The 288,358-nt window shown below is 41.5% G+C and overlaps 1 protein-coding gene across 5 annotated transcripts; it reads right to left on the bottom strand.

The window, feature by feature from the left end:
• Positions 1 to 4,138: 4,138 nt before the first annotated feature.
• On the bottom strand, positions 4,139 to 225,905 carry Pex5l (peroxisomal biogenesis factor 5 like). 5 transcript variants are annotated; one of them, XM_045161562.1, is made up of 16 exons: positions 167,663 to 167,797; positions 166,155 to 166,226; positions 100,233 to 100,298; positions 97,978 to 98,082; positions 87,772 to 87,883; positions 77,490 to 77,678; positions 74,366 to 74,489; positions 72,461 to 72,557; positions 62,482 to 62,577; positions 32,536 to 32,652; positions 27,982 to 28,125; positions 25,376 to 25,446; positions 22,380 to 22,577; positions 17,771 to 17,936; positions 17,233 to 17,390; positions 4,139 to 10,765 (listed from the first exon to the last, which is right to left on the bottom strand). In XM_045161562.1, the coding sequence occupies exons 1-16, from the start codon at positions 167,753 to 167,755 to the stop codon at positions 10,561 to 10,563; spliced, it is 2,013 nt and encodes a 670-aa protein (XP_045017497.1). In that variant the 5' UTR covers positions 167,756 to 167,797; the 3' UTR covers positions 4,139 to 10,560. The 5 variants fall into 5 exon arrangements, with proteins under 5 accessions (XP_045017497.1, XP_045017493.1, XP_045017494.1 ...); XM_045161558.1 differs by lacking the exon at positions 100,233 to 100,298 and having other exon boundaries at positions 167,663 to 167,847; XM_045161559.1 differs by lacking the exon at positions 100,233 to 100,298 and having other exon boundaries at positions 166,155 to 166,223; positions 167,663 to 167,831.
• Positions 225,906 to 288,358: the final 62,453 nt, after the last annotated feature.

The raw sequence follows: 288,358 nt of genomic DNA on the forward strand, positions 1-288,358 counted from the left end.
TTGGCTTCATCAGGCCAAGTTTTGTAAATATATTTTGGTCTTTCTTTTCCTTCCTTTTTTTTCCTTTCTTTCTTTTTCTTTCTTTCTTTCTTTCATCTCTCTTTCATCTTTCTCCTTTTCTTTCCTCTTTCCCCTTTCTTTTCTCTACCTCCTCTTTCCTTTCCTGCTCCTCCTTCACAAGATCTCACTATGTAGCCCAGGCTAGCCTGGAGCTCACAATCCTCCTTCTTTAGTCTCCCAAGTGCTGGTATTACAGATGTGCATAAAAATGCCTAGATTGTTTTGGTCAGTTTCTCAGTAATAACAAATTTTACCATGAGCAATATTAGCTACCATCTTGGCTGTTGCCTTTTTAAAAATTTTTTATTGACAACTTCCATAAATAGCGATAATATACAATGATCATAATCCCCTCATACCACCCCCCTTTCCCCTTCTCAAATCCCCTCTCTACTGAATCACCTCTTCTTTCCAGCAAGTCTTTTTTTGTATTTTGATGTTATCATTTTTTTCCCTCCTATTATGCAGGCCTTGTGTAGGTAATGTCAGCCACCGTAAGTCATGAATACCAAGGCCACTTTGTGTCTGTAAGACAGTACCGCAAACTGTCCCTTTCTTTTTTTTTAAATATTTATTTTTTTAAATTTATTTATTTGAGAGTGACAGACAGAGAGAAAGACAGATAGAGGGAGAGAGAGAGAATGGGCGAGCCAGGGCTTCCAGCCACTGCAAACGAACTCCAGACACGTGCGCCCCCTTGTGCATCTGGCTAACATGGGACCTGGGGAACCGAGCCTCGAACCGGGGTCCTTAGGCTTCACAGGCAAGCGCTTAACTGCTAAGCCATCTCTCCAGCCCAAACTGTCCCTTTCTTTCCTTTGACACTTACACTCTTTCTACCACCTCTTCCACAACGGTTGCTGAGCTTTGGAGGGTGTGACAGAGATGTTTCGTTTAGTGCTGAACACTCCACTGTCATTTCTCAGCACAGTGGTGAGTTTTGAGTCACCCAAGAAATCACTGAGCCATCTGTCAAGAGCAGCTTCTCTAGCAAAAAGGAAAGTAACAATAATATTTGGTCACAAATATAAGTATTTAGAGGGAAGTTTGATGGGGCATAATATATCCATTAAGCTAGACAGCAGTAGTAGTTTCATACTTAGAGCTTATGACCACTCCAGCCATAGGCTTTTGCATAGGTTTTCACTACCAGGCCAGAATTCCATCCCTTGGAACAGGTCTCAGGTCTAATCAGAGAGCAGTTGGTTTTCCCCAGAACAGACATGCCACCATTGCACCATTTAGTACATTTGGTCTAGCTGGCCAGTCATAAAGCTTGCAGGGTCCACTATTAGTTAATAAGACCATTGATAAGTTTTCTCCCCCAACAGGCTTCATAGTTCTTTTCAGCATCCTGATAGCTAGTCAACAGGGAGGAGGCTGCCAGCTTAGCACTAGCTTAATTTCTTGGTGTCCTGCAGCCCAAGTGTGTGGGAATCTTCTGCAATAGGATTTTACTGTCTAGTTCTGCTGGGAAACCAAGTTGGCTGTTTCTTTCAAGCCTGGTTTTTCCTGAGCCAGGTTTTGTAGGCTTGGAGAGGAGAGATCCTCTCTGGTCAGTTTTTAAATCTTTGAGATCTTTTTTTTTTTTCTCTCCTGAGAACAGATTTTACTATTCTGTTCATTATGTGTAGTAGTCAGTCATGGATAAGAGAAAATGAGCAGAAAAGCACGGGACGAGGCTGTCCCCTGGGGTTAAATGGCAAAGTGAAAACGTCTGCTCTGTGTCTCTGGCCCAGGCTGGTTTGTTTCAGTAAAGGTTTGCTTCTTTTCTGGTTCCCCTTTCATTAAACTTAGACTGAAAAAGCTGCTCTTCACCTGCCTAAGCTCAGGAGAGAAGTTCAAGTTTGAGGCCTGTGGAGGAGCAGTAGTTTAGTTCTACGGGGAAAAACACCTGAGTTAGCCATGGTTTCCCCAAATTTGTGATGCATTAATATATGACCAGAAAGCTAAGGGTGTTCGTAGCTCAGTGGCAGAGTGCACGCCTGACATGTCCAAGACTCTGGGTTCAATCCCTAGCACTGCCCCCTATCACTGAAAAATGCTCAACCCACCAAAAAGAAAACCAGACCAAGCCAAAACAAACAAAAACTTCAAAACAAACCAGGCAGTATTATTTATTATGGAATGTAAGGGGGGAAAGCAAACCTGTAAGTCTTTACTTGTAAAAAAAAAAACAAAACAACAACTCATAAACATGGTCTGGGGAGATTGTTTTGTCTTTATTTTTTTTTTTTAAATTTTTTTTTTAAATTTTTTATTTATTTGAGAGCGACAGACACAGAGAGAAAGACAGATAGAGGGAGAAAGAGAGAATGGGCGCGCCAGGGCTTCCAGCCTCTGCAAACAAACTCCAGATGCGTGCGCCCCCTTGTGCATCTGGCTAACGTGGGACCTGGGGAACCGAGCCTCAAACCGGGGTCCTTAGGCTTCACAGGCAAGTGCTTAACCACTAAGCCATCTCTCCAGCCCTGCTTTGTCTTTAAAGCACTTGCTTTGCAAACATCAGGGTCCAAGTTCAATTCCCAGCGCTCATTTAAAACTGCCAAGCATGGCAGGATGCTCCTGTGATCCCAGCCCTGTGAGGAAGGGACCTGTGGATCCTTGCAGCTCCTTGGCTAATTGGCTTAGCCTAATTGTTGAGTTCTGGATCAGTGGATGGCCAGGGGTGGGGGCGCATGCCTTTAATTCCAGCACTCGGGAGGCAGAGGTAGGAGGATCATGTTTGAGTTCAAGGCTACCCTGAGACTACATAGTGAATTCCAGGTCAGCCTGGGCTAGAATGAAACTCTACCTTGAAAAACCAAAAATAAATAAATAAATAAAAATAAAAAGGGTGGATGGCGTTCCCGAGGATGACCTGAAGCTGTCCTTTGGCATGCACACGCATACCCACACGATGCATAGGCACTTGCATACATGTTCACCAAAATCAAAAGAATTGCAAAGGAAATTTCAAACCCCTGGCTGATTTGATTGGAAGTGGGTTTGATTCCATTTTAAACATGGAGAGAAGCAACTATTTCAGGAAATTAGTGTTAAGTCGTATCAGCGGGGAGGAGTGGCTTCCATCCTCTACTAGGCAGACTGATTTGTATGCTGGAGACACCCCAGCAAAGCAGGAAGGAAACTTGGCCAACTTGACTTCATGGAGGAACAAAAATGGAGGAGCCAAGCTAGGTGCTGCCTGAGGTCAAATGAGATGGCACACTCCAGCCCACCTCCTTTTTCTGCAGCTGTCTTCCTCAGAAACTCCATTACCAACCTGACCCAGCAGGGACCAAGGACTTGGCTTTATAAACATTTTGCAAGCAGAAAGTTCCTCGTCTGCTTGGGGGAGCTCGGCTGTGGGATGGCCTATCATGGTCTCCCTCCCCGCTGACATCTCCTGAGGTTTTCCTGCTCCTAGAAGTGGCTGTCTTGGTCTCCTTTCTTCATGAACACACACAGCTCATTCCTGCCATGGTGCCTTAAGCTAGCTGTTGGTTCTGTCAGGGACATTGTCCCTAAAACCATTTGATTAGTTCCTGGTTCAGATATTTGCCCATATGATACCTAAGAGGGGATTTTCTTGGTCATCTATGGAGCCTCTTTTTCCCCTCACCATGCCTTACTTTGTTCTACCTTTTTGCAGCACATGAGTTATTGATAAAGTTTGCAAGCCTCTTCTCAGAAAAACCTATGTTCTCCAAGGACAAGTTGTATTTCATTCTTTAACTACCATAAACCACCTAGAAGGGAGCCAACACACTGTGTTTGAATATCTGTCTACTAACTGACTGACTCCCTGCCAAGAAAGATTCTAAAATGAATATATTTTCACACTTTTATTCTAAAAAGATCACAAATTTCAATTTCAGGTTAATATTTTAGTCTTGAAAAATTACCGAAGGAGACATGTTTTAAAGGCTTGTCATATATCTAAAAATGCATTCCTGGTTTCCAGATCATTCATGCAAAGTTGTGTGCCATGATATTCAATAAAGGGGCCTTTGAACCAGTAGTACAAATTGGATTCTATTTGCCCTGAAGCAATTATAACCCCCATACCCCATTTTAAAAGATTCTGGAAAAGACCTCGGAGCCACAGACAAAGTTTATTTGAAAACATAGTTTAAAACGACACAAATATAAATACAATTTAATCATGTGAAAAAGGGAAGGCATGCCTTCAGTAAAATAGAAAAATACTACCGTCAACTTGGTGCTTTGCAACTATAATTATAAGCCATCTGAGTCAATGAAACACGTCAGTATGGTCAGCGGTTATTTTTATAGCTGTCATTTTATTTCCAAAGCAATGCAAGGGGAGGCTGAGATGAAGGCTCACTACCCAGCAGAGATGCTAAGATGCAGATTTCGTACATCACAGAAGCAGTGTCACATAGAATGCCAATCACTGTCAACTCCCCCACTGCCATTAGTTTACCGTGGGTCACAATGGGAGTTGGTATTCATTTAGAAACTCAATGTAAACATTTAAAGTTAATTTTTCGCTGTTTTCTATTTCAACTTGAGAACAAAGCCCCCAAGATGTTCAGATGTTATAGAGCATGGTGAGGAATTATTATGGAAATTTTCTCAAAACAATATTTTTAGGTTAGACTAGATATGCAATATTTATAAGTCATACAAAATATATAGAAATGTCTTTTCTAAATAGTTAATAAATGCCTGTTACAGTTTGTAAAAAGTTTACTAAATTAATCATTTTTTTCATCCAATGTAAACAAATTTGGGCAATGAAAACTGATGAGGGTTTAGGTACGTATGTGGGGAAATTAGGAAATGGGTTAAGAAATTAGGCTTGTGGTACGTCCTTTCACTAATGGAAACAGTCAGTTATGAACACATGGGTCACATGGTATATTCTTTTCATGATACTCATGCAAAAATGTTATGTATTTCAGTGTAAATGTCAGATGCTCAAGTTACCTACTTGAGTGCAATATACCTGTCCATCCTTTTGTCTCATATCATATCTCTCTCCCAGGCATTCAAAGAAAAACCAAATGTGCACATTTTTACAATTGAACCAAGAAAGGCCTCACTTAGTTTTCATGTTAATATCATGTTAATATCCCTTTCAGTGCAGGATGACACTGCAGCATTGCAAGTTAGCTCTTTCATAGAGGAGTTTCTGGGGCAACGGTTCCAAGATGGGGGCTGTCTCCAGATCATGTTACTCTGGTATTTCTGTGAAGTTGCAAGACATGGAAGCTTTGTGTAAGGCAAAATGCCACACCATTAAGCCTCACATGTCAACTTTCTAGTTTTTTCCTCTTAACTGTTTTAAACTCCCGCACTATGGTCTTCACTGTGTGTGTGTGTGGGGGGGTGCAGGGGTATAGGAAGTGGGTAACAATGCTATTTATTACTCACTTAAGACCCCATTGACTTTTTGCATTTACCTTTTTCATTCCTGGTCTTGTCACAGAACACAGGTTACAATACAAGGCAGTGAGGAGATTTCAGATTGGCTCCCAGTGACCATGAAATTCTCTCACACTCCTGATCTGCAATATTTTTAGACCTATTATTAAACAGTTGTAGTTTCTGAAGGGAGAGGAATGAACCCAAACAGCTTATGAAACACAAACAGGGCCATGTCAGAACACTGCTGTGACACGTCTCCCTCTGCTCCTACATGACAGACGCCATCCCAAAGTGCCACTTACAGCAATTAAAAGCCTAGATCCATTTTGCCTTAGGATGATTTTCATGTATGTGGCATCGCTCTAACCCCCCCCCCCCAACTTTATTTAGAATTACAGTGTGCTCTAATTTCTTCCTAAATATTTGAAGTACACAATTCAGAGCTTTCTACGCCCAGGTAATGAACACCATTTGGTTTAGTAGCATTCAGACCCTCGGCTGAGGTGGTTTCAGGCTCAGCACTGTTTCTCTTTGGCTGGGTTTTAGAAAAGCATGTGACTGTTTGTACCTGGGTTCCTCAGAAGATCAACTTGGGCCTCACTGTAACGTTACACACTCCAGATGCATGAATATCACTCAAGTTCAACGTGGCAACACAGCAATGATCCCAAGGACAGGAGATGAAATACACGTGAAACGACTGGAGAACAAAGTTCCTGATATGTTCCCTTGTTCAGAAGTGAGGAAAAAGAAGCTAACCTATGAGGCTTGATCATGCTTGGTGTGAGTTTACATTCGGTACAGCTACCCGGCATGCTTTGGTTAACAGTTGCGTATGCAGATTTGTTGAGTACTAACGCATGCAGTATTTTTGTACCTGAGGTTATATGTTTTTCTTTTTTTAGAAACTGCCTTTGTACAAAGTTTATGCCAGAGTTGATCTACGAACGCTCTTTAAAAATATATGTATCTACTTCTTAGTTCAAAACAGTTTGATTTCAACCAGTTCTATAAATACTGTGATGAGAGGGAGATTGTGCAATAAAATCTGGGCTGGGAATGCATTTGGAATTGTTTTACAAAGTTGAAATCATGTGTGTGCCTGTGTACAGATGTCTCAATTAAGAGGGTCCAGAAAGATGGCAAATGAATGAAATCTTCCTGATACCTGGTTTCCAGAATGCTCCTAGAAGCATTTCATGCCATAAAAGAACCATTACCAGCACACAACAATTAACTTAAAGTATGGTCCAGTCTTGTGGAACTGATTCAGGGACAAATGTAGGAGGGGGCAAATAAGGACCTTTCTCTGTATTTCCCAGGAGCTCACAGATAAATTTCGTGGTAAGGTGTTTGGGAGCCCTAAGTGAGAGCAACTACAATTAAGGTCAAGTCTTGCTTGTATGGCATGATGCTACTCTATACGACTTTAGATGCGAGCCTGTGATTCAACATAATCATTCTCTTAATATAAAATAAAGTGGAGTAAAACTCTGAAAGTGAGTGTGTTCTGACATTCTACCTGGTTCTTGTAGATGTCCAAAGAAAGCCCATTTCATTGTTGGTTATTAAACTTTTCCTAGTGGACCTTGGGTAAGGGATGCGATGCTGGGAGAATATGCAGGGAATGCAGAATCACTGAGACAGAGTTAGAGGACCTTTCATTCCTCTTCTTCTTCTTTTGCATGAGACAAGGTATTATGTAGCCCAGCCTGGCTTTGAACTCTCTATTTAGCCTAGCATGACCTGAGTTCTTAATTTTTTTCTGCCTCTACCTCCAGAGTGCTGGGATTACAGGTGGGCACCACCAGGCCTGGTTTGTGTGGTGCTGGGGGGTTTAGCCCAGGGACTGCCCCATGCCAGGTAAGCATTCTCCCACTGCAGCTGCATCCCCGGCCCCTGCCTGTTCTTCATCCTGCCCGCCTTCTCCTGGAGTGAGGAACAGCACCGCTGTCCACTGGAAGTTGTGACATTTTGAAACTCAGCAGTGATGCCTAGCTTTTCCTGCTTCATCCAACTTACCAGCAAAGTCAGCCCCTGGAAGCCACCTCCGTGCGATGGAGTAGCCATTAGAGTGACAAGAGTACCCGTGGTCCAGGTGCTTACCGGTCCTCACTGACACCCTCCCAGCCTTCCCAGTGAGCTTCAGCACACCTTAGGATTTTAAAGGGAAAGGGTGAATCCAACTTCTTGCCACAAAGAGAATGAAATGCCCCATACAGCTCTACATTTATTTAAAATGTATTCACTAAAAAAGGTGCACATGATGTATGCAATAAAGAAATCTTGCTATCTAGTTCTTGGTGGAGCTCCATTTCTACCAAGTTTTACTTTTTAGTATTTTTTTTTCCTCTTAATATCCTTTTTAAAAAGCAATTCTTTTTCTCATAGGCAATTATTCTGAACTCCCTCACAGCTAGTAGCCTATAAAAATCTTAATTTGATGGACAGAATTAGATACAGTGGAGAAAGTCCCACCAAAAACCTTGCAAATTGCTCAGTGATGGGGGTTTGGAAAACTGTCAAACTCCTTTAAAATGACTCTTTGGAGCCTGTGGTTACTTTGTGTTCCGACAGCAAAATAAGCTTGGGCCATACTAGTTGGCATCACTAAGCAAGAATCGCATTAAGCCAAGCTCCACATTTATACTGCCATCAGCTTTAAGCTGTGACTGATCTCCACCATGAAGGGCCAGCAAGGCTGAGAATGGCGTCAACGGCCATCCTGGTGAGCTCAGGGACAGCTAAGGCTGTAGAAGACCATCCAAACAGACCTCCTGTAAAGTTAGATTTGAGGCCTTTGTTCAAAGGCTCCTAATGGTCTTGGATGGATTCACCTCAACCAGCCAGTTGGCGAGCATGCCAAGAACGTGAGGAGAAAGGAGGAGGCTGGAGTGGAAACTACTTTATCAGGAATGTTCAACCAGGCCAGTGCCATAGCCTGGATCTTTCCCACACTGAGCTTCTAATTTCTAACAGTCTAGAGAATGACATTCTTGAAAATATTGTTAAACTTTTCTTTGCTGCTCAAACTATAGGGAAATGGAGGCCAAGTCCAGGCTGTCACTTCTATCCAAAGATGAATGCCTTCATGCTTTGGCCTCCTGCTATCCAGCTGCAGTCACTGCTCTGTCCCAGGGAGCTTTGACAAACTAGTAAGGCCTGACACCCACCACGTTGTCTTTATAAGCTAGGCAGCTTGTACTAAAGAGACGCTTCAATGTGGTCTCAACTATGGTTTCATGTGAACCAAACCCCAGCCCCCTCCCCCCCACCACAACCACATAAAACCCCACGGGGACAGAGGAGTCTGATGTGTGCCCAAACACATTTCTACTGAGTGGGAACCAATTCCAGAGACAGTTAAATTGCTTTGACCCAAATTCTAGATTTTGGTAACTATAATCATGAATGAAATAAGTTGTTAGTAGCCAAAGAACATGAAAAAGCTAGGCTTGGACAACTTTGAAGGAGATTCTAGACAAAGACCAGGGATAAGGGGAAGAAGAACAGAATAGCTTACTAGAACTTGGCCTGGGTAAAATGGTATTTTGGTTGGTGATTTTTTTTTTCAAGGCGGGGTCTCACTGTAGCTCAGGCTGACCTGGAATTCACTATGTAGTCTCAGGGTAGCCTTGAACTCACGATAATCCTCCTACCTCTGTTTCCAAATGCTGGGATTAAACGTGTGTGCCACCATGCCTGGCTGGTTAGTGTTATGCAAACAATTTTTCTAATTCTTTATAAGATACATCCTTTAGAATAATAACCAAGCCTCAAACCCTTACAAAGTACCCTGATGAAGAAGGTGGAGGGTAACCAATAAAGCAATCTTTTTTTTTTTTTTTTTTCTAATAGAAAGTGCCTAATGCTAGCAAAATATTTAACATAAGAGCCAAGGGGCATGCACCTTTCAGATTAAACCTCTGGTAGTTGGTGGGCATTCGTTAAAATGTTGACCTGCTGTCACCATGCATAAAGGCTAACAGCACAGATTAGGATGGAATTGAGGAAACATCATTTTTAGGAAAAAAAAATGTATTTGTCACTCTTAAGAAATATTTAAAATAATTAACAGTTTAAAAGGACTCTTGTTGTGCAGGGCACTTGGAAAACCAGTGAAGTCTGACAGTAAGCAAGTTAATTCAAAATCAGTAGAGATCAATTTCACTAAGCTTTCTCCTACAGAGAAGACATAAGAGATGGAACCTGCTTCCTCCTGAGGCTCACGCAGTTCCAGAAAGCATGTGACTAAAAGCCTGTGTCTGACATATGTAGATCCTATGTCATGTCTGTTTTAAGAAAAACACTCTTTCAAAATCCTACACTATGAAAAACTATTTTCCAGTTTTTTTTTATTTGGTCCATTAAGCTAAACAAGTCTGAGTTCTCAAATCTTTTACCCCCAAGTTAAAAATTGGAGCAACAAAACAAAACTCCAGCAAGGCATACATAAGATATTAAAGTGCATATATACAATCCCAGAAAAGTTTGGATTGGGAAGAGCAAAAATCTCTAGTGCAAAGACTGCTTTTGCCAGCAAAGCTCTCTCTCTCTCTCTCTGGAAACAAAGGCTACTGTAAAAGTTAAAAATGGAACAGATCGAAGCAATGCCTGCCTTTAGTCTAGTTAATATAGTGCATGCACTGATGGCCCCAAACTATGTTCAGTTTTGCAAAACAGGGAGTTTTGGGGCAAACAGTTTAGAAACAGTCTGAATTCACTCATCTGGTGTTTTCTTCGTGCCATCAGCAAGTTCCCCAGATGTGTGTCAGCTGTGAATAAAGACACCCTTACCTCCAAAAAAATAAAATCCCCAAACCATGTCTTGCCATCTACTTGCAGCTTGTGAAGAACAGTTACTATGTCTCGGTTTGTCTTGAGCCACTCAATTCTGTTGAACCTGACCTTGACTCTATTTGTGCTTTTGGATCTGAACAGAGACTGGGCATCATCTGTAGGAATTAATTCCCTTGGGTTAGATGACCCTGGCCTTTCGAATATCTGGTTAATCCCTTTTGAAATTCATAACAAAATAGTTTTTTTCCCCCACTTTTCAGGACTATAACATATGAAGGATTGGTATTCTTCTTCTTCTTTTTTTCTTTTTCTTTTCCTTTTCCTTCAAGGATCCAAGTTGAAAGCTCGCAGGAGGACATCCAGGTCACCAAGATTCGCTGCCTGGAAGAGTTCAGGTTGGTCCATCAGAGACAATGCAATTCTGAGTGCAGCCCAGATGTTCCCCGAGATGGCGGGGTGAGGAACTTGCTGCTGGTTTCTGCTCTTTCTTTGCAAACTGAGGGCAGTGAGAAAGTTGCTGACAGCCTCTCTGAAGGGGAGAAAGGCACATGTTAAAAAATGCACCAGATTCTAGGGTCAAGAGTACTTAAGGTATCTGATATCAACTCCCAAATCACCTCTCTATGGTGTATTGCACTATCCATGAATAGCTTTCTGATTCATTATTCATCCATGATTACTTTTTGTTGAATGCAGTGGATTAGAAAGAAAAAAAGAAAAGCAAGTTTTATTTTAGGAATGCCATATGATGGAGGAAGAAGGATAGTAAAACCATCACTAACTGTAATGTGTCAACTCCCCCCACTCCAGGAATACTTGAGGATGTAATCTATTTGCAGCTGTAATTTATGTAATTCCCCTTTAAGAGAAAGAAAATAGCCCTACTTAAAACAAAATGGTGTAATTTTTCTTAGTAGTGACAGTAATGAGGAATGTGAGTTTTAAAAATATTTAATTTATTTATGAGACAGAGAGAGAGGGAGGGAGAGAATGGGTGTTCCAGGGCTTCCAGCCACTGAAAACGAACTCCAGATGCATTTACCATCTTTTGCATCTGGCTTATGTGGGTTTTGGGGAATTGAACCTGGGTCCTTTGGCTTTGCAGGCAAATGCCTTAATTGCTAAGCAATTTTCCAGCCATGGAATGTAAGTTATTTTTACTTTTTTAGAGTGAGAGAGAGATTTGCATTTGCCACCTTGTGCGTCTGGTTTACGTGGGATCTGGAGAGATGAACATAGGTCCTTAGGCTTCACAGGCAAGCCCCTTAACCAATAAGCCATTTCTCCAGCCCAAATGTGAGCTTTATTACCAGATCATCTTGCTTGAATCCCAGCTATTTAGCCTTAGACAAATTTCTCCTCCTCTCTAAGGCTCAGTCTCTGAGTGGGTAATAGAGATAGGAAAAGCCATTGTAAAGCTTTGTCATGAGGCACAGTTGAATCAATTTATCTCAAAGCTCTTACAATGTTAAGATTGATACTTCTCAAAGTGAGATCTGGGGAGCCTTGGTTCAAGGAGGTCAAATTATTTTCATAATAAAACTAAGATATTATCTGACCTTTTCACTTCCTTTACCCTTCACACCCCCACAGTTGCCGGTTTGAGAACAGCTGAGTTAGATGCTACCCAAAGGCCTTGAAGTTCCTGAAGTCAGTGAGTGTGTCTGGGTATGACATGTACCATGTCCCTGATCATTTGCCCTCCCCAGAAGTCTGGTGCCACTCCAGTGTTACGTCAGGCACCTTACAAACTACCTCTTGCTAAGAATTAACACATCAGTTGTACACGTTGTAGTCTTCTCACAAAGCTTTCCTCATAGTTGCTCTCATTTCATCCTGAAAGGCAGATTTGAATCATTTGGGAAGAGGCTTTGAACATGAGACTGGGTTTCTAGTCCCCATACACACCATGGGGGCCTGTGCTTATGTAGATTGGACCAAGGGCCATTGGGGGTCAGCCTGCCCTATGTAGCAAATAGGGTAAAGATTGGGTGGGAGTTTTGATCACCCCTCCTTGAGGTTCTGGTCCTCAAGAGGACTGTCAAAGAAGCCAATTGGCCAGCGTTATTATATTTAGCAAATAAACAGACACATAGTTACATTTGAAATTCACGTGAACAGTGAATAATTTTTAGTTCGTCACATGCAGCGTTTGGGAAATACCTGCATTCCAGTATTTTGTAGTTTTTAATCTTTGGAATTCACACGAAACAGGGCATTTTGACAGCCTGCTGACGTGCTCCTCTACAACAGGTTTTTATGCATGCAGCTTTAACCCTCACATCTCCACAGTTGTCAGTGTTCACCCGCCATGGTCTCCTAAAGATGGTTACCTACTGAATTTGACATTTGTGAATGCCAAGAATATATCTTGCTGGCCCCATAAGGATTTTTTTCCACACCAAAGGAATTACAGTAAAGAAAGCTTGCTCAGAAGCTTTCAAAGGCTGTCTTTAATTTTATTTGTCTACATACACATATGTACTTACATAACATGCCTAGAAAAATGCCAATAAAGAACCAATAGAAAATTTGATCAAGGGTTGGAGGGATGGCTTATCAGTAAGGCACTTGCCTGGAAAGCCAAAGGACCCAGGTTTGATTCCAAAGGACCCTTGTAAGCCAGATACAGAAGGTGGTGTAAGCGTTTGGAGTTTGTTTGCAGTGGCTGGAGGCCCTGGCATGCCCATTCTCTCTGTCTCTCAAATAAATAAATAAATAAATAAATAAATAGAAGAAAATAATACTGGGTCAGGAAAACAATTAGTTGAAGCCAAGAGTGAAGTTAAAAGCAAAACGGACACTGCCAGGCTTTGGTTCACTGGTGCATTTATGGGGTGGCTGCCCACGTCAGCTCTGGGTATTGGCATAATGTTAAGGGCCATAAAATAAACTGCTCAGATAGGAGTCATTCTGCATCCAGGTTCTGACCCGAGGAATCTCTGCAGAGGACATGGTATCATGCAGCAGGTGATGATCTTTGTCGGCTCCTTTTACCTAACCGCTGCAGCTACCATGCAGGGTCTCAACGCTTGACAGCGGCAAAGTGCACAGATGGAATGGGAGACAGCAATTACTCAGATGCCCAGAGAATGGTTACATCACCGTTTGATGATCTATCTAGATAAATAATAAACTGAGGCCGATGTTGATGGCAACAGTAATAAATGCACAACAGGGACACAGATCTGGTCCATGCTGGGTGATTACACACTGGGGACACAGATCTGCTCTGTGCTGGGTGATTACACACTGGGGACACAGATCTGGTCCATGCTGGGTGATTACACACTAGGGACGCAGATCTGGTCCATGCTGGGTGATTACACACTGGGGACACAGATCTGGTTCATGCTGGGTGATTACACACTAGGGACGCAGATCTGCTCTATGCTGGGTGATTACACACTGGGGACACAGATCTGGTCCATGCTGGGTGATTACACACTAGGGACGCAGATCTGGTCCATGCTGGGTGATTACACACTGGGGACACAGATCTGGTCCATGCTGGGTGATTACACACTGGGGACGCAGATCTGCTCTATGCTGGGTGATTACACACTGGGGACACAGATCTGGTCCATGCTGGGTGATTACACACTAGGGACACAGATCTGGTCCATGCTGGGTGATTACACACTGGGGACACAGATCTGCTCTGTGCTGGGTGATTACACACTGGGGACACAGATCTGCTCTATGCTGGGTGATTACACACTGGGGACACAGATCTGGTCCATGCTGGGTGATTACACACTAGGGACACAGGTCTGCTCTATGCTGGGTGATTACACACTAGGGACACAGATCTGGTCCATGCTGGGTGATTACACACTGGGGACACAGATCTGGTCCATGCTGGGTGATTACACACTGGGGACACAGATCTGGTCCATGCTGGGTGATTACACACTGGGGACACAGATCTGGTCCATGCTGGGTGATTACACACTGGGGACACAGATCTGCTCTATGCTGGGTGATTACACACTGGGGACACAGATCTGCTCTATGCTAGGTGATTACACACTGGGGACACAGATCTGGTCCATGCTGGGTGATTACACACTAGGGACACAGGTCTGCTCTATGCTGGGTGATTACACACTAGGGACACAGATCTGGTCCATGCTGGGTGATTACACACTAGGGACCCAGATCTGCTCTGTGCTAGGTGATTACACACTGGGGACACAGATCTGGTCCATGCTGGGTGATTACACACTGGGGACGCAGATCTGCTCTATGCTGGGTGATTACACACTGGGGACACAGATCTGCTCTGTGCTGGGTGATTACACACTGGGGACACAGATCTGCTCTATGCTGGGTGATTACACACTGGGGACGCAGATCTGCTCTATGCTGGGTGATTACACACTGGGGACACAGATCTGCTCTGTGCTGGGTGATTACACACTGGGGACACAGATCTGCTCTATGCTGGGTAATTACACACTGGGGACGCAGATCTGCTCTATGCTGGGTGATTACACACTGGGGACGCAGATCTGGTCCATGCTGGGTGATTACACACTGGGGACACAGATCTGGTCCATGCTTGGTGATTACACAATAGGGACGCAGATCTGGTCCATGCTGGGTGATTACACACTGGGGACACAGATCTGCTCTATGCTGGGTGATTACACACTGGGGACGCAGATCTGGTCCATGCTGGGTGATTACACACTGGGGACACAGATCTGGTCCATGCTGGGTGATTACACACTAGGGACGCAGATCTGGTCCATGCTGGGTGATTACACACTAGGGACGCAGATCTGCTCTATGCTGGGTGATTACACACTGGGGACACAGATCTGCTCTATGCTGGGTGATTACACACTGGGGACACAGATCTGCTCTATGCTGGGTGATTACACACTGGGGACACAGATCTGGTCCATGCTGGGTGATTACACACTGGGGACACAGATCTGCTCTGTGCTGGGTGATTACACACTGGGGACACAGATCTGCTCTGTGCTGGGTGATTACACACTGGGGACACAGATCTGCTCTGTGCTGGGTGATTACACACTGGGGACACAGATCTGCTCTGTGCTGGGTGATTACACACTGGGGACACAGATCTGCTCTATGCTGGGCGATTACACACTGGGGACACAGATCTGGTCCATGCTGGGTGATTACACACTGGGGACACAGATCTGCTCTATGCTGGGTGATTACACACTGGGGACACAGATCTGCTCTGTGCTGGGTGATTACACACTGGGGACGCAGATCTGCTCTGTGCTGGGTGATTACACACTGGGGACGCAGATCTGCTCTGTGCTGGGTGATTACACACTGGGGACGCAGATCTGCTCTGTGCTGGGTGATTACACACTGGGGACGCAGATCTGCTCTGTGCTGGGTGATTACACACTGGGGACACAGATCTGCTCTGTGCTGGGTGATTACACACTGGGGACACAGATCTGCTCTGTGCTGGGTGATTACACACTGGGGACACAGATCTGCTCTGTGCTGGGTGATTACACACTGGGGACACAGATCTGCTCTGTGCTGGGTGATTACACACTGGGGACACAGATCTGGTCCATGCTGGGTGATTACACACTGGGGACACAGATCTGCTCTGTGCTGGGTGATTACACACTGGGGACACAGATCTGCTCTGTGCTGTGTGATTACACACTGGGGACACAGATCTGGTCCATGCTGGGTGATTACACACTGGGGACACAGATCTGCTCCATGCCCCATAATGATAGTGCTGAAGGTCGTTATTGCTCTCTCCCTCTTCTTCTCCCTCATCTACCTATCTCCCCTCTTTCCCTCTCCTTATCTTCCCTTTTCCTTCTCTCCATCTCCATATCTCCCCCTCTATCTCTCTCTCTCTATCTCATATTACTGTCTCCTTTTACCTTCTTCCTCTCTCCCTCTTTCCATCTATAATTTTCCCTTTCCTCTCTCCTTCTTTCTCTCTCTTTCTCTGTCTTCCATTCCATCTCCAAACCTCCCTTTCTTCTCATTTGTCCTCCTCCTCTCTTTCTCTCTCCATTTCCATATCTCCCTTCTCCCTCCTTCCCTAGCTTCCTTCTCCCTCTCCACCTCCCTTCTCCCTCCCCATCTCTGTCTCATTCAGAAAGTGAGGCTCAAAGTTATGTGCCTATAGCCACACCACCAGTAAATATCAGAGGTGTGAATTGATTCCAAGCTTGTCTGATTATGAAAGCTCTGCTCTTTCTGAGAAGAAGAAAGGTTTGGTGTGTATGTGTATGTGTGTGTGTGTGTGTGTGTGTGTATCAAACAAATATTATTCTCTCTTACACAATCATGAAAGTGATATAGTATATTAAAAAAAGAACATATAAACAAGAAAAAGATAAAAAGAATACTCATTCATTCTTTAATTACCCCAAAGAAATCACCATCTCTTATGGTCCCTGCTAATGGGAAAAGACAGACAAGATAAGGACTTGAATGATGATGGTGAATTGTGAGATGGGAATGAGAAAGGCGCTTCGAAGTATAAATCCACCATTTACTATTTTTATTTCCTGACTAACTTTATCAAGTTTAGAAAGCCTGGATTCTTGGTTTTTCTTTGCCAAACACTGGATCTGGGATCTCCTCTCATTTGTTAGGTCTTTTTGACTCTGCCCCTCCCTCGCCCCCAGTTTTCCCCTTCTTGTAAGTGGTAAAATGGAAGTCTGAGCTATTGAAGGCTCACCAAGGATAACCTTGTTGGGATCCCAGATACCTTTTCTAACCTAGGCCCACTGACTCTTCATGTCTGACGGAAGGGCCTGGGCAGCGTGCTGGGATCGCTACAGCTCTGCACAGCTCGGGATATGTGCTGGCCCTGCTCAGCCAGCCCTCAGACATTGGAGAGCAAGGGCACCCACGTGCAGGCATGGGGTACTCGTGGGAAAGGAGATGTTTTTATTGGGAAACCATGGCCCTGGTTGCTCCACCTCATGCTGAGCTGCTCCCAGTCTTGCTCTTTGCATCCTTTACCTGTAAGCCCCCAGGTTAATACAGCTGATCCCCAGGTTGTATCTGGACCGGATGAAGCCTGGCTGGATTTCCAGGGCTCTCGTGTAGGCCTCCACCGCTTCCTCACTGCGATCTCCGTTTGCCAGTGTAGCCCCAAGGCGATTCCACAGTGAATAGTCCTGATGACAAAATCAGAATCCTCTAGTAACTAGAACATGTGGCCATGCCACAGCATGGCCACATCCCTCCGCAGAGGAGGGAAGATGGCCACACATTTACCAAGTGCTCAGGGACCATGACAATTTTTCAAAAGTCTTCCTGGATAACTTTGTGAAATGACTTTCATTCATCAAAGAGTGGTTGTCATTTGATGTCGTGCAATTAATGTTTCTATTTTAAGCATTTCAATATGAACAGCCACTGTGGTATATCATTAGTACCTGTCATTTTTAAACCACGTGAGGTAGTAAAATAAAGTACAGAAGAAATGTACAAAGCATAGCCTGTGAAAACTTGTTTGCTACAAGACACGCTGGTTTCCTGGGCTGGGCTTTCTTACCTCTGGCCGGACAGTTAAGGCCGCATTGAATGCATCTATTGCTCTGTTGAATTCCCCGCTCAGGTGGAAGAGCACGCCTAGACCGGTCTGTAGATCTGGGTCAATCACGTCTCCGTTTTGGTGGGCCGCTTCCAGATACAGTTCTTTCACTCCTTCCAGAACAGAGCTTCAAAAGAATACAGTTGTCACATGAGTAGGCTGGACATCATCAAAGGACTGATGACAAATGCTCCTATGAATTTATTTTTATTTTTAATGTATTTTGTTTATTTATGAGAGAGAGATAGAGAGAGAGATAGAGAGAGAGAGAGAGAAATAGGTAGAGAGAGGCTGGGCACACCAGGACCTCCAGCCACTGCAAACGAGATCCAGATGCATGTGCCACCTTGTGCATCTGGCTCATGTGGGTCTGGGAAATTGAACCAGGGTCCTTTGGCTTTGCAGCAAGTGCTGTAACTGCTAAGCCATCTTCTCCAGCCTTTCCTTCTTTCTTTCTTTCTTTCTTTCTTTCTTTCTTTCTTTCTTTCTTTCTTTCATTCTTTCTTTCTTTCTTTTTTTTTTTGGTTTTTCGAGGTAGGGTCTCACTCTAGCCCAGGCTGACCTGGAATTCATTATGGAGTCTCAGGGTGGCCTCAAACTCACAGAGATCCTCCTACCTCTGCCTCCCTAGTGCTGGGATTAAAGGCGTGTGCCACCACGCCCGGCTCTATTTTCATTTTTAAATGTGTGTGTGTTGTATAGAGGTCAGAGGAAAGCTTCAGGTGTAGTGATCAGGAATGTCATACACTTTTTTTTTTTTTAGGCAGCTTTTCACTGGCCTGGAACTCACCATATAGGTTAGATTGGATGGCCAGCAAAGCCTCTGGATCCTCCTATCTCCCCCTTCTCAGGGCTGGGATCTCAGGTTTGTACCACCATGCATGGCATTTTTACGTGGCTTCTGGGGATCGAACTCAGATCCTCATGCTGATTAGATTCTGATACTGAATCCTTCCTCACCAAGGTCCTGATTGTAATGTCTTCCTCACTGTGGGCCTGATACTAAACCTTTCCTTGTTGACCTACTGATGTCACAATGTTCTTCATTGCTTTTCTAAAAGTATTATCATTTGTTTGTTTGCAAGGAAAAAGAGAGAGAGAGAGAGAGAGAGGGAGAGAGGGAAAATGGGTGTGCACCAGGGCCTCCAGTTGCTGCAAGTGAACTCCAGATGCATGCGCTCTGTGCATGTGGCTTTACTTGGGTACTGGGGACTTGAACCTGGGTCCTTAGGCTTTGCAGGCAAGTGAGTGCCTTAACCACGGAGCCATCTCTCCAGCTCATTAATTGCTTTTTTGTTTGTTTGTTTGTTTGATTTTTGGTTTTGGAGGTTGGGTTTCACTCTAACTCAGGCTGACCTGGAATTCACTATGGAGTCTCAGGGTGGCCTCAAACTCATGACGACCCTCCTACCTCCACCTTCCAAGTGCTGGGATTAAAGGTGTGCACCACCACACCTGGCTCAACTTTGTGCACCTGGCTAACATGGGTCCTGGGGTATTGAGCCCGGCTCTCACTGCTTTTCTGATTATATTTTAAGTTTTTTAAAAAATCACATACTGGCATTTAATTTTTTTTTAAAGCATCCCCACTTCCAGCTTGGGCCTACAATCCACAACGAGCTTTTGATCAAAGAAACCTACAAGGTTTCCCAAAACAATGACAGACTTCTGTCAGAGTAATTGATGACCCACCAAAGGCCAGTGGTAAGACCCTATTGCTGAAGACTCCATACGCAGCTGACACGTATAATGGAATGACATGGCTGGAAGCCAGGAGAGAGTCAGTCCCCAGACAGTCAGCGTGTCTAGTGCCAGAAGGTGCTACATAGGCGACTGGGGGAAGTGACCAAAATCTGTCCAAGCAACACATTGTTTAACCTAAGTAGCAACAATTAACCGGATGTGATACCCATACAAGTGCAATAGTGGTACACAGCCATGGTGAGGAATCAATTGCTCTTGATTTGGCTAACTGATCCACTCAGTGGTACTAGACCCTTAGCTGGAGCTGGGAAACAAGTCAGAACCATACCCAAACACAAGCCCACTCTACAATATCAAGCTACCATCAATCACGGGGTATAAGAGGGCCTACACCTATCAAACTGTCTATCAAAAAAGTAAGTGTTATCTCAATTTTCTGGGTGCTAACTCACTCTCCGTTGGAGAATCTGCTTCTCTTTTCCAGATAGATGCAGATCCTAAGAAGAGAGCTGCCCCAACATACCTCAGAAGGGGCCCAACTGAAACTAAGGACAACTGGCGAAATAAGCAAGGGTGATGTTTTCCTGTGAACTGGATACCAGCACAAAGGGGAAGGAGATCAATTCAGAGAAAAATCAACTCCTACCAAATCAGAGAGCCAGAGCCTCAGAGGCCCCCAACACCTCAGCACTGAAGCAGACCAAAAATGAACCCAACATGGCTCAGGGAAATCTTGCGGAAGAGGGGGCGGAAAGAATGTCAGAGTTACATGTTGGGTCATGATTTTCAGAGACATTTATCATACTAATAACTGGGGGCTAACTCCACAATGCACGACCCATTTTCAATAATAAGGAGGGTCTAATGGGAGGGGGTAGATCACAGATGAGCCTAAATAATGGTACCAAACTGCCTGTATTTACTGAAAAGAAAACTAATAAATTAAATTAAAAAAAAAAAATTCAAAAAAAAAAAAAAAAAAAAAGCTGGGCATGGTTACGCACATCTGTAACCTCAGTCCAAAGGAGACAGAGACTGAAGAATCACTGAGACTTGCTGACAGCCAGCAACTTCTGGTTGAGGAAGAGACCCTGTTTTATTTATTTATTAGATACAGAGGGACAGAGGGAGAGAGAATGGGCCTCTAGCCACTGCAAATGAACTCCAGATGCATGTGCCATGATGTGCATCTGGCTAACATGGGGTCTGGAGAATTGAACCTGGGTTAGGCTTCTCAGGCAAGTGCCTTAACCGCTAAGCCATCTATCCAGCCCCATACTGGCATATTTAAAAAAAAATATTTATTTGCAATCAGAGAGAGAGATAGAAGAGAGACAGGCAGAGAGAATGGGCACACCAGGGCCTCTAGCCACTGCAAACTCCAGGTACATGTGCCATCTTGTGCATCTAACTTTATGTGAGTACTGGGGAATCAAACCTGGGTCCTTTGGCTATTGCTGGCAAGTGCTTTAGCCACTAAGTCATCCCTCCAGGCCAAAACTGGCAAATTTTGCTTAAAATATTTTAGTTTAATGAGAGAGCTATTGATATGGAATGTTAAAATATATAGCTAATTGTCACAAAATATGCTACTGTACACAAATGTGGCCCATACCAACTAAGGGAGCATGCCAGGGACCTTGGAGTGTTGGTATGGGAACTGCACACTCTTGTCTCCTGGGACCTCTCTGAGGAGCGATTCCAGTCACGAAGAATTCGGCCTCAGGACGTCAGTGAGGAAGGGCTCAGCATTGGGAATGTTTGCAAACTGAAAACAAATTTCGTGGAAGAAATGACTTACCTTAAGTGGTTCCTAGTTCTCAGGTTCTATAAAATATCAGTACCCATTACAATTGAGGGGAATTTTTTGCCCAGTACATTTGGCTTTATACTCACATAAATACTTGTGAGTGGTCATAATGTAGATTGGATGGGCAAAGGATGGCTTCTGTGTTTTGTTTTTTTTTATTTAATTTTTTGGTTTATTTTTATTTATTTATTTGAGAGCGACAGACAGAGAAAGAGGCAGAGGGGGGGGGATGGGTGTGCCAGGGCTTCTAGCCACTGCAGACAAATTCCAGATGCGTGCGCCCCCTTGTGCACCTGGCTAACGTGGGTGCTGGGGAATCGAGCCTCGAACCAGGGTCCTTAGGCTTCACAGGCAAACACTTAACCGCTAAGCCATTTCTCCAGCCCTTCTGTGGTTTTGATAAGTGGCCCTAAAACGCCATCTTGCTTAGCTTGGTCACTAGCCTATGATGCTGTTGGGGGACAGCAAAACCTCTGGGAAGTGGGGCCTGGAGGAAGGCGGTTAGGTCACAGCGGGCAGGACATAAAGGAGATGTTGGAGCCTGTGGTCCCTGTTTTCTCTCTCTCTTTTCTCCTTTCTGTCTCTCTGGCTTCTCCTCCCCATCTCTCTCTCCTCGCTGTTTACTCACCATGGTGTCTTTCTCCATTTCTCTCCTCTGTCTCTCTCCTCTCAGCCTCCTCTCTCTGTCTCTCTCTTCTCTCTCTCTTCCCTTTCCTTTTCAGTTGCCACGAACCTAGCAGCTTCCTCTGTGATGTGTTTTCACCTTGCTGTGTTGCCTCCCCACAGTGTCCCCCACTGTGAGCTAAACGCACAGACCAAACACCCTTCCCTCCTTCCACGCTGTGTCTCAGGCGTTCTTATCATAGTTATTACACGAGCCAACTAAGCCAATGGCTGAGACCTCAGCAGCCGGGTGTCTAATCAGAGCTTCCCATGGAGCAGAATCCTGTCCTAAAAGCCACTGTGAAGTAGACACTGTGGCTCATCCACTAGCCTGAAGGGGCTGAATTGTGTCTTCGGGGTTCCCTCCTGGCTAGAAGATAACAAGAAGGATACCTGTCCACTGGGGACTTAGACATCCGCCGAGTGAGGCCTGGAGATGCCTTCTTGTTTTTCACGAGATGCTTGTACTTCGGATTTTGCCTAATCCAGTTTTTCAGGGCTTCGCAGGCGTCCTGCTGGTGGCCCGTGTTTGTGTAACTCACAGCCAAGGCCATCAATGCTTTCAGGTTGTTGGGCTGCAACTCCAGGCACCTCGAGAGAGGGCAAAACAAATAGTAAGGATTTTTTTGTTTTCTCTTAAGCCAGCATCTGAAAAGTTCTTCAGAAAAACTGGAGCTTTATTATTAAAACGTTGCAAGGGATTATTCAACTTGTTTCTGTCAAGTCCGTGGAAAGTCCTTTATTTTTGCACGTGAAAATTTAAACCAAAGAGGTTTTGTTCTGTTCCGTTTTGTTTTGAGGCAGGGTCTCACTCTAGCCCAGGCTAACCTGGAACTCATCCTGCAGCTCAGGATAGACTCAAACTCATGGTAATTCTCCTACCTCTTAGCCTTCCAAGTGATGGGATTATAGGCAGGAAACATCACACCCAACTCAAAGAGCACTTTTTGTTTGTTTTTTTTTTGAGGTAGGGTCTCACTAGTCCAGGCTGACCTGGAATTCACTATGGAGTCTTAGGGTGGCCTCAAACTCACAGCAATCCACCTATCTCTGCCTTCTGAGTGCTGGGATTAAAGGCATGTGCTACCACACCCGGCTTCAAAGAGTATTTTTAAGAAAGCTAAAATCTTCCCAGTGACCACCAGTATTGATTTTTTTTTTTTTGCTTTTGGTTTTGGGTTTTCGAGGTAGGGTCTCACTCCAGCCCAGGCTGACTAAGAATTCAGTATGTAGTCTCAGGTTGGCCTCAAATTCACCTTGATCCTCCTATCTCTGCCTCCCAAGTGCTAGGATTAAAGGTGTACACCACCACCTCTGGCTGTAGTTTTATAGATGGTTCTACAACAATAAGGAATACGGCTAATCCTTATTCATGAATCATTACAAAGCTAGCTGAATTATCTTATCTCCCTCAAGTTGGTTATGAAACAAAATGGACAAGCAGCCATGAAAGACTAGACCGTGTTTTACAAAGGACAGGGGAACTCCTGCCTTTCTTGATTATTATTTTTACATGTTCATGATTTTAGTTTATCTTTCCCCCTCCTCCTCTCTTCTCCATCTCCCTAGCCCTGTCCCCATTTATACACTGCCAACTCCGCGATCTCCTCTGACTTTCAATTCACTTAAGTTCTGTTACCTTCCCTCTCCCTCTCTCTTGATGCCCCCCTTTCTGTCCTCTCCCGAGCCCTCTTCTAGTTTCCCGACATCTACATACTTTCTCGCCCACATAAACACCCACGCATAAAGATTCAAAGCTAGAAATTGCATATGTGGGAGAACATTCAGTGTTTATCTAAGTCTAGGTTACCTCCCTGAATATCCAAAACTTTCCAGTTCTATCCACTTCCCCGCACATGTCATCATTTTCACTTTTCTTTACAGCAGAATCACTTTCTGCTGTGTACGCCACACTCCGTGGTTCTTCCGTCCACTGACAGTCAGTCTTTCTAGACGACTGACGTGGGCATGTGGAAGCCACGAGCTGCCGCTGCTCCCACTCATTCTATCCACTGGCCTCTAGCAAGGAGCCTGCTTAGCAAACTTAGCAGTCTGGTAATCTTGTACAATGCACATTCTAGAACGGTAGGCCAGGGGAGGGGCCTCTTGTGGGTAGTGTGATGAGCCCCCAGGTAATGCAGGTTCTGTGGCAAGTATCTGTATAAGACTTTGAATGCCAATTCCTTCACAGTATGCGTCTCCACATGGTTGCAATATCTCAGAGACTTGTCAGCAAACTATTAATGTGTGTTAGAAATACTTGGGGCAATTTTCACATTACTGATACTTGGTTCCCTAGTCCCAACCATGTAAACTATAATTTCTGGGAAGTGCTTAGGGTTTTAAAATTTTATTTTTGTAAGTAACAACTATTCATAAAGTTCTACATTTTGATTTAGGGATGAGGGCTTGAGTTTTCTCTGTCACCTACTACCTACGAGACTTCGGCCTTCCCAGATCCTCCATTTCTCTCATCTACAGGACACGGCTGTCAAGGGGAAAATCCTAGGTAAGTTACACCATGAGATACAGAGTCTTGTAATCTTGAATTCTAGGAATGCAATGACCTGGAATTCTTATGTTCTAAGATTCCAAGTTCTAGAATTTACCTGGGCAGAATGTATGTATATCCACAATACACATGCATAGATAATATATTGATTCTGTGTGTGCATATATATTATTCCTGTAGCATTATCTTTTTTATAATTTAAAGAAAATATTTTATTTATTTTCAGAGAAAGAGGGAGAGCGAGACAGAAACAGAGAGAGAGAATGGGTGTGCCAGGGCCTCTAGCCACTGCAAATGGACTCCAGATGCATGCACCCCCTTGTGTATCTGGCTTATGTGGGACCTGGAGACTCGAAGTGGGATCATTTGGCTTTTACCTTAATGGCTAAGCCATCTCTCCAGTTCTCCTGTAACAGTATCTTAAAATCACTTACTAGAAAGGGCGAGAAGCTAATTTTTACCAGGGCTTAAACAGGGGCTCTAAATCATTAAGTGGAACACACTACATTCAATTCACCTTCTGTTCCTATCTTTACTCCAAAGTCTAGACATTAAGTCACTATTTTGAAGAAATAGTTTTCTTGAAGAAAACTTTTAGATGCTACAAAAAGCTGGAAGGCTAAAGGGAGGTGTTGTTGACTGAATCCAGCTTATCACTGCATTTAGCAGACTTTCTTGGGTGGATTTCTAGATCTCAAAGCCTTGTGATTTAGGAGCATTACTTCATTTCACGAGCTACGTGTGAGTGCCATATGGCATTCCATCCCAGCATGTATCCTGGGAAAATTCACACTGTCCTTCAGGAAGGGTAAAATGACAAATCAGAAACCCAGGAAGGAGCCCACAGGGCTGTGATTTCACACTTAGTTTCCTCTACCTCTGAAGGGCGACAATGGCGGCCTGTTCATTTTCATTCTCGGCTTGGGTTATTCCAAGGAACTGCCATGCCTACAGAAAACAAAACAACACAAAATGGCACTGGTATTAACACGGCAAGATGAGCCAGGATCACATGTGTGTGTTTTGCTTGATTTGTTTACCCAGGATCCCCTATGTAGGAGCATTCAGAATTGAAACTGAGAGCTGTGTAAAGGGGAAAATATCAGAGGCGTTTTTCATTCACACTGTCTGGAGACCTAGATCGTGGCCTTTGGCAGCATTTCCAAATTTGTCCAGTATTTATTCTTTCCTGTAACTCAGTGGTATTATGGAAACCTGGAGGTTTTTGTTTTGTTTTGTTTTGTTTTGTTTTTCAAGGTAGGGTCTCACTTTAGCCCAGGCTGACCTGGAATTCACTATGGAGCCCCAGGGTGGCCTTGAACTCATGGCGATTCTCCTACCTCTGCCTCCTGAGTGTTGGGATTAAAGGCATGCGCCACCACGCCTGGCTTGAAACCTGGAGTTTTTAAAAGTTAATGATACTAGGTATCTTAAAACCAAAAGACAGGCATGTGAAATTGTATAGTTGTGAGGCAAAGGGATGGACAAAGAGCCCAGAAATATAGCTAAATACTCTCAAATTTGTAATAAGAAATCTCAAGATGCACAGCATGAAATCTTCCATATAAGCTCATCACATTACTATTCCAAACTATGTGTGATTTGTCACATGAAACAGCCTCTAATTTGATTTCAACCTTTCATGGGTCTTACGTACCTTTTTAAAATTTTTTTTCTTTTAGTTGTCATATAGAGATTTAGGTATCACTCATTCTGGCATTTTCAAATATTAGATTGCTTTTCATGAAAAGATTGATCCATCTGTTTATGCAGGTTCCTTCCTGGCCTTTGACCACGGTATCATTTTTACTACCTCCAACATTACCTTAGCTGTGGAATTTCCATAGATTTACAAGGTCTGAATCCCTTAATCACTGAGGGCCTTAACTTTTTAACTCATGATTTGGGGATAACTATGTATACTATTTTAAATCTTCCAGAGTGGTTGTGTCAAATAACGTGTACAAAAACATATTAGAAAACATGGTGCTTACAGCCAGGCGTGGTGGCGCATGCCCCAGCACTCTGGAGGCAGAGGTAGGAATATGGCCATGAGTTCAAGGCCACCCTGTGACTATGCAGTGAATTCCAGGTCAGCTTGGGCTAGAATGAGACCCTATCTCAAAAAAAAAAAAAAAATGGTGCTTACAAATATAAGATGAAGCTATTATTTCATAAATCTTTAAAAGTTACAGTGTATTGGTTCTCAATTCATCTCATTTAACTGTAATTTTTTTTTTGATGAACAGTGTATTAGGAGGTTTAAGTAGTGATCAATCATTCTGTTTACACAACCAAGTACATTCAATAATGAGGGAGAAGAGTAAGAATACTGATGTACCAGGCACCTAGCTGAGCATTTGTTCGTATAAAGGTAATCAACATGCAATGAGATAGCTACCATTATGTCTCCCATTTTTACAGATGAGATAATTAAAACTCAGATGACTTAAGTTATATGTCCCAAGTTACAGGCTGACAGGTAGAGCAGTGATTTGAAGCTACCTAGTTAAAACAGTAGAATCTGGAAGCTTCATCATTATTGTGAACTGCCAGCACTTTGTACAGAGTCCCCAGATTCCCTTCAGGTCCATCCAGGAATATCCATTACAACTGAGTCCTAAAAAATTACTCAATCTAAACTGAGCACTTATAATGCTGTTGTCGTATAAGCTACGGCAGGTTTGGAAGTTTAGGGAGCTAAGATGGAACAGTGGGGCCTTTCCCAGTATCTATATCCCATCACCATTCCTCATAAACTGTCTGATTGTATGCCTTCCTAAGGAGAATCTTCTAGTGGTTTCCTGTGGATTTCAGATTCTGTCCAAAGCCCTGCTTCGTCTTCCCCTGTCTCCTTTCTAACATTCTCTGTTCTTCTGTCCCTCACGCTTTCAGCCCCTCTTATTGCTCACCCATAACAACTAGACTGCCACCTTGTCTTTCAGCCTCTCTCCTTCAAATCTAAGCTTGTATTGGAAGGCTGGGTTAGCCTGCGCGCCTGGCTCTCTTGGCATCTTGGTGAGAGCCTGCATTGCGATGATTTGGGTTCTTTTCTCTCCAGCTAGACCCACAATGGTGTCTTTTTAACTGCTACATTTCCCCATATCTTCGATATTTTGTGCCAGGACCATGTGAAAATTTAAGTATACAATAGGTGTTTGTAAATGTTGGGTGAGTACATCAATATTTATAAATGGTGTGACTTGAGACCCAGGCATTGCCCCTCTGCCCTCCAAGAACTGCTGGTTTCAAGGCTGGCTATTTTTGTTTTCACTCCCCGTCTTGTGAGACTTTATCTTTGGGGAACTTTGCATCCAAACCTGTTAGAAAGCAGATACTGTGTAGCTTGTTACCAAGATCAGACTAAGCCAGGGAACTCCTTTGGGAATCTGGATGAAAATGCCCCCAGTGGATCCCTGCTCCACCCATCTCATTAGCACCTGCAGCCACTCTCCCAGGGTGACCCGAGTAAGGGAAGGGCACCTCTGCGTCTCCAGGGTCCTGAAGAATCGCTGCCTCCATGAACAGGATGGTGACTGGCAGGTCTCCTTCCTTCAGCCTTTTCAAGCCTTCTTCAAATGCCCCAGGCCAGTCCTTGAAGGGGTTTTCGGTATGGAAATAATATCCCTATGACACAGGGCAGGGTTGTTACAAAACACACCGGGTTCACTCCCCATTCTTGCATCTAGTAAGAGCTCTGTAAATTTTAGTTTAATTCACTTCTATTTGTCACATGTACACATGTGTATTTTGTGTGTATGCACATTTGTGCATTGTGCGTATGTGTACACGTGCAGATGCAGATGTGCGTGGAGACCAGAGACCACCTTTGGGTGCTTTCCTCAGTCACTCACCACCTTAAGTTTTTTGCCTTCTTTTTATAAAAAGTTTTTTTTTTTTTTTAAATTTTTATTTGAGACATAGAGAGAGGGAGAAAAAGAGAGAGAGAAAGAGAGGGAAGAGGGAGAGAATGGGCACGTCAGGGCCTCTAGCCATTGCAAACAAACTCCAGATGCATGTGCCACCTGGTGCATCTGGCTTATGTGGGTCCTGGAGTGTCAAATCTGGGTCCTTAGGCTTCACAGCCAAGTGACTTAACTGCTAAGCCATCTCTCCAGGCCTCCACCTGAGTTTGTGAGACAGGGTCTCTCACTGAATCCAGAGCTCACCCCTTCACCTAGACAGTCTGATGCGTTGTTTTTTTTTAAAATGTGTTCTGGAGAACTGGGCCCAGGTCCCTGTGATTGTGCAGCAAGCACTTAGTGACTGAGCACTCTCCCAACCCCTAATTTACTTATTTTGATTATTAATTTTAAATTAAAATTCAGTTTAAATGACTGCTTTCTCTTATTATGGAAGTTGGATATTTATATTGTATACATCTTAGATAATACTGAATAATGTAGAAAAGGAACAAAAAGTTACCCAGAATGTCACAACCTAAATATGACTAGTGCTTAAGTTTTAGAGTTTGTTTTGCTTCTGATATTTCTTTTATTATTTTGCTCTCATGAGTTCTCCCTAAAGTTTAACATTACTGACCTTTTAGCCATATCTTTGCTGAATGCTGCTGTCTGCCCCTCTCAAATGCTAACACCATGTGGCATATATCTGTTTAGGTGCTAGGGTTCTTTGAACAACTATAAACCATTTTAAGATTCAAATATTTTTGCTTCCAGTTTGAGTAAATTTTTGCCTCACTGGGAGCCATATTGTACCCATTGAAGAATACCATGTTTTGAAAATATAGAATTGTAATTACAAAAATAATGTAAAATGTGCAAGCAGTCACTCACTATCTTCTATGCACATTGGACTTAAACATAAGAGGGCTGGAGATATGGCTACAGTGGCCTGCAAAGCCTGATGGCTCAGGTTCGATTCCCCAGTACACACGTAAAGCCAGACGCACAAAGATGGTGCGTGCATCCGGAGCTCATTTGCAGCGACAAAGAGCCTAGTCCACCTACACTCTCTCCCCACTCCTCTCTCTATCCGTTTTCAAATAAATAAATAAAATATTTAAAAAAGAATGCTAACATGTGGTCTTTTAGCTTTAGACCGGCTTAGTTTTTTTTTTTTTTTATTTACCGTTGGCACCAAAATTATTCATATGGATATGCCGAATTTATTTGCCAACTGCTACTGGTGAACATTTTGGTAATTAATTTTTTTTTTTTTTCCAGCTGGTGTGGTGGCTCACTTCTGGAATACCAGCACTCTGAAAGCGAAGGCGGGAAAATCATCATGAGTTTGAAACCAGCCTGGGCTATAGATTAAGACAACAACTAAAAAGCAGTTTACAAGTAAGGCTATAGTGAAAACTCCATGTCCTAATATTTGCTTACATTCGCTTATTACCTCAGGCTAGACATCTAGAGGGTGGTATTAGGTAAAGGCTATGTATTGTTTTTAGGCCCTTGTACTTGTAGTTCATTTGTTTTTGAGTTCAAATTGAACCAAGAGTGCTATTTGTTGAAAGCATACTAGAACAGGTTATCATAAAATCCTTTAAATTTGATCCACAAGTAATGATGATGTTATAAGGTTTAAAAATAAATTAGATGGGGCTGGAGAGATAGCTCAGCTGTTTAAAGGCCCTTGCTTGTAAAGCTTGATGACCTGGGTTGAATTCGCCAGTACCTATGTAAAGGCAGATGCACAAAGTAGTGCATGCATCCGAAGCTCATTTGCAGGGGCAAGAGGCCCTGGCATGCCCATTCTCATTTTTTTTTTCTCTCTCTCTAAAATGAATAAATACACACACAAATAAATGAAAGTAGATTGGATGGAAGTTTTCATCTACCACAGGTGCCTAGAAAGACAAAACCCCTTGAAAAGCCACAGGGTATGGGCAACATACGTGGCAGTCTATGGAAATGGGGTCTCCAGAGTGAGGGGCACAGGGTCCCAGCCAGCTTCGTGAATGATAGCCAAATGTCTGAGGAGCTGCATAATAGTGCCTAGTTTTGATGAAGAGACACTTATTTTTATTTTATTTATGTATTTATTTTTACTTATTTGAGAGTGACAGAGAGAGAGAGAGAGAGAGAGAGAGAGAGAGAGAGAGAGAGAGAGAGAAAATGGGTGTGCCAGGGCTTCCAGCCACTGCAAACGAACTCCAGACACATGTGCCCCCTTGTGCATCTGGCTAACGTGGGTCCTGGGGAATGGAGCCTCGAACTGGGATCCTTAGGCTTCACAGGCAAGAGCTTAACCACTAAGCCATCTCTCCAGCCCAAAAGACTTATTTTAAATAATTGGTATTATGAGATCACCTGGTCTCCCAAGCAATAGAGGCGATTGGGAGGAGAGAGGCAGCATTTTAATGATGATGTAGGTTGTAAGTTCCTGAGACTCAGAGACTACATACACATCATGTCCCCACAGTACCTTGTACAGAGTAGGTATTAAATAAGCATTTTTGGTATTGAATGCAATAGCATGAAAATTATCCATGACTGGATATTATCAGGATTTACTCCATATCCCAAACTGTGATATAAGCTTTTATTGATAAACATATGTGTAAACATGACTTTTTTCCCCTGTACAAGAAGTATCCACATTTATTTGTGTCTTTTATAATTTTTTTCTTTTCAAAATAGGGTCTTGCTCTAGCCCAGATTGACCTGGAATTCAGTATGTACTCTCAGGGTGGCCTCGAACTCATGGCGATCCTCCTACTTCTGCCTCCCGAATGAATGCTGGGATTAAAGGTGTGTGTCACAACGCCCGGCTATACAATTTGTACTAATTCCACAGTGTTCCCCCTGCACTGAGTATTTTTAAAGGCCGAACTCTTAGAGTAATTGGGACTTTGCGGGCCATTTGGCTGGTGGTTCACTGCTCTTGCATGTTATCTGGGGCTCCTATCGGGAGAAATTTGATAATTTCCTGTGGCCTTGACCTAGCTGTGTGACAAGCATCTTTCACATTGAGAGTCTTTGCTGGTGGGATAATGACCCCTGTGAAATGTAGCTTTCAACCCCACTTCACTCCCTTGCCTTTCATATCACGCCTGTGATTGTCACATCAACAGAAAGAAGTGATTGGCTGATGAGGCCATTAGCATCCTTCTTGTCTGGCCCACTCTAAGCGTGTTTCCATGACTGGGTCTGGAGAGATGGCTTGTTGGGTTATGTGCTTGCAGTGTAAGGGTGAGGGCCTGGGTTTGAATCCCTTGTAAAAGCCAGTCACATACTTACAGGCTCAGTGCTGGGGAGGTAGAGACAGAAGGATCCTTGGGGCTTACTGGCTAGCTAGTTTAGCTGAACTGGTGAGCCCCAGGTTTAGTGAGAGACTCTGTCTCAAAAATATGGTGGAGAGGGCTGGAGAGATGGCTTAGCGGTTAAGCGCTTGCCTGTGACGCCTAAGGACCCCGGTTCGAGGCTCAGTTCTCCAGGTCCCACGTTAGCCAGATGCACAAGGGGGCGCACGCGTCTGGAGTTCGTTTGCAGAGGCTGGAAGCCCTGGCGCGCCCATTCTCTCTCTCTCCCTCTACCTGTCTTTCTCTCTGTGTCTATCGCTCTCAAATTAATAAATAAAAAATTAAAAAAAATAAAATATGGTGGAGAGTGTCTGAGGAAGACACTTGGCATTGACCTCTGGTCTCCATACACAGGTATACAAAGATGCAGGTGCATCTGCATGTGCTGCATACATATGCTCTTACACACAAACATGCACACACACATGCACACTATACATACACACACACCCAAACTTCTCCTCCCACCAAAAAAGAAAAGAAGTTCCGTAACTGGCCACCAGTCAGCACCTGAGTTCTTGGTGGCTGTCAAACTGAACATCAATAGAAGCAAGGGCATATCAGTCCAGGTTAGCTGCCCTCACCCTGCAGGGAATTAGCTTGTTTCCATTCAGCACCTTCTTCTGGGGCAGAATGACATTGCATTTTCTTTAATTCTTAGGTTTTTGACCAAGTAGACACTGACTCATTTATAACATATGATCTGGCAAATTTGAAGAAACTGGCCAGTGTGCGTAAGAGCAGAATTTCAGAACGGGGCTTCCTACCTTCTCACTAGCCGAGATCGTGACTTGGTTTTGGGCTTCTTGGTTCTCAGATATCCAGTTCCTTCGGGCCATTTCTTCCCATTCTGCTTGCATTTTATCCCAAAACTCCGTATCTGACTAAAAGATGGGACAACCAGAGAGAGGTGATTACAGAAGATGCTGTACTTGCTTGGCTTATCGTCAGACATAGGTACAGTCTTCTACATGGGTCAAAATGAACGCTGAGGATGAAGGGTGTTTAAGCTGGCTGTTCCCAGCAGTAAGCTGGACATCTTCTAGAAGGTGGCACACAGTGGTCAGATGAGGAAATATATTGGCTGTGACTTTCTGGTTTTTTAAAATATATTTTGTTTTTATTTATTTATTTATTTTACAGAGAAAGAGGGAAAGAGAGGGAGAATGGGCGCGCCAGAGCCTCCAGCCACTGCAAATGCACGCCAGACGTGTGCGCCCCCTTGTGTATCTGGCTAATGTGGGTCCTGGGGAATCAAGCCAGGGTCCTTTGGCTTTGCAGCCAAACACCCTAGCTACTAAGCCATCCCCCCAGCCCGACATTCTGTTTTTATTAAGACAGGATCTCATGTAGCTCAGGCTGGTTTCAAATTCACTAGGTAGCCAAAGATGATCTTCTTGCCTCCGCGTACCTAGTGCTTAGATGACAGGTGTGTACCAACACATCCAGTGTATTCACTGCTGGAGATCGAACCTGGCACCTTGTGCATGCTAAGCAAGTGCTCTACCAGCCAAGCTACATCTCCAGCCTTGAGCTATGAGTTGCTTCAGTGGAAAAATAACTACCAGCAAGCAGTTTCTATACCAAAAAAAAAAAAAAAAAAACAAAAAAAAACAACCAACCAAACAAACATCAGTACAGTTGCTCTCCAACTCATGATGGAGTTATGACCAGGTACAGACACTATAGCTTCGCACTGGAGTACAAGGAGTTCGTATACCAGAGTACATGATCTACTCTTGTGGGCCCACTGGGGACTGTAATTCACTGTTGGTAGCCCACATTGTGCGTATTGCTAGCCCAGGAACAGGTTCAAAATTCAAAGTTTGATTTATACTGAATGCACACCGTTCTTGTACCATTGTACAGTTAAAAAATCATTAAGTTGAGCTCTCATAAGTTGGAAACCTCTGTGCTTATAAATAGTTTCTACCATGATACCCAATATATATATTTAAATATATTTTTTATTTATTTATTTATTTATTTGAGAGCGACAGACACAGAGAGAAAGACAGATAGAGGAGAGAGAGAATGGGCGCGCCAGGGCCTCCAGCCTCTGCAAACGAACTCCAGACGCGTGCGCCCCCTTGTGCATCTGGCTAACGTGGGACCTGGGGAACCGAGCCTCGAACTGGGGTCCTTAGGCGTCACAGGCAAGCGCTTAACCGCTAAGCCATCTCTCCAGCCCCCAATATATATTTTTAAAAGGGAGATCTCTACCCAAGTAGCTTCTAAAATACAAGCAATTTGGGCTGGAGAGATGGCTTAGCGGTTAAGCGCTTGCCTGTGAAGCCTGAGGACCTTTCTCTTTGCAAGCATGCTAGGAGGGGACTGAGCCCAGAGTTTATGGCCCCAAGGACAGGACTCAAAGATTTTCAATCCCATGCTGCGTCTAAGCCAAGGCTTGTCACTGTGGCAAGCTTAGCCTCCTGGTGCTAAAGAAGGAAGAATCTTGGCATTGGGTAGGACCCTGACTGCAGTGTTTTCAAGGCATATTCTGGGGTAAGATAACTCTTTGAAAAATATTTGTGTCATTTTCCTTTTAAGTTTTCCACTGATTCACTATAAGGAAAACCAGGCAATTTCATCCTCCTTGAATTCAAAGGGTGTGTGGCTTCCTAGGCAGAGATAGAACTTTCACAATTGCCCCTACTTGGGTTCTACTTTATTTATTTTAGAGAGAGAGAGAGAGAGAGAGAGAGAGAGAGAGAGAGAGAGAGAGAGAGAATTGGTGTACCAGGGCCTTAGCCACTGAAATCAAACTCCAGATACTTGTGCCACCTAGAGGGCATGTGCGACCTTGTGCTTGCCTCATCTTTGTGTGTCTGGATTACGTGGGATCTGGAGAGTTGAACATGTGTCCTCAGGCTTTGCAGGCAAGTGCCTTAACTGCTAAGCTATCTCTCCAGCCTGGCTTCTACTTTATTAATCTTGAAGAGATTACTATAGGCAGTTTAGCTGGAAGAGGAGGAAGACTATTTCTTAAAGGATGTAGGATCCAGAGGGGAATTTCTCAGTGATGGAAACAGATTGATTCTGCTTTGCAGGAGACCAGTGCTCAACATTTAGGCAGTTTCATAGAATAGTGGCCTGACCATAGAGAGTTTGACTGAAGATGAGATGGGGCGAGGCTGGCTGGAGCTCTGGTCCCCACATGGCAGGGAAATAGGGGAGAGTTGAATTTCCAGGAACCACTCTGGGCTTGAAGGCTACAAGCCATCACTGTGATAGGCCCTTATTTCCTGGCACAACACAAGCCTGTCTTATTCTCTATTCCAGGCTCAGTTACTAGTCATATATTGGAAATGACTATTTTCTTAAAACAAAACAAAACAAAATAAGTACCAGGTAGGGGTATTCCTTGAATCCCCGAGTCTGGAACAGAGAGCTACACTCTTATGCAAATCTCAATCCAGTTCTAGAACTCAAGTCCTGTGACTTGTTGAAATGCTATCAGTTGGACTTAAGGTTAACCCTTATCCTTTTTTGTTAAGATTCATATTTATTTATTTATTAGAGACAGAGTGGGAGAGAGCGAGAATGGGCACACCAGGGCCTCTAGCCACTGCAAACAAACTCCAGACACATGTGCCACCATGTGCAGCTGGCTTATGTGGGATCTGGAGAATCGAATGTGGGTCCTTAGGCTTTTCAGGCATGCACCTTAACCAATAAGCCATCTCTCCAGCCCAAATTTTATCCTTTTAACCCTCCTGGTGGTGACTATTGTGAAGTCTACTCTTCTTCAAAGTTTCCTGAATGATAATCACAACAGTATTTCCTTTGGACCCAGGTGTTTAGGAAATAAGGATCAGCCTAATGTGATGACCCCTCAGCTACTGAATAGGTAGGAGGTATTAACCACCTTCATACAAAGTCTGAAGTTCATTACCACTCTATAGAGGCCTCCTCCCTGAAGACTTAGGGCATTAGACAGGTTGATAATCTGCCTGAGAGTCTGGAAGCATAGGGAATGACTGATAGCTATACAGGCTAAAGCAAGAGATAAAAGGTAAAGGTTCTTTTGAATGACTCTTTCTATCAGAATACGAATTGTACAAACAGAAAAATCAACAATAGTTTCTGAATAAAGAGGTGATACATGATGTTTTTCTCATTTTTCAGACTTGTGCTTCTGAATTTTCTATGATGGGTATTCTCTGCTTGTATAATTAAACAATAAAGTTAAAAATGGCACCAAAGGTAGATAATAAATTATCTTTCCTTCTTTTAAGTACTAGGAAACCTGAATATAATCTGATACTTAGGAATTTGGAAAGTTCCAGGAGTGTTATCTTCTTTAATAGCTTTAAAAAATGATTTATTTTTATTTATTTATTGGAGATAGAGGGAGAGATAGAGATAGAGAGAGAAAGAATGGGCACACCAGGGCCTCTAGCCACTGCAAACGAACTCCAGACATATATACCACCATGTGTATCTGGCTTACATGGGACCAGGAAAATCGAACCTGGGTCCTTAGGCTTCGCAGGCATGTGCCTTAGCCGCTAAGCCATCTCACCAGCTCTCTTTGATAGCCTTTTAAAGGCACAGCTTCACCTTGTCGGCAGTAGAAATGAAGCATCCACCAAGAGCTTTTTGTTATGTCCTGCTGACTTTCATGACACTCACTGGGCCATGTGAGAATGACCTCACGTACTTAGTGAGACAGACACAGTCCCCTCCGGTGACTCCTTGGGACTACAACCATATTACAGTCTTCTGAGTGAAAAAGTGAGGGCTTTCTGGGTGTGCATCTGAGTCACAAAAAGGTACGCCATCTTTCCTATGTCTCAGACTGGAGTAGGACATGCATAATTCAGCCGCTGTGGAAAACAGAACCTCAGGTAGGTTGAGCTGCTGGGCTCATATTTAATGAAATCCAGTAAGATTTAGTGTTTCCACTTAAAATAAGTCACCACTGAGTAATTAAGCTGCACAACAGCTTTCACTTAATTACAGAAGAATACGCTCGGCATCATTAATTTCCATCCAGTCTCAGAACCCAGCCTCTGTTCACACAGGTACAATTAACCCAGTCCCCATCCATTTCTAATGAATTTTAGAGACACCTGGAACATACTTGAGTTCTAAGCATTTTTTTGACTTTGCCTGAGGGGATTTTATTGATTGATGACATTTTAAGGCTGTTTTTTTTTTGGGGGGGGGTTGGGCAGACTGGTTTTCATAGTCAACTTCATAGTCAAGTTCATCTGCTCACATCAGAAATGAGTTATCGTTTGAGTTCTGCTTCCATTTTTGAGAATGAGCGTCTGCTGGAGTATCTTGTGGATGGAGAAGAGATGGCTGGGGTGACAAGAGGTGGTCAAGCTGGCTTATTGGGATAGAATTTGTGAGATGAAATGTAAAACTGCGTGAAAATGGGTTGGGCTCCTTCCTCCTCAGAAGGAAAGCTCCCTTTCTCTCTCTCACTCTCTCTCTCTCTGTTTCTTTTCGAGGTAGGGTTTCATTGCAGCTCAGGTTGACCTAGAATTCACTATGGAGTCTCAGGGTGGCCTCGAACTCACGGCGATCCTCCTACCTCCTGCCTCCCGAGTGCTGGGATTAAAGGTGTGCGCCACCATGCCCAGGGAAGGAAACGTGAAGGATTATGTCTCAGGTAGGACAGACTGAAATCCAGACTGTGGCCCTGGGCATATGATCTTAGGCATCCCAGTTCACATCTTTAGCTGACTTCTCTAATCTATAAAATGGAATAAATAAATATACTACAAAGGATCAGGAGCTAGGGTGATGGCGTAGTCAGTAGAGTGATTGCCTTGCAAATATGAAGACCTGAGTTTGAGCCCCAGTAAAACTTCTGGGCATGGCGGCACACCTATGGCCCCAGCACTGTAGAGGCAGAGGTAAGAGGATCTCAGGCCATTGCCTAGCTTGACTGGTGACCTACAAATCAATGACAGACCTGACTTATGAAAGGAGCGGATGGTGCTCCCAAGGATGACACTATAGTTGTTCTCTAGTCTCCACATGCATGATCACATGTGTGTACACGTGCACACACACACACTCACACACACACACACACACACTCACTTACTTAAAGGTTAGAGGGATTGCAAGGACTGAATAAAATAATGGATGTGAGGAGCTAAGGAACAGCAATGAATGCCATTTTATTACTTGGAAATGGGAAAGAGTATTTCTGGGCTCGTTTGTAAACTGTCTTCATGGTAGGGTGCAGAAGTGCTGGAAACAACAGAACGTATCAGGGCCAGCATTCAGCCCAGGCTTCCCAGCTCTCTCTTGGACAGGTGTACTTCTCTGTTCAGACAAACCTGATCATCTCCACAGGAGTCAGCAGGTACCAGGGCACAGCACCCATAGCTCTTGCCCAGTGATGCACAGCAGAAAAGTGGAGAGATGAAAAATTGGAAATAATGGGAGGGGGAGAAGGACACCAGAGGCAAGAAACAGTGCAATACCAGGCTTGATAAGGATGAGAGAGCCATTTCTAGGGGAGAACCTAAGGCAGTTTCCCATTCCTTACTTTCTCTCCTGGTAAGGGGCAAAGAGAAATGGAGTATTGAAGAATAAAGACAGGCTGGAGAGATGGCTTAGCAGTTAAGGTGCTTGCCTGTGAAGACTAAGGACCCATGCTCAACTCCCCTGATCGCACACAAGCCCGATGCCCAAGGTGATGCATGCTCAAGTTCTCACGTGTGCACAAGGTGGTGCTCACCTCTGGAGTTTGATTTCAGTGGTTGGAGTCCCTGGTACGACAATTCTCTCTCTCTCTCTCATTAGTAAAAAAGAATCAAGAATGGGGTTGGGTAGTTGGCTCAGTGGTCAAGATGCTTGCAAGCATGAGGATCTGAGTTTCATCCCCAGAGCCCATGTATAAAAAGCCAGGTGTGGCGGCACATGCTTGCAATCCCAGCACTGGGAAGACAGACGCAGGTGGATCCCTGGGCCTCCATCATAAATTAGTCTAGCCTAGTTGATGAGCTGCATGCCAATGAGAGATCCTGTCTCTCAAAAAAAAATAGGTTGGTAAGCCGGGTGTGGTGGTGCACGCCTTTAATCCTAACACTTGGGAGGCAGAGGTAGGAGGATTGCCGTGAGTTCGAGGCCACCCTGAGAATACATAGTGAATTCTAGGCCAGCCTGAGCTAGAGCGAGACCCTACCTCAACAACAACAACAACAAAAAAGGTTGGCAGAAGGTTCCACTGGTCTTTCACAAAAGGGGACTCTTGTTAATGCACTGTGGGCCATACCCAGGCTTCCCAGCTTCTTTGGAAGTAAGGCCCTGTGGGGGCAGTTTCTTTTAAGCTGTTTATTTCCATAAGCGTAGGGTGGGGTGGGGAGAGTCTGGGTTTGAGACTTATCTCAGTCTCCATGTGATGATGTCTTATGAGAAAGGAAGCAGGGTGTTTTAGTCTTTCCTCACATTTCCAAGTAGTGAAGAGTACCAGAGAATTCCTTCCTAGTTTAAAATGATAAACTATCAGACATCCTTACTGAGCCTCCACTATGTACTTGCCACCGTGCTTTGCAATTTGAGACCATTAGAACCAAACACCCCATCGTGATGTCCCTCCCAACCCAGTGTTCAGGGATAAAACAAAAATAGTAGTTTCTGTTCGTGATAACGTGACCAGTGGGATGCAAAGAGAGATGGGCTACTTGTCCACTGCCATGGTTATATTGGTCCATGGAGGGCCAGAAATTCACCCTGTTTTCCTCCTTCCTTTGGGGGAGACTGAATATTCCCAAAGTGACTACCACAGCTTTGTTGTAAACGCCTCCTTTTGGCTTTCTCACACGTGCTCTGTCTTGTCATATGACACCTACTGCCATGTGTGACACAGAAAGACCTCCTTCACCACACGGAGTCACTCAGTCTTGGGCTTCCCAGTTCACAAAACAGTGGGAAATAATTTCTTTTCTTGGCAAACTACCTTGGATTCTGCTGGAGCAGTGCAAAATAGACTGCCATCATTTCTCCTCAGAACCTTGTCACACTCCATTAAGAGGTGTCATCTGTTGCCCAGCCTGAATGCCTCCCTGACAAATGCAAAACAATGCAAGCGGCCTTCTATGACTTCTGCCAGCTCCCCCAAACTGACATAGCTTCTGCCTGCTTTGCCTCTTGCTCTGGAGATATGCACCCTGGGACTCTTGCTACCACATCACATGTATGTGTCCCTCATATGACCTCAGCTAACATCTAGGAGGATGGTATGACATGTAAATAAGCCTGAATCCTCAGGAGCCAAGCCTTTACTATAACCACAACCTTTGAGCAGCCCTGACTTCCAAGAGAACAAAGATGGAGGCCATTCTCTCTGAACTCTACACCAATTACAGGGGATCTGAAGTCAGGTCCTTGTACTTAAGCCATAACACTTTACCTGCTTAGCCATCTTCCTAGTCCCCCTTATTGTTGTTTTTCAAATAATATTTAAACTAGTTTAATTAAATAAGATGTCATTTCTGATAAGGCAGCTATTTCTGGTAACCGACACACTTTAAGTTCTGGGGTTGGTCAGAGCCTGCCAAACAAAAGCCCCACAGAAGACATTGCTGCATATCAGGAGTGGTGGCGGAAGGCAGTAGTTTTGAAGTTAGGCCATGCTAGAATCCCGGGTCTAGCACTGTATAGAACTGTGAACTTGAACAGGCCACTGACTTTGTGTCCTGGTTCTCCTCCTATAATCTGACAGGGCTTTTGAGAGCACAGGGTGAGGGATGAATGTAGTCTCTGGCTAGGAGCTTGGAACCCCAACCTGGGTCAGCATATAAAGCTCCAAGTGCAGCTACCCAGAATGCCCAGGGAGCGCAGACTCTCCTCCTCCTATCTCCTCTAATGCAGAAAAGGCTCTAGCCCAGTTACTTCAGAGAAGTTTCTTTTGGACCATGTAAACTCCCTATATTTAATGCTAAGTTAGATACTATATTCTTCTTTGTGAAATTTTTTCCCACCTTTTGTTATTTTTAAGACAAAAGAAAACACCGCCAAGTGAAAAATAATATTATGTGGCTGGAAAGATAGCTTAGCTGTTAAGGCATTTGCCTGCAAACCCAAAGGACTCAGGTTCGATTCCCCAGGACCCATGTTAGCCAGATGCATAAGGGGGCTCACACATCTAGAGCTTGTTTGCAGTGGCTGGAGGCCCTGGTGTGTCCATTGTCTCTCCGTCTCTTTCTCTGTCAAATAAATAAAAATATTAAGAAAACCAACATTCTGGTTTTGTGATTTTGTAAAGATGAGTCTGATTAAAAAATCATATGTTATTGGTCATGTACAGTGATACCCTTTTTTTTTTTTTTTTTCTTTTCAACTGCGTGATTGTCACAATTGTTGCCCAGACATGAAGACAGAGCCCAGGTCCAGTTTGCTATTTATCAAGCTGTGGGGTTTATTTAGAAAGATGGTTCAAGCTGACCGATGTCAACCTGGTGGACTCCACAGTTAGGCTTCTGGAAAGCTCCATCAGTGTCCAGCCCTGGGTTTGGTGGTGTAGTGGTATCTTGTGGGAAGGTTAGCATGCCATCCATGTGACCTTCAGTTAACCTCCAAGTGTATACAGCTACCATGGACTTAGAAGACTTCTGCCAACCTCTAGTGATGCTTTAAAAAAATTTCCAGATGGCCAAAATCATCACATATTCTCCATGTGTGTATTGATTCACTGGCTTGTAAGGATTAATTTGGACAGAAATAGAGAAATATTTTCTCTGCCAAGGATCCTAGACTAGATAATAGATCTAATTTCTTGGCAATAGCTGCCTCATTGCCATATCAAAACAGAGTAAAAGAGAGGTCCAATAAAATGCCAGACCAAACGCTCTACTAGCCTGGAAGGAAACACATCACATGTGAGTTCTCTTTCCCATGGACCTGACATGCAGAAGTGCAGGCGCTATAGATAGACCTGTACTTCTGTTTTTAGTAACTTGACTGCATGGGCAGGGCCTGTTGGATGGAAGAAAATGATATATACCCACACTGGCCCAGTCTTCACATAACTAGAAACATAATAGAAAAGCCAGACACGGCATGTTTAAAAAGAAATACAAGATAGTAATGTATCCCTAATATCTTTGTAACATGGACTTTTTTTTTTTTTTTTTTTTTTGAGGTAGGGTTTCACTGTAGCCGAGTCTGACCTGGAATTCACTATATAGTGTCAGGGCGGCCTTGAACTCACAGTGATCCTCCTACCTTGGCTTTCTGAGTTCTGGAATTAATATATATATATATAAAATATATTATGCATCCCTTTAGATTTAATTCACTTACAGACATTACTAGAAATCCTCTCATGTGGCAGGGAATGTTCTAGCCACCAGAGTGTAGCGGTAGTGACGGCGGGGTTGGGGAGAGATGCCCCTGCTGCTGAATGGGCAGTCTGCTGGCTTGCGGGAGCATGGATAGCATTATAAGGGAAGGGAGGAGGCAGCAGAGAGGAGAGAACACAAACTAGACTTGAGACTTCAGAAATTAACTGAGGCTTCAAGGTTGAGAAGTCAGTTGGGTCGTGGGGCGAGGAGAGAACATTTCTAGTAGGATTAACACCGTGTGCAAAAGCTGGGGAGGCTGTATAATCCATTGCAGGCACTGAGACTGAGAGTTTACCGTGGTGATGCCAAGGCAGCCCTCATGGTGGAAGGGGTCAGGATTTGGGCTGTTCTCAGGACAAGCACGACATCCGTATTTAGGCCTGTGTTTTAAGCATGTAATTTCCCTTTTTTTGTTTTGTTTTTGAGGTAGGGTCTCACTCTAGCCCAGGCTGACCTGGAATTAATCTGTAGTCTCAGGGTGGCCTCAAACTCATGGCGATCCTCCTACCTCTGCCTCCTCAGTGCTGGGATTAAAGGCATGCACCACCACGCCCGGCATTATTTGATTGATTGAGAGAGAGAGAGAGAGAGAGAGAGAGAGAGAGAGAGAGAGCGCTGCTATATAGCTCAGGCTGGCCTGGAACTCCTCATTGCATAGTTTGATAGCCAGTAGAGATCTCCTGCCACGGCATCTCAAGAGCTGGGTTTGCAGGCAGCCCCATTCTGTCTACCTAATCTCTAACTGCCTTGTCTGAGTTGTAGCAAAGGCTAAGTAAGGGTGGGAGCAGGGAGGGGAAGGAACATCATAACATCAGAGAATGTGGTCTAATTGTTCATGATGGGGTAAACTGTGGGAAGTGGGCAGGAGGTAAGTGAGGAGGCTCTTGTACTAACGTGGATTAGACCTTTGATTACACTGGAAGTGGAGAGGAGAGGGTGAATCCAAGAGGCTTTCTCAGTGAAGAAATGAGAGTTTAGTGATATGGCTTCATGTCCTCTTAGGAAGAACAGTGACATTGTCACCTTGCCCATGTATAATGTTAAAGAGCTTTCAAGTGTATTTAGTTATTTGACCTTCATAGGTGACTTTTATAAAGCCTCTAGCTACTTAATACAGAACCAGGGCTGTGGCCCACATCCAATCCTCACGCTGTACTCTTCCCATTACTGAAACCTATTTGCCTCATCTCACCCACATCTCCAACCTGTCCTTGGCTTAAAGGATCAATCAGTGCTGTCACTGGGCAAATATCTTGGTTGGAGGAAAGGCAGAGCAGAGCCCTTCTGCTGGGCTCTTGTCGCTTGATTTTCTGAGACTAATCATGTTCATTCTGTTTAGAAATACAAGGTCACTGATCTGGATTTCAATCTTTTTTTTTCTATCAAGAATGAAGGAAGATATTATAGAATACTAAAAAGTGACTTTTGCTCTTGGCTCTACTTCCAAAAGGATGAAAGAAAAAGGAATAAAGTAGTAGGTGTCTGACTATGTATGCCTGGTAGGCAAAAGAAATATTCAAAATCTTCACCATGGCCATGCCAATCTGAACATGCCCCACCTTGTCTGAGCTCAGAAGCTAAGCAGGGCTGGCTGGATGGGAGAAATATTTGAAATCTGTGTGTATATATTATACATACGTATATGGCTTTTTTAGTGTTCTATTTGAAATGCTTAGGAAAGCAACGAAATTGAAGAGGCTGGAGGATAGGATTTATATAAAGAGAATGATTGAGGAGAAATTTCTCATAGACTATAGACTTGGGCTACCCCAGAGCAAGGTGAGCTGGCACTGTCTTGAGTTCCACTCAAGACCTTCCTAAAAGGGTGAGGGCTCGTGACATTCTCTTTGGGACTGTACTTGGATATCCCCAGGAGGAGTTGGGAGACACTCAGCAAGCAGACACAAGAGGGCACACTTGTGTTGAACATCTACCAAGCCCACATCAGTCACACATGGCTGTGTTCCTCGCCCTCTGCCCGCTGCTGCGGGCCCTGCTCTGGAGGGCTCCAAGCTAAGGGGAAAAGCTTCTGTGTTTCAGAGGACCAAGCCTGATACAAAAGTTGCTCCCGTTCAGGGAAGCTGCAAAGCTTGAACTCACGCTTGTGGAAGAAGCCCTGTTTACCGAGTCTTGGATATTTTACTACTGGAACAATACTGTTCTGGAGCCCAACAATGCCCAGAGGGGTTTTAATAATTACCTTAGGGTGATGGCTATGGAACTGTAATGTGGTGAATTGTGTTTCCACAAATGGTAAGACTGATATGCTTAGCCCCGAAAACTATGACTTATGACTATGATGTTTCATCTTGCCAACTTGAAAACATTTAGAATCACCATGGAAACACCATTCTGAGGCTATTTTCAGAAAGGTTTAACTGGACGGGGAAGAGCCACTCTGAATGTGAGTGGCACCATCAGTGGGTTTGTGGATCCAAACAGAATAAAAAGGAGGGAGCTGGCTGAATACCAGCATTCACCTCTGCTTCCTGACTATAGACCCGACGTGACCAGCCACCTCTCACTCCTGCCCCCATGAACTAGACTATGAGCAGAAACAAACCCTTTATTCCTTAAGTTGCGTTTGTCAGTTATTTTGCCCATCAAGGAGAAAAGTAACCCATCCAATAACCTCATTTGAGTATAACGCCTTTAAAGATCAGTATGGTTTAAAAGAGGCTCTTTGGGCTCAATATTATTGGGTCCATTACAATACAAAGGAAATTGGGACACTGAAAAGAGATGCTATATGGAGACAGGAGAAGACTTCGAAGAAAGAAGCTTTGGTCAGAGGAAGGCAGAAACTAGAGTGATGCTTCCACAAGCTAATAAATACTTGAGCCTATAATGCTCAAAGAGGTGGGGGAAGATTTAGAAGCTACAGACTATGAAACAATAAGTTTCTGTGGGGTTCAGCCCACTCAACAGCAAGTCTGCATGGGGATCAAGCTATGATTTCAGTGAGAGGGTTTGGATAAAACTGGATCCACAGTGGGGATTTGAACGGGGTGGAGGAAGGCCAGGTGGTTTGCCTTTTTTTTCACACTAACTTGGGTTATGATAGCCAAGAGACCCAATGCCTGACAGGTCTTCAGTAAATCCTATATAGTAGTTTCTTGAATTTACCCTTTCTTGAATCATAGCTCATTTAATCCTCAAACATATGTACATTAATTAGATGCATGAATGCATTAATTCCATTTCTCTGGTGCCATGGACATGAAGCCCTGTACCTAAGGACAATAGCTCTTCAGGGCAGAAGAAGAATTGTTGTAATTTTCTTCTTATCATCAGACCCATCCAGAAAAACAAAAGTGGGTACATATCCACGGCCCTGTGACCACCGTTGTCATTTCTACTCAGAGAACTCTGCCCATTTGAAGTGATTACTAAAAACCTGGATGTACAGATGTGTTTTCTGCAGTCTGGGGACGTAGATAGCACTTGCTGGCACCCATAGGGCTCACAGAAAAGGAAAGAAGGATATTTTGTTGGCAATATGGGGGTCTTAAAATACTATTTTAAATGTTATTTTGTTAAAAAGTCAAGCAGAGAATAGGTTGCACGTCTCAAATAAACTGAACATACACCAAACCTCAGACAGTGCTAAAATTTCTTGAGCCACAAAGCTGAAAAACAGGCTCTGACTTCAAGGGGCTCTGTCATCTGGAAGGAACTGATAAAGGCATTGAAAATATACTGAGACAGAGTCAGAAGATGGGAACTCTTATTCTTGGGGCTATCCAAGTTCCCTCCAGAGGTAAGCACTCAACTCAGTCAGATAACATTTTTTCATCTCCAAATGTTTGGAACTTTCTTTTTCTGTCAGCTGTAAAAAATTCCACCACACTGGGTATTGTTGTTATTATTATTGTTTTATAAAAATACCTTTCTTACATGATTTGGATGTCTGTGGAGGCATGTTGCTATTATCGAGGAGAGTGAAAAGCCATCCTGTGTGAATTCTGTGAGGACAAAGCAGCATTGGTGGCTTCAAGTTCTTTTCCCCCTTGGAGACAGAGCTTGTGATTTCCTTTTTATAAAAAATTTAATTTAAAAATTAATTTAATTTATGACAGAGGGAGAGAGAGAGAGAGAGAATGGGTGTGCCAGGGCCTCTAGCCACTGCAAACGAACTGCAGATGCAAGTGCCACCTTGTGCATCTGATTTATGTGGGTCCTGGGGAATTGAACCAAGGTCTTTTGCAGGTAAGCACCTTAACCGCTAAGCCATCTCTCCAGTCCGTGATTTACTTTTTAGAAGGATACTTAGAGTCTGTACAACATTGCTGACTCAAGGGAAACATAAAGGTCAACAGTTCCATCTCCACTGCACTGTCAGAACATCTAAATAATTAAAAGGCCATTTTCAGGGATAACTGTAGCCCAACATTTTCACTATAAACATGCTTTGTTTTCACATGGGGAACTCCCCACGGCCTATTAACTCTTCAGATGTTAGGGAATAGGATTGACACAGCTTTTAATTAGGGATTACCTAGATCTTCAGAGCTAGGTGTGAGTGTGAGGGTGCATTTCAGAAGCTGCCTCATTGGGACATGGTAAAAAAGGTATCAGGATAAAAAAAGATAGACTGTCTCAATGAGGGGTGTGATGGTTAAGTTGTCAACTTGATCTGTTTAGTAATCCACAGAAATCCCTTTCTGGTGGGTCTCTGAGATTGCTTCCAGGAAGGATTAACTGAAGGAGGAAGTCCTTCCCCCAGATATGAGCCCTTCCCCCAGAAGGGGCGGCCTCTCTCAGAGGGGGCCTTTATATAAGGAAGCTCTGGGTGTAAAGAGACCTATGGCTGTCAGAGCTGCCTGCTGCCTCCCAGCATGGATTGAAGACCAGCATGGACGGAAAATCAAGGGCTCCTCAGGAAGCTTCCAGGCCTTCAGTGCAAGATTGGGACTGCTGAGACATGTAGCCATGTGGACTGAGCAGCTACTGGATTTCTTGATTCTTAGGCCTGCAATTGCTACTGGACTGCTGTAAGCTAATCCAATAAGTTCCCTTTTAATATAATTCATTCTATCGGTTCTGTTCCTGTAGAGAACCATGACTAATACAAGGGGAGAAAGGAAGAACTTCAGAAATTCCCCCAAAGGAGTGACAGGACCACTGAAAAGTGCAAAGAAGCGAAAGAGCGACACAGGGCCACAGGAAGAAAGCCAAGTGACCACAGCTCCTCAGGCAGCTCCCTGGGGGAGTCTCAGGAGGGCGAGACAGCCTGCCCGGCCCGCTGACTGCAAAGCTAAGGATGGTACACAGAGAAGGGAGGCTACTGAAGTGAAGACAGCTTGGATAGACGTTTGGCGCTTGTCCAGTACAGGCTGGGTACTAACATAAGCCATAGGAAAGGCAAGAGTCTACCGGTTCAAATATCCCCTCCCTCTGCATAGGCCTCATAGCTTCCAATTTTTGATGACTGCCAAAGAAGCCACTCTAACAATTCAATTCCCCCTCCCCCGCTTTATCTCCCTTTTTTTAATTTAATGATATGTTTAGCAGTATTTCTGCTGTATTATATTAAAAAACGTTCATATTTTTAGTTTTCATTCTCATTTCATACACTTATCTAATAATTTTGCACATGCATTTTTCTCATGATTGGGAAATCGTTTTCTCTTTTTGTTTTTGGCTCCCCCTTTTTTTTTTCTTTTTACTATAATTTTAGTAGTATTTTGACTTTATCTTACTCTTTTTAAAAAAATATTTTATTTATTTCAGAGACAGACAGAAAGGTAGGTAGAGAGAGACAGAATGGGTACCCCAGGGCCTTCAGCCGCTCTAAACAAACTCGAATTCCAGATGCACGTGCCATCTTGTGCATCTGGCTTACACGGGTTCTAGGGAACTGAACCTCCGTTCTTTGGCTTCACAGGCAAATGCTTTAACTGCTAAGGCATTTCTCCAGCCCTATCTTATTCTTTTAAATATCTGTGTAATGCCCATCAAATTTCCCTGTAAATATTTATATTTATGCTGCTCACCTCTTTGGCCATAGAAGCTTCTGGCAGTGACTACTGGGGAGAGTCAAAGCTCATCAAAGTGCTGAGAATAAGTGACTTTTGAGTGCTTAGTGAAAAGTTTGATGTTTCTATCATGCCCTCCAAGGCTTAGGAAATATATGGAAGTGGGACCAGAAATAAAGTAAGGGTCAGGGGATAGGGAGGAGTTCTCTAGAGAGCCGTCTTCTGGACGTGAACTGGCTGTTGCATTCATGATCCTGCAGCAGCTGCTATTACTGTGCCACACCTGCACAATATTGGGTCCACCAACGTTTTGATATGAATGACGAAGGAAATAAAGACATCAAAATAGAAAAGGACATATTATAGTCAACATGGCAACACAAAGCAAGGAAGCAATATTAAAAGCCATGGGGGGGGGCGGGCTGGAGAGATGGCTTAGCAGTTAAGCTCTTGCCTGTGAAGGCTAAGGACTCTGGTTCGAGGCTTGATTCTCCAGGACCCACGTTAGCCAGATGCACAAGGGAGCGCACGCGTCTGGAGTTTGTTTGCAGTGGCTGGAAGCCCTAGCGTGCCCATTCTCTATCTATTTGCCTCTCTCTCCCTCTCTGTCACTCTCAAATAATAAATAAATAAAAATGAACCAAAAGATGTGGTACATTTATACAATGGAGTTCTACTCAGCGGTAAAGAAAAATGAAGTTATGAAATTTGCAGAAAAATGGATGGACCTGGAAAGTATTATACTAAGTCAGGTAACCCAGGCCCAGAAAGCCAAGCGCCACATGTTCTCTCTCATATGGGGATCCTAGCTACAGATGACTGGGCTTCTGTGTGAGAATGAAAATACTTAGTAGCAGAGGCCAGTAAGTTGAAAAGGAGACATAAAGGGTGGAGAAAGGAAGGGAGGAGGATACTTAATAGGTTGATATTGTATATATGTAATTGCAATGATTGTAATGGGGAGGTAATATGATTGAGAATGGAATTTCAAACGGGAAAGTGTGGGGGTGGGGAGGGAGGGAATTACAATGGGATATATTTTATAATTATGGAAAATGTTAATAAAAATTAAAAAAAAATGAACCAAAAATATTTTTTAAAAAGCTATAAGGGAAAACACCAACTCTTCTCCAAAGGTATAAACATATCAGAACAACATCAGATTTCTGATCAACAGCTCTAAAGTCCAGGAAAGTGAATAACTGTGAACCAAGATTACTGTATCCAATGAGGTACCTTTCAAAATTGTCTGAAAAATAGGAACATTCAAAGACAAGGAAAAACGTAGGCAGTTCATGACCACCGAGTCAACACTGTGGAAGATACTTAAATGCTATGCACAGAGGGTAAAGAAAGCCTCAATCATGAGAACATGGGACAAAATCAACTTCATGAAAAAGACAAATGAACAAAAGAGAGCTGGGAAGAAATCCATCATGTACAACTCTGTAAACCAACAAACCACTAATGCCAACAGAGGAGAATGAATATTGTATGGATTATTCCATCCATCTGATATAGGATACAAATTCTCAGCAGCCCATGAAGCCTTGCCAAAATATAATATATTCCAGGTCGAGTCTTAACAAATATATATGTGTGTGTGTGTGTGTGTGTGTGTGTGTGTGTGTATCAAAATAAAGTCTTGCATCGCATCAGATCATAGAATGGAACTAGAACTCAACAGCAAGACAAACTTCAGAAATTACACAAATACTTGGACACTGAGCAAGACACTCTTCATCACTGGGCTACTGAAGAAATCAGGGAAGAAACTTAAAAATATTCCTAGAACCAAGCAAAAAGGAAAGCGTAAGTACCAGAATCTTTAGGATATAACTAAGGCAGTTATAAGAAGTCAAGTGGTTGCATTTAAAAATCAGAGAGCTGGCAAATACTCAACCTAATGGTGCATCCCAGGATCTTAGAGAAACAAGAACAAGCCAAACCCTAAGCAGCAGGCAGCACAAAAATTAAAGACCAAGGTAGAAATGAGCTACATACCAATGAAAAGAACAGTATGTACAACCAGTTATATGAACAGTTGATTTGAGGTTGGGGAGATGACTCAGCAGGTAAGGGCACTTGCTGCAGAGGCCTGAGGGATTGAGAGGAACCAATTCACCCTGAGTCAATTCTCTAGCACCCATGTAAACAGTTGTGAATGGCCACACACACACCTGTATCCCCAGTCCTACATGAAGAAGAAATTGGACAATTGTTGGAGTTTGCTGGTCAGCTAGACTGACTGTAAAACATGTCAGCTCTGGGTTCAGTGAGAAATTGTCTCAAGGAAATACACATGTGAACAATCTCAGAGGACATCTGATGGTTTCTTCCAGCCTTCACATGCACGTGTACATCTGCATATGCGTGGGCATACAACATACATACACGCCATACCACAATACTGCATGTGCGCGCATACACACACCCACACCCACCCCACCCCACACCACAAAACAGGTTCTTTGGAAGGATTACCATTGACAAACCCCTAGACAAGCTAACCAAATGAGAAGATCCAAATTAGTAAAATCAGAGGTGAGAAGGGGATCTTATAACAGATCCTAGTGCAATCCAGAAGATTGTGAAGGAAATTCTTTGAAAATGTCTTCTAAAAATGCCAGTGAGGAATACACACAGCTTGCTTCAAGTTATTCCATAAATGCTCCCCAGAAGCCATCATCATTTAATGGATTTTTGTAAAATGTGCTTGAATCCTACTCCAGATTTCCTGTAAAAGTCATGACGGGGCCCACCGAGCTGGGGAGATTTGATAAAACCATGTTGATAAGACCATGTTGATGTCCGGTTGTTGGCATGCCTGCTCTATCTGCCATTCTGAGCTGCTTTGGCAGGGCAGTGCGTGAAAGCTGTGAGTCCTTCCTCGCAGTCAGAGGAGGTCAGGGCTCTGTCACCGCAGTTCTGCCACCAGGACACAGAGCTGGTTCTATTTTCATTTGTAAACAAATGCGCATAGCGGGACACTAGAATGGTTCACACTGAATGGCTACAAATACCCAAAGAACAAATGTACTCTGAGAGCTGGTGCTAACACAGACTTGTAGTTGATAAAAATTAAACAAAACAACAACAAAAAAGAGGGCTTCTACTCATGCCCTTCACCCTTCCTACATATTGGTACAGCTGCAAGGAGCAGCAAACCGTAGCTTTTGGCCCAAGAGAGAACTATTTTGTGAAGTGACCATCATTTTGGTCATTTTGGTTGAACCTTGAGCATCTACTCAGAAAGTATCATGTCATATGTCACTTGGGATGAGCTTTGTTGGCATATGTTAATTTCAACACATATACTAGTGAAAGAGAGAAACATCATTGAAGATCAATAGGGAACATTCTGGAAGAAAAAGAAACAGAAGTTTTTGTAACATTGAAAATACGTTGTCCGCTAGAATTTCTCAGGTCATGGATTTAGGTACCATTTTGGCAATAAATAAATGAATAAAAATAACTTTACATTTCCCTGTCATCCCTGAGCCTTGGAAAGGGACTTGTTAGGTGAGATTCCTAATGAGAAAATGTCATAACGAGTAGGAAAGAACTGGAGCTGGGAATGGAAGTTCACGTAAAGGATTCAACAAACCCAATCACCATGAGACACTTTCTTTTCTTTTCATGGCTCATATTGCAGAAGCATGCATTTAAAATAGACAAAAAGAAATCTGTTCTGATTGAAATGATTGCAAGAAACCAAGATGGGTTTCCTAGGCCAGTTTTGGACTGTCCTTTCTTGGTAACTGTTAAAATTAGAACTGATATTCAGGGATGTTCCTAGGCCCATGGTGAAGAGTCATAGAATCATAGTCCATCATGCTATGAGATGGTCCAAAAACATTGTTGAATTCAAAGAGTTCCCCAAATTTGCCTCTACAAGCAATTACCTGAAAATCTTTTCAAAATTCCAAAGTCCAGGCATTGCAAGGACCTCTGGGGTTAAGACATTGGCATCAAGATTTCTAGAAGCTTTCTCAAGTAGTGCTAATGAAAGCCCAATTGGGTCACTGTGTTTGAAATTCTAATGGTCTGTGGTTACAGATGAAGACATTGAAGCCTATACAGGGAAAGAGACTTCCCTGAGATTACTCAGGCAAGGAGCTGTGAAGGACAGGTAGAAGCTATTACTTCTGAATCTGATCTACCACACAGGATGTTTTTAAGAAATAAACAATTCTACAAAGCCACCACAATTAACACAGTATGGTTTACAGGTGGCCAGTACATACTTACATCAATGTTCAACACTCCTAGCCACTAGGGAAACACAAGTTAAAACTGCTTTGAGCTACCACCTTTCCTGTTCAGAATGGCTGTCATCAAAAAAACTGACAGCAGGGCTGGAGAGATGGCTTAGTGGTTAAGCGCTTGCCTGTGAAGTCTAAGGACCCCGATTCAAGGCTCGATTCCCCAGAACCCACGTTAGCCAGATGCACAAGGGGGCGCACGTGTCTGGATTTTGTTTGCAGTGGCGGGAGGCCCTGGCGTGCCCATTCTCTCTCTCTCTCTCTCTCTCTCTCTCTCTCTCTCTCTCTCTCCCTCTTTCTCTCTCTGCCTCTTTCTCTGTCTGTAGCTCTCAAATAAATAAATAAAATGAACAAAAAAAAAATTAAAAAAAACCTGACAGCAAATGCTGGTGAGGATGCAGAGGAAGAGAAACTCTTACTTGACTGGGTAGTAGTGCAAACCAGCATGGCTATTAACAAAATATAAAGTATAAAAATAGCATAGCTATCATATGAATAAGTATGGAGGGATCTCAAAAAAGCAAAACTATAAATCTCATATGATACATATAACCACTCCTGGGCATATATTCTAAGGACTGAACATTCTACTACATAGATACTTGCACATCCATGTTTATTGCTGTTCTATTTATAATAGCTAAGAAGTGAAATCAGCCTCAAAGCCCCTTGTCAGGTGATTGGTAATGGAAATGAGGCACATATACACAATGGATTCTACTCAGCAGCACACACACACACACACACACACACACACACACACACACACACACAAGAAATTTTGAAATTTGCAGGAAAATTGATGAACCTATTAAGAATTATATGACATGAAGTGACCCAAACTCAGAAAGATCAAAATCACATGTTCTCTCCATATATGGGTATCAGCTTGTGATATCTATGAGTCAGTATACAGAAGGGGAGTAAATGAAAATAAAACCAAAAGAGAGGATAAAGAGATGAACCGGAAGAAGGACGAAGGAAGAGTGAATGGATACACATGACATGTAAACAGAAGGGGGCAAGGTATTGGAGGAGAGAGAGGATCATGGATGAGAGAGATATTGGGGACCAGAGAAAAGGGAAGAATCAACTACAACAAACTGTATTTGAAATTGCCTGAATGCATGATTCCGAAGTTGCTATATGGCTACTAAAAAACCTCACAAATCAACTAAGAAGTAACCTAAAATAGCATGGTCCGGGCATAAACAGAACAGATTACAACACTAAAAAGGCAACCTAGGCACCTAATACATGCTAGAGAAAAGAATATTCAATACATGATGTTGGAAAAGTGGGTATTCCATGAAAAGAAGTGAGGTTGGCCCTCTGTGTCTCATTTGTTAAAAAAATCAACTCAAAAAAATACCTGGAAGTATGAGACTACTGGAAGGCACAGAGAACACACGCTTCTGGGCATTGGAATAAGCAGGGATTATATCTCATTCTTTAGAAAGTCCCTGAAGCACAGGAATCAAAAGGACAAATAGACAAGTACAGCAAAGGCTTCAACAGAGTGCAGAGACAAGCTACAGATTGGGACAAGGGGCTGGTGTCCAGAGTCTATGGGGGAACTCTTAAAAAACTCAACAACAATAACCCACATAGCTCAATTAGAAATGGACACTGTATTTAAGCAGACATGTCTCAAAGGAGATACATAAATGGCCAACAAGGACATGAGAAAGATGTGGAACATCATTGCTGCTGTCACCCTGTCGTCGCTGGGACAAAACACCCGACCAGAGCAGCTTGTGGGAAGAAAGGGTTGACTGTGGCTCACAGCTTCAAGGGGGAAGTTCCATCACTCCATTGCAGAGCCGGGGCTCGCCACATCTCGTTTCAGCTGCAACAGTGAGTTGGCTATCACAAGGAGGGCCAGGGCTATAACAGCCCAAGGTCTGACCCAAGTGACAAAGCTCTTCCAATCAAGCTCCACTTCCCAAAAGGCCATCAGCTGGGGATTGAGTACGAGGCTTAATCACAAATGCATGATGCTATGGGGGGTGGGGGCATGTCACATTCAAACTACCACAACCGCTAATCAAAAGCACGATGTTATATTACCTTAGGTCGGGATGGCTCTTATCACCAGGACAAAAAAACAGCAAGACCTCCTGAGGATGTGGAGCAAAGGAAACCATCTTGCCATAAGAGCACCTGGATATCAGACACTTTGCCACCATGTCTGGCTTCATGTGGGCTCTGGGGATCCAAACTCTAGTCTTCATGCGTGTGTGACAGGCATTTTATCCATTGCGCCCTCTCCTCAGCCTGGGAATCGTTACTAGCTACTGGCTTTTCCCTAATAATGAAACCTCAACCCAAAGTCATCAATTCTCTTTTCCCAAAAGAGTCATTTGAGCCTAAGCATACACATTTGTCATGAATTTATTTCACTATTATTTAGACAGTAAGCTTTGCACTTGGGACATTTCTTTTACTTATTAGGCAAAATCTACCCTAGCTTTGCCCAATATGTCCATGGAAATGCCAGCTTGAAGTGCTAGTTATATTTTCTAGTGTATATTAAAAATAGGGCTGGGGAGATAGCTTAGCAGTTAAGGTGCTTGTCTGCAAAGCTTATGAACCCAGATTTGACCCCTAAAGCCCACATAATCCACATGCACGAGGTGGTGCATGCCTCTGGAGTTTGTTTGCAGTTGTTGGAAATGAACGCCATATGCACATGCCACCTTGTGCATCTGGATTATGTGGGTCCTGGGGAATAGAACCTGGGTCCTTTGGCTTTGCAGGTACACTCATTCTTTCTCTCTCTCTCTAATAAATAAAAATAAAATATATATTTTTTGAGGTAGGGTCTCACTGTAGCTCAGGCTGACCTGCAATTCACTATGTATTCTCAGGGTGGCCTTGAACTCACAGCTATCTTCCTACCTCTGCTACCCTATTGCTGGGATTAAAGGCATGCACCACCACACGAGGTTTAAAAATAAAATATTCTAAAGAGCACAATTATTAAAATAAAATGTTAATCCCACCCCCTTAGACCAAGTTAATACAAAACTCAGTTTAATTCAAAGTACTAATATTGCTGAGACAGCCAAGGCCCAATGTCACAACGACAAAATTAGAACCAAGGACTCATGCCCAGTTTGAGATGTCCCCATGTACATTACTGGCTCATTTCCATGTAAGAGTAACATGTGGTTCCTGAGTACAGAGCTTGCCAAAAAAGTGGTTTACATTTTTGTGTTATTTCCTCCAAAGCAGAAGTGGAGGCATAGATTTATCTCACTGCTCAATCCTGGTTCTGCTGAGTCTTGATCTTTTCCCTCCTGTGCATTCCTGTGCTCAGTAAGGGTTTGTTGGTGATACCATGGCTGGAACATAGTACCTGAAGGTCTCAGATTTGAAGGTTAGAGAATTTCCCATGTTGCCTTTCTGTCTGAAGCTAGCCTAGGAGACTGATGTGTGGACGACTAAATAGGATGACTCAAGCTAGAGATCTCATAACCTTCGGAGTGATGAGTAGATGACATCGTGGCTATTAAGGGACTGAGAAAACATGGCCACTCCCCACAGCTCTGATCTTAAAGCATTAGAAGTGAACTCTATTTTTCTTTTTTTCATTTTTCAAAAATCATTTTATTTATTTATTTATTAGATACAGAGGGACAGAGGGAGAGGGAGAGAGAGAGAGAAAATGGGCACACCAGTGCCTCTAGCCACTCCAAACGAACTCCAGATGCATGCACCATGCTGGGCATCTGGCTAATGTGGGACCTGGAGAATTGAACCTGAGTCCTTAGGCTTTACAGGCAAGTGCCTTAACTAAGCCATCTCCCCAGCCCCTCTATTTTTCTTTTAAGTGGATGCTTATTGATACTTTCAGCTGACTATTTTATTTTATGCTTCTATCGGTATCACCTCTGAGGACTCCCCACAAGTCATCTCTTCCCAGCCTTAGCTTGTTTGTAAAAATTAAACTTTGTAAGACAGAGGGAATCTCATCAATGTGAGAGCAAAGGAAATTTTTTGCCAGATTCCTGATGATCTCACAGCTAATATCTAATTTTTTAAATAAATTTTTTATTTTATATTTATTTTTAGAGAGAGAGAGGCAGAGAGAGGGAGAGAATGGGCACGCCAGGGCCTTCAGCCACTGCAAACGAACTCCAGACACATGCGCCCCTTATTCATCTGGCTTATGTGGGTCCTGGGGATTCAAACTGAGGTCCTTTGGCTTTGCAGGCAAGTGCCTTGACTGCTAAGCCATTTCTCTAGCCTTAATGTCTAATTTTTTTTTTTAAGAGAAGATTCCATGGGCTGCTGAGAAGAATGTGTAGTCTGTGGATTTTGGGTAGAATGTTCTGCCGATGTCTGTTAGGTCTAACTGATCTATGGTTTTTGTTGAGCTCTCTCGCTTCTGTGTTAATTTTCTGTTTGAATGATTTATCTATTGCTTATAGTGAAGTATTGAAGTCCCCAACTATGATGGTGTGGGCGGTTCTTTCTGTTTTGTTGTCAAGTAGGTTTTACTTTATTAATTGTGGTGCACCTGTTTTTGGTGTGTAAAGATTGATGACTGTGATATCCTCTTGTTACATCATTCCCTTGATAATATCTACTTTTTTAAAAAGAATTTATTTTTATTTATATTATTTAATTTGTGTGTGTGTGTGTGTGTGTGTGTGTGTGTGTGTGTGCGCGTGCTTGTGCATGCACGGGCGTGCTGTAAGGTTCTCTCGCTGCTGCAAGTGAATGCCCATCTGGCTTTATGTGAGTGGTTGGGGAATTTAACCCAGGCGAGTGGGCTTTGCACAAAAGTGTCTTTAATCAATGAGACATCTCCCCAGTCCCCACATAGTCTTTATGTGACTTGACACAGGAAACCTGTTTGTTAGCAAGGCAAGCTAAGTTTTAGGAAATATGTCTCTTAAGTAGTTAAATTCAAGATTTTTCCAATTTTGTCTGAGAGTGTCTTCATATATTTTCAACTTTTATGGCTAGCGACTCTATGTCAGAAGGATTTAAGTCGTGTTTAATCCATTAATCCCTTCCACCTGCTTTTAGGAGGCGAGCCTTTCAGAGAAAGCAAAAGGAAGCATGAGAGAGGCTGGAGGCAGATAATCTTCTTGGGAGGAGGGCACCCAAGTCAGCTGTTTCTTACCTAATCCTACATTAATAAAGGTGTTTAAGAACAGTCTCCACATTGGGAAGGAGTTCAGTGGAAGTGGGAGAAGAGAGGGTAATGGGGGGATGAATAGGATCAAAACACATTATGTATGTATGTATACATGTATGAAATTGTTGAAAATAATATAACACATGAACAAGTTCCATAGATTCTTTTGGCAAGTTTTGTATATTGTATATAGAAAAAAAACAGGGATGATCTCCAATTTTGATCACTTATGTACTCTTTCCAAGGCATCTTTTTATTTATTTGAGGAAGACACACACACACACACACACACACACACACACACACACACACACACAAACACACGGGGGGGGGATTGGGAACACGCATGTGCCACCTTGTGCATTTGGCTTATGTGGTTCCTGGAGAATAGAACCTGGGTCCTTTGGCTTTGCAGACAAGCGCTTTAACGGCTAAGCCATCTCTGCAGCCCCAGAGGCATCTTTTAATATATACACAGGAGATAACCTAAGAGAAAATGTGATTTCTGTAAATAAAGCATACTTATCCTTAAGTCACTGAAGCTGGCTTTAGCTGTGGTGTTGGTTTGAATATGGCATCTTCCAGTGAAACTTAAAGAGAAAGGCAAATGTGCCATCTGTGGTTAAGATACTGTAAACAGAATCACTTACAAAGAACATGCATTTCTCATAGGTCCAAGTTCAAGGTGCCAGCAGATCTGGTGTTTGGTGAGGTCTAGTCCTTATTGACCATGGTCTCTAGTAACATTGTCACACATGGATGGTGGATACAAGATCCCTCAGGTTATTCTGTAAAGGGTCTTATTCCATTAATGAGGGTCATGTCTTCATGGCTAGTCAACTCCTAAAGGCCCTGCTTCTTAAGAGCATTACATAGGGGATTAATTTTCAACATGCACATTTGGGGGTGGGGATCCAAACATTCAGACCATAATAATCACTGGGGCATTTCTAGTTAGTAATAAGTCCTTTCACTTCCTGTGTTTTTCTCAGTAGTTAGCTGTGATTATGTATATATTACTGCAGGGAGCATTAGCCTGAGAGAGGTTATTTTAGGGCTTTTTTTTTTTCCAGCAGGATATAGAATGGAAAAGTAGAATAGGAAAGTGAGAGAGAGTAGTTTCCATTGAAGTTTGCCATGCAGAGAGATCTAGGAGCTTTAACAAAGAAAAGGTGAGTCCCTGACCAGATCCTTGGGAATGGGACAAATGTCTGATCCTAAGGAACAGAATAGGGACTGCAACAAGAAGGGCTGTATTCATTCCCTTGGGGCTCAGAGAGGGCAATTAGAGGATCATTTAGAAATGAGGATATAGACTGATAAATCCAAGTCTGAAATAATGAGCGCATTGCTTATGTGCTATGCAAAAAGCAGAGAATAAACACTCTAGTTTTCAGAGCTGAAATGTGCCGGGGATAGAGATGAAGAAAGGAGTGGGCAGGATATGCCAGGTACTGTGGGGAATAGAGTGATGGAGTTGCTCTCTGTTGTTACTTGTATTATCCCAATGCTTGGCAATTTCAAGCAACAGACATTTCCTGTGTCACACTACTTCTGAGGATTGGGAGCTTGGGAGGAACTAGCCGGAAGGCCCTGAGCCAGGGTGTCTCATGAGCTTGAAACTAACCCGTTGGCTGTTGGTAGAAGGCTTTAGCTCCTCACCACCTGGGTGCTGCAGAAGTTCCATGTGGCATGGCATTTGGGGTTCCCCAGAACAGGTGATCCGAGGCAAGTGAGGCAGAGGCCACAATGCATTTTATGACACCAGCTTCAAAGCCTCGCACCACGACTTCCACTTTATTTGTGAGGTCAGAGTCCACACTCCCAGCCCACACTCAAGACGAGGAAAATTAATCACCATGTTTCAAAGAGAAAGATCAAAGACTGTGTGGACATTCTAAATGGCCAGAAGCCACACTCAAGGGGAGCTCACAGGGAGGAGAGTTCAGGGGTCGAGAATGTCAAGATCTTAGTCAAATTTATAAGTCTCAACCAATTTGCCAAAAAGATAAAATTTTTCCTTGCTGACTCTGCCTCTGATGGTTACACTTTCTTTTGTCTGTACATTGTGTTTTATTTACAAATTTCATCACTCCTTTTTTAAGATCTGCTCACAAGAATGCCTCCATAGGGGAAAAATAAATCTAGGAAAGCATTGGTTAAATGCATAGAACAAGCATTAAAATAAAATAGGAGCTCCGTGGAACATGACTTTGAGTCCAAGGGCAAAATTATTTCATCCTTCGTTCACTCAGAGTTTGTAACACATAAGAGATGCTTAGCTAACATCAATGCAGTAAAGGAATAAACAGTCATCGGTTCACTTATTTATGTGGCAAACATGGTGGGCCCTGCTTTATTTTGGACTTTGGTAGGTGATGAGGACAAAGAATGAGACATGGTCCCATCCACAGGTTGTCAGAGGCTGTTGTGGGATTTAACCATACCACATGGTAAGCGATCTTTGAGTGGTCTCCTGGCTCTATATAGCTGTGATTCTTATTTCTCCTTCAAATGTGGGGATGCCTTTGTTTGCTTTCCTATTCTAAGCACCCTGTGTAGCACACGGCTCATAGAAGGAACCTAAATGTGTTTGATGAATTTGCTTCCAGCTCCAGCTTATTCTGGAAGTGAAGGCACCTAACTAGCTGAATGCCAGGCCGGATGTTGCTTGGCTCCCTTTCCTTGCCTGCCCATGGTTTGTGATTGAAGGCTTACTGTCTATCAAAATGAACTTTTCTCTCCTTTGTGGTCATAGTGCAGGTCTCTCCATGGACCTCTGTTGTTGAGAGGCAGCTCAAGCCATCCTGAGATCTTGGAGCACCTTCCCAGCTCCTTGTTTCTGAGCCTTGTCTGTTCCATCTGTCCTAGGCACCCATGCAGTTGGTAGTGCATTGAAGCAAAGGGCTATGAAGGAAGCCCAGGAAGATGCCTGAAGGAAACATCTCTTCCTTCTAACTAGGGAAGTCAAGAATTGGGAGTATCAGCACTTTGAAAGTCATAATACATGGGTATTGGGAATCAAAATCGGGTCCTATGCTTGGCAAGCACTTTATCCACTGAATTATCTCTCCAGTTCCACAAGAGTTTCGAAAGAGGACTGGAGAGATGGCTTAGAGGTTAAGGCATTTGCCTGCAAAGCCAAAGGATCCTGGTTTGATTCTCCAGGACCCACGTAAGCCAAATGCAAAAGGAGCACATGTGTCTGGAGTTCGCTTGTAGTGGCTGAAGGCCCTGGTGTGCCTGTTCTCTCTCTCTGCCACTTTCTCTTTCTCAAAGAAATAAGTAAATAAACAAACAAATAAATAAAGAGTTATGAAAGAAAAAAAAAAATGTTTGCCTGGAAGGTATCGATGAGTTGGAGGATCATTACCAAAGCTAAGATTTAAATAATTTTTTGACTAGGTTTCTTAATGGGTGGGTAGTAGTCATTTGATCTGATACTCCATGATTGAGTCTTGAGTTCATTATCCTTCTCCTTATAAATAGGACTAAATTCAAATGTATTTCCTGACCCAAGATTTTATGTTTCTTAATAACAGTCTGAGTGTTAATTCTGTGTGTTATTCACAGTAGGGGTTCAACAGAGGAATTTAAATGAGCTCTTAAGATAGTTTAAGCTACAGGCTCCATGCATTTGAGCAATTTGATTGAACTCAGCTGGTCTTAACCAACCACATCAGCTGCTCATGCTAAGCGCACTAAATATTCATTAGCTTTTATTTTAATTAGAAAAGTTTAAAATTAAAGAGGCAATTCAGATGGAGTTCAGGGTGGTGAGACAAAACTCTCTCTAACTGGATTTCTGAATGATGATAAAGAGTTATGGCTGAAATCATTCCTCAGGATAGAAAGAAACCTTGTACTATTAAACTGCAAATGTGATTGTATTGCACTTGTATAGACTTACTAGAAGACCACCCCTAATATAGTGCATTCTAGTGGGAAGACCACTGGCTACCTAAGTGATGCATATTCCAAGAAAGCTTTGAGATGGCATATCAGTAATGGATGGACGTTCTAACAAGCTCCTGCTTGAGCTCAGTGGAAAAGCTCTGCTCTCCAATAGCAATCTAGTGAAGCTTGTTGAGCGCCCCAGACAGTGTCTGCAATACACTGGTTACAGCCAGGCAGGAAATGGGTAGAGCTGCTTTCTGCTGGCCTTTTCTTTGCCATGCTTTCCTTTCTTCTCCTCCCTCCCCATGAGAAGGCTAAGTATAGAAAGGAATGTTCAGATAAAGTGTTTCCTTTTATTTATTGACAATATTGTAGACACTCCATAATAGGACCATATGGCTCTCGGGTTCACTGGCTACAAAGAATATCCAAACTATGTCTTTCTCCCAGGCAGTTAAAGAGATATATACTACCCTAGGGTGGTGAGCCCCTCATGTTTCTGGCATTGCACTCATTAGATACCAAGAGGTGAAAGTGTCCAGTAGAAGTCTGGGCTTCACTAAGGGGCAGCAAATACATCGAACCCAAGCTAGCCTCAACGTTCCTCCTGATGGACTACAGCATCCACTGCAAGTTTATCACACAGCTGGCGTCTCTACAATCATCACGGCTTTCTCATCTCTACAAGGGAAATCTCGTCCTGTTGAAATGTGTGTTTTGTTTATTAAATATTTTATTTAATTGAGAGAGAGTGAGAGGAAAAAGCAAATAGAAAGAGAGGGAGAGAGAGAGAGAGAGAGGAGAGAGAGAGAGAGGGGGAGAGAGAGAGAGAGAGAGAGAGAGAGTGAGAGAGAGAGGGAGAGAGAGAGAGAGAAAGAGAGAGAGAGAAAGAGAGAGAGAATGGGCGCACCAGGGCCTCCAGCCACTGCAAATGAACTCCAGATGCATGTGCCCCTTTGTGCATCTGGCTTACATGGGTCCTGGGGAATCGAACCTGGGTTCTTTGGCTCTACAGGCAAATGCCTTAACCTCTAAGGCATTTTCCCAGCTCTCCCCCCCTTTTTTTTTCTTTGAATTCTGCTCTCAGAAACATGAAGTAAAAAGTTACCTCTACTGCTGCTTTTGCTCTTTCAAACTCCTCTTCTAAAGAGTGGTTTCTGGAGAGGAGCGCACTTCCCCAGCGATGTTCTCTGGTCAGTCGAGCCTGAAATAAACCACACACAAGGGGCTGTGTTATTGGAATCACACAATATAAAAACACTTTCGCTTCTTTGGAATTCAAGAAGCATGCTGTCTATGTATCTGTCATCTGTTTGTCTATCTGTTATTTATTTATTTGGATGTGCATGGTGTGTGTGTCTGTGTGTGTGTGTGTGGGCCTGCATGCCACGATGCTTGTGTGGAGATCAGAAGACAACTTCAGGGAGTTTGTTTTCTCCTTCCACCTTTATTTTATTTAATTGCTTTTGAGACAGGGTCTCTCCTTGCTTTGTTGCTGCATTTGTACCTGTCTAGTCGGTCCAGGAGCTTTTGGATTCTCCTGACCCTTGGCCCTGCCTTTCACTAATGTAGGAAGGTGATATGGGTGCTTGGGAATTGAACTTAGGCCAGCCAACTTGCAAATAGACACCTTTAACCACTGAACCATCTCTCTACCCTCTAGAAGCATTTCTGACAAGTGTCAGTTCTGGAGTATTTTTTTTTTCAGGCATGTTGTCACCTGACCTGGGATGGTATTAAAATGTGTGTGAGCATGCATGCATGATTCTTTGAATTCTTTCAGCAACAGATCTTCAACCTGGTCATGTTGAAACTTGGCTCCGCCTGTGAAATGTATGTGTTTAACAGGACTGGGCTTCAGTCATTGCATTTGAGCAAATCTTTCCATTAGCCTACTGGGAGTTTTCTTGATCCCATGACAGGAACAGCCTGCTCTCAACTCAGATAGTTGACAATTCAGATAGGAAAAACAAAATGCGAGTATCACATGATCCCTGGCCTGAGAACCAGTTTTCATTCAAGTCCATGAAAGTACCAGGATGTTTTTTGGAGTCCAAAAGGTTGTGGAAGCAAATTCATATTCATTACAATAGTAGACAAACTTGTAATCACCCTAGGCTTAACCTAAAAATAACCAAAGTTTTCTTTGAAAACAGTTAATTCAGAATCTCACAGACTTGAAGTAAACAATATTCAATTAAATATCTCAAGTGGATTTTTTTTCTCACTAGGTTGGACATGTCAATGTTTTCAGTTGCAATAAATCATAAGAAAGCTATGAGACTTATCTAGTAAAAGATATAACATGCCTTTAAGTATTTAGTAATAGAATAAGATAATGTGAATTTTAATTGCTCCTGAATATTTTTATTTGGGAAATTGGGATGAATGCATTGAAAAGAGCACAGGAGCTGCCCCCCAGCTTAAAAGAAAGTCTTTCTCTCATCATTAACAAGTTCAATATTTGTAAACTGCTACTGCCTGTACCACCTTATGTCTAACTTTGAATCATATTATGAATTACTCAGTTGTTTGGGTTTTTTTCTTCTTTCAATTTTTCCACATTAGATTTCTCTTTCCACAGTATTTTTTTTCTGGGAATGAAAAAAATCTTTAAAATCACATGTTGTGGATGTTTGGTCCTGCTAGTGAGGCTGGCAAATGCGGCTTCTTTGGGTCTCCATTCACAGACATCAAAAGAAAAGACAGCAGTGCTTAATACAAGGTATAGAACTATCCAGGTAGGGAAAGTGACCTTCACGTGATGAGTAGCTCTCGCTTCGTCTGCCACCTCACTACACACCCCACCGGGCCGGGACACAGGCCCTACCTTCGCAGGGATTCTGGCTGTTCTGTGCAAGGAATCTACACCCAGCACTGTTCACCGTGGGCCAGTAGCAGCCTGCCTTCAGTGGACTTTTCTCTGAGCTCACAAAACACGAACACAAATTGTGGTGGAGAACAGTACCGTGGCCATCTCCTAGGAGGCACTGAGGAGAAATCCAGTCACTCTTTTAAAAGAAAACTGCACCTCCCTCTTTGTGAAAGGTATACCAGAATTTTCTAGCAACTCTTCTTGATCCTGTTGTAGTTTCTAGAGCAGCCCCCCAAAAACTTGTATTTGCAAACTAATTGACTCAACACAACAGAAATGGAGTCTTTCAAGGCCCTGGAGTCAGGAAGTCCCAAACCACAGTGCTGGCTATGCTGTACTTCCTCTGGACCCGCTCCGTGCCTGTCCTGCTACTTAGCGGTTTCAGGGGTGGCTTATGGCCACAGCACCCCACATCACTTCCTCTTCTCTCTCAGCCTTTTCTCCCTCCTGCCTTATGTGTGCGTGTGTGTATGTGTGTGTGCGCGCGCGCCAGATGACAACTCAGGTGTCATCCTCAGGAGCCATCCACCTTTATTTTCTATTTTTTTGAGACAGGGTCTGTCACTGGACGGGAATTGACCAGGATTAGACTTGCTGGCTGGTTGGTAGGCCCGAGAGATCTTCCTGTCTCTGCCTCCCCAACACTTAGATTATAGACAGTCCCACCATGTCCTGTCTGCTTTACTTGCATAAGGTACATACACTTGCATTTAGGCTTCTTCCAAAGAGAACAGGTTATGACTCAAGGTGACATAGGGCACCATGTGTCAGGGAGAAGAGGCACACTCTCTCAAGATTCCCAGCTCCCAGCTCACATTCTCTTTTCTACTCAAAGTGGCCAGCATAAATATCTTACTGTGCAAACAGCATCTTATTTTGATAGTACCATCTTAGGGAAGTACTGTTTTCCAAACCTCTAGAAAGGTTTTAGGTTATGGCTAAGATACGTGTTATTCACCTCACCATTTTTAATTTTTGGCTCGAGGAAGTATACACTAAATGTTCTGGAGCAGAGAGGTAACTACTGAAAGTAAACCGAGGTAGTCTGAAGCAGAGGTATGCACCTTTTCACAATTTAGCGATGTGCCTGGACAGGCTGGTTAGGAACCAAGGAATGAAATGTACAGGTTGTAACACACATGGTTAAAATCAGCCTTCCTTTCAGCTAGCACATTATTGGCGTACAGATGCTCACATCCTATGCATATAGAAGCCAGAAGAGAAAGTTCTTGCATTGCTCTTCCACATTGTTTCTTTGAAATGGAATCTCTCGCTGAACATGGAGCTGCCATTTTTAGTCAGACTGGTTGAACAATGAGCCCCAGCAATTTTCTGGTCTCCACTCCCCATAAGACTTGGGGTCACAGCTGGGGAGTCAGACTCAGCTTGTCTCAGACCCTCATGCCTGTGCAGCAAGCACACTTACCCACTGAACCATCTCCCCAGTCCCACAAAACCCGTTTTAAATATCTAAATATTAAGTGGATCTTAGGTATTAGTTTCAAAAGAAGTGAGTGTTTAGGTCCCCCCCCCACTGTTGTTTGTTCTGAATGATAAGCAGTAGGTGAAAGGAGAGAAGAAAGATTTCAGTGATAATGTACAAGAAATACTGTTTTATTTCATTCAAACTATGACTTAAAGAGCACTCCATTTGTAGCTGTCATTGTCCTATCAAACTCGGTGGGGTTGGGTAACCACCCCGATGGCCTTTTCTAGTGCCTCACACCCGCCAATCACCTTTACTTGGCTTTGAAAGATCACCCACCAGAAGGCATTTTGAAAATTCAGTATTCTGTCAGAAGGAATTGAAGGAGAAAAGAAATGGGGTTACAGTGGAAAATGACAACTGGGAGACCCTGGTTGACAGCTTGGCCCATTCATTACAAGCAGTCTCTTGTCAGACTGCCTGAGGCCAGGCTCTGGTTGACCATTTACTACCAGCTGGCGGCCTCGGACAAAGGACGCAGTGAGTTCTCCCTGTAAAGCGTATATTTGCCCACAGAGTCCCCGCAACAGCTAAGCAGGATAATACACGTAAGTAAAGCACATATGCTTGGTAACTGCTCGATGAAACCTGGTTTTGGGGCTGAAGAGATGGCTCAGCAGTTAAGAACACTTTTTTTTTTTGGTGTGCAAACACAAGAGGGCCTGAGACTGCCCAAGTTCAAATCCCCAGCACTCATGTAAACAGCTTGGCATGGTCACACATGCCCATAAACCCAGTTGTGTGGTGACTGGCTGGGGATGACTGATTGCAAAAATGATGTAAATGGCAGCTATGGAGAGAGAGAGACTCTCAAGGAAACAGGGAGATGATCAAAAAGAGGAGGATACCAGACATTCTCTGGCCTATACGTGTGTGTGAATAGGGTGTGGGCATCTGTACACACAAGTGCACACACTACACACACATCACATCATACGCCGCACATATTACACTTGTCTGTGTGGGTCATATGTGAGGTATATGATGCGATGTATTTCTGAGCCTGACTTATTTCACTTAACATGACAATCTCCAGTTCCTTCAAGTTTGTTTTTGAAAATGGCAATGCTATTGCTCTTAATGGCCTAATAGCACTCCATGGTGTGGATGCGCCACATTTTCTCTATCCATTTGTCTGCTGATGGACATGTAGGCTGAGTCAACAACTTGGCTACTGGGTGCAGTACTTCAATACAATAGTTGTGCAGGAAGCGTATTGTATGCTGGCTTGGATCCCCTCAAATGGATCTTTCTTCCTCTTTTTCTCCTTCCTCCTCCCCCTCTTCTTCTTATTGGTATGTGTATATGTGTGTGTGTATGTGGATATATGCATGGGTGTGCCATTAAGCACATTCATACACATACATATGTGTGGAGGTCAGAGGACAATCTTGTGGTATTGGTCCCCTTATTCCACCTTAAAAGAAAGGGTCTCTCGGGCTGGAGAGATGGCTCAGCGGTTAAGTACTTGCCTGTGTAGCCTAAGGACCCCGGTTCGAGGCTCGGTTCCCCAGATCCCACGTTAGCCAGATGCACAAGGGGACGCACGCGTCTGGAGTTCGTTTGCAGAGGCTGGAAGCCCTGGCGCGCCCATTCTCTCTCTCCCTCTATCTGTCTTTCTCTCTGTGTCTGTCACTCTCAAATAAAAAAATTAAAAAAATATTTAAAAAAAAAAAAGAAAGGGTCTCTCTTGTTATTGTTTGCCACTGGAAAAGGCAGACTATCTGGACCATATGCTTCAGGATTCTCCTGAGCCTGTCTCATGTGGCTGTGGCATGTCAGGGTTACAGACCATATGTTGTTTTGTGTGTAGCTTTACATGGGTGCCTTTACATGGGTGCTGGGGCTCCAAACTCCAGTCAGTAGGTCTCCGCAGCAAACCTCAAGTGTATCGTGTAATCCAGATCGTGCAACCTTGCCACATGCTCTCTTATAACTCTGAGGATAGTAGACATCCAATTATATTTAGAGAAGCCATTAACGTTTCAAAAAGTAAGTAATTGAGAATGAATTTGAGCGGCAGATGGTGTATGGCAAAGAAAAAAAAAAACAGATGACAACCTTAATTTATTTTACAAAGTTTCTAAAAGAAAGTAACAAATGTTCTTTGACATCATTTAACTCACATTAACCCTATGACAAGTAATAACCAGGGTTTGCAACAAGAAGAAACAGAGGGTTTTTGAGTTGCCCCAGGACAGCACAAAATGGCTGATACCAGCTGGTCTGTGGTTAAGAACAAGGGCTTTGGAGATTGGTAAGTGGTTTGAATCCTGGTTCCTCTCTTCCCCAGATGTGCAAATTTGGGAAAATTGCTTCTGCTAAGATTAATTTTTTTTTATCTGTAAAATGGAGCTAATATGAGCTCTCAGGGTTATTATAAGCGTTTTAAATAACATTAGAAGTACAATCTCATATTACATACATGAAGTATGAAACACATGGCAGCATTTCACTCAAACATTTAGAAAACCTGTCTGTACTGATAGCTTGAGTTATTCTAGTCTACAGTGCAGCCTCGCGAAGGACACTCTGCTACACCATGGTCAGTTAATCAGCGAATTACAAGATTGTGACCAGCTGGAGAGCTGCCTATAGCACATTCAAGTGTCCCTGATTAAGGTCTGTAAGAGTCCTTCTTAGAGGTTGTGGCCCAGTGTCCACGTGAGCAATCATTTCCGGAAGGACCTGGGTCCTTTCCCTTTCTGCCTCACCAATCACTCTCTCAGCCCATGAACGACAAACCCATTATGTCACTACTTTCTGTGATTTTTTCGCAAATGTTTTTATAACTGTAGGATTCCTCTGAACAATTAACTCTAAGGGACAGCGTGTGTTAAGAAACCTTACATATACAAAGATGGTTTGATCTTAGTGTCTGCCACTGTGATTCATGTTTTCAGGTACCATTCGACAGTGGCGACACTAGGTTGTCCCTTTCCCCCATCCTGATAAGAAACAGAGCATAAGGAAGTTTTATATTGTAAGCTCCCACTTTCTTTGTGCTTCAGAGTTATGATTTTTAGGCATGATTCATAAACATCTTCCCACCCATTGAGTCACACCGGGGGAAACTGATGTTGGCTTGAGGGAGAAGTAAACATGTCTGTGATTTTCCTGTGGACCATCTAGGTGAGAGCTGAGAAGTATTAAGCTTGGATGGGTTGAAATGGTTTATTTAAATGGTTTGCAAGTCATTTTCAGGTTGGAGTTTTGTTTACTTTCATCAGTATTTCATGATTTCTATAAACAGTAGACATATTTAGAGTAGTATACTTTTAGTAATACAAATATCGTCTGTGTCTTAATTATTATATTTATGTAAGTTATACAAATATATTTGCTATTATATTCTTATTTTATCTATTTTCTTGCTGATCTGTTTCAGTGACTATTTCTAGTATAGCATTAAATATCAAATGCATGAAAAATTTTACTTGACTATCATGGAATTAAAACTAGAAGAGTATGGTTTTTTCTAGTGAATATTATGTAGTGAATATTGAGAACTGTGTGATTTTTATGTGTATGTGCACGTGTTTGTATGTGGGGATGCGTGTGTCTGCGCATATGTGTGTAGGCATATGTGCATGTGTTTGTATGTGGGGATGCGTGTGTTTGTGCATATGTGTGTAGGCATATGTGCATGTGTTTGTATGTGGGGATGCGTGTGTTTGTGCATATGTGTGTAGGCATATGTGCATGTGTTTGTGGAAGCCAGAGGACAACCTTGGGTGTCCTTAGATGCTGTTCACCTTTTTCTTTTTTTTGAGACAGGGCCTCTTGCTGGTGCTCACCAAGTCGGCTGGACTAGCTGTCTAGTGAGCTTCAGGAATCGCCCTGTCTTTGCCTCCCCAGGGCTGGGATTATGTCTGCTCATCACCGTGCCCAGCTTTGGTGTGGTGTCTGGGGATCAAATTCAAGTCTTCATGCTTGCAAAACCAGTACTTTGTGGACTAAGCTATCTCTCCAACCCCACACACAATGTTTAAAAAAAAAATTAATTGAGGGGCCGAGTGTGGTGGCGCATGCCTTTAATCCCAGCACTCGGGAGGCAGAGGTAGGGGGATCACATGAGTTTGAGGCCACCCTCAGAGTACATAGTGAGTTCCAGGTCAGCCTGAGCTAGAGTGAGACCCTACCTTGAAAAAACCAAAGCAAATAAAAAATGTAATTGAGGAGGTAAAATTCTTTACGCAGGATTTTCTAAGGCTTATGGGGGCAACACAGTGCATTCTAAACTGTACCCTGGAAGATGATATGAAAACCTCAAGCCAATTTTTCTGAGCAACACTGTTTAAAGTGAGTCACACTGGTGGGTAAGCAGCAGGACAGGGTGGTGGGATGGAATCAGCCAGCCAGCAGGAGAGCAGTAGTCATTGGGATAACAAGATAAGTGCATTGTGGGTTTCTATAGCAACCCTGGTCCCCAGCTGTTCCTCTGGCCCGGCTTGGTGTAGAACAGTCCACCTGTGCCAAGTCTCACTCGGCTTCAAAACAAACACTTTATTGCTCTATTGCATTGTTCCTGGGACTCCAGTGTATGAAACAGAGGCTGACTATTTAGCTGAGTCCAAGTCTCTAATGCAACTTGCCGAGAACTGTTTTTCTACTATGACCTGTAATTTTTCTTTTAAGAGACATTTAGAAGGGGCATGAAGAAAGAAAATTCACTTTCACGCTTCATTTACAATTCATTAAGGATTGCAGGACATTTTGTGGAGGAAGCTAGTTGACTAATCTTCTAGCTGAGATCTGGGAACAGTCGTGTCTTTCTCGGTTGGAGGGAGGTTGTAAGGGGTACTGTTGGCGTTCAGGAAGGCTTGCAGGACTTTGTCATTTCCTCCGAACTTCTTCTCTGTTTATGCCCTTCTCCCTGTCACCTTCTAGCTACGCCCCCACAGGTAAGTTTCTTCATTTCATTATTTCCTTGTCTATACAATGAAGGAAATAATTAAACTTACCTTTTTCAGCCTCTTGTCAGGATCAAACGAGCTATCAGCACTCATCATAGCCAATGATGATATTTGCTGTTATAATTATCCCTTTACTTCCAATGTGTATTTGCCCTCGGAGGCCCAACATATTATATAATAAACTAAAAAAAATTCTGCTTATTTTCTTTTCATTTCCTTACTCAGACTCATTTGAACTAGACTGGAGAACACACGGATATGAACGCACACATCTTAAGAGACCTTTGTAGTTGAAGGTCAAGGTAAAAGGAAGTCAGGTGGCTTTGTGAAGCAGTCAGGGTGACTGGGCCCCTGAAAATATCCTTGCAGTCTCCACTTTGCTAGAGATCAAAGTATGATCTGACTTCTTATTGCTTCCCTAGATCTGTGTTTCCATAAACAACCTGGGCCCCTCCTGGGAGGGAGGTCTTTATTTCCTAGGATTTAATCCTAACATTGTGGTTGGTCAAGTTCAGCCCCCAGAACTTGGTGTCATGGCTAACCTCTTCCTGAGACAGCTCCTAGCCCAGACCAAGCAGCTGTCTCTCTGGCTCACCTGAGCCGGAAGGTAGGGCCCACCTCCATAAGGTTATAGATAACGTTTGAGTGGGGGTGGGGACAAGCTCTCTGGGCTGCCTGATCACACATGAACCTCCAGTTTCTGGTGAGTTTCCCTTCATCTCGGCCCAGCTGGGCTGAGACAAGGAGAGACCCCCTTCCCCAACTCCCACATGGGCTCTTTACCCACTCCTGCCATCCGCATGGCAGGAGCTCTTTGTACTTTCTTTCCCTTCCTCTTTAACTCTCTTTTTAATGTTTATTTCCCCCCAGGCTCACCACGAGGGCTCTCAGACCACGTGGGTATATTCATTTTTCTTCCCTTGGTTCTGTACTTCCTTCAATAAATGCAATAATCTAATAATTATACTTCTTAATTTGATTTGCCCAATACTTTGGCTAAATGCAAAATGTACCCAGGGCTTGCGGGTTCAAGGACTTTCCTGAATCCCAAACACCCCATTTCAAAGGCTTTAAAACATTACCAAGGGGATGGAAAAACGGAGACTGACATGAGCTTCCTCAGAACCCCCAGAGAGAGAGAACTAGTTACAGTCAACCTACTGGATTTGAGGGCCACACTACAGACAGACAGATTGGGGTCATTCTTTTTATGATTATACCCCAGTAGAACATGTGTGACTCCACTGAGACTGAAGAGGTCGATGAGGAGAATCTTTAAAATGAAGATGCTTAAGGGTGCTGGACTATTAGTTGTAACACACAAAAAGCACCCGATGAGTTCCTAAGGCTCAGTGGGAACTCACAATGGTGGCTCTTATTGCAATAATTATTACTGATCACACTGGAATAATTTTACTTTAATGTGACAGAGTACTAGTGTGTGGTACCTTATTCCACAGACGATAGATGTGAATGGATACTCAAGATGCAATTTCCTCTCCTTTGTGTTATGTTACATAAATAGCGCTAATACCAGACTAGAACAGATTTCCGTATTGTCATATAATGGAGCAGTCAAGGAAGAAGTGCTAAGTACACAGTGAATTCATTAACACATTTTCCGTCCAACTATATGTAAATGAATAAAATCAGCTATTCTAGGCACTGAGACCACAGAAGAGTGAGAAAACACACACGATGCAAAGTTTAGAGAAATATTTCAAACTTTTGTCCAAAGTTTAAGTAAAAATATTTATGTTACATTATGTGTGAGAACAGACGGGTTCACTGAGGGGTTTGGTTGGCTTACCTGTGCTGGAGTTACTAATTCCAACTCAGACGCCGACTCGGAGTTGAGGGCACTCTTCCCAGTGCTCAGCTCTGGCTGGGATCTGTGCTCCGCGGACCTGTAACAGACACAGTGAGGAAATGAACATGTATCAGGAACACATCAGCTGGGGGGCCTAGCCAAGAAATTGAGTCCATTTAGATCATCAAAAGCCACAACAAACCTCTCATCAGAACTCTGACCAAAAACACCATAAGGCTTTATTTTTTTAAAAAAATTTTTTTGTTGTTTATTTTTATTTATTTGAGAGTGACAGACACAGAGAGAAAGAGGGAGGGAGAGAGAGAGAGAGAGAGAGAGAGAGAGAGAGAGAGAGAGAGGGAGAAAGAATGGGTGCATCAGGGCCTCCAGCCACTGCGAACGAATTCCAGATGCGTGCGTCCCCTTGTACATCTGGCTAACGTGGGACCTGGGGAACCGAACCTCGACTTAGGCTTCACAGGCAAGCGCTTAACCGCTAAGCCATCTCTCCAGCCCAAGGCTTTATAAATATCTGTTATCATGCCTGTTTTTGGGATTTCAGCATTTGGAGCCTGCTAGATGCAATTGTTTTTCACTAACTTAGAATTCAGTTCAACCAGAAGCAAAGAGAAAATAAATGCACTGCCATTATTTTTCTGTCACAGGAAATTCCATTTTATGAAAAAAAAAAAGCTTTGTGAGAGACTCACAAAGTAGTTCTATGTTGAATTTGAAATGTCACGATAGGTGGAGGTGCGCCAAGGTGACAGAAAACTGAAATAGAAAGTTGTCCTTTCAGAATCTTTACAAACATGGAAAGACTCAGGTGCCCAGGTTTTCTCATGAGACACCATGGATTCCTAATTGTTGTGCTGTGTGATAGTGGATGATTGAGGAAAACCAGAAAAAGACTAGCTTGGTAACCAGAAAAACTATTTAAGTGTCATTTATGTAATGTATTCCACGTACCACACACCCACACCACACAGGTGCATTGATGCTACACATCCAGGAACACAGACAATTATCAATAAATGCTGGACTGTGACCCCAAGTCCTTACTGACCAAATTGGCTTGGTTTTCAAGAATTCAGCTGAAATAATTTAAGAGTCTGCAGAAATAATAATAATTAGCAAATGTCAGGCATGTTAGGTTAGGGGTTCAAGATAGAGGGGACCAGAAGAAAACTGTTTCTTGGGCTGGAGACTTTTTATTTAATGCCAGGAGAAAAATCACAGGTTGTGAAGTGAGAGGGAAGACAAGAAGGGGGAGGGGGAGAGAAAGGTGGCTGTGGAGCCCTAACTAAGTACAGGGACAGGGGATTTCGGGGTTACCATGGAGAAGAGGGGGAAGGAAACTGCACTGTCTGGGGAAGCTGGGAGGAGGGGGCACTTCCTCCTAGCCCAGCTGTCCTCAATGACCCGACTAGTAGATAATGCCAAAATCCCAGACCTATTCTGAGCATGGATGGTTCAGGGAGGGCAGGACTCGGCTCTCCTGAACTCTTTTTTTTTTTTTTAATTATTTATTTATTTATTTATTTATTTATTTATTTATTTATTTGAGAGCGACAGACACAGAAAGACAGATATAGGAAGAGAGAGAGAATGGGCGCGCCAGGGCTTCCAGCCTCTGCAAACGAACTCCAGACGCGTGTGCCCCCTTGTGCATCTGGCTAACGTGGGACCTGGGGAACTGAGCCTCGAACTGGGGTCCTTAGGCTTCACAGGCAAGCGCTTAACCGCTAAGCCATCTCTCCAGCCCTCTCCTGAACTCTTACATGGCACCTATTTGAATGGACTCAGCTCACTGGCTATTACATACGTGAAGGAAACACCCATACAACATAAAAGAAAAGATCCCTGTCATGTCTGTGGCTATTCTCTGGTATCCAAGCATCTCACCACAAGAGCTCCTTTGATCCAGTCCGGGATGAACATGGCTTTCTCTCTGTCATTGGATGCCCCTTGCTATTTCGATCTCCATGAAACTTAACGTCTTCCCATTTTTCCAGTTGCGTTTGAATGTCTAGAGAGGAGGGAGCAAGGGAGCAAGGGAGCCCAGGAAGGAGCATGCAGGGCACAGAAGAAAAAAAAAAGAGAGAGATCAGTTAAACTTGAGCATCTCATTCATACCAGCAAATCTTACTCAGCCCATGCTTGCAACACCCAAGACCAATCTTTCCCTTCTTAATGTTCCATGAAAATTGGTCACAGCATACGCACATAAATGCAAATGACACCCACTAAGGTAAGTTGGATTGCTTTTATGGTCGTGGCAATCAAGCTGTTTTATCTGCCTTTGTTTTCCTATGAATGAGTTGTGGAATGCTACCTACCAACCCACCTCCAGTTAAGGGGCAGTTTTAGGGCACTTTCAATGATGTGTTTTCAGGAAGAAATCTGCCCAGTGAGGAGACCCTCAATATTAAAAGGAGAAGAAGCCAGAGTGGGTTGGCTAGACTGCTTAGCTCTTCACCAAAGGAAGGAATTAATCCTGGGGACAGAGAGAAAGGAGGCAACAAGGACAGTGCAGAGAATGCTGGGTCCATATTTTCTCTGTGGCTGGATTCTTACGGCACATGACTTAAAGGCACGTGACTGAACAAACTGCTGACTCTTGGCGTCCAGTTGTTGGATTTATAAAATGAGAACTTGTAGCTGATGCCCTCAAGCTTGTTCCTCCCTTCTTTTGAAAAAGCATAGAAGATACACAACAGAATTTACCATTTTAACCATTTTTAAAGGTCACTCAGTGGTGTCAGAAGATTCACATTGTGGTGTCATCTCTATTACTCTTTTTATCCAGAACTTTCCATCCTCTCAAATTCTGGACCAGTAATTTCCCATTTTCCCTCCTTGAAAACTGTGGCCAACCTCCCTACTTCTTTCTTTATGAATTCTAGGTTCTTCATATGAGTGGAGTCACACAGCTTCCGTCCTCTCTTGTCTGGTTGACTTCACTTAGCATCATGTTTTCAAGGTTCATCCATGTCGTGTGAGCCAGCAGTTCATTCCTTTTGAGGCCAAGTTCATTGTACACACTTGTTACATCTGGCTCTATCCTGATATTCAATGATGAGTGCTTGGTTTGTTTCCAAATTTTGACTCTTATGACTGTCCTGCCATTCTCCACCAATGTAATATTATATTGGCTTTACGTCTTTGCGGATCATTTTATCATTTCCATATATTTTTCCTGTGAAGACAGGAACGCAGTGCGGTGAGGAGCACCCGTAGGCAGTGGGCTTGAATCCTGGGCCAGTGGCCTCCATTTCTCCCTCCATGATTTAAATATTCCTGCACGGTGCCATCTACAACCACAGTTCAATACCCACTCAAAGGCTTCTGGTTTCCATTCTCCTCCACCCCCAGTGTAGACTCATAGGCTCAACCATCCAGTGGACACATCCCTAGGGAGCCTCGTGGTATCCTCAAGTATAAGGACTTGACTGTTTCCTCCTTAATCTCCTCTGTAACTCCTTCCTCTCTTGTCTCCTTGGCACAGGGCTTGCCATGTTCTCTATGTCCTCATTTGTCTGCACACTCTTCAGATCTTGTTTTAGTATTCTCGAATTGGACCCTCCCTGACTGTGGCCTGTCACTACCAGACTTGGGTGTCCCCTCTTTCTTCCTCTCCCCCTCCACCCACTAGAGGAGGTGTTTGTAAAATAGCTTGGTATTGCCACTCTTCTTAGTAAAACCCTTTAAGCAACATCCTTCTCTCTCAATCAGGAGGACATGAAATCCAAGGACTCCCATTGTGTGACCACTGGTGAATGACCCTTGGGCTTTTTTTCTTACCATGCTACCGTCCTGGTATATGACTGCCATCCTTGCCATTTACTTGAAAGATATCTTTCTGTGCTTATTTGCCTGTTCGTGTGGGAACATCTTTCCTATCTGCTCTGGCCATGCTTTATCCCATTTTCTTCACCTCTACTTAAGAGGTGAATAGAAAAGATGGGTCCCATCTTTTGCCTCAGCGAATTCCTCCTCGTCCCTTGAGACTACCTTAGGTGAGGCCCTTTCTCTGTCCCTCTGGTTAATGCAGGACACTGTGAAGGACACTGTGAAGGAGCTCATGTGAAACAAACCTGGGTTTGCCTCCACTGAGCTTAGAGTATTCTATTCTTTCTTTGTATTTACCTTCTACTCTTTCCATTCCATTCTCTCTCCTAGTCACTTTTCATTTCCCCACTTGCAAAGGGGCAGAAAACTTAACATTACCTTTGTATTACTAGCATATGGCATGTGCTTGGAACGCAGCAGATATTTAAGAGAAATGTTCAGTGTATAGGTGAATAAATTAACTCATGACCTCTGAACGTATATAATGCCAAAATGCTTTCACATATATAACCTACTTATTCTTCCCAACCTTATGGATAGGCCATAAGTAGGCTCACTCTATGAATTTATATGTATTCACCTGACACACAAAAAAGTCTGGCTTTGATGGTAACTAGAGTTAGGTGTATATTTTTGTTCTTCCTCTTGCTGTGAGAATTTGGATATGTTGTCTTTGAAACCTGGTTTTTCACGTATTTCACACTTTCAAATTATGTGTGTAACAAGACAATATGTGCAAACCACATAGTATAGTTCCTGGCCATAGTATAGTATGTCAGCAGTGAAATGGAGACTATTACTATTATCTTGGACATGTGCCCAAACCTGTCCCATGTCCCCAGGCCTTGCAAAGCAGGTGTTTGCTCATGTGACCTGCTCTTCGTTGACAGCTCCCAGAAGGCAAGGTGGACCTTTAGGTTAATTTGTAGCCCGAGTGCTTGGTGCAGTGCCTGGCTCCCACCAGAAGCTCAGTCCATGGTGAGGGAGCCACACATAGATCAGTACCAGAGGAGCATAGTTGAGCTCCCTGAAGTCACTCAAGCCAAGGAGCTATGACCTGCTTGGTTCCCCACACAGGCGTCATCTCTTCCACACTGTGTTCACTGTTGTAAAGTCATTTACAGAACTTCCCCATTCTTTCAGCACCTTGGAACAAGACTGTGAACCTCTGCCTTACCTAAAGATGATGTCTCTGGGCCCCGGATGGACTGGCCTCTCTGCTCAGCATCGGTACTGATGAGGTCAGGCCCATCTGCTTTCTTCTTGAGGGAGGAGCTTTTTGATGAAGGCTCTGACTTCTTGCCTTTGGTTTGGGTTTGAGAGACGGGTTCGCTCAGGTCGAGAAGGTCTAAGCCAGTAGTCAACACTATCAGAGACAGAAGCGGTTAAGAGAAGCTAATTTTAGAGCTGGAGAGATGCTGGGGGGATAGCACAGTTGATAAAGAGGTTAAGAGAAGCTAGTTTTGGGCCCAGTGGTTAAGGAAGGACACTTGCTTGCAAGCCCTGAAGGCCCAGGTTCGATTCCTCAGTACCCACGTAAAGCTAGATGCACAAAGTGGTGCATGCATCTGGAGTTCCTTTGCAGTGGCAGGAGGTTCTAGTGTGCCTATACACTCTCTTTCTCTCAAATACATAGATACGAGGCTAATTTACTCTTTGTATTCTAACAGCTAGGTGTTGGTTGAGTGCCCAACCCCTTGTATTTATAGGCTAGGTTAGCATCAGCCTGTCAAGCTTGCTCACTGTTGAGTGATGGAGGCAGTTTTTGAGGCTGGAAAGCTGGGTATATATTCACCTAAATTTGCCCAAGGTAAAAAAAAAAAAATCAGCTAGACTTGCCTCAGCAGTGACAAAATTAAAATGATAAAATCCACTTTGAAGCCAGGTGTGGTGGAGACAGGAGCATCGCCATGAGTTCAAGGCCACAGTGAAACTACATAGTGAATTCCAGGTCAGCCTGGGCTAGAGGGAGACCCTACCTCAAAGAAAACAAAACAAAAATCTACTTTGAGTTTAGGCATAAGTTGCTCTTTGTTTTACTTCTTCTGTAGCTTAATTTAATTTTTTCAATGTGTGCACGTGTGCATGCATATGGAGGTCAGAGGACAACGTGGGGTATTGGTCCTCAGAATCATTCACAGGGTCTCTTATTAGCCTAGAGTTTACCGCTGACTAGGCTATCCTGGCTGACCTACAAGCCCCAGGGATCCACTCGCCTCCGCCTCCCCTGCACTGGGACTGAAAGCATGCACCCCCAAGCCCAGCATGTTTATTTGGTTTCTGGAGATAGAGCTCAAGGCTCATGCTGGCAAGGCAAACACTTTACCACTGAGCTCCCTCCCCGGTCTGCCTGTGAAGGTTTATTTTAGGCTGTGGTTTGTTCCGAAAAGGGTCAGCCACTTCTGCACATAGGTTTATGAAGTTTCTGGATGTCTTTTTGTTTGCGCAGTGAGGTATATGGGGCATAAAGGAAGGCTGCCAGTCATCATTCATCTTTTATTTAATCAAGCAGTGTGATCAGAATATAGCATGCCGTCTGGCTCACACCAGAGAGGAGTTTTATAACCTATACACAGTGAAGTCTTAGGCTGTTTAATATGCAAATTTAAATTCTAATGTAACCCAGCAAGAAGACAGTTACACTTTTACTTCCTAGCAGGTGGATTACATTGTATCAAATATTCTAATGAAGACAGAACTGAAAATTTGTTCCAATGCAAAACCAGGAAAGCAGAATTAAAATGACATGGTAGGTAACCTTCTGTTAATTTTTTTTTCTTTTTTCCACAGAGTAAGTAACTAGTATTTCATAGCACAAATTCAAATGAGACAGATCTCCCAGCCCTTCCTGAGAGGCTGTGGTCGAGGACTGGGGTGACTTCCTGGCCTGGGGTTCTTCAGCAGGCTAGCTTAGAAAAGTCTTGGGGGGAGGGTGGTGGTTAGTGCAACTCCTCTGTCCATACTTCCTGCACTGTCTCCTGCAAGAATGGCTGCACGACATCCCAGCTTTTCCTCTTGATGGAGAATGGATACTATCAATGGCCAATCCTCTCCCACCTGCCCCTCCTCTACCCTCCCGGTGGGATCAGGGCTCAGTTGAACTCTCACAGGGGACCCCCCTCTTTTTTTTTTTTTTTTCAGTAGTGCACTGTATGAGGTCGCCATCCCCAGCCCAACAATTGAGTTCTCTTGTGAAGGTGGGATCCACTTTCCCACCAATAACACAAAGGATAGTTTCTTCTTACAGCGCATGCAAAAGAAAGGCTAAAGGGTGTTTGGTGGGCTGGAAGCACTCCGATGTGGATGGGAAGAAATGGCTTTCAGAGCTAAGTTGCCTGGCTCTGTGTGTAAAATTTAAGTCTGGCAGGCTGCCAAGAAAGCTAGGTCTCCACATACTTCATATCTGCAGAGTGGTTAAATAGAAACTTCCAGACACTGTTAGGTTAGCCGAAGTCCAATGTGACTTCTTTATAACAAAAGGAACACCATATATGTATTTTTTTTTAAAGCAGTGGTACAAATAATTAAGAATTAGCCACTTGCTGTTAGACTTCTCTGAGAAGCAAATTATATAGGAATCACTGACTTGTGTATTGAAAGTACCTTTGTTACAAAATAATGACTGGTGAGCGCTAATTTAATTCTATGTCTGCTTCTCACTATTCAGAACAAATGAATTACTAAAAGAGTGAATTGCAAATTCTTATTTGGCTCCGCAACATTCTTTTTCTAAGCGTCCTGGGCACTTTCTGTGTTTTGTTCTCTGTCCCTTTTTTGTTTGTCCGTTTTTCTTTCTCTCACTCCCTACCCACCACCTTGGACCCACGATTTGATTTCCATTTTAACGTCAGGAGAGACTGGCGAGATCCACAAACTTAGGGAGGGAAATGAGGCTTTGGAACTACAGGAGAGAATGGGGCAGGGCAAGCAGCTGTGGAACCAGAGGTGAGGGAAATTCTGGACCCCATGGAAGGGGGAGATCTTGAGAGTTTTCAGGAATGGGAGGAGGCAGAGGAGGAGGATCCTGCGCTTCGAGGGAGCTGCCATGTTCCTTTGTTCTTTTTCCCTGCAGAAGTGAAACGAGAGCTTGGCACACAGGAAGGCTCAGCGTTACCCATTTGATGGACGAGGTGTCTGAGGTGGAATGGCAGGCTATGAAGCCGAGAGTTCCTGACAACCACAATTTCAAAATCAGAAGGCTGAGGGCAGACTTTCGCTTCTGGGGGAAGAAGGCATATCATATTTTAGTGTGTGCTTGTTGGCAGGGGCGGGGGTGGTGGGGCTTAAGTCCAGACTTAAAAACAAGGGTCTTATTGTCTCCCAGATGCATGCCTCAGCATGGAAGAAGCACTGCACACTTTGCTGGTTTCTGGACCCAAGTTGGAAAAAAAAATTCTCCTACTCACATAAACGTTTGACTTCCAGAATATCTGTGCTTAAAGTAAGAGTACAAAGAATTTTTTTTTCTGTTATATTGTATGTGAAAATCTGTGTGTGGAGAGGCTGGAGAGATGGCTTAGCAGTTAAGGCGCTTGCCTGCAAGGCCAAAAGACCCCGGTTCAATTCCCCAGGACCCACGTAAGCCAGATGTACAAGGTGGTGCATGTGTCTGGAGCTCGTTTGCAGTGGCTGGAGGCCCTGGTGTGCCCATTCTCTTTCTTGTTCTCGATCTCACTTTGTGTCTGCTTCTTTCTCTCTTGTGCACTCTCAAATGAATAAATAAATAAAATTAAAAAATATATATGTAACAAAAAGTATATGCATATATGTGTGCGCACATGTGCACATCCAGTAAAATATCTTTTGAGCTTAGTCCAATTTTCACATATGTGGCCTATTAAACACAGACCTGGGCTGGAGAGATGGCTTAGCGGTTAAGCACTTGCCTGTGAAGCCTAAGGACCCCGGATCGAGGCTCGGTTCCCCAGGTCCCACGTTAGCCAGATGCACAAGGGGGCGCACGCGTCTGGAGTTCGTTTACAGAGGCTGGAAGCCCTGGCGCGCCCATTCTCTCTCTTCCTCTATCTGTCTTTATCTCTGTGTCTGTCGCTCTCAAATAAATAAATAAATAATTAAAACTTAAATTAAATTTAAATACAGACCTCATGTGAGACACCACTCTCTGGTCATAAGCGGTGGGTCCACCTGTCCAAACGTTCTTACCAGAACAAGGCAGGAGAGTCAGTATGAGAGAAGGCACTATGAGAATGAAAGCCAGGTGCAGTACAACTTTTTGTTTTGTTTTGTTTTTTTGAGGTAGGGTCTTGTTCTAGTCCAGGCTGACCTGGAATTCACTATGTAATCTCAGGTTGGTCTCGAACTCATGGTGATTCTCCTACCTCTGCCTCCTAAGTGCTGGAACAGCATGATTTTTAAGATGAGATATGAGATGCTGCTGGAGTGTGGGTGGAGGAGGGAGCCACAAACCAACAGATAATCAGTGCCCTCTAGAAGCTGCCAAAAGCAAGGAAAGAAATTCTCTCTTAGAATCTCCAAAAGGAATGGAACCCTAATGATATCCCAATTGGAAACTTGTGATTCCAGAAATTTAAAGTAGAAAAAAAAAATGTGCTGTTTCAGGACATTAAATCTGTGATGCCCTTGTAACAACAGTAGTAAGAAACTAATCTAGCTAACATCTTGGTATCCATACCGAGATGAAAATTCAGGCTTCTCATTTAAACCTGTGGGCTTCAGCACTCCTGACTAGACTTCATTTGAGGCTGGAGGCAGTGTGCAGACTCTACTAATATGGTGCTTTTCATTCTTTTATCTTACGTTTTTGCATGTGTATGTGTGTGGTGTACACATATGCATGTATATTTGTGCACATGGAGGCTAGAGGTCAATGTCAGTTGTCTTCCTCCTCAAATACACTCGACCTTACTTGTTGAGATAGGATCTCTCACTGAACCAGGAGCCAGTCTTGGGCTAGACTCGCTAGCCAGCAAGTCCCAGGGATTTCCTATCTCTCTCCTCAGTGCGGGATGACAGGCACGTGCCACCACACTCAGCTTTACCAGGCGAGCTGGGGATCTAAGCTCACATGTTCATGCTTGTGTGGCAAGCACTTTACAGGCTGTGCCATCTCCCCAGCCCCTTGGTGTTCCTTTTTTTTTTTAAGCTGCTGCTGATTTGGCAATTTTCAGAATCTGAGGCAGGATTTAACTAGTTGGCAATCTTGGAAAATCCTCTGGGGGTAGATAAACGTCCTGACAGTGGAAGATAATGCATTGTGAAAGCGTTTGTTTTAAGCTATCTCCAGGACACCTGGTAGAAGATCTCAGCCTACTGAACTGGAAGATCCCACAGGACACTGCAAATGTGTAGAAAGCAGAGCCTCCTTGAGCCTTGGTAAATTAGGCTGTTTAAGACAGAATGGAGGGCTGGAAAGACAGCTTAGTGGTTAAGGCGCTTGCCTACGAAGCCTAGGGTCCCATGTTTGACTCTCCAGATCCCACATATGTCAGACACATGAAGGTGAGGCAAGTGCAAGGTCATGCATTCCCACTAGGTGGCACAGGTGTCTGGAGTTTGACTGCAGTGGCTGAGGCCCTGACAATTCTCTCTTTCTGTCTCTTTTCTTTGTCTCTCTCTCAAAAAGAAAACTAAAAAACAAAAACAAAAAACCTACCAACCAACAAACAAACACAAAAAGTAGAATGGAAGCCAGGTGTGGTGGGGGATGCCTTTAATCCCAGCATTCAGGAGGTCATCATGAGTTCAAGGCCATCCTGAGACTACATAGTGAATTTCAGGTCAGCCTGGGCTAGGGTGAGACACTACTTCAAAACAAACAAACAAGAAAACCCAGTTGGAATAGCAGCTAGGATGAAGCCTTGTTCTGAGACTCTGGTGGTAAGTATAGTGTAAATAATGACTAGAGAATCAGCAAGTATGATTGAAACAGTCAATCTCAGAAACTTTCAAATCAAATCAATCTACCAAACAGATAAACTATATTTAATCAATTCAACCAACATTTCCTTTTTTTTTTTTTTTTTCCGAGGTAGGGTCTCACTCTAGCCCAGGCTGACCTGAAGTCTCAGGGTGGCCTCAAACTCACGGCGATCCTCCTACCTCTGCCTCCTGAGTGCTGGGATTAAAGGCCACCACACCTGGCTTCCTTTTTTAAAAAATCGGAATGTGTAATAAAAATGACTCCCCAGATTTCTGAGTGCTCCCAAGGGCAGTATCATGACTACTGGAGTTTCATAAAGGTGTGTTCTGTAAACTTTATGCTAACTTTACAATGAGGATTATTTTATTAGTTGTCTTTAGCAGGGTGGTCAAGGGCTACTTTTTCCTTATAAATAGACATTAAGTGCCAAAGATAATAGATTTTCTGTGGAGCCGGGGAGAGGGTTCAGTGGGTAAGATGTTTGCTACATGAACATGAGGGCCTGATTTCATTCTCCAGCACCCATGTAAAAAGTCAGGCATGGCCATGCCTACCTGTAACTCCTGTGCTGCAAGGGGAGGGGAGGAGACTAAGTATGTTTTTGTCTCCAGGGCTCCCTGATCAGCCAGTTTAACTGAAGAACAGAGAGCTCCAAGTTGAATGAGATACTCTGTCTAAGCAAAATAGGTAGAAGAGATACAGAGGAGGACATCCAACATTTCCTAGCTTCCACATGCACATAGATGAAGCAGACACATGCTCATACACCACACACAAACACACACACACAAACACACACAGAGACAATATATTTGTAAATCACAAAAAATGTTCTTTCTGAAGTAACTGTTTGCTTAAAGATGGTTCAAGTTGGGCTGGAGAGATGGCTTAGCAGTTAAGGCATTTGCCTGCAAGCCAAAGGACCTCAGTTCGATTCCTCCGGACCCATGTAAGCCAGATGTACAAGGTGGCACATGTGTCTGGAGTTCATTTTCAGTGGCTGGAGGCCCTGGCGTGCTCATTCTCTCTCTCCGTTTGCCTCTTTCTCTCTCAAATAAATAAATAAATAAATAAATTTAAAAATAAATTAAAAAGAAAAGATAGTTTAAGTTTATAGATAAAATATTTCAAGGTTGTATAGCTTCAGAAATGCAAACCAAGGACCCCACTTTTAGTGGTGGTTCTTAGCAAACAGTCCTATGGTATAATGTACATTAGATTTATGAGATTACAGAACAAAATGTTGTTACATATTTACCATACTTGTGCTATAAATTAGTCATTCAAAGTATCCATTATTTTAGTCATTTTCAGAGCATTTTATGAATGAATCTTTACATTTTATTTAAAGTCAAGGATTTTTTTTTTTACACCTGGTAATACACCCTGTAATCTCAGATACTCTAGCTGGAATGAGTTCAAGGTCAGTCTGGGAAACTTAGATCATACTGCAAAAAAATAAAAAGAGAGTGAGGAAAACAGCTCAGTGGTAGAGCATTTGCTTAGTATGTATGAGGCCCTAAGTTCAATCCCCAGTACCTAACAAAAATCACAGATATTCGCAATTATTTTAGCTTATCTAACATCTAGGGATATAGTTTAGGAGAGCCAGATATTAATAGAAGAAAAAAATATTCTTATTTGATTATCTTAAAGTCATCATCATTGCATAGCAAAAGCTAATCCTGCGGAGATGGATCAGCCATTAAGGTGCTTGTCTGCAAAGCCTGATGAACTGAGTTTGGTTCCCCAATACCCACATAAAGACAAATGCACAAAGTAGCACATGCATCTGAAGTTTGTTTGCAGCAGCTTAAGGCCCTGGTGCACTCCTTCTGTCTCTCTTTGAAAATAAGGTATTTTAATAGATATAATCAGAAACTGAAGAATGATAATTGAAAAAGTTAAAAATAAGTCAATGAAACAAGAAATGTTTGTTTAGGATTTGTAAGTGAGAGAGGGAGAGAAAAAGAGAGAGAGTGAATGAGAGAGAGAAAACAAAAATCTCCATTCTTTGACTGATTCCTGGGGAAAAATTCTACATTGCTTACTTTGTCTTGATTTATATAAAAATCACTTTCTTTTGGGATTTAATAACATGTAGTGTTTCTACCTTGAGATATGCTTCTAAGATTAATGAACCCATTGTTAAACAAGGGTGTCTTTTGGGATGGAAATCAGTATAAGCAGATTACTGACTACCTAAGCAGTCTCATCACATGATTTCCCCAAACTTCTAATTTGTAGAAAGTTATGGATTTAATTGTGTTCCACCCTTCACTTCTCTTTGGGTGTGTTCATGTTTATGCGTGTGTGCAGGTGCATGTATATGTATGTGTGCCTGTGTTTGAAGGCCAGAGGACAACGTTAGGTGCTGTTCCTCAGGTATTGTCCACCTTTTTATGTGTAACAACCATGACTTGCATTTTCATATGGGCTCTGGGGTTCAAACTCAGGACCTCATGCTTGCATGGCTTCACAGACTGAGTGAGCCCCCCAGCCTTTTGCCCTTCATTCTTACATTGAAGTCCTAACACTTCAGGAGAAAACCTCGTGTGGAGTTGTAATGAAAGATGATTAAAGTTGAGCTGGAAGGTGATAGGCCACTATTCCAGCATAATGCGTGTCCTCCTAAGAAGGAGAAATTTGGACACAGGCAGATTTGCACTCCAGGAATATGTGCACAATCAAACCCCATATGAAGGCTGGAGTGAGTTGTACAAAACAAGTCTAGCACTGAGGATGAGGGGGCCCTGAACAAGCCCTTCTGTAAGAACTTCTGGAGGAAGTATGGCCCTGTTAACCATTTTGAGTTTTTCCCTTCAGAGCTCAGTTACTATTCCTTTCAGTGTGTGGTAGGCATTCTATCACGACAGCCCTAGGAAGCTAACAGAGGCCTAAATGATGCAGGTATCAAGACTGCAAGAAATCTCACTTTCTTAGCCAGGCGTGGTGGTGCACGCCTTTAATCCCAGCACTTGGGAGGCAGAGGTAGGAGGATCGCCTTGAGTTCGAGGCCACCCTGAGATGACATAGTGAATTCCAGGTCAGCCTGGGCTACAGTGAGACCCTACCTTGAAAAACAAAAAGAAAACAACAACAAAAAGAAATCTCACCTTCTTATGTTTCATATGTTAGAAAATCAAGGAGAAAAGTAGTTTTTGAGTCAAATCCTAATGTTGCTCTTCCTAAGTGACTTAGTTTTCTCATTCTCATTTGGATGAACTGGAAAGGGAAGACCAGCTTTTTTTTGTTTCTGCATGTACATGTATATGTGTGTGTGTACATGCATGTATGCTCATATCTCTCTCTCCGTGTGTGTGTGTGTGTGTGTGTGTGTATGTGTGCATGTTTGGGCATGCATCTAGAAGCCAGAGATTAACAGTGTTTTCCTCTATCACTGTCTACCTTATATTTTGAGACAGATTCTTTCACTGATCTCACCATGAGCTTCACAGATCCTATCTTTGCCTCTTCAGCACTGGAATTATGGACATACATTTTACCTCCTGAGCTATATCCCTAGCCTCACATTGTCTTTATTTGACTTTCATTACATAAAATATTTCCCGAATTGTCTCACAAAACAGAACTTGAAACCCCTCCCTTTGAAATAGATGCTTTTTTTAATTGATATGATCTGAAATGTAAAGAGGCAAATATAAATATATACCCAGAAATTTATGTCAATAAACATAAATATATTTATAGATGTATATGCAAAGAGGTAAATATAAATATTTGCATAGAAGAGATAATTCCAAACAGTGGTACAGATACGTGGACAGCAAAATCGATTGGAAAACATACATCGTAGTTTCTTTCTCTTTCTTTTTTTTTTTTTTTAAAGGTAGGGTCTCACTCTAGCCCAGACTGACCAGGAATTCACTATGTAGTCTCAGGGTATCCTCAAACTCACAGTGATCCTTGTACTTCTGCCTCCCAAGTGCTGGGATTAAAGGCATGCGCCACCACGCCCGGCTGCATTGTAGTTTCTTAAAATCAAAATTGATTTACAGGCTGGAGAGATGGCTCGGTGGTTAAAAGCACTTCCTGTGCAAGCATGACAGCGTAAGGAGGCCTTAGAGACTGCTTGTGTTTGATCTCTAGGACCCACGTAAACAGCTGGATGTGGTCACAAACATCTGTAACCCCAGTCCAGTAGGGGAGCAGAGACTGGTGAATCACTGGGGCTTTTGAGAAAACAACAGCAACCTTCGGGATCAGTAAGAGGCTCTGGCTGGTAAGAGTGGGTGGAAGAGCAATGAAATGGGGCACTGGTGCTTAGGACATGTTCCCCTTTGTGTACTATGAATGAGCACACCCCACCACAGGCGAGCTCATGAGGCACCGGATGGGCACATGCATGCACACACACCACGCGCACAAACATACACATCACATTACATCACACATACACGGTGCAAATAGAAAGTGACTTACTAACTTACGTTCTAAAGCTTCATTTGGTTGCAAACATCATTCCCCACATAAAAGAAGTGTGCAGTTTACCATAGCTAAAATGAATTCTACTTAAGGCACAATGTGAAAGAATTACCGGCTGTGTTGGACGTTACTGGCCTTGCAATTGCCTCCGATTTGGTTTCACAGAGAAAGTCATCGATGGAGGGACTCAGGAGGGGCCTGCTTTCTTGTTGCTCATTCACCAGCTGAGAACAAACGAACACAGGTGTCAAAGGGCTTTGTGAAACGGCAGAATCAGGTGAATTAAAATGCAGCCTTGGCAACAAAATGGGAACAGCAAGCCTACCAAAATAAACACGTACAGAAATAAACAATGGGGTGGGGGCAAGAAAGAAAAAGAAAGCTACCAAGGCTTGGGGAATGAGCTTTTTAGCACTGTCAACATATTTTGCAGCCAAATCTAGGTTCTAAAACTCAAATCCTGCTTTTCTCCTTCCTGAGGTAAATTTCAGAATTATCCTCTAATTTTGATATGTAGGGAATGGTGGTGCCTGTTACATCACAGTTAAGGTCCAATCCCACTCCTCACTTGGACTGAAAGCTCTGGAAAGATCAGGGACAGTGGCTTCAGACTCCAGGTGATAGGGACTGGTGAGGATGGGCTACTTGGTGCCTATATGGTGAGACGTGCAACACGTGGGCCAATGTGCATGGGTAAACACGTCATTTTTCCCCCCGTCTACAAAGCTCAAGTCATTTAAAATGCATCCCCTACATTTTGTTAGGATGGTTTTGTAGTGCATAATTAGCATTATTTGAGAAGAAAATATAGTTATATCACCTGTCTAGAGACACATTTGTTACTCCATGTATACATTGTATTATTACAACATGCATAAATCTCAGATCTCTCCTAGAGCTTAAGATTTTTTATAGAGTTGGAAATTTGGTTTTTTAATGTGTATTAATTTGTGGTCTTTATTGAAGGACAGCACCAAGAATGGCTTTCTTTCAGTGCTAGAGTGAAGATTTTTCTTAAGTTCTTGTAAGTTTTATTGAGACTATACACAAAGACTCACATGTTCCATTAGGAGTCAAATTATCTGAGTCTGTGTGGGTTCTCACCAGTTTTGAAAGGATGTCCCTTCAGCCTGTATTTTACTGTCTGAATTTGACCATTCTGTTATCGCCCCTATTATTAATGCCATATTTTTAATGTTGAGGGCATGTGCCTCTCATGTTTGTAGGCTAAGACCTATTTGCTTTTTTGTGGGGGGGATAAATTTCATGGTGTGTTGAGTTTAAAGGCTGAGGAATGATGAGTTTAGGAGTATTTATAATATTTCCCTGTATAAAAATCCATTTTGCTTTCTGAAAAGGTAGTTGAAAGCATTGATATGGGATATACTATGCTAGAAAATGAAGAAATGGCTGAACTCCAGCCATTTCATGAACCCCTCTATTTACATGTCAGTGTAATGGCTTCAAGGGGAAACTGTGCCTGAGCGTACATGTCCTGTGGAACTCGCTCTTTTGGCTGTATGTACTTAATGTTATGGACTCATCTAGTGTGACATCCCTATGGTGACATGGTCTTGATTCTAGAGTGTCAGGTGGGATCCGAATCATGCCCCATGATAAGCATTCAGAATGAAGGTCACCATCCGATATGGCATCACACTATACCTGGAGATATTGTTATAACAGGCCAGCATGGGTTAAGTGTTACAATTTGCTTACCAGCCCCTGGTCCTAGGTCATACTGATTTCTTGGCTAATGTATACAAGATTAAACCCAATATGCTGGGTCTTTAGAAGTATGAATGTGTACGTATGATGTCATAACTATCTTTTAGATAACCATTACTTCTCTAAGGAAAAGTCTAATCTCATTAGCAGCTAACTAAGAATAACTAAATCCTCTTTGTGAGGATTGTAGAAAACACGGGTTGAAAGCATTTCTTCTTTAAAATGCTTTAGGCCAGAGAAGTATTTTAAATCTCAGATTTTTAAACTTTTGTATATATATATATTGCTTTAGGAACCAGACCCAAGTCTAAACAGAAAATTCACTGTATTTCATATGCACTTTGTACACTTGGTGTGAGGAAGATTTTATTCAATATTTTTTATTGTTCCTGCCTCTGTTTTGGCTGACACCTGTCCCATGAGGTCAAGTGGGATCTTTCTGCTTGCAGCTTCATATTCATGCTCAGAAAAGTTTGGATCTTGGAGCACTCAGACTTCAGGTTTTCATATTAGGAGTTCTCAGCCTGCATATCTTTTTAAGTAGAGAAATACAAATTACATACATTAAAAAATTTCCCACTACTCCTTTTATTAAAAACAAAACAAAGAAACTAACAATTTATCCCTAAATCATAAGGCTGTACAATGTGGAATAGGCCCAAGTTACCTACAGATTTAGACTATCAGGGTGTTTGACTTTTGTAGGTACTTTTAGTTTTCCACGCTGAGGAACTATGCTTTCATTTTGATAAAAGCCTAGAGAGACAATGGTTCCCATGACCATCTGAATGGCAAGACAGGCAATGGGCTCAGTTCCGTGAGAAGGTTGTCTTTGCAGGCAAATTTGCTTTACCAAAGATAAGAATATTTTTCTTGTTGTTGAATTTTTCTCCTTCAAATTTCAGATCAATTTTCTAGAGAAAGCCCCTGTCGCACTCTCGATTTGACCTTGCATAGGAGGGAAGGAAGTTGGCTAAGAAAGACTGTGAGCATCACTGGGGTGGAGGCTCAGTGGATCAAAGACTTCAATAAGCCCCCGGCAAAGCCCTGGCTCCCTGGTCTTCACAAACCCTGCCTCTGGAGGTCTGTCATCTCTCCTCCATCCGATGCCCTGTTTCTCACCATGGTACACACCTGGGCAGATGAAAACACTGTGACGGTCCAGTTCCCATCACTAATGTGTCCTGTGGCCTTCCTCCACACACACAGATGAAGGAAGGCCCAGCCAACAGCCCTGGGAGTCAGCGTTTCCCTAGCTGAGCAGAGGCAGCGATCTGGCTGAAGTGTGGGCATTAATGGCACAGTGAAGAAGATGAAAGACAGTATGGACGTGTCACTGAGATAGGACAGGAAGAGCCTGGGCTTTGATGAAGTTCTAGAACATTCTAGACAGGAAGAGTTCTTGCTGTTTCCCCACAAGGCCTGAGGTTGGAGACTGCCTTATTTTGCTTGTATTTGTATCATTCGCAACCTCAAATGGCATATCTACATGCACACAGGGTTCCATAAATGGATGCCGAATGAGACAATGATTTGGCAGATACTGAAGACATGAAAATGTGTATTTTTTTTTAAGGTAGGGACTAGCTCTAGCCCAGGCTGACCTGGAAGTCACTATATAGTCTCAGGCTGGCCTCAAACTCACAGTGATTCTCCTATCTCTGCCTCCCGAGTGCTTGGATTAAAGGTGTGGGATAGTCCAATTAAACTGTATCTTTAGCTGCATGGATTTAGGATTTATTATCTTAGCCACAGTATTTTATTTTTATATGTGTAGGCATAAGCTTATGATCTTTCTTGTATTGTTTTAAGAAGAAATGAAATTTTTAGGTCATAAAAGGAAATTTTGAAACTGAACTGAATCCCTAAATACTTCCTTTAAACTTCACTTTCAAATCATATCCATTTGTTTTTTTCCCCTTATTCATTGGCAGGTTTATTTAATTTCTCTTAGAATTGTTTCAGTTAGCTTGAAATGACTTCCCCTCATTTCATCCTTTGGGTACAGGATATATCGGTGTGAAGTCAATCACAAATGGTGACAGGGTTTCAAATTGTTTTTAAATAACTGAGTTGGAGTGACTGTCATTTTGATTTAATCAAATTGTCAGAGCTGAGTTAAGATTCATTTGTTAGATGTGGATTTTTGTCTCAGTTTTCTTACATTAAAATTTTTTCATTTCTTCTATCACTGTGCCCAGTAATTGGATTGACTCAAAGACCTGGGTTGTATGTAACTTAGTGGCAGTCTGTGTGCTTAGCATGCATGAGGCCCAGGGTTCAATTCCCAACATGTACACACACACACACACACACACACACACACACACACACACACACACGAGTCCTCTAACGGTGACAGATTCATCTTTCTCTCCCAGCATTCCATGTAACTGGAGCACACTGTCTTGGCCCCTCCTCAGCACTGGGCATGACAGCCTAGTCCAAGTGTCTCCATGGACCTATGCTTGAATCCACAACTCCATTTTCGTTCTATCTGTTTTCCTCCCCACTAGACTATAACCCTGGGACAGTAAAGACCTCGTATAATATTTTTATATCCCACAAAATCAGTCTCACATGCTGACTGGATGTAATAAGCCCTCCTTGTAGGCTACAGAAGAATGACTGCATGGACATCTTGGAACATACTGGGTTTGAGAAATTCACAGAGATCAGGCGTCCTTGGAAATGTCTGGCAACTCCCTAGCGGGCCTTTTGGTTTTGGCAGGTGTATCTGGTATGCATGCATGCATGTGTGTAGGGCTGTTCATTTGTTCAGGGATACAAATATATGCAGTGCATGTAAATGTGTGTGTGTGTGTGTGTGTGTGTGTGTGCTGAGGGGGAGGTCAGAAGTCGACTTTGACTTCAAGTGTCTTCCTTTAGTCACTTTACAACTTTTTAAAAAATATTTTATTTATTTATTTGTTTATTTAAGAGACAGAAAGAGGCAGAGAGTGAGAGAGAGGGAGAGAATGGGCGTGCCAGGGCCTCCAGCCACTGTAAACAAACTCCAGACACAAGCACCCCCTTGGGCATCTGGCTTACGTGGGTCCTGGGAATTGAACTGGGATCCTTTGGCTTTGCAGGCAAACACCTAAACTGCTGAGCCATCTCTCCAGCCCCGAACTTGTTTTTTGAGCCAGGGTCTCTCTCTAAACTGAAGCTCACTGATTTGGCTAGACCAGCTGGCCAGAGGGCCTCACGGGGCCTACTGCCGCCACCACCCCAGCACCAAGGTCACAGGTACACGTGGCTGCATCTAGCTCTTCTGTAGGCACTCCTATGGACCCAGGTCCCTGTGCTTACGGCGAGCACCTTGAGCCACTGAGCCATCTTGCCAGCCCCTTCGGAAGCTTTCATCTAGGGCCATGTTCTCCTACTCTTAATGGTTTAAAAATTTTTTTTTGAATTTTATTTATTTATGAGAGAGAGAGAGAGAGAGAGAGATAATGGGTGCACCAGGACCTCCAGTGACTACAAACGAACTCCAGACATGTGCTCCCCCTTTGTGCCTTGTGCATCTGGCTTATGTGGGTCCTGAGGAATTGAAACTGGGTCCTTTGGCTTTGCAGGCAAGTGTATTAATCACTAAGCCGTCTCTCCAGCCCCTTTTAATATTTTTTCAAATGTTGGAAAAAGTCATGGCACCTAAAGAAACAATTCCAAGTGCAAGGATGTTATCAAGGATGGTTAGAATTTCAAGAGAGAATGTCTAATTAGAAAAGTGGAAATTCAGGCCTACGCCTACTCCGTCCAATTCTTGGGAGAAGGACATGGACCTTGATTGGGAAGCCAAAGACACTGCATGATGTTATCCTAGCACTACCTTCAGGGATTTTTGATAAGAAATTCAAATCTGGAGTGTTTGGGAGAAAACACTGACACAGACATACAGGGAAACAGCGGAAATAAGAAAACAGGGGAAGGTTGAATATAGGGATTTCTAGTCAACCAGGATTCAGGACTATTGAGCCCTTTTATCTTTAAAAAAATAATCAATAAAATGATTTCAGCTGGATTATGACTTATTCAGACTAGCCAGTCAATGCAGTTAGTAGTCCTTAACACACAAACATGGACGAGATCATTTACCTCTAGTGGATGACTCTCTTAAAATGACACTTGCCTTAGTTCAATTTTAATTCCTTTGGTTCCAATGTTTAACTATTGAATTATTATATGATCTAAACTGTAAGGGAATATTTTAACCAAGGCAAAAGAACTATTTCACTTTTAAAGCTTATCTGTTACTTAAAACTCCAATGTGTGCTTATATTGCTTGTTTTGTGACTGAAATTTAACCTTGTTTTCATAGAAATGTATTTCTTAGATGTTTTATTCAAAGATGGAGTGGAAAGTTTGTGATACTAAGAACTAACAACAAAGCAAAATGCATTTTAAATGATGAAACAACATAAAGGTTATTAATTTATTTTTGCATAAATTTATGTTTCAGATTAATGACCATGAACTGTTGCTTTAGCTTAAGGTAAAATATTGGGTTATTATGCTTAAGTATTTAGTCCTTAAAACAATTTTAAAAGTCAAAACATTAAAGCTTTTAAGTTAGAAACCACTGGCAGATATCTCATATTTGAAACACTGACATAAAATTTCTCAATAATATGGCATGTCTTTTTATCTAATTTAAAAGATAGAAATATTTAAGCTTATTTTTTTCTGTAACAACAAAACACAAAGATCCATGTGTACATTTAAAAATTCCCTTACTATGTGTAACACTGTTTGTTTAAAATATGTGTCATTTTGGGGGTAGGTTTTCATTCATCATTTTGTAAGGAACTACTATTTTGTGGTTTATTAGACCTGGATGCTAGGGTTAAAGGTATGAGCCACCATGCTCTACTTGGTTTATTAGTCCAGTGAAAATTTAGAAGTTTGTGTGATATTAATTCAACTAGTGGTCACACTATGAGAAATTCACTAACATGGAATTGGGGCTGACTCAGTCTATTGGAAAGGCAAGTGAACTCAATCGTTGTTTCAAACCTTCTGACTGTTACAAGTTGGCCATGGTCACTGACCTCTCTCAGCATTGTTTCAACACAATAGCATTACCCATGGCTGGCCCACTCCCAGTCCTGTAGAGGTTCTAGTTAAGGAAAAACATCTCCCAGATCTGACTTGATCTAGATATCAGTCCACTGACTACATTTCCAGGCAGGAAGTTATACTTATAAAATGAATCCACTTACGGGAAAATATCTAGATATTACCATATACAGTTTGGGTAGTGTAAATCTAAGGATGGTAGAGGAATGTAATTAAAGCATTCATTTCAAAATAATAACAGAAACCCAAACAGGGCCATGAAAAGTAGTATGGTAAACACTTTTTCCAATTAGGGATATTGCTCTTTTTATCTTTATCATATTTTTAAATATAAAAAACATGACATTCATATTGAGCTATAACCAATGGGAACAGATAGGGAAACCAAGAGGTAAGTATGGGGGCGGGGGGAGGAGCCCTTTAGGCAGAAGAAACTGGAAACCCAGTCCTTAGACATTTACTTTAGAATGGGATATTCCTTGCTTAAAAACAGTACCCAGAAGATATGCTTAAAATGAAAATTTCTCCAGGTTCCTTATGAGGAAAAATTACTAAAATAATTTTATTCTCATAAAGATAATATTTTTTATGTGATAACTTTTTGGCATCTGGATTTTCCCTGTAGTATCAAATTAAATTTGCTTATACTATTACAGTGTAAAGCATTATTACTTAAGAGAGATATGATGACAGCCTTGGAATAGAAACATTTCCAGTAGTCATTTTTTTAAAAAGTGAAAAGAAACAAGTGAAATTAACTTTAATGATATCTTTTATTTAACCCAACATATCCAAAATATCATTTCAGCACACAATCAATATAAAAATAATAAATGCAATAATAGCTTGCACAATTTTTGGATTAATTTTTCAAAACTTGATATGTATTTTTAATTCTAGCAGCACATCTCAATGTTCAGAAGCCAAAAATACTCAAAAACTATGTGTCTAGTGGCTCTTGTATTGGACAGCATGGGCCTAGGCAAGCTTTCCTTTCAAGACTTGGTGATTCACATAGTTTCTCTCTCTAACCCTGTCATCAAAGCATGCTGTTGTGCGTACCATTTGTTGAATTGATTCAATTTAGTACAGATGATTTTATTTGGGTATAGTTAGCCAAATCTCTCCCAAGCTTGTGGAAAATAGCATTATCATCACATGATTAAAAAATAACTGCTGGAGTATAGGACTATTCTACACTCCGCAATATGATGAGTGAACAGTTACTAGACAAGGTAAGGCCACACAATGACTTATTTTGGATTTTACCTATTGTGATTATCCCAAAGGCATCATTGAGAGTGTAGCAACTACCCTGAGATGTATCTAGATCTGGGATGTGAGCAGTTGCCATTGACATCCCAGTGAAAAATATGAGTAGATGTATTCAGCAATATATCATAGAGGCTTTATGGAGACACTGGGACAAACATGTCAGGACACCAGTACATTCACACTAGATAAGGAGTAGGATTGTGGTATGGCACATGGACTGGATGTTGTGGCCCCAGTGGGAAGTACTCACTTTTTCAGTTCACTCTGTTTCTTTGTGGCTTGTGCACAGCACTGTGCATAGCAGGGAAGAAGCTACTCGTGTACAGTGGGAAAAGTCTAGCGACTAATAAAACTTGCACACAACTGAGAAATAATTGTATTACAGCTATCACTGAATTAATTCTATCAAACCATCAACACAATGGGAACGTTACATTTTATGAATCAGGTTTCTCTGCTTGCTGATTCATAAACTGGCCAGTACGCAACAAGAATATGACACATCACGGAAAGCATTGTACAATCTTCATGCAGGAGAACTAACTAGTCCCTCAAAAAACAGTTGATGCAACATTAGACAGGGATCAAAGAAGGAACTTGGTACACACAAATGTTCTGAATATGAGAGAATGATAACAATCACAATTTCTTGTCTAAATTGAAAAATCAAAAATATTATTTGCATTAAATTTGAAATTCAAGCTTGCGCTGTCATGATAATTTTGAACATTTGGAAATGATTACTGGAAAGTACATGGCAGATATGGTTGGAGGAGAAGTTGGGGTGGCGGTCTTAAATTGTGATTTCCTGAGATAATGCTGTAGCCCAACGGACAACAGCAGTAACATAAGCTGTGTGGTTCATCGTTAGCCAAGAACTCCAAGCAGGTCATTCACCTGGGGACTCTGGTGCATTTTGGACACTAGATTCACAACGCTCTCACTCCAATGGGCAGGAGATTGATGGAACACTGCATATACCTTTCTATGTAAATTAAATAAAAAGGCAAACTTGGTAAACTTGAAACAGAATTCTTGCTAACTACTATGACATGTCACAGGAAAAAGCATGTTTTCCTTATGGATTAAAAAAAAAAACCTTGGCAACATAAAATTTATCTCTAAATCCTGTAACCCTAACTTAAAAAGTATTCTATTCTGATGTCATATAATTTTCATTACTTACAATGTAGTATTTAGGGTAAAATAAAACCACACATGTTGGCAACAGCTGGAGATGAGAACTGCTGCTATTCTGAAAATAAGTTGTCATCATTTAGTTTTTGACAGCAATGCTTTGCATGCGGACTGTAAGTGGCCATTTTTCTAATTCTAGATAAGTGCATATAATCGGAAGGGAATCACTGCATTTACTATTGCATTATGGAAGAAATGAAATGTTTAAAATAACAATTTAACCTCAATTATAAGATAAATGCAAGTAAAATATTTTTCATTTCAGAATTTAAAACTGGTATTTCCACAGTGTGGTGATGATTTTATTATACATATTTATGTAGATTTTACAGGGTGCTTCAAAGTCCCTGAGGAGATGCAAGATCCACAGTCCCAGTGCATTGTCACATACAAATGTGAACTTTTTGCTACACGTGTTATCATAAGTGCTGAAAATGGCCTTCAAGTTCTTACAATGGAGATAGTATGATTGTTGTTATGGTCACCAAGAATAAAGAGGGTCACAAATGCCATTTTCTGTAGGAAACTCAGGGACTTCTGGCTCATTCCTGTAAATTAGTTACCGACATAAATATGTATAGACAAATATGTAGTATGCAAAGTCACAACATAAATATATTGAACATTTATGAAAATTTAGATACTCTACTGGTAAACTGACATATGTATATAATATGACTATTTATTCATAGGAATTTTTTTTTTGCTTGTTCAAATAAATACACATTAGGTTCATTATTTCTTTCCCAAAAGTTGTTAACAAGACTCCGTTTGAAGAAGCAACATGTTTTACTTGCATATACTTTCTTTTTTTTAAAAAACTGAAGTTAAGTAATGAAAATTAATATCCATGAATAAATAGCTAAATACATTTTTCTTAGCAATTTTGGTTTTTCATTTATATTTGTACAGTTATTTCATTGAAACTGTCTCTTAAAAATTGGCTCAAGTTGATTTTTTTTCCCTATAGTTAATGATCACATTGTCTGATATATTAACATATGTCAGCTTCCTACAGGAACCTTATTGGTCTGCCCACCTGTGATGTCACAGTAAGGAGGGGCTTTTCTTCAGCAGACTCCTCCCTCGGTATCTCCTTCATCACCATGGCAACAGCCTTATCTGCCGCCCTAGAGCCTTTTCCCTATAACAGTGAAATCAACAATGACTTGTGTCAGGAGAAAGCTTGAAGTTGTTATTTATTACAAGATATTCTTATTTTTAAAGAGCAATCCACCATAAGTGAAGAAGTACGCTGCTGCCAGTGAATCTTGAGGCTTTTGGCTGAGGAGAAAACACACAAAATCTGAAAAAAGATTATTTGTGAACTTTTAGTCAGCTACCTTTTCACCTTCACAGATGATTTGTTTAACATAGTGTTTTATATGTATAATATGTTTGAAGGCAATTGGCATGACATGAACATATTTTTATGGTATCAATTTAGCACTCTATTAATTGCCTATCATGTTTATTCATTTATAAATTACTACTATACAATCTCTAGATATTTTGAATGACAGAGGTTTGGGACAGGGATTAGAATCAGAATCTGACTCACAGAAGGTTTTCTTTTCTGAGTGGTCTCTGGGGTTTCATTTTTGAGTTAATTTGTTATAAAAAAAACGTATAAAAATCTCATAACATCTCTAAAAATTCTCCAGGGGCTTGGCACACTAGGACGTTACCATTTATTTTGTGGACGCAGTATGATCTAGGTGAAATGAATTTTTTTCCATCTTCAATATTTTTGCCACCAAGAAATAGTACAATTTTAGAAGTGCCTTTTAATCGGAGAACCCTATAAACCCAAAAGTAAAATAATGCTTCATATTTAGGCAATCATCTTCTGTATTTGCTCTCTCTCTCTTATTTTCCGTTGGTCTCATATAAACAGAATTAGGAACTCAAAAGGGGCATGCTAGTTTCCTTGATTCTTAAATTCTTAAGAGTACATATGACATAAATGGAAAATAAAGCAACACCTTCCTAACCCAATTAGAGACATCTTGTACTAAAATTTAAATCATCGTAAATAATTCAAAAACAAAAAGCTTTAATTTTCTCAGCTCCTTAGGCAGAACCACCCTGGAAAAATCCTATCAATGCTGTGTTGTAATCTACTAAAGAACATATGTAGTATACTGAGGTGTCATAAGTCAAGAGACATGAGGATGTGCTATCTAGGAAGGGAATAAGAGCTGGGGTTAATGTTAACTCTAGAACTTACTAAAACTTGATAGTTTCTATGCAATAAAAAGGGCTAGAATTGCATTATTAGTTTGGGATTTCGAAGGACTATCTTCACAATGTAGGTCCATCTCAGGAGGAAAAGTGTCCACTTCCTAAGGCCCTGACTAAGATTTTATAGCTTTTGCTTATATGAGGATAAAAAAGGAACTCTGGCACAGTGAATGGATTTGAAGAGACGAATCTGCTCATGCTGTTTCTTTGGTTTGTTTTAAATGGTCATGTGTGGTTTTCAGGATGGAGGTCAAATATGCAATACAATTCAGCAGACAGTATAGCAGTAATTTTCATATGTGTTCTCAAAAGTTACGTGGCCATGATCCTCAGAATAATTGATTTCTGGGAAATTTAATGGTTCATTGCATAGCAAACTGGGGTGAATAATGATTCCAGATTTCTTCTTTAGTGAGGTTATGTGAATTTCCTAAAACAGAGTCATATATTCATATGAATTCTGGGGAAATATACACCATAGTAAATAGTCAAACATGACTTTTAAGTATAAAAATCATTTAAAACATTGCATGCTATAGACTTAGTTCACTTTGATAAGCTACATTTATTTGGTGACAAACTCTGATTTGTGATATATATATTTTTTTGCAATTATTTTTCCAAAAGAGCAAACTCATTTGTGAAAGGTCTATCCATGCTCTCAAAAGTTCTAATAGTATAGCAATAAACAAAGTGACATGCTTATATTTGGATTCCTACTGTATTTAAAATAGCAAATCTAGTATTATAAGGTATAATTTAAAAAATAATAGTTTAGGTTTTTGGGATCAGAAAGATGTCAATTGATAAGCATCTCAAAAAATTTCAGTCCAATCTTTGAATGTTTCATTTATTTGAAATGCTACCAATGCAATGCAACTATAAGAGCTAGAGTTAGCAACGGACATGCCAGTTCACTAAAACAGAAAGGAAAATAAAGCAAAAATTAGTCCTTTCATGCTGAACTCTAGAACCAAGCAGTGGTCAGCTAGATAGGTTGTATCATAGACACATGCGGTGCGCTTTGTATTTCTTGCAGAAAAAACCCACCAAAGCCAGGGTCAGGTCACTTTTTTGAAGACAGTGCCACTTTTTCTTCAAGGTTACACCTACTACCTGGAAAGAGTCATGATACCCACGTTAGTGCCTGGTAGCAACCTTCTGCTTTCGAGCTAGTACCCCTGCAAGCTTTGCTGCTTTACACATGGTACAGACTGAACAGAAGGGGAGGGGGTACGTTTGCTGCTGAGGCGGCCCATGCCTGCCAAGTCCAAGGAATCCACTCATCTTTCAAAGCCAGGGGTACGCAGATCCTACCGCCACCTGCACTGGTGCCTTCCAGCCAGCCTGTGTCACTTCTGTTCACCACCTAGCTTTTGAGATACTGGTCCTAGGATTTAGAACGTGGCTGGTAACTGATCTGGCAAGATATAAAACGACTAGACTTTGCTTATCAGCAGCTCTACGGGATGACGGTAATAACACCTGTACACATGTCTTTATTGAAGTCGGGGGCTTAACACACTGGAGGAAATATATGCGCATGCTTATTCAGTCTCCAGACTCAGTTTTCTATATACGACTGCACCAAAGGGTCAATGCTGGCTTAGAGTTTGCAACAACATGAAGACAACACAAGGAAAATGTAGTCTGTGCTCAAGGGAGACATTGTTTATCTGCTACCCACGACACCGAGCATTCATGATTCTACTTCAATAACAAGAGTGAAGTTTTAAAAGCTGATTGTCACTTTATGACAGGCCCCATTTTCAGCCTAATTTCTTTTCAAGTTATATATGAAATGCACTTTCCCCCCCCCTACTTCCTTGTTGAATATCTTGAGATATTTATTTTTATTTTTTTAAATTTTTTTGGTTTTCTGAGGTAGGGTCAGGCTGAGCTCAGGCTGACCTGGAATTCACTATGGAGTCTCAGGGTGGCCTTGAACTTACAGTGATCCTCCTACCTCTGCCTCCTGAGTGCTGGGATTAAAGGAGTGTGCCACCACACCCGGCTTCTTGAGATATTTTTAAATGTTTTTTTAAAATTTTATTTATTTATTTTAGAGCGACAGACAGAGAGAGAAAGAAGGAGAGAGACAGAGAGAATGGGCACGCCAGGGCTTCCAGCTACTGCAGACAAACTCCAGATGCGTGCGCCCCCTTGTGCATCTGCCTTACGTGGGTCCTGGGGAATCGAGCCTCAAACCGGGGTCCTTAGGCTTCACAGGCAAGTGCTTAACCACTAAGCCATCTCCCCAGCCTTTCTTGAGATATTTTTGACTAGAAAACAATGTCAGCAAAAGAGGATCTTTAAAAAAAATTTTTTTTCTTGGTTCTTTGCTGTGGAAAATTCCTTGATTTCTCTCTGTTTCTTTCATAGTTTGTTTCTTCAGCAACTGGCATATATCAAATGATAACCTTCCTAATGAATAATTCTTGAGAGTAATCTTTGTGCATTCTGGGAGGAAAGCAGGCACACAGCAGTGAAACATGGAGCCGACGGCAGGTGCGCTAACATCTATTATTTAGGCAAACCCAATTTTAGCTCCCTTCTTTTCCTTTTGTTGATAGGGAATGGAAGTTACGGAGCAGAAAACACTGGATGTCCCAGGACCATCTTAGGCTGGAGTGGCAGCAGACATCCTCAGATGAGGGGCTGCCGCAGGCTCTCATCTTTGTCTCACAGGGAAGGAAACGATGTCGTGGGGGAGAGGCTGTCATGTACACTGTGCTCAAAGCCTTGGTGGCGTCTTAGGTATCTGATGTCATATAACTCTGCATGTACATCTGTCTTCTTACAGAGTTGAGGAAATGAAAGCTCAAAAATGGGGCGGGGGAGTGATTTGACCAAAGCCTCAAAACCACTTGCAGAACCCAGACCTACCCACAAGGGCTGTCCACAGCCTTCTTACTACACCCTGGCTGAGAGAGGCTGGGGGCTCTCGCTCACCTCCCCTGTGGACCACCACAAAAGGTGATATCCATCAACCTTTAAACAGCTGTCACTGCTCAGGGGAACCATGCAGACCAGCTAAAACCAAGCTGTTTGGACTTTGACTTTAGGAACATGCGTGCATGTGTGTGCGTGTGTTTGTGGTATAGTAACTGTGGTGTGATGTGTGATGTGATGTGTATCCGCATATATATGCTATTGCATGTGGCCAGTGGTGCATGCATTGGGAGGGCAGAGTGGGGTGTTGAGTTTGTCTGTGCCTTTGTTTGCCTGCCTGTTTCCCTGAGATGAAGCCTCCTTCTCTACTGAGCTGCCATTGCCATTTTTGCAGTCCTTTTTTTTTTTTTTTTTTAATTTTTTTCCAGTCAGCAAGCCCCAGTGATTCTCTAGTCTCGGCCCAACCCCCAGCCCTGCCTTAGGGCTGGGTTTACAGATGTGTGTGGCCCTGCCCAGTGATTTACATACGTGCTGAGGAATCAAACTGTGGTGTTCTCAGGCTCTCTTAGGCTCTCAGGCGTATACAACAAGTGCTCTTAATCCCTGAGCCATCTCCCCAGCTCTCCCCCCTTTTTGTTTGTTTTTAAGACAGGTTTTTACTCTGTAGCCCAGGTTGGCATGGAAACCATGTAGCAGTCTTCTTGCCTCAGCCTTCCAAGTACTAGGATTATAGGTGTGAGCGACTATGCCCAGCCTGCAAGTGTTTATGTGAACTTTTTTCTCCATTCTGGAAGAATCAGTCATGGATAATTTCACTTAGGAACACACTTTAACAGAATGTTTTGTTTCTTTTAGCTTCTGGGGAAAATAACCCAAACATTTCTTGTATACAATCTTTTCTATAGAACTTAGTGTCTGTTTATGCATTTGTATCTCTCTAGCTCTTCCTAAATGCTAACTAAATGGCATTATGTCATCTTCAAGATTTCCTTGACATCTGTTTTGGGCGTATAAAACACGTGAATAGTCTACAGTTACACAGGTCGTTTGTAATCAATTTGCTAGTTGCAGATAAGTGTTTCTGCTACCATGGAGTTCATGATTTTGAGAGTATTTCTATTATTCTTAATATATCAACAGTACTCTAGAATCTCTTCATCAGAGATATTAGAAAAAATGGAAATAGAAGTAGATCAATAAATGACCTACTAGATATTTTATTCACCATTAACATAGGGTTTAAAGTATAGCTTTCTTTTTGATTTGACAAATCAATACATATTGTTGCCAAAAAAACTGAGAAAAGACAGAAATGGAAAGAGAGTAATTTATTTTCCTGCACTTCCTAATATTATATTTTAGTCTTACCATATTGGAAATAAAATAGTTTTTCAGTGAATATTTTAATAGATAGTCAAGCTTATAAACATTAATCTATTGTATCTAATTGCTCCCATGTCTGTACATGTCCAAAATATATGCCATCTACATAGTTTATTGATATTTGAAATAAAATGTTACTCAGTTTCGCATCTACTAGACAATTACATTGCTCACAAATTCTGCACTATGAATTTCAGCACCTGTAGGAAATTGGTCACAAAGGGGCTAATTTCTGTTGGCTGTTCTTTTCTCAGCCTATATAACCCTTTTTTCACTTGGGAAGGTAAATGTCATAGTGAATGTCACTGTCTCTTCAGACCTCAACACTGGAAAAGGTCAAGGCCATATTTCCCAGAGGCCTCTGAGCACTGGCAATACCTGCCTCTCATTTCGGCCCCTGTTTTCAGCTGAGTGTTGCCGTAGGTCCCCTCAACATAATCCGTGGTTCAGGCCAGGTTGATGCTCTGGTACCACGTTCCTCACTCCACACACAATACTTTATAATGTTCTAGAATTGGAACTATATATGGACACATTGGTTCTTGTTTCTAATCATCTTTCTCTCCTCTCTCTTGTGTGTGTGTTAGTATGTGCACATGTGGTGTGCACAGATGTGGGCACCTGTTATCTGTGTGAGCACAGGCCAGAGTCTCTCCTTGAACCTGGGGCTCTCTGGTTTTGGCTCTGACTGACCCAGAGATCTCCTTCAGGGTTGGGGTTACAAGCATGTATTGCCATGCCTGGCTTTTTACATAGTTTGTGGAGCTCAAGCTTGTTTAGCAAGTGCTTTTACCTGCCAATCACCTCCCCAGCCCATTTCTAACTAGCTTAAAGGAAGCTCAGATGTAGCTATAAGCACCTGGAAAGTAAGGACAGAATTCTCTCTCTCTCTAACAGAGATTCATATATAGAACTCCTGTCGTGAATTCCTTATTTCTTCAGTGATCTGCTTGTAGCTGGAAATTATGTAAATTCTTATTTCTTCACAACTAAACTCAAGTTATAGCAAATGAATTGCTATTATCTATTTTCAATAATGACATGGGATGTTTAAGGGGTCTTTCCACTGCCCATACATTTCCCCTTATATCTTTTACCTCCTCCAATATTGTTTTCTTGTTCTTTTCTTTTTGGACCTAGTACATATTTTTCTAAGCCATCATCTTTCAAGGAAGTCTGCTGAGATTAGTAAGGAGCAACTTTAATTACACTACTGTATAACTCCTGTATCTTCAGGTTCTGTTGCATGCTAGTTGGCTCTTTTTGTTTTGCACTTGAAGGCTTGGGATGGGGTGGGTTTCAGTGTGAGAAGTGCTGGGAGAAAGTAATAGATGAAATCTTCATAGTCTTGGACAGCAAGCCTCTGTCCATAAAGGTTACTGGGATTGCAAGCTCCCCCTGCATACATTAACTCTCTTTGTCCTAAATGATCACTGTAGGGTGTCATCACAACTTTCACCCTTGGTACTTCTGTCTTCAGGGACCCATTCTTCTGTAAAAATATTTGAATCATCTTTTATGATTGCCTTGGCCTAGAAACAAGACTAATCCAGAGCGGATGTTTTCTTCCGTGCTCCTTATTGTGAAATAATCATTGCAGGGCTCTGATTTTAAGGGAGGTTACAGTAAAAACCTCTGTAGGGACCCTTAGAAGTTCTGTGAACCCTATACACTGGTACCCCTGTGCCTAGTGGATATGTTGGCCCTCCTCCTCCTGGGTTGGTACCCCCTTAGGCACTGTTATGGGCTGTCCTCTGTAAGGCCTCCATTGGTCCTGCTACTGTGGTCTGACATCCACCCCCTCCTCACAAAAGCCCGTGTGCCTTTGCCGGTACTCTTACTGCTTCTGTTAGGGACTCAAGGCATCTCTCCTAACAGTACTTGCAAATCTTACCAGGGTTGTACTCGCCCAGGAGTCCTTAAGATATACTCTCAAATGTGTGTCTACATATGTAAACATGCATACAGTCATACACACATACATGCCAAAAAATACATTCTCAAAAAAGTGAACCACTTGGGGCTAAGACTGAAAACCGGTTATTTAAGATACTGATGTCATATAACGTGGCCAACATTGACAGGCAGTCATTCTGAATGGAAAAGTTTTAATTAGATGTTTAAAGAACTTCATACACATACATAAAAATCCATTAAAATTAATGAAGTGTTACTAGGTAAAGGTGCTTAAAATTTGCTCTGGAGGACACAATGTCCTTTTTTAATTGACAAGATCCATGTGTCCCCACTCAGCTTACCATTTGTTTGTTCTGTTGAGAAGATTAAACACAGTCTCCACTTCCCTCCTACCAAATCCTAAGGCTTATTTACTCTGCTGGCTACAAGCATTCTCTCCACAGATGGTCAAGGTATCAACACTAAGTCCTCATTCACCTGAATTAGGGAAGCTTTAGTATCAGGACTCCTCCTCCACTAATGTGCCTCTAAATTGCTTTTTACCTACTTTATCATATGGGTGAGCTCTCTCTCTCTTCTCTCTTTCTCTGGAGGGAGTGGCAGAGGTGTAGGCACATGTGTATGCGGGTATGTGTGGAGGCTCAAGGTTGATGTTAGGCATCTTCCCGAATGGCTTTCCACTTTATTTTTAAGAATTTATTTTATTTCATTATTTTTTTTCTTAAATTTTATTTACTAATTTGACAGAAAAAGGAGAGAGAGAGAGAAAGAGAGAGAGAGAACGGGCACTCTAGGGCCTCTAGACACTGCAAACGAACTCCAGACACATGCACCCCCTTGTGTATCTGGCTAACGTGGGTCCTAAGACATCAAACCTGGGTCCTTTGGCTTTACAGGCAAATGCTTTAACCACTAAGCCATCCCCCAGCCCATAAATTTATTTTATTATTTGGGGGGGGGAAATGGATGGAGAGAACTGGTGTGCCAGGACCTTTAGCTACTGCAAACGAGCTCCAGATGCATGCACCACCTTGTACATTTGGCTTCACATGGGTTCTGGGGAACCAAACCTGGGTCCTTAGGCTTTGCAAACAAGCACCTTAACCACTAAGTCATTGCTCCAGTCCTTCACCTTATATATTTTTTTTTTTTTTGAGACAGAGTCTTACACTACATCTAGAGCTCACCAATTCAGCTACACTAGCTAGCCAGCAAGCTCTATGGAGTCTCCTGTTTCCACCTCTCCAGAGCTGAGGTTACTGTTCTCACACCCAGTTTTATATGGGTGCTGGGAATCTGAATTCAGGTGTTTATGCTTGCATGGCAAGTATTTTACCCACTGGACCATCTCCTAATTTCCCAAATTCTTTTTTTTTCCCTAAAAGTTTCTTTATTTGAGAGGAGAGATGATGGTAGATGATAGATGATAGATAGATAGACAGACAGATAGAGAGAGTGTTTGCCAGGTTCTTTGCAGCATGTTGTAGGACAGAGCTGGTAACGTGTTTGTGGCTATCAGATTCAGCCTGGCCTGTCCTATATGAAGACACCAGCCAATGATGATGCCTATAGGGGACCTTAAATGAATTAGGACTACTGGGATTGCCTGAATGTTCTGTAAACAAATGCTAAATCATCTCTCCAGCCCTGCCTGAATGTTTTAAATAAGCCAGTTTCCCTTTTAATAGTCGCCATAAACCTGCAATTCCCATTTCTATTGGTATGTGGGTGATTTACTCATTCATTTTATGTTTCTGGCAGACGGTCTGACGATCTGGCTATAAACACAGTCCTGATTATTTCCCAACATCCAACACCTGTAACATCAGTAAGTGTCTGATATTCGCTCCTGGAGGTCCCACTTAAGTACTTATCCAGAACCTAAAATGTCCCTTAATTCTGTCTCATGCTATGACTGTAGACACAAGGAGGCTGCACTGATGAAGAGTGGACGACTCTAAGCCCCACGTCTGAGTTGTAATATATCCCTTCCATATTCTGCAGCCATGTTCTTACAGGCTGCCCTTCAAAATCAGAGGGGAAGGGAAGCTTCTGCCTTGCCCGGATGTCATAATATTTTAGCATCTTTCAGCTGTAAGTTGCCGAGGGTGCCCACCACAACTGTGTGTAGCAATATGGTTTTGTGTGTGAGGCTGCTGATGTTAGGTGTGGCCTGTGCCGACGGACTGCAGGACATGGAGGAAGAAATGGAGGTTTGGCCACGACAGTTTCTTTTCTTGTGTAACCTTGGCTTTTCTCTAAGCTGGGGAGCAGGGATGATGTTAAGAATGGCCTCTGACTTCTCAGGTTTTGTGAGCGTCACAGATAATGTACGTAAGGGCAGGCATTCCGTATGCTTAAATAATGCTATAAATCAGCAAATTCCCATTAGCTGAGTACATTATTTTCCAAGTGTATCAAGGAGCCCACGGTAGCTGAAAGAACTATTTATTATTTTGAAGCAGTAATCTGGTAATGCTAGTCTAAAATGAAATGAAAAAGCTAATGGACTTCCTCTAACAATAGAAACCTGAGGAGAGACTGGATCTGGCCGGTTATACATGCAGGCGCAAAACTCCAAGGCACCATATGATTGCTATTGAATTCACAGACTATGAGCTCTAGGGTTGGCAAATACAGAGCCATGGTAGCAAATATATGCAATCAATGTTACATAATCACAATAAAATAAATGACTTTCAAAGCCTAGGCATCCAACATAGGAAGACTTTAATATTACTGAAAAATTATCAGTAATTCCAAAAGTGTATATTTCCACTAATTAATTCAATGCTTTGATGAGTTACAAGCAGACATCACCTTCAAATCTCGCTTCTTACTCTTCCAGGCATGAAGTATGACTACATATGTTTCCTGTACTGTCAATACGTCCAGTCACTATGTACCCAGCCACCAAAATAAGCAGATGAGAAATTTGATAATATGAATTTTAAGTTGCTTATGAGATTTTTCTCAATCTGCCAATGCATTCCCTCCTAGTCCCTACTTTCTAACCCACAGATATATATCAAGACAGATTAACATTTCAAAGAGCTGTGAATTGAAATCAGTTCAACCTGCTAAATAATGCATTATGACCTTTTGGGTCCCGAAATAAAGGCAAGTACATGATCCCGAGATTTTATTGCATAAGCAGAAATTGATGTTAATTCTAGATAGATGCTATGCAAATATGGGAAAAAATCCCCATAACTTTAAAATTGTAGCTGTCTCCATACTTATGTAGTCTGTTCTTATTATAGTGTTTGCATGTGCATGCATTCATAGGGGTGCACACGCATGTGTATGCACGTGTGTGTGGGGGCCAGAGGACAGCCTGAGGGTCAACCTCAGGAATGTTATGTACCGTTTTCAGGACAGTGTCCCTCACTAGCTTAAACCTCACCATTGAGGCTGGACTGGCTGGCTACCAAGCCCCCAGGATCCTCCTGTCTCTGCCTCCTCAGCACTGGGATTGCACGTTCATCCACACACTACTCTCTTACTTGGGGACTGGGAATTGAACTCAGGTCCTCATGCTTGGATGGCAAGCACAGTACTGAATGAGCTATCTCCTAAGTCCTGTTTAAATTTCTTTTAAAAATCTCAGAAAGTAAACAGAGTCTTGGCTTCTCCACTTAAACTATTCCTATGTACACAGAATTGAAAGAAAAAAAAAAAAAAAACTCAAAATGGTTTCATCCTACCAAAAGTTATCTCTCTAAAAACTAACATTTGTTCCAACTTCTCCTCTTTTTATTTGATTGACAATATCACATTATTGCCTTCTAATTATTTAAAACTTGTTCAGGCACAATAAGACAAAAAAAATCAATTCTCAATTGATTCTTTTTTCTGAGAAGTTGTCTACCTTGAAAAAAATGTATAAGCAAGCTCATTTGATTCTAAAATTTCATTCTGTCCCACAGGAAAGACAGATTTGGCTCTATCTTTGCCAACTACATCTGCGAAAATCATCCAGCCATGATAGAGAAAACTGAATAACAGCCCTAAGGTCCATGATTCCCTTCAGTTTTCAAAGGAAATATTAGGTTTAATACGTTGTACTCACATTGTAGAAAGATATATTCACATATGTAAGGCAGATTTGCCATTGAAAATTTTTCTTTTCAGTCTTGAGATGATGAAATCTCTCAGTTAGAAAACTGCAACACCCTACAGTGTGCTCTCTATTTAAAACACTGTTTTCCACTAGACTACAAAGCTCAAAGACTTCCTTATACTTCAAGATGCTTTCCCCAAACTACTATAGCAAAGCTTACACAGGGTTCAGTTCCTACACTGGACTATGTCCCATTCTTTTCCTTAGGCCCAGTTGCTTTAGATATAACTAATGTGTTTTATGATGCTTTGTTTCACAGTATAGAAAGTTATATTCATTTTCTGGTCTTACTTTCATGGATAATAAATGTCTTTAAAATTCTCCTTTCAAATTATGAATTAAAAAATTTAATAAAAAGCTCAATTTACATTACTGTAGAGCTTTCTCTATTTAAGTCATCAGGATTTAGAAGTTTTGCAATCATTGTTCTACATAAATTTCCCTGGAGCATAGAAAACAAGTTGTTAAGTAGGTGTAGAGTTTGACCTTTTCTTTAAAAGGTAAAAATGAAGGTGTTTCCATTTTCGCCTTACTGGGAAAAAAATGCTTATTTTTCTTTAAGAGAAGGTTACATGTCTTGAATTTGGATATTTGAACATCGTGGTGGGTTATGTGACAATAAATAAAAACAATGTCACAGTAAGCAAAGAAAGTGATACCTTAGAGAATTTAAATAGATTCATGTTTTATGCAATTTATTATTTAGTTAGGTCATTTGAGTTTGTAGACTCTGTTTTCCCTTTAAGCTCCTTGAATGTATGTGGGTTTCCTTTTAAGTCAAGCCATATAATAGGAGGTTCCTGAGGGAAGAGGTCTTGGTGTCTTAACCCTGGTGAGGACTACAGGTCCCTCCTCCACACCTTTCTCCCCACAGCTCTTCATTAAACCACCTCTTAACTCACCTTGTTTTGCCTCTGTAGAAGCTTCTTCCTTTATTCACATTTCCCCTCCCCTCATTGCTATGCAATGAAGTCCACTTACTCTTCCAGATTCAGTTGATACCTTCCCTTGCTGAGTTCTACATTGAGATCTCAATGAGATTGGACATTGGGTCTCATTCTGTTTGGTGTTGCCACAAACACAGAACTTTGTGGATACAAAGGCATTAGAGGAAGATTGGGTGGTATGGACAACTGAATGAAGGCATGGATGGATAGACAGACGATGTATCATTCTGCTTACCTCAGACTTTGTGCGGTTTCACAAAATCTGAACCTAGATTACAGAAAGATAACACGGACTCCTTTCCAAACTCCCCCATCACAGCAGGCAGAGGCTAGGATAGGGATAGCTCCTGTGTAATAAATTCGACTCCTTCCCAGTAACCAAGAACTAGGCTGGCAAGAGGCCATGACAAAATCATGAACTTTTAAAATGTTATCTATCAAGCATTTGTGAAGGCAATGGGGATTTCACTTGCTTTGGCATAAAATAGAGAGGTAAGATGGAGGAGGAGAAAGTAACAGTATGGAGGAAGAGAAAATGAAGACTGCTAAGAACATTCCACAGAATTAAAATAGTTGAGTGCAGGTATGCATGTGTGTGTGGGGAGTGGGGTCAGTCCTCTCCCTTCTCCTTCCTCCAGCTTCCGTTTGTCTCTCAGGGACCTCTGCTGGAGACACAAACATTATCTGCAACATGCAACCTTCATGTTTCCAGTTGAGCGATAGAAAGCCAAGTTCTGGGCTTAGATTGGCAAAGTGTGGAGAAATAGAACAACATAGAAAAGTGACTTCTGTGTATATTTTGCTAATGGCCCATTCATGAAGAGCTCAGAAAAGTATGTGGCCCAGGGACAGTATATCAACACTCAGTTATTTGTTGAAGAACTTAAAAAAAAAAAAATCCACAGACAATCCTGGTGACACAGAAGCAGCTGTTCAGAGCCTGGGAGGTTTAGTATCTCCACCGCGGGCAGGAGTTTCCCAAAGTGGTGCTGGGAGTAAAGGCATCGAACGCACAGTGTGAGAGGGAACAGTCGATCTGACCTTCATCCTAAGATCCATGTGGCATAAGGGTTAAATAAAATCTCGGTGAAGAGACTATAATAAAAAAGAACGCCTTAGGAAGGGTCTGTACTTTCAAGTTCAGTGATACTGAGGCCTAAACAAATTAACTTAGGGAAGAGAGATAGGCAGAAAATTCACCCAATTTTTGAAGATTATTGGGAGAAAGTTGAAAGTCGCGGTGGTGTTTTATGTGAAAATATAGTGATTATGTGTTCTGCCTGGGGGACTGTCAAGAGTGCTTGGTGCTGCTCTGAGCTGGTCAATTTCCTGCACAATATGAGAATGAGGGTGGCAAAGGGGCAGCGTGGATGCAGTTAGTCTGGAGATGGCCGGTTATTATATGCTCTGACTTAAACCTCCAAGAACACAGTCTGTCTTTACTTGATGAGCAACAATGAATACAGTAATCTCTGCTTCCGAGGAGACAAGTCGGAACCGCAGCCTCACGTGAAAGGTGTCATTGTCTGGAGAAGAAATGAAGACTGGAGTGTCTAGCTAGTGACAGAAACTCCCGAAATGCTATTAAGCATGTTGCAGTTTCCAATCGAGACCCAACACATCTTTAGAGTAGTTACTATTATGTCTGTGCTTCACAGGAGAAATATTTGAAGGCCAGATAGAAAACTTGCCCCCAAATAGATAGTCACTCACGGTAGTAACAGCAGGAACAATAGAGTTATCCCCTCCACCAGTGGTCTGTTGTGGGAATATCCATGGTGTCTGTTTGTTGTTTTAACCTCCATGATGTCTGCTGACTGTCCATGGTGCCTGCCTGTCCCTCTGTGGTGTCCTCCCTGGTGTACAGGGGTCAAGACAGCAGCTAGAGTGCCATTGGACCATGACAATGGCACAGTCAGTGGAGCTTTGCGGATCCTGGGCACCATGTATGCCTATTTGCATTCAAATTCCTGCTCAGCCCCTTCTATTCCAACTCCCACACCTTTGGCAAAAAACAAATACCCACACAGCTGGATTGGATTCATAGGATGTTTTTATTTTTCGCCTCATTAACTTCTAGTTTCCTTCGAGCAATATGTGTGTTTTTTTTTTTTTCATATATAAGTCCAGAAATCATTTAGCAGAAAGAAGGCATCTCAGAGAAGTGCTTTGGGAAAAGGCTCAGGAGTGGGGAACAAAAACATGCCTCTGTTTCATAGCGCTTCCACACTGTTCTCCCTCTTCCACGCCCTGTGTCATAGGTTCTACAGACATTCTCTCTGAAGCTGGCTACATTTACAATCTTCTGGGATTGAGATGTGTTGTTAATAACAAGGAAGAGCTCAAGTCATCTCATCTACTCAACCAATACTGTTGGGTATTTTACCAGACTAGAGGCAAACAGAACCAATAGACATGAGCCTAATGGAATTTAGGATTGGAAAAGATGAGAGACATTACACAAATGTTCTCAAGTATGATGTATGCCCTCAGGAAAAGCCAAGTGCAGATAAATACGTCCTCTCTTCTTTAAATGTACCAGCAGAATGACTTTTCTAGGCTGTTTAGTGCTATCTTCAGAATTTGAAAGTGTCCCTGATCTTAGATCTCATGCATGCCTGTCTGCTTGAAGATCAAAATATTCACTGAGCTGGGTGTGGTGACACATGCCTTTAATCCCAACACTCAGGATGCAGAGGTTGGCGGATCACTATGAGTTCAAGGCCAGCCTGAGACTACAGAGTGAATTCCAGATCAGCCTGGGCTACAGCAAGAGCATACCACGAAAACAACAACAACAACAACAAAAATTACTGAAACCATTATAACCCACACAGACTCCATTCACGTCTTAAAAAGATCTTCATCACGTGGTCGAGGAGAAGGCCCAGTGGGTAAAATGCTTGCTGCACAATCAGATCATGAAGATCTGAGTTTGATTTTCAGCACTCCTGTAAAATGCCAGGTATAGTGGTGAGCATCTGCAATCCCCTTGTTGGGGAGATGGATAAAGGGAACCCTTGGGTTCACTGGCTAGCTAGTCTAGATGAATCACTGAGCTTCAAGTTAGCAAGAGACCATGTCCCAAAGACTAAGATGAGGAGTGATTAGGAAGATAACACACATGCATGCGCATTTCCATACACAGATGTGCTTACATAGATAAACAGGCGTGCATACACACACACACACACACCCCTCATAATCCACATACGAAGTTCAGCTTTTCCGTTAACGAAGAAAGAATTCCATATTCTTATAGAGAAAACGAATTATTTGACTGGGAAATTTAATATATTAGTTATTGACTTTAAGTGCTTCAAAAGTCTACTCAAGGACTTCAAGTGAATTCTTGATAATTTCAATATTGAGACAATTGGCATAAATATTTATGCAGTGAGATTGGGTTTAAGCTCTTACAAAGGCCAGAAGAAAAACTTCCATTAGTACACGTTTAGCAGAATGTGATGGTCCCCAGGGAATAACCCCGGATACCACCAGGGAACTTGTTAACTGGACAGAACCCAGAGTGAGAACTCTAGGGACAGAGCTGCCTAGCAGCAGTTAGACAAGCTGTCTCGGGGATTCTGAGAAGCACTGCCACTGGTGATCAAGACCCTGGGTCTGTCATTGGACCAGTCTAGATTCAACTCCAAGTTCCATTATGTAATGGCTACTTGATGAATGAGCAACTGTTTAAGCCTTAATTTCAACTGTACAATGGGCACAGCAGTGCCTGTCTAACTTTATTTATTTATTTTTATTAATTTGTGAGAGACAGGAGAGAGAGAGAGAGAGAGAGAGAGAGAGAACGAGCACTCCAGGGCCTCCAGCCACTGCAAACAAACTCCAGACGTGTGCGCCCCCTTGTGCATCTGACTTATGTGGGCCCTGGGGAATTGAACCAAGGTCCTTTGGCTTTGCAGGAAAGCATCTTAACCACTAAGCCATCTCCCCAGCCCAGTGCCCATCTAGCTTTTATGATGTCAGGATTAAGTGTGACATCGCATGGAAGTACGCACAGTGTTGAGTGTTAGAATTATTTTTAATGGAGTCTAAGCTATTTTTGTCTATGTGACTGGATAATGACAGTCATTGGTCTCATTTATGTATAGGTCAGGATGTCACCATTTACTTCTAAATAGGTGAAATCAAGTAGGCAGCAGATATCCAATTTATTCAGGCACAGAGCCAGTAATGAAAGAGGAAAACCTCCAAGCCGAGGTTCATGTGCACGGATAGCGTTTGGCTGCCACAGTTCAGTGGATAGAGCTGCTCTTGGATGGACATGGGCTCAGAAACCTCTGCGTTTCCTCTCATAGGGCTGACCCATAGTGTATAAGTGACCTCTGAGTTGAGGCCGTGCTTTTACCTTACCAGTCCAGCAGACATCTGTCCCTTCAGAATTCTTACTCCAAACACCGTAAGGCACTGGCCACTTCTGCCATGCAGCGCAGTCACACGCACGCCCTTCCTTCACACCTACAGGTCACCTTCTTGAGACTCAGCCCCAATGGAAGTCATCTCCATATTTCCCTCAGCTGCTGTGAGCCGTGCCTGACCTCAGAGATTGGACTACTATTTTTGGAATCTAGGAGATGAATGAATGAGGGCTGGGGATGGAGCTCAGTGGTCGAGTGCTGACCTGGCAGGCATGATGACCTGGGTTCAGTTCCCGTCCCTGAAAAGTGAAGAGATGAGTGAATGAATGCTTCACACCTGCGTGCACAGCTGGACTCACACACCTTGCACTCTCACCCAGCAGACGAGCTTTCATGTTAGATGAGAGGCAATTTGTCTTACTTTCTCTGAAAGTGAAATTAGATCCTTCTCTCTGCCCAGAAAGACAATGGAAGCAGATGGACTGGGCTTCTAGACCAGACGGCGCTTGCATGTGCTGCTCCTATGAGGCCCTGGGCGGCTGCAGGGCAGCGACGTGCTCTCCTAGGACTGTGGAGATATCCCCACCTGCCAAGAGGATGGTATTTAATTGCCTCCTTCAGCTTTAGATATATTAAGTAACTATCGGGAAATTAGATTCATAGTTGTATTTTAGATAGAAAACGGCGTGTTGCACTGAAGGGTTGAGATTTGGTGACTATAAATGAAAGAGAAAGGGCAGTGAAGTCCTTAAATTGGCAAGCCAAGAAGAAAACAAGTGTCCTAAGATGACTTAGTTTTCACTTTCATCCTAGAAGCCAGGCATCCTGGCCCTCTGTCTTAACCAAGTTGGAAGGCCATGTGCATAAGTGGGAGAGTTTGGAGTTAGAAAGTCCAGCCTGAGCTCCCAGATTACATTTGCATCTCACTGTCCCTGCACCAGGAGGATGCTTAGAAGCCAGGATAAAAGCCTTCCTTGCAAACGATCCCAGTGGGGGCTGGGGACATGATTCAGTGGATAGAGTGCTCACTGCATGAGTGTCAGGACCTAAGTATCGATACCTAGCATCTATCTGAAAGCTGGGAGCTGTGGTGCATAATCCCAGCACGGGGAGGCTGAGACAGGAAGACCTCTAGCTTGTCTAACTGAATCAGCGAGCTACCTATGAACTACCTACTAAAGGAGCAAGTGTTTCCTGAGGAGGCTGCATGTCCTTGGTCGCTGGCATCACTGGTCAGTGCCAGTATGGACACTTGTCCTCCCCTCCTTGTGGAGCATACGCTCAGAGAGGAATTCAGTTTCTTCTGAATGGCGGGCCATGTGCTGGGTGAGGTGGTTCCAGGGAAGCAGAGGCCCTGACCAAGTCTGGGATGTCAGGAGAAACAGAGACAGAGATATGCACTGGAGCTGTGGGAAGAGATCCCAGCAAACTAACCACAGGGAGACTCAGAGTCATCCGGGCAGACCTGCCAGCTCCTTCCAGGGCAGGAAGGGCCGTGTGCTCTAGGCAGCAAGGCATGGCTGCCTTCAGGTGGTGGTGGGGGTGGCAGGCAGACAAGGATTGAGTTGGGCTTTTCAGTGCGTGGCTTGCTTGTGCTGTGAGACAAGGATGACAATGAAAGCGCTTATCACAGAAAATTTTATAGCCGCTTCACTGGGTGACCCTATGTCTGTTGAGGCCAATGATCAGAACTGGGCTTGCATTGAGAGCCGAGTCAAAGACTGTGCTCGTCTTCTTGTAGGAAGCAAATGTACAAGTAGTGGATGCTCAGTGGGGCTACGTACATGCTGGCTGTTTGAACTGTGGTGAAAAGAGATTTAGTGAACAATCTCTTCCCTTTATTTTTTTTTCCTTTTGAGGCAAGCCCAACAGACTGCCTTTTTTAAAATACAAGAATGTGTGTGTGTGTGTGTGTGTGTGTGTGTGTGTGTGTGTGTGTGTGAGAGAGAGAGAGAGAGAGAGAGAGAGAGAGAGAGAGAGATACTTGGTGCCCCAGGGCCTCCAGCCACTGCAATCGAATTCCAGATGCGTGCGCCCCCTTGTGTGCAAGTGAAACTTGGCATCCTTCTGTCACTGTGCGTCTGTCTGGTTTACGTGGGACTTACAGAGTTGAACATGAGTCCTTAGGCTTTGCAGGCAAGCACCTTAACCACTAAGCCATCTCTCCAGCCCAGACTCTTCCTTTTTAAGTTAACTTTTTACTTGGTATACAAAATAATGTGTTTCACGAAGACATTTTCATACATTTTTATCATCATACTTTGCTCATATTCATGCCCTCCCTCAGTCCCTTCCCCTGTCTCTTTCCCGCTTTCTGATAGGCCTCCCATCCACATATGATTTTCTTCCGCTTATATCATATACAGGTATGTGAGAGCAAATGTGCTAGATTGTCCTTTTTACTCCTCCATTATTTTCTGTTGTTCCCTCTTTCCCCTCTCTTTAGGCTCCTTTTGTCCTCCACAAAAAGTCCTCTTTTTACATTGCTCTGTGTGTGTGTGTGTGCGTGTGCATGGATATACAAATAATAAGTGTAAGATGTGGGCCAAGCTCCATGGAGACACACCCCTCGTCCACCCTTAGTTTTCAACAGTATAGTGTGTGCATTAAAAATGGCTAACAACTGGGACATGAGAAAAGCCTGACATTTAATCATTCATGAAATGGAGTTACAATCTCAACTCTCCAGTAGGTTCTGTACCAAATTCCAAGTAGTTTTCTTCATTTTCCACAAGCATTCATCAGTAGTCACCAGCAGTTAACAGTTCTGTGTTAAGTCTAAAACTCAGATTCCCTTTTAATGCTAATAAGAAAAATTGAGGACAAAGAATTAGAGATGGTTTATACTCATTTCATTCCATCACATAGAGGATTAAAAAAAACTGCCAAAGTATAAATTCCAGTTTTCATTGGAAGTTATTAAATGTTTTCACTCAAATAAAATCACAAAGACCCAGGCTCCAGCCTCTTCGTCCCACTTCCCCTCAGTGCATTCTCCTCAGCCTCTTGATAATTGTCCCTGACATCAGTAGAGTCCAACTGTAAGTTTAGTCTTTTTTTTTTAAGTCCGTGAAATCCCATGAAAAACAGATACAGGCAATGCCAGTGAGGCTCATGGGTGATCATGGCAAGGGTTTATCCCATCAAGCTCCTGAAATCCTGTAATGGAGACGAGGATTACTCGAAACAAGGAATAATCCTAAATGACATGATTACCTTCCTAAATCATTAGTCAGGTCGCATCCTTCTCCGACCAGCAGGGGGCAGCAGAAGAGTCTAGTCCGTGAAAAGAGTCTCAGGGAAGGAAGGAACATTAATGATGGAAAAATCCTGCAAGTGCTTCTGTCTAAACTGGGGAAACTGGGAGGTTATGTAACTTGCTCCTTGTAAACTTAGCTTAGGAAAGAAGTGTGTTGAGCTACTGGGGAGATGGCTCAGCAGGTTGAGAGTGATTGCCACACAAAGTTGAAGTGGGGAGAGGGCACGGGGCTGCCTGGGCATAACAGGTGAGTGTGGCCATGCCCGCCTCTAAACCCAGTCCTGTGGGAACCAGAGGCCTGAGAACCACCCCGCTCGCTGGTCAGCCCACCGAGGTGAGAGACTGTATCTCGAGGAAACTAGAAGGAAGAGTGATAGAGAACAGCTGACACTCTTCTCTGGACTCTGCACACATGCACGACTTTCGTCTGCACACACGGGTGCACACACCCCACACATACCACACACTCGATTAAAAAAGAATTGTGCATTCACTTCCAGTTCACATTCGATACTGCATTTAGTCTATGGTTCCTACTAAGCTATGCCTCATTGAATTGTCATTTTTGTGTTGGATACTGATAATTTCATAGGGTTACACCTCCCAGGGTAACCCTCTCGACAGAAATGAAGATATTTTAAAGAGACACTTGTGCCCTGGCCTTTGGATGTCTGACTTTTTTTTTTATTAACAACTTCCATGATTATAAAATATCTGACTTTTGAAATAAGGATCACAAGGGACTGTAATATCCCAGGGAATCTCACACTAAGCAGAGCTGGGCTCTCCTTGCACCACACAGGGCGGAGTTTGTCTACTACAACGAGGTTTTGCACGTTTCTGACAATGTGTCAGGTCGTTTTACAGGAAAGACTGTATACCCTGGAGAGCAATGGGCAGGGTGACTCCGTGACCAGGATGACTTAGCTGTACGTACTCCTGGTCCTCTATTTAAACCTAGACCTCATGTGTGGACCCTGAAAATGGACTTGGAGATGGGGTGGGTAGTCACTGGACCTCTCTATTCCTGTCGTGGCCACATTGACAAAAATCTTTTTTCTTTCTTCTTCTCATTCTTACTTGTTTGTTGAATTGACCCTCTGAGGATAAGTAGCAGAACCTAGCTGTGACCCTACAAACTCCAGTCACAGCCTGGGTAGAATTTAGGTGCGGCACTCCTCTTCAATACACAAGTGCATTCTTTCATGCAGCCTTTGGTTCAGAGAAACTGTGATGATGAATCCTGGTGGTTGGAAAGTCAAAGTTTCTGTCTAATTGCCCTTTGTTCCCTCTCCGTGCTCCCCACAGTGGGGACACAGGTAATCCTGAACCTTCACAACATCTGCTCCCAAGGTAGTAGCTACTTCCACCTGCCCCAGCCACTTTCCCATTCTGACTTGGTAACCTGTTTCCATCCTTTTTACCTCTCTTCAGATCAGGGTAAAGCTGACACTAAAGCCATGGGTGTGGTGGCTTGATTCAGGTGTCCCCCATACACTTAGGGGTTCTGAATACTACGTTCCCAGCTGATGGAGATTTGGGAATTAACGCCTCCCGGAGGCAGTGTATTGTTGGGGGCAGGCTTAGAGGTGTTATAGACAGTCTCCCCTTGCCAGTGTTTGGTACACTCTCCTGTTGCTAGTGTCCACCTTATGGTGGCCAGGGGTGATGTCCACCCTCTGCTCATGCCATCATTTTCCCTGCCATTATGGAGCTTCCCCTCAAGCCTGTAAGCCAAACTAAACCTCTTTTTTTCCCCCACAAGCTGCTCTTGGTCGGGTGATTTCTACCAGCAACGCGGACCTGACTGCAACAATGAGCTTCCCCAACAGTGCTGCTGTTCTCTTCCTTAAAGCAACATTTTCACGTCTAAAGTGCAGAGACCTGAGTCCCTGTTTGTTGGTTCTGTCTGAGCTTCTCAGACTGTACTTGCTAGACAACAAACATCATGGGGGAGTTGGTGGAAAAGCAGATTCTCAGGCTGGAACAGGCATTCTTAGGTGGGGGCTCAGTAATCCGAGTGTCAGTGAGTTTTTCTGGTGATGTGGATGTACGCTGAAGTTTGAGTCAACTGAATCAGATGATAAAAGCGACTTGCTATTCTGATTTTTGTTGCGTGTCATCAGCTGCCTGCACAACCTTCTTTTTGTAGCAGCTTAAACTTCAGTTTAATTCCAGAACTGTAGCTGGGCTCCTGCTATGCACAGAATGACTTTTCAATTGCAGAGTGACATGTTCCTGGGGTGCTGATATGACCTACTCTGTTCTGGGATGCCAGGCTTGCCCCACTTGAGCTGGAGTTTGTGGCACCCTGTGAATTTGGAGCTTGACTGGATGATTAAATGTTACTAAAATAAAAGTGGGTAACATGCTTACATTTGACCAGGGTGTAAGCTGGATGTCTGTCTATCATTATATTCAAGATAGGAGAAAGAGTAGAATTAATGACAGAGCTAATATCTCTGCAGTGAAGGGTCTGGCAAAGAAATTGTTCTTAGGATGCAGGCTTTCATCATGTATGGCCTCAAAGACTCAGAGAACCTCTTCCAAATCTTTCATTTTCTGGAAGAAGAAACAAACTATAACTGTGCAACCAATATTATAAGGTCCCTCTGTTGGTTATGGAAGACTTAACTCATAGAGTTCACTCTTCCTGATTTTCTGTCTTCCCAGTCTGCTTTGGAAGTAAGTTTTGGGGATGATTTTTAATGATGAAAAGGTGACTTTTCCCCAAAACTTTGAGATTATAAATATCTTTAAAAAATTGACAAGATGTCTGAAGCCGTATGCTCTGGTGTGCTTAAGTTATTCCTATTTCCTTTAAGAGAAACTTGCTATGTTTTTTTTTTCTAAAGAGGTTGAAAGATGTAATGTTTCCAAGCTGATAAATGAAAAATTCCTTAGATACCACATGGCCCGATGAACTCAGATGTTAACCAGATGGTCCCAGAGATGATCAGTAAGTTTACAAGTAACCTTCACTCAGTGTTCATGAATTTTACTTATAATGAAAGAAATGGAAGTCAAAACAGGATGGCAATTTTTGTCTGACACATTATTTAAGTTCAAAAGAGTGACTGTTTTGGGATGGATCCAGACTTTTAAATGCATATAGCCCATCATTTATTTTTACTGCTAGTTATTTCTGTTGGTGATAAAATTAGAAAAGGGCTAAGACAGCCACATGCACGTATGTTATCACAATTTGATTCCAAGTTCTGAAAAACTGAAAACAATCTAATAAAGTTCTTTCTGATAATCTATGAAACTATATGCTATGGAGCCAGTGAAAATTGAATTTACTGAGATTGCTGTCTGAGGGGTTTACTCTTCTCTCACCTATTGTGGTGGTTTCTGGCACAGACATTGCCCATAGCCTCATATGTTTTGAATGCTTATGCCCTCCTAGCTGGTGATAATTTGAAGGTGGAGCCTTGCTGGGGGAGATGTGTCACCGTGGGCAGACCTTGAGGTTTATTACCCCAGCTTGCTAAGGCTATCGACTTCACTCTCACATTGCTGCTTCCTGCCAGCTGCTGTCGTACCATGTCATGATGCGATTTCTCCTTAAGTCTTTAAGCTGAAATTAAACCCTTTTCTTCCATCAACTGTTTCTGCTTGGATGTTTTGTCCTAGTAATAAGAAGGTTACTGATAGACTTCTGGCCAAGATGGCGACCACCTAGCTGCGCTGCAAATACTGGGGAAAGAAAGATAGATGCAGATCCTAAGGAGAGAGCTGCCCCAACATACCTCAAAAGGGGCCCAACTGAAACTAAGGAAAATTGGCGAAACAAGCAAGGGTGCTGTTTTCCTGATGAACCGTATACCAGCACAAAGGGGAAGGGGACTAACACAGAGAAAAATCAACTCCTACCAAATCAGAGAGCCAGAGCCTCAGAGGCCCCCAACACCTCAGCACTGAAGCAGACCAAAAACGAACCCAACATGGCTCAGGGAAATTTTGCGGAAGAGGGGGCGGAAAGAATGTCAGAGCCACATGTTGGGTCATGATATGCAGAGACATTTATGGTACCAATAACTGTGGGCTAACTCCACAATGCATGACCCATTTACATCCACAAGGAGGGTCCATTGGGAGGGGGTAGATCATGGATGAGCCTAGACAATGGTACCAAACTGCCTGTATTTGCTGAAAAGAAAACTAATAAATTAAATTAAAAAAAAAAAAGAATCATACTAAGGGAAATCCCCCAAGCTCAGAAAGAAAAATGCCATGTGACCGCTCTCATATGAAGTTTCAAACTGAACCAGTATCAGTTAATTGTAAGCCAGAATAAATATCAACAATATGGACAAAAAAATAAGAGGGTTACTACAGCACCTATTTTCAGGAACAACAAGGAGGCATTTTGCACAGTTGAGCGGAGGGAAAGTGGCAGGGAGCCTCCTTTGAGTGAATATACTTCTGCTTCACATTGTACTTTTGTGAGCAGAAGTGTTACCTGAAGAGCCTCATTCCCAGACTGAGAAGGGTTTGGGGGAGCCCCTTAATTTTCTGCTGGGCTACTTCTATTGGAATAGCCTTGTCTAACGTTGTAGTCTGTATTTGGCATCTTCTAATATTCGAATGTTGGATTTGAAGCCCATTCAGGCGCGCCTGATGGAAGCAGGGCACAAGAAAGTTGTTCCAGTACCCGCGAGGACACAAGAGGACCCGGAAGAAGGGGTATTCTTTTAGAGCAGCCAGGCACGTATGCTGAATCTGGTGATCTGGCAATCTGTGAAAACTGAAGGTAGCAAGGCCAGCCTGCATCCATATGTGGACTGCAGCCCTCCTCTGCAGAATGTGTGGGTGGCATACAGTCCTCACACAGACAGAGCTGCTACTCCCAAGAATACTCTGTCAGGGGTGTCCACCCTTTTGACATTGCAAAATGACATTGTCATCTTCAAATGTTGTGGGCTGCATTCATAAGCTCATAAGCTATCCTAGGATGTGGCTCAAGGGACCACAGGTTGTACAAGCCTCCTGCATGTATTTACTATAAAGTTTGCTTTTTTTTTTTTTTTGGTTTTATGAGGTAGGGTCTCACTCTAGCCCAGACTGACCTGGAATTTGCTGTGTAGTCTCAGGGTGGCCTTGAACTCACAGTGATCCTCCTACCTCTGCCTCCCGAGCACTGGGATTAAAGGTGTTCACCACTATGCCGGGCAAAGTTTGCATTAAAAATTATTTTTCTGGTTACTTTTATTTATTTATTTGAGAGTGACAGATAGAGAGAGAGAGAGAGAGAGAGAAAGAGGCAGATAAAGAGAGAGAGAGAATGGGTGTGTCAGGGCCTCCAGCCACTGTAAATGAACTCCAGATGCATGCGCCCCCTTGTGCATCTGGCTAAGGTGGATCCTGGGGAATTGAGCCTTGAACCAGGGTCCTTAGGCTTCACAGGCAAGCACCTAACTGCTAAGCCATCTCTCCAGCCCCAAGTTTGCATTTTTATAGCACATTTTTTGCAAGTGGATATAGCAAAAGATCTATGCAACTATTATCTATCTATCTATCTCTCTATCTCTCTCTCTATCTCTCTATCTCTCTATCTATCTATCTATCTATCTATCTATCTATCTATCTATCTATCTATCTATCTATCATCTGTCTATGTATCTATCTATCATCTCTCAATCAGTCTGTCTACTATCACAGAGGATTGAAAAGATTGTGTAGGCTGGATCAAGGGTAACACTGGATGTCTGCTGTACCATTCAGTGTGAAGAACCTTCACCCACAATGTCTCAAATTATCCATAACACAAATGACATGATAAGACTTGGAAGATGGCTCAGTTGTGAAGCACTTACCTCGTTAGCAGAGGACGTGAGCTCCATCCCCAGTACCCATATAAAATGCCGAGAAAGGGATGGAGGGATGGCTTAGCAGTTAAGGCATTCGCCTGCAAAGCCAAAGGACCCAACTTCGATTCCCCAGCACCCATGTTAGCCAGATGCACAAGGAAACACATGGTCTGGCATTCATTTGCAGTGGCTGGAGGCCCTGGCACTCCTATTCTCTCTCTCCCCTCTTTCTCTGTTAAATAAACAAACAAAACATAAATAAAATATTAAACATAAAAAATGTCAAGAGAGGGTTGTGCACCTATAAGTTCAGTGCTGGCATGGCACAAACAGGAGAATCTCTGGGGCTTGCTGGTCAGCCAGTGTAGCCTAGCTGGTGAGCTTCAGGACAAGGAGAGACCTTGTCTCAAAAACAGGTCAATGACGTACCTGGGGAATGACACACGAGATTGTCCTTGGTCTCCCCACACATTCATACATACGTGTGTGTGCCCCTGCACATACATATCACCTATATGCATACACACATGCACATTACATACAAAATAAAAACAAATGATATGATAAAATGGGTTTATAATCTTTATTCTGTGGATGAAGGTTGTGAGTCTCAGAGGGTAAAAACTTTGCCTAGTAAAAATGAAGTTTCTGAATGGCAGACCTGGAACTTGAATTTAGTTACAGCTACTTTCAATGTCTATGTGTACTCCACTCTGAACCCACTGAAGCAACATTAAAAAAATTGAGTAAACAGCATTGGTGCAACATAAGCCAATACAGACCCTTTAGTCAGAAAAATCTGATTGTGAATATTGTGAACCTACCATCAATTTGTACTCCATAGGCCGTTTACTACTGAGATTCCATGGGCTTCTGTGGAGCACACAAAAAGATCAACACTAATACTCCAATTATCTGGAAACTACCCCCTCTGAAATGGATCCATACGTAGTAGGAGTTGATGGAATATGTGCTCGCTTTCTAATGCTAGCTGTTTTTTGCCAGTGCAGTCCCATAAATTAAAGTCACTGTGTTTATGTGCTTTTCCATTACAAATGGTCAAATGTCAATTTTAAAGCATTTGGGGGAGTGAAGGGCCAGGTTTTAGCAGATGCAATCTGGCCATGAATCAAACACAGAAGAGAAGGGAAATCAAGCTTATGAAAGTCCTTTGCGATTTTTGTACTATATATGAAATAGAGGAGCTGCAGGAACAACTGAGGTGAGAAGGTTTATTTCAGGTCTCACTCACAATATGAAATCCAGGACTGCAGCCACAAAATATTTTTAAATAATTTATAATTATTGCATGAGAAAATGGCAGTGTGGAATACTATATAAAATATTATAGTCTATCATGTAGTATGAATTCTTTTCTTTCTTTTTCTTTTCTTTTTTATTTTTTTGGTTTTTCAAGCTAGGGTCTCACTCTAGTGCAGGCTGATCTGGAATTCACTATGTTGACTCAGGGTAGCTTCGAACTCACAGTGATCCTCCTACCTCTGCCTCCCAAATGCTGGGATTAAAGGCATGCACCACCATGTCCAGCTGAATTCTTAAGTGTGTATGTGATGTATGTGTGTGTGCTCACATGTGTATGCAGGTGTGTGTGTCCATGTGCACTCATATGGAGGCCAGATAAGAACATTGATTATCACCCTCTGTAGCAATTACCTTCTTATTGCTGGGGTAAAGCATCTGACCAGCAGTGGCTTAGAGAGGAAAGAGCTTATTTCTGGCTTACAGTTTTGAGTGGAATGTTCATCACAGTGGAGAATGCACAGCAGGAGCAGACAGCTGGGCAGCATTTCTCCATATATCAGCACCATGAAGGAAGGAGAGAGAGAGAGAGAGAGAGAGAGAGAGAGAGAGAGAGAGAGAGAGAGAGAGCAAGCAAGCTTGCTAACACTGGCAAGCAGGGGCTGGGCATTAATGAACTTCAAGGTTTGCCTCTAGAAACACTCCTCCTCCATCAGAGGATCCACTAGCTGGGGGTTAAGTATGGGGCTGAGTCACGAACACATGAGGACAAAGAGTACATTTTATATTCAAACCACCATGCCCTCTATTGCTTTTCTGCCTTCTTTTCCTCTTCTTTCCTTTTCTTTCTTTCTTTCTTTCTTTTTTTCTTTTTTTTTCAGGTAGGGTTTTACTCTAGCCCAGGCTGACCTGGAATTCACTATTTAGTTTCAGGCTGGCCTTGAATTCACAGTGATCCTCCTACCTTGACCTCCAGAGTGTTGGGAGCCACACCCAGCCTGCCTTCTTTTCTTTCTTCTTCTTCTTTTTGTTTTTTTTTAAAATTTTTATTATTTTTATTTATTTATTTGAGAGTGACAGACAGAGAGAGAGGAAGAGGCAGATAGAGATAGGGAGAGAATGGGCACGCCAGGGTCTCCAGCCACTGCAAATGAACTCCAGACGCATGCGCCCCCTTGTGCATCTGGCTAACGTGGGTCCTGGGGAACCGAGACTCAAACCAGGGTCCTTAGGCTTCATAGGGAAGTGCTTAACCACTAAGCCATCTCTCCAGCCCTCTATTCTTTTTTAAAATTTTTATTTATTTATGAGAGAGAGAGAGAGAGGGAGGGAGGGAGAAAGGTGATAAAAAGGCAGATAATGGGCCGATTAAAAGAGAGAATGGGTGCACCAGGGCATCTGGCTATGGCAAATGAACTCCAGATGCATGTGCCACCTTGTGTATCTGGCTTATGTGGGTCTGGGGATTTCAACCTGGGTCTTTTGGCTTTATAGGCATGTACCTGAACTAGCTTATTTTCTTGAAGCAGAGTCTACTGCTGAACCTGGAGCTCACCAGTCCTCCTATCTCCATCCATGCCCCTACCAGTGCATGTCACACCCCGATTTTCATTTACACGGGCAATGAAGATCCAAATTCAGGTCCTCATACTTGCACAGCACAGCGCGCTTACCCTCTGAGCCGCCTCTCCATCCCCTGCAGTATGATTTCTAATTAAGGAAAACCATATGTACATAGAGAAAAGATTTGGAGGAACTATAACAGAATCATACTTATGGCTATATTTGGGATAGCTTAGAGGCTACATTCACTGTTTTTAAACATTAATATACATGTATGAAAATGTCCTAATGAAACTCGTTATTATGTATAATTAATAGATGCTAACCAAAACATAAAATTTTCTATGTGGTTATCATTGCTTATTTTTTTTTTTTACCAAGAGTACATATTATTTTAATAATAGGAAATATATATATATATATTAAAACAGTTCGTCTGCTAATTCTTTTGCTATCTATCAAAGTTTGCAGGAAGCGGTTATTTTGGTAGCTGTCACAGTAACCCACTTTCTCCTTTGTGTGTCTGCGTGTGGCAGTGAGTGAAAGGAGAGAGAGGAGAGAGGCAGCAAAGCCAGAGCGGTGCTGGCATTGGAGCTGGCCCAGATATTCTTTATTGCTCACTTTTTTCCCCCTGTCATTATTTTCAGGAGAGTTCTGAGTGAGATTCACCCACTGACAAAGCGCTTCCCAATCTTTGTGCATCTGTGTGTGATCTGCGATTACATGTATGCACCACCACGCTTAACTTTTTAAATGTTGAGTTCTGGTGAGTCAAATTCAGGTCTTTAAACTTTCAAGGCAAGCATTTTATCAACTTTCTTTCCAGGCCCTGAATTTTTTTTTTTTTTAATGTAAAAGACACTATAAATTTTGGATGGGACCTATCTAACTCTTCAAATGTGTGAGGGAGGGAAGAGGAGATGTTTCTATCTTTGTAAGAGAAAACCTACTTGTTCCATTTTCAAAAGACAAAGTTAAAAAGCCAAAAGTTCCTGGGATTTAGGACACTTTGGCTATTATTACTGCCTCGAAAGCAGCTGCTTTTGGTTTGTAACTTATATGGTGGATTTATTGATCCCCTCAATATGATTTTCCACATTAATGTTCAGGAACATCTTCAATTTGCAAAGGAAATCAGGGATTCCTAAGGGCCTGGACACAAATAGGTGCAAGTGCCCTTGAGAGAACAGACTGGCTGTCATGCATCTCACTTATGGTCACGAAGAAAGACTTGGGCTGGAGAGATGGCTTAGCAGTTAAGGCGCTTCCCTGCAAAACCAAAGGACCCAGGTTTGATTCCCCAGGACCCATACAAGCCAGATACACAAAGTGGCACATGCATCTGGAGTTTGTTTATAGTGTCTGAAGGCCCTTGTACACCTATTCTCTCCCTTTCTCTCTATCTGCCTCTTTCTTTCTCTCAAATACATAAAATAAGTGATTTTTTTGTTTTAAAGAGAAAGACTAAGAAGAGTAGGCATGCGCAGGGCTCTTGTACTATCAGCCTTCCTATATATACTCTCTTTGGGGTCATCTTGCAAGGCAAAACCCTTACTCCATCACTGTCCATTCCAAGATACACACTGGGCTTTGGAAAAATAAATAAGTGGGACACACTCAGCTACTCATATGACAGTGTCACCCTCACTTCCAGTCCAGGTTTACAAAGATATCATGAGACTGAGTGAGGTGGAAGTCATTGGCATATTGCAGTGACATAATCAGTGAACACGTATTCACTGTGCTCCTAATATGTACACTGGTGTTACAGGAAGTATAAACATATATATAAAAGAAAATTCCACTCATGAGGGACTTGGGAAGTCTGATATGATGGAGATAAGCATGTGCCACAGTTACCACTTTGTCACTGGGACAAGGATGCCACCAGAAGCACTTTATGGGAATAAAGGGTTAATTTCAGGCTTTCAGAATCCAGGGGTGGTTCCATCGTTGCGGGAGAAGCTGGCTCACTGCCATAGATCCACAGCAGCAAGACAACAGCCCATACCCACCAGCACAAAAAGCCAGAGATCCAACTGGCTCTGAACACACCTTAGGACTGGACCAAAAGTTCCACTGCCAGTGACATCTCCTCCAGCAGGCTGCTAGAGACTCAAGTCGGAAGCTTAACCTTAACTAAAAATCCCTGAGGCTCTGGGGCACACAGATTCACATTGAATCCAACACACCATGTTGCAAATGTAAAAAATGTTCTTATGTTTAGGGGAAGACTAATGAAATCCAAACAACTTGTAGAGTGTAGTTCATAATGATGTACCAAAAAACTGAGATTGCTTCATTAGCCATGACAGATGCTCTACAGCAACGAGTTGATAACAGGGGATGTAAATGCAAGATGTTGCGACTTGAATGTAAAATGTCCCCACAGGCTCATGTGTTTGAACCCTTGGTCCCCAGCTGGTGGCGCTGCTTGGCAAGGTTGTAGAGCCTTGAGAAAGTGGAGCCTTACTGAAGAAAGGGTGTCAGTGAGGGTAGCCTGGAGGTTATAGCCCAGCCCCACTTCCTCTTGTTCTCTGCTTGCAGACTGTGGCTGGAATGGGACTAGCTGTCCTGCATTGCCTTCTAGAACCATGTTGGAATGTAGTCCCTCGAAGTTGAAGGAGAAACCTTTTCCTTCAGTAAGTTACTTGTGGTCAAGTATTTATACACAGCAACAACAAAGTAAATAAGATAGATAGCCTCTGGGTTTTTTTTTTTTTTTTTTTTTTTTTTTGAGGTAGGATCTCACTCCAGCTCATGCTGACCTGGAATTCACTATATAGTCTCAGGGTGACCTCGAACTCACAGTGATCCTCCTACCTGTGCCTCCCGAGTGCTGGGATTAATGGTGTACACCACCATGCCCAGCAAGATAGATTGCCTCTTATGCCCTCACTACCACTGGCTTAAAGGATTTACTAATCCTAGGGATCTTATTTCAATGGTTTTGATTTTCTGCTCAACAGTCACTAGGTTTTGTATACTTGGAATGTAAAGGAAGCAGGTGTGACATTATAATGGTTTTTCCTCTGTGAGGATCAACGTTTATCTTGGAAGTGAGAGGGTATCTTGTTCTAGTATTGTCTGCTTTCTTTTGACTATGTTTAAGGCATAGCAGTAGTACTGTGCCCACCTCCAACTCAACAGCTTTCATCTGCTCTAACCTCTCTGCTTTTAAAAAATATTCTTTATTTATTTAAGAGAAAGGCAAAGACAGAGAGAGAGAGAGAGAGAGAGAGGGAGAGAGGGAGAGAATGGGCATGCAAATGAACTCCAGACGCATGCATCCCCTTGTGCATCTGGCTTATGTGGGTCCTGGGGAATCAGACTTGAGTCCTTAGGCTTCGTAGGCAAGCATCTTAACCACTAAGGAATCTCTTCAGCTCACATCTCCACTTTCTCCACCTCCAACATTTCCACTGTGCTTGCCGTCTCCTCCACCTCTACCTGTCATATCACCTCCACCACCTCCTCCACTGACTCTAACACCTTCACCACCACCCCACAATATCCATCTACCCATCCTCTTTGCTTCCATCACCTCTTCCACCGTGCCTCTTGAAGTGCCTCCATCAACGCTATCGCCTCCTCCACCAGCTCCAACATCACCTTCACTATCATGATGATCACTAACATGTCACCACCACCACATCAGTATGGCCAATAAATGAAGATGTAAACATCTGCTTTAGAATGAGCTCCTAAGAGGTGAGAGCACAAAATGGGCAAGACTTCTCAAGTCAAAATTTATAGAGATGAAATCTCTTCTGTCACATGGAAGTTAATCCCTCCTTGCATTTATTAAGATGTGAGCTATCTGACCACCCTTGAGATTCAATGCTTGGATAAGCTATGTTGGTAATTCCTAAATTGGATGAAAAAGAATTTAAAAGGCATTTTATCTGTTACTCCCTCCCAAATTCTTCATTTGCACCAAGGATCTTCAAATGGGTTTTTTCTGGAGATTTCAACAAGCGCTGTCTAGTATAGTTTGAGTGACGTCAGCCCCAAACCACTGTTGTAATATTTTGCTGGCTAAAATAGAAGCATACCTAATAAAATTGCATGCAACTACTCTCATTGCTGGGATAAAATACCTGACAAAAATTAGTTCAGGGGAGGAAAGGTACATTTCAGCTTACAAATCCAGGTTATATTTCATAGTGGTGGCAAAGGCAGGAGTCTTAGGCAGTTGTTCTCATTCAGCATACAAAGAGCAAACAGAGAGCGAGGAACGCAAGGGCTCAGCCCACTCTCTTCTCATAGGTCACACGACCTCAGCCCATGGAACAGAACTACCCACAGTTAATGTGGATCTTTCCACTTTAATTAACCTAATCATGATTATCCTTCACAGATGTGCCCAGAGGCCAGCCTAATCTACATAATCCCTCACGTGTACCTCTTTGTGTTAATCTCCAATAAGAGATCTTTAGGACTAGAGGAGGCTGTTCACTTCAGAGCGCACTGTCAAATTAACTGTCAGTATAAACCATCACAATATCTACTGGGGTTGGCATAGCTATAAGAGTTCATTAACATGTCCATACAATATAAGAGCTTATGGGACAGAACCACAAAGGAACACGGTGATGGAAGGCGAAAATTTAAGTGAGGCCCAGACACTTCTAATGTAGAATCGACCCAACGAAGAGATGGAGGTATAAGGTAAAGCCTATTAATTCCTTGCTTGCAGGGTTTCAAATTCATGGAAGATGTCGCTGCAGCCTAGACACTGACTTGTGGGGCATGCTGCATTCTCTAAGTTCTCTTGTACCCACAATTGCTGCTTCCTGCAGGGCGTAAGGCTAGTGCTGGGCTGTCTTAAGCCATTAGGCCCCATCCTTAAATCTCTTTTGTAGTTCACTGTCCAGGAAACTGGTTAGTACATTAGAGGTTATGTTCTGAGACAGTGATTGTCAGAAGTGTTTTCTTCATTGGACCATACACCCAGAAGTCTGCAAGGACGATCTGAATGGCTCAGGGACAGGAGAAAAGCCTGCTTTGTGCTGCTGAAACTAAGCCCCGTGTGACCTGGGACCCATTTACTGCCCATAAGCAATAGGTTTCATCTGGCTTTTCTGAAACATTAGGTTTCCTTCATGGCCTTCTTTTAATGTGGGCATGGGAGGGGAGTTCCAGGCTAAGAGCTTTCCATTGATGAGGCATCATGCTTTCAAAGAAATCAGCAGTGCACAGCTCTGTAAAACAGTAAGACTGCCTCTCCGAAGATGGTGTTGGCAAAGGCTCATGGTTCTCACAGTACAGCCCCTGGACCAGAAGCATCTATATCTCCTGAGAACTTGTCAGGAATACAAATTGCCTAACTGGCTACCTTGGGGTAGAGTTCTCTAATTTGTGTCCATGGGCGTCCTTGAAGATCCAGAGTGCTCAAAAGCGAGAAAGTGAAACCCTTAGGTTCTGAAAGGAGTGAGGCTGGGGCTTTGAGTTCTGGTGCATGTACTATGTGTTAACCTCAGTGTGGAGGTTTGGTTCAGGTGTCCCCCATAAACTTAGGTGTTCTGAATGCTAGGTTCCCAGCTGATGGAGATTTGGGAACTAATGCCTCCTGGAGGCAGTGTATTGTTGGGGGCAGGCTTATGGGTGTTATAGCCAGTTTCCCCATGCTAGTGTTTGGCACACTCTCCTGTTGCTATTGCCTACCTTATGTTGGCCAGGGGGTGATGTCCACCCTCTGCTCATGCCATCATTTTCCCTGCCATCGTGGAGCTTCCCCTCAAGCCTGTAAGCCAAAATAAGCCTCTTTTCCTACCAGCTGCTCTTGGTTGGATGATTTCTACCAGCAAAGTGAACCTGACTGCAACACTCAGATACACAGACCTTGAGGACTAGAGAAGACCCTTAACTTCAGAGCTCATTTAGGCCCCTCATTTATACAAGAGCATAGAATTAAGTGACATTTCCCCCCTCCTAACCTTCCATTACTTAGACCCAAGCATCTCAGCTCATATGTTCATCAGCCATAAAGAGGTGACAGTTGTGTCCTGAGTGGCCATTGGCCACCACTAGGTGCCCAGGTAAGTTCGGAAGGCCAGGTCTTTTAGAGTGATCTAGGAAGGGCAGTGTTTGATGATGGTACACATCTCACAAACAAGTGCAGCCAGTTATGATAGAGAGAGAGAGAGAGAGAGAGAGAGAGAGAGAGAGAGAGAGAGAATATGGAGTAACATTACTTTTGTTAATTTGTTGCCTTATCAATAAATGAGGATGGATAAGAAAATAAATGAAAGTGATATGCTAACACCCAAATAGTTTCTTATGAGCACAAGCCAGAAATGCTCACCACTGGGGCTCCTCAGTATCTCACAGAATTTCGTTTTTTTTTTTTTCCTCAATAGAATTTCAAGGAGATGGGGGAGAAAAATGGAAGATATCTTTTTTTTTGTGAAGTATCAGTCGGTGCAGAAGACCTGATTTTGCTTCTTTGAGACTGTGTGCAGAAGGGCTGACCATGTTCAAGGGTCCTGGACATTGGAAAGGAGGGAGCAAGCTGGGCAGCATGACATGCAAAGGAAGATATGGGTGAGAACAGAGCAGGGGAGGGAGGATGATGTGAGCAGCTGGGTGAGTGGGAGCAGAGCCAGGGGCAACTCTTGCGAAGCTTTCTGTGTGAGGTGCTATGGGGTCCCTCAGTCACTACTGACAGGAAACTCCTATGTCTTCTACATTGTTCTTAAGAGCTAGGGAATCTGCCTAGTGTTTCCTTCCTCCCTTCCTCCCTTCCTCCCTCCCTCCCTCCCTCCCTCCCTCCCTCCCTCCCTCCCTCCCTCCCTCCCTCCCTCCCTTCCTTCCTTCCTTCCTTCCTCCCTCCCTTCCTTCCCCTTCCTTCCTTCCTTCCTTCCTTCCTTCCTTCCTTCCTTCCTTCCTTCCTTCCTTCCTTTCCTTCCTTCCTTCCTTCATTTTTTCTTTCTTTATAATTCTGCACATGGGTTGGGCCATATGGGGCTCCAGTTGCATCTTAGATACAGAAAACTCTCCACAGTGCTCATTTCCTTCACAGGAACCTTAGTCTCAGGCTCCATTTCTGTCCTTCATTTTTAGAGGAAGGCAGCACTCCATTAAGAGCACCACAGATCCAGTCCTCAGAGGCTTCATTTAGAGAGTTTCCTCTTCATTTGTTGAAGATTAAAGCACATAATGCATTTGTACAAGAGTGTGGGCTCATTATTTTAGTCCCAAACATTAGCTCCTAGCATCTAATGAGAAATAAGTGTTCTTACTATAGTCTTTAGAGGTTTTAATATTTAAGGAAGAAAAAGGAAAAGGCACTTAGTAACATTTTCTCTTCCCCTAAGTCATGTAAGGAGGTTTTAGCATGTTTCCACTACCATGGTAGGTTAGAGGCAGGCAAACGGAGTGAGATATAAGCAATGGTTTTCCACTTTCAGGAAGACTGGCATAATATACTAGTGGTCAACACAATGGATAAAATGATGGCATGAAAGACAACACATGATGGAATTATGCTAAAAGTGGGACACAGAATTACAGCTACTCATTGTGGACTATATGCGAAGACCTCCAGTAAGCATTTTTTAAGTTTATTTATTATTTACTTAAGGTCATTATGCAGAATATATGTCCATTTCAGCCACTGAGTGCATCATTAAAAAGTATTAGACATACTCCATTGCTGCTCACCATCCTTCAATTTCTGTAACACTTTCAATTTTCCCATCCTGAAACTCTTATCTATTAAAGAAGAACTTCACACTGCCCACTCTTCCAGCTCCAAATTCTTTATGAATTTGATTGCTTTGGGTATTGTGTGTGGCACTATATGACAATGGTCATATCATGTCTGCTTTATGTCACTTAGCATGAAGTCATCGAGAACTCTCCTCTCACTGTGTTTTAGGCAACGCTTCGAGCCCTGCCACGTTGACGCCTCTCTCCTTATTTCACAGCAGCAACTGAGGGTTAGATAAGTCACGTATGCAAAATTCATGGTGGATAAGTAGCATAACTTGGGGACAGGATTTTTTATTTTTATTTATTTTTATTTTTTTGGTTTTTTTCGAGGTAGGGTCTTACTCCAGCCCAGGCTGACCTGGAATTCACTATGGAGTCTCAGGGTGGCCTCGAACTCCCGGCAATCCTCCTACCTCTGCCTCCTGAGTGCTGGGATTAAAGGCGTGCGCCACCACACCCGGCGGGGACAGGATTTTTATCCTAACATTAATTTATGTAGAAGAGAAGAGTGGAGAGTCAGAGTACTGAAGAAAACTTTCAAATTTAATTAAATTAATTAATTTATTTGCAAGTAGAGAGAGAGGGGGAGAGAGAGTGAAAGAGAGAGAGAGAGAGAAGAAGAGAGAGAGAGGAGATAGACACACAGAGAGAATGGGCACACCAGGGCCTCTAGCCACTGCAAACGAACTCCAGATGCATGTGCCCCCTTGTACATCTGGCTTATGTGGGTCCTGGGGAACTGAACCTGGGTCCTTTGGCTTTGTGGGCAAGTGCCTAAATTGCTAAGCTATCCTTCCAGCCTGTTAAGAAAACTTTTAACCCACTTGTTGCTATAGGAACAGGATATCTGTCCTTCTGAAAATAATATAATCATTAATCAGTAGTTTCCAAGAGAACATTGGTAGGATAAAAGGTCTGAATCACTTTGCTTTTCACCACACAGGATTGATGGTGTGTGTCTAGACTTCTCCTTGTCTGTTTAACCTTTCCAGACTAAAAGTAAAGCCTCTTCTACATAGGCTGCCAATAGGCAGGGGCTGACTTCTCCCTGGCAGGTTCTCTCTCTGTCTGGTATCCCTTGGTTTGCACCATTGTGTACCTACAGACCGAGGAGTGCCACTCTGATCTCAGTGCCACCTCCCATAGGCTCTGGAGAGGAACACTCTGTAGTTGCCACAGCAGTGACAATGACCTTATGGTTTGCTGTGGTGGTTGGAATCAGATGTCTCCCATAGTCGAGTGTGTTTTGAATGTTTGGTCTCCAGCTGGTGGCACTTTGGGAGGTGGAATCTTGCTGGAGGAAGCATTTTACTGGGGACAGTCCTAGGGGTGTTATAGCTTTGCAGTGGCTTGAGTTAGGTGTCCCTCCCCCCCACCACCAAAAAATAATAACTCATGTGATCTGAATGCTAAGTCCCTAGCTGGTGGCAATTTGTGAATAAGAGCCTCCTGGAGAAGGTCTATTGTTGGGGCGAGGCTTATGGTTATTATACCCAGCCTCCTCTTGCCAGTGTTAGGCATACTCTCCTGCTGCTGTTGTCCACCGGATGTGGGCCAGGAGGTGATATTCAGCTTCTGCTCATGCCACATTTTCCCCTGCCATCATAGAGCCTCCCCTTGAGTCTTCAAGTCAATATAAACCCTTTGTTCATATAACCTGTTTTTGGTTGGGTGCTTTGTGCCAGCAATGTGAAGGGAACTACAACAAGCCTCCTCAACTTAGCCAGACCTCACCTCCCTCTTGTTTCTTTCTTTTAATTAATTAATTAATTAATTAATTTGAGAGAGAGGGAGAGAGAGAGAGAGAAAGAGAGAGAGAGAGAGAGAGAGAGAGAGAGAGAGAGAGAGAGAGAGAGAGAGAGAGGGAGAATAGGCACTCCAGGGCCTCTAGCCACTGTAAACAAACTCCAGACACATGTGCCACCTTTGCATCTGGCCTATGTCGGTACTGGGGAAGTGAACCTGGGCCCTTAGTCTTCTCAGTCAAGTGCCTTAACTGCTGAGCCATCTCTTCAGCCCACTGCTTCTTTCTGCTCCCTGTTACAGCAAGCTGTGATGTCTGCCATCTTTTCCTCATGGTGAAACTTCCTCTTGAGTTTGTAAACCAAAGTGAACCCTTTTCTCCTGTCAGCTGCTTTTGGTCAGGTGTTTTGTCCTAGCAATGTGAGGTATCTACACCAGTAGGGCTTGCAAAAGGGACCAAGAAGGGCTGGAATCTCTGCCTGTTCCCTCTGTATGTGTTCAAGGTCCCCAGAACTTGTGCAGGAGTCCCAACCTGAGGGGCAGAAAATCCCCACTTTTGAATCTTTTGGTTCTCACCAGCCTCACATGGCACACAGATTCTCTCTTTGCTCAGACAACTGAGACAGTTTCTTTTCTAGGCCTCCACCCTCCCTAGGACACACACACACACACACACACACAGAGTACAGAGACCAAGACCAAAGCTCTCCCCATCACTATAGCCTGATCTAGCTAGTCAAATTCAGCTGCCACTGGATAGGACCAGGAGGACAGTATGTGTGGTGGTTTGAATGTACGTCTCCTATAGACTCAGATGTTTTGTCAAAGCTTATTACATGGATAGGCAGCCACTTGGCTAGAGGAGGTGTCACACTGGGTGTAGATCCTGGGGTCCAGCCCTAAGTCTGGACTTCAGTTGGGGTGTCCCTGCTCCTTACTGCTGGGTTTGAGCTTGTTGCTTTGTTGTTGTTGTTGGCTGTTTGTTTGTTTCTCTCTGCTTGGATGCATGGAAGCAGATTCTCCAACCGTAGGTGGGCCTTCCTCCCCTATATCTGTGGGCCTGAAATAAATCCCTTCCTCCCATGCACTGTGCCAGGTTTGGATGTTCATCCCAGCAATGTAGAACTGTCTACAATAGATAGTACTTGTTAGGACCTTTCAAAGGCACCTCTCTCCAGTTATTTTCTTTTGCTCTCTGATTCTGTCCTTTTGTGCAATTTCAACCAATTGATAAAAAGAACAGTACATTTTGGCACCAGGAGCATGGGTTCCTTTCTGACTCTGCTAGGTGTGAGCCCCGTGTCCTTGAGCAATATGAATGTCCTTCAAAGCTGTTTTCTCATCTGCCCATTGGGAAGAGCAGTATTTCTGACATCCAGGAGGGCTGTGTGGCAACCAGTGGTGTAACACAGCAAAGTCCTCAAAATAGTAAAGCATCCTGGAGAGTCAATTTGCTTTTTATTATATTTATGGAACCATGCTTGCTTAAATTTCTACTTATGGGGTGTGGGTATTTTTCCAGATTTTAGGTGAGTATATTAGGCTAGTACAGTCATCAACATTTGAACTTCAGTAGCACATCTTGAGACAGAGATTCCCCAGGACCATGTTTACTCCTGTATAAATGAATGAGTTGCTAATTGTTGAATGATGAGTCACATCTGCTTCCTCATTTCCTGAAATGAAATCACTGAATGAAGTGGATGCAGAAACTTACTCTGGATTCATGTATCTGGAGGATTTAAACGTGTCACAATGAGGGTCTGAGGGCCTGAGCTCGATCTAGCGCACCCAGGTAAAAATCCAGGCATGGGCACTCATGCCTATGACTCCAGTGCTGTTGGGAGTGGAGACCCAAGAGTGGCTGGGGCTCACTGGTCAGCCAGTCTGACTGAAAATGGTGGCTTCAGGTTTAGTGAGAGACTCTGTCCCATGGAAACAACGCTGATGAGAGATACATCACACATGCCTGCCCAGCCCCCAGCCCCTGCAAAATGTGTGACAAAGAACACGAAGTCATTACTGTGAAGTGGACAGAAACTCATGTTCAACTGGTAGGTAAGATGCTCTCCTATAGTGTTCAGATACTGGAAACTCAGGTCCTGCTCACTGGAGCCTCATTCTCTGGGAAGCTGGGTGTGGTCTGAATTCTGTAAGTCATGCTTTTTCTAACCACATGGTAGAGAATGACAATGAGGCTGACGAGGTGGTGGGTGCTAAGCATGTGACATCTGGGCCCACTGCTGTCATTATATATGAGAGACAAAAACAAGGCTTGAATTCTTAGATAGTTAAGCCAGACAAAGGTCTCTTGAAGGGCTGTCACGATTCGCAACACAATGCTTCATTCAACAATTGTGCGTCATCTTGTTGCTCCTTTCTTTATCATGTATTTGTGCTCCCTGGGCAAAGAAGAAGAGATAGGACCAGGTACAGCTGTGCAGCTTCCTGGTACAGCTATGTAACTCCAATATTTAGGGCAAGAGATGCTTCTTTTCTTTTCTTTCCTTCATGGTAGGGTTTCACTCTAGCCCATGTTGACCTAGAATTCACTATATTCACTCTGTAGTCTCAGGGTGGCCTCAAACTCACCGTAATCCTCCTACCTCTGCCTCCTGAGTTCTGGGATTAAAGGCGTGCGCCACCACACCCGGCGAGATGCTTATTTTCAATGAGAGTTTTCCGACAAAAAGAACACATCCTTCTAAAGAAACCGTTACCACTGCAAACATTTATCAACACGTTCCACTTAGGTTGCAGCCACTTATGAATGTACTGACTCCTTTCTCAGTATGAAGATAGATAGTTGTAATATCAGTGCTTTTTTTTTTTTGGTCAGGAACCATTCCAAATTTTAGGGAGCAGAGAGAACACATCAGAAATGTGCTCAAAGGAATTTCTATTGGAACAGCAATTATCGGGTCACCCAGTAGTGGATGGCTGCCTTCTGAGTTGTGTGAAATGTAGGAGGCCTGTCTTCAGCCCTGTCTTGAGGGGAGTTTTGTTCAGCAAAACTCATGAGGTTCTGGGGTATTCACTAGAAAGGCCCAGGTAGTTTGGGGACTTGAGTTCAAAACCAGTCCTGGACACTTAGGCAAGTTTCCTTAACTTCTCAGTCATAAATCCTCATCACTGGTAAACATGAGAATGGCTGTTTTACCTTGCGACCAGAAGAATGAAATTGAAAGGAAATGTGTGGCAAGGCCAAATAAGGTCACCTTAGACTGAGAGCTTTGCAAATATGAATTTACTTTTCCAAGCCCAGTTCCAAGATATCTTATCTTACAAAACTATGCCCCTTAAAATGATCTCAGCACATGTCATTGCTAGTGAGTCTGAAGCCAATTCCCATGAATCTTATAAGAAGAATTCAATTCGTGCCCACTTTGAAGTGCTTTGAGCAGTTTTAAAACATTTACACACGGAAGTTTGCCCCCAGAACAATCTGCAAGCTCTGCTTTTACACATGCAGAATACACATGGCACTCAGCGAAAGAAAGTGACATGCAAAATTGCAAAATTACCAACTGTGTAAGTGGCAGACTTTGAGTTCTTAAGCACTACCTGTGTCCTCATCAGGGCACCAGGCTGCCATTCGGAATACTTATTTCTTTATAACCTGTTGTACAGACGACTTCCCTGTCAAAGCTGATACCAGAGAAGCTCTGGAATGCTCGCACTCAGAACACCTCCTGCTGTAGTCTACTTTGGATCAACAGAAAGAAAAATTAAAACTGGTTTAGTACTAACTCTCTAGGGGTCTAACTTCAAGTCTTGTAAGACCTTCTCAGTACCTGGAGAGGGACTGGCACAATGAAGATTCTCAGCTGGCTTGGTTTGACGTGGTCAGACTGGAATTAAAAAGCCTAAGGCCCCAGCATCAGAACCCCAGGACTGGAGCAGACCGCCTGACTCATGAGCAGGTCAATAATGGAGACCAAGGACAACAGTCAGAGACGGAAGTGTAGCATGGTCGGACTGGGGGTTAAATCGACTGAGGCTCAAACGTTAGAACCCCAGGGCTGGGGCAGACTTCTTGACTCATGAGCCCATGTTCCTATGCAGGGAAGAGGTTGGGAAGATCTCTGGGGAAGGTCGGATAAAAGAGAGAATGAGAACACGAGGAACACAGCAAAACAACCAAACTACAGCAGACAGGTTCACTCACCTTGGAGTAGGAAGGGTGACAGGGCCTCTATGACTGCTTAACAGGTAGAGGTGAGAGAGGCGAGCTTGAGCTGAACTTGAGCATAGGGGGCTAAATCAGAGTCCTAAGAAAGGCCTCAGGCACCTTGAATAAGATTGAGGTGCATCTGATGTGTAACCCTGGAACCAGATGCTATTCCATCAGCCCAGTGCACATCTACATACCAGCCAAGCTTCCCTTCTGTGCTTGCCCTTGCACCGAAGGCCACCCCTCTGGAGCTTTAGCAGACAGAGAATGATCAATGGGCAGATTTAGCTGTGGAGCATTGACTCTGTGGACCCATGTCAGTACTGAGCAGTTTGGCTGCATGGGGTTTCACAGGCTATGAGACATAGACCCTCCCTGCTTGGGTAACTTTCAACTGAATGGAGGATCTCACTTATTATCCAACAAAGTGGATGTGATGAAGCCTATATGAGATATTGAGAAGGCACAGTCAACTGAGAATCTGGAAATGCCCTTTCTTCATTCCATAGACTAGCAATCCCCATCTATTATAAGCAAGGTCAAAGTGTTGCAGCATAAGACAATGCTGAAAACATTGATCAGGGCCTTGAACTTAAAGGGAAGAAGCATAGTAACAATGATGATTATCACTCCCAATAACTGAATAATTACATTTTATAGTATAATCTCATAATAACTGTCAGGAATTGCATTATGTACCAAGACTGAATTATTTCAGATACCTCCATCACCTGTAGAGGCCAGTATGATGTTTGGCTCATTTCAGCTAAGAAAAGGGCTTTAGGAAAGTTAAGGGACTTGTCCACAATTGCAGCTAGGAAGTGACATGGCTGGGAATCAAACCCAACAGCGGAACAAACTTTCTCTCTTCAGTAGTTTCACAACCAATACAAAGCCAAAGCAATATCATGTTATTACAGGCATAAAAAAAGGAAATAGCATTTCTTTACATCTTAGTTTTAAAACAATAGCCATATTTGAAAAGTCATAAAGATTATTTTTAATGAGAAAGAGAGTGAATGGTGAGAACAAACATGAGGCATGTTATTTAGGACACTGTTACTAATCAGGTATCTTGTTAACCAAACAAATCAACACCCACAAGTAAATAAAAACATGTTTAACCAAGAATACTTATGATAAATTTCATGGCTTCACACTTCAGAGCAAGGGACTTGGCAGTTCAGTCCATGTTTTCATGCTATAGTCTTTGCCTCTGAGATAGACACCTCCCACATTTATTAAGTGGTCAGTTTTCACTAACAAAGCAGCAAGCAGAACTCAGATGCAGTAAGTGTTTTCCTGCTTGCAAGGTTTTAGGTTCAATGGGTCTCTATATAAAGTATCTGCCCTAAGAAGACTGGCTGGCTCTGCCGTGCTCAACTGTGGTCAGCGAGGTGAGAAGTTATAGGAGGAAATGGGCTTTGGAAACCAATAGTGACAGAGTTTTCATCTGACCAGAGAAGAAGGATGAGCAGACGTACAGTGCAGCATGGGAGAAATACGAGCTGAGGCAGAGAGGCAAGGGGAGAGACAGAATTCAGCAGAATTTCCCTCTTACAAGAGCTACCATCATAGCCTCAGAACTATAGATGATGCTATCACATGTAGAATGGTAGGCACATTGTAGATTTCTTCATTTCACTCCAATCCCTGCTCCCCACTGGCCTCTAAAACAACAGAAGTACTGGATAAACAAAAAAGAATGCCTACCTCAGATTTTCTATACACAGAGGGAGGCATGGCATTTGCTTATTAATCCAGAGCTTCAAAAGCTATTAATGTGCATTGTTAAAATGCAATTTTAACACAATTACCCAAACTGGCAATTCTGAAGTTTTTTAGAGCATTTTTGCTGATGGTGATTTTAGACCCAAGCAACTGGGATATCTCCTTGCCTGAGATGAAACTTTAATAGTACTTAATTAAGGTCCATGTCAGTGGTAAGCAAATCTTATGACCACCTTTCCCAGTTATAACTCCATCATGTCTCTTCTATTTAGATGGAGTGCAGGGCTCTCTTTGTAGCTGACTTTTGGAACAGAGTGATTTCCAGTCTGATTATACTGCTTTTCCATTTTTTAATTTACCTTTAGTTAGGGTTGTAATCTTTTATCACTTATTTATTTAAGAAAGAAAGGAGAATGAGAGAAAGTGAGATTATATATATATGTGGAGAGAGAGAGAGAGAGAGAGAGAGAGAGAGAGAGAGAGAGAGAGAGAAAGAGAAAAGAAGAATAAGAAGCAGGAGGAGGAGGAGGAAAATGGTATGCTAGGACTTCCAGCCACTGCAAACAAACTCCAGACACACTCGCCACTGTGCATCTGGTTTGATGGGAGTACTGGCCAATCCAGACCATCAGGCTTTGGAAGCAAGTGCCTCTATCCACTGAGAATCCCTCCAGCCCATGGTTGTAAACTTTCTGAAAAAAAAAACAAGTTCTTTTATTCATTTGAGAGAGAGAGAAAGAGAGACATAGGGAGATAGAGAGAGAATAGGTGCACCAGGGCCTCCAGCCACTGTAAACAAACTCCAGACACATGTGCCAACTTGTGCATCTGGCTTACATGGGTACTAAGGAATCAAACCTGGGTCCTTAGGCTTCACTGGCAAGTGCTTTAACTGCTAAGCCATCCCTACAGTCCAAAACTATAATCTTATATTTAAAAATTGTTTTGGGGAGAATGAATGAATGGAAAAGCACAAAAAATCAGAAAGAACAGGAAAACAGTTCTAAAAATCACTTACTATATAGCATTGTTAATATTTTAGAATGTCTCCATTGTCCTCTTTTGCTGTAGTGTTAATACTGTTGGATATTTCCAAATTTCTGTCTTGCCTTTGTTTTGTACTTAGTATTTTGTGAACATATTTTCTTGTCACTGTAAACCCTGTCAGCATGATTTTAAGTTTGATGTAATATTCCAAATAGCCATGAACTATAAATAATTTTCCCTTTTATCTAAATAAAAAGACCAACCAAAAATTGCTACCATCAAATTTTGGAAGTCTATTAAACATTCTTTTATTGTTGTTGCCAGTCCTGAGAATTGAACCCAGAAATCTCTCACATGCCAGGCAAGCACTCTGCCATTATGTTAACCCTCAGCCCAAATAAGTCTTTTTATATGAAACCTCTGGTAGAACCATATATATATATATATATATTCACGTGTACTAACACTGGATTTCTATTAAGAGCTGGGAGCAACAGACCTTGTTTCCAATGCAAACAGACATTTCTAACTTCCGCATGTGAAGCGAGACTCAGTAAACCATGAAAGGTAGGGGAAATCAGAAGCCTTACTTAAGAAACAGGTGGCATCTGAGCTCATCTTGTGATCATGGACAAGGCATGTAGTGGGGCAAGCATTTGTTTAAATTCTACTATGAGCTAGGGAGTGCTAAGTGCTGGAGAAAGTGGCAATGCAGTTTCTCCTTATGAGAACTGGTGGCATTGGGGCAGCCTGAGCATGTGGCTTCACCTTCAGATGTTCTGGGACTGTCCTCATCCTGTCTGTGACTCTGACTTCTGACCTACATTTGTCAGCCTTGTGCCTAATCCCACCAGCCTTTGCAGGGTCTATTGTCCATGGTACCATGGACTGTGGGTGGAGGAAAGCACACTGTCTGGTGAGTGACTTCTACAGTGAGAAAGGAAACCATTGGCAACTAGTGAAGTTGGATGCTAGCAAGGTGCCCAGAATACTTCCCAAAGTGAAATATTTTGCTTAAGCATCTTGTTAGTCTGGGAAAATTATACATGGTATTCACTCTTGCTTCTCCCTATTGTTAAACCCAGAAGTGGGGAAGAGGGATTTTATCAGGCCAGTAGAGATGCTGTTTAAATCCCAGGACAATGTGGGTACCTTGGCTATTCATGGTGTACAAGGGCCATGCCAGGAACTAACTGACAATGGAAACAAAATAAAAATGAAGCTATGATAAAGGATCTTGGAATTTCTTAGAATGGAAGAAAAGCCCCAGGAAATGTGTAATTATTTTTTTCTAGTACAATTTATCTTTAGTCCAATTATGGATAAAATATAGACACATCTGTGTGCAAGCGACAAAAGAGGCCAGTCCTTTCTTTACTTTTATTTGTGTGTCTTGTGTCTCAAGGGATCCCTCTACTTTCTCTATCCCATAATTCAGCCTTTAGCTTCTTCCAGAAAGCTTCCAGGAGGGCAATGATGAGAGAGATAGATAGATAGAGAGATAGATAGATAGAGAGAGAGAGAGACAGAGAGAGAGGGAGAGGGGTCTTGACCCAGCCAGGCTTCTCTCCCTGTCTTCTGTGGGTACCAGGCATTTCAAAGTAAGTGCCCTCTATCATCAAATGCAGTAAAATAGTTGGTGGAGGTCTGAGGTTAGAGGAAACCCTGTGCTTTGTAGGCAGACAAAGCTCTGTGTACCAGCTTTATTTATTTATTTATTCATTCATTAATTCATTCATTTAGAGTCAGGGTCTCAGCTAGCCTAGCCAGCCATTAGGTAGTTGGGAAACCTTGAACTGATATGCCTGCCTTTCTCCTGAGTGCTCAAATTACCCATGTGTACTGACTGCCTTGCCCAGTTTATGTGGTGCTAGGGATGAAACCTAGGGTCTTATGCATGTCAGATCAGTACTCTACCAGGGAGCCACATCCCCTGTTTCCTTTTTCCATTTGTGCCTCTTTTCAACTTAGGTGACCTTTAAAAATTTATTTATTTTTATTTATTTATTTGAGAGAGAGAAAGAATGAGGGAGGGAGGGAGAATAGGCTCACCAGGCCCTCTTGCCACAGCAAATGAACTCCAGATGCATGCATCCCCTTGTACATCTGGCTTACATGGGTCCTGGGGAATTGAACCAAGGTCCTTTGGCTTTGCATGCAAACACCTTAACTGCTAAGCCATCTCTCCAACCCTTAGGTGACTCTTCTGAGATGCTTAGCCCTTTGGAGAAATAATAATAACCAAGCCCAGCATTGTGGTGCACACCTTTAGTCCCAGCACTTTGGATGCAGACGTAGGAGGAGTGCTGTGAGTTTGAGGCCATCCTGAGAATACATAGTGAATTCCAGGTCAGCCTGGGCTAGAGTGAGACCCTACTTTGAAAATCCAATAATAATAATAATAATAATAATCACCATAGTAACCATCATAATAATACACGTAAGTTCTCCCAGGTGGCTGTCTGGCATGGAGTAGGTGCTCAACTACAGGAATGCTCCTTTCCTGTATCTTTCCCTCATGCCCATCCAAAAGTGACTACACTGAACAGATGGAGTCTAAAGTTGGTCTTCCTCAACTCTATAATCTCACAACATTTAGTCACAGATTTAAAGCACCCCCTGCCAAGATTGCCCACCTAAACATTGTGTGACCCTTCCTTGACTCTCGTCCTAGCATCTGGACTCACCAGAAACTTCCAAACTTTGTTTTTAAGTTTCTGGGTGATTTCTCCCTCCTTTTCACCTGGTAGGTGGTTCAAGCCTGCCTTATAATATCTCAGAACAGAATTCTAGCTCAGGAGGGGTCATAAGGACTCGCTGTGGTTACTGCCCTTTGGCACAAGTACCTCCTGAGATGACTGTGGTGAGAGTTTACTGATGGAAGCCTAGTTCCTGTCTGCTTTCAAACGTCGAGTTCTACTTTTCTTTGGCATCTTGCTGAAGCTAACTGGCTTTTTTTTGTGTGTTTTAATAGACTCTATATGACTTTTCTGCTAAAGACTCACTATGGATTTTGCAAACTTCTCATTTAAAAGAAAAAGCAAAGGCAGCTCGGGTGTTAATAAAATTCATCAGGAAGGCCCTTGTGTGTGCACTTGAGGGAAAAATACTATATGTTGCTTTTACTTGGATATATCATTTCTCAATTGCTAAAGAAGATCTGGGAACCTCAGCACAAATTCAACTTGTCCAAGAAAAAAGTGTATTAAAACAAACTATTAAAAATACAATCAGAGCCAGGTGTGGTGGTGCACGCCTTTAATCCCAGCACTGGGGAGGCAGAGCTAGGAGGAGCGCTGTGAGTTCAAGGCCACCCTGAGACTACACAGCGAATTCCACATCAGCCCGGGCTAGAGTGAGACCCTACCTCGAAACCCCCCCAAAACCCAAACCAAACAACAACAAAAACACAATCAGGAGTAATGAAAATACAAAATCTTGAGGTCGTTGAAAAACATGAGACTTTCAACAATCATGCATAAAGAAATCCCATCTAATTTTATCATTTACAAATTCATAAGATCAAGCCATACTTTTCTCCTCATGTAACACTGGTGTAAATGTAGTTATTGTGGCTGCATTCATTTCCTACAAGGTATTTCATTTTTTAACTGCTCTTTAACACCAAAAGATGGTTCATAACCCTGGGGCACTAGTGGTTTCTTCAGGGAAGATACCATCTTGGGTTTATTTATAGGAAGTAATCCTCTTGGGCGGTTCAAATTGTTACCTTTACCATTTTCTTCAAGAAATTCTTCCAGGATGCTTGTGAGATAGTAGGCAAATATCATCATTTCACTGATAGGGAAAGACAAGGCTTAGAGAATAGATTCAAGGTCAAGTGAAATGTCATTGGTAGAGTCAGAAAGTTGAGTCCTAGCAGCCTTACTTGTATTTTTGCTTTCCCTCATGGCCTGTAATAACTTCCAGCATCCATGAGTTCTGCAAAAATTTAATAGTTTTGCATTTTGGGACTTTTAGAAATGTTTTTAGATTTGTAATGTTTATAAAACCATATATTTCAATGCATATTCTTAATTATTTCGGCAACTGCCTTGATACAAAGCAGTCACAGGGTTTAATTTTATGACCCTTTAAATTCTACCTATTTCATATAAACCTCTTTGAATCCTATATTGAGTTTTGAGAGTCTCTCTCTCTCTCTATATATATATTGCACTGAGACTATCTTAGCCTCCAGTTCTATACATCTGTCTCCTCAATGAATAGGGTGCCAGAGTAAATAGTCTCAGAGTACTTGTAGCTATAACAGTTTCCTTTCTTAGCAAACTATAAAATTCATGAAAATTGAATTTATGCAAATTTTGTGCTTTGGCCCTGATTAGCCTTAGGAAGCAGAATGGATATAACTGTCTCATGTAACGTGCTTTAAACTGAAATTCTTAGGGAGCCATGTGACCTGTATGATGTCATTTCCAATACTGCTTAAAGGGACACCAGAGGCGTGGAAAGATTTCACTGTGCAAATCTCACAAATTTCCTACATCATTCACAGAAAACAGTATCTGGTTTCCTTATGATCCCCCCACCCTCTGGCTTGGTAACTTGCATCCTGAAGGAAGTGAAAAATTTATCGGATGGTCACTGCATAAGCCAGGGAAAACATGTCAGAAATAGGGCTCATTGTGGCTCCGTAATCATTAAAATGCATCTATAAAACTAAGTAGCAATGTGGAAAACAAGTCCAACATAATTTTATGTGCAAAGGAGATACAAAATTGCATGTAACCTGAGAGCAACAACACAAAAGATTAAAATTATGCTTGCAAATCAGCAGACACAGAATATGTAGAACAGAAAGTCCCCGAGATTGTGGGTGATTCTTTTTCTTATCCGAGATTTCTGGAGAAGGGTCTTGTAGACTGATAAGCATGATATGACCAGTGAGAGGGGGCATCCCAGGTTTGTCTGTCAGCCCCCTGCTACTAACAGGTATGGCTCAGGGAAGACGACTTGAGCTGGTACTGTTTTGGGGAAGATCACAAAGGAGTCACAAGGAAGTGGCAGGGGCTGAGCCAGTCAAAAGGTAGAAAAATAACCATTCTCAGGCCCCTCATATAGATGGGCACACAGTGGTTCTGGAGATCTGCCAACATGCTGACAGAAGCTATCTGTACAGAACAGTTCAGCAGGGACCACAGCCCGAGAAGAAAGGTCAATCCTGGTGGAGTGACATCTGCAGAGCTCCTCTAACAGAAAGCTGCTCCGCATTTGAGCTGACGTGGTAGGCTTCCCAGGTTTTGGAAGGAGTGGGATTTTTTCACAGTAGTGGGTCGAGGTAATTCTAGTGCAGGTCAAGGACTGAGCTTATCTGGTTGACCTTGCAAAGGCATGGACTTGAAGTACAGAGCAACCCAAAGGCAAGGCACTGCTTACCCTACACATTTGTAGGTCCAGCTGGCCAGTGGTTGTTGAGCATTGTGTGGTGTCCTAGAGCCATGGAAGTGGGCCATGGACTGGGCAGCTGCTCTTCTGAGCAGTTTAGTTTGGATTGTGTGTTTTATGGCCCACACTCTCTCTAACCTTTCTTTCTTTCTCTCTCTCTCTCTCACAGAAGAATCCATCTTTTACTTCATCTATCTCAACTTTCTTATGCTTTTATTGATCAAATATATCTTTTCTTTACAAATAGGAAGCATGTTTCAGGTTATACTACATTACATGATTTCTGAGAATAGTCCAGATTGTAACTGGTCTCCTTGATAAGTGGGGGAAGCATAATGAAGGGACATTATTATCTTGCTGTGCACCCTTGATGTGGGACGACACGTGTTGCTGGGCAGGTGGTGTGCCTGGCATGGCCCCTGAGGTTGGGCCATAAATAAACCCTGAGTGAAATCTCTGTGCTCGAGTTGGCATTGTAAGATGGGGATTCTAGTACTATTGTCATGGAATTGTGTGAGGGGGAGGATTAAACGAGTAATGCATTAAGAAGCCTTTAGAACAGGGTATAGTACATAGCAAATGTATATGAATGTATGTTGTATTAGTCTTTCATTCAAAGTGGCTTAAGATCAAAAGAGCTTAACATACAGATTATATTAGTAAGCTTTTCTTGAAGCTTCTGCCATTGTGACAACCTAGGACACAGTATTCATTACTGTGTAATTTCATCTTAACAAATGAGGAATGTTTATTAAGTTAGGGACACTCAAATGAAGAATTTGAAATATTTAACTAATCTTAACTCTCCTGTGTATGCCTAGAGAAAAGGTTTAGCTTCCTCACCAGAGTAATAAACATCTTTTCCCGAGACCACAACATGGGCCACTTTAAATCAGTGCTTCTTGTGAGCCACAGCGTGTTCGGGATCCCCTGGAGGGCCTCCTAACACAGATGTCTGGTATTAGTTCCTACTGAGCCATGAACTACTCTGAGAAGACAAGCTCTTAGAAACATCTTTGAAGATTGTTCTTAGTGCCTCTTGGGAATGGGCTAAGCACCAGAAAGACTAACTTTTAGGACTCTGGCTAGGGAAGAGGAAGCAATACACCCTTCAGAGTTCTGGGTGCTCAGCTCAGGGCTCTCTGTTCTCAGCTTTATGTTCTTTGGGCTCAGCTCAAAGTTCTCAGCGCTTCTTGACAAGCCAGCACCATGAGTGACCATGAACTGTGGGTCCACATAGCTCTCTGTTGGCTTCAGGGTCAAGACTGACTGTGTCATCTCCTTGTTATAGCACCTAGTAAACTCAATAAAAAGTAGAAGGCAGGCTGGAGAGAGAGATGGCTCAGCATCCATGAAATCTACGGATCCAGGTTTGATTCCCCAGTACCCATGTAAGCCAGACGCATAGGATGTCACATGCATCTGGAGTTTGCTTATAGCAGCTAGAGGCTCTGGTATTCCCATTCTCTTTCTTTCTCTATATCTATATATCTCCCTCTTTTTTGTCTCTCTCTCTCATAAATAAATAAATAAAGTATTAAAAAAGCGAAAGGCATACATGTTTGTGTATAGTAAATGAAGAAAGTCTCTTCATTTACATGGAAAATTTTTTCAAAAGTAATGTCTTATCTCTCCCCAGAATTATTTCTGATATTACTTTAAGTTACTTCATAACAGAAAAAAGAACACTTAGTTTTGCTCATATATTTTATTTTAGAATCAGCTTCTAAACATGAAAATTCCCTGTTTAGTTCTTTTTTTCTGAAAACAGGAAGTTACAGGTTCCCACATTCCTGACTTGGTCATACAGATGCCTTCAAAACTTTTCTAGAGGGAATCTTTAGGGGAGGGAAGAATTAAGCCCAATTTAGTTAGAACTAAAAATGATATTAATATACAAAGTAAAACTTTGCATCTCTCCACAAACCATGCCCAAAACGGATATAGCAAATCTACCCACATATTGAATTTTCTTAAATAACAAATTTTGTATTTTTCTATTTGTGCCCTCTTCTTTTAAGGAGCAAGTTCTAGTTTTGCTTGTTTTCTCCTCCTCAGATGCTCTCACATGGAGAGGAAGAAGACAGTACGGGGATGGTAAGACGCACTGCTGGGTCAAGAAGGATTATTCTGTACCTTCTCTTACCACCAGTCATATGATGAGGAAACCCTTCCCAGCCATCCCGGCACATCTATCAGAATGTGTGATACATCACACACGCATGCATGATGCACACAGAAGAGCAGAGGAAAGTAAGGGAGAAAGAGCCCCTCATTTAAGGTACTTTAAGTAGCTCAGTGAGTGAAGGGTGGCATTGAGGTGGCAGGAGACAGAGACAAGGGGAAAGTTGGGAGTCTGGAAAATCATGAGCCGTTGGTAGGCTCAGCTGCGGGATCTGCATTTCATTGCACACAGGGGAAACATGAGATCTCTAAGCTAAAAGGTATAGGTGTCCACAGGACAAATCCACCCCTCATAAAAGTCCTGCCTCCAAGGGTACTATTTTAAATCAAGTTTCTTGGAGTTTGATTAGAAGGGTAAAACCTCTCATTCATCTAGAGAAATATAAGTTGCTACTTTCTACATTCTCTGTGGTGTCAGACCTTCATCACAACAAAAGTTCAGAGTATCTCACCCTGTCTGCTGGGTTCAATTCCTTTCATCCTGTATTAAGCAGTTTTTGATGAACAAAATCCATCAACCGATAAGCCGTCACTCATTTTGTTAGGGACTGCTACCACAGTCCACAGAATAAATGAGTCACCTTTGGAAAAAAAAACGTTTAAAGTTTAAAGATAGGAGCTGGGCGGGGAGGAGAGTGATCACTGGGTAACTCTTAACAGGAAACTACTTCATCATGAGTGTTTGTGTGCAAGAAGATTCATTAATTATTCACTAATTATACAAATGAGATACTTTTGTTGGAGAAAGTTTAATGAATGAGTGCTTTCTTCTATTGATATCTATCTAGCACAAACCCGAGATGGTACATCCTCTCACCATTTCCGTAATACGTCATTTATTTATGAACTTCAAGAATGAGATCATTTGGCCAGAAAGTACTCTGATGAGGAATAAATAACAATTGTATTGAATGGTCATCTCTCTCTTTCTCTCTCTCTCTGTCTTTCTCTCTCTGTTTTCTAGGATCACAAGATAGGAAGAAAGTGGTACTCTGATTTGGAGTAGACCACGTGCAAAAGTAATGTCTGAAAGTGGAAGTGACAGAATTATACAGTTGTTTTGGAGAAAGGGAAGAAAGCATTAAAAAACAAAAGCACAGTCTGGAGAGATGGCTTAGCTATTAAGGTGCGTGCCTGCGAAGTCTAAGAACCCAGGTTTGACTCTCCAGGTTCCATGTAAGCAAGATGCACAAGATAGCACATATGTCTGGAGTCAGTGGCTAGAAGCCCTGACATGCTTATTCTCTCTCTCTCGCCCCCCCCCTCTTTCTCTCTTTCTATTTCAAATAAAAAAGAAAAAGAAAAGCAGGTTTGCAAGAACTATGTTCCTGTCAGGCTTTATATATGTGGTGTCAGAATCAGAGACATCTTTCAGAGGCAGGGATCAGACAGCAGTGCTGAGCAGAGGAAAGATGAGTGTGTAAAGTCTGCATAGGAGAAAAATCAAAGCATAATCACAGGTATGACAAGGTCAGGGCAAGGTCAGTACACAGGCAGTCAGATCCAAAATCAGAGAGATTGCTCTCTAAACTGGTTGAAGTAATAATATATATACATATACATAATCATATACATATACACGCATATATATATATATATGAATTATTGTGGCTGGAGAGATAGCTCAGTTGGCAAAGGACCTGGTTTAGATTTCCCCGAATCCACTTAACAAAAAACAAGGAAACAGCAAAAGGCAAGGACTCCCATTCACCTCTCCACCTGATAGAATCCAGACCAGCCAATCCAGACCATTGTCCAACTTAGCTAGATAGTTTGCCAAGGAGGAAACAGACTCCACAACTCTCAACATAGTGAAACAGAAACTCATCCCAAAAAGTAACTGAGCTGATTTATGCTGGGGAAAAATGTGCACAAAACCTGGTTTATATGGGTTTGAACTGGAAATGACAATCACGTCTCCCATATAGGTGTGGGTTTTTGAAGAAACATCACAGGAAGGGAAAGAATTCAAAACATATCCCAGCAATGCAGAAATATTGACTTGTTAGATTTGACATACATTTATTTAGTATACTTTGTCTTCTTTTAATTATGTGTATCATTTTGATACCATGTTTGATCTTTAAGTATCTTTTAAAAAATCTCTACTCTCTCTCTCCATGTATACATAATTTTCCCCATGATGGTTTTGTTTGTGCTTACATATTTCTCAGTTTTATTTTAGGTTTATTCTATTTTTTATCCACCCAATTTACCATGGTGATCTCTGCACTATTCTTCCTATGCACAACTCATATACTTTCCCTCTTTTTCCAAGTCCTTTTCCACATCCTCTCCTCTACATTCCCTCCTCTTTGGCCTCTTTGGTCTTCATAACTACAGGTTTACATACTCTCAACAAACTCTAAAATATGTGGAACCTAAAGGTATCTGGACGTTTTTCTCCCAGATATTTTTTGCTTCCTCTGTCTTTTTCAAAGTTAATGTTAGTCCTCATTCTAAGTCACCTTACATCCTTCCCAATTCCATGTACCCCAAATCCTAGCATACTCTGTATCAACCTTGCTTATTTATCCATCAGCAATTATTGAAGCCAAAAGAATCTTTGTTGTGAATTCGCTACTAGAACATTCACATAGCAGTCATATCCACCAGCATTGACCTGCTCCTACTGCTAGCATTCTTCCCTAGGAGCAACACAGAGGCCACAGGAGCTACCTTGAGCTCTCAGACTGAGGATACAGCTTCTTAACTACACTCCTAAAAATACAATTGATAAAATATAAAATCTAAACCATGAAATAACTTGAATGCATTAAGTCCAATGCAGTGATAGAAGAAACATACACACACACATCACAGCAACATAACTCTCCCCAAAATTATGAATCCCACAGCAGTGACTGCCAGTGAGAGTGACTTAGATGAAATTCTAGATATAAAGTTTAAAAGAATGGTTATGAGTTTGTTCAAAGGAGTGAAAAACTTATAGGAATCAAAGAAGAAAAAAAAATGCCTGAAGGAACCTAAAGCAAGCACAGTAAATCAGTTATGCAAAAAAAAAAAAAGGAGGTCTATACAAGATACAAGTAAGAAAAAAGAAATACTGAAGAAATACCCATCTGAAATACTGGAAATAAAAACCAGAGTAAATAAAATAAAACACTCCATAGAAAACCTCACCCACTGAATGGATCAAGGACAGGACAAGATATCTGGATTTGAAGATAAGGTAAAGGATTTGGGACACTATGAAGAGGTCAAATCTCAGAATTGTAAGCAGAGAAGAAAAAGAATCTTAATCTAAAAGCATAGGAAGTATTTTTAATAGAAACATGAAATTTTTCCCCACTCCTATATCATGGAGAGTTCCCCCTATTTTTTCATCCAGTACTTTGAGAGTTTCAAGTCTTAGGAGGTTGAGGTTTTTAATCCATTTGGAGTTTATTTTTGTCCATGGTGAGAGGAATGTGTCTAGTTTCACTTTTCTACATGTGGTTATCTCCAATTTTCCAGCACTATTTGTTGAAGATGCTGTCTTTTTCTCTTGTATATATTACTCACATCTTTGTCAAAGGTGAAGTAGCTGGCAATCATGAAAAGAAGTCAAACAATGATAAATGTTGGTGAGGATGTGGGGGAAAGAGAACCCCCATTCACTGCTGGTGGAAGTGTAGACTTGTACAACTACTATGGAAATCAATATGGAGACTCCTCAAAAGGATAAATATAGAGCGACCAAGTGACCCAGCCATTTTTCTATGGGCATCTATCCTAGAGGCTCCACTCTTCGCTGCAGAGATATTTGCTCAACCATGTTTATAGCTGCTCAATTCACAATAGCTAAGAACTGGATCAACCCAAATGCCCAACACTTGATGAATGGATGATGAAAATGTGGTACATATACACAGTGAAATTCTACTCAGCAATAAGGAAAAATGATATAATGAAATTTAGAGGGAAACGGGCAGACTTGGAACATACCATACTAAGTGAACTCACATAAGCACAAGAAGATAAACACTGCACGTTCTCCTTTATTTGTGGTTTCTAAAGTGGAACAACTTGAGTTGCAGGCACACCTGACAGATGACTCAAGGGACAGATAAAAGAGATGGAAGAGTTTGGGGACAAGTGAATGGGAGAGATATACACAAAACCAAATCCAGGATGAATTGGTACCATAGAAAACTTTCTCCTGGATATCAGACTAAAATATATAACCCTCAATAGAAGCCTGGAGCAATTGGTAAGAAGGACCCTTGAGAGGGTGATATTAAGCCTAACCCTAAAACATTTGGCTGTGGCTTGTAACTCCTAGTATCAGAAATTGGTCACAATTTGTGTTGAGATGTTGATCCGAGAGACCTATGAGGTCCTCAAAACAAGACAGACTTCTGTTGAAGTACTTGATTACCCACCTGAGGTAAAAGGTAAGACCCTATTGCTGAAGACACCACATGTTGTCCAATGCAGAACATCAAGAGATCAGCTGAATCTGGAAGGAAGCCAATTCCCAGAGGGTTAGCTGGTATAGTGCTGAAAAGTGCTACCTGAGATGCTGGAGGGAAATAGCCAACAATATTGCAATCAAGCAGGGGACAGTACTATATGAAAGTAACAGACTAACAAGAAGTACACACCTGTGCAATAGTGGCACACAGCCTGGGTAGGCAACCAATGGCTCTCTGATTGGCTAAGACATCTGCTCAGTGGAAAGAAATTGATAACTGGAGCTAGGAACCAAGACAGAATCCTGCAGATACAAGATTATGGACTCCAGTGAGAAACTCCAAGCAACCTTTGTCCAAATGGGGTGGCTACATTGATTAAAATCTCTCTAAATTAACAATGCTTATCCCCTTTAATCTATCCTGATCTCACTCTCATCTGTTTTTCTTTTTCAGAAACAGTGACAACTGAGGACAACCAAAATCTACCAACAAGACAAAGATAGCTGACTCCCTGGCAGGAGACGAGCCACCCCTCGCAGAGCAGCTAGGGCCTTGATGAAATCACAGAGAGGATGTGGAGAGATGAGCAAGCATGCTGCTTCCATGGCAAGCCCGAAGATCTGGACTAGGGTGAGGGAGACAGGCACTGAGGACACTCAAAATGCACCAAAGCAGAAATCCAGGGGCTGCTGAGAGCTCAACACTAATGTAGACTTAACGCACACCCACCAAGGCGCTAAGAATTTTGCAGAAGAGGGGGACTGAAAGAATGTAAGAGCCACAGGGTAGCAGGAAATACCCAGAGGCATTGCTCCTCCCCTACCCCTATGACTGACTGCTGCTTTCACAACTCATAATCCACAACTCCATGGTGAATACCAGCAATCTCACTAAGGAGGGCCCTCAGTGAGTGGTGACAGGGAGAAAGGAAATGATGATACTAACATGTAATGTGCCCATACAAAGTTTCTACTTAATATAAATAAATAAATAAATAAAAGAAATCAGTAGTCTTACATACCAATAATGAACATGCTGAGGATGAATTCAAAGCAGCAATCACATTCACAATTGCTTTAAAAAGAAATAAAAAAAAATACACCTTGGAATAAACCTCACTGCATAAGTGAAAGACCTGTACGATGAAAATTTTATAACACTTGAGAGAAACTGAAGACACTAGGAAGTTGGAGAAATGTCTTAGTGGTTAAGCACATTTCTTGCTCAAGCATGAGGGCCTGAGGGGACCTGAGATGAATTCAGCCACAGGTAAGAGCATGGAGGGCTGCAAGGGCACACACAGTGTTACTGACACACACACGCACACACACACACACACACACACACACACACACACACACACACACTGTGCATACCCACCCCCTGATATGCACATACACTGTATATACCCCCCCCACACATACTGTGTATACCATGACACACACACACAGAGGCAAAAAGAAAAAAAATGGCACTAGGAAATGAAAAGACATGTCTTTGTCATGGATTGGAACAATCAATATTGTGAAAATGGCCATCTACAGATTTAATGCAATCTCCATCAAAATTCTAATGCTATTCTTCACTGAAATAGAACAAACAATCCTAAGATTCATCTGGAAGCACTGACCTTGGGTAGCCAAAGGAATCCTGAGAAACAAAAATAAGACTGGAGGTATCGCCATTGTGATTTTAAGTTTTATTACAGAGCCATAGTAACAAAACCAGCATGGTATTTGCACAAAACAAGCACGCAGATGAGTGGAACAGAACAGAAGAACCACATATGAACTGAAACAGCTACAGCCATCTGGTGTTTGACAAAAATGCAAAAGATACTCACTGGAGGAAAGAAAGCTTCCTTGTCAAATGATGCTGGGAAAACTGGATATCTATATGTAGCAGAATGAAACTAGATCCTTATCTCTTTTCAGGCATAAGAATCGACTCCAATTGTATCAAAGACCAATGTCAGACCTGAAAATATGAAACTCCTAGAGGAAAAAGCCAGAAGGACACTTCAAGATACAGGCTTATGTAAAGACATTCCAAGGAAGACTGAAGTCATTCAGGAAACACAACCAATGAAATTAAAAATCTTTTCTACAGCAAAAGAGAAAGAAAGAATAATTAAAAAAACTCAAAACAATAAGAAAATAACTTATCAAAGAGACTCTTAGCCTGCACACTTGAAATCCACTTTTCTCAAATGCATATTCTGTCTTGATTGGTACGTATAGTTTACCAACACATGACCTTTTGGAAATAAATATAAGAAACACTGTATTCTAGGAAGGCAGTTAAGGGGTAGATATGATGACCAATAAGTTAGTGAGCTCAGTCAATCTACTTCTCTGCTCTGAGATGCCCTTATTTGGTTGAACCCAGAGCCAGTGGAACTAAACTTCTTGGTCACATCACCTTTTCATCACACAAAGCTTGTCTGCACACCCAGGTTTCTCTCCCTGGCCCCAGCACTTAAGAGTGACTGGGAATGGGTTCTACAGAACATGTTTGAATGCTTGGGTTGTATTATATCCTGTGGTTGTTCCCAACTCTGATTTCTACAGTTCTCACACTGGTCATATTAACTTACTTAACAACAATTAAAAGTGGAAGTCTCACATCTTCCACAGGGAAAGGAAGAATTGCCTTAAAAAAGAGAGCAATGCACAAGGTGGCTCATGCATTTGGGGTTCATTTGCAGTGTCTAAAGGCCCTAGTGTGCCCATTTTGTCCGTCTGCCTCTATACCTCTTTTTCATAAAGTATTTTAAAAAATAGCATGCTGTGTGCTGAGTCTACTTTTAAGAGCTACTGTCTCTTTTGCTCTCATGTATCACATCATTTTTAGGCTCAGCGTGTCAGCTCATGCCATTTCAGTTAGGCATTTATTTTCTCACTGACTAAATGTGTTGCCAGGACCACTTTCCTCAATTATGTTAAAAAAGAAAAGAAAAAAATGTACATACTTGCCAATGTAAATGTCTGTTTTGTTTTTCCCCTGCAAGTAAGAAACATAAGCTGTTACTTATTCAATATGTCAATACCCTTTTTAAAAGATGTTGAATTGGAGGTCACTCACTCTCCTGGAGATGACGATTTTCAGCTGAGCCCTGTGAGCTGAATTACTGTCTGGAAAATTGGGGACAACGGATGGAGGGAGAAGGTAGTGTCTGCAACTCAGCAGGGACCTTGCTGCTCACAGTGATGACAGGTTAGCAAAGAGTACACGACAGATAGAAAGTCCCGAGTAGGCAGAATTTACTCTATAATCTGAAACACCTTCTGCTTACAACAGTGTACCCTACTCTCTTCATTAAGTGGGAATTTAGGTTGCCTGGTTCCTTTTGATTTTCTTGGAGGACTAAAGGTTAGCTGTCAATGATACCATTAGACAAATCTTTCTCTTTCTCTCTCTCTCTGTGTCTGTGTGTGTGTGTGTGTGTGTGCACGTGTATGCACATGTGTGCTCATATGTGTGTGGGTGCAAGTGTGTGTAGGTATGTGTGTGCACATGTGTGTCCATGCATGTGGAGGCTAGAGGTTAATGTCAGGTGTCTTCCTAAACCAACCTTTGTCTTATTTTCTGAGGCAGAGTTTCTCATTGAACCTGGAGCTCACCACTTTGGCTAGATTAGCTAGCCAGCAAACCCTAGGAATCCACCTGTCTCTGCCACCCTAGGCTGTCTGGCTTTTATGTAAGTGCTGGGGATCTAAACTAAGGTCCTCATGCTTATATGGCAAACTCTTTGCTGACTGAACCATTTCCTGTTTCAACTATGCCTGAGTGCTCACTATTTTAATCAAATGAACAACTAAGTTAGGTTACTTTTTGAGGAGAAAGTTTAAACTAAGAGAAACAGAAGAGATGAGCAGACAGCTAAGAGGTCTGGGAGGTCCCGGAGTCTTCTGAGTGTAACATCTGCACAGGCCCAGCTGGCTTTGGTTGATCTATACCATTTAAAAACCTTAAAACAGGTTGTGAGCATTTAAAAGCAGTACATTCATTATATTTCCTGAAGTTAGTATGGGGTGACTCTAAGCCCCTTTCCAACAAGATGAAAGTCATTTGGACTGGGAGGTGCTGATCCCTTTATGGTGCCAAGCTTCTGTCACGTAGCCATTGTCCTCCTCATTCCTTCCAGTCTGCTACCCCAATACCTATATGTGGCTGATCATAGAAGGCATTCACAGAAGAGACTGTATTTCTTAGAGCCATTATAATTAACCCTCCTCACCCCAATCCAAAGGATCCTACAGCTAATAAACCCAAGTATTTCCAGTGACTTCCACCACCACACAGCTCAATGCCTGTCATTTATAAAGCATTTATTTCTCATCAAGCAATTGTCTCATTGAAACTTTGTACTTAGAGCTTGTTTAATTCTCCTGATGTGTGTGTGTGTGTGTGTGTGTTTGAGGTGGTGTTGCACTCTAGCTCAGGTTGAACTGTATCCAGGTTGCCTTAAACTCATGGTAATCCTCTTACCTCAGACTAGCTTCCTGATAAAGTAGATATTAGTTTTCTAATTTCATAGCAGAGCAGTGTTGGGCTCACATAGGATATACTAATAGTCCCCAAATAGTATAGCTCCTATGTGGCTATAACTTGTCCCTATTCAGATTCTGACTGTAAAGACCCTGATACTGCCCACTGTGTGCTAAGCACACAGGCAGCTGAGGATATGGAACCCATGAAATGCACTTAACTAGGTTGTCTGCCTGCAGACAGCAGGCAGCCTGCTTAGAGAACACCACGGAAATTACCTAAGTGAAGACGTCATGGACTACCCCAGTTTCCAACCCACCACTCAGGAAGTAGAAACTGTTGGTGGAATTTTAGACAAAACAGCGGTGGTCCTGGACCCAACTCCTGGCTCTGACTAAAGGACACATGGCCTTCCAAGGGAGAACCCCATGTGAGTCTCAGAACAGATGCCCTATCCAGATGGTAGGTTTCCATCATACAGACGAAGAAACTGGAACTCAGGGAATTTAACTTGTTTACTCCAAAGTCTTCTGCTTGGGAGAAGCAAAGTGATTCGGAACAAAAAATAGGGATGGCAAGTCTTGCTCAGCTCTCCAGCCCGCCTCACAGCCATTCTGTGAAGAACCACTTGCCACCTTACCTGGCCTAATATACCTCAGACTTCAGTAACCTGTCAGAGGATTCTGGAATTAAGATACTGGGTTTGTCTTTTTGCTTTCTCTGGAGGCGAATGATGTTGAGTGTACTCAGTATGCTCAACTGAAATAGGTGAAGTCAAACGTGAATTTATGTTGAGAGTTTACACAGGAAAATGTAAAGTAAGATATTTTGCAATATTGTAGCTTTTCCTCTTACATTATCAGTAATTTGGAATCTTTATATTCCTTGATACAAGTGAGCAATATTTAAGAAGAAAATACAAGGTGACCCTGTTTCCACTGTACTTAGCCTAATGAAAAACATTCTCTCTTCTTTGGACAATATTTGTTAATGAGGGGATTGATTGGAGGATCACAGTGAATCTTTGTTTATGCCAGTACTGATTTCAATAATTCTTAACTCTTCTCATTCAATCAGTTCTCCCCAATCAGTCCTACTGTGAGGAGATCATAATAACCTATATCTCCTGTGAGAATGACCAGGGGATCACTGCTGCACAATGTGCTATGTCCTCTGAGTATTCCCTGCCTCAGGATGTCCGGGCTGAACAGGTGGCCTGTTTTCTGTAATTCTACAGGAGGGGGTCTTTGTTCTCACTGACCAAGTACAGACTTCCAAGAAGGTACCAGGAAGATGGTTCCACAGAAAGCTAAGAGACAGGTTCTGTTACTTTGTAAGCATCAGAGGGATATGGGATATGAATTCTACTTGAGTTGCCACACTGATATGGCTGAGAAAGCACTGGCCGGATGGTGCTGAGCACAAGAAAGGGACACACATGCCCCACACTCTTTTCTCTGTTTATGAATTCAAGTTCAAGTCAGCTGCTTGGATGGCACCAGGCTAGCTGTTAGCACTGAAAGAAAGTTGGGTATCTGTTCCTTTAAGCTCTTGTTCTTGCTCTTCTGGATTGAATTTCCTAGTAGGACCTCTGCCCACAGGACCACTAGGACAGCATGGCAATCCTCTCGAAATGCTTGTGTGCTACTGGAGATGCAAAGGGTGGATCTCTTTCATTTCTTATTCTGCTTTAGCAAAATAGCTCTGATGCCCATTAGTTTTTTTTTGCTAAGGCTTCTGTTACACATTTTAAGAAACTCTCAGAAAGGTTTTAGGCTAGGAAAAGTGTGTGTTGTCTCTCTCCATGATGCCTCTCATGCCTGGTAGAAGTCCTCCTCTGGGAGGCTGTAAGGAAAGGTAAGTGGTTTCGATAACCACTTTTTTTTTTTTTTTTTTTTTTTTAAAGGCCATCTCTTTTCTGAAATGCCTAGGAGTCAAGAGGGAAGTGAGTGGTTAAGGAGCGTTTATGGACAAGTTTATCTCTGTGAAGATTCAATAAATAGATGTTGGCCAATTATAATAAGTTCTAGATGATTATTTTCTACAGGCAAAACTTCTAACCATTTTATAGCATGACTACTGATGGTTACAGCGATCATTAGGGGAAGGCTGGCTTCCAGTAACTGTATGTCGTCAGAGACTCTAGGAAACACCACTCATCTTTCTATATCTGAAAGTTCTTGTCTTCTAAAAGGAAGGATATGGTTCTAGGTGGGGATGGCTAGCTGACTAAATGACGCGTCCTTTCACATGTATGTCTTGTATAAGTTAGATGGGACTGGCAGAGCATTAGTTTACAGATAAGAAGACAAGTGCAGACAAGCTGAAGACCACACGGGCTACCACAGGGACAAAGTGCAAACACACTGGGGTCTTCAAAGGCACCCATGGTTTTCAGTTTCTCTGGTTCCTTGTGCTGGAATCATTATACTGGATGTCAATGGGCTCCATATATATATATATATATATATATATATATATATATATATATATGTATATATATATATATATGTGTATATATAAATATATTTAAAATATTTTTTGTTTATTTTTATTTATTTATTTGAGGGCAACACAGACAGAGAAAGAAAGAGGCAGATAGAGAATGGGCACGCCAGGGCCTCCAGGCACTGCAAACGAACTCCAGATGCATATGCCCCCTTGTACATCTGGTTTACCTGGGTCCTGGGGCATCGAGCCTTGAACCAGGATCCTTGGGCATCACAGGCAAGCACTTAATTGATAAGCCATCTCTCCAGCCCTTATTTTATATTTTTTGATTTCCAGGTAATGCCCCATCTAAGAATGTCAATTTATCACTTGCCCATCTTGGAAATTGAAATCATTGTTTTCTCTGACTCTGGTTCTCAAAGTGTAGGACAAGCAGCAGTAGCTGAGGACTCGGGAATGCAAATTCCCTGGCCCTCTGCCACATTCCAAACTCAGCAGTGCCCATGGTGCACCCGACAAGCTCCACTGGCATAACTGAAGCCGGAGGACTGCAGCTCTGATCTGGCACATGTGATACCCTTCAGCTGGGTCATGTACGGCAGCTCCACCTTGTCACACTGAGACATATGCAGCTCTGACTCTGGGTCCCAGAAACAACTAGATCCATGTGCTCAGTGAGTGGCCCTGTAACAGTATCTTTCATATAATCATAATACCCAACACTTTTGTATTAGTTTCATTATGTCCCTCAAGTCTATGTGGAATGTGAAAGCCATTTTAGAATAAAAGCTCTGCAGGTCTATCATACAATAAGCTTTGAAATAATTGGGCTTTAATTAAAAATAGTAAATTAAAATAAAGCAAATTTATTGTGTAGTCAAAGCAGTTAGTATTTTACATTCCTTACAATCTGCTTCACCAGTTTCCATCCCCAAATCTTAGTGATTTCAGAAAGATATTAGTGTTTACATGAGGCTTATTTCTAACCAAGATCCTTGTCTCCTCCAATCAGGAAAGTGCATTTTAACAACAAGTGTTCCAAAATATACATTTACCGTTTCTCCTTTAGTATGTACTTTAGAAAACCATAGGTAATCTTCACTAATTACAGATCTATGAGCTTTGTGTCAAAAGTCTTGGGGTTTAGGGACAATTAAGATTTTCATTCCAACATGCTCATTGATTGCTTTCCTATGCTTGCTGTCTAAAAATCTTTGAAATTTCTGGCAGAAAATGTGGACTCTGATACATTTACTATAGGTATATATAAATGTATCCAATGTGATACATTTATATTTAAATGGCTATATGAATGTATATATGTACATTCATATATATTCTATAACAGCTTTTACATTAGGACATCAACACTAATTTAATAATTCTTTAAGATTTTTACATACATTCCAAATAAATTTCACCAATAAAGAAGCATAATATTATCTCTTAAGAATAAGACTTTATAGGTTCCCAAATTTACTCTTTTTTTTAATTTTTCTGTGTTGGAATAACATAGAATCATCTTGTGCCTTTTTAATGAGGGCAGCCAGTGAGGAAAAAGCCCACACGTTGCATGCTGTTTTGTTACTAATTTGCTTATGTAAGCAAGACTGCGGGCTTTCTGTGGCAGTACAGGGCTTGCAAATCACCTGAGTGATAAGATGGCATGTAGCTTGCACAGCTTGTGTGAGTGGCAGCTCCTGACTAATGCACTTAATGAGATGAGCCAACTTCCGCCCATCACAGCACGCTAATTGTTTTATTTATCTTCCATAGGTTTCCTTTTGGCATTGCTTAATGAAAAAGCTACTTTTAATTTTATGAAGATGGAAAAATTTCTAGACTGTTTTTGAAGACACAGATTTAACAAAAATCTTAAGTACAAGTTTTAATTTAATTTAATTAATTTAGTTTTTTGGTTTTCCAAGGTAGGGTCTCACTCTAGCCCAGGCTGACCTGGGATTCACTATGGAGTCTCAGGGTGGCCGTGAACTCTCGGCAATCCTCCTACCTCTGCCTCCAGAGTGCTGGGATTAAAGGCATGGAGATTTGATTTTATTATACATATAACAAATGTATAATTTCACACACATATATTCATGTCTATGGGATAAAAGAATACTATGTTTCTAGAACACTCACATAATCCATACACACATTTAATTTGTTGATCTCTTAAACTTAGAAATAATTTTGTATAGTTTTATAAAGACAAATTACAGTGTTTTCTCAAATATTTTACTTTGAGGTATCAATGTTATTGTTTCAGTCTATACTTTGTTCTTAAGTCAATACCAAATAAAGCTTCCCCAACAAGGAAAGAGCACTCTTATTGCCAACAGCAGCACCAAGGCCAATTCCTGTTCACTACTGTTCTTCTTTTGAAGTGTGCTTTGACATTAGTGACTCGGCTGCACTGGGTCACCGTAACGTGGTACCCATGTGTGCCTCAGCAGAGGGAAGGTGATAAGTCCTAGTAAATGGACCCTGTCTCCTTTGGCCCAGTCTGGAGAGCTGCTTTCTGAAGAAGTAGGGAAGTCTATTCTTTTTTAATCTATAAGACTCAACGGGCAATGCAATACAGAGTGTTTAGTTACAGTAATATAAATATTGTGAAAGTTAGCAACATACAATTGTACCATCTTCTCAATACCAAAATGTAGTTAAAACATAAATATTTGAACAAGAAAAAGCTTTGAAGATAATGACAGTTTTAACAGGTAAGAATTTACTTTTTGAATAATTAAGGGAAAAATAAATACCTTTTAGCTTAATAGGAACATGTGCATGTGTTCACGCTGCTACCATATGCTCCTTTGTACTTGACTATTCTTAAGGTAGGCTGATTCCTTTGACCAGAATTTCAGTTTGTGGGAGATCTAGATTGCGTGGCCCGAGTAATTAATCTGGCATACACAGAGTAATAGCTCAGCAGTGTGTTCGGGCTCCACTTACCTTGTTAACTAAACTGACACCTTGGCACTAAGTAGCAAAACACAGGCCAGACCCGCCTGCCCTCCCCTCTCCCTCAAAGCAGCAGAGCTACGGCAAGGCACAGAAAACCCCAAGGCAGGTGGGACGAGCCCTGCCACACAGCCGGCACTTCCGTGGAGATGCCCTGGCTGGCCAGTTCTTTCCAGAACACCACCCAATTGCCTCAGTTATTCCAACACCCACATCTCCAAGTCAATTCTCATTATCACCTCTTTTGTCAAAAACATACACAGTGCCTCCTGAAATGTAATTCCTGGATGCCAAACAAGCTACACAATTAGAAAATTATACAAATCTGGCTCATCTTTCTATAAACTACAGGTTTCTTTTTAATTTTTTCATCTGCTCAGACCTTTGAATGGCTGACTGCTTTACACCTGACTCTGCTACCTTAGAAGTTGATGCCACGTGCCATGTAGACATTAAATGATGTGCCACCTTGTCTCTCCATCATTAACGGAGATGTTAAGAGCCGATGCCAACTTGGCGTCATGGGCTGGACACTGTCCACTGGCTGATAAGTCATTTTTATGGCCCATTGAACAGTTTTTATTTCACCTAATGGGCCTATATAACATCTGACCTAGCGTTTTCTCAAATTAATGGCATCATTAAAGACTATTCAATAACTTCATTTCTCTTTGTTTTTTAAAAATCATCTTTAAGTCTACTATGGGAAATTTAAGAAATTGAATTGGACAAGATATATGTTTTACTTTCTCAAATTTTCAAAGCCTTTCATCCTCTTCCCTCAAAAATATCATATTCTTTGTCATATAAGACATACTAATGGTAGTGCTTCTCCTCAAAGTAATATGCACTCTTGTTAGTTAAATCTTTTCTTCCAAAGTTTCATTGTTATTTGGATTTATTTTGTCAAGTGGAATTATAATTTTCTTGGTGGTGTCTGATTTTGCTCCAGCTTCATGCTTTCTCAGTCTTTCATGCAGAACACTCATGTTGGCATCACATGGAAGTCACTGGGGCAGGGGTCTCATGGGGAAAGCCTGGGTGCTCTCAAAATCTATCATGCTAACAGGCTAATACAGCTGTCAGAGAAAGGCTGCACACCCTAAGGGCTTCTAGGGTCAAAAAAGTCTACCAGACAGCAATAAAAATGATGGAAGCATCCACTTACCTGCTTCTGATCAACAATTATTTCGAGGTCTTCATCATTGCTCAGTTTTCCATATCCTTGTTCCTTACTCTTCTTGTGAAAGAATAATTTTAAATGATTGTTTAGTTTGTTTCCGTTAATTATATCAATTCTCACCTAATAATTCTTAAAGATTAAACTGTTCAGTCTTTTCACTCATCATAAGCATTATTCTCCATTGTCAATCCATTATCCATTATCCATATCTATAGCAAAGATTTTTCTTGTTAAATGGTTTCATATTTGGGCATTAAGAATTTTTATTTAACTTCTCCCATTTAAATTATACTTCTGAACCTTTTCTCAACATTCTTATGATTCTCTTTAATTCCGTGGTCTTAGAAAAAATATTTTTTTAAACACTTTGAGATAAGCAATTCTCTGAAGAATCTTAGCACATTTTCCTCAAAGATAGAAACTTCATGCTTAAAACATCAACTATTAAATGTTATATTTCCATAAGCAATCTTATATATAATGTCATATATTTTAATAATAAGAGTATTATGTAGCTCAAATTACTAATCCTCAGTTTTTCAATGTTGCTTTATAAGTCAGTTGAACATTAACGCTGGGACAAAAACACGCAATTTTTAAAAGATAAAATAAGTTTTAAAATTAGGTAGTTTAAATGTTGAAAGAGCACAGACAATCTCTAAAAATACACTTATAAGAATTTTGTCATTGCTAATCATTTTTTTGTCCCAAGGACCACTCCCCACTCATCTGTCCTAGAGCAACATGTGTAAATTCTAAAATAGAAAAAAGGTGTAGAGCATAGCAATCATTTGATCATTGTGCTACAGGGGGGCAATGGTCATGTATCTAAGCCTGTTTTTCTGTTCACATGGGAATAATAACAATGTAATTACTTCATTCCACTGACAAAGGGCAAATGAAAATCATCACAGAGTTTGTGATAGTCCAGGTTCTTTGTACATCCTTGCTTTTGATAGCAACCACACAGACTCAAACTATTTCTTAAACTTGAATTAACTGTGGCTGGCATACATATTAGGATTCCTTGCTAATACAAAGTCACAGACTTCAGTGGCCATGACATGCTTTCTTTACACTGTAGAAGACAATTATCTTTTTTACCCTTGTAACACTTCAAAAAAGATTTACATATCTAATTCTCTCAAAAATATATTTCCTAGCTTTGTGAGCTTTTACTATGATAAAGACATCTCGATCTTCAAGCACTGGGTTGCCTAAATAAGCTTGAATATTTCATTGATAGATTAATGAACCTAGCTTCTTAGAAGAAAACAGATGGCCACACTCTTTCTCTCTATTATTATTGTTGTCCTCATTTGAGCTTCCATCTCAGAATTTATGGAAACCAAAAAGAACAAGGTTGGTTTCAGTCAAGCTGACTTCCTTCCTGTCACTTTGCTTTTTATCCTATTAAGTCCACTGGTTGACCAGAGACCCTTTAATGCAAAACACTTAGAAATGTCTTTTCAAATATTGATCTGTATACGTACCAAGTAGCTCATCTGCATGACCCGATTTCTGGACAAAAGGACATTAAGTAGAGATGGAATGTGATTCCTTCCATCCATTTCATTGTCAGACATCCCAGAATTCCTTGCACCAGCGGCAGTGGCTTCATTGCCAGAACTTGCTGACCAGAGAACCACCGCTTTTGCCCGGCAACAGTATTAATAATGTATGACAATAATTGAAGTATTCCTGAATCATTGTCTTGACTTGGTAAACATTTTTGAGATTTATGACTAGCATAAAAATTCATTGAAATGAAAATTTGTTTTCCTAATTTTATTCATGCACTCTTATCCATGCTCCCTGACTACGGTTCCCATTTAATGGGGTTTAAAGCCCATCTATTTTTTTATTGTATAATTTTGGTATTTAATCCATTGCATATGGATTACTCATTGCCATTGCATAAAGGCTCCTACTTTCCCCCTCTTCACCCCCTGCCCCAGACTTCCTCCACGGTCACTGGTAATACACACAGTTTCAACACACACAACATTACTTGGAAGTTGTAATTTCTGCCATTATTAAGTTCTACCTCTCCAGTGTAATCCCAGCTCCTTATCTATTTAGTGCCAAATTTTCCTGGGAAGAGGTGTCAGGAAAGGAAATCGGGTCCACTTTAAACAGAAGTTGGCATTACCCAGGAATGTGAGGAGGCTTTAGAGCTCTGACTTTGTGCTCCAGCTTCTAGCCTCTAAACACACAGCACACCCAGCCGACAGCCTGACAAGTCTTTCTCCTGAATTAAACAATATTTTCTAGTTACCCCAGGACCCGGGGGGGGGGCATCTATTCTTCCTTAAGCCACAGAATCATCCACTTACTGATCTCTAGTGCGAGCAAAATCCTCGTTCAAGCACTGAGCTGCCCACTTTCATTGCTTACATGAAGCCAGCCCAGGCTGGGATCTTCAGCTCTCCTCCCTCCTCCCAGCCGGGAGAGTCCTGGCTTCTTTCTCTCTATGCACTTTTGCCAAGCACAAAAAGCAAGTCCATAGCTCCTGCCGGGACCTTGCCTATTAGCCCAAGGACTGAACTAGAAGGAGGAAGAAAGCTAACCTTCCCCCCCTGTCCAAGTGTGGGGAGGCAGGGCTTCAGCAGGGACGAGAAGCCCAGAGGGTAAATCACTTCCTGTGCCCCTCCCACCGCCCCTGCTCTGGCCAGATGCTGGAGCCCAGGCTTTGAACCAAGGCAAGGAAGATGGTGAGGCTCCCCTCTGCCCGGCCCAGCTGGCTCCTTAGTGCACTCTTCATTAAGTGCCAGGGGCCCAGGAGGAGGACTGGAGAAGTCCCGGGAAGAAAGGAGTCACAGTTTGCTGACAGCAGCTCCCTGCCTGTAAAGAAGCTCAGGGTAGCTGTCCGATTTCAGAAACTTCACCGGGTCTCCACACGATTTTGAATTCTTTCTGACTAAGCCTCCAAAGGACTGCCTGGTTCTTTGTTAATGCTAATACCTTTTGAAATGCTACTCGGTTAGATCTGTAGTGTTCTTAGGAGCATCCAGCCTCCTCCGTAACCTGTGCTCTTTACGGGACTTCCCTGCCGCTTCCATAACAAGTAGAATAGTGAGTCTGTTTACTTGAATTAAATAAATCATGCCTGCACACTGTATTGGAAAACAATATCATGGCTACAGACATGGAATATATTCCATAGGAAAGATTCATTGGTAAGTTATCAATTGCACAGAAACTGTTCAGAGGCCCTATAAAAGAAAAGCTATTTATTTAAGAATGAGAATATTAAAAGGTTTCAGGGGCTGTAGAGATTGCCCAGTGTGTAAATTGCTTGCCTTGGAAGCATGAAATAAAATAAAATAAAATAAAATAAAATAAAATAAAATAAAATAAAATAAAAGGATGAGCAAAGTGGCACACGTTTGTAATCTCAGTACTGGGAGGCGGAGACAAGAGAATTACTGGAGCTCACTGGCTAGCTAGTATAGCCTGTCACGCTCTAAAGCAATGAGAGATTCTATTTAAAAAAGGAGTTTATGGGCTGGAGACATGGCTTAGTGGTTAAGCCTAAGGAACCCCATTAGAGGCGCAATTCCCCAGTACCCATGTAAGCCAGATGCACAAGGGGGCACATGCATCTGGAGTTTGCTTGCAGTGGATGGAGGCCTTGGTTTGTCCGTTCTCTATCTATCTGCCTTGTGGGAAGCCATGCTGGCTTTATCAGGCTTTGCTGTGTCAGCTACTGTGGGAAGCCTTGCTGGCTTTATCAGGCTTTGCTGTGTCAGCTTGTTTACTGCTTTTGTATCCTAATTGTCTGTGCATGAGCACATGATGTTATCCTAACATGGCTGCTCACCTATCCCGATTGGGTGATGCATAGTCAGCTGATGAGACTTAAGCCAATCAGACGACACTGCACAATCATCTGACCACTAGTATATAAGCTTGGGGCTCTGTAGGGTCAGGGTCCTTCTCTCTTTCAGTCTGGAGCTCCCAATAAAGTGTGCTTGAGAAGAATCCTGTTGTTGTTGTTCTTCCTGCTGGCGGGAGGGGCGCAACACTGCCTCTTTCTCTCTCTGCCTATCTGTTGCTCTCAAATAAATAAATAAAAATAAACAAAAAATTTAAAAAGGAGTTTATGGTGTGTGAGGAATAATTTCCAGCCAAGGTCATCGTCTGGCCTCCAAGCACATGTGCCCCCACATATATACCCATGTACACATGCACACACACATGCAAGCAAAAAATCAATAAAAATAGTTTCAGTTTGGAGATGTGGCTTAGTCCTTACCCACCATGCATGAGGCCCTGGATTTAGTCTCTAGTATATGTGAACGCACGCACACAGATACACATGCACACACTCATGCACAAGAGTTTCAACTGAACAATACTAGTTGTCTATGAATTGAATTTAAAGGATTTTTATGATTATTAGGAATGGGATTTATGTAAAGGACATTTTGTATGGGAAAAGAAACACTTGACTTAGCTCATCAAACAGGTTAGCCCCAAATGCAATTTTTGCCTGAGTACAGATATCAACATAAATGTAAAGATTTCATATGAATACTTCAAAACTCTTTATTATTATAATGAATGGCGCATAGAAGGCATAAACTTATTAAAGCAAATGTCACATGCAGAATATATGACACAGTTGTTAAGGAGAAAAGTCCTTTATACTGTTGTCTCAGCTGTCAACCTCCTCCTTATCTGGAGTAATTTCTTATCCTTTTATTTTCTTTATCTTTTGTCTCTTTCATCACCTTTCTTCCCACTACCTGCAAAACTTCTTACATTTCTCCTCCCTAAAAGATGATTTCCCGGCACCAGTTCCTCTGAAGACTTTAATCTTCTCCCTGTTCTTCCCTGTTACACTTGAAGGAATGCTCTACACTCACTTTGGAACATTTCCTACTTCTACTTACTGCTCTTCGTTCTAAATCTGTCAGGATCAGGATGCATTAGCACATTTACCAGCACTTCCCCCTTAAAACAAATGGAGTAGAGTATCACTGAGAAAGAAGAGACCTAGGAAAGAAGATCAGGCCTTGATCGGATACTGCCTGGGTTTGTGCCGTCTTTGGGGAAATTCTTCCAAGCAAAATGATCCAGTTGACCATGTGTTGACATACGACCACATCTAACAGAGATAGGGTGGCACATTTGGGTAAGTGTCTCAGAAAAGAGATAAAGGTAGGGCATTAGGGATAGGACAGGGTGGGTGGATCTGTATCTATTAAGGCAATAAATTATGAATACTTAAGAGCCGTAACATTGCCAGAGGAAGTTCTCATTTGAAGACAACTATGAAAACAAAAGCCCCTGTGCCAGGGCTTTGCCCCTCATTTATTATTTCTGGAATAAAGTCTTGTTTCTTCTTACATGGTATAGTCCTGTGGAGGATGTGGTGGGATGGTGTTGTGAAGGCTTTGTTGATCGCCTCTAATACGCCTTGTCCGCTGTACTCTCCCCTCAAGATGTTAACCTTCTCAGTTATTTTACAACATTCTGACCTCATGTCCCTTATTTCTTTTAATGATTCAAGGTGTCAGCAGAGCCACAAAGGACACTCTCAAGGAAGCCAAAGAAATGATGAAAAGAGAAAGCAGGAAATGAGGGAAAAGGACAGGTTTCTGTCAAACTAAAAGCTTGAGAGCTTCCCCCACTATTAGGACCTGTACTGGGACAAGCCTTTTAATTAGAAAGGGCTGTCATACTAGTTAAAAAGATAACTGTCAAATTTATGATTTGTCAATCATCTTTCTGAAGGGAAAAATGTTATTATCACAGAGACTTCTTTGGGGGGGGGTTCTTTTTTTTTTTTTTTTTTTTTTTTTTTTTAAGAAAGACAGATAGAGGGAGAGAGAGAATGGGCGTGCCAGGGCTTCCAGCCTCTGCAAACGAACTCCAGACGCGTGCGCCCCCCTTGTGCATCTGGCTAACGTGGGACCTGGGGAACTGAGCCTCGAACCGGGGTCCTTAGGCTTCACAGGCAAGCGCTTAACCGCTAAGCCATTTCTCCAGCCCATGGGGGGGGGGTTCTTAAATGTGCCATTTTTAAAAACAATATTACTTATTTATTTACTTGAGAGAGTGAGAAAGGCAGATAGAGAGAATTGGCCAGGGCCTCTAGCCACTGTGAATGAACTCCAGACACATGTGCCACCTTGTGCATGTGACTTTACATGGGTATTGGGGAACTGAACTGGGGTCCTTAGTCTTTGTACGTTTTTTTTTTTAATTAATTAATTTATTTATTTGAGAGCCACAGACACAGAGAGAAAGGGAGAGGGAGAGAGAGAGAATGGGCGCGCCAGGGCTTCCAGCCTCTGCAAACGAACTCCAGACGCGTGTGCCCCCCTTGTGCATCTGGCTTACGTGGGACCTGGGGAACCGAGCCTCGAACTGGGGTTCTTAGGCTTCACAGGCGAGCGCTTAACTGCTAAGCCATCTCTCCAGCCCTCTTTGTACGTTTTGTAGGCCTTCATAATTGCACCATCCTTCCAGCCCAAATGTGGCATTTTTTAAAATATATTTTTTTTCTGTTTTAAAAGACTCTTTCAAGCTAGAGAGATGGCTTAGCAGTTAAGGCACTTGCCTGCAAAGCCTAAGGACTCATGTTTGACTGCTTAGGTCCCATGTAAGCCAGATACACAAGGTGATGCAAGTGTGCAAGGTTGCATACATTCACACAAGGTGGCACACATGTCTGGAGTTCAACTGCAGTGGCTGGAGGCTGTGGCACACCAATTCTCCCCGCCCCCATCTCTCACTCTCTTGCATACAAAAAGGCCAGTCTTTTGGGCTTGCCTCAAAAAACATGTCTTTAGAAAAAGACTTCCTCCTCCTCCAATGTGGTCAAGTTATGGTAAAGAGAACAGCCACAAGGTTCATTCACTTAGTTTTATGTCAGGCATGGACGAAGAAAACACATGGCCACACATACTTGCTATATGTCGTGACATTTATTTTTTATTCTTACTTTCCTGTGTGTGTATGTGTGTGGTGTGCATATGTAAATGTGTTCTTATGCATGTGCATATGTGTATGAGTGTATAATCACTCAAGTATCTTCCTCAGTCACTCTTCAACTTATTTTTTGAGAGAGGATTATTCAATAAGTCAACTTGCCTAGACTAGTCAGCTGGTGAGCAAGTCCCCGGATTCTCTTGTCTCCCCCTCCCCAGCTCTGGGTTTACAGGAACAAGCTGCTGCACCTGGCTTTTACATGGGCGCTGATGGTGCAAACGCAGGACCTAATGCTTGTGTGGCAAGCACTTTACGACTGAGCCATCTCACCAAGTCCTGTTACGATATTTTGAATCACATTCATGAGCCCAAAGATTTAGTGATTTTTAAGACTTTTAAGGCTAATTCTTTTTCAAAATGTGTATTATTATAATTATTATTAACGAGATGTTTCTTATGGCTGCATCATGTGTTGGTACCCTTGTCCCTGACCCCATTCTGTTGGGGATGCTCCTCTGTGGGGTAGCAGGTATTCCCCATGGGGTTGTAGCTTGTGCATTGTGGGATCAGCAGTCAGTTATTTTTAGGGAGAGAGAATGCCTCTGGGTATGATGTGTCAACCTGTGGCTCTTACAATCTTTCCACCCCCTCTTCCACAAAATTCCCTGAAGGCTAAGTCCTAACAGTAGGAAAATAGTCATTTAGTAGTTGAGTAAGGAAATAGCAGTGAGGTCCCATATAATTTTTACTGTAATCTGGCAGTCTATCCTTAATGCTTTTTAAAAAAATCTTTAAGACAGCTTTGGTCTGTAATGGAACAAACACCCTATGGAGTTAGTAAAAGCTCCTAAATACATCTTTAAAACTTTTCCAAAATTAAGAACTATCTAACATTATTCTCCATTAAGATCATATTTCTTACATAATTGCACAAATTCATGTTTAGGTGCGTAGCTTCTCATACATCTTTTCCAATATTGCATCATTTTACGTTTCAACTGCATTACAAAGTTAATAGAGTTTTACAGTATTTCTTTGTATAATTACCACCTGTATTCCACCACTATAGTTTCATGACCCCTGCTAAAATAGGTATCTATCCCTCTGTCTGCTAGGGCATACTTTTGGAGGATAGTACTTGCTATTATATTTCTATATATTCTTTCAAAGTTTATTTTTATAAAAAAGTGAAAAAGAAGCAGAGCAATTGTTTTGATGGACTTCCAAAATGAACACACTAAATGATTGGCATTTGCTTCTTAAATTAGCAAAGCATTGCTTTTATCTGAAAATCAAACCACTGCACTATATTTCTAACATTGAGCAGTAGCAGTTGGGCCCATCACTAGGATTAGGGAAGAGGATTTCTGATCAAAGGGCTGGGATTTTTATAGTTCTCAGTCAAAAGCAAGTGATCAAACAACTCAAATTTTTGAGACAAATCCATGGTTTGATAGGCAGTGTGAGTGGATGCTAATTGCTGTGACCTCAATTTTATATCCTTTGATCTTCAGTGTTCCCTGTACGTATGAAAAGCAGCTAAGAGCTTTGCTGTAGTTTTTTGGGGTGGGGGGACATCACTAGTATTTACCCCGGGTATATGTAACAGAAGTGGCAAGCCTTGGGGCAGGAATAGAATAGGACAGCACTGGCTAGCTTACTGAGATCAAGTCAACAGAAAACAAAACTTAAATTTGAAATTTCAATATGTCACACTCAGCAATGATCTCTGACTTTGAGGACAAAGCATAAACTCTTGTCCCTCCCTCACCCTTGAAAGCAAACAAAGCCACATTCAACAAAATGGCTAACACTAAATAACCATTTTTACCGAAAATTCTGAATCCAATTTTTCTTTCATCTGGATGGTTCTCTTCTCTATACAAACCATCCTCTTATACCTCCAGATTCATCCTTACTATAAACTATAAATGTGATGGATATCAGTACAATTGTTTCTGGCCTGCTTAAGACAGTACAGGCTGAAAAAGTATTTACTGTAATCAGTTAATCTCTTGGTAGGATGCAGTCTTGATGTTGTTTCCAAGGCAAGATGAAATAGTAAGCATTCGTCTTTGGTGATTTTATACCTGTCACCTCCCACCCAGCAGGTCTTGAGTGGGTCCTTGATATAAGACAGAGAGAATGGACCAACCATTTTGGATCCTACGTACCAAGTGATTGCTACTCTCATAGAACCCCCTTCCAGCCAAGACAACTGAGAAGAGGGAAAATTGCACTGAAATATGAAAAAACAACAGAAACAAAAAAACCAACAACTACTCATCTATTTAAAACTTGAGTGCTTTGGGACACTATCTTGTGGATATAACATGGCTGATGCATTCATGAACTCATAGCCACTGTGATGGCTTGCAAAAGGCCTGCAAGAGACTGTGCCCATCAATATTCCAACATGGATGGGAGAGGGTTCATGAGCCCCCCCCCCCCACCTCTCTGAGGAGATATTGGTAATTAATTGCTTGTAGGGGAGGGTGAAACTTCTTTCCTCCAGTGGTATAGCCACTGCTCAGTTTCCCATGCTCCACTAAATAACCTTCAATTCATGTTGTCACAAACAACCCTAATTAAACTCATTGAGTCTCATGTATGTGCAAGTACACACACACACACACACACACACACACACACACACACACACACAAGTAGAAGGTTGATTGAGAGGAAGAGTATTAGCATAATGGTAAGGGGACAAGAGAGGGCAATGGTGAGTGACTACAAGCAAAATACATTATAGACATGTATGAAAATGTCAGTTTTTGTTGTCTATGGTACTTGCTAATGAAAAAGCAAAAACCCCTAAAACGTAGTGATTGATGTCTCCTCCAACCACATTACTGGCTTTGTTGGGTGGGAAGGGGGGGTGGAGCCATGTGACATCTTTGCCCTTATCACAGTCATCTCCAGCAGATCTTTTCCCTCCTTACTGGCAGCCAGCACACCTGGTGTCCCACACCTGCTGATGACGTCTTTTGTAACAACTGATCTGCATGGTGGCCTCGATTTATGCCCTTGTAAAATAAGACTGCAATGTTTTTACTTTAATAAAAAGGACAAAAGCTGCTTGCGTTAGCATTCTCTATCCCAATTATATTATTTCTATATTTTCATACCTTCACTAAGCCAGCACAGTTTCTGACATGTTGACACAAGTTTGAGAAAAAATTGTCTATGAAATTATGTTTCTGACAGGCACCAGCTCAAAGTCTGTGCCATAACGCCCATTGCAGAAGGGCTTTTACCTTGACCCTGCATGGGGATGACTGATGGGCTTCCAGTCAGCTTGTCTGTCTTGACTCAAATGATCTTTGAGGACTGCTATGGTTACTTCTTAAGTATCATGTGGATCTGCATGTCGCCATGATGGCTTAGAATCAATCTTTTCCATTCTTGGGTGAGAACACTTCCTGGAGTCATAACTCACCACTCTCACCTGTGAACCCTCCTTTGGCTTTGTGATCGTAGGCTCTCCTACTCCACTCTACAAGTCTCTCTCTCTCTTTCCCTCTCCATCTCTCTCTCTGTGTTTCCCTAAAGCTTCTTTGGTTCATCTCTTTCTATGACTGCTTTTAAGTTCATAATGACTACGTTATAGTAAGACGTGACACTTCCTAGAGAATTCCTGTTTATCTTCTTTATGCAGGAGGGCTTCCAGGCAGCTATTGTTGAGGGAGCTTTTTCAAGCCACAAGATGTACAGGGTAAAAAGAGAGCTGAGGCCCAAGATAGTTTGTTTATCTACTGAACATATGACAATCAGTTAAGGAATTAAAACAGTAGAGGCTAGTGGACACTAAGCCAAATCCCAATAATATACAGTGTCTTAATATAAACATCAAACCGAGGCCTTGCTTCATATGGAAATTGCTGCTGCCAGTGAGGGAAAATATGGCAGGTTAGATTACAGGTAAAGCCAGAATGATTGAAACAAAGTATTGCTAGAAATTAAGCCCAAGTGTAGTGTGAGTTGTGGGCTCTAGGAAGAGGGCACATGAAGTCTAGAAGTGGTATATTTGCATAATAAAGGTTAGCTAAGGAGGGTACAAGGTGATATGCATGGCATTGTCAAACACTGAGTATCTAAGTGAGCCCACACAGGCAAAAATCACATTTATAAGCACAGAGGTTGCTTTGTGTCCATTCCCTTATAACCAAGGATGTTAGAGTCAGTCAAGCAATAAGGGAATAGTGCAGACTGGTGCTTTATGAAGTACATTCTGGATAAGACTTGGAAATAGATGGAAGGTAAATAAAAGATTGGGGACCAGAAGAATAGCTAGGAGCTTCCAAAGGGGTCAGTGTGTGACCGTCAGGAGTCTTTCAAGGCAGATGCTAACACAGTTCTGACCACACACCAGTTTCTTACTGACCTGCTAGTTCATCTCTCCAAGAATCAAGAGATTATCTTCTTCCTACTGGTTATCTCAAAAACACAGCATCCCCATTTCCTGTGGTCAGAATTAAAACCTGCAATGAATGAGGGTCCTACTACAATCCTAGAAAGCCACTTAAGGTAGTAAAGCATAAAGGTATTTCAGGGAATAATTTAATGAAATAAACAAGGCGGAGAGAGAACTTAGATAAATCCAAATAGCATTTTGTGTTTAGTGAGGAACGCATATCTTCACTTTGTAAAGTCCTCCATGACACCCAGACCTCCCTGTTGTTTCTTGCTGCTGGAAAAAATAGTGAGTCTGTTTTTAGAAATACAATGTGCAGTTGTTCAACACTGTAAAATCTCTAAAAGGATCCATTGTGTTTTCTGGGGAGCATCCACAACAAGACCTTTTTATGAAAATGTAAGAAGCAAACTGCTCAGGAAGTAGAAAATATTGATGTGCAATGCTACTAAACCTAGTATATTTTCAAAAGAATTGAGCAGTACCCTTGGAGGTTGGTTTTTAGAACAAGAACCAAACATTTCCATTGCATTTCACTTAATTTAACTTGTCAGTGGATAAACTGTACAAGGGGAGAAAACTTGAGTATGATAATGTGGAGCACTGGACATTTGACCATGCGATTCATTTTCTCACACAACATTTGTTGGAGGATTCTGCCCCTTGAGCAATACTTTTGCCATTCACAGTTAAAAATAATTCCCTGGTGCAATCAAACTGTGGAAGACCACTCAGGTTCATGTGTGTGCGTGTCAGAGCTGCAGGATGAAGCCATGTCTATGAAGTCACAGCATCTATAGAGAGTCAATGTCAGACAATCTCTTCATCCATACTCTCGATCTTTGCAGTTTTCCTCTCTTGGTTCCTGCTTAGAAATCAAATTCCAAATCTCGGTTGCTTACCTTAGGGAAACTGCTGTGGAACTTTAGAGATGGCGAAGAGTCATTTCTAGACAATAAGGGGCAGATGGTAATATGAGGGCCCTGTGAGGGTCCCAGGAAGACTTCTTGCTGATATATACTGATATATAGACCTGAGAGACTGGACACTGACTGACACGTAATCGCTGTGACTTCCTCTTTGGAAGTAGATACAGGCTTTCAGGAAGCATCTCTTATTTATTTGTTTATTTATTTTGGTTTTTCAAGGTAAGGTCTGTGGCTCAGGCTGACCTGGAATTCACTATGTAGCCTCAGGGTGGCTTCAAACCCACGGCAATTCTCCTATCTCTGCCTCCCGAGTGCTGGGATTAAAGGCATGCCCCACCATGCCCAGCTCAGAAAACATCTTTTAAAAACTCCTGCACTGTGGTAAAGTGCTCCTGGGTAGGCGATGGGTAGAAACCAAGCAAGGCTTTAACAAGGACTAGGTAAATTACCATGACTACTACCATGCCCCAAATGGCAAAGGTTTGTTAAAATGACAAAAAGCAACAGCTTCATTTCATAAGAAACATGAAAGTTCAGCATGTGCCCATTACACTGTAGGTGGTGGTTGTTTGGTTTCTTATCTTATTTTTTAAAAATATTTTCTTTATTTGAGAGAGAGAAAGAGGGAGGGAAGGATCGAGAGAGAGAGAGAGAGAGAGAGAGAGAGAGAGAGAGAGAGGGAGAGAGAGGGAGAGAGTGGGTGCGCCAGGGTCTCCAACTACTACAAACAAACTCCAGATGTGTGCACCCCCTCGTGCATCTTTACATGGGTCCTGGGGAATCGAACCAGGATCCTTTGGCTTTGCAGGCAAACGCCTTAACCGCTAAGCCATCTCTCCAGCCCTATTTTTTATTTTTATTTTTTTGAGACAAGGCCTTACTATGTATCCCAGGATGGGTTGGAACTTGTGATCTCCATGCCCCAGCCTTGAGATTGCATGTGTACATCACCCTTCTTTGCTTACATCATAGATGTTAATACACATAAATATCATTCTGTTACTTTAACTTCTCTTAATGTTTCTTGATACCATTACAAAAGTTGGACATAACTTATCTCAAATTTCAATGTTTATCCATAGACATGTGTACCATTATGTGTACATATGTAATGAATGCCCATGTAAATATTTTAAGAAATGCATGCCTATGTATTTTTGACATAAATGAGATTATAGTATAAATAATAGCCACTTTTTACTCAACAATGGGGTGTGAGTACCTTTTCACATTACTATATACCCATATCTACTTAGCACATTTAAACACATCTGATAACAATGGCTTCTGTTATAAAAGTTTGAGAAATTCAGCCAACAGAATTAAGAATCCACTTAATCGGACTGAGGAGCTGGCTCTGTGGTTAAAAGCAAATGTGACCACTGTAGCTCAGATCCTTAGAACATGTGTGAATCCAGATACAGTGGCACATACCCCTGTATTCCTAAATGCCCACAATCCTAACATGCCCATGGCAATGGAGTCAGGAGAATCCTGAAGCTTGCAGGCTAGTCTGGCATTATCAGCTGCAGTCAACAAGAGAACCTGTCTCTAATAAGGTAGAAGTAGAGGTCCAACACCTGGAGGTTTTCCTTTGACCTCCACACATATGCCATGATACACACACACACACACACACACACACACACACAATCCACTTAACACTGGAGCCAGTAAGGGTACCAGAGCATTGTCTGCAGAGCCCAGGCAGTTCCTGAATATTTTTTCAAAGGGTCAGTGAAGTGAAAACTATGTTTCCGTAATAGCATTAAGACATTATTTATCTTTTTCACTGTGTTGATTGACAATTACATAGGTGGTGCTAAAGTAATGTGTCAAACTGTTGGCAACTTAGCACAAATCAAGGTGTTTCTAAGATAGCTAGAGAATGAACTAGCCACTTAAATATAACTATATATTAAAAAATCACCATTTTGTTTACTTGAAATTATGGTCAGCATAGGAACTATGTCTATTCCTACTTAGGATTTGGGTATTTTTCTTCTTCCTTGAGGATAAATAAAAGAGCTATTTATTTCAAGTCCCAAATCAAGTGTTCGATAAAAATAAGAATTTTAGGGCTGGAGAGATGGCTTAGCGGTTAAGCGCTTGCCTGTGAAGCCTAAGGACCCCGGTTCGAGGCTCGGTTCCCCAGGTCCCACGTTAGCCAGATGCACAAGGGGGCGCACGTGTCTGGAGTTCGTTTGCAGAGGCTGGAAGCCCTGGTGTGCCCATTCTCTCTCTCTTCCTCTATCTGTCTTTCTCTCTGTGTCTGTCGCTCTCAAATAAATAAATAAAAAATTTTAAAAAAAGAAAAAAAAAAAAGAATTTTAGAAATCTTGTTTTGGCCATTTCTTGCCACTTTCCTGATAGCTAAGGATGTTTCTGCTGAGCTCAGTGGGAATGTTAATGATGTATGCCTTGACATTACATAATTAAATCTGGCAATATTGAAGGTATGTTCCACTAAACCAATACTACCGTGAATCAGTGTTTTCTAAGTGATTAATACCTACCATATTGCCCAAATATGAACAAGCTAAAGATCCATTCAAAATTCAAGGAACACCAATGATTTTTTTTAACACAAAAGGACACAAAATCATTAATACGGCTTCAGTATTCACATTGCTACTAAAATTTACATGATAATGTTTACTGTATTTTGTTGAAACATCAAAGAATATCTCCAATTATCTGTGAAACCTATTAAAGTGCTCTCAACTGGGCTGGAGAGTTGGCTTAGTGGTTAAGGGCTTGCCTGTGAAGCCTAAGAACCCCAGTTCAAGGCTTGATTCCCCAGGACCCACTTTAGCCAGATGCACAAGGGGGAGCATGTATCTGGAGTTCGTTTGCAGTGGTTGGAGGTCCTGGTGCAGCCATTCGCTCTCTCTCTCTTTATCTGTCTCTTTCTTTCTTTGTGTCTGTCACTCGCAAATAAACACATAGATATAAACAAAAAATCTTTTTAAAAGTGCTCTCAACTGTAAGTTTGCATAAAGATGATTTTTTCTAATATTTCAAATAAAAAAGTAGACAGAAACAGTTTAAATGCAGAGGCAGATATAAGAACCTAAGCTTTCAATTAATGAATTGTGTAAAAACATAAAGCAATGCCATGCTCAAATGAAAAATTTTGAAAGTGGATATTTAAAAAAAAATTAAAATCTTGTTTCTGTTAACATGTTAATAACTTTGTTTTTGCTATTTTTTCATGAGTTAATAAGTAAATAGTTAAATAGCTAGTTGTTAAAGTTTTCCTTTCTGATAGAATAATCTATATAGTCCACATAAACATGAGCTCTTTGAGGTCTTCAGTACACTGTGTGTCACCAGGGAAACTGAGATAAACTTCTGGAACCAATAATACAAGCGAAAGAATGCAATTATTTTTTCTCATCCCTCTTTTTCACCATCATAAAGTCAACTCACCTTATTTAGATTCCGATGGAAAATTTAATAATAGGCCATGACAAAAACTATTCAATTAACATTCTGTGTTATTTTGTATATATCTGAATGAAATGTAATGGCAATAGCTTCAAGATTTAGAAATACTCATGTTTGGGCTGAATGCTGTAATATGCATAGGAAATTTCATGAAAGTAAGTATTGCTATCCTTGCTAGCTGAGGAGTAGCTTCTAAGTGAACACAAGTATTATGTCTCTGGAAAGTGCTAGAATATAGAGCCCAAATAAGGTCTGTTGACCTGCTCTTGCCATTTTGGGGTGGAAAGGACATTTGAGCCTTGTGATTAGCTCAACATAGATCATGCAGCTCCACTCCTCTGTAATAGAAGCAAGGACTGTCTGGGTACTAAGGTGTCATTTGGATTTGGGTACTGTCCATGACTCTTTCAAGCCATTTTCTTTGTCATATCAGAAACATGAGGTGTTCAATACATGATAGTCTCTCTATTATCTTTCCTTCTTAGCATAACAATGTGACTCTGCTCTCAGTCGGAGCAGCTTCGGTTTCATGTACCTTTCAGGTCAAATATGAAAGTTGTGTCAATAAGACAGAAATAGCTGAATGACAGGAGGGAAAGCCAGAGCAACTGCAGGGCAGGACACAGTAGAACTGCAAGCACCCCCAGGCTGAAAGCCAAGCTAAAGTCTATATACATTGATGACCTACACCTCGACCCTGTGCTCATATTTGGAGGCGATCAGATAGGCCAGACGTACCACTCACTCTTCTGATGGACAGAACTGCATCCATCTTTGAGTGACTGTGGACATCCCCACCTTTAATGGCATCTTGGCTACCCATGTGAGCCACCTTTTTTTTTTTTTTTAAGCCTTGGGATTCCAGGTAAGACCTTCCAATTTTTTAAAAATGTTTTTATTTGTTTATTAATTTTTTTTGTTATTTTTATTTATTTGAGAGCGACAGAGAAAGAGGAAGGTAGAGAGAGGGAGAGAGAAAGGGTACGCCAGGGCCTCCAGCCACTGCAAATGAACTCCAGACGTGTGCACTCTCTTGTTCATCTGGCTAATGTGGGTCCTGGGGAATCGAGCCTCGAACCGGGAACCAGGGTCCTTAGGCTTCACAGGCAAGCGCTTAACCTCTCCAGCCCTTATTTATTTTTATTTGAGACCCCCCCCCACACACACACAGAGAGAGAGAGAGAGAGAGAGAGAGAAAGAGAGAGAGACAGAGACAGAGAGAGAGACAGAGAGAGAAAAAGAGAGAATGGGCACTCCAGGGCCTCTAGCCACTGCCAACAAACTCCAGGTGCATGTGTCACCATGTGCATCTGCTTTACGTGGGACCTGGAGAATGAAACCTGGGTCTTTAGGCTTTGCAGGCACATGCCTTAACAGTTAAGCCATCTCTCCAGCCCGACTTTCCAATTTTTGCATGAAGTCATCTTTTTGATCTTTTTCTCCTCTCCTATCCCATTGAAGTGACCATTCAAACTCATATGAACACTGGTCACTAATTCTTTTGGTCCTTTCTGTCTCCATATAGACCCACTCAGCTATATCCATGTCTACCTGCTGCTGGCCCAAGCTTTTGGGTTCTACCTGTTGGAGGAGCAGGATTCTGTACTGGGCTTAGAAGTGGTTCAAAATGTAAAAACAGTGCCAGGCTTCCTTGGGCCTGTCTTCAGGCCTTCAACATGACATTCATGAACTAAGCAGGTAAGATGGGCTGGGTGAGGAGATAGAATGTGTGGGCAGCCAAGGGAAGTTAGAGTTTCCGGGGGAATCGGTGGCTGGCAGAGGATTGCTGAGCGTAGTAACTGAGCTCTCTTTGCACAGTGATAGTAACATAGCAATGATATTGACATCTAACTGATATTTACTTAGATAGTGAAGATAGACTGGGGAACAATCTCAAGACCTATCGAGTTGTATACAACTTTATGTAATAATAATCATAAAATGAGAATGACCCACTAGACATTTCAACTGTAGTAAGCTTTCCTTATGGGTGATGGTTTTCTATGTGCTGAAATGAAGACTCTATATTTTAAATTTAATTCTCATAATACTATGAATTTGTTTATAAGTTTCCTGATTTTCAAATGATGTAATTAAAGTTTTAGTAATTTTTTTAGGGCCATATCGAGGGTTATACAACCTAAGTGACAGAGGAGCATCTAAGACATCCCAATTTAGAAGTTGGATTCTCAATCCCAACTCCTAATGTTTCCACTTGATTGAAAGCTGGGATGACATCATGCACATGATTTAAATCCTCTAGGTCCAACTCTCCTTATTTGTGAATAATAACAGAATTTTGAGTCATTGAGAGGGAAAACAATGCATGTAAAGTTCTTAACATATTTCATAACAATAAGTACTGTAGTTTATATTTCTTTCTTCCCCCTCTTCCTCCATACCTCCTTTCTTTCCCTTTTTCTTCCTTTCCTTCCTTCTTCCCTCCCTCCCCCTCTCTCTTTCTTTCTTTCCTCTCTCCCTTCATCTCTCTAAGAGACTGAATTGACAGTGTTTTAACGACTTAGCAATCTTTCTGGAAAGATGACAAGTCTCACCAAAGATAGCTCAGAAACTCAATCTTGAAGTTAAAAGACTACTTTTTAACTAGGATTTAAAAATAGAACCAGAAAGATGCAATCTTGCTGTGTCGACTTCCAGGATGCGGTACCGGGGGAACCCTGCAGAGCTGTATTTTAGGAAGACCCTGATGGCTTAGCCACGGTCCATTGCTACATCGGAACATCCCTTGATGGGGCTTTCTTTCTTCTGACTGAGAAACCAAGCGACATGAAGAGTCCTGGCTTCTCCAACCTCACAAAAAGATAGCTCAGCCAGCCTCAGGAGCTATAGTGGAGTAACCGGGGCGGAACCCCAGCAGTGAGCTCTGTGGCTACCTTGTTTGAAGGTCATTTCTTTGTTACATATTCTTTGAACACAAACTAGATTTTTTTTTAGTACTATATTTCAGGGATGGCCCAAAATATTAAAAATCAAGCTACAGATGGTGGTTTGGAAAGTAGCAAGCGAAAATCTTTGGTCTGTGTCACTGTCTGGTTTCTAGCTTTTTTTTTTTTTTTTTGTAATCACCTTTTTCCTGATTTTTTTTTTTTTCATCTCGACTCATTTGAGATCAGTTTTCTCATTTTCTATGGTTTGTATTAGATGAGTTTCCACATTGCTAACTCTATGATTTCTTTTTTTTAATTATTAGGAAGTCATTTAATTAGTAATTCTCTAGTGGTTAAGAAAAAGGACCACAGTTAATTAAAATAAAAAGCTAATCTTGATTAAAAAAGAGTATTTATCAAGCTGAGTGTGGTGGCTCATGCCTGTAATTCCAGTACTTGAGAAACTGAGGTAGGAGAATCACAATTATGACATCAGCCTGGGCAACATAGTGAGTTCAAGGCTGGCATAGGCTGCATAGCAAGACTATGTCTCAAAATGGAAAAAAAAAAAAATCAAATACATGTTCCATTAATTCAAATCTTTAGGAGGACCTAACATCATCTTCAAGCCACTGTGAATGCTGACCCTCCAAACCTGTTGAATTTAACATTTCTTAAAAACAAACAAACAAAACAAACGAAAAACATTGAAAAGATCACTGTGAGTTTGAGGCCACCCTGAAACTACATAGTGAATTCCAGGTCAGCCTGGGCTACAGTGAGACCCTGCCTAGAAAAAAACAAAACGACAATAACAAATAAAAAACCCACATTGCATTTCTTAAATACTTATACAGATCTAAGTCTGCATTCTGACACAATAAAAGAAGTAGTTCATACCGGGTGTACAAAAGTGTTTCAGAAGAAGAAAATGGGCTGGTTTTGAAGTGGCTCTGTGTGTGTTTGTGTGTGTGTGTGTGAACATCTCAGGAACTAAAATCATTAAGAAGAGTAGGGGTAAAATAACTTGAGGAGATTTCATAAAATACCTTAAGTGATGAAAAATAAGATTTGGTTACAGGATTGAATGATCATATCACTTGGATTTGGATTATACTTAAAAAAATTTTTGGATTATACTTTTAAAAATTAACTTTCATTTCTTTGTTTTGCCCTTATTTTCTAAAGTAAACATATCTCACTGATATACCAATGGAGGAGGTAATTTTTAAAGGGGTTCATGGTGTATATGACTTTTTGAGAACTTTCTTTCTAACTTATGGTGAGATTCATTCCTGGAAACATGTGACCTTCAACAATATCATTTCAACATCAGTGCAGTTCTATAAGTGGTTTCCTGGTGATGCAAGAATATTGAATTTTAGATTGCCCACTGCCATTCAGAAGAATAAGTAACAGTTACCTTCTTAATTTTTAAGAAAATATTTTTATTTATTTACTATTTGAGTGAGAGCAGGGGAGAGAGAGAGAGAGAGAGAGAGAGAGAGAGAGAGAGAGAGAGAGAGAGAGAGAGAGAGAGAGAGAGAGAGAGAATGGGAGCACCAGGGCCTCCAGCCACTGCAAACAAACTCCAGATACATGCACTCCTGTACATCTGCCTTACATGGGTCCTGGGGAATTGAATCTGGGTCCTTTGGCTTTGCAGGCAAATACCTTAATTGCTAAGCCATCTCTCCAGCCCTCAAACTCTGTTTTTAACCTAAAACTTTGTGGACATTCTTTAGATAATGGTCGGCAGTTTTAATTGTTTATTTTTTCATTGTGCTTTCAAGTAAGGAATTGTGAATTTTGTTTTAAATAATTACATTTTAGTTCCTTTAAATATTTTATGCATTGATTTCATATACATGAAAAGACAAATTATTATTAAATAATATTTAATTTAATTAATTTATTTGCAAGGGGGTGGGGAGAGAAAGAATGAAAGGAAATGGGTATACCAGGGCCTCCAGACATGCTCCAGATGCATGTGCCACTTTGTACATCTGGCATTATGTGGGTACTGGGGCATTGAACCCAGGTTGTTTGGCTTTGCAGGCAAGAGTCTTAACCACTTAGCCATCTCTCCATCCCTGACATAAATTCTTTTTCTTTTTGTTTATTTTTAGTTTTATTTATTTGAGAGTGACAGAGAGAGAAAGAGGGAGGGATGGAGGGAAAGAGAGAGAGACAGAGAGAGAGAGAAAGAGAATGGGCGCACCAGGGCTTCCAGCCACTGCAAACGAACTCCAGACGCGTGCACCCCCTTGTGCATCTGGCTAACGTGGGTCCTGGAAATCAAGCCTCGAACCGGGGTCCTTAGGCTTCACAGGCAAGCGCTTAACTGCTAAGCCCCGTAAATTCTTTAATTGGATCATATCATATGTTTTATTTTTAGTCTAGTCTTTTTTGTTGATGCTGTTTGCTAACATTTTTACTTCCAGTAAGTTTAGATTATCAACCAAACTCTGTCTACTCAAGCATTATTAACATTTAATATATATTTCTCTACTCGCAGTCATAGTGTAAAACATGCCTAGGTAAATATGTTTAGGCATACACACACACACACACACACACACACACACACACACACAGTAGTTAGTGTTGTCTTTATTTTATTTATTTATTTTTTTTTTCGAGGTAGGGTCTCACTCTGGTCCAGGCTGACCTGGAATTAACTCTGTAGTCTCAGGGTGGCCTTGAACTCACGGTGATCCTCCTACCTCTGCCTCCCGAGTGCTGGGATTAAAGGCGTGCGCCACCACGCCCGGCTTGTCTTTATTTTATAGCTATTATACCATACTTCCTTCTTTGTGTAATTGTTTTCCTCATAACAACAATATAAGTTAACTTTTGTGGTCCAATTGGATAAAGGGTCTCACTCTAGCCCAGGCTGACCTGGAATTCACTATGGAGTCTCAGGGTGGCCTCGAACTCACAGCGATCCTCCTACCTCTGCCTCCCGAGTGCTGGGCTTAAAAGTGTGTGCAATCACATCTGTCTCATTTTCATTTTTAATGCCTTATGCCATTCAAAATATGGACATATCATGACACTCTCTAGTGCTTTTAGATGAGCGCTGCCTTGGTTTCTGTGTGCATTTGTTTTAAGTTCTTGTTGCTTTTGTTTCATGGAGTGAGAGCACTGAGTAAAGGAGTGCTTTCCATTCCAAAACTGTTTTCAAAATGTTACCAGGTCACCTGAAATATGTACACATATGTATTTCCTCCACCTTAGACAGCAAAAGAGAGTTCTGCTTAAAGAAATGTTTTTGGTTTCTAACTGTAAAGTGATGTATTGCATTATATAATGTATTATATGATCTTAGCTAACTTGAACATCTTTTCTTATGTCTGCTGATTATGTGAGATTTCCCTCCTAGAAGACTCACTTCTTCGGGCTGGGGAAATATCTCAGCAGTTAAAAGTCACTCTCTTGCAAGCCTGCTGGTTAGAGATAGATTCTCCTACAAAGCTTGATGAAAAATGGCCATGTGTCTGTGATCCCAACGTGCCCACAGCAATGGGAGGCAGAACCAGGTGACGCTCATGTGCCAGCTAGACCAGTGCACACAAAGCAGAGAAAACAATAACAATAACAGCAACGATGATGAGGGAGACCCATTGTTAAGCAAAGTACAAAAAGAGGACAAACGCCTCTATGCAGGGGTCACTGATGCACCCATACACACACACATCACACACATGCAAATACATATTTACCTCCATGCACATGATAAAGACAACCTTTGGAAATTCTACTTCCTTCCAGAAACTTCTATCTCCCTCTGAGTTTTCAGTTGGTCTCTTTATGAGAACTCTTTGCTGTATCTATTAGTCCTTTGCTCCAGTATAGCAAATATTTTCCAAACCCATTGCTTGCCTATCAATATAATCCATCTTGAGTGAATGCTCTACATTTTCCATCAAGAATATATTTTCTTTCATCTGAGATGCTGCAAGAAACTCAACTGCCTGAGATTCCTTGGGACACACCCTAATAACAGTGCTTTACACAGGAAGATTAAGATAATGGCAAGCATAAAAACCTCTTCGTTTCAGAAAGAAAGTGACAAGTCTAATGGATAATCTTGCTAAATCAGGAAACACAACAGCAATATGGAATATCCAAACTAAATAATACTATCTTTTCCTGGCATGAGAAACCTTCAGGGAGTCACAAATATTATCTTTCAATAAATCCTAATTTCATAGGCAGGGGAGACTCAGGTCAGATCAAGGAGTTTCTTTCTGCAAACAGAACAAAGGGTGAATATGTTGAGCCCATTTGGGGTTATTAATGGAGTTGTAAAACTGGCACAATTTAAGTCAAAATTTGGGCCTGGCTTCCCATACCCTATTGAGCCTTTTTGAAATAGCAGCAGAAATCTTAGCAGTCAAGAAATCTTAGCAGTCAAGTCTTAGCAAACAAGCTGATTCAGGAAACTCAGTCTCTAAGCAGGGAGTGTGGCTCACTCAATTCTATCATGCAAAACACAGAACACATCTGGGTCTTCATACAACCATTAGGAGAACAATCTGTGTTATGGCCCATGTCTCTGAATGAGGGTATATTTAGGTTTTGAAAAGTCTAACTTATGTGGTTCAGTCTGGGAGCTAAAACAGAAAAGACAAAAGTCAAGTAAAAAGTTCTGCAATGAATCTTAATTCTAAGCTGTGGAGACAAAATATAATTGAATAAATTTATTTTACTGATATTTTTTAAAATTTTTTGTTTTTATTTTTATTTATTTGAGAGCAATAGACAGAGAGAGGGAGAGAGAGAGAGGGAGAGTGAGAGAGAGAGAGAATGGGTGCATTAGGGTCTCCAGCCACTGCAAACGAACTCCAGATGCATGCACTACCTTGTGCATCTGGCTTACATGGGTCCCGGGGAATCAAGCCTTGAACCGGGGTCCTTAGGCTTCACAGGCAAGCGCTTAACCACTAAACCATCTCTCCAGCCCCTATTTTACTGATATTTTAATCACATATGAAGCACCACAAACATACATACCTGGAAATCCATGCATACAAGTCTTTTTTTTTTCCCTTAAAAGACAGAAAAAAATCATAGTTCTTGTCACATATTTAAAAGCTCTGGAGTCCTTAGGATTTTCATTAACATTTACTTATAATTGTTTTCAATTTTGAAAACATTTGTACTCATTTCATATGAATTTAGCATAAAAGTTTCCCAAGAAATAAGGAAGCTAAATAATGGTTATATTTTACCCAACATTCCTTCTAAGGCAAGTTATACTCCCTTAGGGTATTATCTTGAATAGTATATTAAAAGATTACTTAAATGTCATCAAATCTCATAGAATTCTGTTACACAACAGTGACTGGAACTTAGAAATACGGCATGTGAGGAAACACGTTATCAACTCCACCCCTGATGGTTGCTTTTATTCCCATTGTTACTTCCACTGATAGTCACATAGGGACAACTGCAGATATGAGGAGACAGTGATGGACGCAATATTCTTTTCTAGTTTCAGAGCAACATTACTTAAAAATAATCTAAGTTCAGAAAGGCCATCCTATAAATTAATTAATTAGTCTCTCAAACTGACTTAAAAACACATCGGCAGAAAAGTCCAACCCCACAATTCTCCCCAGCAAGTGTCTATAACTTGTTGAGAGATCTAGCTTGCTAGCTGCAGTGACTGCCAAGTTTAGAAAGCCATTTCAGATTACATCCCCAGTTTCCTGTTTATGACAGACAAGCAAGACTTTTGTTAGTGGTTAAGAGTACTAATTTTGTAAAGTTTGGAAATAAGATAGACTGTAATCTTAAAGTGCAGATAAAGCTGCCAGGCCAAACTAAAGAGAACTATATCTGTTTCATAAAATGTTGAAGCAATGTCAAGCAAATAGAATTATTTATATGAATGAAATGGCATGAAAATCTACAGTGAGACCCAAATGTATACCAAGTAAAATGAAATGGAAATGTACAATATTATGTAACCTTTTTTTTTGGCAACAGTTTGGTCTTGTTGTATCAGAATCACCTGAACATTGGTTAAAAATGACATTCTCTGGGCTATTGCCAAGAATATGAGGCTGAACTTCTGGGAGGGGACAGAAGAGCTACAGTCTTCAAAACACCATGAGTTGGTCTTGCATGCTGTCAAATTTGAACACCCATTATGAGAAATCAGAAGACCTGGTTTCTTTCATCAACTGTTTGATCTGAATCATGCTAGAATGATTTGAATAACAGAAATGTGAAACAGACTAGAATTAGTAGAATATTTCATATTAACCTTAATTTTAATATTCATTTTGCTTAGTATTCAGCATGGTATCTAGGGTACATTTCTTTAGCAAAAATCTGTCAGACTTTTGAAAAATACTTTAAAATACATATTTAGCTCACGAATAGTTCTGCTGTCATTGTATTAATGCTTCAATGGAAGGGAGTAATGTTTATCTCATAATATACAGCAAGAGTGTGTCATTCATCTGATTGGAAGAGAAATAATGTGTTAAAATAGTACAAAATGGTGAAATTACAACAAATTACTTTTCCTTAAATCATGTCTTAGAACAGAAAAACTGTAAGTAACTAAGTGTGAATAGATTGACAGGCCATAATTTACTCCTTCTTTCTGATCTGCTCCAACTTGAAGCATTTACAAATGTAATATGTCCTTATTAGATGGGAGGCATTCAGGCACATGGCTCTTACCTGCCTTACCATATTGAACTTCTAGAAACCTTCTGCTTTTGTGATCACCTCAAACCTTTTCAATAATACTTCAATTGATAACACAAAATCACTACGTTTTCCATTGATAGAACACTCTTCCAAGGATTCGCCACTGTCAGAATGTCTGTTTCAACCTTGAGTAGTTAATAAAACCTTGCTGCTCTAATTGCAGACCCTTCCCTTGATGGCAGTGGATGGTGTTTTTAATTAACTGCTTCAGCAGCCTCATTTCCACTCATGGCAAGATCTTACATTTTCTTCACTACTTCCTTCCTTATCTATTCATTATCACTATTTTAGGGTATGTATGTATGTTTGTATGCATGTGTGTATGTGCATGTGGGGGGGGTGTATGTAGGTGCACATGTGTATGAAGGGCAGAGAACAACCTCAGGTGTCTTTCCTCAAGTACTATACACCTTTTTATGAGACAGGGTCTCTTACTGGCTTGCACCTAGCCAAGTAGTCTGGACCAGCAGGCCAGCAAGTCCCAGGGATCTGTCTGTCTGCACCTCCTCAGTGCTGGGATTACAAGCATACAACATCATGTCTGGCTTTCTTTTCCTTTTTTTTTTTTTAATTGAGAGAGAGAGAGAGAGAGAGAGAGAGAGAGAGAGAGAGAGAGAGAGGGAGGGGGAGGGAGGGAGCGAGCAAATTGGCGCATCAGGGCCTCAGCCACTGAAAGCAAACTCCAGACGCTTGTGCCACCTAGTGGCCACGTGAAACCTTGTGTTTGCCTCACCTTTGTGCATCTGGCTAACGTGGGATGTGGAGTCAAACACAGGTCCTTAGTTTTTGCAGGAAAGTGCCTTAACCGCCAAGCCATCTCTTCAGTCCTGGCTTTCTTTTTCACATAGATTCTGGGACTCAAACTCAGGCCCTCATGCTTAGAAGGCAAGCACTTTACTGATTGTATTACTAATTATTGTTTGTTACCATTGTTTATAAGCCTGATCCCTTCAATAGTGAATGAATACTATAAGGTCAAAATGTCAAAAGAATGTCTTATATCTGCCTGGGAGAAAAATAACCTATTTCTTTGAAAATTATCAAAGTTACAGGAAGATGGGTGAATACCACTGGGAAAGAGAATACTGAAAATGGAAACAAAAGCTCCAGTCCCACCGAGGACAGACTTGTCTTTTTTGTTACCATTCTCTTGACTTTTCAATCAGCTCAAACACTTAATTTTTATTTACTTATTTTTATTTTTTGGTCTTTTTTTTTTTTGAGGTAGGGTCTCAGTGTAGCCCAGGCTGCCCTGGTTCATTCTGTAATCTCAGGCTACCCTTGAACTCACAGTGATCCTCCTACCTCTGCTTCCCAAGTGCTTGGATTAAAGGCATGTGCCACCAAGCCCAGCTCCAACACTTAATTTTTAGAACGAGATGTTGGCTTGTCAGATTAATCTAATAATTTCCAAAATTTAATTTCATTGCCTTGTGTGCAAACATTGTTTTGGTATTAAAAAGCTAAATTAAAAAGCTCTTTCTGGATGGTTAAGGGTGAGTTTTTAATCCATTCTTCCAATTCGTTAACATTTAACCATAATATATTATACTCATCTCTAAATTTTTTTCTTGATCACAGATTTGACATGGTCTACATTTCTTTATGGACCAATTTACAATTCTGTGTTTCCTGATTACATTTCTATTATGCTTCCCTTGTATCTTTTGATGTTCTATCTTATTACATGTCCTCATGAGATGACGCCATGATTTATTTTCTCCCAAGTACTAATGAATAGAGTATCTACTCTCTTACCAGGTAGAAGACTATAGTCAGCATTTGCCAGATAGAATGTGAAACAGATTTACTCATGTACGCAATTAAACAGGTAAGCAGATATTTAGAAATAAAAACAGGAAAGCCATTAAAAGAACAAGGGTGGGAGGCAGGAGGCCCCTGCAGGAGCCGCTTAGATGGTTTCTATTGGACTCAGATCTGATCTTCTAAAATGAGCAAAAGAATACAGAATTTTACCACTTTGGGATAAAATGGTCATGTCCCATCTCTGCTTAAAACTTTTGGGTGGGGATGGAGAAATGGCTCAGCAATTAAAGGCTCTTGCTTGCAAAGCTTGATGGCCTGGGTTCGATTCCTCAGTACCCACAAAAATCCAAATGCACAGAGTGGCGCAAGCGTCTGGAGTTGGTTGTGGTGGCAGTAGGTTGCTGTCATGCCCATCCTCTCTCTCTCTGCCTCTTCCTCTCTCCCTTACATAAATAAATATAAATAAAACTGTGAGAGATTTTCTACCATATTCTGACTAAAAGCAAAAGTTCTTATGAACATGACAAGCTTTGTTTAATACTGCAGTTCACCATGTGGCTATGTACATTTCAATCAATCAAAATTAGATCCAATTCAAAGTTTAGTTTTTCATTTTGAATGTTCCCAATTCAAAGAAATGATGAGTGCTGGATATGCCTGTTCCTTAAATATGATCATCACACATTGTAAATACGTATCAAAATGTCACACTGCATGCCACACATATGCACAACTGGCACGTGTTAATTAAAATAAAGTTGGATTTTTTAGGACCTAAGTTTCTCAGTCCCCAGATCCACACTCCAGGCCTGGTGTAGCGGCGCGCACCTTTCATCCCAGCACTCAGGGGCCTGAGACAGGAGCTATTGCCATATATTTAAGGACTGTCTCAGTGACAGAGTGAGTTCTGGGTCAGGTTGGGCCTGAGTGAAACCCTGCCAAACAAACAGACAGACAGACAAAGAAAGACATACTCATATTCCAGGAGCTCATTAGCCACATGCGGCCAGAGCTTACTGCTTTGTGCAGCACAGTGGATGGGGGTTTTCTTTGCGGGCAGGAAGATGTACTGGGCAGAGCTCAGCGAGGCATCTCTGCATGACTTCATGTTTGCTCTCTCCCTGACATCTCTCCCTTTACCTCTTCCTACCTGGTTCTCTCAGTTCGTTGAAGCCCCTTGTTATTCAGACACTTCTCATGGTCAGGTCTCACTTCTCAAGGTCAGGTCTCACTTCTCAAGGTCAGGGCCTTGGCACTTAAGGTTCTACCCTGATGACCTGTCCACCCTCTTACTTCGGGCTTCTACTCAAAGCCTCCCTCAGAGGACCCTCTCTGTAGCACGGTCCATCTGCTTATGGGCAACACTGATCACTGCACAGATAGTTTAGTGAAAGCACTCAATCTCACTCAAGAAAATGTAATCTTTATGAGCCTCTGACCTTTGTCTAGTTGACCTCTCTATGCCTGAAACGCAGCAACTACTTAAGACACGTGGTGCATCCTAGTGATTTTGCCCCATCATGAGGCATTTGGGAATATTTTGAGATATTTTTAAACTTTAAAATTATTTATTTATTTATGAGAGAGAGAGAGATTGAGAATGGGCATGCCAGGGCCTGTAGCCACTGCAGATGAACTCCAGACACATATACCACTATATGCATCTGGCTTATGTGGGTACTGGGGGATTGAACCTGGGTCCTTAGACTTCTCAGGCAAGCACCTTAACTGCTAAGCCATCTCTCCAGCCCTAGAGATAATTTTTGATTGCCACAATTGGGAGGATGCTTCTGGTATCTAGTGAGTGCACATAATGATGTCGCTGAGCACCCTACAATATACAAGACACCTCAACAAAAAATTACATGCCCTACAATAACAATAATGCCTGTACTTGTATAGTCCACTGAGAAAAAAAGTACAAAATTCAGCTTGAGAGGCAAAATTAAATTATAGGAGTAGTGAATGATATGTCTCAACAATAATACTGTCTCCTCATTTACTTCCTTTTATGGTGAATGGAATTTAAGGATACTTAGAAATAATCTTAAGTAGGTCCTTTCTCATCTAGTATCAATTGCATAGTTTTATCTATACAAAACTTGAAAATCTTCAGTGATGCCTTCTCTTATCTTTGCCATATCCTTTTGCCCAAAGTGGCTTTATTTGTATACATTTTATGGCACTGTTAATGGTTTTGTGTTACTTATTGCAATATTAAAAAAAAATCTCAATTTCATTTATGAGATGAGCTAAATTTCAACTGTGTTGGCAATGGTCTGGGAAGGTGTTGGTCAATAAAGACCCATATTCACGTGCAGGGACCTCCTCTGATTGGCTTGCATGGTTTTAAGCAAGGTGCTGCATTTAAATGAGATACAAAAGTAAATCTCTTCTCAGTTCAGTACCAACTTACAGCATTGACACCATCTCCCCTTCCTTTCTACCACTACTCTATGACTCACGAGACCATCACACCACAGAGAGCTTAACCTAAAAACAATGCATCACAGTGTATTCTTGAATTCCAGGCTATGATGGTACTAAAATTGTTTGGGGAAATGAAGCTTCAAAGCACAGTTGAACCCCTTCTTATCATTTTGGTGTAGAAAGCAAAGTTTCTATGCGTTAATGTTGATGTAACTATTTGAGGAGGTAGTAAAATTATCTTAAAATGTGTCAAATTACCCTAATTATCTCTACTGTGAGAGGGCAGAGGCATTTTCCTCCTGCAAAAGGAAACCAGGAGACACAGGTGATTTGTGTTTCCAAGATATCTCCATCATCAAAAACTTGCCAAACACTTTGGTCCTACAACCATAGCCTCCATCTGTTGCCTTCATAGGAAATTACTGAGGGCTGGAGAGATGGCTTAGCAGTTAAGGTGCTTGCCTTCAAAGCCTAAGGACCCAGGCTCAATTCCACAGAACTCAAGTAAGCCAGGTACACAAGGTGGCACATGTGTTCATTTTCAGTGGCTGGAGGCCCTGGAGCACCCATTCTCTCTCGCACTCTCTCTCATAAATAAATAAAGAAGAAAAGTATTAAGAATATTGTTTAGTAGTAGCTCAATGTTCAACAATTTGCTTAAGTTAATTTCAAAATGAAAAAGAATATTTGATTTTACATACAAAGAGATACAATTTGCTAATGTATGACCATAAGAGTCAACCAGTTAGAGATATATCTCCCCGTCATCCCTCCATCTCTTTCCCTCTCTTTTCATCTTTTTCAAAGACATGACAACAGTCTACATTCGAAGAGCTATTTTTTTTTTAACTCTAGAAGACTGAAAATGCAAGAGATTTTCAGAGGCAGAAGCAAGCAGGCATTGAACTTGGAAGACAAGAATGATGAGGAAAGGCATGGCTTCATCTGCCTGACAAGAAACCATAAAATTCAATATTAACTTAGCAGCTGGGATCCTTCTAGAAAGAAAACAATTTTGTCCCTTAATTTTATTTCCTCCTCCTATCATCTCATGGCAATTTGTCTAGGGAAAGGGAATCATGGAGCCTCAAATAACTTAATTCTTAAATGGCCTTATCATTATAATGCCATTTGATCCAAGATTGGTAAATATCCCTCACAGAGTAGCGATATAATCTCTAATTAGACTTAAAACTACTCTGAGATAAGCAATGAAGAAGCGGATTCCTAAATTAGTTTATCTGTTGCTGTTATGATAGCAAAAGTTATAATGCTAGCATTTTTCAACCATGATCCAAATAAGGTTACCTGGACACTCACATAAAGCAAAATTCAATTAAATAGAGTACTTTTTATGCGTTCTTTAGTTTATTATCACAATAACTTGAACATAAAGATTTCATTAAAAAAGGAAAGAACTTTTAAGTTTCCCCTTGAAGTATACAATTTAAGTTGGATATCTTCTTTAGAAGAATTAGATGATTGCAGTATTCACCAAGGAGAACTGATAGGGGAACTACTGACCCTAGTTAGGTACTATAAGACGTGGTTAGCTTTGGAGATATATATATATGTTGCATGTGGGTGCCTATGTACATGTGTGCAAGCAGAGGCCAGAGGTCGACATTGGGTGTCACTCTCCACTTTACTTATATAAGACAGGATCTCTCACTGAACTGGGAGCTCACCAATTCAGCCAGACAAAGTAGCCAGTGATCATTAGGGATCATCTTGCCTCTGCTTCCCCAGTTCTGGGGTTACATGCATTCACTATCACACCCAGCATTTTTATGTGGGTGCTGGAGATTTGAATTCAGGTCCTCATGTTTTCATGGCAAGTACTGTACCCCTTGAGTTATCTCCCCACAGCCCCCAACTTGTGTTAAGTTTTACGTTTGACATATTGTACTTAATAATGCGAGGTTAAAAGAATTTAATCAGGAGAAAGTAAAGGTGAATGTTTTTCATTTAATCTAACATCTATCATATAAGAGAATGATGAATTCTGACATATGAGTCTGGTAAACATGAAAAGGGTAAGTTACCATCTTATTAAGTGCATTACTTTAGAATATCTTTTCTAACTTTACATGATCAAGCTATTATTTGGGATGCAGAGTTAGTTTTCAAAATACTTCAATGAATCACACTGAAAAATCAAGTATTCACTCTATGAAGTTAGAAAGAATAGAGTTCTATTCACAATTACGTTACAAAGGGATTGTTTCCTTTGAGTTATTCAGTAATTGTCAGTAAGAAACAGCTAACGGCTTCGACCAAATGCTCTGTCATTGGCGTAGCACTTCGTTCTTCTAGATTGTTTTCACTTTAGGGAAGATGACCAGTTTGTCCTCTTGAGTAAAATCAGTGTATACTGTTTATAAAATTTAGCATGCAAAAGTATAAAATATTTGGTTTTTCAATAGAAAAATATGCCTTGACAGTACAGCATCCATGACACATTTGGTGATGACAAGGCATTGAGTATCCAGACAAGTATATATGTGTTTAAAATTCTCACTGCTTTTGTTTTCCTCACACCTGACTGATCTCAGTCAATTCAGATGATAGGGTTACTTGGACAACAATACACAAATGTACTGTGTTTATTACATTTATAACTTCAATGTATTTTCTTTTCATAAAATTTATGTATTTGAGAGCGACAGAGAGAGAAAGAGGCAGATGGAGAGACAGAGAGAGAGAGAGAGAGAGGGAGGATGGGTGCACTAGGGCCTCTAGCCACTGCAAACGAACTCCAGACGCGTACACCCCCTTGTGCATCTGGCTAACGTGGGTCCTGGGTAATTGAGCCTCGAACTGTGGTCCTTAGGCTTCACAGGCAAGCACTTAACTGCTAAGCCATCTCTCCAGCCCTGTATTTTCTTTTTTTTTTTTTTTTTTAAATTTTTACTTATTTATTTGAGAGCAACAAACAGAGAGAAAAAGAGGCAGAAAGATGATATATTGATAGATAGATGATACCGAGCGAGAGCAAGAGTGAGAGAGAGTGAGAGAGAATGGGTGTACCTGGGGCTCCAGCCACTGCAAATGACCTCCAGATATATGTACCACCTTGTGCATCTGGCGTATGTGGGTCCTGGGGAAGAGCCTCGAAACAAAGTCCTTAGACCTCACAGGCAAGTGCTTAACTGCTAAGCCATCTCTCCAGCCCCAGTGTATTAATTTTCAATTTGAATGCTTATTTTCTATAATACTTTGATCATTTACAACTAAGAACTCCATTAGTTCTTGATTCCACCTGATGTTTTCAACCAGAGCTTGGAGGTATAAACCACTCCTTTTGAGAGGATGCCATTATAGAGAGAATTTATGTGATGTGCTTAGTAGAACACCTGACAGATGGTAAGCATTCAATAAAATTTAGCCATTAGGTTATTATTTGTAACTAGAAATAAAACACAGTTTGTATTTTATGGTTCCCTATGGCAATCCACCTCCATGCATCAAAACTTCTGTCAGAGTTTTAAAAAACAGCCAGAGAAAACAACAATGATCATGTCATGCATACTTCTGAGAGTGACAGGGTAGGAGGAAATATAATGAAGTATGTTTTACGTTCTTGGTGACATGTCAGCAGGGACATCTTAGAAAGGAGCCATCTCGAAAAAAAAAAAAAAAAAAGAAAGGAGCCAGCTTTGTGTTTTGTGTGTCACAGGACCATGCCTAATCCACACATACCAGAAAAAAGCAACAAATGACAACATTCCCACATTTATGACAAGTAGAGCTATTGCTTTGACTAAATTAAAAAAAATAAGCTTGGGGTTATAGTTTACAGAAACTCTGAAATTTAAATCTGGGAATGTTTTTTTTTTTTTCCAGCAACCCACAAGAAATGACTACTTAACCAGATGCTAAACTCTTAAGTCATTAAAAAGTTTTCAAATCTATAATAAAACTGTGTTCAATTTTTCATGGACTTACTGAAATCACTGGCCTTAGCTCTTTCTAGCAAATTCCTTTTCCTTCTGGTAGAAGGAAAAGAATGCACACACATCCACACAAACAAACCCTGACATCTGAATTGGGATCAATACAGTGATTTTTGTCTTGAAATTGCAGCTATTTCACCAGAGGCTACGAGTTCATCCTTGCTCGGCACTTACCATGTGGTCCCATGCAACTCTGGCGCTCTATTTCCATTATTTTCAAAATATTTTAGACAGTATTGACAAAGAATGTAGGCACCAATAAGCTACATATTCCTTTCAAGGAAGGGATCTGAGAGACAATATAAATATTAGCCCTTGTAAAGGTGCTGGGAGAAAGCAAGAAGCAAGGTGCTATAAGGAATCCGAGCTGTGTTCTTTTCCTCAGCAGAGCCCCAGGAGAAATGCTTTGTTGATGAAGGAACCTGCTTTGTAATCCCCTTGAGGTCAGTGGCCATAGCATACTTGTCTCATTATCTTCCCCTACTAACACTGAATAAACACTTAAAACACCAGCCCATTTTATAATATGGAAAAGGAAGAGTGGCCTCTGGAGCTAACTTTACCTGGGTTCAAATCTTGCAGTTGCTAACTTAGGGGAGAGCGACTGTGTTTTAATTAGAATGGACAGCACACTTGGTTTCTCCAAATGTGTGTGTGTGTTTCGTGCATCTATATTCTGATGTTCTCACCAAAGCAGTTCTTTAAATGATCATCCTGTGTGACTGAAAACACAAACCAGTGTCTCTGATGCTGACTCTCTAGCCGCTGTTTTGTGTTTTCACAGACTTCTGAGTAGTCACAAAGCAAACCAAGCAAGGCCATTGCTATTCATCAACAAGAATTTCAGGGATGGAGGGGCCTTCAGACCACACTGCGTCTTAATACCTCACTGTCAGGGAGGAAGCGAAGCTCTAGAGGGGACCCGGCAAGAAGGATGGGAGGCAGTAACAGAAGTGATTTGAAAATGGTGTTCTGAACTTTTGACACACAGTTTACACCACACATACACACACACAAGCAGAATGAATGACTAACATATGATTTATAGAAATGTGTAATAGTATGTTTGGGTTTAAATTTTTAGAGATGGTAACATGAAGACTAATGAGGATTTAGCCCACACCAAATGGGCAACCCTCATCTGAGGAAAAGAAAATTTCTCTCCATAAATATCAAGAAGGAAATGCTATCAAACACACCACCTATCCTTCTGTCCTAGATTCAGACCCATTAAATTAACTTCAATGTGTCAGTCATGTCCATAGTTGTGGGGAGGTCATACCACAGACTTTGGTGCATGCTAATATCATAGCATTTAAGGTTTTAAAGAAGCATCGATTGCTGTCTCTAATGTTTACGTTAACTTCCTATCTTGTCTGCTTAGCTCTATAAATGATACTCTGTCATCATCTGTCATTTATTGTATTCTATCATATAGATCACATACCTGTCTATTGTTATCTATCATCTACCTAATGTATATAATCTGTCTGTCTCTATGTCTGTCTGCAGATCATCAATCTATTTTTGTGTGAATATGTAAAACAGATGAGAGTCACAGTTCGTGACACAAGCTTCTAACCTCAACTGAACTTGAATTTGGTTGTTTCAATGTTTTGAATGTACTAGCTGGATTATCACATAGGAATGAATGATGCAGATAATTCTTGCTGTTCCACTAGAGCAGGCACAGTAAGGGTTAATGGCAAAAATCACGGAGCTCTTGCTCTTTGTACATGCCTGACCTTGACCTTGGCCCACAAAGGAAGGAGCTGAGATTCCAGGGACAAAGAAAGAGGATGACTGATGGTCAATTCTTATTACCTTTCTGATATAAATACTATATTTACTTGCAGAGGATTATTCATAAGTGTTATTATTAATTAATTTAGTTAATTTATTTGTGTCAATACCTGGATATTCCTTACAAATAGTATTTTTCTATTTATGCACTGGGACATTTGCTTTGCTACTAAACAGCATTTCATTCCAGAAGAATTCTGAGGAACAGAGCAGAAGATGGCTGATTCATGAACCTAAATATTTAACTCAAAATTTGACTGCTAATTTTTTCAACAAAGGCATGTTAATTAACCTGTCACATTTGTATGTGAAGTTATACCCTACAGTGAAATTTTGTATTAGATTAACATCTATAGGGAATTTTCTCTAATAGCTAAAGTTGCTGTGTCATGATAAAAGGAAAAAAAGATTTGTTTGTGGGCTTTAGTCTAATATTCTTTTGGCATGGAAGCAACTATGGAAATCACTATACCACTAGATTTTTGAAATATGAATATCTTGAAATAGCTGTTTATCAAATTTAAATATTTACCATTCTTCAGATGAAAATATATTTTATGATTTTTCTCTATTACTTTGAGAAAGAAATATTTTTCTCACATAACATCTAGGTTATGAGATGACACTGAAAATATATGGATTACTGAATCAAGTACAGGCTTTCCATGCAGGTTTTTTGTTTATTTATACATTCTTAGAATGTATTTTCAAGTTGTGGTCACTTTGAGCTGAGTGTAAAAATGCTGATTTTTTAAATAATTTACTTATTTCCAAGCAGATAGAGAGTGAAGAGAGAGGGAGAGAGATAACGAGAGAAAATATGCAAAAGGAGGGGCACACCAGGCCTCTTACTACTGTAAATGAACTCCAAACGCATGCATGACTTTGTGTATCTAGTTTTACATGGGTACTGGGGAATCAAACCCCAAGCGATCAGTCTTGGTAAGCAAGTGACTTTGACCACTGAGAAACCTTTCCAGCTAAATAACATTTTTAATGGAGCAAGATGTATTCTTTTCAATTGGGGACCATTATCAATGCCAACTCAAAACACCATGTGTATGATCTATTAATCTACTCTCATACTTAGTGATCTGCTGGTACAAGTCATAGAAACTGAGTAATAGCAGCTAGAGGAATGACTTAGTGGTTTGGCATTAGCCTGCAAAGCCAAAGGACCCTGGTTCAATTCCCCAGGACCCACGTAAGCCAGATGCACATGGTGGCACATGCTTCTAGAGTGTACTTGCAGTGGCTGAAGGCCATGGCACACCCTTTCTCTCTCTCTATTTCCATCTCTCTCTCTCAAATAAATAAAATCAAATAAATTTAACAAAATGAAACTGAGCAATAGTTGGTTTTAGATGCTTATTTTCTATTCACTTTACAATTATACTGTTTTCTGAAAAACTCTTGAATTGCCTTCTTATTGTATTTAAACCTGATCTTCTCACATGAGTTTGCTTGTATCTTATCAAGTAAAATTTAAATCCCCTACTGTGAGGGATTATTATACAGTTTTATTTCTATAAGAAGAGAAGATGCCCAGAAATATTTGTTAATTCTTAAATCAATGGATGTTTTCTTTTATAAACATGACTTACATAGTCATCTACCAGAAAACATTCAGGTTCCTAGAAAGTTATCAAGAGTCGATACTTAAGAAGTTAGGATGGGGCTGGAGAGATGGCTTAGTGGTTAAGTGCTTGCCTGTGAAGCCTAAGGACCTCAGTTCAAAGCTCAACTTCCTAGGACCTGCGTTAGCCAGATGCAAAAGGGGGTGCACATGTCTGGAGTTCGTTTGCAGCGGCTGGGGCCCCTGGCGTGCCCAGTCTCTCTCTCTCTCTCTCTCTATCGGCCTTTCTCTGTCTGTTGCTCTCAAATAAATAAATGAACAACAAAGAAAGAAGTTAGGATGAAGCATGGGGACTCAGGCTAAGTGGATATCATATATACTGAAGAGTTCTTATTCTGTCTGTGTTTTTCAGAGTTTATTTCAGCACCCACTGTTTGGAAATCTGATAAGCCTTCCCTGGAGTATGGCCAGAAAGTAAATTGGATTTCAGTGATTTATATTTATTATGGCTGTGTGGTGTGTGAAGTGCTGGGTGGGACATGTATACATTTCTGTAGGACAGCTCTTCCGTCCTGAGGCAGTATCTCAACCCCTCACCTCCATGCCATGAATCCACATGAACAAACAAAACACAGGTATCATGTTATTTCATATTACATCACCATGTATATATGTACACGTGTACATGTGTGTTTGCATGTGTATGCGAGTGCACACATGCACGTGTGGGCATGTGCTTGTAGAGGACCAGGTTAACATATGGTGTCCACCTCAATCACTTTCTACCTTAGTTGTTGAAACATGGTATCTTACTGGATCCAGAGCTCACCAGCTGGTATAGCTCGTTAGTTTCCCCCGTATCTCCCTCCAGAGTCCTGAGATTAACGGTATATACCACCATATCTAGCATTTTTACCAGGGTGCTGGGAATACCAACTCAGGTCCTCATACTTGCGTGGTAAGCATTTTGACAACTAAGCTTTGGCCTCAGCCTAAGACTACATTACTACATGTATGTATCATGCCATCATTAGTTAATGCCTGAAGTCTTCTCCTCCTTTGGTGAGTCTGTGTGGATCTCACCAGAGAACGGTCTGAAACAATTCTGACTATCCTGCAGCTCATGCAAGAATACTTTTACAGAAACAACACTGAAGATGCTGTCAGGAGTTTAATCCTGCCTCACCAGTAATCAACTTTAGCTGACAGAAATAAAATATGGGCAGTAACTAAAAATCCTCATCTCTATTGATCACATGGCCTGCCCTTCTTGAGAACACTATCAGGAATAAAACTATGATATAAATCTAAAGACGGTTTTTAAAGTGCAAAACTCAGGTTAAAGACAGTGCCCATATTTGTAGCTGTGTGGCCATTTCCAAAGGTGCCTTTCATGTGGTCTGTTTTTAAAGAGGAGAAGGCCTTCTCCCAGCAGAAAACCTTCTTTCTTACAGGAGACTGGAAGCTGCTGTGCAAAGTGACACCCGGAGTCACAGAGAGCTTGAGATACAGCATTCAGACAGATCCCAGGAAGCCTGGCATTCTGGCCTGCCTGTCTTATCTGGGAACATCCAGTTGCTATCTTCTCAAAGGGCTCCCCCTGCCTCCTGTATGGCTCTCCGAGATTGTCGTACACTGGCTTTGATTTGGTTTTGCTTTCTCTGTGTGCACGCACGCGTGCTTGCCTGCCAGGGGTATAGGGCTGCACTGGAGGCACCTCCGTTAAAGCATCTTTGGAGACACTTTGATCAGTATTACCAGAAACACTTCAGTCAGGCGTGAACAGTCCACTTGTAGCAGGCCATTTCTTCTAGCTCCATCTATTTTAATTCTAGCTGTATGTGTTTTAGTTGTGTGTACACACAAGAGGGAAGGGAGGGGGCCACATGACATCGATCATTTCCCTCCTATGTGGACCAGGACCAAATGGGCTGGAGACAAAGCCAGGGAGTGGGTGGAACAGGTCTGGGGCTTTCCGAGTTTATGCAGATAGTGGCTCACTCATAGTCCCGCCTGCCTTCTTAGTGAGTGAGTCAATGCACTAACACCTCCCCATTGTTCAGCTTTTGCTATTCAGTTGCAAGTGAATGTTAAAAAAATTTCCCTTCCTCAAGAAATTAGTTTATGTGACTTGTTATGGCGGATACACCTGGCTCTTATTAGTTTTAGCTTCTGGCCTTTACTTTTGGTTTACGAGGATGCCTTATTTTCAATTTTTTTAAATGGGCAACCTCCACGACTTAAGGTAGAACCAAACAATAGGTTCTGGTTTCCCAGTTTTATTCATCATCAACTTCCTCCTTCCATTGTCTTAGGAGGAGTGTGACACAACAGTTTTCAAAGGACCTCACGTGGCTATAGCTGTGTATGAGCACTAGCTTCCTTGGGACCAGGTGATAAGACAGACTGAAGGAAATCTGAAAACTTCTCACTGAAATTTATTTGATTATCTGAGGGTGTCACTTCCCTTATGATCATTTCATTTAGAATTTTGAACAACAGGAGGTGGTAGTCTCTGTTTTTATAAGGTTTTTGTTAACTGACTAATGGCCAGTCTCAATAAAATGAGGGTTTTCCTTCAATAGGGAGTACAATATTTAAAATTAGAAACAAATCTATGTTCTCATTATAAAGAATCAGAAATTCATTCAAGGCTTTGGAATGAATTTTATTTTTTAATTTTCATTTATTTACTTTTTTTGAGAGAGAAAGAGAGAGAGAGAATGGGCACACCAGGGCTTCCAGCCACTGCAAGTGAACTCCAGACACATGTAGCCTTTGTACATCTGGCTTACATGGGTCATGGGGACTTGAACCTGGGTCTTTTGGCTTTGCAGGCAAGTGCATTAACCATTAAGCAATCTCTCCAGCCCTTCTGAATTAATTATTGCATATTTCAGTTGTCTAACTTGAGATGCTAGGGGGAAATAAGAAACATATACAGGATAACACAGGCAGATAATGCTACTATCTGGATCAATACCTCAGCACAAATTTCTATGCATATGTTAAAAAAAAAAACAGGAAAAAGTCTGAAGACCATCATTGTCATCTAATAATGCCATAACACTCATTTCATTTTTTCCAAGGTAGGGTGTCACACTAGCCCAGGCTGACCTGGAATTCACTCTGTATTCTCAAGGTGGCTTTGAACTCATGGCGATCCTCCTACCTCTGCTTCCTAAGTGCTGGGATTAAAGGCATGTGCCACTATGCCTGGCTTGTCATAACACTCTTTTTTAAAAAAATATGGCCTCTAAACCCATGTGAGCACACTTGTACATGCATCTGCGTACATACGAGCCCACACAAGTACATAAATATATACATGCATGTACAATGTACTCATACATACATAAAAGAGAAATCAACCCTATTATATTTATACATATGTGATAAATTCTAGTTATCATTTATCAAAATAGCATTTTGTATTAAATACCATCTTAACTTCTAATTTAACAAATGTTAGTTTAGAACAATATGATTATAATACCAGAGGGGGAAATGTTTTGTCTATTCACTGTGAAGATGGGACATTGATAACCTCAGAGAATGAGTCACTTATTCCACGTCCTTCTCTAGCTAGGACATAGGCAGCCCAGGTTCTGATTCTTAGCTTGTTGGCACAAAGGCATTTTGGTTCCTCACACCTGCCACTTCTTTTAATCAGACAGGAATCTGAATAGACTACTCAGGAATAATTGATTTTTAATAGAGTAGTGTGTTTCCATAATAGTTTAATTTAATTTTTAAGATCCCAAATAAAATACTTAATTTATATTAGTCTATGAGAATCTTTAGAAGTTTCAGTCAAATTAAGACGATTAATTAAGACCCATTAAGAGATGAATTAGTCCCATGGTTCATTATTTAATCCATTATGTATAATAACCCCCTCCCTTTTATCCATAGTTTCACTTTTCTCTGTTTGTGTTACCCATAGTCAACAATAATCTGATGAATGAAAAATTCCAAAAAAAGTTCATCAGGTTTTTCTTTCTTTCTTTTTTGTTTTTTTGTTTTGTTTTTCAAGGTAGGGTCTCACTCTGGCTCAGCCTGACCTGGAATTCACTATGTAGCCTCAGGCTGGCCTCCAACTCATGGCGATCCTCCTACCTCTGCCTCCCAAGTGCTGGGATTAAAGGTGTGTGCCACCATGCCTGGCTATTTCTTTATTTTTAAGTAGAAACACTGTATGGACACATCATGTGTTAGTACCATCATTTCCCTCTTCCCTGTCCCCATTATGCTGGTGGCCTCCTCAATGGGAGTGCTGGCATTCCTCTGGGGTTGTGGGTTATTTATTTGAGAGAGGGAGGGAGGGGGGGAGAGAAAGAGAGAGAGAGAGGGAGGGAGGGAGAGAGGGAGAGAGGGAGGGAGGGAGAGAATGGGTGCATCAGGTCCTCCTAGCCACTGCAAACAAACTTCAGATGCATGCCTCACCTTGTGCATCTGGATTTATGTGGGTACGAGGGAAATGAACCTGGGTCCTCTGGCTTTGCTGCCAAGTACCTTAACTGCTAAGCTATCTCTCCAACCCAATTTATCAGTTTTGAATAGCTCTCCATTCTGAGAAGCATGATGAAATCTAGTGCCATCCTGCTTGGTCCCCCAGCATGTGAACTACCCCTCTGTTCACCGTGTCCACACTTTATACACTACCTGTCTGTCAGTCACTGAGAACCCCATGGGCTATTATGGTATCACAGGGATTGCTTTCAAGTTATCCTTTTATGGTAGCCAAATGTTATGTTGTAAACAACTGTGTGATTCATGTTTCCTCACAGAGACACTACATTATCTCAAGAAGATGGATGAGTACAGTATAAAGTAAAGGGTGGAGGGGAGAGAAAGAAAGAGAGATTGAGCATTGGCCAGGTTCATAAAGATATTATCATAGTTTATAATAATTGTTCTATTTTAATATTAGTTATTGTTTATCTTTTGCTGGCATATTTATAAATCAAACACTGAAAGGTATGCATATATAGAAATGGGCATAGTATACATATGTCTGTATTTACATAAAGATATTAAATAGATATAAAGAATGCACTAGAAGTCTTTAAATTAGTCCCCTGTGCATAAAGGGAAGAATACTATCTTGCTACCAACCAAGAAAGGCTATCTAGGCACAGGGTTAGGAGGTTAAAAACCATAGTCAAGAAGACCCTTCCCACCAGAGTGGAGGGCAAGGGAGCTAGGTGGAATTGGGCCAAGATTCAGGGTGCTCTGAGAGTACAGAATTTAGCAAGTCTTGTAGGCTCAGGGGAGACTCATCCTGGGACTCCTGCTGGAGGCTGATGGTGAAGGATTAGCTAGGAGTGAGATGCTGAGGATTCCAGTCAGAGGGAACACAATCAGCAAAGGCCAAAGGCCTGGGAGCTCAGCTCCACTTTGGCGAAGAGCAGATTTAGTAAGACTCCTCAATGCTGGATGGACATCTCAGTGTGAAGGTCTGATCAGTTGTGACTTACTTATTCTGGAGGCCAGTGTTTACGTACTTCACTGTATAGTGCTTTACTCTTAGAGAATTACTCTGCAGGTTGTCAGGCCTTCTTTTCAAGAAGCGTGGTTCAGTATGGGCTACAGCAGGGTCTGGAGACCTGTATTTTCAACTAGCATTTGAAGGTAAAGAATGTAAGCAAGAGGGTTAGGGAGATGGTCCAACAGATAATTTTTGTGCTTGCCACAAAAGTTATCACACACACAAGCTTTGACCCACATGCCCATGGTGAGAAGGGAGAAAGAGCAGGAGACTCTCCTGAAGCTTGAATGCCAGCTGGCTCGGGGGACTGTCTCAAGGCAAGGAGCAACATCCAAGGTTGTCGTCTGACCTTCACATGGATGCCATGACACATATATGTCCGCATTTCATACACATGAGCATGGACCCACCACAACCACACATACACCCAAACACATACATCCCCTGAAAAAAAAATCTAAAGGAGAGTACACTTGAAAATATTGTTATAATTAGTAACATTTAGAGAATGTTTTAATTTAGTTCTTAATATAGAAGATATGCATAAGCCTTGTTTGACATAAAATGGAACATTTAAATTTTGTTCTATATTGATCTTGAAATCATGACATAATTGTATGAATGTACTAGCAGTTGATTTTTAAATTATTAATTTTAACAAAATTGGCTGTGAAAGAAAATAAATAGTTTTCATCTTGGTGTATTTAATTTTGCACTGGGATAATTGTTCAAAGCTATCACATTCTGATTTTAAAATGCTACTTATTGGTCATCCCACCACTAAGTTGGTTGGAAGGTTAGAATAAATTATAAAAACTCATGAAAGAGTGATTTCATTTTAAATTGCATTGAGTATGAATTAATTGGTGAGATCTATTCAGAATTCCTCCACAGTAATCTTGGGTCTGCCATTTAGAAGTAGTTTTCTTTAAAGGATGTTGGTAATTTTCTCTTTTCCTGAATAAAACATATGTTTCAGAATATAGGAAATGAAGAGAACTCCTTCAAATAAAAAGTGACTGATTCTCCAATAGTAAAATGTCAGATATTTAAAATGATGAGTTTAATAGGTGATGAAATGTTAAAATAAAACTTGAACTATTTGATGAACCCTTGATACTTTTGGGAAGCGATAGGATATGAATAGGCGGGGGCCTGGTCAGAGGTTTTCGGGTGATTGGGGGTGTGTCCTCCAAGAGACTGAAGGACCTTGACTTCCTGTTCTGTTTTGTGACCAAGCCACAAAGTGAGCAGCTTTTTTTGTGTGTGTCATGTGCCCCATTATGCAGCTTCATTGCAGGCCTTAAAGCAATGGGTTTCAGACCATAGGCTGTAGCCTTAATCTTGTGAACCAAAATTATAAACCTTTTCTCTTTATAGGTTATCTCAAGAAGTCTGCTGCAGTGACAGAAAGTTCACATAGCCACATTATTATCAAATATTTTATACATAGCAACGCATCAATAAAATATAAAATCAAAACATTTATGAGTCAGAGTTTTGGGACTAGGGATATGCTGGTTTCATTTATAATACAACCCCAGGCTCGGCTTCTACACGTGACTCAGAGCCGCAGGGGTTAAACCACAGTGTTAATATTGTTCTGGGCCCCCATTTCTGACTCAACGGAGGCTTTCTGCAGAAAAAATGGTAGATGTTTCTCTGGTGTCCTGCACCGTCCTATGTAAGTGTGTCCTCCCCCTTACAAAGATACTGTCAAAGTATAAATATTCTTGAATATATGCTAGAAAGAATGCATCATAGATTTCTATTCTCGAAGGCCACTTCAGTATTCTAGGGAACTAAAAAAAAACAATCCTTTTGTCCCAGTGAGTTGAAGCGTCTTGCAGTTGTTTGTTGAAGTACTGCCAGGGGGACATGGTCTGAATTTATATAGGATTGCAGGCTTCAAACCAAAGATGCAGGTTCTGGTCCTCACTTCCAGTTGGTGTGATGAGGAAGGTTAGGTGACAGGGACAAACCCTGTCTGCTGCCTTCCCTCTATCAGTCCGACAGAGATAAAATACCTATCCTGTGCCAATCTTGCTGAGGCACTCTAAAGATTAACTTTCCTGGGGAGCTCTCTCACAAAAGTGGCTATTGTCCCAGAGACAGTGGAGTTCTATCACCATCAGGAATCGACACTGGGGATAGCTTTGTGGGAAAGTCTCTGTGGTGTCTGCGGAATGAGAAAGAAGCCTGGCCAGCAGGATCTTCGCAGGCAGTACATTATGCGAAGGGTTAGGAGAGGTTAATCTTTACTTTCACAAAAAATATCTTGACACTAGGAAACTTTTAAAAAAGAGAAAGAGGCAGAGAGAGAAAGAAAGAGAGCGAGAAAGGGAGAGAGTGAGAATGAGAATGGGTACATTAGGGCCTCCAGCCACTGTAAACAAACTCCAGACCCATGCGCCCCCTTTTGCATCTGGCTTACATGGGTCCTGGAGAATCGAACCAGGCTCCTTTGACTTTGAAGGCAAATGCCTTAACCACTAAGCCATCTCTCCAGCTCAGACATTGGAAAACTTTTAGAATTTAGTTACTATGATATGGTTGGCAGTAAACTGAAGACATATTCCTAGCCAGACATAGATGCATTATATGGCAGATGCGCCACCAATTAAGGATTTGATGATAACAGAATCCTGCAGATAGAAGGAATGCTATTAATTCTCTAAAGTGATCATCTGCCTTTTTTTTTTTTGTTTTGATTTTAGTGATGAGGATGAGGGGTAAAGCTCAAGGCTTTGTGTATGCTAGGCAAATGTTTTGTCACTGAGCTATACCACAAGACATTAATATATACAACCCATCTGGTTTGAACCTACCTGGCACAGTGAATCTGATTTCATCTTTCACTACACACACACACACACACACACTTTCTCTCTCTCCCACCCTCTGGAATTTACATATGGTTATATACATGGGCTATGTAAGAATATCTGGATAGGAGGCCCAAATTAGGTCTGAAATCCAACCCTCCACTCCACATGCCAAGTTGGTGCTAGGCTGTTGAATTCTGACTTCTGTAAGACTTTTTTTTTTTTTTTTTTTTAATGTATTTGGTCCACCCAGAGAGAAACCCAGAGGTGGCATGTGCCATTGTTTCCTCCCTTCTAATAGACTTCCGCCTTGACATGGGGTTTGTTTTTGAAACTTTTAAACCTCTATCTTTTTTTGTTGTTTGCTTGTTTTAAGATAAGATGTATGCAGCTCAGAGTGGCTGCAAACTTGAAAGTTTCCTTCCTTAGCCTCCTAAGTGCTGCTTAAATAGGAGCGTGCTCCCATGCCTGGCTTAAACCTGTGCCTTAATGTGATGACTTCCTCCTGCATACATCAGGCCCATTTAGAAGAATAACTGAGAAGTGTGACAGACGGCTCTCCAGATCCAAACAGGCTTTGAAAGTAGACAAGTCCATTGGGTAAGTCCCTCACAGATCCTTAGCAAAATGTGTGTGTGTGTGTGTGTGTGTGTGTGTGTGTGTGTGTGTGTGCCCTATATAACTAGGAGGGTCGAGGGTGGAGTGTAAGCAAACCTCTCAGATTGGATGTGAACAAATGACAAGATGACAGCCTCACAGAGCAGTTCCAGCTATGCTGTGGTTTCCAGTGTGAACTTAAATATCATCCAAATCAATAATAATAAGGAGCTGAGGCAGTGAGGAGGTGTCTAGAATCGAAGAAGGATGGATTCTAATTCCAAATGACTGTGGCCAGATAGAGATTGCATCAGGACCCATTAGAAGGATCTATTATATTTCTAAATCTGGAGCCCAGACAGTCTTGGGGCTTTAAGGAGGTTGAACCTATTAAACTATGCAGACTGCTTTGACAGTGGAGTGTTGGTTAATTACAGGGGCAATCTAATTATAAGTCTTCTATGTAATTGATTCCCTTTCAAGTGTGTGGAAACTTCACTTGATATGCTTTTGCTCCTGAAGCTCATGGGAATAGGCCAGATCCAGAGGCCGAGGTTATCTTAGTATCCAGGAGAACATCTCGACTGATCTTTGGAGTCCTTTTCTTAACAGATTCTGCTCTGTATGTCATTCACTCATTCATTCATTCTCCCAGTCACTCACTCATTCATTCAGTAAGACAGCCAGTCAGTCTTCCATTCTTTCCTCCACTCATTTAATAGTCTATGCTAATAAGATCCACTAGTGTCCAAGGATGTAAAGACGTGCGGAATGTGGTCACTGCCACAGATGGGGTTACAGTAGTGGGAAAGGCTGATAAAATGAAATAAAGTTATATATTACTTATGGTACTAGTGATGCATAAAGAATGCTGAGGATGCTGGGCGTGGTGGTGCATGCCTTTAATCCCAGCACTTGGGAGGCAGAGGTAGGAGGATTGCTGTGAGTTCGAAGCCAGCCTGAGAAGACATGAATTCCAGGCCAGCCTGAGCTAGAGACCTTACCTCAAAAAAACCAAGAAAAAAAAAAAAAAAGAATGCTAAGGATGCCAGGTAGGAGGATCACCATGAATTTGAGGCCACCCTGAGACTACATAGTGAATTCCAGATTGGACTGGGCTAGAGCGAGACCCTACATTGAAAAACAAAACAAAACAAAACAAACAACAACAACAACAACAACAAAACAAAGAATGCTGAGGAAACACGGAGAAGACATCCTTAATTCTGCTTTGTTAAGCAAGGGCTGCACATGAGCGGAAGAGTAACACTCACTGAAAGGCAACATGAGTGGAGCAATGGAGGCTGAGTAAATGGTGTTTAGAAGGCACAGTGTGGGGAGGGGGACGAGAAACTAATGCAGAACTGGAAAACACCAAAGCAGCAGCCACCCCTGGAAAACCTCATGTAACAGACACTGCTGTTGCTTACCTCCTGTTTTGAACACACACACACACAGGCACTTTGCTAACCTTATATAACATAAGAGATGACAGAAATTGAGAAATTATTAAATTCCATCAGGTTCATATCAAATCCTTCCATGGTCACCACAATGTTTCTGTGTGTTCACGTGTGTGTGTGTGTGTGTGTGTGTGTGTGTGTGTATGTTTCCACAATACTGATGAGGACGACAGAAGTTACAGAGGATAAGTGTCTGGAACAAATTCACACAGACACTATGTGGCAAAGCCAAAACATGGACTTGGGATATTTGATTATGGCATGAAATCTCTTAACCAAGTTGTTTTATGACTTCTTCAAATATAAAGGATTGTGAAAAGACATATGATGCTTGCCACCAAAAGTCACTGGATGGCTGATTGTGTAGCTCAGTTGGCATGGTGCTTACCTACCATGTAAGAAATTCTAGATTCCATCCCCAGACCACAGAAACTAGTTGTAGCATAGTCCCATGATCCCAGTACTCTGGAGGTAGAGGCTGGAGGGTAAGAAGTTCAAGGTCATCCTCAGTTATATAGTAAGTTTGAGACCAGACTGGGCTATATGAGAACCTGTCTCAAAAAAAAAAAAAATTTAACTGGAGAAAGGCAGTTAATTCAAGAAGTATGAGACACCCAGACACAACACCCTGTTTCCTTATACTTGACATGATGAAGTTGCACTATGTGAACTCTGAAGACATCTATACTTCAAGATTCTATTTTAATTAAATCTTTCCTCAGGCTTAAGAACACTTTTTTTTGTCTTACATAAATCTTCCTAATGACTTATATAAGAGACTGCATATCAATATTAATGACGCAAATGCACAGAGCATCTTGACTAAACCATCATCTGTTTGACTATGTAACCCTACTGTGCCCAGTTTTCCACATTAAATTCCTGCCCATGGAGGGGAAAGATGTTCTTGTCATTAACATAGATGATATGTATTTTAATTCTCTAATGAATTGCTGAATTTTTCACAGGGCTCTTTCTAATTTCTGAAGAAGACTATAAGTGAGTGGTAGATAGACATTGATAAATGATAGCAGATTATTTTTCTATTCTTTGCTGCATGAATTAATAAGCCAATATTCTCTAGTTTTACCATAATTTCCTGTAGGCATCTTTGTAAGGGCAAGTTTTACTAAGCAGGCAGGCTTAGAGAGAATTGTTTCCTTTTAATTCTTATCACACATGGCAGATTCAACTCCAGTCAACACAGAGAACTAGGCACTTATTTTACTTTCAAGACAAATAAGTATGCTTTATTTTCCAACAGTGTACATCCTAGAACATGTGATGATGACAGCTCATGTGAAAAGTTAAACACCTCCTGTCTTCCTACATTTAAAAACGGGCCCACATTTTGAAATTTAATGGGAATCAGATAGGCACTATCAAGGTCTACATTCAGCTAGGTATAGCTCTGTGTCTGGTTCCACCAACCAGCCATGCCCATGAGATTTGGATGCACAGAAGCACCCACAGGGTCCATCCTGGTGTAGAGGGAAAGCAGCTCAAGTTTATCCATAAGGTTTCTGTGGGCTGTAGCAACAGCAGGGCAGAGGTTAATCCAGAATTGAAGCCTACCATGCCAGAGGTAAGGTCGGTAAGTGTAAGCTGTAATGAGTTTACCTGAGGCTGGTTGAGTTTGACTTGCATTGTCCATCCTCTTGCCTGGCCCTTCCACCTTGAGCTTCATTCTAGAAGCTCTGCTAGAGCTCCCAATGTGCTTCTTCATGTTAAACACAATTCTGATTTCAATATAATCTCCCAGGACTATATAAGAAATGAAAGTATAGTACAATTGGACTCCCAAATCTCTCTCTCTCTCTCTGATTCACCAATATTTAACATTTTGCTTTTTTTTTTTTTTGCCTCACTATGACTTCTTTTCCTCCTATTCCTTCAGCTATCTCTCCATACATACATTTTATTGTCATGTCCAAATTAATGAAGAATTAGAGACACAATGCTGTCTCCTTCATACTGCAGCAGACATATTCATAAACAAAGGTATTATTTTACTCACATCGGTTATCCAACTCAAGAAATTTAATACTAACTAATAATGAGACTAACTATATTGCTAGTCTATATTCAAACTTTATTAGTTGCATGTACCAATGGTGTTTCCAGCTTAGAATTGTGCATTGCACTTACATGTCTCCTCATCTCCTATTTTTAAATTTTAAAATATTTTTTTTACATATTTGCAAGGAGAGAGAGAGAAAGCAAAAGAGAAAGAGAGAGAATGGGTGTGTCAAGGCCTCCAGCCACTGCAAACAAACTCCAGATGTATGTGCCACTTTGTGCATCTGGCTTTACATGGGTACTGAGGAATCAAACCTGGATCACTCAACTTTACAGTGAGCGCCTTAACCTCTGGGCAATCTCTCCAGCTCCTGATCTCCTTTTAGTTTGAATCAGTGTCTCTGCTTTTCCTTGTTTTTCATGACATTGATATTTGAAAATTAATTTGAAGAATATTTTTCACTCTAAGTTTTTCTATGCATTTCTCGTGATTAGATTCAAAAATGAATTTCTGGCCCAAGTCCTCATTGAATGATGCTGTCTCCTTCTCCGAGAATGACATCCAGAGGCACGTGACAATTATGTGACACTTTCTCAGTGACATTGGTTTTGATTATTTAGTTAAGGTGCTGTCTGGATTGAGCCATTAAAAAGCCACTTTTTTCTTTTGTAATTCATAAATTATATCTTAGTGTTATATGAATATCTTTTCCCCCATCAAATTCAGCTTCTATTCATCATCTTTTTTTAAGAAAGATTTTATTTTTACTTATTTATTTATTAGAGACAAAGATAGGGAGTCATAACGGGCATACCAGGGCCTCCAACCACTGCAAATGAAGTCCAGATGCATGCGCCACCATGTACATCTGGCTTACATGGAGCCTGGAGACTTGAACCTAGGTCCTCAGTTTTCACAGGTATGTGCTTTAACTGCTAAGCCATCTCTCCAGCCCATCTATTCATCATGCTTTTTATTTTATCTTTACTTTTTGAGACAGGCTCTCATATAGTCCAGGCTGGCCTTGGACTTGCTCTGTGGCTGAGGATGTTCTCGAACTCCTGATCCTTCTGCCTCCACCTCGCAAGTGCTGGACACACAGTCACGTGTGCCAAACCTTGCTTCCACTGAGCATTCTTGCTTGAATCAGTTCCTACTGTGATGGTTGCATATGCCTCATACCTTCTATGTTTATGAATTGTTCGGGTAACTTTTAATGAATCCTCTTTCTGCTTCAATGAGACAGGTTGTTTCTGTTATTTACAGCAAAGAACCCCTGAATGATTTACTTGTACATTTAAGCAAAGAGTTCCAAGGATCTCTCAAACCAGTTCCACTCAAAGGGTCAACCCAGTCAGTCCTCACAGATTCAGAGCTGAGTCCCTTCAGGATACCTTATGGCCGTTCATTCTACCTTTCTAAAATTTTTCTTTCTTTTAGTTCCTCAGTTTTTGATTGTATGTATTGTGTGTGGTGTGTGCATGTTATGTAGTATGTCTGGTGTGTGCACATGTGTTTCCAGATGGAAATGTCCTGTGCACACCTGTAGAGGTCAGAGGAAGATGCTGGGTGTCCTTCTCTTTCACTGCTATGTCTTATTTCCCTAATATAATCTCTCACTGAACATGAAGCTACCCGTTCCCCTAACCCCTGGGTCAGTCCATTCTTAAAACATACTTCTAGGCTAGACTTCCTTCCTCTATCAGCCACATGACTGCTAAAATGTAATATGTAAATATTAAGTAGTTATACCACAACTGAAAAGCAGGGAATGCCAAACACCTGGTCACTTGGAAGCATCTCCTAGTTCCTTGTAATGTTTACTTTTCACTAAGATTTTTAAATGTTATAAATGTCAAAATAAAGAAAATAAAGGTGTGCCGGGTTTGGTGGCGCACACCTTTAATCTCAGCACTTGGGAGGCAGAGGTAGGAGGATCACCCTGAGTTTGAGGTCAGCCTGAGACTCCATAGTGAGCTCCAGGTCAGCCTGGGCTACAGTGAGACCCCCATTCTAGTACTAGTTCTGCTGTTAAACAATGTGGGGCACTTAGGGCAAGTTTCTTAATTTTTCTAGGCCCCTGTTTCCCTACCTGTAAATGAGATTGAACAGAATTCTTTCAGGAGTTCTTTGAGCTAGGGATTCTATTATCTGCAAATAAATGAAATACTAGTATGCATTTTGGAGACACAGCCAGTGTTCACCCAGAATATTCCAATCAGCAAATTTGTATCCAAGATTACTAAGGTATAGACCAAACACCAGTGAAATCACTCCCAAGCCATTTAGAGAACAGAGACATCAGATCAACTCAGTATTAAGAGGCTAAGGCAATTCAGGCTGTGTGAATGTCTCTCTGAAGAGATATCACAAGGGACTTGGTTTGGTAGGTTATTGAACCATGCGTCTCTTTGGACAGTCACACTGTCACAGATCCACTACACCATCTGAGAAGTCCTTATGAGACCTAGTCCGTGTGAACTGAACTCTTTATCCTGAAGGAGAAAAGATTTAAGGGGATGAAGACATAATAGTTCTCTAAATATAGGAAAGCTTATTTTTATTCAGGCAGAAGATAATATACTTATGTGCATTTCTTCCGAAGGAAAAGTACCCACTAACATGGTAGCTGTTAGCTGACAATATAATGAATATGATGTCAGTATAACAAAGACATTTTATTCACATATAGTTGTGAGGGCTGCTCTGTTTTTCTGCATGTGCATGTGTCTGGTGTGCGTGCATGCATGTTTGCATGTACGTGGGCGCATATGTGCCCAGTGCATGTGCATATATGTGTGCATGCATGGAGAGGCTAGAGGCCAATCTTGGATGTCTTCATGGATTCTCTCTGCCTTGTTCTCTTCTGGTAGAATCTCTAAATTAAGCCCAGGGCTCTGCTCCTCGTGTGTACACAAGTCCTTCTTCCACTGAGCCAGCTCCCCAGCCCCTCAGCTTCTCTTTCGGAGACCTCACTCTGCCTCTGATGTCAGAAAGCCATCCAAGAATCTAGCTTTTGGAGAGGGTGTCACGCTGCTCTCAAGGCAGAGGTTCGTCGAATCAATGCTCAAATGTTAATGTGCACATAAAAGTCATGGGGAAGGCCAGGAGTGGTGGTGCACGACTTCAATCCCAGCACTTGGGAGGCAGAGCTGGGAGGATTGCCGGGAGTTCAAGGCTACCTTGAGACTAAAAAGTGAATTCCAGGTCAGCCTGAGCTAGAGTGAAACCCTGCTTCAAAAAAAAAAAAAAAAAAAAACCAAAAAGCATAGAGAGCCTTGAAAAAAAGTAGTTTCTGACTCAGCAGCTCAGAGTGGCATTCTGTACTTCCAAGAAGGCATTTCATGTGCATAAATTCACCCACTGAATCTAGTCACATGGCTCCACAAAGGACACCATTTGAATGTGCATACATAGTAGGATAATGCTCATGTCAGGAGAGGGGAATGGACATCCTGTAGTTCTGGCAGCTTTGTTTCCTCCCAAGATTTTTAAAAAATTCTTTAAATTTTTATTTATTTATTTGAGAGCAACAGACAGAGAGAGAAAGAGAGAGAATGGGCGCACCAGGGCCTCTGGCCACTGCAAACGAACTCCAGACACGTGCACCCCCTTGTGCATCTGGCTAACGTGGGTCCTGGAGAATCGTGCCTTGAACCGGGGTTCTTAGGCTTCAGAGGCAAGCACTTAACCACTAAGCCATTTCCCCAGCCCCCTCCCAAGGTTTTAATTGTTCCTCTTTCTTATTGCCTCAAGGAGGATGCGTATTCTCTGCTTGTTAACTTTATCTACTCACATTGTATAATGACACCACAGAGTTCTGTCTGAGGCCCAGCCACCCACTACCAACAAAACCAGGCATTATTTCCCAGGAACTGTATGATTTTGCTTATCAAGCATAGATCATTCCTTCAGAGAACTGCACTGCACTCATTTTTTGGGGGTTGGGGGGGAGACACTCAGGCATGCACACACAAATGCAAATATGCTTAGTGTGGGCTTTCTCAGGATGTTCACTGGATTTCTTCCATGAGCCATGTTGGGATTGGAACAAGGCCCTGAATCTGCAGACTCAGCTCTGCTTCACCATGCCTTGTCCATCACCTTGGCCTCGTACATCTTGAAGCAGGCATCTTGCCAAACTGGGTGCTCTGTGCAGCCCCTTCTTATTGTCACTGCCTCTAGAGAGCTTTCCCCCTCATCCTGATATGTTGCCAGTTTTCACTTTTAGGCCTCTATAGAGTCCTTTGATCCCTCTCCTAAACAACAGCCCTTCACATACTGCCAGAGGCATCAGGATCTCCCTGACGTTTTACTTTCCAAACCAAACATCCCATGTCTAATCATCAAACATTCAATTTTTATGAATTCTTATGCTGTACCAATTACTTTAGGACCCACATGGCTTATAGAGGACATGTGTGAGTGGGGGATTTTGTGATTCCCTAGGTAGATTTCAGGCATTAAGAAACAATCCTTCTCTCCTCTCTCTGTCTCCTGTCCTCTCCTCTCCTTCTCTCTCTCAGAATCTCCATGATTCATAGATCACCAGATGGCATTCTTTTGGAGAGAAAAAAAATGCTGTCACACCAAGTCTCAAATGCAGGGTATGTCTGGGTTTCCACAGGTATATTCACATGAGAGGGCCTTGGGGAGCTGTTTGCACCTGCCATGGCAGCTATCCTTCTTGGCTCAGGTCTCCTCAGCTGCGGAGCTGCTGGCAGATTCTGTATATGTCTCTTGAAAGGGCTGGTGGATAAACAGCTTCTTCCTATCTAGATGAGTGCATTCCTTTTCATCTGTGCAATCTCCAAGATAAATCGTCTAAAAAAGCAATCCATAGTGGACACATGGAGTATGATATGATGCCGACTGTTTTATCTAACGGAATATGGTAGAAGCAATATTTTAGTTCCCAAGACAGATCAGTCAAAACTGACATTGAAAGGCAACACTGGCAGTGTCCTGTATCATATTTTGAGCTCTGACTTATCCATTAAGTGTCTTTATATTTAACAAACTACCTTCCTGACAATAATATAATAAAAGTGCAACATATAAGACACAATAATCTTATATAGGAGGCTGAGAAGGGACATCTGTCATTTAGGTATCCTATTAAAAGGCAGCACAGATGAGGTAGGTTTAAGTAGGTAAGGAGAGAGAGAAGGAAGGAGTCTTTGAAAGAAATATAACCCCTTATTTATACCTTTCTCTTCTTTGACTTATGGGCTTTATGCTATGGTTCAACATGATTTTGGCTTTTATGAATTTTGACTTATAGAAAAGCTGACAAGTGTTTAGAAACTTGACCGCCCATTTTTTTCTCTATTAATCTGCTGAGTTTTATGTTTTGAGACAGATTCCTGGTATGTATTCCAAAATGACCTTGAATTTGAAATCCTTCTGTCCCAGTCTTCTGACTGCTGAGACTATAGGAGTGTTCCACCACACCTGAAAACCCATTTTCAATTACATCAATTTTTTTAGATGTCCCATGAATTCAGATTGGACATGGTCTTAGTGCAAGAAAGGCACATTGGCTATTCTATAAATGTATCAAGAGGTCATTTCTAAAACATGAACCCTTCAAGTAGTGCTAATCTATTTCAATGTTGGGGAAAATGTGATTTTAATAAAATAAGAAAAACCCAAACCAAATCAAGCAAGCAAAAACAGTTTGCCAGATGTTCTAACTGCACAGCACATCACATTGTAATGTCTCCAAGGTTGAAAATGGTTACACTATACAGTACAGATTTAAAAATTAACAAGTTCTGTTTTAACCTTCTCTCAGTATTTAAGAAATGTTTTAAAAATAAAATATTTACATGCTGGAAATTTTACTTTCAAACACATGCCTTTAGGAAGGAACTTATAGGCAATAAGTATAATCTACACAGTCCAAAGTATTTTTTTAGAGTAAATTTCTAATACTAACAATTGGCCAGTATCACCGAGGAATGAGATTTTTTTTCAGTATAATTCAACATTCTGTAATATTACACCATAGCTATTATGATTGCCAGTATTAAAGGCTCAGTGTTACAGTCATACCAAATGTGATTTACTTCTGACTATACAGGAAAGCATTACAGATTATTTCTGGAGCTTTTGTTAAGAGTTTTGAGTATCTGCTCTACTGTATGTGGATTTCCTCAAATAGAGCTCTAATTCATGTTGTGGACAATAACTCCATATTATTAGTGTCCGTCATTACTCATGAGAAAATTTGTGAGGAGACGGAGCAATTGCCACTTAAGGTGGGGATGGGGAAGGAGGGGGGAGGTGGAAATTTCCCTGACCAAGAAAACAGAGGCAATCCCATTTTGATGATTCTATCCCAACTACTTGAACCAGACTACTCAAAGATTCTTCTCTGAAAGTGCAAATGCCTCTGTGTGTTTGTAATGTATTGGCATTATTCATATCACTGTCAGCAGTTTGAGAACTTAGCAAAGGTGGAAAAGTGACACTCCGTAGAAAGGGTGATGCAGTAAAGTTGGGGCATACATTTGTTACAGACCTGGAAGCACATAAGATGAATGCCATCAGCTTACATACTGAGAGTCTCTACTGTGACAAGATACTTGTTAGAATATTAAAAGCAGCACTCTATAGCCTACACCAGCTTGATTTCTTAGGCACGTTGTTTGGAGTGAACCTAAAGCAATCCCCAGTGGCCAGATCTGATGCATTAATAGAATTTACTTTACTTAGGCAGTTTCCCTTTGTGAGAATCTTAAGAAAAATCTTAAGCCATAAATAAACACAAACATGAACCCCTTGGGGGTGACAACAGAACTAAAATGGCTACTTGGAGCGTTGTAAATAAATTTTAAAATTTTATTGCATAAATGTTCTCTGGTGTATGTGTTGCAAAGCCTGATTTCTGGAATCTGTGATAAAGAGTCTGCTTTGAATGCCTATGATAAAGATCAGGTACAATTAGAAAGTTTTTGTTTGATTTTGTTCTGTAACAATTTTCTTTTATTACATCAGAAAATACAATTTTAATTTAAGTTTTCATTCTTGACAATTTTACATATGTCCATCATGTGTTTTGATCATATTTATCCCCATGGGCCTCTTCTGTCCTTCTCCCACTCCAAATAAGTTTCTTTTATGACAAAAAAGACATTGCTGCAGACTTTTTTTTTTTTTTACGAAGGGAATAAAATCTTAGTTCAAAATATAAATTATATTGATTTATATTTGTACTGTCCTAGTAAAAATGTGAATTTGTTAAGAAAATATTCAGAGACCAGGAATATTTTCGGTCTGTCAATGAATGGTAACTGCTATCTATGACTATGAGCCACTAAACACCTCGGCACTAAGCCAAGGGGTACTAATAGGATTAAGACCAGAGGGCGTCCACCAATAATGGCTTTCTCACAGCTGATGCTGAAGTAAGTTGAATCATCATTGGCCCCCTTGTTAGCAGGAAGAAAGAAACAAATGTACAGTCGTCACTAAAGAGAGCCAATCTTTGCTTAAGTTACTGGGGTGATCAATTCCCATTGGAAATAACCAGCAAGGAAATTGGTAAACAACACAACTCCAGGGCCCTGTGTCTGAGAAATGTGCTCGTGGCATTGACTCTGAAACCCAATAAATAGATGTGACTCATCTATGCACCGTTTGTAATAGATGTCGATTTTTATCCTTTAATGAACAATCAGAATGAACCAAATGTATGCTGTTGGAGGTTTGTCAACTCAGGTCCCACCGCTCGCTCGCTGGATGAGTTGGCCATAAGTCTCAGTACAAAGAGACTTCATCTGCAGAATCATTACGTTGCAAACACAAAGACACCACAGGAGTTTTAATTAGACTATTTTAAGGCTTCATGTGAACACATCCCCTACTCCAGATTGCTTATTTACAAAGCACTTTATTTTAAATGATCGTGGCTACAGTAAAAGGAAGAGTTAGATGGCATAAGAAATGATACATTTTTTTTTTTCCATTCCTGTTTCAAGGTGTAAGACAAATAATGCCACTGTTCCAAATAGCTCCAAAGTTGGTAGCAATGTTGGTGAATTTGCCCGTGCCTGGTCCTCTTGAACAAGTATGTGTTGGGGTCTGGGTTGCAAAGGTTTTGAAGTGTTGGGGCTACATTTCTTCTGGCCTGTGATTGAAGCTCACTCAGGATGGAGCTCTCCCCAATAAGAAGCCATTCTTTTTCTAATCTAAATATACCAACGTGATGAATATTCTATCTCTAGGCTAATCATGTTCATTAGGAAAGAGATTTGGAGTTAAAAATGTAAACCAAGAAGTACATCATGAATCAGGTTGTAGCTGGTAATATCATATCTCCCTACTAAAGCCTTAGGATTTTTATTTCAACATTAATGGTCAAGAGTAAATTGGCAAGCATATTGATAACAACTTTTATTTTATAACCTTTTCAAGTTAGGCCTGACACAGAGATCTGTGAGTTTCCTGCAAGCTCTCATATCTGCTGGTACAGTAGCACACATCTGTCTGGGAACATATGAACAGGTTTATATTTTGTTTCTTCTTCCAAAGCGAGGTTAAAACTTCCGACATTGTTCTAGACAATTCAAGTTTCAGTAAGATTTGTTTCTTCCTTGAAATAATAAGAAAATTGAGTTGAAGTTGTTTGGTGGCTGTATGAATGCTCCAGATTGTTTCTTCCATTCAACATTCACAATAACATATTTCCAAACAAAAAGTATTGTGGAAAGTTTTATAACTTTCCCTAGGCAGGCAACTGTGAATTTGGTATAAATGAATAATTTCCTGAGAGGTGATTCGACTCTGTGTAATAAACACGTTCCTCTTTTACCTTTGCTATGACATTGTTTGGGAGTCAGGAGTAGATAAAGAACATGATTTTAAGTATCACTCTTGGGTGAAGATGGAGCATTTGCTAATTTTGCAGCAGCCTTTGTTTGAAGGCTCCTTTGAACTAAACTTTCTAACCAGTACAGTCTCTATAAAAACATGCCGATCATACCTGCTAGATATTTTAAGTGATACTAATTATTATCCACCAACAGTGGCATCATTCCATTAATAATTTTCAAAACATGATGATGTCAGCAATGTGGTCAATTCTTCTGGAATTCTTGTAGTGCTGATTCAGAATTCTTACAAGGAGACGGTTAACATGGGGGCTTTACGTTAAAGTAAACTGTAGTTCAAAGAATTTTCCCCAGACCTGGAAATTAAATATGAATTCATGGCTGCAACAACATAGTTATTTACCTATCTCTGATTGCTCTGAAAGACACAAAAGCCACATCGTTGGCATTCGTGTGCCAGGGTGAAGGCACACCGTGCTGAATGTATTTGACCATCTTTGGACTGGAGTGTAAGCTTCCAACATCAAACCAGATGTCTGAAGTATTTAGGGACAAGAGAAAGAGCTCGATTTGTCTTTTCTTTTCTTTTTTTAACTTTAAAAAGCTGAGCTAGTGTTTCGTTTTTCTCCCCATGACACACCTGCCTTTCTTATCAGGAAGTATCAATAGCATGAATGGCAACTGGAGTCAAGGTTAAAGTAATCTTCCTCGGCATAGTGGAGTGTCCGAAAACATTACTTCAGCTCAGATGAGTGTTAATAGGAAGCTTCTTGAACATTGGTACAAAATTACCTACCCCCCCCCCCCACAGTCAGCCAGTGACTAATGGGACAGGTAACAAACGTCCCATCATCTTAAAGGGGGCAGGGGGAGAGGGGAAGAATACAACACAAATCATTTTTTTTTTTTTAAAATCATGCTTTCAAAAATACTGTGAGAATGGCCGAGTGCTCAGTGCAGAGACCTTTGCAAATGAGTACAGGGGAAGCTCGGGTCTCTCCGGCGCTGACTGTTTGCCCTTCAGCTGACATACACGCCGAGATGCGCGGATAGGATTACAACGGAAACACGGTCATCTCCGGGGTTTCCTCCGCTTGCATTCCTTGAGCCGGTTTTTTAAAGGAACAGGCTCCGGGGAATGCACTTGGAGGCAAACTTCCCCGCGGCCCCTTTGCACACACACACACACACACACACACCCGCCCGCACCCCGCAACCCCAGCCCGTGGAAGTTCCGAGAGCTCTGTCCTCCCCATCCCACCTCCAGACACCCAGCGGCCCGTGCCACGGTCACGGTGGGGCAGCCCCACTCCACTTGTGGAGTTTGCGAGAAGGGAGCGTGAGCCCGGGAACTTGGGGAGCCACCCGCGCTGCGAGGTGAGTCCCCACGGGTGTGGGTGTGGGTGTAGGGGAGGTGCCCGTGCAAGCCGCTCTGCGCGGAGCTCTCTTACCTGCATGTGTCCCTGGTACATTCTGCCCGGGCGTGTGCGCGGCTTCCCCCCCGAGGCCGCCGGCTGCAGGCTGCTGGCTGCGTGTGTGTGCGCGCGCGCTGGCGCCCCGGGGCGCTCCGGGGGTTCGGGGCTCGGGGGCTGCAGGGGAGCTGTCCTCCGCCCGGGTGCTGAAGGCGCGCGCGGGAGCTCGCTCGGCCAGCCGCTCCTCCGGGGGCGCAGGTGTCTACAACTACTCCTGCTGCGCCCGCCCAACTCTTCCCGGCTCTCCCGGACGCTGCCTCATCCCGCTCGCTCGGGCACCACCCCCCCCTCCCTCCCCACCGGTCCCCGGTCCCAGCGTCAGCCGCCGCAGCTGCCGACAGACAGACCGACCCACCGACCGAGCGGGCCGGGCCGGGCGCGCGCCGCCCTCCGGGGCGCGTGTCCGCCGAGAGCCGCGGGTCGCGCGCGCGCGCTCCCGCGGGGTGGGGAGAGAGGGAGGAGGAAGAGGAGGAGGAGGAAGAGGAGGAGGAGGAGGAGGGGGCCGGCGGCGAGGGCGGCTCCGCAGGCGCGTGCCCGGCGCCAGGCCCTTGGCGTGGGTCCGCGGAGTCGTCCACCAGCCCGGCCCAGGGGAGGAGGGAGGCAGCGTGGCGATGCGGATGCAGGGGACTGACTGCCTGGCAGAAGAAAAGTGGGAGGAGATGCATGGTCTCCCTGGGGACGGGCATTGCCCCAGCGGATCCGTGGGCCCCTGCAGACACAATAGGACCACACGTGGGGGTTTCCGCAAGAGTTTACTTTGCCCTGACTCAGCTCTTGCCAGTGACCTCCATGTCACCCTCTGAGTAAGGGCTCTCCCCACTCCACACCCAACCCGTTACCAGGATGCTATGTAAAATGACAAACCCTGCTTCCCAAGCCCATTCCATACTTTTGTATGTTTAGAAGCATTCAAAATCTTATATATTTCCTGTATTTATTTTTAAAATCTATTTATTTATTTATTGATTGATTTGGCCTGGAATTCAGTATGCAGTGTCAGGGTGGCCTTGAACTTCCGATGATGATCCTCCTACCTCTGCCTCCCAAGTGCAGGGATTAAAGGCCTGCGCCACCACCACGCCTGGCAGTATTTATTGTTCTCTGTTAATGTGGTTTCCATGAGATCAGGATTTGACGCCTGAAAGAAGATGAGGTGAAATCTCTTTTGGAACTAATGTATCCCAGCACAGTCTAGTATCTCCCGGCATGTGGTAGGCACCCAGTAAATATTTGTTGAACAAATGGGGCGTTGCCATATAGATACATAGGTGGAACATTTTCATATTTTAGGTTGAAAACACAGTGTTGTTCCATGCAATCTGTTCATGAAATGAGCATACACCTACATGTAAACACCAAGGTCCAGTGTAGTTCCTCTAACACTGTGCTTAAAGCTCTCCAGCCCCACAGCAAACTTCCCAGATTATGTACAGCGTAAGTCCCACTATATTTTGGTGGCATAATATCCCTTTCATAAAGCTGAAAATGTGAGGCTGTAGACTCCATAGGAATGTAAATATATTCATATATGCTCACATGACCATGTGAAAAGGAAAGTGAAATGATGGGTATTATGTTCAGAATGCTGATGTTGAGGACAGAGGTTGGGGAAAGGTGTACGTGTGCATGTGTGTGCACACCTACGTGTGGAGGCCAGAGAACAATGGAGATTAGTTGTTAGCAGCTTTTATGTTGGTTGGTGGCTCACCAGACGTTCATTGCCCTTTTAAAAATAATGGTTTTCCTAAATGCAACAGAACCATACATAGACCAGTGAGGACAATGGGAACAGAACTAGAAAAATGATCATCTGATTCAATGTTTCTCAGGTCCTAAAGGAGCACCAACCAACCAAATAAACCTACAGGGACCAAGAGCCCCAGATTCTTGCTAGATCCCACCAGTAGTTAACCATGGGCAGTTTTCTGTCACATCTTTAAAAAAAATTTTTATTTATTTATTTGAGAGAGAGACAAAGAGGGAGTGAGAGGGAAGAAGACAGAAAGAGAGGATGGGCAGACCAGGGCCACTGCAAAGGAACTCCAGACACGTGGGCCCCTTGTCTATCTGGCTTACGTGGGTCCTGGGGAATTAAACCAGGGACCTTTGGCTTTACAGGCAAATGCCTTAGCGGCTAAGCCACCTCTCCAGCCCTTGTCACACCTTTTGACTTCAGTTTTTTCAGGTCTCAACCATGTGTGGTAAACTCACTGTTTAATCCTGAAATCTGAGTATGTTCACAGCGTCACAAAGCAGCACAGAGTTCTTGATCTATTGTTCTTCACGGGACAGAGCCCAGAGGAGGTACTAGTTACTTGCCACATCATTGCTCTCTGTTACAGGTTAGTAGTCCTCTTTTTTCTCACCTTTGAAGGCAAGTATCTACTCACTCTGCCACTCAGGTCTGCTGAAGAGTGAATGCATACCAACATTTGTAAATCATAAACCATGGTACACATGAATATGAAAACTAATGTTTTCTAGTTCAAGGGGGAAAAAAATGAGTGCCAAGTCCTCAGACCTCAAGCACTACAGAATTGAAAAGTAGATTATTTATGTTGACCCAGAAAGCTTTGGGGGAATTTTTGTACTTTGATTGGAAGGTGCTAGAAATCTGTAAAATCTGTAACGTTGGCATGAAAGTTTATTTAATCTGTTATATGTTTATGTTATCTAACAGCAGACTGAAAGCCAGTGATCCTAAGAGCACTTGAATCAGCACAGTAACTGCCTAAAGTTGACTAAGAAGCTAAGCTTGTCTTTTTTTTTTTTTTTTTTAATTTCCAAGTTTATGCATTTGGTCTCAAAATTTCAGGAATGGAAGATTGCCTCTATGAAGATATTTCTTTCCTGAGTCAGTTAAAAGACAAACTGAGGCAAATTTAAAAAGCAGCTATTTGTGTGCTGGGCAGTATAGGCTCTGTTGGAACATGCCAAAAGAAAAAAATCTTTATAAGGTGAATAGGCAAACAGTGCAAAGAAATCATTTGATCAGCTAAAGAAGATCAGCAGCCTTGCTTGGGTTACTTCAATGCAAAGTCCACAGCTTGAGGCTCATTGGTGCTTCTCACTGGCAGAGTAGAAGCTCTGCTTTCCTCGAATATGACCGCATTGTGTTGGATTTACCTGTGTGAGAGTCCAGAGTTCCAGAGCTGTTTCATTCTCATAGCCTATGTGGCTAAATTAACCATCCACTCATTCATTCATATCTATTAAAAGCTTAATATCTGAGCGTGCCAAATTAAATGCTATGGGAATCCCCTATGCAAACTTTCTGACAAGAGGATATTTCATCATATCAGAAAGCTATATATGTCCAGACTTTTTTTTAAGCAATACAGCATAGGGCTGGAAGGATGGCTCAGGGTTAAGGTGCTTGTTTGCAAAGCCTAATGGCCCTGGTTTGATCCCCCAGTACTCACGTTAAAGCCAGTGCACAAAGTGGCACATCCATCTGGAGTTCATTTGCAGCCGCTAGAGACTCTGATGTGTCCATTCCCTCTGTCCCTGTTTGAAAAATAAGTTAAAAAATTAAAGCATGCAGACATGCTACAATTTCTCCTAATTAAAAGTTTGCATTTAGAGCCCAGCATGGTGGCGCATGCCTTTAATCCCAGCACTCAGGAGGCAGAGGTAGGAGGGTCGCCAAGAGTTCAAGGCCATCCTGAGACTACATAGTGAATTCCAGATCAGCCTGAACTAAAGTAAGACCCTACCTCAAAAAAACAAACAAAAAATTGTAAAAGTTTGCATTTAAACATTCTTCTCTTTAATTTTGAACTTTAATCTTCCGTGTGACACAAATATGTCCTTTGAAACCCGTAAGTATGAGCTTTGTGGGCAAAATCAGCTGGCCAAATATCCATTCAAGAGTCAGTAGCTTGAGGTACTATCAAGTCACAGAACCATTTTGCAGTTGGCTAAGTTGAAATGTTCATCCAAAGCTAGCATTTTAGATCAAGCAATCTGGTATTTTGGAGCCAAACAAAAGGGCTGACTCATAATGTATTTTGTTCAGTTGTTTTATTAGAGTCCTGGACGGGGAAACTGTGCATTACTTTCTTTACTCTGTGATGCCAATGATAGAAAAACATCTCTCTTTGTGATCTTTGTTTTCCCCAAGTAATCATTACAGCATCCTGACAGCAGGCAGCATAACCAGATACCAGGGTTGTTTTTCTTTTTTCTAACGTGTGGTGTGCTTGGAACGAAGGCAAGGGACAACAGCTACTTATCTGTTTTTATGCCAGGAATATTTGAATAAAAAATGAAGTTTCTGCCAAACATCTAACTGTCATAGTTTATCTTTTATTAAATTTTATTAGAATCATATAAAAACAACTTTGAGGAAGAATATGTACCAAACTCCAGTACCATATTTATCATAAGAATGTCTCCATCGGGAAAAGTTACTACGGAATCTGTAAGCCATCCCTACAGACAACTCACTGACAGTAATGCCACCATGAACAGCCGTCTGACTCATAGGTGGCCGGCCTGTGAAGGCAAAGCTATATGTAGGAAAGATTCCGGTGGTGGTTTGATTCAGGTGTCCCCCATAAACTTAGGTGTTATGAATACTAGGTTCTCAGCTGGTGGAGATTTGGGAATTAGTGCCTACTAGAGGGAGTGAATTGTTGGGGGTAGGCTTATGGGTGTTATAGCCAGTTTCCCCTTGCCAGTGTTTGGCACACTCTCCTGTTGTCCACCTGATGTTGGCCAGGAGGTGATGTCCACCCTCTGCTCATGCCATCGTTTTCCCTGCCATCATGGAGCTTCCCCCCCAAGGCTTGTAAGCCAAAATAAACTTCTTTTTTTCCCACAAGTTGCTCTTGGTTGGGTGATTTCTACAAGCAATATGAACCTGACTGCAACAATTTTCTTAAGGCGTACACTGCTTCAGAGAAGAATCATATTCCTGTTACATTGTTGTTTTGCAACTGAGAATGGACATGATTTAACACCTGATGCCAGGTGCAGGAAATACTTCACATTTAGTAATTAAAGTCCAAGACCCATCTTACTCAAAGGGTAGTCTGGGAGCCCGCAGCTTGAGTGCCTCAGGAGCTTGTTAGAAATATATGACCCATTCCTGACCTGCCAAACGGGACTCTGCATTTCAACAAGACCCTCAGGTACATTGTGCGTACTGTGCAATTTAAGCAGCACTATGGCCTAGGTTATTTATTTGTGTAAAAGTGTGCAAAGCTGGCCATGATAGCACATGAAAAATATCAGTACAAAGATCAAAGTACTGACTGGAGAAATGGCTCAGTAGTCCCGGAACTTTTCATCAAACCCTCACAACCTGGGTTCAATTCCCAGCACCCACATAAAGCTGGATATACAAGGTGACACATGTATCTGGAGTTTGGTTTGCAGTGGCCAGGGCCCTGGTGCACCCATTCACTCTCTTTCTCTCTGTCTCTCTTCTCTCTGCTTGTAAATAAATAAATAAAAATAAAAAAGAACAGAGTCAAGTGCATGTCCTTATCCATTCATAGAATAATCTCACTGTACTGTGAGCAGCCAGTAGATTTGCCATAAAAAGAAGTGTGCTATTACTGCTGCAGCCTTAATCTCTATAATAAAATTAAGGAGTTGGGAGGTAGCAGTAGAATCTATTCTGTATTGATCAGATTAAATTTTACCTATTAGTAAGTGAATTCTCCTGCATATTAAATTGGGTATTGAAATTTCAGAATTCATTAAGTCTTTGAGAAAGCTGAGTAATAATGAAGAAGTTAGTATGCCGGTGGACTCAAAGAATCAGGGATAATCATCTCTGGAGATTCAGCGACTCTTTTATAGTCTGCACAGTTCAGACCTTGCTGCTCAAAGATGCGGTAGGAGAGAACAAAAGTCAAAATAACCATAGACCCAAATTAAAATGACTAATTGGTTTTTATTTTATTGCAGAAAGAACATTTTGTTCAAGTTTGCCCATGTGCCGTTTTTGTCTCTGACACAATGAGAGGGGTTAGCTGATATACTGGGCATTCGACCTGGGGAGAACTGGAGAACCCCACACAGCAGACCAGAGGCAGCCTAGGGAGCTAGGAGTGAAGAAAAGCCCACAAGCTCTAGGGACAAGGAGATGGTGGCAATGCTCTTCCAAATGAACAAACACACTGCATGCCTCAGACTTGGGGCTCCTGCTAGACCAATTTAAGAAATTACTCCAAGATAATTAGCATTTGTTCATTATTTATGACAGTGTTCCTTCAGCAATCCAACATTACTTTTAATATTAAATGTACTGCTAGAGATTTTTTTTTTTGGTCCAATTTGGAAAAACATTCGCTCACAAAAGTGTCCTTGCTATTGATTCTCCCTTTCTCCCTCTATCACTCCCATCTTTGTACAGCTTCCTTCAATCCCTCAGCTGTTATAAAGTTACTTTTTGTCTCCTCCATCCTCCTGCTGCAGCCCGCTCTGCCAATCAGTTTTCATGGTGGGCAGTTTTGAGCCTATCTGTTCAACTTGTGCAATCGTATCTGTTCAGGTCAACCCTATCTGCTTAGTGCAAAAACCCAAAATGGCTTTCTACTGCCAGACATCCCAATCCTTTATCTTCTTGTTCTAGGCAAGGATTAGTTTGCTGCTCAGAGCCCCACCCTCTTCCAGAGGAAGGAAATGCGTTTCCTAAAAGTCTTTGCTTGAGGAACCACCACATTTATCTGGAAAGTGGTTACTACCGTGACTTAGGGGTGGGAGATGTCACTCCAACTTAGCCCTCCCCTTTTGTCAGGGCAGCTAGATCTGGCTTCAGAATTGTTTGGGAACACACCCAGCCTTCCTTGGACTTGGATTTCTAGTGATGTAAGTTTGCTTGCAGATGCCAGGGCCCAGAACTCCAAGGCTTAAGAAGACAGCGATTTAAAGGAGGAAGACTCCGGGGTGCCGTCTAGGGAATAGTTTTTTTTTTTTTTGTCTGTGTACAGGTATGTATATGGTATTCATGTACATGTATATATGTGTTCGTGTGTGTGTGTGTGTGTGTGTGTGTGTACGTGTGCATTCCAGAGGTTAAAGTCAGGTGTCTTTCAGTTGCTCTTTACTTTTTTGAAGTAGGATCTTTCTTATAAATTTAATTTTTAAAATATTGTTTATTTTTATTTGAGACAGAGAGAGGGGGAGAGAGAGAAAGAGATAGAGAGAGAGAGGAAATGGGTGTGTCAGGGCCTCTAGCAACTGCAAACAAACTCCATATACATGTGTCACCTTGTGCATCTGGCTTACGTTGGACCTGGAGAATTGAACCTGAGTCCTTAGGCTTTGCAGGCACACCTTAATCACTAAGCCATCTCTCCAACCCCCCCCTTTTTTTTTTTACTGACTTCTAGACTAGCTAACTGGATAGCACCAGGGATCCTCCTGTCTCCACCTCCCCAGTACTGGGGTTATAGGGACACATCATCATACGCGGCTTTTAAATTGACCTCTGATCCTCATGTTTGCACAGCAGGTGTTTTCCTGACTTGAGCCATTTCCCCAGACCCAAGGGGACAAATTCTGACCCACTAAATGAAGCACACCTCTGCAAGCCTAGCCTTTCAGCTGTTTCAACTATAGCATTCTCTTTTGTGATTTGAGTAGGATATTCCATCACTTGGAACCAAAAGGGTACTTGTTAATACAGTGGCCTTCTACTGGCTGCCTCCTGTTATTTTCCAGTTCTTTAGTTATTTCCTAATGGTTGCAGGTACTATGATTTCATTGAATGCCCCAAAGCCAGGCTAAGTATTATCATGCTCTTTCTTCCTGAAATGTACTCTCTTTCCACTTCTTTGAATGAAAGCTCATTCAGTCTTCATATTTGATCTCAATTTGCCTCTTCCTCAGAAAGGCTTTCTTTTAATTTAATTTATTTATTTGAGAAAAGGAGAAAGAGAGAGAGAGAAAGAGGGAGAGAATGGGTGTGCTAGAGCTTCTAGCCACTGCAAATGAACTCCAGATGCATGCACCACTTACATGGGTACTGGGGAAAGAAGCCAAGGTCCTTTGGCTTTGCAGGCAAGCACCTTAACCACTAAGCATCTCTCCAGACCCCTTGTGTTTTTATTTTATTTATTTATTTGAGAGAGGGAAAGAGTCAGAGAGAGAGAGAGAAAGAGAGAGAGCCTTTCCTTTTAATATTATTTATTTATTTGAGAGGAAGAGAAGAAGAAGAAAGGGAGGAAGAGGAGGAGGAGAAAGAGATTGAGAGAAAGAACAGGGATGCCAGGGCCTCCAGCTGCTGAAAATGAATTCCAGACACATGCATCGCCTTGTGCATCTGGCAGATGTGGATCCTGGGCAATTAAACCTGGGTCCTCTGGCCTTGCAGGCAAGTGCCTTAACCAATGAGCAATCTCTCCAGTCCAGAAAGGCTTTCTTGACCCTCCAATCAAACATTTCCCCTCTGCTGGAAGCACCTTTATAAGTTGAAATCCTTTTAATAATTTTTCCTTTGCTTAATAATTTCTATATATTTTTACTTCCTGTTAGATGGAAGCAGGTAGAAACAAAAACTTAATTTACTCTTTTTTCTTAAATAACTTATACCTTGATGTAGAAAGTACTCAAGAATTACAGATGAACATAAATTATTTTGTAAGTGCTTGGAACAGTATGGTAAATTCAAAGATAAAAGATATTCTAAAATAATTTACTCTGAAGACAAAATTCAGATATAATTCTTTTAAATAAAATACTCATGAAATTGTTATAAATTATTTTATTTTATTTTTTAAATTTATTTATTTGAGAGTGACAGACACAGAGAGAAAGACAGACAGAGGGAGAGAGAGAGAGAATGGACGCACCAGGGCCTCCAGCCTCTGCAAACGAACTCCAGATGCGTGCGCCCCCTTGTGCATCTGGTTAACTTGGGACCTGGGGAACCGAGCCTCAAACCGGGGTCCTTAGGCTTCACAGGCAAGTGCTTAACTGTTAAGCCATCTCTCCAGCCCCAAATTGTTATAAATTTTATAGAGATTTGCACATTAAGTCTGGAACAAAGCTGACAGATTTGTGTACTGACCCTGCTGTTTCAAATGAAGATGTGAAAACCCCATGCATTTAAGGACTTTATTCTTGAGGTGCTTTTCAGGTATGAAGAAAGTAATTCTGCTTATGATTGACTAGAAGAATTTGAGATCATAATTAACTCATTCAAACTACACTGGTAATGACAAAACTCAGTTCATGCCATAAAATGCTAATATCTAAAGAAAAAAAGCAGATGAATTATTACCCTGAGGGAGGAAATGTGATAGATGAACTTGGACACAGGAAAAGCTGGCTGTGCAAAGATGGGCAGAAACGGGTCAGTTTCTGAGAGTGACATCAGTTTTGCTACTCAAACAAAACAAAATGGGTTTTTAAAAGAGTTCACTTTAGAAGGAGCCACAAACAATATTAAAACAATTAAAAGGTGATATAATATTATAAAGAATTGGAAATCATGGTTTCAAATCCAGATTAAAGTAATTGTCTCTCTCCTTATAGATCACATTATATCACTATATCTACTATTTCAACATAGAGTTATATGGGGGAATGAAACTGTAAGGCTACTTTTGAAAATGATAATGTTTTGATGTGATAACATGATGCTTAAGGGAAAATGCGTATAAAATTACAACTTAAAAGAAAAACAAAGCTTCCTCTCTGGACTTTCACCCTCCCCACTTCCCTTTCTCACTCCCTCCCCTTCTCTCCTTCCCTCTCACTTTGGGCCACCTTGTCCCTGTCCCTCCTCCTCATGAAAGAAAAACAAAAACCCAAAGCTTAGCATTTATCTCAACATATGTTTTGAATGTGATTGGTAAAGTCCATTTTAATTTTTAATATATTTAGTTTTCTTAACATGATATATGCATATATAATTTACATATTTGAAGATATGTATATATTTAGAACTATTTATATAGCTCCACTCTTGTTTTGTTTTTGAGGTAGGGTCTCACTCTAGCCCAGGCTGACCTGGAACTCTATAGCTGCAGGCTGACCACAAACTTACACCCATCCTCCTACCTCTGCCTTCCAAGTGCACCACCACTACAGGCTCTACTGTTCTTTTTATCATTTTTTTTTTCTTAACAAGTTTATTGGGATTAAATTGAAATGCCATCAAGGAGACTCTACAGGATTCAATTTCCCTCTTTCTTCCATATGAGTATACAACAAAAAGTCAATTCTTCTGCCACTGAGAAGAGCTCACTGCCCAGAATCAAAACATGCTGTCAACTTGATCTTGGGCTTTCTAGACTCCAGGACTGTAACAGATTTCTCTTGCTTAAGCCACTTAGCATATGGCACTTTATTATAGTAGTATGAACTGATAGATATAGGGCATATAAAAATCTAAGTTTATGTTTTATTTTGGTAAGTGATAGTCATCCCTTTGATAGGTGGCTTCTACAGTTGCGGTTGGAAAGTCATCTGATGCTCTAATTACCACTCTTATTGATAATGTGACTTGTTTGGGGCAGGCTGCTTTTTACCATGTCTTTGGGTCCTGTTTACAATGGCTTTGTTTTTTTTTAAATATTTTAAATATTTATTTGCAAGTAGAGAGAGAACAAGAATGAGAGAAAGAGAGAGAGAGAGAGAGAGAGAGAGAGAGAGAGAGAGAGAGGAGAGGACGTAAGGATAGGGCATGCCAGGGCACTGCAAACAAACTCCAGACACATGCATCACTTTGTGTATTTGGCTTTACATGGGTCCTGGGGAATGAAACTCAGGATGGCAGGTTTTGGTAGCAAGAGCCTTTAACTGCTGAGCCATGTCACCAGCCCTACAATGGCTTTATCTTGTGTCCTCATTATATATATATATATATATATATATATATATATATATATATATGTATATATTCTATTAAAATTGGGTTTTTATGGGGCTGGAGAGATGGCTTAGCAGTTAAGCACTTGCCTATGAAGCCTAAAGACCCTGGTTCAAGGTTTGATTCCCCAGGACCCACGTTAGCCAGATGCACAAGGGAGTGAATGTGTCTGGAGTTGGTTTGCAGTGGCTGGAGGCCCTGGTGCACCCATCCTCTCTCTCTTTCCCTCTCTCTGCCTCTTTCTCTGTCGCTCTTAAATAAATAAATAAATATATACAAAAAATTAACAAAAATTGGGTTTTATGAATTGGAGAGATGGCTTAGCGGTTAAGGCATTTGCCTGCAAAGCCAAAGGATGCTGGTTCAATTCTCCAGGACCCACATAAGCCAGATGCACAAGGGATGCACATATCTGGAATTTGTTTGCAGTGGCTGGTGCCCTGGCATGCCCATTCTCTCCTGCCTAGTCTTTATCTCTCTCAAATAAATAAATAAATAAATAAATAAATTTTAAAAATTGGGTTAATTATGAAGTTTCTCAAGCAAATTTTGTTTTTTGTTTTCCTTCCCTTCTTTTCCCCACCCTTCCTCCATGGAACCCTTTCTCCATCATGGCCCCCTTTCTGCTTTCTTACTATAAGGAAATTTTGTTCTCCTCTGACTTTCTCATTACTCTTTTTCCCTTCTCATAGTCTTCCACTTCACTTCATAGCCTGTACTTACTCTCACATATGCTAACTACAAATACACAAGCATACAAGTTAGGATCCTCATATGAAAGAGAACATGCAAGCTTTTGCTTTTATCAGTCTGGGTCACCTCTCTTAGTATAATTTTTTTCCAGTTCCATCCATTTCTTTCTGCAAATTTTACAACTTAATCTTTCTTTATAGCTGAGTAAAATTCCACTGTATACAACATCCCATTGCACATAATACAACTCATAAATTACATTGTATACTAATTGATTCCAATGCATTTTCAGAGAGCCAACTTTTTGTTTGATTGGTTCAATGTAGTACTTTCAACCTCCATTTTATTAATTTTTACTCCCACTGTCTACTTCTTTTGTGTTTGACTTTAAAAAAAATTTTTTAATTTAAAAAAAAATTTTTTTGAGGTAGGGTCTCACTCTAGCTCATGCCGACCCAGAATTTACTATGTAGTCTCAGGGTAGTTTTGAACTCATGTTGATCCTCCTACCCCTGCCTCCCAAGTGCTGGGATTAAAGGCATGTGCCACCATGCCTGGATCTTGATTTTGTTTTTCTAAGACCTTGAGGGCCATCATTAGGTTATATTTATTTGAAATGTCTCCGAGTCTTTAACATATAAATACAGTATGTATAAACTTTCCTTTTAAACTGGCATTTTCATTTGAGTATCAGAAATTTTAAATTTCCCATTGATTTCTTCAGTGACTCATTGCTAAATTCACAACTATGTTTAAAACTGAATAGTCTTAAAATATTTACTTAATTTCTTTTGCTATTGATTTCTAGTCTTATTCCATTATGCTGTGATATGATATGATAGAAGAAATTCTGTTGATTCTTTTGTATTTGTTAAAAGTTGACTTCTGGCCTAGGATATGGTCTGTTTTAGTAAGTTTCAAGGACTGCTGAGAAGATGTATTCTGGGTCTGTTTGGTGGGATGTTCTATAGATGCCTTATGTCCATTTGATCTATGATACATTTAACTCTAAAATTTCTTTGTTGAATTTTTGTTTGGATTACCTATCTGAAGATGAGAGATAGTGTTAGAATCACTCACTATAACTGTTTCAGGACCTGTTTGACCTTTTATACTCAGTGGTGATTGTTTTGGGATCCCTAACATTTGGTTCATACATACATACTCTTTCAATGAATTGTTCCCTTTATTAATGTTTAGTGGCATTCTTTACCTCGTCTAACTAATTTTGACTTGAAATCTATCTTATCAGTTATAAGAGTAGCTGCTCCAGAATATTCCCACCTTCCATTACCCTGGTAAATTGACTTTTATTCTTTGACTGTTACTCTGTGGTTATTGTGCTAGTGGTATGTGATTTTGGGGGACAAAAGGTACTTGAATCTTTTTGATTAAAAAAAAAGCATCTAGTCCCCTAGTTTCTCTCCTTTCATTTATGAGGTCATGTACATTTAAGGTTATTACTGAGAGATAGTTACTAATTCCTATAATTTTGTTAGTTGTTTTTATGTTTGGTTGGATCACTGCTCAACTTTATTTTCTTCTCTGTAGTATGAGGAGTTTTCTGGTTTACTGTGAACATGGTGGATTCCTTCCCAGCTTTCCTTGGTTTAGCTGCTATTCTCATAAATTCTTTGTTCCTGTGTCCTTGTGGTAGACACCTTTTCCTTTCTGCATAGTTGTATTCCTTTATGTCTCTTCTTGGGGGCTGGCTTGGTTGTCATGAGCTGCCTCAGTTTGTATTTGTCTCGAAATGTCCTTTCTATGTCAATTTTAAAAGAGAGTTTAGCTGTGTATAACGATTAATGACTTTGGAGACTTGAAATATATTGTTCCATGCTTTCCTAACTCTTAAGGTTTCTGCTGAGACATTAGATATTATTCTGATGTGTTTGCCTTTTTGAGTGATTTGATATTTGTCTCTTAAGGATTTTGATATTGATTCTTGGCTTTGTCTTTTGATATCTTGACACTGACATGTCACAAAGACATTCTGTTCTAGTTATGCCTATTTTGGGTTCTAAATTCCTATTATATTTGATATCCACTTATGTACATTAGGGAAATTTTTCTATTATAACTGAATACCTTTTCTATGCTTTTAGTTCGTATCTCAGCTTTATTTCCTATGCCATAGATTTTTATGTTTGGTCTTTTGAGTGTATCCTATAGTCCTTGGACATTGATTCATGCTCATTATTTTCTTTACTTATGTTTGAATAAAGTAGTTTCTGAACCTTACCCCATCCTTGATAGTCTTTCCTCTGGTTGAATCCATGGTTGGCTTCCACTGTATTGTATGTTTGATTCATTGAGTCCGTCATTTTCAATTATTTTTAATATTTTTTTAGTTTTATTTATTCACTTGCGAGCAACAGAGACAGAGAGAAAGAGGCAGAGAGAAAGAGAGAGAGAGAACGGGTGCGCCAGGGCTCCCAGCCACTGCAAATGAGCTCCAGACACGTGCACCCTCTTGTGCATCTGGCTAACATGGGATCTGGGGAATGGACACTTGAACCAGGGTCCTTAGGCTTCATAGGCAAGCGCTTAACTGCTAAGCCATCTCTTCAGCCCCCGCGTTTTCATTTTCTTAAATCTTGTCTTTCTTGCTGATTTTTGCTATTTTTTATTTATTTGGAAAGTGATAAATTTTATCTATATGGATATCTATCTATCTAAATATATGACTTTATAATCAATCTACCCTTTAACTATATGGATATATATTTGTCTATCTAAATGGATTCTCATCCATATTTCTGACTTTTGACTCCATATTGCTAACTTTATCTCCAGGTCCAGGATTGAATTCATCTGCTTGTAGGTAACTGCTGTTACGTAGCTGATTATTTTTGCTACTAAACTTTTGAAAGCATCTAGCATTTTACCTTTTTCAGTACCTTTGTATTCAGTAGCCTTTGTGGAAGGATATATTGCCCTGCTTTTCTTTCTCATGCTTTCTTGAGTTTCTCCATTGCAACCTGTACGTCTTATAGTTTGGTTGTTCTTCCAGTTTTAAGGGGCAGTTTTCTTGTTGATGGCTCAAGCATCAATACTGGTAAGAAGGGAGAAAAGAACACTGCTGTAATAGAAATACATCAGGCCATACAAGATAGAGAAGCACAATTAAAATCAGTCAGAGCCCAATAATGTATCACCAATGGTCATAATTCAAAAAATGTGCACATTAATGCAGAATGTGCTATGAGATTAAAATAGTTTAAGGGTAAGTATGGAAATAGTACATGAATAACAAAGTACACAGGACAAGGGGAAAGATACAGGAAATATTTTGAAATAAATAAAAAGAAAAAGAAGAGGAGTAAAGAAAAATGGAGGGTAAATGAAAAGATATTTTAAAAAAATAAGAAAAACAAAAGTGCTAAACAATGAGAAAGTCTGAAAGCTAGTCAAATGGATGAAATGGAATAAAAAATAAAACCATGATGTTTTTAAAATTTTTAAGACAAATGTAACATATGACTAATAATATAGAAGAAAGAAAGAAAGGAAAATAAACATGGAACTAAAACAATGAAAGAAGAAAAATGATTGCTCAACAATGGAAATAAACATGAACAAATTAGATGAATGCATGAAAGGAAAGAAAATATTAAAATATGATAAAGCAAAAAACATAGCTAAAAGAAAATGGGGTTGGGCTGGAGAGATGGCTTAGAGGATAAGGCGCTTACCTGTGAAGCCTAAGGACCCATGTTTGATTCCCCAGTACCCATATAAGCCAGATGCACAAGGTAGCACATGCATCTAGAATTCATTTTTAGTGTCCAGAGGCCCTGGTGCAACTATTCTCTCTCTCTCTCTTTCTCTCTCTCTCTCCCTTTGTGTGTGTGTGTCTCCCCTCCTCCCTCTTTCTCTCTCTCAAATAAATAAATCAAATATTTAAAAAGAAAATGGGGTTAACAAAGAGGCAAAGAAAAAAACAAAAAGAAGAAAGGAGGGCTTGAGAGATGGCTTAGTGGTTGTAGGTTCTTGCTTGCAAAGGCTGCCAGCTGGGTTTGGTTCCTCAATACTGGAGTGAGCTCTTTCCTAAATCCCAGGGGTATTTAAATATATATACTGGTTTTTTTGAGCTTAGGGTCTCATTCTAGCCCAGTCTGACCTGGAATTCACTATGTAGTCCCAGGGTGGCCTCGAACTCACGGTGATCCTCTGACTTCTGCCTCCCAAGTGCTGGGATTAAAGGTATGCGCCACCATGCCCAGCTAAAAATATTTTTATTTATTTATTTGCAAGGAGAGAGAGAGAGAGAGAAAGAGAGAGAGAGAGAATGAAGGGGGTGGGATGGGCATACCAGGGACTCTTGCCACTGCAAATGAACTCCAGAAGCATGCACCACTTTGCGCTACTGGCTTTACATAAGCAACTGGGGAGTTGAACTCAAGCCATCAGTCTGAATTGAGTGACTCAATAATTCTATTCTCAAAACTTTTTTTGTTATTTATTTTCGAGGTAGGGTCTTGCCGTAACCCAGGCTGACCTAGAATTTACTATGTAGTGTCGCTGGTCTTGAACTCATGGCAATCCTCCTACCTCTGCCTCCTGAGTGCTAAGTTTAAAGGCATGTGCCCCCATGCCCCGCTCAGAACTTTTTAAATACTCATAAATCTTCACTAAAATTCCACAAAAGCCTTCATAATCATGTAAAATGTGAACAACATAAATGAATAGCTACAGGAAATGGTAATTCACTAATTTGCATACAATGAAACTCTGTGCATCATTTGAAATATAGGTTTGGTAACTTACGGTATCGAAATGTGTCAGTAAGGAAAAATATCATTTCTATTACAATGTGTAAAAGAGTATATGTGTGTATATATGTGGTGTGTGTGTACACATGTATAAAATCTTTTGCTTTCTGATCCTTGCAACATGAATATTCACTGTAATCACTTACAAAAAATAGCCCAAACCTGATGAACCCATTTGCTATGCAAATTCATTATTTAAATGATAGCCTAAAAATTATGAGGAAGTTTAAAACAGTTGCTAGGGAAAATTCTTAGGTTGTTTTGACTCTGGAAAGAGACTATGTGGAGCCCTGAAGACTTCTTCACCTGTTCCTGACAAGAGTCCAAACACGTCCTACATGATTTCCCTGCTCTGTTCCTGAGAGTCCAAGCATTCACAGTTGCTGGAGTTTTCTCTGTGAAACCCCCAGAGGCTCTACAAGCTCCACTTCAAATCAGACGTGATTTTATTTTCTAATTCATTACTTTATTGTTTGCCACATACTATTTATTTGCTCTGTGTGGAAGGAAAATGTGATTTGTGTCTGCTAGTTGCAGTCTCTACTTGCAAGCACACATATTAATGAGCCCATTAAGAGCTTAATAATTAGGTAATTGGTGGTTTTTATGCATTGTGTTATCCAGAAGTTCTTAGTGACTTGTTACATTGGCACTTGAGAGTAGTTTAATGATAGCTGAGGAAATTATTTGGAGAGTTTGGATAAACTGAGAACGTATTTTATTTATTTATTTATTTATTTTCCAAGGTAGGGTTTCATTCTAACCCAGGCTGACCTGGAATTCACTATGTAATTTCAGGGTGGCCTTGAACTCACAGCAATTCTCCTACCTCTGCCTCCCAAGTGCTGGGATTAAAGGCGTGAGCCATGCCCGGCTTTTTTTCTTTTGAGCAATGAAGTATGAAGCAGATGGTACTTAAAACAATGAGAGATGCTTGTGAGTGTGGGTATGGCTTGAGAGAAAAGAGAGGGAGGAAAAGAAAACTTTTTGTATTTTATTTTTATTTATTTATTTGAGAGAGACAGAGAGGCAGAGAGAAAAAGAGAGGGAAGGAGAGAGAATGGGAATGCCAAGGCCTCCAGCCACTGCAAACGAACTTCAGACACATGTACCATCTTGTACATCTGGCTTACATGGCTCCTGGAGAATCAAACCTGGGTCCTTTGGCTTTGCAGGCAAGCACCTTAATTGCTAAGCCATCTCTCAAGCCCTGAGAAAGAATTTTTAATTTTTGTTTTGGAGTGAAATACTCTTGGAAGGTTGTTAATGCTTTCTCTTTGACTGTGCATGCTTATATTAAGGTTTAAATTGTGTTTTTATTTTTCTAAACTTTGTAAAATGAGATTTTCCATAAATTTTGTTAATGGAACAAAAGAGAGATTAATGAGGACCTCAGAATTTAGCATCAATGACTTCCAAGGGGTAGAGAGGAAAGTTGAGACATATTTGTACAATGGGTAAATGAAAAAGAAAACTTTTTGCATAAATTAACATAGTTAAAACCTAGAGTCTATGATATGGATCTTCTGAAAAGACCTGTCAATAACATTTATCAAGAGTCTCTTTCTCCTCCTTGCATCAGGACAGTTTGTGTCTTAGATGTTATTGCAAGGTAGGGGACAGGACTCAGTAACTGTGGCTAAAAGTCACAAGAGCATAAACTTCAGGCTATATTTATTATATTCATATTAACTGTAAGGAGCTACCTTGGATATTTACATGTCTTGCTAAGACCATGGTAGAGATATGAAGACACTAAGACTATGATAGAGACACAAAGATGCTAACTGTGTGGTAGAGATACCAAGATGCTAAGGTTGTGGTGGAGAGATGCAAATGCTAAAACTGTGGTAGAGAAATACAAAGGCAGTAAGGTTTTGGTGGAGACACACAAGGACTTTCTGGATTGTACTGTCCTCACTTTTTGCTCCAGGCACCACAACAATGGAGCTTCCTTTTCATATCTGACTAGCAGGAAATCCTAATAACACTTCAAATTTTGAGACCCCAGGGAAATCCATATTCCCTGCATACCTGCATGATTTCTTTGGCATTAGTGATTTCTTATCACTCTTGCTTCAGGCTTCCATAGTAACTCACACAATAGTTTGTACCACATGTATCCATAGAATTCATCCTGTGAAAACAGGCTGTGGTTTTCTTTTTTTTTTTTTAATTTTTTTTGTTCATTTTTTATTTATTTATTTGACAGCGACAGACATAGAGAGAAAGACAGATAGAGGGAGAGAGAGAGAATGGGTGCGCCAGGGCTTCCAGCCTCTGTAAACGAACTCCAGACGCGTGCACCCCCTCGTGCATCTGGCTAACGTGGGACCTGGGGAACTGAGCCTCGAACCAGGGTCCTTAGGCTTCACAGGCAAGCGCTTAACCGCTAAGCCATCTCTCCAGCCCAGGCTGTGGTTTTCAATGAATCTTTACCAAAGGCTTTGATTGAACAGAATGGGGTTTACAGCATAGAAGAGCTGGGATGAGAGGTCGCTGTTTCACACTGATGATTCCTCCGTCCTCCTTGAGTAAATCATGTTAAGTGGGTCCCCATCATTTAGGGGTGACTAAGAACTTCCTATTCTTGAATCAGCTTCTCTAAACCTGGGCACATTCTGGTCTTCAGAAGTGGTGCTTAATGAAAAGGACCTTTGATGTGCTGTGCAGAGCAGTGGAGGTCCAGTGGTTTGACATCTGGATCTTACTCTTACAGTATTCCTGCTAAATGCTCACTGAATTCTCCATTTATATCCTCAGACCAGAGGATTTGGAGCCCTAAACACAAAATCAAGCTCCCCCAGGTAAAGGAAAACCTAAAGAATTTTAGAGATTATAAGATGTTTCAACATTTCATAGCCCTTAGAATTTTTCTTTATGCTTGGACCAAATAAAAAGAATCAGGTCACTGACTTCATATTATCTCAAAAGTTTGTGTCAACAGAAAACTTTCTGTAAACATTTGAGGGAGCAGGTCATGGTAGCCTTATTATTGTATGTTGGCATGTGAATGAGTGGGGTTCAAAAACAAATTCCAGGGCCCATGTTTACCTCTTCCTTTGTTCTGAGTTCTATCTTCCTATGGGCAATGAAGGATAAGTCAGAATGAATAGTACTGTTTTTGTGATTGCCAGTTAGAGAGATGGAAAAGGTCTCACTGATATTTTGCAGCTATTTTACATACTAGACACACGTGGCTTTGTAAATCACTGAGTTGCAGGTGACCTTCACTTCCTCACTGGTCAAAAGGAGATAACAGCCCCTGCTTTCAGGATTCATTGCAAAGATTGCAGATAAATTCTGCACAGCATCATGGAAGAGGACTAAGTTATCATGACTGTTGATTACAGCGACGATGATGAGGATGCCATCTTTCACTTCCTCATTCTTCTTCCCATCTGTGGCAATCACCTGCAGAGCCATGACTGTGATTGAATCCAGCCTTGTGGTATTTTCATACCTGTGAGACATTGACAGTCTCTTCTTAAACTCAGGACCACAAATTGCAATTAGGTCATTGGAGAACTCCTACAGCACTCCCATCTGCTGATCTGTAAAATCTCATTGTCTCTCCTCGCTCTCAGCTGATTATTTCATTTTCAAATTCACAGAGTCAACAAGATAAACTAAAGACAATTTTCCCCCTTTCCCTCCACCACATCTATTCCTCTGCTTGTATCCTGTGCCTGGAGGTTTTGGTTTTTCTCTTGTCACAAAGATAAACTTTCTTGTGCTGCGGCCTGACCTTCCTGCTGTGAATTGGGTCCTGTTGACTTGTTTCCTTAAGAAGTTCCTGTCTGTACTCATTCATCTGCCTTTCCTCTATCTTTCCTGGCTTATTTCCTTTGCCCTAAAATCACATATAACATCACCCACCTTCAAACACATATTGCACACATAATACACACTCCTGACTAATCTTCTTCTAACCCCCTGTTGGTCCCTTTTCCCTCTCTCTAGCTGGTTCCTCCTCAGTTGACCATCATGTATACTAGTAGTTAGGACTCCTGTGCCCGCCTACTTTAACTGGCCTCATGCACTTCCATTTGCTACCTGGTGAATGACTGGCAGCAGCTTTGTGGAACATAACTTCCTGCCCATGTATTATACTGAACTTTCCAGTGTGTTCTATGTGGAAGGGGAAAATAACTCAAATGCATTCATCAATCAGCTCCTCGAAAGCCATCTAGAAAAGTGCATTCCACTTTGTCCCCAACTTTCACTACATGACGTTTAACATATATCATGATGTAAGGTCAAGGGCATACTTTGATTTTATTTTTATTTATTTACTGAGAGAGGAACAAAGAGGAAGGGAGAGAGAATGAGAATCAGTGCCCCAGGGCCTCTAGCCACTGCATGCAAACTCCAGACACATGTGCCACCTTGTACATCTGGATTATGTGGGTACTGAGGAACCAAATCTGGGTCCTTTGGTTTCACAGGCAAGTGCCTTAACTGCTAAGCCATCTCTCTCTCTCCAGCCCAAGGACATCCTTTGAAGCACTCTTAGCAAACATTTGGAAAGTCTCTAAAATTACCAGGATCCTTGTTAACTGACTTTGGGGAAGGAATTTATGAGTGATGGTTACAAATGACTTGATGATTTCTATTGTGTATTGAAATAAATTTCTCCTGAAGATTTTATAAAAGGCATAATATTGAATACTGTGATGAAAACATTAATTTTGAATACTTATGTCTTTAGCCTTATTATACTTAGATTTTTCAATAAATCATTTAATAGTGCTTGACAAATTTAATATATACTTAAATATCTAGTTTATATAATGTATTTATATGAATTTAAGAACTCTTACATACCCCAAACTCTAACTTAGAAACTCGGTTACTGTATTTGTTGATGAATGGCTCACCATTCATCCTTAGGGGTCTCTGGATATTGATAAAAGATGCAACTATACTCTCAGCCTCCATGACTATCTGGGCTCTTGAAAGTGTATGCTGTTAATTTTCTCCTGATGTATCCCAAATCTATCTCATTGCTGTGATGTCTTCATCAGATAGTGGCATACCAAGTCTGAAAATACTCCCAGTAGCATGGGGGCAAATGATTTCCCTTGCATGGCAAGCACAAATTTTAGGGTGGTGTGTGTGTAAGAGAAAAGGGGGGGGTGGTATTGGCTAATAATAAAAAGTGCCAGAGAAACTGGGGGCTTCTAAGCACTTACCTTGGCTTGGAAAGATATTGCTGTCTTCTTAGGTGCTGAGAGAAGCACAAATGGAAATCCCATCACTGCTGACCTCAAACACTCCGAAATTTATTGACAGTTCAGCAGAAGCAATTCAATAAAAAAACAGAAAAGCGAAGAAGAAGTGCTCATTTGAGGCCAGCTGTACTTTAAGGTCATTAAAAGGACTCGTTGAAAAGAAAGAAGCTACTCGGTCTAACCCTTGAGAAGATATGGGAAGTGGTTGTTTCCCCTTGGGGCTTGGTTGCTCAGTCCTCACTTCTTAACCCCAGTGACTGCTGACTGTCTCTCTGGACCCATCTGCCTTGGCTATAGTCTGACCTCATGTCCGTCTTGCTCTCTAATTCTGCAAAAGCTGTCTTATCTTCTTGGGGTTCAAATATTTGAGTGATGTGGAGTGGAAAGGAGTCGTGGCTAGTTTTCAGAAGCTCTGAGTTTTCTTACAAGAGGATCCAATGGCATAAGATGTACAAAAAGCTTTATAAACTATTAAATATGACACAGATACACTGATGTTATGACCACATTCTTCCCCAGCCACGCCAAGCTCTTTGAGCCTATGCAGGTCACTTACACTATCTAGATGTTTGTTTCCTCAGGTAAACCTAAGGAAGAGGGCACTGTGTGAAGAGAGTTTAAATGCCTATAGTGGTTGAATGAAATACGCCCCCCCCCAGTGGGCTCACATTTTTTTGAATACTTGTTCCCCAGTTGGTGGCAATTAGGGAAGATTGTGGGGCCTTTGGGAGGTCGAGCCTTGCTGGAGGAGGTCTGTTGTTGGGGGCTGGTTTTGAGGTGATTAAAGCCCCCCCACCAAGCCCAGTTGCTAGCCCACTCTTGCCCCTTCCTTCCAGCTGATATGACATGATTGACACCTTGCTGTTTTTTTTTTCTTGCCACGGTTTTCACCATGATGAAACTTCACCTAGAAACTAACCTGAAATGAACCCTTTCTTTCTATAAGCTACTTCTGGTCGGGTGTTTTGTTCCAGCAGGCTAGAAAGTAACTGCTACAAAGCTCTTTTAGCGTAGTAGACTTTTCTACAGCATTTTTTAGCTCACAGAAACGAGTAATGACTGGAGGGAAATAACATCAGAAGAGCAATGGCAGAAGTTCTGGGGTGTGGTCTAATCTTTGTGTTACTGTTGAATGGACTTGGGATAACATGCTGAGCATTTGGGGACAAGCATTCTAGAAGGGAGTCAGTCCTGGGTGTATGGTCTTTAGACTAGGTTAGCAGACTTGTTTTTTAAAAGGAATGTGTGTATGTGTGCATATGGGTGGGTATGTATTTTTGTACCTACATGGACACATCATCTTTCTTCTGTTATTTTCATTGAATCATTAGTCATTTATTTAAGCCTGGGAAAAGGTTTAAATGTGCCATGTCAATCAAATGGTTAAGATTATCACCTATACACCTTGGAACAAATGCATGGAGCTTGACTGTTAAGAGTGGCTGGCAGATAGATACTGAGTTCAGCTGTTTCTGGGTCACTGAAATCTTCAGGCTATCAGCTCTTGATAATCATTTGATTTTATCAATAAGTAACCCACATATTCAGGAGTGTTTGTATTAATGATGGTTCCCAAGATTGTAACCCCTAAGGATTTGGGCTGGAAAGAATGTCATATTTTATTTTTAAAAATTACCGAAATAGCTCTCAAGACAAAAGAAATTTTTTCATCCCAGTACTGAGCATCAGACGCAGGGTCTCATGAATGCTAGACAAGCATTGTACCACCAAGCTACATTGTCAGTTCAAAAAAAAATGTTTTTTCTTAACAAAAAGTAGTCTAGCAATTGTTGGCTTTATTTACAAACAAATGAGAAAATCTTTTAAAGCTTTTAGTCTGGGGGAGGGGGTGGGGAAGTGGCTCAGTGGGTAAATGCACTTATCATGCAAGCATGAGGGTCCTGAGAGGGTCTGAGTATGGTCTTCAGCGGACACAGAGAGCTGCTCATGGCCACACAAGGCTGTAACTCCAACCCTGTGGGCAGTAGAGACAGGAGAATGGCTGGGGCTTGCTGGCCAGCCAGCTGAACAAGAATGACTGCTCTGGGTTCAGTGAGAAACTCTGCCTCAAGGAAACTGCAGAAGAGAGATAGAGGAAGATGTTCTCCTCTGGCCTCTATACCCACGTGCACAGGGGATACACATCTTCGTACACATGGGCATGCACACGTGCACACACACACACACACACACACACACACACACACAAAGTGAACAGCTCCTTCTGCCACACACTCCTGCCACTGTGATGTTCTAAGAGTGTGGGACCAAGAGGCTATGAAAGCCTTTTGAGACTGTGAGCCAAAAATAAGTATTTCTTTCCTTACATTGTTCATATAGACAGTTTTGATCACAAAAATGAAAAACTAAGGTAGTGGGTCGAGGATAGTTCAGTCAGAGGAAGACAGCTCTGCATGATAAAGACACGTGAGCAGCAGTATCTTGCACTTGCCCGTAACTCATCCCCAAATTGAAGGCCACCAAGGTATCACCAATGCATGCACCCAGGATCTCCTATTTCCTGAGCCAAAGAGTCTTGAGCTATAGTAAGTGCTTGGTAGTTCAAGACATTAACTAATAGACTGATCTTGTGTACGTCGTAAATAGGTAATCATAACAGATATAACAATAATTAAATTTTATAGAACAACTCAAGTAAGCTTCAGAGAGCTACTGTGGCTAGCTAATGGATTGGAACTCAAATTTTCTTACTAGAAATGAAGTCTGTCATGTGACAACTTCTTGTTATGTTAATAATATTCTTTTTCTGAGGACTGGAGAAATGGCTTAGAGTCTTAGAAGACCCTTGCCTGCAAAGCCAAAGGACCATGGTTCAATTCTTCAGGACCCATGTGAGCCAGATAGCCAAAGTGGTGCAAGCATCTGGAGTTCATTTGCAGTGGCAGGAGGTCCTGGCAGGCCCATTCTCTCTCTCTCAAATAAATAAATAAATAAATAAAAATAAAATATTTAAAAAATAATTCTCTTTTCTCTCTATGCGATGATGTTTTAAATTCTGAGATTTGCCATGACATGGTGCATTATTTAGGAAAGCTAACGGCAAATTTAAAACTCAATTACACTAATTGTAGATTTTACTTATTCTTGGTTTCTTATTTCTGATTTACTGCTCGATTTCCTTTACTTTATGATGACACAAATGTTTTTAAATATTTATTTATTTGAGAGAGAGAGAGAGAGAGAGAGAGAGAGAGAGAGAGAGAGAGTTAGAAAATGAGAGAATGGGCTGCTAAGGCCTCTAGCCACCGCGAACTCCAGACACATGTGCCACCTTGTAATCTGACAGTATGTGGGCACTGGGCTATCGAACTTAGATTCTTAGGCTTTGCAGACAAGTGCCTGAACTGCTGAGCCATCTCTTCAGCCCAGACATAAATGTTTTGAATAAAGGGTGGCATTAATAAGTTTAATATTTGTTATTGTCACTTTCAATGGATGGCCCTTTGTTAAAGTTGCCAGATTTTTTTTTTTAAAAAAGGAAGTTGCTAAATAAAATACAGATTTTAAGTATGAGACCTACACTACATTTATTCATCAGTTGCCCGAAATTTAAATTAATTGAGCATCTTATATCTTTGTTAAAACTGGAAAATTTTCATACTAACTCCAAAAATGGTTCCACATAAATTAACACTGGTGATTATGTGGTTCAGGGTGATCTCAGCAGATATTTGTAAGTCAAACCTAGCTGGTGGGGGTAGGTAATAGGAAACCAGGATTAAAAGAATTTCTGTGAACTCCAAGTATCGTCACCAAATTTCCCTGGGTAGAAGATCAGCCAAACCCAAACTGACTTGTTTCCTGCCTCCTCTCTATTGTTACTTGAGAATGACTTGCTAAGTCCCTACTATATTTCAAGAACTGTGATTGGCTATTCACTTAGTCCTCAAATATGTGTAATAATTTTTATGAATTTCTCTTTTTTGATGAGAAAACTGACATTCATGACTATCTCCAAGGTCACAAAAAGTGTCTCAGTGCTAAACAGTCTAAGGAATGATCAAACTAAAAGCAAATAGTGGCAATAGGATTGGAATTAGATCTAAGGAGTGCATACCAATTTTGGTGGTGCCCCACAGGCTCATATATACCTCACCCTTAAGAGAACCTGTCAACTGGAATCTTCTGTTACTACCATCAGGGCCTGCTGTGACTTGGCAAGGTCTCTGTGGAACATACTTATAGAGGGATGATGGCAAAGAGTTTGGCTCAAGGGATGTGGGAGAATTTCCTGACCTATGTTCTTAATGACTGCTGCTTATGCTAGACAACCAGGTGTGCTGAAGCCTAGCTTCACAAAGTCGACTCTGATAAATATTGCTTTACTTGAGAACAGGTGCTCAAAATTCATTATGTACTGCAATCATGCAGGGAATTTGATCAAATCTAGATTTGCTGGCTCATCCCTCAGTTCCTTTGACTCTGAGGATCTTGGTGGGACATTGTTAAGCATACCATGTGCTTCTCCTGCAGGAAGCTCATGAGATGGCTCAGCAGTTAAGGCACTTGCCTACAAAGCGAAAGGACCCAGGTTCAATTCCTCAGTACCCATGTACAGCCAGATGCACAAAATGGTGCATGCTTCTAGAGTTAATTTGCAGCAGCTGGAGGCTCTGTTGTACCCATTCTCTCTGTCTGTCTCTCCTCTCTCTATCTCTAATCCTAGGGTTAGCAAGGTGAAGATAGGTGACCCTTGGGCTTGCTAATCAGCCAGTCTAACCTAATGAGTGAGTTACAATCCAATAAAAGACCCTGTCTCAAACAATGTTGACAGTGCCTGAGAAATGCCATTACTTAATCCCCATAATGAAGTACCCAAAGTGTGGAAATAGTCTAAGTGGAGTGTTTAGCTGTGGGATCTTTGGGAATTGTGTTGGGCCAGTTAAAAATCTTTAAAATGTAGCCGGGTGTGGTGGCACATGCCTTTAATCCCAGAATTTGGGAGACAGGGATAAGAGGATCGCCTTGTGTTTGAGGCCACCCTAAGACTACAGAGTGAATTTTAGGTCAGCCTAGGCTAGAGTGAGACCCTATCTTGAAAAAATAAAATCATCTGAATGGAGCCTCTATGATTTATTCCTGTAACTCTATCCAGAGGGGTGATATGAGCTCCCTGTACCTTCTCATGTGATGCTTTGTACCACCTCACATGCATATAAGACAGTAGATAAGATCCTTCTATCCCCATAACCTTGGGCCAAATTTTGACTTTTCTTCTTATATAGTAGCCTTCTTCAAGTATTTCATTAAGTAATAAAAATGGACTAAAAGCAACATAAAAGTAATAAACTACTTTTGCTAGTTGGATTTTTTTTTTATGAGACTAAACTCTGAAATTCTTACCAAAAAAATGTCTTGTAATATTTTGGGCATTTTATGATGGGGTACATAATATTCAGTATTAAATTTCTCTATAATAATTACCTGTGAAATTTGTCTTCATCATGTCTGTGGAGACTGGCATTTTTACCGTTGTAACTGAGCACTCTCAAAATGTCATTTGTTTGTAGAATGGCCACCTGTACTATTGATTTTGTATAAACATTTACCAAGAGACTCATATTGCTAGGATTATACTAATCCCTGAATTAAGATAGTGTCCTACATAGTACAAACTGTTTTCAGATTTGAAATATCCTTACTATCTGCATAAAACTCTTCCAACATATCCAAGGCATATGCCTGCATCTTCATGAAAGTTGACCCCGAAAGATTCAGGTTACTGATGCTTGTTTTGGAATAAAAGAATCACAGTGTAATCAATTTAATGTCCATGACTTAGCCCAGACAAAAAGGAAAACTAAAACCCAAACCAATGAAATTGGGGGTTTCATTACAATTCCAGTATTACTTCCTTGGGCATGTTTTACACAGATTTTAGACCACAGTGGACTATTGTTATGAGATCCATAAAATTGATATCCTGAAAATCATATTTCTTTTTTTTTTGATACAGGGTATCATGTAGCGCAACCCAATCTAAAAGCATGATTATTGCATTTTTATTTGTGTTTTTATGTAGCAATTAATAAGTTTTTAAAAATGAAAGAAACACCTATCATGGTTCTTTCTTCATTGCAGAATGTAAGCAAATTTTAGATTCTTATTTATACCCTTCTAAGTTTTATAACTTTATACAGATTGAGTTATAAAGGTGTTATTAGAAAAAGAATCTTTTCCTATATAGTTTCTTTAGGTATGTTAACCATGACACTTCACACCTCTTGAAAAAAATTCTAATTAAACAGAAGTTCTTCAAATCTGCTATTTCACAGTGTATGAAGCAGTCAGGAGAGCTATCATTTCTTACTTAATTAGAACTGCTTTTGGTCAAGTTTAGATATTGAATTTTTCAACATTTCTAGGTTATTATTATTCACAAATTTTGTAACTAGTACATGGTGTTTCAAAGGGGACCATCTCCTAGGGGAGTAAAGTGAAAAGAAGCTTGTTCTGTCTATTCTTGAAAGTGACTTCCCTGGTCAATGATGGCATTATCTAAACTCTTGAAAATATTTTTACTTATGCTTTACATAAGTGAATTAGAAGATGCCAGAGAATATTCTATGATATCAAAGGTCTACCTTCTCTATTTGTATCTAAGCAAAGCTCATAATAACACTGAAAGTAAATAGCAACGTGAGCTGCTCAGTTCATAATAGCTAATAACTGGAAACAACCCAGGTGCCCATCATTGGGTGAACAGATAATGAAGTTGTGGTACATTTACACAATGGAGTTCTCAGCAGTAAGAAAAGAAATGATATAATGAAATTGGTAGGACAATGGGTGGTTTTAAAATAGACCATAGTCAGCGAATACACACCATCACAGAAAGACAAATGCTGCATGTTCTCACTCATCTGTGGTTCCCAACGTGGATCAGTTTGATTTGCTGGCATACTGGATAGGCAACTTGAGACCCAGAGAATAGGGATCGAAGGGTATGGGGATGGGAAGGGAAGGGTGGGGGAAATAAACACAAAACTAAACCCAAAATGAACTGGTACCATAGAAACCTTTCTCCATGAAGGTAAACTAAAAGATATAGCCCTTAGGAGGGGGATCACCTGAAAAGAAGGGCCCTGAAAGGGGTTGGATGGAGCCTAACCTTAAAAAACGTTGTCTCAGATTTGATGACCCACCAAAGGTTAATGGTAAGACCCTACTGCCAAAGACAACATATGCTGTTGGTACTGAACATGGAGTGACCTGGCTGGAATCTGGAAGAGAGTCAGTCCCCAGATAGTCAGATCTGGCTTGTCTATTGCCAGAGGGTGTTACATGAGCGACTAGGGGAAAATGACCAACATTAGTCCAAGCAACTCGTGGTCTAAGCTATTCAGCAGCAAACAACCTAATGTGATGCTCAAACAGTACAAAAGTGGCACACAGCCATGGTGGGTCACCAACTGCTCTTGATTTGGCTAATGGATCCACTCAATGAAATGGAACCCTTAGCTGGATCTGGGAAACAAGTCAGAACTATACCCAAAAAGATGAGCCCACTCTCATTATCAAGCTCCCACCAATTGTGGGCTACAAGAGGGCCTGAACCTATTAAATTCTCTCTAAAATAATAATGGTTATTCCATTTATCTGGTGTTGACTTCACTCTCTGTTGGAGAATTCACTTTTCTTTCCAGATGGACACAGAACATGAGGAGAGAATCAGCCCATCATACCTCACCAGGGCCCCAGCTGAAACCATAGAGTAATTAGGGAAATAAGGAAGAGTGCAGCTTTCTTGGTGAACCTGGTACCAGCACAAGGGTGAAGGAGATAGACACAGAGAACACTCAACTCCTATCAAACCAGATATCCAGACATACAGAGATTCCCAAGACCTCATCACTGAAGTAAAACTAAAACGTACCCAACATGGCTTAGGGAAATTTTCAGAAGAGGGGGAAGAAATATTGTTAAAGCCACATGTTGGGACATTATGCACAGAAACATTGCCTCCTCATAACTGATGGATAACCCCACAATGCACGACCCACATTCCCCAGTGAGGAGGGTCCCTTCAGAAAGGGGGAGGACAGGGAGGATACTAATGATGGTACCAACATGGCTGTATAAAAAATTAAAAAAAAACAACTTTGGGCCGGAGAGATGGCTTAGCGGTTAAGCGCTTGCCTGTGAAGCCTAAGGACCCCAGTTCCAGGCTCGGTTCCCCAGGTCCCACGTTAGCCAGATGTACAAGGGGGCGCACGTGTCTGGAGTTCGTTTGCAGCAGCTGGAGGCCCTGGCGCACCCATTCTCTCTCTCTTTCTGCCTATTTCTCTCTGTCACTCTCAAATAAATAAATAAAAATGAACAAAAAAAAATTAAAAAAAAACAACTTTGACCTATTACTCACAGTACCAGAAATAGGTGCTACCCACATTGAACTGTTGATTGGAGGGACTTATGGGGTGCCAAAAACAAGGCAGGCTTCTGTTAAAGCAGTTGATTACACACCTAAGGTAAAAGGTAAGACCCAACTGCTGAAGACATCATATACTGCTGACACAAAACACGGAGAGACCTGTCTGGAATCGAGAAGAGAGCTAGTCCCTAGACAGCCTGTCTACTGCTGGAAAGCACTACATGAGCTACTGGGGGAAGTTGCCAATAATGGTGTGAGCAAGCAGAGGTCTAAGCTACTCAGAAACAACCAGCCTGACAAGAAGTACACACCAGTGCAATGGTGGCACACAGCCTTTGTGGGTAACCAATGGCTTTCTGACTGGCTACAAGATCAGATCAGTGGAAAGGACCCATATCTGGAACTGAGAACCATGTCAGAATCCTATAGAGACAAAGATTCTGCTCTCCAATGTCAAGCTCCCACTAGACTTTGGCTAAAACCGGGGCTACATCCATCCAACTCTCCATACATTAGTATTGCTTATCTAATTTAACCTAAGCTGGCTCCACTCCCATTGGAGAATTTGTTTTTCTTTTTCAGAAGGTAGCAAGAGCCTAGGAGATAAACCACCCCTCGCATCTCAACAAGGCCCAGGCAAAACCACAGAGGAAGTGGGGAGGCTGCTTCCATGGTGAGCCTGACAATCTACACCAAGGTGAAGGAGACAGAACTTGAGGATACTCAACACATTCCAAAGCAGAAATCCAGAGGCTCCTAAGAGCTTATTATTGAAGTAGACTTAAAACACACCCACCAAGACTCAAAGAATTTTGTGGAAGGGGCACAGAGATTGTAAGAGCCACAGGTTGGGATGTCAAACCCAGAGGCATCATCTAACCCAATTACTGACCGCTGCTCCCACAATGCATAATCCACAACACCATGGGGAATAACAGCAACCCCTCTGATGAGGGCCCCCTGCAGAGTGGGGGCAGGGCGGAGGAAAAAGATGGTACCAACACATAATATATCCATATAAATAAAAGAAAAAGAAAAAAAATGGCCCCATGTGTGATTTATGCGTAATTACATCAAGACGATTCTAGTAAGTGCACTCTGCTCAGAGAAAGATTATCAGTAAGTAAATATTTATTTTACTCTGAATTCACATTAAAGGCCTTATTGGGTGGTATTTATCTAGTACCCGCTACATGTAAGACATTGAGAAAATAGAATAAAATGTCAAATAATACCTTCTTCTGAACTTTACTGCATGGAAGGTGGTTCATAGAAATAGTCTGTGATCAGAGAGAAAGTCAGAAGCAAAAATATCTAACCATGTGCTTTTAGGTATTGGGTAATGTGATTAGGCTGCTAATTTTTCATCTTAAATGCTTCATAATTATAAAGCTTAGCCAAATTTGCATTACCCTCATATAGTGTTTTCCAGACTAGATTAATCCAAAGCACATAATTGTGAAATTACTTCCAAGTGATCATCTTTCACTGTTTTCTTTTAATCAATGCCACCTGCCTTCCTATTAATAACTATGGCTGTTTATTTCTCCCTACTTTGTGCTTGTGCAAAATGCCCTTCACTTTGGAGGCAGAGGAAAACAAAGTTAAGAGGGGTCTTTAAGAGTTCTTAGAAGGTGCTCTATGAACTTACATGGTGCTATAATGAATTATACCAACAAATAAAATTAATTATGACAGTTACCATTCTACTTTAATGAATAATAAAGTTCTGCTTCAAAACCTTCTAAACAGAAGTTGCTTTTAAAAGATCAACATTTCATCTGAAGGCCGTTTAAAATCTTTTCTCCTAAGTTCTGCTTTCAGGGTCTTGAATGCATTCAATAATTAGTTTCCCACTTATTTTTATGATAGCCTGTCATGATATTATCGATGGAAAATTATGAAGGAAGCTGCTTGATAGGGATCAAAGTATTTTCTTCTCTGAGCATGTGCCTTCACCTACATAAACAAACAAATCATTTTTCTATCACTTGCACATCAATAACCACATAATGATGAGATTCTAGAGAGAAATTGACTCTCTTATTGACAGTTGTAATAAGTGACCCTAAGATGTTAGGCTTATCATAAACAGCTACTCAACAGTTGGTGGTCCAGTTTAAATTGAAAAGGTACTGTGATTCTTATTTATCTCAAAATAATGAGTTTTGCTTTTCAAATGCATTACCCTATGCTAATAACATGAGAAAAAATGTCCAATGGTATTAGTATTTTTTTCTATGATATTTCCTGGTAGTAATCTAAGAAATAAACATGGTTGCTTTAGCTGTAACTTACGTTTTAGCACAACAAAACTACTCTTTGTATTTCCCGGTTTCTTCATCTGACTGCCTGCTAGTTCTCACTTTTCATTTTAAGTTACTAATTAGATCCACATTCTACTGGTAGATTTGGGGAAAGAGTGGAGAATCCGGGCATATTTACATAACTTGAGTCTTTGTGTAGAACCTACAGGACAAATTTTGAGTACAGAGTGAGTCAAAAGTTCAACTTTAGAAATATCAGACACTTAGCCATGAAGCCACTATTAGAAATGGTTTCCATTTAACACATGGGCATGAAGACAAATGGAGACATGATATTTTGGATTTCTAGTGGCTATAAGGAAGGTGCAATGGTGAAAAAGCCATGGGAGGACAAAAGTGGCCCATCAGAGAACCATCCTTCCATGTTCTACATCACAGAGGAGGAATAGGTCCTAACGATAGAAAACTGTGCTCCAACTTAACTTCTTAGAGTTTTTTTTGAACAGGAATCAGGATTAGAGGCATAATTAAGCTTAACAAAGATATTGTACATAATGCTTCTTGGTCCGTGACAGAAGATTTGCAGCACCTTAAATTTATAGCAAAGATCTGTTAAGGCATCCAAAGCCAGGGAACATCTAAACAGAAGGTCACTCTTGCTTTAGGATGATGGCAGGCACTCAGCAATTTTTTTTTAAAAAATTTAATTTATTAGTTTTCATTTCAGTGAATACAGGCAGTTTGGTACCATTATTTAGGCTCATCTGTGATCTACCCCCTCCCATTAGACCCTCCTTGTTAATGAAAATGGGTCGTGCATTGTGGAGTTAGCCCCCAGTTATTAGTATGATAAATGTCTCTGCAAATCATGACCCAACATGTAACTCTGACATTCTTTCCGCCCCCTCTTCCGCAAGATTTCCCTGAGCCATGTTGGGTTCATTTTTGGTCTGCTTCAGTGCTGAGGTGTTGGGGCATCTGAGGCTCTGGCTCTCTGATTTGGTAGGAGTTGATTTTTCTCTGCGTTGATCTCCTTCCCCTTTGTGCTGGTATCCAGTTCACAGGAAAACATCATCCTTGCTTATTTCACCAGTTGTCTTTAGTTTCAGTTGGGCCCCTTTTGAGGTATGTTGGAGCAGCTCTCTTCTTAGGATCTGCATCTATCTGGAAAAGAGAAGCAGATTCTCCAACGGAGAGTAAGTTAGCACCCGGAAAATTGAGATAACACAAGAGCCCCAACGGCAACTGGAAACTGAATAGCACATTCTTAAACAATAAATGGATAGTGGATGAAATAAAAAATGAAATTGCAAAATTCCTGGAATTGAATGACAATGAGAACACATCATACCAAAACTTGTGGGACACAATGAAGGCAGTCCTCAGGGGAAAATTCATAGCACTCAATGCCTTCATAAAAAAGACAGAAAGATCCCAAATCAATAGCCTAACCATCCACCTAAAGGCATTGGAAAAACAAGAAAAATCCAACCCAAAGAGCTCCAGAAGGAAAGAAATAATTAAAATCAGAGCAGAAATTAATGAATTGGAAACCAAGGAAACAAGGCAATTGACAAAACAAAGAGCTGGTTCTTTGAAAAAATAAACAAGATTGACAAACCTCTGGCCAATTTGATCAAGCAAAAAAAAGAAAGACTCCAAATTAACAAAATTCAAAATGAAAAAGGAGAGATCACAACAGACATCAGTGAAATCGGCAGAATCATCAGGACTTATTTCAAAAACCTCTACTCCACAAAACTGGAAAATGTGGAAGAGATGGATAAATTCCTGGATGCATATCATCTACCAAAGCTAAACTCAGAGCAGATCAATCACCTCAATGAACCCATCACGCTCATGGAGATTGAAAAAGTAATAAAAAACCTCCCCAAAAAGAAGAGTCCAGGACCAGATGGATTCCCAGCCGAATTTTATCAAACCTTCATGGAAGAACTCAAACCAATCTTCCTAAAACTGTGCCACACAATTGAAGAACAGGGAAAACTACCCAACTCCTTCTATGAAGCTAGTATCACCCTAATCCCAAAACCAGGCAGAGATGCCACAAGAAAAGAAAACTATCGACCTATTTCCCTAATGAACATAGACGCAAAGATCCTCAACAAAATTCTCGCAAACCGAATCCAACAACACATCAAAAGCATTATCCACCTTGACCAAGTGGGATTTATCCCAGGAACACAAGGGTGGTTCAACATACGAAAATCTGTCAATGTAATACACCACATAAACAAGCTTAAACATAAAAATCACATGATCATTTCGATAGATACAGAAAAGGCCTTCAACAAGATACAACATCACTTCATGATCAAAACATTGGAGAGAATCGGCATGGCTGGTTCACATCTTAATATAATAAAGGCAATATACAAAGCTCCAAAGACCCAAATAATACTTAATGGAGAGAGACTGGAGGAATTCCCATTGAGATCAGGAACAAGACAGGGATGTCCTCTCTCACCTCTGCTTTTCAATATAGTTCTGGAAGTCTTAGCCCAAGCAATAAGGCAGGAGAAGGAAATAAAAGGGATACAATTTGGAAAGGAAGAAGTTAAGTTAGCGCTATTCGCCGATGACATGATTGTATATGTAAGAGACCCGAGAGACTCCATCCCAAAACTCCTGAAGGTGATTAACTCCTATAGCAAAGTAGCAGGATACAAAATCAATGCACAAAAATCGGAAGCATTTCTGTATGCAAATGACAAAGACACAGAAAAAGAAATAAAGGACATAGTCCCATTTTCAATAGCAACAAAAAAAAATAAAATACCTTGGAATAACGTTAACCAAGGAAGTAAAAGATCTATACAACGAAAATATAAAAACTCTCAAAAAAGAAATTGAGGAGGACTTGAAACGATGGAAAGACCTCCCATGCTCCTGGATAGGCAGAATTAACATTGTGAAGATGACAATCTTACCAAAGGCAATATATAGATTTAAAGCAATTTTTCATAGAAGTAGATAGTTATATTTTTCTCCCAGCTTACTCTTCACACTGCCTCCAAAAAGTGAAGGACAAATTAGCAGCTATTGGCTTGATTCCTAGATTTCCAGTGCAAAGGGTGCAATCAGTGAAATTAACAATAAATAGTCCTTTAGCCAGATTGACACAAGTTAAAAAAAAAAATCAGTGTGACCCTAGTCTTCTCAGCAAGTAGAAGTTAGAAAATAATGAAGAAACGTTAAAAAGTTTTAAGGACAAGTGATGCTATTGGTCTTTAAGGAATGAATCCAAGACTTCCTTTTATCACTCCTTCCTCCAGGAAAAAGAGCTAAGCTTAGTCAGATACTCCAGCAGTCTATAGTCCAAGCTGTTGGTAGAAGGAGTCCTTGTAAGGAAAATTAAAACATTGTCAATGGGAATTTCTCTCTTCTGTCTTTTCCCCACAATGTTGAGATGACAAGGTCCAAAAACCTTATCTCAGCACCATGGAAGGATAGTATACCCAGCTCAGCTTTCAGGGTTAAGGAAATTCATTGTCAATATTTGTTAATATTGGACTTGGTGCCTGGTATATGTACATTAGGTTAATCAAAACAAGAAACAAAAGCCTGTATCAGCCAGACTTTCAAAGGCTAGATAAGCAAAGCTACCTTGCTTACAGCTAAGGATCAAGCCACACAGGCTGTTACAACTCAACAGTGGTTTCTGTTTTGGACTGTGGAAATCACGTTTGTTATGTGTAACTGGGGATGACTCACAAAGACTTCAGGTTGAAACATAAGCTATGGCTACTGCTCAAGAAGAGGTTATGATTTCATGTTTTGAGTCATTAGTCATTCTAAATATGTAAAATAAAAATATTGAAAAGACATGGCTGAAATAAAAAAATTATATGTGTACCTAAAAATTCATGAAAAAAAACCAAAATAATGAACTCTAGATCATGATTTAAAAGACAGGGTCTTAAGGGGTCCTGCTATGTAGCCCTGGAATGGTGGGAGAAGTTCTACTGAAGGAAGTTGACTGCTTACACAAAGGGGTTGTGTCAAGCTCTGTGGTTTATTAGGGGATTGTAAAACTCTGAGGCCAGCAATTCCCTGGTTCATGTACTGCACAGAGCTGTGCATTTTGATAGGTAGAGTTGCCATAGCAGATACTGATTCAATGCTAAGACTTGGGTCTGTCTAGCTTGGTTATACCTATAAAGTTCTTGTTTCCAGTGGGAGCCACAGTCTGAGGTTCCCTAGGGTTTGAGATTTGACATACCCTGTTTTGAAGGTAAGGGAGGACACTACTCAATCCATCAGGTACTGAACAGCAAAATAAAATAAACTTCAGAAAATCAAGAAGCAAAGTGAGCAGGAAGAAGAGGCAAAATTCTTACCAAGACAGCTGAAAAAAAAAATTGTTAAACTAAGATTCTGTACACAACTAGAATAACCTTTTAGAGAAAGGGATAAATACATCATTGCTTTAAAAATTACTTCTCTCTCTCTCTCGTGGGTGGGCTCGAGAGCCTCTTGTAACTGCAAGTAAACACCAGATTCTTACACCACTTTTCTATGTCTGGCTTATGTCAATGGCTTGGGAATTGAACCCAGGCTAACAGACTTTGAAGCATCTGTAACCACTAAGCAATTTTCCCAGTCCTTAAATCATTGTTTTTAATCCCATGAAGATCTGAAAGTTTTACTATTAAGTAAACATAAAGGGAAGGAGGGGTATACAAATAGCTAGAGTGAGTTCATAAATTGGCATTGTATAAACAATTAGGTATTACATATCAAATATGGTTTTAGATGGGTACTTTATCATATATGTATATGTGTGTGTGTGTGTATGTATGTATATATGTATTTTTTTTTTTTGAGACAGGGTCTTGCTATACATCCCAGGCTGGCTTTGAATTTGACAGACTTCTCCTGCCTCAGCAATCTCAAGTGCTGGTGTGTACCATTACACCTAGTTATGGTAACTTCAAAAACAGAACATACGAATTTATCTAATGAAACTAAGACACACACACACCCAATTTTCCCTTTAAAATGAGGAATGATTCTGTGGAGAGTGGACGATGGCCCACAGGACATAGTACCTAATTATTTTCCAGAGAAAGGAGAACATACTATCAGTTGCCTCCAAGCCAGAGTCATCCATCTTGGCAGACTTTCATCACACAAACTCACCAGTGTGTCTGCCTCGAATTTGTGTTAAAGGATTTTTCTCCAAGTGGTTCAATTTTATGGCTATGTGTTGTTTTTTTTTTTTTAAGCACCTCAGAAAACCATCCAGGCTAAAGTCACTGAACTCTGCCTTGTGGCGGAGTCATAGTATAGAACCCACTGATGACACAGAGGCTGGATATTGAGGAGAGCAGATGGGGTGGAAAACTGTGGTTAGTGGGGACCATGCACCCCATGTCTACAGCACCAGGTACTCAGGGTTGCTAGAGTTTTATATTGCTCAAGGACTGGCTTAGGGCTATGTGCTAAAATCCCCAGTTTTATGCTTCTGATGTCACATATAAGAAGTGAAATCTGTCCACACTTCATATTGGATCCATTGAGTATATGTCACCTTTGGTCATTAGTGGAGAAAGCCAACTTTGGTTATCCCTTCACTGTCACCCACACCTTGTGCCCCTCAGCCTTGCCTTCTAACACATCTCATGCAGCCTGTCTTCTGCACTGCAGCCTCAGTGACGCCTCTTATTAAACTGCTGGTCTGAGCATTTCACCTCACTTACATCTTCTCATTTGTCTCAAAGGAAAGGTCCTAGATGTCATACCATGACATAAATCCTTTAGAAGGATACCTGGCTATTTTTTGGGCCTCATTTCTCACTCCTCCGGGATCATCTAACCACTCTGAACTATCTTCAGTTTTTGGAAAGATACCTCTCCCCAGGACTTGGGTTTGTGAATATCATTTTCCCTCTGAAATACTCTTCCATCTATTCTTTCCCTGACTAATTTTTGAGAACATTTCAGCACTCACTGAGATCAGGCTTGTATAGCATGACTTCCCTCATCCCAGTTCCAGCTTGGAGGCCTCCTTAGGCAATTACCCTACAGGATTTTATTTCACTTGCCCAACATTTAACCCAATGCTGGACAAATGAAATGCTTAAGTATTCACTAAGTGCTAAATACTTACTTGAATCAATGAATGAATGTTAATAACTCTTGGATAGAGAGATTTACTGGAAGGAAAGCCTAAATTGTGACAAGTTGAAATTATCATGAGCTAATATATGTATAAGAAATCTTTTATGTATAGATATAATAGAATTGAGCAGAATAGAATATTTTCAGCATTAGGGATTGCTAAATATCAGTCAGACTTAGAACTATTCACAGCAAAGTTTCTTTTATGAAACAGATGCCATTTAAATTGTTGTGAATACTTACTGCTTGCCAGCAATGTGTGAACCTCTAGGCAGGATGTTGTGTTAGACAAGGTTTCTACTTGGGAACTAAATCTGACAGCCAGACAACGTGCAAACAGTACGAGCCTGAGGTATGATCAACAGAAGGAGGAGCTATCAGGCTTGCCACTTTACATGGAAGCTCTTCATCATAAGATGTCACATTTAGAACAGAGAATGCTCAGGATTGGTCTCACCTGGAAGTTGTCAACTCAGGCTGAGGAGGGGGGAAGTGCCATTCTAATGCTGATTCTTCCACGTACAATTTAGACGAGATCCTTAGAGATTACAAACTGAACTGGGCATGGCAGCTCAAACCTAGAATCCAGCAATTGGAAAGCTGAAGCAGAAAGATTGCCATGACTTTGAGACCAGCCATGGCCATGGCGTAATGTTTTGTTTCAAAAATCCCCCAACAACAATTCTCCCACCCCCCCAAAAATGTCAGAGTTCCATTTTCAGCTATGTCTTGGGGATTATAATAATACCTTTTTCATGGATTTGGGAAGGTTTATAATAGCAGATTTTTTTTTTTAAAGAGAGAGAGAGAGAGAAATACAGAGAGCAAGAGAGAGAGAGAGGGAGAGAGAGTGCTAGAGAGAGAGAGAGAATTGTCTCTCCATAGCCTCAGCCACTAAAATTGAACTTCAGACGCTTAGGCCACCTAGTGGGCATGTGCAACCTTGCATTTGCCTCACCTTTGTGCATCTGGCTACTGTGGGATCTGGAGAGTCGAACATGGGTCCTTAGGCTTTGCAGACAAGTGCCTTATCTGCTAAGCCATCTCTCTCCAGCCCAGAAGACTGATTCTTGATGGAACACTTGGTGCAAGTGTTCAGCAGATGCTAAGCACTGAAATTCTTTGTCCAGTGCCATTATTTTACAGAGGATGAATGCAAGACACCAAAGATGTTAAGTGAAGTCATCTATGGTCTCACTGCTAGGTAATGAAACTAGATCCAAGATCTTCTGATTCAGAACCCCTTGTCCAGTTGTTTGATGGATATGACATATGGATATGATTTAGGAGGTCTCAGAATCCAAGAGCAAACAGTTATTAGCTCATGGTGACAACATTCTTAGGAGAATAAGTATTGTTTAGCTTATTTACTCTTCTCATCCCCTCATTAGTTTATCAGTAGTTGAGAGAAAAAGAATGTAGACAATTATATAAGTGAAAAATTGCCATCATCTGCACAGGAAAGTGATGAGATCAAATTGTTCTTTTGTTTGTATATGCAGTACTAAGGTGGCAGTTATATATCTGCTATCAGTGGTAAAAGACCCATTATAGGCAAAATTTATGAGAAATACAGGGAGTGATTTAAAGACCTAAAGGATCATTCTTTGTGGGTTTTTGTTTTTTTCAGTTTGAGAGGCACATGAGTGTTGAAATGTTTGTTCTTTTGATTTTTAAGACCTTTTAAAGGTAGGTTAAAAAAAAATGTAAGTCTTAAGCCGGGTGTGGTGGCACATGCCTTTAATCCCAGCACTTGGGAGGCACAGGTAGGAGGATCAACATGAGTTCGAGGCTACCCGGAGATTACATAGTGAATTCCAGGTCAGCCTGGACCAGAGTGAGACCCTACCTCGAAAAACAAAACAAAACAAAAAAAACAAACAAACAAACAAACAAACAAAACCAAAAAAATGTAAGACTTCTAATATGTTTGAATGAGAGGTTGTGTCTATAAACATTTTTTGTTTCTAAAGGAACAGAGCACACACAAACAACTGAGTCTATGTAAGAAACTGCGATGAGGAAACAGGTGACTGACAAAGTAGGCTCTGCAAGTAATACTTGCCAATCCTAGCAGGATTCGCTTTTTTAAAAAAGATTTTGTTGTTAAAGTTTTATTTTATTTTAATTATTTATTATTTAATTATTTATTTGATAGAGAAAGAGAGAGAGAGAATGGGCATGCCAAGGCTTCCAGCCTCTGTCAACGAGCTCCAGGCGCGTGTGTCCATTTGTGCATCTGGCTAACGTGGGTCCTGAAGAATCAAACCTGGCTCCTTTGGCTTTGCAGGCAAGTGCCTGCACCACTAACCTGGCCCAGAATTCACTTATTTTAAAATGTAGTGAGAATTTGTGTTCGGTCATGACAGACATCAATTTTAGACTTGCTCTACTGAGGAACAGGCTAAGATAACTACGCAGGCACTGGAGAACTGGCGATGAGGAATGCGATCTGTGAGAAGGGAAGCCTGCATGTGAACCACGCCAGCCCTAGCTGCCCTTTGTAAGATGTTCTGGAGAGTGGCATGGGTAGGGTGGGACCAAGTAGAAACTGGTGGCATGCCTTTGGAAAGGTTGAAAATATAAATGGACTACAGATCTGACTGTAATTGTGTAACTGAGATTGGGAATAGGGACTCGTTATGCGGGGAGTATCATATTTCCGTGAGATTTTGCTCATGTCCTTGAGTAGACCCAGTATTCCACTGGATAAATCCCCCAAGACTCAGCACACAACAATCATTAAAGGATTTGTGCCACAATCACAATGACAACCACTAAAAGCACACAGTACACATATTCAGCTAAAGAGTTAATAGTCAAAACAAAACAGGATACTAAAAATTCAATTCATTCAGATGAAGGCAAGAAATAGACAAAGATCAGAATGGACAACTGGAAATCAGATAGACTTGAAACCAACCATGTCAGTAAGTACACTAAAATGTAAGTGCATGATGGGACATTCTGCTTTAAGGAAGAATTGCTAGATTCTAGGCAAAAGGCAAGATCCACATATAGAGAGTCAGGTTAAAAATGCCCTGCAGGCGTCGTTATACATAGTTAAAGCTCTCAGAAAATTAGGGATAGAGGATGGGGAGATTGCTCAGTGGTGATAGGGACTTGCTTTCAAAACCTGTCAGCCTGGTTTCAAGTCCCCAGTATCCATGTAAAGCCAGATGTACAAAGTGGTACACACATCTGGAGTTCACTTACAGCAGAAAGAGGCCCTGGAATGATGGTGTGTTCTCTCTCTCCATATATATATATATATATATATATATATATATATATATATAAATATATATAAGTTCTTCAATCTCATAGGAAGAATTTACTGCAAAAAAAAACCTGCCAAAGAGTTGTGGAGATGAAATTAAAGACATTGTTTACAAGTCTGCCAATAACCCTGGGTTATCGCCAGTGTCCACATAAAGCCATACACAAAGTGGGGTACACACATCTGTAGCCCCAACTCATGGCAATGGGAGGTGGGGCCAGGAGAATCCAGAAGCTCAATAGGAGCAAAAGGGACCCTGACTCAAGAAAATGGGAGGAAGAGAAACACCCTAAGGTTGTCCTTGCATCTCCATATGTACTGCTGTGGCATGTTCACAAACACACACACACACACACACACACATTTAAAAATTAAAAACATGTAGAAAATATGATAATTTGTCTGATCTATCAAATCTCTCCAGTCTTGGGAACAAAGTCAAAGTACTTGTTCTTACTTCTTTCTTTTACTTTTTAAATTTTTAAATTTTAGAATTAACACCTTCCATGTTTGTAAACAATATCCCATGGTAATTCCCTCCCTCCCCCCACTGTCCCCTTTGAAACTCCACTCTCCATCATATCCCTTTCCCCCTCAATCAGTCTCTCTTTTATTTTGATGTCATCAGTATTTTATCAAAGGTACTATTCAGTAAAATAAGACACGAAGAAGCAGCCTGTCAGCTGAAAAAAATGTTTGTCTTTAGCTGAAGAGACCATCGCTGGATATGTGTAAAACCTTAACAAATCCATGATTACCATAACTAGTTAAACTTTTTGTAAGATTTCAGAATGAAAACATGACAATTTAAAAAAATGTTAAAAAGCACACTTGAAACCCTTTACCACTTGATTTCAAAACTTCATGTAAAGCTACAATATTAGCATATCATGATATTGACATGAAGGTAACACAGAAGTCAGGGGAACATCTTTCTGTATAAAATAAACCCTGATAAAAGAGCCAAAACAGCCGGGTGTGGTGGCGCATGCCTTTAATCCCAGCACTTGGGAGGCAGAGGTAGGAGGATTGCTGTGAGTTCGAGGCCACCCTGAGACTACATAGTGAATTCCAGGTCAACCTGGGCTAGAGTGAGACCCTACCTCAAAAAAAAAAAAAAAAAAAAAAAAACACCAAAAAAAAGAGCCAAAATAATTCAATGGCAAATGATGATGTGGGACAATTGAATAAAGCAGTGGTTGTCATGAAGAGATGCCATGACCCTAGAAGACATGTGGCGAAGTCTGGGGCCATCTGTGAAGTCATGACTGGTTTAGAGGCACTATCAGTATCTAGCCGAGAATGGGAATGATGCTAAACATCCTAGTTAAGAGGAAGGCCCTGACAGCAAAGTTGTTTCTGGACCAATCATGCTACTTTTGAGAAAATACGGAATAAAACTACAGAAAGCAAAATAAGCTCCCAGCACCATCTCATACTATATTTAAAAATAGCCTGAGGTGACTGCCAAACCTAAACGTTACATCTGAACTTGTACAGATTACGGGAGGAAAAAACAAAGGTATTTCGGGGCTGGGAAGATTGCTCAGTGATTAAAGGTGGTTGCTTGCACATCTTCCTGACCTGTGTTTGACTTCCCAGTGGACTCATGTAAAGTCAGATGAGCAAGGTGGCACGTGCACCTTGAATTTGCAGGGAATAGATCCTGGAATGCCCCATTTTCTCTGTCTATCTTTCTTACAAATAAATAACTAAAGTTTTTTTTTTTTTTAATAAAAGCAGGTATTTTCATGTTACTAGATCAAGCATGTTCTTAGGCAGGTCTCAAGAACTGTAGTCATGAAAAATCGTGCAACTTGATATAATTGCTTTTCCCAAAATTCAAAAGGTATGATCATAAGAAGGTGAAGAAAACATTTGCGATATCTGCACAATACAAAGAACAAGAATTCAGAATATCTGAATCAATAGTGAAAGACAAGCCAATCAAAATGGCAACTGCATTCCTACGCACTTCACAAAAGAAAAAAAAAAAAAAACTGAAAGGAGAATCAAAATGCACCACCAGGACAAGTTAAAACTACAATGATGGGCTGGAGAGATGGCTCAGCAGTCAAAGCACCTGACTACCAAGCCTAAACCCCAGTGTAATTCCCCAGTAACATATAAAGCCAAATGCACAAAATGGCACAGGTGTCTGGAGTACATTTTCAGTGGCCAGAGGTCCTGGCACACCCATTCTTTCTCTCTCCCTCTGTGTCTCTTCTCTGTCTCTCTCTAAAATAGTTAAAAAGTAAAAGACTCATGTTGCTCCATGATGAAGACTCAAAACCAAGCGAACTTGACAAGACCAGTAAGGAGGTAAAATAGCACCCGGGCATGGTGATGCATTCTGGTTATCCAAGAACTCTGGAGGCCAAGAGAAGAGGATTAAATCTGAGTTCAACAAGACTTTCTCAAGCAACACCAATAAAAATAAGGTAAAATGGGACAAATACTTTAAAAAACTAACTTATTTAGAAATTTCACTCATAAGTATTTATTAGAGAGAAATGAGAATAGTTGGTGAAAAAGAAAACACCTATCCAAGGACATTTATAGTAGCTTCATTCATTATTGTATTGGAAATAACTAATAACAATAGCAACTTACACTCATGTATAGAAAAACATAAAAGTCATTTGTAAAACATCATGTTTAGCTTAAAAAGCCAGATATAATGAAGTATATGCTGTGTGATTTCAGTTCTATAATGTTCAAGAAAATTAAAAGGAATCTATGGTAACAGGATTCAGAACAGGTTATCCATGTGGTAGTTTTAGTGATGGAAAATGCATCGTAGCAGATTATCTAAGGTCTTGAAAATGAGCTATAGCTTAAATGAGTGCTAGTTACAAGAGCACATATGTTTATGAAAACCCTTGTTTGTTTATTTTTTAAATTTTAATTATTTATTTGAGAGTGACAGAGAGAGAAAGAGAGAGAGGACACGCCAGGGCTTCCAGCCATTGCAAATAAACTCCAGACACCTGCGCCCCCTTGTGCATCTGGCTAACGTGGGTCCTGGGGAATGGAGCCTTGAACCGGGGTCCTTAGGCTTCACAAGCAAGCACTTAACCGCTAAGCCATCTCCCCAGTCCTCGTTTGTTTATTTTTGTGCATATGCTAGTCTGAGGGGTATCTGCTATTGCAAGGAAAGGAGACCTGACTAATGCTGCAGGCCGAGAGTGGCTATTTTGAGGAGCTTTCCCAGCCAGAGTTCTAGAAGAAACCTGCAGGAGAGAGCCATTGACCACAGCAAACAGTAGGAGTTTGATTGACTTTTAGGAAGAATGCAAAAATAAACATATTCATTTTCATCCTGGAATCTACTGGGAAAAGCTGCTGGATCTAGCAATCTTCGGTAATTGCTTACTTGGCTAAATCACTGAGGAGCACAGGGCTTTATGATTTTATGAAATTAAAAGAAGGAAGAGTAGAAGCTGTTATCTAACTTCTGAAAGAAAAAAAAAAAAGAAGGGTGGCTTCTGGTTCTTGGGGGGCCAGCAGGAAGGAGGGCATAGTCGGCGCGTTAGTCTCACCGAGTTCAAGAGCAGCAGCTTTGCGCGTTGCTCTCGCCCACCCTTAAACGCAAGGACACTTCCGGCATTCTCGGGACGAGGCGTTTAGAACCACAAATTTTCATTTTTTCATTTAGGTCCCTTACGCGTAGAAAAGTAGCTCTTCGATTCCAGAGAAAAGAGGGGTTTGAAACCTCCGATCTGAGAGGTCTGGAAGACCATGGGCCATGCTGGTGTGCGGCGGCGGGAGGGTCACACCTTGCAGGGAAATTCTCTCGTAGATTTCACGAGGCAGCACTCACACGGTTCAGGCCTAGACCGGGCAGTGGCGTTCTGAGTCTGAAAGGGAAATGCTAATAGGCTAAGGATACCAGAGGGCTTCATAGCAGGGCAACCCGCTAGGCTCTCTGCCCACCACTTTTTTTTTTTTTAAATTAATTAATTTATTTATTTGAGAGCGACAGACACAGAGAGAAAGACAGATAGAGGGAGAGAGAGGGAATGGGCGCGCCAGGGCTTCCAGCCTCTGCAAACGAACTCCAGACGCGTGCGCCCCCTTGTGCATCTGGCTAACTGGGACCTGGGAACCGAGCCTCGAACCGGGGTCCTTAGGCTTCACAGGCAAGCGCTTAACCGCTAAGCCATCTCTCCAGCCCATCTTTTCTTTCCTTTTCTTTCTTTTTTTTTTTTTTGAGGTAGGGTCTCACTCTGGTCCAGGCTGACCTGGAATTAACTATATAGTCTCAGGGTGGCCTCAAACTCACGGCGATCCTCCCACCTCTACCTCCCGAGTGCTGGGATTAAAGGCGTGCGCCGCCACGCCCTGCTTGCCCTATCTCTTCTCCTAACCCAGCCACATGAACACCTGCCCCTGACACACGCATACTGCAGTCTGTGAATCAGAAAATGTGGATAATGACGAAGAACTGTGAGTTAATAGAATCATTCTTGGGAACATTTCGTCGTAATTCCTTCCAGTGTTTCCACCTTTCCCTATTTCTGTACCTGGCTGCAATCCTGCAGATGTACATGTGCTGGTTATGTGGTTATTACAGAATACCTGACAGGGGTTCTTAAGGGAGGAAAAGCTTGCTTTAGCTCACAGTTCCAGAGGGACGTCAGCCCGTCAGAGCAGAGAAGACATGACAGTGGAGTGTGTGGCAGAGAATATCGTATCAGACCAGGAAGCAGAGAGCAGCCAGAACTGGGGGCCTAGACTAGTAACCAGCAAAGGCTGATCCCTTGAGGCTCACTTCTTCCAGGCAGGCTCCACGTCCTGAAGGTTTCACACCCTCCACAAACAGCACTACCACCCGGGAACAAATGTTCAATATATGTGATAGTTGCTGCAGGCGTATTCAACTGAACTTCCCAGACACATGGGAGAAAATGGTAGCAACGTTGTCCTACAAGGAGAGCTTATGGTTTTTCCCCAAATGTCATAGACAAGAGGTTAACAGCTTTTGTTTAACCGCTATAATCTTGTTAAGCAGGGGAGTTTATAGATGTCAAAATGATTCCATCTCTATAGCATGTAATTTGGTATTATTTATAATTATTTATTTGAATTAATGCTAAGCTCTTGTTATGGATTCTACAGCCTTAGCATCTGCATCTGAATCAAATGCAGTGTTTGTTAAATATGCACAGGTTTTGGATGAAATCACACAATTGGAATCTCTTGAAAGGAGTTCCTGGAATTTACATTTTTAATTTATTTCTTTGACAGAGAAAGAGGGAGAGAGAGAGAGAGAGAGAGAGAAAGAGAGAGAGAGAGAGAGAGAGAGAGAGAGAGAGAGAGAATGGGCTCGCCAGGGCCTCCAGCCACTGTAAGCGAACTCCAGAAGCATGCGTCCCTGTGTGCATCTGGTTAACATGGGTCCTGGGGAATCAAACCTGGGTCCTTTGACTTTGCAGACAAACACCTTAACCACTAAGCCATCCCTCTAGTGCCTGGAATTTACATTTTAAACCTGAGCCCACAGTGACCCAATGGTTACATAAGAATTGGTCTGGGAAAATTATCTTGATTTATCAGGGAGAATAAGCCTATATATGTATGTGTGTGTGTGTGTGTGTGTGTGTGTGTGTGTGTGTGTGTGTGTATATACATATATATAGTTTATATATATACATATATATAAACTATATTATACATATTATATATATATAATATTATATATATGTCATATATAATATATATTTATTTATCAGGGAGAATAAGCCCATATATATTATATATATAGTATATGTGTGTGTGCATATATATATATATATTTATTTATCAGGGAGAATAAGCCCATATATATTATATATATAGTATGTGTGTGTGTGTGTGTGTGTATATACATATATATATATATATATAGTTTATATATATACATATATATAAACTATATTATACATATTATATATATAATATATTATATATATGTCATATATAATATATATTTATTTATCAGGGAGAATAAGCCCATATATATTATATATATAGTATATGTGTGTGTGCATATATATATATTTATTTATCAGGGAGAATAAGCCCATATATATTATATATATAGTATGTGTGTGTGTGTGCATATATATATGTGTGTGTGTGTGTGTGTGTGTGTGTGTGTGTGTGTATAACCTGGGAAAGGAGTTTTAGCACCCCTGTTCTGCCTCCCACCCCAGCCGCACAGATGAGTAGAAAACACTGACCTCAGTACTAATGGCTTATCTCTGTACAAATAAGATCATTTCAGAACCCACACCCTGCTGTATTGCCATCTTCATACACTCTAAGCAAATCAATCTTAATTAAGACTATCAAATGGAAGTGAGGTGTAGTTTGGGTTCAGCAGCTAAGTGCTTTTCTTATAATGAACACGATTGCAGCTGCCTCAAAGCTGGACTCCAGCATAAAACGAGAGGGTCAGAAGTCTTTGCTGGCTTCTACCGTAGCTGAGCTAAGCACTTAGAGACAGGCTGCTGTGTAGCCAGGGCCCACTCTGTGGGCTGAACCCTGGATTCAAAGTCTGGTTAAAAGAAGGAAGCCTTTCTCTTTCCTAACCTGAAGAAGACATTGGCTCACAGCTTGGGCTATCTCTTTCTAGCTCTTTGGTCCTTTACTTTCTCTCTTTTTTTTTTCTCCTTTTTTTAAAAAAAATATTTATTTAATTTAATTTATTTATTTATTTATTTGAGAGTGACAGACACAGAGAGAAAGAAAGATAGAGGGAGAGAGAGAGAATGGGCGCGCCAGGGCTTCCAGCCTCTGCAAACGAACTCCAGATGCGTGCGCCCCCTTGTGCATCTGGCTAACGTGGGACCTGGGGAACCGAGCCTCGAACCGGGGTCCTTAGGCTTCACAGGTAAGCGATTAACCGCTAAGCCATCTCTCCAGCCCTCCTTTTGAATATAAACTTAATCATGTTCACCTGTCTCATCAGGCTGTGGTGCAGGTCCATGAGATGATACCTTACCAGGCTTCTGGGCAGCTGAGAGTCCAAGCAAGAGAAATCTTCACATCCCTCCCCTTTGTGTGTCTGGCTTATGTGGGATCTGGAGAGTTGAACATGGGTTCTTAGGCTTTACAGGCAAGTGCCTCAACCACCAAGCTCTATTTCCAGCCCTGCTCCTGATTTCTTATCGCCTCAAATATATCCGTCCTTTGTCCCGCTGTCTATGTCTTATCTGGAGTGCTTTAATCAGACAAAATGACACATTATTCCATGGAGCTAGATGTTTAAGTCAGGCAGTGATTCACTTAGGCATGTATTCATTCACTTGGTAAAGTTTTGGTAACTACCCCCTAGTAGAGATATACATATTTGATATAATGTAGTAAAAGGGTGATGTATAAATACAAATGCACCAAGAATCTAGATGTAAGCAGTGACGTGGCTCAGTGGAGGTTATGTACAGCAAAAAGGTCTTTGTCAAGCTGAAGTCACATTCAGGGGAAATCATGCTTGCCTGATGGATGAGAGATATTAATCAAACATGTTCTGGGATGGAGAGATGGCTTAGCAGTTAAGGTGTTTGCCTGGAAAGCCAAAGGACCCTGGTTTGATTCCCCAGGACCGACGTTAGCCGGATGCACAAGGGGGTGCATGTGTCTGGAGTTCATTTGTAGTGGCTGGAGGCCCTGGTGCACCCATTCTCTCTCTCTCCTTCTTTCTCTATCAAATAAATAAATAGATAAAAATAAAATATTTAAAAAATGTGTTCTAATATCCAGGATGGGGGGGGGGCATGTCAGCTCATGTGTTCACAGCAGACCCTCCTCCATCTCTTCTTTTTTCAGCATATCTATCTGGTAGCAGGTTCACAGTTATACTCTAAGGAATAAACCTGTTCTTGATTCTTATTTCCCAGTGTGAAATGCTAACACAAACCAAACAGAGTTAGGCTTTTGAGGGGATAGCTTGGGAAAATGGAATTCTCTCCTTTTTACTTTTGCTTATGCAATTATTTGGATAAGTTAAATTGGATCTCCTCATTCCCCTCCTTCCATTCATCCAACTTTTTTTTTTGTTTTTCACAGTTAGCTAGATTGGGCAAGAACTCGTGACTTTGTGAGGGGGAACTAACACCTTGTTGGTTCTAAGGTATGTGAAATCAACATTTTTATCAGTACTTGGGCAAATTAAGGGTTATAGTATAACAAGAAATATTGCCAATCATTAGAACCAAATGCAAAAGCAAAGAGAATGAGGGAGGAAAAAAAAAAAAAAAACCAGGAAAAGAAATTTTGAGTTTCATAGTGAAATATGGTTGCCCAAATGCTGATTTCTTTTGTTTGGCTTATCACTAAGACCTTAAAACGATTGTATTGCAGTTTGAGGGTATAAAGATACAACTGCCAAGAGACATATCCAAAGATTGAAATAATAAATAATAAATGCATTTTTACCCCAGCAAAACACAAAAATTAAAATTTAATAAAAAGATTATGGATATGATGAGCACAGTTGTAACTTTAGCATTTGGGAGACAGAAGGTTTGCAGGTTTGAAGCCAGCTGCGGTTACATAGTGAGTTCCAAGCCTACCTGTGCTGTCAGCAAAACCCTGTATTGATACAGAGAAGCAAAAAAACATACCTATGTAATTCAAAAGAATATAGTTAACAAAGTTATACAAGCTATCTGGTCAATGAAAATGTTAATTTCAGGCTGGAGAAATCACTTAGTGGTTAAAGTACTTCGCTGCAAAGCCAAAGGACCCAAGTTTGATTCCCTAGGACCCATGTAAGCCAGATGCACAAGGTGTCTCATGCATCTAGAGTTCATTTGCAGTGGCTGGAAGCCCTGGCATATCCTCTCTCTCCTTCCCTCCCTCTTTCTCTCTCTCTAATAAATAAATAAAAATTAAATAATTTTTAAAAAGAAAGTGTCAACTTCATACAATCAAACCAATATATTATAGGTAACTGTTTTAGACAAGGTAGGTAATTGACCAAATATTAAAAAGTACTATAGGGCTGGAGAGATGGCTTAGTGGTTAAGCGCTTGCCTGTGAAGCCTAAGGACCCCGGTTCAAGGCTCGGTTCCCCAGGTCCCACGTTAGCCAGATGCACAAGGGGGCGCACGCGTCTGGAGTTCGTTTGCAGAGGCTGGAAGCCCTGGTGCGCCCATTCTCTCTCTCCCTCTATCTGTTTTTCTCTCTGTGTCTGTCACTCTCAAATAAATAAATAAATAAATTAATTAAAAAGTACTATAGTCTTGCTTTCTTCCAGGTCCTTGAAATTATGCGATATCTGTGAGAATAATTTTGTCATTGATAAACAAATTTTATTTAATTAAATTTGTCCACATTTTATAACAGATACAATTTTTTAAAAGATCCCAATCAATTAGGGGCTAGGGCGATGATTCAGTGGCTAAAGGTACTTGCTAGCAAGTCTGCTGGCCTGAGTTGAATTCCCCAGTACCCATGTAAAGCTGGACCCAAAATGACACTTGTGTACGTGATCTATATGTATGTGCCTCCAAAGCAATGTGGGAGAATCCTGAGGTTGATGGGCAGGCTAGACTGGTGTATACATAGTGACAGAACAAAAATCAAAGTGTTTGTCTCAAGCAAGATGGAAGAAGAGGAAAACACCCCCAAGGCTGTCCTCAGATCTCCACATGTACCAAAGTATGCAAGTACCCACCTACCCACACACACACACTTTCTCTCTCTGTCACACACACACACACACACACACACACACACACACACACACACATATACACATTATACTATATGTCTCTATCTACCTGTCTATATATTTCATAAATATCCACATATACACACAATGAAAATATCCCAATAAATTAACTCAATGTAAATCACTAAAGTTACAACTATAAAAGTGAAAGTACTATATTGAAGATGAACTTCACTTCAAATGAAAATCCAAAAATTTCCAGCTTTTTGGAGGTGTGTGTTTTGAAGACTACATACACCCTCAGTATTTTTACTTCAAGGACACCTAGCGCAAAGTCAGTGCTCTCTTTCACCTATGAATTATAGAACCACTTTAGAAGTTTCTAGAAAGGTTCACAAATGCTTCTTGGAAGCATAAATTCATGGAAGGTAGACTAATTTGCACATTTTATGGTATACCTATCCTATTGGCTTCAAAGGGTCCTCAACACTGAAAACTTATTAAACATTCAATAGCAATACTAGAGATAGACCCAATTAGACTTAGCATATGAAAAGTTATGGACTTAGTACTCCCAAGCAAATAAACATATAATGAAAAAAAATCTCTACTCTGTATACAAGAAGATCACAAAGGAAAATGTTCAACCAAGTTTAACCTAACCCAGCTGTGCTAATTCAGTTTCCCATGGGTTGTAGTCAGCTCCATATTGCTGGGGTGAACATCCAAACCAGACACAGTTTAGGGGAGGAAGGTATTTATTTCAAGCTTACAGATCAAGGGGAAGTTCATCAAATTGTGAAAGAAGCTGGTTCCCGTTCATAAACTTAAGCAGAGAGAGAGAGAGAGAGAGAGAGAGAGAGAGAGAGAGAGAGAGAGAGAGAGAGAGAGAGGGAGAGACATCACCATATAGCCAGCACCACAAACAAACAAACAAAAATCCAGTGCTCAAAACCTCTCTGCATTCATAATTCGGATCCATCCCCAGTGACAGACCTTAGGACTGGACCCCAGACTCCATCCCCAATGACACCTCCTCCAGCCAGGCAGCTGGAGACAAGCTTTAATAAAACATCTGAGTCTAGTGGGGAACATACACTCAAATGACCACACCATGCCAAGTATACTTTTTGTACTTTAGGGGGTAAAAAATTATTCATTTGTATGCATTTTTGTGTATGTATGCATATGTAGGCTCAACATGGTCTCTTGTCACTGAAAATGAGTGCCAGATGCATATGGCACTTTTGGGGTCAGGCCTCACTTAAGGGGCTGGGGAATTGAACCTAGGGTTATAGGCTTTGCAGGCAAGCACCTTAACTGCTGAGCCATTTACTTAGCCTCTTATTTTTACTTTTTGAATGAAGGTCTTGAATATATATATATTCCAAGCTGTCATTTTCCTCAATCCTCTTGTCTTAGCTTCCTGAGCTCTGGGATGACAGGCACGTGCCCTCATGTTCTCCTATTTCTCTTCACTTCGTTGTCACTGCTCTAATTGAGGTCTCCATCAATGCCACTCAGATCACTACATCATGCTTCCTTCCACTCCCAGACCATTTCTCATTTAGCCTCCATTCTGATGTCAGAATCGTCTTATTAAGAAATGAAAATAGGGGCTGGAGAGATAGCTCAGCAGTTAAGTAGCACATGCATCTGGAATTTATTTGCAGTGGCCAGAGGCCTTAGAGCTCCCATTTTCTCTCTGGCTTTCTCTCTCCCTGCCCTTTTTTTTAAATTTTTTAGTTTATTTTTATTTATTTATTTGAGAGCGATGGACAGAGAAAGAGGGAGGGGGGAGGGCGAGGGGGGGGGGGAATGGGCACGCCAGGGCTTCCAGCCACTGCAGACGAACTCCAGATGCGTGCGCCCCCTTGTGCATCTGGCTAACGTGGGTCCTGGGGAATCGAGCCTTGAACCGGGGTCCTTAGGCTTCACAGGCAAGCACTTAACCACTAAGCCATCTCTCCAGCCCTCTCCCTGCCTCTTTCCTCTCTCACTCTCTCTCAAATAATGAAATAAAATATTGAAAAAGACAACCCAGACTACAAGAAGCCCAAGCCTCTTTACCCAGTCTCTCTTGTGAAATACCTTCAAGTCCTTTCCTGTTATCAAAACAAAGCACCCAGGAATTCATTGGAATTTGTTCAATTACCTTATTTGTCTATGTGTATGTGTCTATGCACATACTATGTATATATGTGTGTACACGCGTTTGTTTACGCTGGTTCAACTCTAGTCTTACTGATTTCAAACTTTGTCTGAATACCATGAAATCTATGGTTTTCAAAACGACACGGGCATAGTGCTGACATATGGAAAGTGTAGGTCTCATTAGCTTAGAAGATGAAGTTCAAGTTGTTGGAAAGGCACCCAGGGCTTCCCCTCCCCCACCCCGCATCTCCCTGAGCCGCACTACAGCCTCTCCTCCCGCCACTTTGCCTTGGCCCCACCATGCCTCTCGAATGTTTGCTCATGTCTGCTACTCTCTATGGCTCAGTTCCCTGCACGTGGGAAACTCAACCTTTATACCTCAGCTCTGGTATTGTTCAGTCTGTTACGTTGTTCTAGATTACTTCAACATATACAGTGGTTACCTTCTAGTTGCTGAGGCAAAGCACCCTACCAGAATCCGCTGATGGGAGGAAAAGGTTTATCTCATCTTAGTCTCTCAGGGATGTTTCATCAAGGCAGGGAAAGAATGCAGGAATAAGAAGCTGGGTCATGTCATCATACATCCGCAGCAGCAGGGAGGAAGCAGAAGAGAGTGATCTAAGGTGTCATGGGATAGGGGAGCTGGACCATACATCTCAAGACCCACTCCTAGGGAAATACCTCCTCTAGCAAGACTCCACCTTCCAAAGGCTTCATCCTCTGGGGATTGAGAATGAAGTTTAATCACAAACTCACCAGATCATGAGGTTCAGTTTACATTCCAACTACCACAGGAAGGTTGAGGGGTTCTTCCCCATACATTCAGGGGTTCTTGGGCATGTTTCTGCTCTATACTCAATGTTCTATAAAAGCTATGCCCTTGCCTCTGCACCTGTCAGTTCAGAGATTGGTGTGTCTTTTCTTTTCTTTTTCTTCACCCCTGTAATCCAATCATCTGTTATGGCATCAGTAAACAGAAGTGCTCTCCTGTTGAACTTAATGAGTGAATGACCAAATACAGTATTAACTCTTGCCATCAAAGTAGCAAATCTAAAAGGGTTACAGGAGTTAACTCAATTGTTCAGCATTTATTCAGATACAACCAATGTGTATGCACACTTTCCATGAGACATGCATAATGCTTTGCATTTTCAATTTCACTGCCTAATTAAATCTAATAAAAACCCATGAGATGTCATAGTTTTTATTATCCCCACTTAACCTTGTAGTGTTAAGTATAGTTCTAGATTTTCTGTCTTAAGTCTGAGAAGTCTTTTTCCATCTTCCTATACTTAGGTACACTAATAACAACCCCATCACAGAAAATTTTTAGGGTCATAGAACAATAAAATAGGTCCATGCCTCACTATGTTCAATAAGAATATTTTCTAAGGTTGGTTTTATTTTATTTTATTTTTATTTATTGGTTTTTCAAGGTAGGGTCTCACAGTAGCTCAGGCTGACCTGGAATTCACTATATAGTCTCAGGGTGGTCTCGAACTCATGGTGATCCTCCTAACCCTCCTCCCGAGTGCTGGGATTAAAAGGCATGAGCCACCACACCCGTCTTGGTTTTAGGAACATTTCAATGAACACCTAAGCTGAGGCAGTTCTTAACAGCATCCGTGTCATGTCCTAACCTCACAGTTTTCCCCTTCTGAAGTGGAAACATGAGCTGTACAGGCAGGAGTGAGGAAGGAAAATCAGCCAAGCACCTCATGACAAACATGCTGGACAGCCAGTCACTCAAAGAAAGGTAATTATTAGGATCATCAAAATGTGTTCTTGGCCCTAATGAAAGCTTTTCCTTTGGGAAGCTCTTGGTGGTAGTTATTCACACAAATTATTTCTCAGGAGCTCACTGCAGCTTGACTAGACGAATTTTCAATTAAACGGCTATGCTTTCTGAGAGGTGGAACAAGGAAGGGCATTTATTTTAAAGGGGGCAGTCTTATATCAAACACATAACTCCCTGTGACCATCTGAAATTTAACAGTGGTTGTGGCATTTTACATCACAAAGAAAATTGTAGTGTATGAAGTTAACAAACTCTTGGTGTGGATGCTGGCAGCTTGGTCTTTTCTAATAACATCAAGCTGTGACAGGTTATAAAAGGAAACCATGACCTCAGCTGTTGATTTCATTTCAGATCGTGGAGGCACCTGAAATAAGGCCAGTCACCCTTGCGAGAATCATGACTGAGGGCTCTGTTTCAGCTTTCTCTACACGGATGTGCAACGGCATGCTACTAGCGGACATCAATGTGAAACATACCAGCAAACACACAGCCAGCACCTCTTTCCATGCACTTGATTCTCCTAGTTGGGATTTCCATAGCTTATGTTGGATCTCCCTATGTCTCAAACAGTGTTGCTGATATGAGTCTCTCAAAATGCTAAGAGTCACACAAGATTGAGGACTGTGCTTTAAGGACAGTTTCTTGTTTTGTTTTGGATTCAGTCTCTTGCTGTGTTTCCCTGTCTAGTCTCATATTCATGGGATCAAGTGAACCTCCTGCCTCAGCTGCCTGAGTAGTTGGGACAAATGGCACCTGCCATCTTGCCTTGCTTTTTTTTTTTTTTTTTTTAAGAATTTCTGAATGAATGAATGATTATTTCATTATATTTTTTTGGTCATGTCTAGTAAACATTTGCTTTGCCCACCCAGCATGTTTCCCCCCCTTTTTTGGCATCACCTCTTCCATTACCATGCAGTAAACCATCCTTATCTACTCTTAGCTTGTGCAGTGTGGACTCTGGGAGTGTAATGGATGAAAAGATGACTTGGGCTGACCTTGTAAAACTATAGAGTCCTCCCTTCTTAAGCCCAAAGAGTCACAGAAAAAGCAATGCAAAAGTCAGTTAGTCCTTCCAGTCTGCTATAACAAGATATCAGATATGTGGTGGTTAAATGTCAGGATTTTGTTTCTTATACTTCTTGAGGGCAGGAAGTCTGAGGCCAGGGCTATGTTCTGGTGAAGACTCTTTCTGGGCTCCTGGGTTCGTGTTTCATGTTGCATCCTCACACAGAAGAGAGCACAGACAGAAGTATGTTCTCTCATGTCTTTTCTAGCAAGGGTGTGAGCCCCATCAGGAGAGCTTCATGCTCATGGGCTAACTACCTCTGCCAGTCCTCCCCTCTGGACCCTTTCAAAGTGGGATTAGGTTTGAGCACAGAGGACACAAATACACAGTCCAAAACATAGGAAAAGCAGGATTTGGAAGGAGAGATCTCAGATGAAACCACTTACGTCCTATTCCAGCTCTTTGAATGGTTCATATATATGAGCTAATACATTTCCTGCTCCCGATGTTGGTGATATTTTGTGATTTTTGTATACTTTTTACTATAAAGTATCTGTTAGATTAGATTATGGTGAAGCTCTGAGATGCTGGAATAGTCAGATATCTTTATCCATCCCCAGTGAAGTTTTGTGTCTATTGAATGGTTGTGTATACAAATGCAGAAGTAGATAAGAAGGTAGTAAGTAGTTAGGTAGATGATTGTGGTAGTGTAAATAAAATGCCCCTCAGAGGTTCATGTATTTTCAGTACTTGATTCCCAATTGGTGGCAATTTGAGAAAGTTGTGGAGCCCTGGGGAGGTGGAAACTTGCTGGAGAAGGTGTGCCAGTGGAGGTGGATCTTGAGGGTTTTTTTTAGTCCAGCCTATTGGGTGTTCAATGCTAGTTCACTTAGTCTGCTTCCTTCCCTAGCTGCTGTGATAAGATGGGATGGTCAGCCGTGTACTCTGCCATGCTTTTCCAGCCATGATGAAACTTTCCCCGTAAACTTTAAATTGAAATAAACCTTTTCCTCCCATAAGCTGCTTTGGGTCAGATGTTTTGTCCCGGCCATGAGAAGGTACCTACAACAATGCTAGATGGCTGGATAGATAGATAGTTGATAGATAGATAGATAGATAGATAGATAGATAGATAGATAGATAGATAGATAGATGGACTGACAAAGCTCTGAAGCATGGGTCCTCAAAAACATAGTCATTTAACCACATGTCCTGCATCCACCATTCTGCATGGAGCCCATAGAGGCCATGTAATATGCTTGAACACAACAGGGCACTGGACTATTATCTGTTTTTCTAACTACCTCATGGGGTTGCCCCACATATGCTCAGTATACTTAAGACCATAAGTCATGTTATACATTCTGCTTCCTAAGGATGGAAGAAAGTTCCAGGGTGTGCCTCAGTTGTATTTTGTAGAAGAACTGAATAATCTTCCACAACAAGTTCCTTCTCCTGTTAGGGGGGAAGATCTTTTTGTTGTTGTTATAGGTTTATCAAGGGGTAGGCTTTAATTCAATAGTCATTTTGATGTTAAAACTCCAGTGGTGATTTTATCTTTATTTATTTATTTTTGTAAAGAGATTGAACAAAGAGGAAGTACTGAAGACTTTGGTGAAGGATCTCAGGCTTTTGCAGAATACAGTTACAGCTAGGGTTTTGCTTCACTATGTGAAGAGACTGACCGAGGAGAAGGAATAAGGTGCTGAGGGAAAGGGACTTCTAGTTGGCATCAAATATGACAAAGGATTTGGGTCAGTCAATCTTGTCTGGAGAAAAAAACAACAACAACAACAATCAATAGAAGAGGTACAATAGAAAAAACATGAAGATTTCTGCATTTGTCAGTATTCAATTTAGGAAACATTGCATAACGTTTTGAGATGTACAGCTACAGTTCAGCTGATTTCAAAAGAAAGTATTCAAAACAGGGCTTGAATCTCACCTTTGTCTCTGACGTAGCTTAACTTTAGATGTTGGAAAAGGAAGAAAACCCGCATTTGTGTGAAGTGGAAATGAAACAGGAGCCATGTTGTGGCGGCTTAGTTGTTAAAACAAATGATGAGATGGCATCGTTAGAGTCAGCAGTGACTTGACTTAGGCCCTGGTTACTGCTCTCCTATGGTGCAACTTGTGAAGCAGGTCTATCGTTATTTAGATGTTACAGATAGAAAACAACCGGGCAGAGGTAGGAGAGGTAGTGCACACAGAAAGTTATGAGTCTCTGGGCTGGAGAGATGGCTTAGCGGTTAAGCGCTTGCCTGTGAAGCCTAAGGACCCTGGTTCGAGGCTCAATTCCCCAGGACCCACGTTAGCCAGATGCACAAGGGGGTGCACGCGTCTGGGATTCGTCTGCAGTGGCTGGAAGCCCTGGCGCGCCCATTCTTTCTCTCTCTCTCTCTCTGCCTCTTTCTCTGTCTGTCACTCTCAAATAAATAAATAAAAATAAACCAAAAAAAAAAATTAAAAAAAAAAAGAAAGTTATGAGTCTGGCCCAAGGTGCATATCCGGGAAGCAGCAGCAGGATTTTCACTGAGATAATCTAACCCAGAATTTCACAAAGTTTTGAGAATTTCTGTGTATTGCTTTTCTCCCAAATCAGATAGTTAAAAACTCAATATAAAAAGTTTAAACTTAATTACAGCCAGGCTCCAGCTGAGCAAGATTACTGGAGATGTTCCAAATGAGAGCCTAATACAGTGGAGGCATAAGTTGTCCCCAGTTCCACTGTGGCGTTAATTTAAGATGTGGTGCTGAGCTCTAGATCAACTGCTAGGGATACTTCGTGTTCTCGTCTGTGCTGGCTTCTTTTCCTGACTTTGTGACCGGGTGGCCCCTCATGTCCTTCCGTCTGAAACAGAAGAGTGAATGAACTCAGGCAACAGCATTTATTTCATGTTCTCCAAGCTTCCTCAACTGGGCTTTGGAATCCACGCTTTGTGAGTCATTCTGGGCACTCAGCACAAGAGCCTGGCACTGGGCACAGATCCCACATTTGCATGAACTGGATTCATCGAAAGCCTTTCTTATTTCATGGACATTTAGAAAGGACCAATGACCTAGCTCTGTAGTTGTCAAAATTATAGAGAAATTGAAGCTTTTATTATTTATTTTTTTGCTGTGTATATGAATATGCTATGCATGTATGTTTTTTGTGTGTGGGCATATGTGAATATACCAGAGGACAGCCTCAGGTGTAATCCTTAGGTCGTCTGCCAATGAGGCTCTACTGGCTGGCCACTGAGCTCCAGAGATTCTCCTGTCTCCACCTACCCAGGGTTAGTTTATAGCTAAGCTTAAAGGAAGTGGTGGAATAGTAATCATAAAAAGTATACTTTCCGCAAAGTTGTTATTACAAACAGAGCTTTCGGCTCCTAATATTTTCTATGTGTGCATGTGTGAGCATGTTTGTTCGTGTGCATGCACACGTGAGAGTGCAGTACAGGTTACATGTATACATGTGCATGTGGAAGTCGGGGGCAATCTGGGGTGTTTTTTCTCAGGTACTATCTACCTTTATTGAGGCAGGCTTTCTCATTGGCCTGAAGCTTATCAAGTCTTCTGGCTAGTGAGCCCTAGGGCTCTGCTTGTCTCTGCCTCCCTCGTGTTTGGGTTACAGGTGTGTGGCACTATATCTGGCTTCTTTTAAACGTGGATTTTGGGGGTCAAACTCAGGTCCTCATGTTGTGCAGCGAGCACTTTGCTGACTGAGCTATCTTGCTAGCTCTCTTCTGTTTGCCAGAAAAAATCTAGCCATCATTCCATATTTTATACATGGGTTGTATATTATCAGTCTATACCCCATAAATGCATACAAATATTATGCATTAATTAAAATTAACTTTAAAATTTCATTTTGGTTTTTCAGGGTAGGATCTTGCTCTAGCTGAGCCTAACCTGGAATTCACTGGTAGTCTCATGGAGGCCCCTAACTCACAGAGATTCTCATACCTCTGTTTCCCAGATGCTGGGATTAAAGGTGTGCACCACCATGCCCAGATTAAAAATCTTTTTAATGAAAGTATAAAAATGAAAATGTAAGCCCTGGAAGCCAAAGCTAGAGATTATCCATATTCCAGGCATTTGGAAAACATCTAAAGATAAAATGTCATTTGAGGGCTGGAGAGATGGCTTAGCGGTTAAGGCGACTGCCTGCAAAGCCAAGGACCCAGGTTCGATTCTCCAGGTCCCATGTAAGCCAGATGCACATGGTGATGCTTGAGTTTGAAGTTCATATGCAGTGGCTAGAGGCCCTGGTGTGCCAATTCTCTCTCTGTCTTCTCCTCTGTCTCAAATAAATAAGTAAATCTTTAAAAAAAAATGTCATTTGAGTGGGAGAAAAAAATGGGGGAGTCATGGTCTGGCTCCAGGCAACCAAGCAGGAACAAGTCCACTCCCATGGCACATGCATCCAGTAGACAGACACCTCTGAACTGTACAGAGACAGTAGAAACACTGAGAGTGCCTCTTGGGCTTCCCACATTTTACAGATTAAGTATTTTGAGAATACCCAGAGTACCTGGAAAGGCCCTTGGCTGCATGCAAACAGAGGCTGACAGTAAATGTATGTTGAAGGCCTTTCCTTACAGCTACTGCCTATATGACTTTGCACATACTGCAGACCATTTTTGCTGCCCACATAGTTATATTTCCAAACTAGTTTGATGACCTGATGGCATTCTTCTGTGTTATTATATTTTACGACATTGATCTGGAACTGAAGACTTATTTGGAATTTCTGAAATAATTTAAATTCACATTTGACTACAAGATCGCAGTGGACAGACCCAACACCTTCTACTTACAGATTAGTAAACAAGGAAAAAAGAATCACAGGATTTGTTTTAAAACCCTGTGGCTCAGTACACCATACATTTCTAAAGAGACTACAGGAATCACTCTCTGCAGTGACAGATTTACCAAAAGAAGCCTGTGCAGTCATTTGTCTGTGTGATGCAAATGTCATCTTGCACCCTCATGTTCTGCTGGTGTTGTTGGAAGATAGAGGCCTGAAAACAGACGCCCTTACCAGAGCAGTGCCTCTTGTTAGGTTCTGTCAGTGGGCAGCGCTGTAGGAGATTAAATAGCTGTGGAAAGAAGGGAAGGAGTCATTTTTCTTCCCATATTTGGTCTCTGGCCGTTGTTCCATCATTGACAGCTGCAGACCCTCGATGCCTCAGACAATGTGGTTCCCAGCAGTGAAGGCAGGGCAAGTGTGAATCGTCCGCATCAGGGCAGCACTCAGGTGCTCTGGAGAAGGAAGTCTTCTCATGTCCATGTTGATGTGAGTTCCAGGCTCCTTGTGATGACCAGTTGCAATGGCTCTTTTGGTGGCATCGGATGCTGTGGCAGGCTAGGTGACACGCCCATGGGCAGCTGTATGCCTTCCTTCTTTGATCCATGTACCTGGTTACGGCACAGTTATAAGGGCCCAGGCCATTGGAGGTTTAAGCAGGCATGAATTGTTAGGCATGGCTAAGGGTCCCAGGCCGCAGGAGGTCGCAGCAGGCCTAGACCCCGATAATCTTGCCTTGAGACCAGCAGGAGTGGGCCGCTCCCTCCCTTTGCCTGGGGCACCTGAGACATCCTGATAAGACGTAGGTTTGATTTGCCCATGGCCATGTGACCTTTCGCTGCTCACTCTGAAGGTCCCTATATGTTAATGAGGTATCAGCCTGCAGCCTTCACACAGCCAATCCCACTATGACGTGTACCCAGTACCTTTTTCCATCACTCCATGAACACTTACAAGCCCATTCCCCTGACAAATAAACAAGCTGTCCTCTGACACAGTCTCCTGGATGTTTCTCTCCTTCACACCCAAGGCCACTCAAGACCGAGTTCCCAGTTGCCTGGATGCCTCTGGGAAACCAATGCGTAGCTAGGATGGCAGCTAGGAACCACAGTACTATCTTTGCCCTTTTTATTTCTTGAGCTCGCCTGTTACTTTATAGCCAATGTCCTTCGAATTTCCATTAATTAAAACTAACATGGCTTTTTTTTTTTTCCCTGTACTGACTTATGCAAAGCAGGAGACATTTTAGATGAGATTGGGCACATTCAGGCTGGTATGGCTGGATCTGGAGGATTTTTAGGAAAAGAGTCATGGTTTATGGGCTCAAAAAGATTTGAGATTTGAAAGCATGTCTGTTTAGGAGATCAGATCAGGATACTTTGGAAAACGAATCATATAAGATTGAGGGGCGGGAGAGATGGCTCAGTGGTTAAATGCATTTCCCGTGACAGCATGAGAGCCTGAGGGGGACGGAAACCACACAAGTTCAGATCTCCAGACCTCTCATCAGCAGTTGGATGTGGCTGCGTGTGCCTGTAACCCCAGTACAGCAAAGGGGAGC

This window comes from Jaculus jaculus, chromosome 11, assembly GCF_020740685.1.
Source record: "Jaculus jaculus isolate mJacJac1 chromosome 11, mJacJac1.mat.Y.cur, whole genome shotgun sequence".
NCBI lineage: Eukaryota > Metazoa > Chordata > Mammalia > Rodentia > Dipodidae > Jaculus > Jaculus jaculus.

Coding starts and splice junctions, on each gene's coding strand:
- Pex5l (XM_045161562.1), bottom strand. CDS start 167,755: ATGTCTGACAATGAAATGGATGGAAGGAATCACATTCCATCTCTACTT. Junction 17,937..22,379: donor TCTAAGTCCCCAGTGGACAG/GTATCCTTCTTG, acceptor ATTCTTTTGAAG/CTCTGTTCTGGAAGGAGTGA. Junction 10,766..17,232: donor ATTAACCTGGGGGCTTACAG/GTAAAGGATGCA, acceptor TCTCCCCTTCAG/AGAGGCTGTCAGCAACTTTC.